General features: G+C 45.4%; 1 protein-coding gene across 2 annotated transcripts; it reads left to right on the top strand.

The window, feature by feature from the left end:
- The first annotated feature begins 128,935 nt into the window (after positions 1-128,935).
- Positions 128,936-255,222, top strand: CDKL2 (cyclin dependent kinase like 2). 2 transcript variants are annotated; one of them, XM_069743504.1, is made up of 13 exons: positions 128,936-129,186; positions 147,910-148,106; positions 190,598-190,792; positions 199,410-199,588; positions 199,681-199,793; positions 200,197-200,336; positions 204,357-204,445; positions 227,088-227,211; positions 228,889-229,184; positions 237,736-237,826; positions 245,939-246,074; positions 249,813-249,919; positions 254,510-255,222. In XM_069743504.1, the coding sequence occupies exons 2-13, from the start codon at positions 147,939-147,941 to the stop codon at positions 254,576-254,578; spliced, it is 1,707 nt and encodes a 568-aa protein (XP_069599605.1). In that variant the 5' UTR covers positions 128,936-129,186; positions 147,910-147,938; the 3' UTR covers positions 254,579-255,222. The 2 variants fall into 2 exon arrangements, with proteins under 2 accessions (XP_069599605.1, XP_069599604.1); XM_069743503.1 differs by having other exon boundaries at positions 129,101-129,644.
- The last annotated feature ends 33,136 nt before the right edge of the window (positions 255,223-288,358 follow it).

Below are 288,358 nucleotides of genomic sequence, written 5' to 3'. Positions count from 1 at the left end.
TATCAGGTGTTTCTATTTTTTGCAATTTGGGCTGGGCTATTTAGTCCTGCTTTATCCTTTAGTCTGTGCCAGTTGTCCATTGTTTTTGGAGGATTCACATCCATACCTGGTCTCTTGTGTTCTGCTGTTCATTTCAACAAAGATAAGTTCTGGCTTTGTTTTCGCTGTCTCTCTGGATCCGACAACAAGGAATTGAACCATCCCATCTTCACCCATGACCTGGACCTTGTCATCAGCCGGTATCCTTAGTGTCTTCACACCAGATTTATCCACCATCTCCTGCATCACTCTCCCAAGTCTCCCAATGACTTTCACCACCGGAACTTTGGGTACTTGGACTGTGTGTTCCACCAAGCCCAGATGACTTTGAGCTTTCCTTTCACGCTCCAAACGTCGAGTGGCTTCATTATTTTTCAATATGATCCTCTGTTTTGTAAGGAGGCAGTGTAGGCGCATGTCACTCAGGGCCGCCACCCGCTTCACTGTGACTTCCCTAGTCGACAGTATGACCAATTGCGGAGTCTCAGCCGCCCAGTGCACACTACATGCCTCTATTGCCTTTCTAAAGGCCTCATGCACACCCTTACTGGCACACGCTTCTCGCATGTCTCCGGGTACCTCTATTATGCTCATGAAAAGTGGGGTCTCGCTCTCTTCATGGACAGACGGCTCCTGCCTTGCCATGGCCCTTTTCATCAAGACCTCTGCCACCACCGGGTGACTGTCTTGTTCTGCTCTTAGCGCACCCTCTTATTCAGCTTTACCCTCTTCCAGACCCCTGGTCAAGATGGGCATTAGCCGCTTCACCTCATTACCACTCTGGTACCATCACGGTAAGTCTGCGACCACCACCTCTTTCTCTTGTAGAGGGCCTTTTAGTGCTTCTCTAAGCACTTCCATGTTTTCCTTAAGGGCCTTGGTCACAGTTTGCCACTTTGACAGGTGACCTCTGAGCTCCGCCACTTCTTTCTCCAAGGCACCCACTCGGCACTCAGCAGCCTGTCTCCGAAGCTCCTCTTGCTTCAACCGGGTTACTACTGCCTCCTGGATCCTCCTTAACTCGCTTCTCCCATCCTCTGGTTGGGTTGAGTTTTCATCACGCGAGAAGGAACCTGTGTCAGACCCCACGCCTTTGGTGGCTTCCTCCACCTCTGCACCCTTGGAATCAGCACTGTCCCCTTCAGCTCTCTCTTGGGTCTCAGCGGTGACATCCTTAGCTTCGTCCTGTTTCTCTGGGACTTTAGAGTACTCCAGACACTACTGGTCCTCAGCAACAGGTTTTCTGGAGCCTTCACCATCTTATCGTCACCTCACCTTTATTTAACTCTTCGCAAGGTGTAACTGGTTCAGCCCCTTCTCCTTTTTTATGTCTCTGGCGATGGGAGGAAGACTTGCCACTTGTACCTGAGTCAGTCTTACTGCACTCTTTTTCAATGGCGTCATCGTCTGACCACCCAATCACCACCACCCAATCGGTCATCCTGGAACCAGCAGTGCCCACTTAAACAGGTCATATTTTCTGGTATGGCTGCTCCCGCCATTCTCACGTCACCTTGTGGAGCGCTGTTGTTCCTATGTGTCAGTGTTTCTGTCAGCACAACATTGTACTCAGCCCTAGCGGTTGCTACTGGCAATGACATGTCACAGTCACCCTCGAAGTCTGTGTCACACCCCCCAACATGGTGAACCTTCCAGTTGCTTTCTAACCGGGTGTCAGCTCCACATGTTTTATCTACCACATCACTAACAGTCATATTGTGGAACACATCAGGTGACATCATGTCCGTAAGTTGGGGCTGTCGGGGTCGTCACTACAATACCCTTCATCCACCAGTCATTCCAAATCAGATTAGGAGCATGTTGGTACCGGATAAGAATGAGTCAGACACAATGCTGGTTTAAACTCATTGCACGCTCGTGTGTAACGTCACAGCAACAACTGAACTTTATTTCATATACACAACATTATATGGTCTATTGGGGGAAGGTGTGCAGAGGGCGGGGATAGGCAGGGGTTAAGCAATGTATCTAGTATTCAGTCCTTCTGGTTGGTCTGACGTCATCTGATGAATCTTTCTTTGTCCACATCTTGTTAAGTTTCGAATTCCAGAGAAATGATACTTGTCCTTCTGGAATGTGCAACTTGTTCCTTCAGCCTGAAAGTGGGGCAAAGGTGAATACTGGCAGCCATCTTAAATACAGTTAAATTTGCATTAGCAAGCGAAGGGGAAAAACTTATTGTTTCACAGCATAAGAATATATAAAAGTACAAAAGTGTATAAAGACGTATATTTTTACCTTGACAATCCCCCCTAAACACTAAGTTTTTCCCTAAAAAGAAAGATCCTTCGAGACTGTCCATGTGATGGGGAAAGGGGAGGTGGATTTCTTCATCCAGACACCTCAGAAGCGCTCCCCTTGTGAGAGGCCTCCAGGCAGCTGAACCCTTCACTAGCTTCACATGGAGTTCTCCTACTGTCCCTAAACTAAATCTTTTTACATCATCTGAAAATAGTGGGTTTTGTCTAATTTCTTGAGGGGGACGTACTTAGGGATTTCCCCTGGATCAGTACCATCGTACTCTGGTGAGTCTACTTCTTGGTTGAGGAAGGTGCCAGTCGGAGTTGCCTCAGTGATAACTTTTTTATACAGGGGAATAACACAACAGAGGATTATCGATCTAACTACAAGAAGGGCAATCAGTACTAGACAAGCTTGTTGAAGGAATCCTTTGAGCCCACCCAACCAACCGGAAAAGAAAGATGTCTACTCCAGCATTTTAATTCTGCTGCTAACCCATTTATCTTTTTAAGGGCTATCATGGTCTTTCCATTTACCCCAGAGTTCTGAGGGATATAGGTACAACATTCCTCTCCCACCATCCCACAGACTCCTCCTTTCTCTGCTAAAATCATATCGAGGGCTAGTCGGTTTTGGAGGGTCATTCTAGTGTTAGGGCCCAACTCCTCAACTATACCCTGGAAGGCATCACAGGTAAAATTGACAAACCTTTGTTCACTGTAATATATATAATTGATCCAATCAACATTTTTATTAATCTGCACCTGCGGGATTATGGAAGCAAAGCCAGCATAGATCTAGTTCTGGGCTTTAAATTGGTCAGGCACCCCCCTTGGCACTCCAATGCCATCGACATTTACCAATAGATCTTCTTCATAACTCATGTGGAGCTGATCGAGACTTCTCCTCTTTCTGGTATATTCATCAGGTGTCTCTGGATCCCAAGGTAAAATCTTGAACTGCACAGCTAGTTTAACAAGGGTACATTGACCTGTCCAGGCATTAGGCAACCTAGGATGGAGCTTACCATCTCCACATAACCAATAAATATCGTACATATACTGTGTATGATTAACTAGCAAGTCAGTATCTAGGGAACTGTTCTCTTTGCAGAAACCTGTCTCGAAGACCCCTACTGGTGTAGCTGTAGTGTCGTGGGAATTATAGCAGGTATAATTATCAGCTAACACAGTTATCCCCCCTGGAACCTTTAGTTTAGGTGCTTCACGTATTAGTGGAACATAATCTGAGCAATCAGTGGGCTTTAGACCCTTCAACAGATTCATAACACAGGCAGTGGTATTGTCATCAGGAAAAAACAATGCATATGTGTATAGATGTGTATTCGCTGCAGCACAAGCAATACATCCTACAGAGATATTCTGGACTCTTACATTGTATCTTACCCATTCTAACCATAAATTTGTCCTTGGGGCTGTTTGTGTTTCTATGAAGAAGACTTCTTGCCAACTAAGACCTGGAATGGGGATTACTTCGTTAACTATATTTTGCAAACGTTCACCTGGGCCTGTTTTAGCTGTACTGGTAACGGGGGCCTTGGTTGGTCTGAAGCTAATATCCTGGAGCTGTATATGGCCTAAATTCCCATAGTATCCACTATTAAACACATTATGAAAATATCTTCCCAGCACAATTGTTATCTCTGGTAACACATATATAATACTGGATAATTCCCTCTACCACCCGCTGAGTCTCGGGGCACTTGACTACATCGCAGAAATCAAATCTCCAGATATTTACCGGGGCCATTAGATTTACCCAGAGAATAGTGGCACCGGAATTCTTATTTACAATAGGGGCCGAGGAGGTAGGGGCGAGGATGGCCCCCAGCCTCAGGACCAAAAACAACAGCAACATTTTCCTTCGATCACCACTGTGACTAAGCGCTGGTTCGGTCTCTTTTGCAGTGTGAAGCATAGATCCAGGTACTCTTTCCTTCAAGTTTTACTGACATAGCTTTTCACGACCATAAGACCACCAGGCTTCAAATTGTGACCAATATCGTTTTCTGCTGAATCTGGAAGGGAAAAAGAAACTAAAACATGGGTGTTAGCAACATTTTTTACTAAACTGAATAACATATTGAACAGCACAGTCAATTTCTTCTGACAACTACTGAGACTGAAAATTTACAACTGAGAACCTAGCACCAAACAATATCTCATATGGGGACAGGCCATGTTTTGCAATAGGGGTAGTACAAATATATATAAGAGCCCTGGCCATGGAGCCGTAGTCTCCTGCATCATTTTGGTCAATTGTCCCTTCAGTGTGCCGTTCAGCCTCTTAACTTTCCCACTGGATTGTGGAGAGTATGGAGGGCTACAGTGGATCCAAGCATTGTCAGAACCTCCTGATACACATGAGAAGAAAAGGCCGGGTCTTGGTCACTTTGAGCAACTTCTGTAACACCATATCTGCATATAACTTCCATCACCAGTTTCTTTGCTGTGGTCTTTGCAGTCACGTTGGTAACGGGGAATGCTTCTGGCCAACTGGAGAACATGTCGACAACCACCAGACAATATTCATACCTTCCAGACTTAGGCAACGTGATGTGGTCCACCTGAAGCCTTTGGAAAGGATAGTCGGGCTTAGCAAGATGCTTCGGGGGTACACGTTGAAGTTGACTGGGATTGCAGATCTGACAGATACCTCGATATGTGGGCCCATGCGCCCACGTGACAATAGCAGGGTACATCCGCTTAGGGAGACACACAAGTTGGTCCTTTTTCCAGCGACCATTGTCCATACGTGCTCCATCAGCTTTCCACTGCTTCACTTCTTCCTTTGGAGACATTCTCTGCATCGTCATTAAGCGGTCTTGCGGGGTCCGGCAGAAAACCTCAGTCTGGCATAGATCATCAGGTTCCTGTAGAGTCAGTGTTTCTTGTAACTGTTTACACTGAGAGCGTGTGGTCACCATAGCTAGTATGGTCTGTTCAACGGGCAGAAGAGCAGCGGCTTTTGCTTGCATATCCGCACAGGCGTTACCAACAGTCTGTTTACTGTTCCATAGCACCGTGCTCCTTATCTTTGATAATGGCCACCTGGGAAGGTAATTTGATTGAGTCCATAAGGGTTTAACAGTTTCAGCATTCTTCACTGGGTCCCGGCGGTAGTAACAAATCCTCGATTGGTCCATAGAGCTCCGAAATCATGAGCAATACCAAATGCATACTGTGAGTCCGTGTATATTAGCCCGCCTGTCTTTGGCCAGAGTACATGTAGTAGACAGAGCCTGACGTTCTGCTTCTTGTGCTGACAGGGTGGGAGGGAGTGCAGCTCCGTGCACTACAGTGTCTTGCGTAGTAACAGCATTTCCGGTGTGAAATCTGCCAAAATCATCACCATATCTTGAACAGTCTTTCAGGGCCTTGTAGAGAAATTGCATTATGCGGGGTGCGTCCGGTATCCACTGACAACAATAAATACATAGTCCAAGGAAACGCTGGAGCTCAGTCTCATCTTTTGTAGCTGACGGCTATTTTTCTTTCTTCTGTGAGGTGTCTGGCACCCTGAAGGAGACAGTGACCCAAAAATATCACTTGACCAAGGCAGAACCGAAGTTTCGAGGCCGAAGCCCGACAGTTCAGATCTGCCAGATACTTGCGAAAACTAACAGTGGCAACAATGGCTTCCTGCTCGCACACAACAAAAAACAAAAAATTGCCCACATACTGAAGCAGCATAACATAGGGATATTCTAACTGACAGGGTTAAAGACACTATCCCCCCTATTTTTTTTTTTTTTCTACAGGCATTATTGGGGGTGGATCTGGGCCTATCAGGGCCATCATAACCGTGGAAAGGGCATGTAAGATATACATCTCATTATACTCATCTACATAGGGGTTATATAACATAAGGACCATCTGACCATCATCTTGGCTCACCAACTCTCTAGGTCTGCTTAGGTGCACTTATACGTCCATCATATTATCTTTGTCTGTATAATGGGAAAGGTTTGTTCTCAGGGTCAGCCAATTATTTTAGCGTAGCTAGCTAGTCAGAGGGCTTCCAGGGATAATACTCCTGTATCTGTCTTACACTACCTGATGTGGTTGGTTCTCTGGTGGTGGGGGTGACTAGATGACCGGTTGGGGGTGACATGACATGCTGGTCTACAGCTCCTTCCCAAAAGGATTACTGTCAGCCTACTCCCAAAATTAATGTCCCCACTACCCACAATCCTGTGTCAGCTTTTTATATCACTACATGTGATCTTATCTGGACAGGAATCAGTGTAATTCACTTAGATTGGGTTGCAGCACAGTTTATACAAGTATTTATCCAGTCTGGGTTTGTCTGACCGCAATATTTACAAATCCATCTGTCTTGGCTTGGTCTGAAAATTAACATGGCGAGAGAGATTTCCAGACACAGGGTTAAAATAAATATCGGAATATGAGACTAGATTTGTGTAAGGGAGGGGGAGCTGGAGCTGAAGTCTTCTGCTTCTTGGGCCACTGATAAGGAACCGAGCTGCGTGCCGTGTCCTTGAAGCTGCGGCGGGGGAGGGGGACTAGAGAGCAAGTAAGGATCGCTGCAGCTGCTGATACAGACTGGGTTAAGTTCTTCTGAAAACTTTGGCCCCCCTTTCTCTGGCCCGCAGCACAAAGAGGAGAAGTCAAAAAACAATTCGCGCAGGGGTTCACCCCTCCCATCGGCTTTAAACACAGAAATAAGAATTTACAGCATTCCTCAACACAAAAGGAAACAATAACGCAGCTATTTGACTACCCCCTCCCATGGGGTGTTTTGGAAAACCACAGTGACGGAATACAGCAATTCTCAGACTCAATTAATTTCTACAAAACCTTCACACAATTCATATACCAAAACACCTTAGAAAAACCAATGATTGAGATATTTTATAGCCAAACACGGGCTCAGCATCCTATGATCCTCCCTCTCCATCAACCTCTTTCCATTCCTCGTTCATTAAGCCTCACGCAACTCGCAGATGAGCTTGCACTTGTTTTAACAATCCTTTCTCTTTCAATATGCCCTTTTTGTTCTCTATGAAATTGTGCCATATAGACGACTGCAATCTCCCTTTCGAGGGCAATCCTACATGCTTGTACAACCTCTCAACATTCTTGACTGCCTTCTTGCCCTCCCGTGACTCTACTATTGTCTTGACTTCCACAGCATCCTCATCTAACTCGTTCTGCCATAAGAGACGCAACATGACTCACAGAATACTATGCCCTGCTGCAGCCCAGGATCACTGACAGCGGTAACAACACTGGTTTCCCATCGAAAAAAACACGGAGCCTCGCGTTCGACGTGTTGTCCCTAACCCCATGAACACCAGTGATTAACAGTCTATCCTGTCACGATATTCTAACCAGTCGGGAGGCGGTCTCCTAGTGAGAGCCCTCCACAGAAAAACAGGTGGTCCCCTCTCGGGACGTCTTAATTACCTATTTGGTACAATATCACAGAGGCTGCGTCTCCTGTCCCTTTCTCAAAGCCGCCCCCAATCCACAAACTTCCTCAATCTTTCACTCTATCACTACTAGGCAACAGTCACGGGTAGGGTGGTTGAATGGAGTACAATGACCGGTGGAGGAGGTGTGGTGTATACGAGGACGCGCAGAGTGTGACGTCTCTCAGTTGCTGGTTCGAAGCGTGGCACGGGATCGCGCTCGGTCTCACCACTCGACCGGTCACTCCCCAGACCCAAGGAGACCACAGACTGACCAATAACGGCTGAAACACTAGCAAGTGTGACACATACATAGTATGTGATCTCCACTTACCGTGTTTGGAGGGTGATCAGTCCTCGAGGTCAGCCACTACGGGTGTCGTCCACGGACGTCCAGGCATGGGTCCAGGGGGTCTCGGATCGCGGGCCACGCCCCACGTTGGGCGCCAAATTGTTGGGGTCGTCACGACAATACCCTTCATCCACCAGTCATTCCAAATCAGATTAGGAGCATGTTGGTACCGGATAAGAATGAGTCAGACACAATGCTGGTTCAAACTCATTGCACGCTCGTGTGTAACGTCACAGCAACAACTGAACTTTATTTCATATACACAACTGTTGTGAATTCTGTGGCTGAGTTCACTTCTGTGGTCACAAGTGGTATTGCAGTCTCTGGGCTTCCTCCCTCAGGTGTTTTGGTGAGCTCGTTGGCTGCCTTGCTATTTAGCTCCACCTGAGTCTGTCTTCCTTGCTCCTTGTCAATGTTCCAGTGTTGGATCTGAGCTACTGCATCTTTCCTTGGGCCTGCTGCTCTGCTAGATAAGTGCTTCTAGTTTGTTTTCTGTTTTTTCTGTCCAGCTTGCTATTAACTTTTGCTGGAAGCTCTGAGAAGCAAAGGGGTGCACCGCCGTGCTGTTAGTTCGGCACGGTGGGTCTTTTGCCCCTTTGCGTGGTTTTCGTTTTAGGGTTTTTTGTAGACTGCATAGTTCTCTTTGCTATCCTCGCTCTGTCTAGAATATCGGGCCTCACTTTGCTGAATCTATTTCATTCCTACGTTTGTCTTTTCATCTTGCTAACAGTCATTATATGTGGGGGGCTGCCTATTCCTTTGGGGTATTTCTCTGAGGTAAGTCAGGCTTGTATTTCTATCTTCAGGCTAGTCAGCTCCTCAGGCAGTGCCGAGTTGCATAGGTAGTGATAGGCGCAATCCACTGCTGCTTATAGTTGTGTGAGGATAGATCAGGTACTGCAGTCTACAGAGATTCCACGTCTCAGAGCTCGTCCTATTGTTTTTGGTTATTGCCAGATCTCTGTATGTGCGCTGATTACTGCACGCTGTGTTGCCTGATTGCCGGCCATAACAGTACAAGGAGCCACACCAATGATTCCCAATAGAGGGAAAAAAGAAATCCTGACATCATTTTTTTTTCTTAGCTCTGTCTTCAGTCTTTTTTTTCCCCTAGACATTAGAGTGCTTCAGGACACAGCTGTGGACATGGATATTCAGGCTCTGTGCTCCTCAATGGATAATCTCGTTGTAAATGTACAAAAGATTCAAGATACTATTGATCAGAAATCGATGCTAGAACCAAGAATTCCGATTCCTGATTTGTTTTTTGGTGACAGAACTAAGTTCCTGAGCTTCAGAAATAATTGTAAGCTATTTTTGGCCTTGAAACCTCATTCTTCTGGTAATCCTATTCAACAGGTTTTGATTATTATTTCTTTTTTGCGCGGCGACCCACAGGACTGGGCGTTTTCTCTTACACCAGGAGATTCTGCATTGAGTAATGTTGATGCATTTTTCCAGGCGCTGGGATTGCTTTACGATGAGCCTAATTCAGTGGATCAGGCTGAGAAAAATCTGCTGGCTTTATGCCAGGGTCAGGATGATGTAGAAGTATATTGTCAGAAATTTAGGAAGTGGTCAGTACTCACTCTGTGGAATGAATCTGCACTAGCGGCTTTGTTCAGAAAGGGTCTCTCTGAAGCTCTTAAGGATGTAATGGTGGGATTTCCTATGCCTGCTGGTTTGAATGAGTCTATGTCCTTGGCCATTCAGATCGGTCGTCGCTTGCGCGAGCGTAAATCTGTGCACCATCTGGCGGTATTGTCTGAGAGTAAACCTGAGCCTATGCAGTGCGACAGGACTATGACTAAAGTAGAACGGCAAGAACACAGACGTCTGAACAGACTGTGTTTCTATTGTGGTGATTCTACTCATGCTATTTCTAATTGTCCTAAACGCACTAGGCGGTTCGATAGCTCTGCCGTTATTGGTACTGTACAGTCCAAATTCCTTTTGTCCATTACCTTAATGTGCTCTTTGTCATCGTATTCTGTCATGGCGTTTGTGGATTCAGGCGCTGCCCTGAATCTGATGGATTTGGATTATGCTAAACGTTGTGGATTTTTCTTGGAGCCTTTGCGGTGTCCTATTCCGTTGAGAGGAATTGATGCTACACCTTTGGCCAAGAATAAGCCTCAGTACTGGGCCCAGCTGACCATGTGCATGGCTCCTGCACATCAGGAAGTTATTCGCTTTCTGGTACTGCATAATTTGCATGATGTGGTCGTGTTGGGGTTGCCATGGCTACAAACCCATAATCCAGTATTGGATTGGAACTCTATGTCGGTAACCAGCTGGGGTTGTCAGGGAGTACATGGTGATGTTCCATTTTTGTCTATTTCGTCATCCATTCCTTCTGACATCCCAGAGTTCTTGTCGGACTTTCAGGATGTATTTGAAGAGTCCAAGTCTGATGCCCTACCTCCGCATAGGAATTGTGATTGTGCTATCGATTTGATTCCTGGTAGTAAATTCCCTAAGGGTCGTTTATTTAATTTGTCCGTACCTGAACACACCGCTATGCGCAGTTATGTGAAGGAGTCCCTGGAGAAGGGACATATTCGCCCATCGTCGTCACCATTGGGAGCAGGGTTCTTTTTTGTAGCCAAGAAGGATGGTTCGCTAAGACCGTGTATTGATTACCGCCTTCTTAATAAGATCACTGTTAAGTTTCAGTATCCCTTGCCATTGATTTCTGACTTGTTTGCTCGGATTAAGGGGGCTAGTTGGTTTACTAAGATTGATCTTCGTGGTGCGTATAATCTGGTGAGAATCAGGCAGGGAGATGAATGGAAAACGGCATTTAATACGCCCGAGGGTCATTTTGAGTATCTGGTGATGCCGTTCGGACTTGCCAATGCTCCATCTGTTTTTCAGTCTTTTATGCATGACATTTTCCGTGAGTATCTGGATAAATTCTTGATTGTTTACTTGGATGACATTTTGATCTTCTCAGATGATTGGGAGTCTCATGTGAAGCAAGTCAGAATGGTTTTCCAGGTACTGCGTGCTAATTCCTTGTTCGTGAAGGGATCAAAGTGTCTCTTCGGTGTGCAGAAAGTTTCATTTTTGGGGTTCATCTTTTCCCCTTCTACTATCGAGATGGATCCGGTTAAGGTTCAGGCCATCCAGGATTGGACTCAGCCGACATCTCTAAAAAGTCTGCAGAAATTCCTGGGCTTTGCTAATTTTTATCGTCGCTTCATCTGTAATTTTTCTAGCATTGCCAGACCATTGACCGATTTGACCAAGAAGGGTGCTGATTTGGTTAATTGGTCTTCTGCTGCCGTGGAAGCTTTTCAGGAGTTGAAGCGTCGTTTTTGCTGTGCCCCTGTGTTGTGTCAACCTGATGTTTCTCTTCCGTTCCAGGTCGAGGTTGATGCTTCTGAGATTGGTGCAGGGGCGGTTTTGTCACAGAGAGGTTCTGGTTGCTCAGTGTTCAAACCATGTGCTTTCTTTTCCAGGAAATTTTCTGCTGCTGAGCGTAATTATGATGTGGGCAACCGAGAGTTGCTGGCCATGAAGTGGGCATTCGAGGAGTGGCGTCATTGGCTTGAGGGTGCTAAGCATCGCGTGGTGGTATTGACTGATCATAAGAACCTTACTTATCTTGAGTCTGCCAAGCGCTTGAATCCTAGACAGGCCCGTTGGTCGTTATTTTTTGCTCGTTTTGATTTTGTGATTTCATACCTTCCGGGCTCTAAAAATGTGAAGGCGGATGCTCTGTCTAGGAGTTTTGTGCCCGACTCTCCGGGGTTATCTGAGCCGGCGAGTATCCTCAAGGAAGGAGTCATTGTGTCTGCCATCTCCCCTGATTTGCGGAGAGTGTTGCAGAAATTTCAGGCTAATAAACCTGATCGTTGTCCGGCCGAGAAACTGTTCGTCCCTGATAGGTGGACTAGTAAAGTTATCTCTGAACTTCATTGTTCGGTGCTGGCCGGTCATCCAGGAATCTTTGGTACCAGGGAGTTGGTTGCTAGATCCTTCTGGTGGCCATCTCTGTCACGGGATGTGCGTGCTTTTGTGCAGTCCTGTGGAATTTGTGCTAGGGCTAAGCCCTGCTGTTCACGTGCCAGTGGGTTGCTTTTGCCCTTGCCGGTCCCGAAGAGGCCTTGGACACATATTTCGATGGATTTCATTTCTGACCTTCCCGTTTCTCAAAAAATGTCGGTCATTTGGGTGGTCTGTGATCGCTTTTCTAAAATGGTCCATCTGGTGCCCTTGGTTAAATTTCCTTCCTCCTCTGATTTGGTGCCTTTGTTCTTCCAGCATGTGGTTCGTTTACATGGCATTCCTGAGAATATTGTTTCTGACAGAGGTTCCCAGTTTGTCTCGAGGTTCTGGCGAGCCTTTTGTGGTAGGATGGGCATTGACCTATCTTTCTCCTCGGCCTTCCATCCTCAGACTAATGGCCAGACCGAACGAACCAATCAGACCTTGGAAACATATCTGAGATGTTTTGTTTCCGCTGACCAGGATGATTGGGTGTCATTTTTGCCGTTGGCTGAGTTCGCCCTTAATAATCGGGCCAGCTCGGCTACCTTGGTCTCTCCATTTTTCTGCAATTCTGGGTTCCATCCTCGTTTCTCTTCAGGACAGGTTGAGTCTTCGGACTGTCCTGGTGTGGATTCTGTGGTGGACAGGTTGCAGCAGATCTGGACTCAGGTAGTGGACAATTTGACCTTGTCCCAGGAGAAGGCTCAGCTTTTCGCTAATCGCAGACGCCGTGTGGGACCCCGACTTCGTGTTGGGGATCTGGTTTGGTTATCTTCTCGTCATATTCCTATGAAGGTTTCCTCTCCTAAATTTAAACCTCGTTTTATTGGTCCGTATAGGATTTCTGAGATTCTCAATCCGGTGTCTTTTCGTCTGACCCTCCCAGACTCCTTTTCCATACATAATGTATTCCATAGGTCGTTGTTGAGGAGATACGTGGCACCTATGGTTCCATCTGTGGAGCCTCCTGCCCCTGTTTTGGTGGAGGGGGAATTGGAGTATATTGTGGAGAAGATTTTGGATTCTCGTGTCTCTAGACGGAAACTCCAGTATCTGGTCAAATGGAAGGGTTATGCTCAGGAAGATAATTCCTGGGTTTTTGCCTCTGATGTCCATGCCCCAGATCTTGTTCGTGCCTTTCATGTGGCTCATCCTGGTCGGCCTGGGGGTTCTGGTGAGGGTTCGGTGACCCCTCCTCAAGGGGGGGGGGTACTGTTGTGAATTCTGTGGCTGAGTTCACTTCTGTGGTCACAAGTGGTATTGCAGTCTCTGGGCTTCCTCCCTCAGGTGTTTTGGTGAGCTCGTTGGCTGCCTTGCTATTTAGCTCCACCTGAGTCTGTCTTCCTTGCTCCTTGTCAATGTTCCAGTGTTGGATCTGAGCTACTGCATCTTTCCTTGGGCCTGCTGCTCTGCTAGATAAGTGCTTCTAGTTTGTTTTCTGTTTTTTCTGTCCAGCTTGCTATTAACTTTTGCTGGAAGCTCTGAGAAGCAAAGGGGTGCACCGCCGTGCTGTTAGTTCGGCACGGTGGGTCTTTTGCCCCTTTGCGTGGTTTTCGTTTTAGGGTTTTTTGTAGACTGCATAGTTCTCTTTGCTATCCTCGCTCTGTCTAGAATATCGGGCCTCACTTTGCTGAATCTATTTCATTCCTACGTTTGTCTTTTCATCTTGCTAACAGTCATTATATGTGGGGGGCTGCCTATTCCTTTGGGGTATTTCTCTGAGGTAAGTCAGGCTTGTATTTCTATCTTCAGGCTAGTCAGCTCCTCAGGCAGTGCCGAGTTGCATAGGTAGTGATAGGCGCAATCCACTGCTGCTTATAGTTGTGTGAGGATAGATCAGGTACTGCAGTCTACAGAGATTCCACGTCTCAGAGCTCGTCCTATTGTTTTTGGTTATTGCCAGATCTCTGTATGTGCGCTGATTACTGCACGCTGTGTTGCCTGATTGCCGGCCATAACACACAACATTATATGGTCTATTGGGGGAAGGTGTGCAGAGGGCGGGGATAGGCAGGGGTTAAGCAATGTATCTAGTATTCAGTCCTTCTGGTTGGTCTGACGTCATCTGATGAATCTTTCTTTGTCCACATCTTGTTAAGTTTCGAATTCCAGAGAAATGATACTTGTCCTTCTGGAATGTGCAACTTGTTCCTTCAGCCTGAAAGTGGGGCAAAGGTGAATACTGGCAGCCATCTTAAATACAGTTAAATTTGCATTAGCAAGCGAAGGGGAAAAACTTATTGTTTCACAGCATAAGAATATATAAAAGTACAAAAGTGTATAAAGACGTATATTTTTACATTGACAGGGCCATCCACCATTTTCCTTAGTCACGCCTAACTTGGGACTGACAACTATAGGGGGCGCAATCTCCAGATTACTACCTCCCATACACATTATTTCTACTGAGACTTTCCCTTTTATCCACCAATCCCACAGGGCTTCCCAGTCCCGCCCTATTACCATCCTGTATAGTAAGTCCGGGACTACCATCACTTCCTGGTACGTGGACCCCTCAGTCACGTTAATGTAGAGGTAGGTTGTCAAACGTCCTTTAATGTCCCCACTGGAGTCATTCACTCTCGTCCCCATTCCAGGCGACACTGAACGTTCAGGAGGGATCCTCAGCAAAAACACTCTACTCCCATGGTCTATCAGCCCCATCACAATTTCCCTATCTAACCAGAAGGGACAGTGATGAGTCAGTTCACAGACCAAGCTATCCTCTTTATACCATGGTCCTACATAGCAGGAACTTCGCTGCTCCTGGCTACAGTCCAATGGCGCATTCACAGCTGCCTCTTTTTTGGACTCTGCCCCTTTTGGGCAACTGCTCCGTTTTTGGACACCACCTCTGTTTGGGTTACTGCCCCTTTGGGATTCCACCCCTTTTTGGGACACCATCCCTGTTGTGGTTACCACCCCTTTTTGCAACTCCACCCAGTTTTGGGCAACCATCCCTGTTTGGGTCACCGCCCACTTTTAGGGACACCACCCTTTTAGGGACACCACTCCTTCCCTGGGGTACACCACTGCAGTGGACTTCCCCACTGCACTCCCAGGCCCCAGTTCGCACAGTACACCACTATGTCTCTGGGCTTGCACTGGGAGTTTAAGAGTCTGCACGACCTGGAGCACAATTTTTTTTTATGTCACTTTAGCTCCTGCTGGTACTTCCACAGCTCCTGCTGCATTTACAAACCACCGACATCTCTGGCTGCCGATCACAAGCTGCTGCCACTGCAGCTGCCACTCTTGCTGCAACTGCAGCTACACTCCACAAGGCTCTGCACTACTCCACCGCAGACTCCGTGGACCTGCCGATCCACAGCAAGACGCTTGTCAGCTTCGGTGACCCGCCGAGCCACAGCAATTAACTCCGCACGTGCTTTCCCGGACCGCTGTCCGCATTCTCCACCATATGTGAGATAGCGCTCACTAACGTGTTGGGGAATAATCACTTGGCACGAGATTCAAGCACACAGGCACGATTTTTAAACACAAAAACAGTCTATATAGTTTGTTTAAGACTCATATACCGCACCGTCAGCCAGGTTACACATCATTGGCTTACACATAGTCCATTACTTCATCATAAGCTTGCATCATTAGTCTGCGGCAACTAAACATGCTGGTCCTCTCCTGACCAGTTGCTGTGGGTTACCACACAGTTCATATAGTAGATACACTTCTCTGCCATAACTACAGTACATTACAATCCCCTTGTCTGGGGTTACCTTCCAGGAGCTCCGCTCTTCACGCTGACTCCATGTCAGTCCTGTCTTCTGGGAAAGCTGCCTCATGGGAATCACCAATTTGCCTGGCAGGCATACATCAGTCAGTCCAGACCCACCGAAGGACAATAGCTTCCCCAACACAGATCGTCCAGCTCCACAGTCTCTCAGGTGCTCCATGAAGACTCCACTCACAGGAGCTTCCAACACAGACCGTCCAGGACCACGATCACACTGTGCTCTTCAGGACTTCCATCCCACCTGGGACCGTTGTTGTGAATTCTGTTGTCAAGCTCCCTCCTGTGGTCGTGAATGGTACTTCGGCTGGTTCTGTCCATGAGCTTCCTCTGGTGGTTGTGAGTGGGGCTGCGGCTTCTGAGTTTCCTTCCACAGGTGACGAGGTTAATTCGTTAGCTGGCTGCTCTATTTAACTCCACTTAGATCTTTGCTCCATGCCACCTGTCAATGTTCCAGTATTGGTCTTGTTCACTCCTGGATCGTTCTTGTGACCTGTCTTCCCAGCAGAAGCTAAGTTACTGCTTGTTTTTCTGTTTGCTGTTTTTCTGTCCAGCTTGCTATTTTGATTTTTGTCTTGCTTGCTGGAAGCTCTGGGACGCAGAGGGAGCGCCTCCGCACCGTGAGTCGGTGCGGAGGGTCTTTTTGCGCCCTCTGCGTGGTCTTTTTGTAGTTTTTTGTGCTGACCGCAAAGTTGCCTTTCCTATCCTCAGTCTGTTCAGTAAGTCGGGCCTCACTTTGCTAAATCTATTTCATCTCTGTGTTTGTAATTTTCATCTTTACTCACAGTCATTATATGTGGGGGGCTGCCTTTTCCTTTGGGGAATTTTTCTGAGGCAAGGTAGGCTTATTTTTCTATCTTCAGGGCTAGCTAGTTTCTTAGGCTGTGACGAGTTGCATAGGGAGCGTTAGGAGCAATCCATGGCTATTTCTAGTGTGTGTGATAGGATTAGGGATTGCGGTCAGCAGAGTTTCCACGTCTCAGAGCTCGTCCTATATGATTAATAACTATCAGGTCATTCCGTGTGCTCTTAACCACCAGGTCCATTATTGTCCTAACCACCAGGTCATAACAGTACAGGTGGTCCAAAGTACTAATGCATCTCAATAGAGGGATAAGAGAAGTTCTGAGACCATTTTTTTTCTTTGCAGTGTGTTTTGTCTCTCTTTTCCCCTTTACCTCTGGGTGGTTCAGGACACAGGTGTAGCTATGGACATTCAAGGTCTGTCCTCTTGTATGGATAATCTCTCTGCAAGGGTACAAAACATTCAAGATTTTGTGGTTCAGAATCCGATGTTAGAGCCTAGGATTCCTATTCCTGATTTGTTTTTTGGGGATAGATCTAAGTTTCTGAATTTCAAAAATAATTGTAAATTGTTTCTTGCTTTGAAACCTCGCTCCTCAGGTGACCCTGTTCAACAAGTGAAAATCATTATTTCTTTGTTACGTGGCGACCCTCAAGACTGGGCATTTTCCCTTGCGCCAGGAGATCCGGCATTGCGTGATGTTGATGCGTTTTTTCTGGCGCTCGGATTGCTTTATGATGAACCTAATTTAGTGGATCAGGCAGAGAAAATCTTGCTGGCTCTGGGTCAGGGTCAGGATGAGGTAGAGATATATTGTCAGAAGTTTAGGAAGTGGTCTGTACTCACTCAGTGGAATGAATGTGCCCTGGCAGCAATTTTCAGAAAAGGTCTCTCTGAGGTCTCTATGAGACATCCTTAAGGATGTCATGGTGGGATTTCCCATGCCTGCTGGTCTGAATGAGTCTATGTCTTTGGCCATTCAGATCGATCGACGCTTGCGCGAGCGTAAAGCTGTGCACCACTTGGCGGTATTATCTGAGCATAGACCTGAGCCTATGCAATGTGATAGGACTTTGACCAGAGCTGAACGGCAAGAACACAGACGTCGGAATGGGCTGTGTTTTTACTGTGGTGATTCCACTCATGCTATCTCCGATTGTCCTAAGCGCATCAAGCGTTTCGCTAGGTCTGCCACCATTGGTACGGTACAGTCGAAATTTTTTTTGTCCATTACTCTGATTTGCTCTTTGTCATCCTATTCTGTTATGGCATTTGTGGATTCAGGCGCTGCCCTGAATTTGATGGACTTGGAGTTTGCTAGGCGCTGTGGTTTTTTCTTAGAGCCCTTGCAGCATCCTATTCCATTGAGAGGAATTGATGCTACGCTTTTGGCCAAGAATAAGCCTCAGTACTGGACCCAATTGACCATGTGCATGGCTCCTGCACATCAGGAGGATATTCGTTTTTTGGTGTTGCATAATCTGCATGATGTGGTCGTTTTGGGGTTGCCATGGCTACAGGTCCATAATCCAGTATTGGATTGGAAATCTATGTCTGTGTCCAGCTGGGGTTGTCAGGGGGTACATGGTGATGTTCCATTTTTGTCTATTTCGTCATCCACCCTTTCTGAAGTCCCGGAGTTTTTGTCGGATTACCGGGATGTATTTGATGAGCCCAAATCCAGTGCCCTACCTCCTCATAGGGATTGCGATTGTGCTATCAATTTGATTCCTGGTAGTAAGTTTCCTAAGGGCCGACTGTTCAATTTAGCTGTGCCAGAGCACGCCGCTATGCGGAGTTATGTAAAGGAATCCTTGGAGAAGGGTCATATTCGCCCGTCGTCGTCACCATTGGGAGCAGGGTTCTTTTTTGTGGCCAAGAAGGATGGTTCTTTGAGACCTTGTATTGTTTACCGCCTTCTTAATAAGATCACAGTCAAATTTCAGTACCCTTTGCCGCTGCTGTCTGATCTATTTGCTCGGATTAAGGGGGCTAGTTGGTTCACCAAGATAGATCTTCGTGGTGCGTATAATCTTGTGTATATTAAACAGGGCGATGAATGGAAAACAGCATTTAATACGCCCGAGGGCCATTTTGAGTACCTGGTTATGCCATTCGGGCTTTCCAATGCTCCATCAGTATTTCAGTCCTTTATGAATGACATCTTCCGAGAGTACCTGGATAAATTCCTGATTGTATATTTGGATGATATTTTGGTCTTCTCGGATGATTGGGAGTCTCACGTGAAGCAGGTCAGAATGGTGTTCCAGGTCCTTCGTACGAATTCTTTGTTTGTGAAGGGGTCAAAGTGTTTCTTTGGAGTTCAGAAGGTTTCATTTTTGGGTTTCATTTTTTTCCCTTCTACTATCGAGATGGACCCTGTTAAAGTCCAGGCCATTTATGATTGGACTCAGCCGCCATCTGTGAAGAGTCTGCAAAAGTTCCTGGGCTTTGCTAATTTTTATCATCGCTTCATCAGTAATATTTCTAGTGTTGCTAAACCGTTGACTGATTTGACCAAGAAGGGTGCTGATGTGGTCAATTGGTATTCTGCGGCTGTGGAAGCTTTTCAGGAATTGAAGCGTCGTTTTTCTTCTGCCCCTGTGTTGTGCCAGCCAGATGTTTCGCTCCCGTTTCAGGTAGAGGTTGATGCTTCTGAGATTGGAGCAGGGGCTGTTTTGTCGCAAAGAAGTTCTGATGGCTCGGTGATGAAACCATGTGCCTTCTTTTCTAGAAAGTTTTCGCCTGCTGAGCACAATTATGATGTTGGCAATTGAGAGTTGTTGGCCATGAAGTGGGCATTCGAGGAGTGGCGTCATTGGCTTGAAGGAGCCAAGCATCGCGTGGTGGTCTTGACGGATCACAAGATTTTGACTTATCTCAAGTCTGCCAAACGGTTGAATCCGAGACAGGCTCGTTGGTCGTTATTTTTCTCCCGTTTTGATTTTGTGGTTTCGTACCTTCCAGGCTCTAAGAATGTGAAGGCTGATACCCTGTCAAGGAGTTTTGTGCCCGACTCTCCGGGTGTTTCTGAGCCGGCGGGTATTCTCAAAGAGGGGGTAATTTTGTCTGCCATCTCCCCTGATTTGCGGCGGGTGCTGCAAAAATTTCAGGCTGATAGACCTGACCGTTGCCCAGCGGAAAAACTGTTTGTCCCTGATAAATGGACTAGTAGAGTTATCTCTGAGGTTCATTGTTCGGTGTTGGCTGGTCATCCTGGAATCTTTGGTACCAGAGATTTGGTGGCTAGATCCTTTTGGTGGCCTTCTTTGTCATGGGATGTGCGTTCTTTTGTGCAGTCCTGTGGGACTTGTGCTCGGGTTAAGCCCTGCTGTTCTCGTGCCAGTGGGTTGCTTTTGCCCTTGCCGATCCCGAAGAGGCCCTCGACGCATATCTCTATGGATTTTATTTCGGATCTCCCTGTCTCTCAAAAGATGTCGGTCATTTGGGTGGTTTGTGATCGCTTCTCTAAGATGGTCCATTTGGTACCCTTGTCTAAATTGCCTTCCTCCTCTGATTTGGTGCCATTGTTTTTCCAGCATGTGGTTCGTTTACATGGCATTCCGGAGAACATCGTTTCGGACAGAGGTTCCCAGTTTGTTTCGAGGTTTTGGCGAGCCTTTTGTGCTAGGATGGGCATTGATTTGTCTTTTTCCTCGGCTTTCCATCCTCAGACAAATGGCCAAACCGAACAAACTAATCAGACTTTGGAAACATATCGGAGATGCTTTGTTTCTGCTGATCAGGATGATTGGGTGTCCTTTTTGCCTTTGGCTGAGTTCGCCCTTAATAATCGGGCCAGCTCGGCTACTTTGGTTTCGCCGTTTTTCTGCAATTCTGGTTTCCATCCTCGTTTCTCTTCAGGGCAGGTTGAGTCTTCGGACTGTCCTGGTGTAGATACTGTGGTGGATAGGTTGCAGCAGATTTGGACTCATGTGGTGGACAATTTGAAATTGTCCCAGGAGAAGGCTCAACGTTTCGCTAACCACCGGCGCAGTGTGGGTCCCCGACTTCGTGTTAGGGATTTGGTTTGGTTGTCGTCTCGTTATGTTCCTATGAAGGTTTCCTCTCCTAAGTTTAAGCCTCGTTTCATTGGTCCATATAAGATTTCTGAGGTTCTCAATCCTGTGTCGTTTCGTTTGACCCTTCCAGCCTCTTTTGCCATCCATAATGTGTTCCATAGGTCGTTGTTTCGGAGATGCGTGGCGCCTGTGGTTCCATCCGTTGATCCTCCTGCCCCGGTGTTGGTTGAGGGGGAGTTGGAGTATGTGGTGGAGAAGATTTTGGATTCTCGTATTTCGAGACGGAAACTCCAGTATCTGGTCAAGTGGAAGGGATATGGTCAGGAAGATAATTCCTGGGTCTTTGCCTCCAATGTTCATGCTGCCGATCTGGTTCGTGCCTTTCATTTGGCTCGTCCTGGTCGGCCTGGGGGCTCTGGTGAGGGTTCGGTGACCCCTCCTCAAGGGGGGGGTACTGTTGTGAATTCTGTTGTCAAGCTCCCTCCTGTGGTCGTGAATAGTACTTCGGCTGGTTCTGTCCATGGGCTTCCTCTGGTGGTTCTGAGTGGGGCTGCGGCTTCTGAGTTTCCTTCCACAGGTGACGAGGTTAATTCGTTAGCTGGCTGCTCTATTTAACTCCACTTAGATCTTTGCTCCATGCCACCTGTCAATGTTCCAGTATTGGTCTTGTTCAATCCTGGATCGTTCTTGTGACCTGTCTTCCCAGCAGAAGCTAAGTTACTGCTTGTTTTTCTGTTTGCTGTTTTTCTGTCCAGCTTGCTATTTTGATTTTTGTCTTGCTTGCTGGAAGCTCTGGGACGCAGAGGGAGCGCCTCCGCACCGTGAGTCGGTGCGGAGGGTCTTTTTGCGCCCTCTGCGTGGTCTTTTTGTAGTTTTTTGTGCTGACTGCAAAGTTGCCTTTCCTATCCTCAGTCTGTTCAGTAAGTCGGGCCTCACTTTGCTAAATCTATTTAATCTCTGTGTTTGTAATTTTCATCTTTACTCACAGTCATTATATGTGGGGGGCTGCCTTTTCCTTTGGGGAATTTCTCTGAGGCAAGGTAGGCTTATTTTTCTATCTTCAGGGCTAGCTAGTTTCTTAGGCTGTGACGAGTTGCATAGGGAGCGTTAGGAGCAATCCACGGCTATTTCTAGTGTGTGTGATAGGATTAGGGATTGCGGTCAGCAGAGTTTCCACGTCTCAGAGCTCGTCCTATATGATTAATAACTATCAGGTCATTCCGTGTGCTCTTAACCACCAGGTCCATTATTGTCCTAACCACCAGGTCATAACAGACCATCCAAAACAGAGACATGTGGCCTGTCCAGGTGCTATTCAGGAGATTCGTTCAACACCCCAGGCCACCAGGTCCAAAGCCCCACTATGTGCTTTTCAGGGAGACAGCACTCCCAAGACATAGCTTCCAGGACCTTACTCAGAGACCATACAGGTCCACACCCGGAGACCATATAGGAACCTGTGACCCACACCCTGGTCACATTATCAAGCTGTAGCTACTCCCCTGGATGGGAGTGTGTGCGTGTGGCTAGTATGACCCGCCCATCTCTCATAACTATCCCTGCCAGCATCTCTTCATAATTATACAAACACAACACAGTTACTTGTGGGACTACAGGTCCCAGAGCATCCTTACCTCAGGCTGACAGTGCAGAGTATCTTCCTCTGTGCGACACACATACCGGCCATTCACAATAATGCCGGACTTTGACTTATAACCACAGTTATGCCTGTGATTGCTATGCATTCCTATGGCCTCGATTCGCCTCCATGCATATTCCGGGAAGACCATGCAGCGCCCCTACCTGTAACAGGGGTCACTGCATCACAGTACCCTTCCCCTCTTGTAACCTGCTGTTTCACAACCTTAGGACCACACCTGTCAGTCTCCTGTCACTAAACAAACAATCACTATTTAAGTTCTTAGATAGTCTGCCTGGACAACACTGTTATGCCTAACGAATTTTAAGAGGAAATGTGACCTTCAGATTTCTCACCACTGAAACACAATTTTATCACAAACTATTTGGATTAGCAAATTGGGCCTCCTGGCTGCACCCAAATATTAGGCCTAACGATTTTTAAGTTAAAAACTGGCCTCCTGATTTCTCACTGAAACAGTTTTAACACAAATAATTTGGATTAACAGATGAGGCCTCCTGAAACTGAAACACAGTTTTAGTACAATCTAGTTAGATGTTGGAAGATCAATTTTACACAGGAAATGATCTTATCTATCTAACTGCCAAGTTCAATTGCAGCAGTAGCAGGAGCGACCTCTCTGCACTGTGACACTGAGAAAATGGAGCGAGCAAAACAAGATGTACGCTTTTTATATGATAAGGAACATGTGACTTCAACAGCCAATCACAGAAAACCTTGTGTCATGACTTGTGGATGGTTTTTGTGCCCTGATTGGCTGCCGGAATGTACACACATTAAGTTAAAAAAGAAAAAAGAATTACACTCCGCAGCTCCTCTGACCTAGACACCCCCTCTCCTCATCAAACACGTTCCCCGTTCACCCTGCTCAACTTACAGCACCACTATCCTAGCCAAAGTTATAACAAAAGCATTAGTGGAAATGAGATGATTTACCAAGCTGTGACAAAATGTTGCCGACTTTACGTAAAAATGCTCGTGAAACCAAACACGAATCCGAATGTGCTATGTTTGTGCCGAATTTGATATTGGTGAACGTTTTCCGAACAAGTTTGTTCATTTCTAATCATAACTTTATTTTTAGACAACTAAGCTGCATTTGAACAGTGAAGAATTATATTTTTTCATGTTAACAAACTAAATTTAAGACAGCTCTTGTTTCTTGCAAAAACCAACGTAGTCAATCCAAAACCTAAAGGAAAAGTATAAAATTGACTCACTATCTATAAACTTTTGGAAATTAGTTTAACCAGTAGAGCAGCCTAAACATAAAGTGCGGAAAAATAAATATTTCAGAGATGGAGACTGACACTTCAGGTCAGTGTTTAAACCTCAGATATAGTAAGACTCCTGGGTTAGACAATAGCTCCAGAAGGTCCAGACAGCTATGTGAGTTATATCAAACCAAGCTGTAAAGATGGATGATTGCTTGGCTAAATACTTTATGTACTAGCATTTCCCAGTTAAATGATGGCATTAGCAAAACTTAACATTCCATTAAACATCAAGTGCGCAGGACATAGCTGCCAAAAAGCTGCAGGTCACAGGGATCTGCTTTCGCTACCGCATATATTAAACAACCGAAAGAAACGGAAAACAGCAGTCCACTTTCATGAAACTAAAATTAGATGAAGTTCAGAGATAATGCACATAAAATCAGACATATTTGATAGTGGAATTAAATATAATAATGCTGTTTTATGCAAATAAGTTCAAAATAAGTCCCACTTATGTAATGGGGTCAAATCATTTTCATCTTCCAGTGAAAAAAAAATTATGAGCCATAATGACTGCATTCCTCTAATATTGTCTCTTCATATTGTCACACAGCAAACAGCTCATATGGGGTTCATAAAAATAAGAAAACCAAACTTCACTATTAAAGCATATCAGTAGTTTCAGGTGATTTTTAAGAGTAAGATGTTATGCGTGCACATGAAGTTTGTATATTTCTGACAATTATATGATTTCTGTCCTGCATATTTTAGCAGCATGTACTCTTTGGGCTGTAGTCACTAAAAGCTGCAGCTGCGTTCTCTGATCCTTTCTCCTTCTGCCTCCTTGCTGCTCCATTTACTTTCATAGGCAGCAATTGTATTCTGATCCCTATCTGAATATGGATCTCAAGAAAGACATGCACCGTTTTTAACCCCTTCTGACTTTTGCAGTAATATGTTCACGCACCCTGGGCCTTATTGACGCCAGATGTATTATTACTGCATCATAGTGCACTCCCACAGGCTGTGCACGCACGATCGCCGCCAGGTGTGAGCTGATTCTGACAGCTGACACCCGGCACTAAGTGCCAGGAGCAGTCTGCACCATTCCCAGAACTTTAACCCCCTAAATGCTGTGATCTAGCTCAATCACAGCATTTTGGGAGATGGCAGAGGGATGACAGCACCTCTGCCCTCAGATCGGAGACCCCGCAGCATGACCCGCGGTCATAGTTGTCATGGTGACCCGATGTCATCATGACGATATCCAGGTCACCAGTGTTAGGAGTCGAGTTTCCTCTGCTGCACAGGGGGAATCTCGATCCGTTTCCGCTGCGGTCTCCCATTCTCCTCCAGCCGCAGTGGAGCCTGCTCAGCAGGGATGTCGATCCCAGCGTCTCGCTCAGTCTGACTCTGTGAGAAGAGTTACTGCTGCTTCTCCAGCTTCTGCCTGTAAAGCCTATACTGGTCAGCAGCGAGTGGACTTCTCTGGGACTAAGTCCTTGTCTGCGCACACTGAGCATGCCCAGGGCAAGATCTCCCGTTGGAGATCGAGGGTCATGTGCTCAGACTCTGCAGCGCATTCTATTGGTCCTCTTGGCAGGTCTTGGAAGGGCAAAGTTTCTGTGGCCGCTTCCTGTCCTGCAACTATATAAACTGCGCATGACCGCACGGCCATGCGCTAGTGTACAATTTAATACGTGTGTTTGTTGTGAGTGCAAGTCGTTCTTTAAATACCCCTACCCTATTGTATGATTGTTCGCGTATGGAGTATGGCTGCTATCTAGCGCCCGACTTATCACTCAACGTGTCACACACGTGTCAGCGTCTACTGCTGTGACCGCCAGTGCGGTGCCACACGCCAGTGTGCGCTTCCTGACCCACGTCTGGGTGCTTAGTGGTGCCTGCCAGCACGGCACAGTTCGCACTTCGGTGCCTTAATTATATAATTCCTTTCACACCCAGTAGCGGTGTAGTGCCAGCAAGGGTCTAATCGGACTACAATCCCTGTTGGGGTTTAGTTCGCTGACCACTTGCTCGCGCTCTATGTGCGGTACCGCGGTCCTGTGATGCAACAGGATCGCTTTCTTCACGCTGGGTGAGGTTTAACCCACGCGTGTATACTTTTGAATACCGCCATATTGTCTGTCATTTCCTAGCAGCAGGTTTCACCTGCACGGTGGACCCCGGACTGCGAATGCATCTATATCATCTCTCTTGGTGCGTTCCGCCAGTCCTAACATTACACTAGCGCCAGGGTCTGGCTAGTGATGACAGACAAACAGCAATCTCTGCGGCATATCCAGCAGCTGGAGGGTAGGTTGGCGGCTCTCGAGAGCGCGACCTCAGCTGTGGATGTTACTGCAGTAGCTGTACAGGCTGCCAGCGTGGCTGCAGCTACTATGTCCATTGCCACCCCTGTTCCGACATTATCTCGCCTCCCGCTGCCAGAAAAATTTTCTGGTGATAGCAAGTTTTGTAGGCGATTTGTGAGTCAGTGCTCTATTCACCTCGAGCTCCTGGCTACACGTTTTCCCACAGAGCGGGCTAAGGTGGGATTTATTCTGTCTCTATTGTCGGACAGGGCGTTGGAATGGGCTACGCCGCTGTGGGAGCGTGGCGATCATGTGGTGCAGAGTGCTCCGCTGTTTCTGAGCGCTCTGAAACAGGTCTTTTTAGGACCTCAAGTCACCCATGATACTGCGCTCCAATTGCTGGCATTAACTCAGGGTGAGTCCTTGGTCAGTCATTTTGCCGTCCAATTCCGCACCTTAGCATCTGAGCTGGATTGGTCGGATAAAGCTCTTATCCCCATATTTTGGAGGGGCTTGGCTGACCACGTAAAGGACGCTCTGGCCACTAGGGAGATTCCTGCCAAACTGGAGGAGTTAATAACTGTCTCCACTCGAATTGACCTCCGTTTTAACGAGCGGAGGTTAGAGCGAGCCCAGTGTAGGCAGAGGTTTCGGCTGGCTCCTACCTTCGCCAAACCTCTGGAATTTCCGGTCCTGGTTCCTGAGTCACATGAGGCCAGGGAAGTGTCACAAGCAGGATCTAAGTCCCGGACCGCTTGTGCACTCAGGGTCTGTCATGTTTGCCAGCAGTCAGGACATCTAGCCACCAGATGTCCTCAGCGGTCGAGGAAACGTCAGCGTCTAGTGGTAGTAGGTGGAGGTACACTAGACACGGCGACGTTTGCCTCTAAGTTGTCCTTTAAGGGGACAATTACTATTGGCTCATTCTCCCACTCGGTAGAGCTCTGCGTGGATTCTGGGGCGGAGGGAAATTTTATGTCTTCTACCTTTGCCCAACGTCACGCAATACCCCTGGTTATGCTTGCTCAACCAGTAACGGTGCGAGTGGTGAATGGGTCGACATTGCCCTCACAGATAACACACCAGACCATCCCTTTTACTCTGTCCATGTCGCCATCTCATCAGGAGATAATTTCTCTGCTCGTCATTCCGGAAGGAATTGATGAGGTCCTGTTGGGAATACCTTGGCTACGGTACCACTCTCCTCATATCGAGTGGTCCTCAGGCAGAATTCTGGGTTGGGGTGAATCTTGTGGGGGTAGGTGTCAGAGGGAGTGCGTTCATGTTGTTACTACTGAGGTACCCGCAGATCTATCCTCTCTCCCCAAGCAGTATTGGTCTTATGCAGACGTGTTCTCCAAAAAGGCGGCGGAGGTCCTTCCGCCTCATCGCCCCTATGACTGTCCTATTGATCTCTTGCCTGGTGCTGAACCTCCCCGGGGTCGAGTTTATCAGCTATCTCTCCCGGAGACGGAGGCAATGTCACAGTACATCCAGGAAAATCTGGCAAGAGGATTCATTAGGAAGTCAGTGTCACCTGCTGGGGCAGGGTTCTTCTTCGTGCAGAAGAAGAATGGGGAATTGCGCCCATGCATAGACTACAGGGGTCTTAACGCCATCACCGTTAAGAATAAGTATCCTTTGCCCTTGATATCTGAGTTATTCGATAGACTTCGGGGAGCAAGGGTATTTACTAAATTAGATTTGCGGGGTGCTTACAACCTGATTTGCATCCGTGAGGGGGACGAATGGAAGACGGCCTTTAACACCAGGGATGGGCACTATGAATATCTGGTGATGCCCTTCGGGCTCTGTAATGCCCCAGCCGTTTTCCAAGACTTTGTGAACGATATCTTCCGGGATATGCTTTCCACCTCGGTCGTAGTCTATCTGGATGATATTCTTATCTACTCTCCAGATATTGACTCCCACCGGAGAGATGTTTGCAAAGTCTTCGACCTCCTACAGGCAAACTTCCTCTATGCCAAATTGGAGAAGTGTATGTTTGAGCAGGAGTCTTTACCTTTCCTGGGCTACATCATCTCGGCCCAGGGATTGGCTATGGATCCTGCCAAACTACAGGCAGTGATGGACTGGCAGGAACCCCATTCTCTGAAAGCGGTGCAGCGCTTTATGGGGTTCATAAATTACTATCGTCAGTTCATCCCCCACTTCTCAACCCTGGTAGCTCCCTTGGTATCCCTCACCAAGAAGGGAGCGAATCCTAAATCGTGGTCCGAAGAGGTCTCCAAGGCCTTCACTTCTATTAAGTCCCACTTTGCTAGCGCTCCCATCTTACATCGTCCCGATGTGGATAAGCCATTCCTAATGGAGGTGGATGCCTCTTCCGTTGGTGCAGGAGCAGTCCTCTATCAAAAGGATGCTCAAGGTCGGAAGCATCCATGCTTCTTCTTCTCAAAAACCTTCTCACCAGCGGAGAGAAATTACTCCATCGGGGATAGGGAGTTGCTGGCAATGAAGTTGGCCTTTTCGGAATGGAGACATCTCTTGGAGGGTGCTCGGTTCCCATTCCAAGTCTTCACGGACCACAAGAATTTGGTCTATTTACAGACAGCCCAGCGGCTGAATTCTCGTCAGGCCAGATGGTCCTTGTTTTTCTCCCGGTTCCACTTCACTCTACATTATCTCGCCGGGGAGAAGAACATTCGTGCTGACGCTCTCTCTCGCTCCCTGGTGTCAACTGTGGAGGAGGAGGACGAGCCTCGGCTCATTGTCCCTTCAGAGAGTCTGAGAACCGTAGCTCCGGTTTCGCTTGAGTCTGTGCCTCCGGGCAAGACTTTTGTCCCCATCAATTTGCGTCCGGAGGTTCTCTCGTGGGCTCATTCGTCCAGAGTGGGTGGACACTTTGGGGCAAAGAGGACATCTGAGTTGTTGGCGAGAATGTATTGGTGGCCACATATGGTTCGTGACGTTGGAGACTACGTTCGGGCATGTGTCTCTTGTGCCAAAAATAAGTCTCTCCGTCAACGGCCAGCTGGGTTGTTATACCCTCTGCCGGTGGCAGACAGGCCCTGGGAGATGGTCGGGATGGACTTTGTGGTGGGTTTGCCCAAGTCACGTGGCTGTACTGTCATTTGGGTTATCACCGACCATTTTTCTAAAATGGTGCATTTGGTGCCGCTTCCCCGGCTACCTTCTGCACGGGCCTTGGCAGCATTGTTTGTTAAACACATCTTCCATCTTCACGGTATGCCAGACAAAATTGTCAGTGACCGGGGTCCCCAGTTTGCGTCTCGGTTCTGGAGAGAGCTTTGTCGCCTTCTCAGTATTGAGTTGAATCTCTCTTCGGCATATCATCCCGAGACGAATGGGTTGGTGGAGAGAGCCAACCAGACCTTGGTCACATATCTGCGACATTTTGTCTCTGCTAAACAAGATGACTGGGCATCTTTGCTACCGTGGGCGGAGTTTGTTCTTAACAATGCTGTAGCTGACTCCACTGGACAGACCCCATTCCTCCTTAACTATGGTCAGCATCCGCGGGTACCTGTGCCCATGCCCGTGTCTTCCGCCGATTCCAGGGTGGCAGACTGGGCTGTGGAGGCACGGGACATTTGGGATCGCACTCAGGATGCCATTCGGGCTTCCAAGGAGAGAATGAGGTCCTCCGCCGATGTTCATCGGCGCCCCGCTCCGACCTTTGCTCCTGGTGACTTGGTGTGGCTCTCCGCCCGTAACATCAGGCTGCGAGTTGAGTCCACTAAGTTTGCGCCTCGCTACTTGGGTCCCTTCAAGGTTCTCGAACAGGTTAATCCTGTGGTCTACCGCCTGGCTCTTCCTCCACGCTTGGGTATCACCGACACCTTTCATGTGTCCCTCTTGAAACCCGTATACATGTCCCGGTTTTCCGAGTCATCTGCCGGGACATCGGGTTCGTCTACGGACGATTACGAGGTGAACGCTATTTTGGGGTGTAAGGTGGTACGCGGCAAAAAGTTCTATCTGGTGGATTGGAAGGGTTATGGTCCAGAGAACAGGTCATGGGAGCCTGCTGAAAACATTCGGGCCCCACAGCTCATTGCTGCCTTCGAACGTAGCGAGGCCCAAGGAGGGGGGGGTAATGTTAGGAGTCGAGTTTCCTCTGCTGCACAGGGGGAATCTCGATCCGTCTCCGCTGCGGTCTCCCATTCTCCTCCAGCCACAGTGGAGCCTGCTCAGCAGGGATGTCGATCCCAGCGTCTCGCTCAGTCTGACTCTGTGAGAAGAGTTACTGCTGCTTCTCCAGCTTCTGCCTGTAAAGCCTATACTGGTCAGCAGCGAGTGGACTTCTCTGGGACTAAGTCCTTGTCTGCGCACACTGAGCATGCCCAGGGCAAGATCTCCCGTTGGAGATCGAGGGTCATGTGCTCAGACTCTGCAGCGCATTCTATTGGTCCTCTTGGCAGGTCTTGGAAGGGCAAAGTTTCTGTGGCCGCTTCCTGTCCTGCAACTATATAAACTGCGCATGACCGCACGGCCATGCGCTAGTGTACAATTTAATACGTGTGTTTGTTGTGAGTGCAAGTCGTTCTTTAAATACCCCTACCCTATTGTATGATTGTTCGCGTATGGAGTATGGCTGCTATCTAGCGCCCGACTTATCACTCAACGTGTCACACACGTGTCAGCGTCTACTGCTGTGACCGCCAGTGCGGTGCCACGCGCCAGTGTGCGCTTCCTGACCCACGTCTGGGTGCTTAGTGGTGCCTGCCAGCACGGCACAGTTCGCACTTCGGTGCCTTAATTATATAATTCCTTTCACACCCAGTAGCGGTGTAGTGCCAGCAAGGGTCTAATCGGACTACAATCCCTGTTGGGGTTTAGTTCGCTGACCACTTGCTCGCGCTCTATGTGCGGTACCGCGGTCCTGTGACGCAACAGGATCGCTTTCTTCACGCTGGGTGAGGTTTAACCCACGCGTGTATACTTTTGAATACCGCCATATTGTCTGTCATTTCCTAGCAGCAGGTTTCACCTGCACGGTGGACCCCGGACTGCGAACGCATCTATATCATCTCTCTTGGTGCGTTCCGCCAGACCTAACAACCAGAGCTAGTAAAGTTGTTTGATTATGCGCAGTGCATGATCAGCAACTTTCTCCGTCTTTGGAGAGCTGACAGTTTGCATAGTATAGGGATGCTGCTGCATCCCCATGCTGTACAAGTCAGCCTGCAAAAAAGATTGTCCCACTAAGTTAAAAAGTGAAAAAAAGTAAAATAGATGTAAAAATATTTTTAAAAGAATCAAAAACTACTAATAAAAAATTAAAAAGATATTGTATCTATAAATAAATATTTGTATGAAAAAAATAAACCAAAAAAGTACACATATAGTTGAAACCAGAAGTTTATATACAATACATAAAAAGACACATATGCATGTTTTTCTCAATATTTGACATGAAATTAAAATAAATCTTCCCCATTTTAGGTTAATTAGGATTACAATAATTATTATTATTTTCCAAATGCCAGAATAATGAGAGAGAAAATGTTTTAAGGCATTTTTATTACTTACTGCAAAATCAAAGTTTACATACATTTCATTAGTATTTGGTACCATTGCCCTTAAGCTGAATGACTTGGGTCAAACATTTGGGATATCCTTCCACAAGCTTCTCCCAATAGTTGGTCAGAATTTGGGCCCATTTCTCCTGACAAAACTGGTGTAACCGATCCAGGTTTGTTTGTCGCCTTGCTCGCACCTGCCTTTTCAGCTTTACCCATACATTTTCTATTGGACTGAGATTAGGGCTTTGTGATGGCCACTCCAAAAACATTGACTTTTTAATCCTTAAGCCACTTTGTTACCATTTTGGTATGCTTCTGGTCATTGTCCATCTGGACCAAACTCCTTGGAGAAATTGGGTGCTACCAGCGCTGGCTGTTTACACAAGGCTAGCTTCAGTTCCTGGAAAGCCGTCTCAGCTTCAGGAGACCACTTAGCCATATCCGACTTTGTCCCTTTAAGGAGATCTGTCAGAGAGGCAGCTACCATGGCAAAGTTTGGAATAAACCAGCGGTAATAGCCCACAATTCCCAGGAATTCCCTGACCTGCTTCTTTGAGAGGGGTTGTGGCCAGCTTTGGATTGCCTCAACTTTATTTATCTGGAGCTTTTTTTAATAATAATAATAATAATCTTTCTTTTATTTTATTATTTTATATAGCGCTAACATATTCCGCCACGCTTTACAGGTTGCACAAATTATCATCACTGTCCCCGTTGGGGCTCGCAATCTAAATTCCCTATCAGTATGTCTTTGGAATGTGGGAGGAAACCGGAGTACCCGGAGGAAACCCACGCAAACACGGAGAGAACATACAAACTCTTTGCAGATGTTGTCCTTGGTGGGGTTTGAACCCAGGACTCCAGCGCTGCAAGGCTGCTGTGCTATCCACTGCGCCACCCCTGCCTACAACATAGCCCAGCTACTTAGCTTCCTCCCTTCCAATTCTTTGAGTTTATGGAAACCCTGCCCTCCATAAAGCATCAAATATCGCCTGGACCTTGCTCAGATGGCTTCCCCAATCCTGGCTGAAAATCACAATCCAGGTAGGCTGCTGCATACCTCTTGTGGAAGCTAGGATCCGGTCCATGGCTCTCTGGAATGTGGCTGGAGCTGCTTGTGACCCAAACGGCATCCTAGTGTACTGGAAGCAACTATCCGGCATTGAAAAGGCAGTCTTCTCCATGACGTCTTGGGACTTAGGAATTTGCCAATACCCTTTTGTGAGGTCAAGGGTGGTAATATACCAAGCCGGTTCTAGCCTCTCAATTAACTCATTGACATGGGCATTGGGTATGCATCGCACTTAGAAACCTCGTTCAGCTTCCTATAGTCATTGCAAAACTGCCATTCTCCATCTGGTTTTGGCACTAAGACTATTGGACTGGACCAGCCACTCTTGGATTCCTCGATGACTTTCAGGCTCAGTATCCACTTCACCTATTTTGAGATCACTTCTAAGCGGGCTTCTGGAATCCGATATGGCTTCAAGTTAACACGGACATGAGGCTTCATCAGGACCTCATGCTCTATGACCTAAGTACAACCTGAAAGTTCGGACAACAGGTCTCTATTCCTCTGTAGCAACTCTTGGCACTGCTGATTCTGCGAGCAGGACAAGGACTTGGCCACCAGACAAGGAGTTTCTACGGGTTCTCTGTCCTGCCACGGTTTAATCAGGCTCACATGGTACACCTGGTAGGGTTTCTGCTTCCTGTTGGTGGACTTTGTAGTTGACATCACCAACTTTCTCTACCACCTCATATGGACCCTGCCACTTGGCCAGGAATTTGTCTCCACCGTGGGCACCAACACAAATACTCGATCCCCTGAGTTGAACTGCCTCACCCTTGCTGACTTATTTTACACTCTGGACTGGGCTTCTCGTGCCTTGAGGAGGTGCTCCTTCACAATGGGCATCACGTTGGCAATCCTCTACTGCATGCTCTACCACGACTGGGGGTGGTTTCAGCTTCCAAAGATTCCTTCACCACAACCAGGAGAGCAGACAGTCCCAGTCTCGGCCGTCCTTCTCCACTGCTTTCTTTAGCATAGCCTTCAAGGTTTTGTTAAACCTCTCCATCAGTCTGGGGATGATATACTGAGGTTCTGAGCTGGGAAATATGCAGGGTCTTGCACAACTCCCTCATAAACTTTGACATGTAGGGGGTCCCATGGTCTGTCAGTATCTCCTTCGGCAGCCTGGTTCGGGAGAAGATATGGATCAGCTCCACTTGGCCCAGGCATTTCTTAAGGGTACCGTCTCAGGGTACCTGGTAGCATAATCCAGGACCACTAATATATATTGATGTCCTTTTGTAGACTTTACCAGGGGTCCACCAGATCCATCGCTCTTCGCTCGAACAGCACCTCAATGATGGCTAACGGTACCAGAGGTCTGCAGAAGTGGGTTACTGGGGAGGTCAACTGGCACGTGGGGCAGGAACGACAATAGTTCAAAATTTCTCTGTAGCACCCCGGCCTGTACAATCTCTGCAGAATGTGCTCCTGAGTCTTATCTGCCCCCAGGTGACCACTTAACACATGGGGATAAGCCATGTCTAACACCCTCCGTCTATAGGGCCCTATAGGTACCAATAACTACTCTATAACCTCATCTCTTGGTTTGGTTACTCTTGGTTACAGATCCCCAATCACCCTCCGTCTATAGGGCCCTATAGGTACCAATAACTACTCTATAACCTCATCTCTTGGCTTGGTTACTCTTGGTTACAGATCCCCAATCACAGCAAAATGAGGGAACGGATTGTTGGCCCCCCGGTTCCTGAGGTACACCATTTAACACATTTTCAAATGTCCCTTTAAGAGTTAGGTCCCGGAGTTGGGCAGTTCCAAAGTTTTCCTCAGACACCTCCAGTTCAGGGCCATTGTCCTCAGTGGACGCTGCCTCATCCTCATTGCAAACAAGTACAAAACAGAACCCTGTCAGCTGCGGCCTGCGACAAGGTTTCTTTAGGAGCAACCTGGCTGTTGTCCGGACAACCCGACATCCTCCCTTTCCCCAACAAGTCCCAAAATAACGGAAAGTCCCACCCTATCATAATAGGGTCTAATAGGTCCTTGAGTACGCCGACCTCATGGAACTCAGTGCCACAGTTTATGTTTATGACCACAGGGTAGTTCTTAGCATTGAAATGGACAAAGCAGATGCCCACCCTCTTTTCAGGAATCAGTCAATGAGGAATTGTAGCCCTCACTAGGGTTACCAATCTCCTCCGAGTCCAACAAAACAGTCATTTGTACCCCGTTTACTGTCACGGGGCATACCTGCAGTCCCTCGCCTGGTTGAAGGACAGTACTGCAGGTGGGATATGCAAAATACGAGCAGCGCCATCATGTGCTGCAGTCCATTGGCTTGGTGGTCATGGGACAATGGGCAGCTATGTGGCCTGGGGTATAACACCTCCAACAAATTACACAATTGGATGGCGCCTTTGATGCCCCAAGGTGTGTCGCTAGCTCCCCTCATTTAGGTGTCAGCCCCACTTTTGAAACTCCATTATGGAGATTCTACAACCCCTTGCTTCCCCAAGGAACTTTCGACCGCCTGGTATCTCTCTACCAGGCTCACTAGGTTATCAGCATTACAGGCATCTCCCTGGGCAATCCACTGACCTTGGTAGGGAGTGTATCAATCTGTCCATGGTGACCCACTCCACCATTTGTCCTGGGGAGGAAGATTCAGGTTGCAACCATTTTTGGAACAGGTGTAGGAGGGCAAACATTTGGGACCGGGGAGGCTTTTTCACTGCAATGAGCCCAGTGGTACACCCGTTGCCGCCTGTCAGAGTCACTCCAAAGCACGCCAAGATCTCAGTTTTTAACTTGGAGTACTCTTTTATGTCCTGCATGGCTCGGTCATAATAGGCCTTTTGTGGTTCCCTTGTTAAATATGGTGCCAGAACCTCTGCCCACTACTCCAGAGGCAATTTCTGCTGTTCTGCCACCCTCTAGAACACCCTCTCGGTTCGGAGTTCCATCTGCTGCCTGTGCTGCTGCTGTTGCCACTGCTGCTGCTGTTGATGCTGCTGCTGCCATATCTGTTGCCACTGGAGATTAGCCTGCGCAAGTTGCTTTATCAACTCCTCCATGTTGTCAGATTTTGCTCCTGCAGCTGCTTGCACCAAGAACATGCGGTATCTGTTCGGCAGACACACTGCCCCTTGGGATTCATGCCCATGCTTCCAGCACCATTTGCTAGCACAGGCTTTTGAGGTAGGCACAGGAAGCGGTTTCATAAGAAAATGTAATTTATTCTATCTTCACCTCTCAATGGTAAAAAATTTAGTGAGGCACAAGTGGTGTCAATGTGACCACTGGCCCCCTAGATGAATTCATTGGGGAGTGTAGTTTGTAAAATGAGTTCACATATAGGGGCTTTCTAACGTTCTTGCACCTCAAGAGCTCTGCCAATGTGACATGGCACCCTCAAACTATTTCAGAAAAATTCTGAACTCCAATATGGCACCTCATCCATTCTGAGCTTTGCACTGTGCATCAAAATCAGTATTCCCCCACATATGGGGTATCTGCGTACTCTGAAGAAATTGCACCATAAATGATGAAAATTCAAAATTTGGTGCCAAAATAGCATTTTTGTGGGGAAAATGTATTTTTTTTTATTTTTATGGCTTAACTTACAAACTTCTGTGAAGCTCCTGTGGGTTCAAGGAGCTAACCACACATCTAGATACATTCTTTGGGGGGTCTAGGTTCCAAAAAGGGGTCACTTGTGGGGGGTTTCCATTGTTTAAGCACATCAGGGGCTCTCCAAATGAGACATGATGTCCGCTAATGATTCCAGGAAATGTAATATTCAAAAAGTCAAATGACGCTCCTTCCCTTCCGAGCCCTGCCGTGCACCTAAACAGTAGTTTTCTCCCTCATATGGGGTATCTTGGTACTCAAGAGAAATTGCACTACAAATTTCATGGTGCAATTTCTCCTGTTACACTTTTGAAAATGCAACATTTGGGGCTAAAACATATTTGTAGGGGAAATGTGATTTTTTTTTCCACAGGTAAACATTCTAAACTTCTGTGAAGCACCTTAGAGTTCAATGTGTTCACCAAACATTCCTGAGGGGTCTAGTTTCCAAAACGGTGTCACTTGTGGGAGATTTTCACTGTTTAGGCACATCAGAGGCGCTCCAAACAAGTCATAGCATCCGCCAATTGTTCCAGAAAACTTTGCATTCAAAAAGTCAAATGGCACTCCTTCCCTTCCAAGCTCTACCGTGTGCCCAAACTGTGGTTTTCTCCCTCATATGGTGTATCGGCATGCTCAGATGAATTTACACAAATTTTCGGGTCCACTTTTTCCTATTTCCCTTGTCATAGTAAAAAAAAATGGATCTGAAGTAATTTTTTTGAGATGCAAAGTTAACCCCTTTCTGCCACTGGACATACTATTCCGTCCATGTGGGGTGGGTCCTACTTCCCAAGGATGGAATAGTACGTCCAGCACGAGCGGCCGCGCTCACGGGGGGAGCGCGGCCGATCGCGGCCGGGTGTCAGCTGCCTATCGCAGCTGACATCCGGCGCTATGTGCCAGGAGCGGTCACGGACCGCCCCCGGCACATTAACCCCCAGCACACCGCGATCAAACATGATCGCGGTGTGCTGGCGGTACAGGGAAGCATCGCGCAGGGAGGGGCTCCCTGCGGGCTTCCCTGAGACCCCCGAAGCAACGTGATGTGATGGCGTTGCTGCTAGGGTCTCCCTCCCTGCTCCAGGCCCGGATCCAAGATGGCCACGGCATCCGGGTCCTGCAGGGAGGGAGGTGGCTTACCAAGTGCCTTCTCAGAGCAGGCGCTTGGCAAGCCTGCAGCACTGCAAGTCAGATCGGTGATCTGACAGAGTGCTGTGCAAACTGTCAGATCACCGATCTGTGATGTCTTCCCCGGGACGAAGTAAAAAAGTAAAAAAAAAAATTTCCACACGTGTAAAAAATAAATAAATAAATTCCTAAATAATGAAAAAAATATATATATTATTCCCATAAATACATTTCTTTATCTAAATAAAAAAAACAAACAATAAAAGTACACATATTTAGTATCGCCGCGTCCGTAGCGACCCAACCTATAAAACTGTCCCACTAGTTAACCCCTTCAGTAAACACCGTAAGAAAAAAAAAAAGAGTCAAAAAACAATGCTTTATTATCATACCGTTGAACAAAAAGTGGAATAACACGCGATCAAAAAGACAGATATAAATAACCATGGTACCTCTGAAAACGTCATCTTGTCCCGCAAAAAACGAGCTGCCATACAGCATCATCAGCAAAAAAATAAAAAAGTTATAGTCCTCAGAATAAAGCGATGCAAAAATAATTATTTTTTCTATAAAATAGTTTTTATCGTATAAAAGCGCTAAAACATTAAAAAAATGATATAAATTAGGTATCACTGTAATCGTACTGACCTGAAGAATAAAACTGCTTTATCAATTTTACCAAACGCGGAACGGTATAAACGCCTCCCCCAAAAGAAATTCATGAATAGCTGGTTTTTGGTCATTCTGCCTCACAAAAATCGGAATAAAAGCGATCAAAAAATGTCACGTGCCCGAAAATGTTACCAATAAAAACGTCAACTCGTCCCGCAAAAAACAAGACCTCACATGACTCTGTGGACCAAAATATGGAAAAATTTTAGCTCTCAAAATGTGGTAACGCAAAAAATATTTTTTGCAATAAAAAGCGTCTTTTAGTGTGTGACGGCTGCCAATCATAAAAATCCGCTAAAAACCCGCTATGAAAGTAAATCAAACCCCCCTTCATCACCCCCTTAGTTAGGGAAAAATTAAAAAATTAAAAAAATGTATTTATTTCCATTTTCCCATTAGGGTTAGGGCTAGGGTTAGGGTTGGGGCTAGGGTTAGGGCGTTATAAACTGTAGTGAAACACTTGGGGGTTCAAAGTTCTCACAACACATCTAGATAAGTTCCTTGGGGGGTCTAGTTTCCAATATGGGGTCACTCGTGGGGGGTTTCTACTGTTTAGGTACATATGGGGCTCTGCAAATGCAATGTGACGCCTGCAGACCAATCCATCTAAGTCTGCATTCCAAATTATGCTCCTTCCCTTCCGAGCTCTGCCATGCGCTCAAACGGTGGTTCCCCCCCACATATCGGGTATCAGCGTACTCAGGACAAATTGGAGAACAATATTTAGGGTCCAATTTCTCCTGTTACCCTTTGGAAAATACAAAACTGGGGGCTAAAAAATAATTTTTGTGGAAAAAAAATATTTTTTATTTGCGAGGCTCTGTGTTATAAACTGTAGTGAAACACTTGGGGGTTCAAAGCTCTCACATCACATCTAGATAAGTTCCTTGGGGGGTCTAGTTTCCAATATGGGGTCACTTGTGGGGGGTTTCTACTGTTTATGTACATATGGGGCTCTGCAAACGCAATGTGACACCTGCAGAACATTCCATCTAAGTCTGCATTCCAAATGGCACTCCTTCCCTTCCGAGCCCTCCCATGCGCCCAAACGGTGGTTCTCCCCCACATATGGGGTATCAGCGCACTCAGGACAAATTGGGCAACAACTTTTGGGGTCCAATTTCTCCTGTTACCCTCGGGAAAATACAAAACTGGGGGCTAAAAAAATCATTTTTGTGGGAAAAATGTTTGTTTTATTTTACGGCTCTGCATTATAAACTTCTGTGAAGCCATTGGTGGGTCAAAGTTCTCACCACACATCTAGATAAGTTCCTTAGGGGATCTACTTTCCAAAATGGTGTCCCTTATGGGGGGTTTTAATGTTTAGGCACATCAGTGGCTCTCCAAACGCAACATGGCGTCCCATCTCAATTCCTGTCAATTTTGCATTGAAAAGTCAAACGGCGCTCCTTCCCTTCCGAGCTCTCCCATGCGCCCAAACAGTGGTTTACTCCCACATTTGGGGTATCAGCGTACTCAGGACAAATTGTACAACAACTTTTGGGGTCCAATTTCTTCTCTTACCTTTGGGAAAATAAAAAATTGGGGGCGAAAAAATAATTTTTGTGAAAAAAACGATTTTTTTATTTTTACGGTTCTGCATTATAAACTTCTGTGAAGCACTTGGTGGGTCAAAGTGCTCCCCACACCTCTAGATAAGTTCCTTAGGGGGTCTACTTTCCAAAATGGTGTCACTTGTGGGGGGTTTCAATGTTTAGGCACATCAGTGGCTCTCCAAACCCAACATGGCGTCCCATCTCAATTCCAGTCAATTTTGCATTGAAAAGTCAAATGGCGCTCTTTCACTTCCGAGCTCTGTCATGCGCCCAAACAGTGGTTTACCCCCACATGTGGGGTATCGGCGTACTCAGGACAAATTGTACAACAATGTTTGGGGTCCATTTTCTCCTGTTACCCTTGGTAAAATAAAACAAATTGGAGCTGAAGTAAATTTTTTGTGAAAAAAGTTAAATGTTCATTTTTATTTAAACATTCCAAAAATTCCTGTGAAACACCTGAAGGGTTAATAAACTTCTTGAATGTGGTTTTGAGCACCTTGAGGGGTGCAGTTTTTAGAATGGTGTCACACTTGGGTATTTTCTATCATATAGACCCCTCAAAATGACTTCAAATGAGATGTGGTCCCTAAAAAAAAATGGTGTTGTAAAAATGAGAAATTGCTGGTCAACTTTTAACCCTTATAACTGCCTAACCAAAAAAAATTTTGGTTCCAAAATTGTGTTGATGTAAAGTAGACATGTGGGAAATGTTACTTATTAAGTATTTTGTGTGACATATCTCTGTGATTTAATTGCATAAAAATTCAAAGTTGGAAAATTGCGAAATTTTCAAAATTTTTTGCCAAATTTCCGTTTTTTTTCACAAATAAACGCAGGTAATATCAAAGAAGTTTTACCACTATCATGAAGTACAATATGTCACGAGAAAACAATATCAGAATCACCGGGATCAATTGAAGCGTTCCAGAGTTATAACCTCATAAAGGGACAGTGGTCAGAATTGTAAAAATTGGCCCGGTCCATAACATGCAAACCACCTTTGGGGGTAAAGGGGTTAAATATAAATTTTTTCTTCCACATTACAGAAATTCCTATGAAGCACCTGAAGGGTTAATAAACTTCTTGAACGTGGTTTTGAGCACCGTGAGGGGTGCAGCTATTAGAATGTCATTGCCTATTTTCCTGAGTGAGTTGCTACACTATCATAACATTATCAAAAGCCCCCTCCATTTTTTGTGCACTTAGAAGCCATCATGGATGCTGTGGATGCACTGACTGTGCAATTTCAGTCCCCGAGTTAGTAGGTGCCAGACATCAAGCGGCAACAGGATGTGTTATCCGCCCAAAACAGCTTCTACTCCACCCAAAACAGTCTTCGGAGCCTAAGGTAAATTTACCTGATTGTTTCAACGGGGACTGAGGTAAGTTTTCCATCTTTCTTTCTTCATGTAAATTGAATTTTCATCTTCGTCCTGCCTTATCCAAAGGAGAAAGTCAACACGTGGGCATTGTTCTGTTGTTGCTCCACTGGAGATCTTCTGCCTTGGGATTTTATCTGCCTGAGGATTCTCCAATGTTCTCCTCAGTTGACACTATTTTCTTTGCTCTGGGGCTCATTTATGGTAAACCCGATAAAGTTGCTCTTGCTGAATCAATGTTCCGCATGTAGGTTCAGGGAAATTGTAAACTGAAGGACTACTGCTCTCCATTCAGAGGCTGGTCAGTGGAAACCTAGTAGAATGACCCAGCTTTCCACAGTCAATTCTGCCAGGGTTTTTAAGCCAGAATTGAGATATGTCCCTGGCAGTGCATTTGGACAGACATCTTAGGGCTAAGAACACATTTGAAGGTGTTTCAGTGACTTCTCCCTAACATCCTATTGAGGCAGGAGAACCAATGAAAATTTGGGCCTGCAGATAGTCCAAGTGTAGGATGCTAGCAGGTGTGAAGGATGCAGTGACATGTAGGAGACAGAGCAAGGGTTAACAGGTTCTTTATATAAAACAGTGAAGGAACATTGGGTAAAGGATATGAATTTGCGGATGGAGGAAAGACAAATACAGCAGGTAACAAAAGGTTAATTTATCAGTCTCTGTGCACTTGAGGAAGGTGGCTGGAAGATCCCTCAGTGGCGCCATAGGCGGTGCGAGATGTCTCCGATCCGGTTCCGCAGAAAGGCGATGCACTGTTTGCCTTTCGGCACGTGGTCTCCTGGTCCGGGCACGTGGAGGAGTAGGGATGGAGGTGCGCTGCACAGCATATAAAGCAGAAAGTTCAGTAGGCAAGACCGCAGTAGAAGCGAACACAGTCACAGGCACGATCAGGTTCTCAACGGGCACCGCAGGGATATGACTAAGCTGTGCCTCCGCGGTGGTGAGTGGAGCAAAGGTATGCACTCTGTACTGGTCACTACATGGTGCAGATAGGCTGTGGGTAGCACGTCTTAGCAGTTTTGCTAGCCAGGCATGAAGGCACAGCTAGCTGGCGTGGGTCCGTCGAGAGGGAGTCTTTCTGCTCACAAGCTTGTTCCCCGCCAAGTGTCCCATCTTCCCACGCACATTTAAGGCGGACCCGCCCCCATCAGTCAGGTGTCCTGAACTGCTCCGGTCAGAAATCTCTTCCCCTCGGAATAATGGTGACAGCCCAGATAGTTGCAGCCTAGACACGCAAGAGTGACCATTAGCCTGGCTCTCCTTCCTACACAAGGAGGGAATTGAACTTGGAGCACTCAATCATTTCTTTCTATACTGTGGTCAAAGGGGTCATTTAATAATTCAGTGTTTCAGATACAATAATGAATTTCTAAAAGGTAAAGAGAGAAAAAAAATTATTAAATGTAATGGCACTGGTTCAAAAGATTTAAAGTTATCTTTCATGCATACTACTGGTTGTTTTCTACAAGTGTCTTCGCCTACCATATCTGGAGTTTTAGTTACCTCTGCATTTGTTGAATCAGATTCCGCCTTAGATCTGATTGACAGTGATTTTACTATCGCGTGAGGGCACACAGTTTCAACTCTCGGTCATCTTATTCAAGTATTCGCAATTGATAATTCTCCTCTTACCAAAAGTCATGTTACTTCTAAAGTTGAGAATGTGTGCATAAGAGAGGGAGTGTTACACATAGAATCTATTAAGGCCCCGTCACACATAGCGACGCTGCAGCGATACCGACAACGATCCGGATCGCTGCAGCGTCGCTGTTTGGTCGCTGGAGAGCTGTCACACAGACAGCTCTCCAGCGACCAACGATCCCGAGGTCCCCGGTAACCAGGGTAAACATCGGGTAACTAAGCGCAGGGCCGCGCTTAGTAACCCGATGTTTACCCTGGTTACCATCGTTAAAGTAAAAAAAAAAAAAACGCTACATACTTACCTATCGCTGCCTGTCCTCGGTGCTCTGCTTCTCTGGTCTGGCTGTGAGCACAGCGGCCGGAAAGCAGAGCGGTGACGTCACCGCTCTGCTTTCCGGCTGACCGGCGCTCACAGCCAGACCAGAGAAGCAGAGCGCCGAGGACAGACAGCGATAGGTAAGTATGTAGCGTTTGTTTTTTTACTTTTAGGATGGTAACCAGGGTAAACATCGGGTTACTAAGCGCGGCCCTGCGCTTAGTTACCCGATGTTTACCCTGGTTACCAGCGAAGACATCGCTGAATCGGCATCACACACGCCGATTCAGCGATGTCAGCGGGACCTCAATGATCAAAAAATGGCCCAGGCCATTCCGACACGACCAGCGATCTCACAGCAGGGGCCTGATCGCTGGTACGTGTCACACATAGCGAGATCGCTACTGAGATCGCTGTTGCGTCACAAAACTTGTGACTCAGCAGCGATCTCGCTAGCGATCTCGCTATGTGTGACGGGGCCTTTAGATTCATGGTGTTTACTTCCTTACCAGCTAAACTTGTGTTGGGTATGCCCTGGTTGCTGAAGCACAATCCTACTATCAATTGGTAAGCTGGTAAGGTTATGTCTTGGGGGAAATTTTGTTTCTCCAGTTGTTTATCTAACTTCCTGGCATCTATGAGATCTCTTCTTCCAGATTTTATTCAGGATTTTGATGGTGTTTTTTCTGAGACTGAATGTGAAGCTCTTCCTCTGCATAGGTCATATGATTGTGCTATCGAATGCATTCCAGGGGCTAAATTGCCTAAATCTTATCTGTTTACCCTCTTTTTTTGTGAAAGAGATGCTTTGAATGAGAAAATTGAAGACTGGGGTTACATAAGGCATTCCACCTCACCAGTCGCTGTGGGATTTTTGTTTGTTTAAAAAAAGATAGAGGTTTGCGCCCTTCTTTGGATTTTAGAAACATTAATAAGATTACTGTACATAATCCATACCATTTACTTCTTATTCCTGATCTGTTTAACCCCTTAATCCCTGGAGCTTTTTTGGGGTTTTGCGTTTTTGTTTTTCGCTCCCCTTCTTCACAGAGATATCGTTTGTTTTTTGTTTGGATTTTTTGCTAGATTCATTAAATGCTAAAACTGACCTGACACTATGATTCTCAAGGTCATTACGAGTTCACAAACACTAAACATGTCTAGGTTCTTTATTATCTAAGTAGTGAAAAAAAATTACAAACTTTGCTAAAATAAATAAATAAATTGTGCCATTTTCCGATACCCGTAGCATCTCCGTTTTTCATGATCTCGGGTTGGATGATAGCTTATTTTTTGTGTGCCGAGATGACTTTTTTAATGATACCATGTTGGTGCAGATACGTTCTTTTGATCGCCCATTATTGCATTTTAATGCAATGTCACGGCGACCAAAAAAGCGTATTTTGACTTTTTTCTCGCTACGCCATTTAGCAATCAGGATAATCCTTTTTTTTCCTTGATAGATCTGGTGATTCAGAAAGCAGCAATACCAAATATGTATGTTTTATTTATTTTTTTTATTATTTTGAATGGGGCGGAAGGGGGGTGATTCGAACTTTTATTTTTTAAATTTTTTTATATTTTTAAAAACATTGTTCTTTAACTTTTGGCACGATTGCTGGAAGCGCCATTTAGATGCCGCTGTCAGAGTTTGACAGTGGCATTTACCTAGTTAATAGCCGCGGGTGGATTGCGGTTCCACCCACGGCTATTGCGAGCACATGTCAGCTGTTCAAAACAGCTGACATGTCCCAGAAATGATGTGGACTCACCGCCAGAGCCCAGAGCAAACGGGGGGATGCCGACATCGGCGTAAATGTACGCCCGATGTCGGTAAGGCTACTTTCACACATCAGGTTTTTGCTGCCAGGCTAAATCCGGCTAAATTTAAAAAAAACGGATCCGGCGAATGTTGCCGCCGGATCCGTTTTTTCCCCATAGACTTGTAATAGTGCAGGATTGCGCCGGATGACATTGCGTTTTGTCCGGTTTTCGCCAGAGACGGGAAATCTGCCATATTTCCGGTTTCTGGAAAAACCGTCTATAGCAACTTTTTTTTCTCCGGCGAAAAAGCTAGAAGTGCCGGATCCGGCGCTTCCAGCTATTTGCTAGAATGGAAACCTATGGGAGCCAGAAGGTGCCTGATCCGGAAAATGACAGATTCCGGTGCCGGACTCCATTTTTTTTTAAACTAAGCATGCTCCAAATTTTTTTTATCCAATAATCTAGATATGCTAACTATTTGAGAGACGCTTTGCACAGAATTTGATCAAATAGTGTGTGCCCATCAACCATCGTCAAGGTGGTCTCATTAAAACTGATGGGTCCCTGTTGGCTTACTGACTGAGCACTCCTCCCATCACCATGTGGTTTTTAATTACATCTATTCACACTTGGTTCCGGCCAACCCATATGTAGGCTTTGCTGACAGAGGTGTCCACATTCACCCAGGCATAAAGACATTGGCCTTCGGTAAGTGTTCACATTTGGACAGGGAGGTCAGGGATCCATCAGTTTTAATGAGACCACCTTGACGATGGTTGATGGGCTCACACTATTTGATCAAATTCTGTGCAAAGCGTCTCTCAAATATTTTCCTAATGTTCAAAAGCCATTTTGCTATTCATACTTCATGTATTCCATATTAGACATGCTTTGGCACGATAGAGTGCAACCTTTTTTTGTATATTGTGTATGGAGGTAGCTGCTCCTGGTATGCACCTATTCACACTAGTTTGGATGTGCCAGTCGTTTTTCTGTCATTTCTATGTTAGCTTACTGACTGAGCACTCCTCCCATCACCATGTGGTTTTTAATTACATCTATTCACACTTGGTTCCGGCCAACCCATATGTAGGCTTTGCTGACAGAGGTGTCCACATTCACCCAGGCATACAGACATTGGCCTTCGGTAAGTGTTCACATTTGGACAGGGAGGTCAGGGACCCATCAGTTTTAATGAGACCACCTTGACGATGGTTGCTAGGCTCACACTATTTGATCAAATTCTGTGCAAAGCGTCTCTCAAATATTTTCCTAATGTTCAAAAGCCATTTTGCTATTCATATTTCATGTATTCCATATTAGACATGCTTTGGCACGATAGAGTGCAACCTTTTTTTGTATATTGTGTATGGAGGTATAGCTGCTCCTGGTATGCACCTATTCACACTAGTTGATTTAGGCTAGATCTATAAGGAGACTTTGGCTGCAACTATAAAATTATGTAAAATAATATGTATATTATTTTACATATTTTATAGTCTGTAACTATATCGAATACAGATTATGTAACCTTTGATATATTACACACCTTTTCCTCTCTTTGTTGTTGTTTGCTTTTAAATGTAAGCCATTGTGTTTTGCCATGATTTGTACATTATCAAGTATAATGTTCTTACGAACCCTGATTGTAGGTTTCCATGTTATCAGTAGGTGTTTTTCCATGTGAGTCCTTAGCCAGGGTCAATCACACTTCTTTCGTTATCACATGCCAGCACATTAAGCAGTAATAAGAAAAGGTAAAAGTACATAGTGATGCAATATAACTACTGAAAGTTGTGAGAGCTCAGGGATCATTACACTCTTTAAAGATAACCCGTCAATCAGTATTTTATACTTTAAACTAATGACATGTAAGGCTAATTTATTGCTAAATAAATCCTTACCTTTGTTGTAGAAAACAGTTTTGCTGCTTTAGAAAAATCCATAGTTGAAACTGTATGCTAATGATTTGCAAGTGGAGTGGGTGGTCCCTGCACTTACATTTCTCCTGCCTCCCCCTATAACATAGCAGCTGCCTGTCTCAAGTCTCTGACAGGTGGCTGAAACATGAGTGATCTGTCAGTCAAAGCCAGGAGGCAGGTAGCCGACAGGTATTAGAGAGAATGGCAGGAGAGTTGTAAGTGCAGGGCCCACCCACTGCACTTGTCACTCATTAACATACAATTTCAACTATGGATTTCTCTAAAATAGAATAATGGATTTAATCAGCATTAAAGTGCTATTACATACATGTCATTGGTTTGGGGTATAACATCCTGATGGCAGATTCTCTTTAACCCATTTACCCCCAAGGGTGGTTTGCATGCTAATGACCGGGCCAATTTTTACAATTCTGACCACTGTCCCTTTATGAGGTTATAACTCTGGAACGCTGATTCTGAGACTGTTTTCTCGTGACATATTGTATTTCATAATACTGGTAAAATTTCTTTGCTATGATTTGCGTTTATTTGTGAAAAAAACAGAAATTTTGAAACTTTGAATTATCACACAGATATATCACAGAATATACTTAATAAGTGACATTTCCCACATGTCTATTTTACATCAGCACATTTTTGGAACCAATTTTTTGTTAGGGCGTTATAAGGGTTAAAAGTTGACCAGCGATTTCTCATTTTTACAACACCATTTTTTTTTAGTGACCATTTCACATTTTAAGTCACTTTGAGGGGTCTATATGATAGAAAATGCCCAATTGTGACACCATTCTAAAAACTGCATCCCTCAAGGTGCACAAAACCACATTTAAGAAGTTTATTAACCCTTCTGGTGCTTCACAGGAATTTTTGGAATGTTTAAAAAAAAAATGAACATTTAACTTTTTTTCACAGAAAAATTATTTCAGATCCAAATTTTTTTATTTTTCCAAGGGTAACAGGAGAAATTGGACCCTAAAAGTTATTGCGCAATTTGTCCTGAGTACGCTGAGTGACCCCATTACTGAATGCTGTAGATAAGCCCCTGATGACGGTGAGCTTACCTCACCATCGATTTTGGGGGTGACAGGTTCCCTTTAAGATCAGCAGCAAAGAAGGCAGAACATATTTCAAATACATCTATATGTTATGCTACACCGCTCAAAATTAAAATTGCAACACCAAAAAGAAAAAGTCATGGACTTCTGGAAATCACAGGACAGAAATTTTCAAAACATCTTGATTTGATCAAGTATGAGCACCATGCAGAGAAATACCCGCACTTACATTCTTTGGCTGCTGTCAATGAGTTTATTAAAGGTGGGCTGAAAAATATTATGCCATGCTAAATGCACTTGGGCACGAAGATCATCAAGATCCACTGCTGGCAGTTACCTTTTCAAATACTGAACAATAGTGTCCCAGATGTGTTTGATAGCAGACAAGTCTGGAGAAGCTGAAGGGAATGGTAACATATTTAGGCCAAACAGGCTGCTCAAGTTAGGGAAATCAATGTACAGACAACGTTGCCATATTGAAAAAATGCTCCTGGACATGTTGGAGAAATGCCCACACCACTGGTTCCACCATTGATCCATTCTGTACAACAAGTGAAATTGGATGTCATATAACATGCCTAAAACATCAAACAGTGTCTACACAAAGTATCAGAAGGCATTTTCATTACATTTAACTACGAGCCAGATGTCCAGCGACAGGTGTTCAATTGACCACATGCCATTGTTCTTAAAGACTATTATAGTGCAGAGCAAAACAGCAATGGAAATCTATTCTCTTCCGTGATGAGTCCTGCTTCTGTCTTAGACATAATGCTAGCTAGAGACTTGTCTAGAAACATTGAGCACAGCCATGAAGAGGCCTTTAAGAGAGAAAGTCACACCATGATTACGGTGGGGGTGGCATAATGAATAGTAGCCAGACCCCTCTAGTCTTCATTGCAGTTACTCTAACAGCTAAGCATTAAATTGATTGGATTGTGTAACCAATGGTATGGCCATTTCTTTAATGTGGCCCTGAAGTCATTTTTCAAACACAAGTGTATTCCATGCACCTGAAAATCTTAGTGTAATTTATGAGTAATGATGCAGAGTCTGCATTTATCATTTACACCAACAATATTAGCTGACACCAAGAGTGCTTTAGCACAGATATTATGAAAGTCCATGTAATGTAGAAACAGGTATGCTATAAAAGAACAGAAAGCTGATTTATGAGAGAGCCGCTGCCAGGCTCCTCTGACAGCTGCTTATCTCCTGGTGAACAAAAGGATTGGCTGTCCAAAATCCCCCAACAATCATCTGCTGGCGGAAATCAATAATCCAGAGTTTGGGCCGAAGTTAGTCTAATGTGTATGAGGGCCTTAAGTTCCTGAGAAATTGTCTTGTCATGCATAACAAAATTTGTCCCAGGTTTGACCAAATAGCAGAGATGTAACTTGAGACTTATGAAATCCTATGGAAAATGTGGAAGTGGGCTCCCTACATTCCCTATCATGTGACATGTCCTTATGCAATAAAAGGACTTTGGGCTGTATCCTGAGTGTAAGTGAACCTGCTACCTCTACACCCCTGTGGCTACTTTGTCTGATTTTTAAAGATCCCTATTAATTACTTGAACAGGGTGGCTCGCTGTTATGCACTTAACAACATCATACATTACACAGATGAGTCGCCCCGCCTGGGCCATGAGGTACTCGGTACCAGGTCCTGAGTTTCACAGGGGGATGTCACGGTGGCGACCCGGTCCGTGGCCCTGGGCGCCCATGTAAAAGGGAAAGGCCTTTAAAGGGAATAAAGTTTATGTTCGTGACGCCACCTATGGTATTCGGTCAGTGGGGACCGACGCTGCTTTAAGGGGTCCTCTGGGGTGATGTTATGGCAGCTAGATGATATAACTTCCCACAGGTGAAGTGCAACCCCAGGGCTCCCGGTGTATAGATGGAAGATGGTGAATGGCGCACTAAGGAACGAGGACACAGGTTTGCAGTCTCTTTACCTGGTTTACTGAAGACTTCAGGCAGCCACAGTCCAGGGCACCAGATCACAGGGCAGGCAGGGTCCGGCCGGCTTGGAGGCAAGTTAGGAGTCCCCTTTTCTAGGTGGAAATCATAGCCTTCCTCTAGCGCCATAGTGTTGTAGTCCCTTACTGCCTATGGCTTCAGCTAAGGTCCTCACAGATGTTCTCTCTCTCTCTCTGTCCCTCATATAGGATAGGACATAACCTGTATGACTGGTGACTTGAGTCTGTTTATAGGGACTCTAGCACGCCCCGGGCTCTAAAGGTATCACCATGTCTCCTGGGTATTAAGGCAGACAGGTAACTTGAAGTTCAGCTGTCCTGCCGGTCTCTGGTGTAAGTTGTAGAGGCCCTTACAACCTTGGTGTTCCGGCTACCGGTCTCTGCACCTCAGAAGTAGGCAGTTGGCTCGTGGCTGGTCTCCCACTGGAATCCTCTCCTGTGCTTTGCTCTCCTACACGCTCACTGCAATATATTCGGCTTTCTGTAAGTCTCTCTCCAGGAACTGCAGCACTGTGGCTACACAGCTCCGTAAACCCTCCTCTGCCTCAGACTGCTCCAGTCTGTTTCCTGGCAAGAACTGTTCTACGCTTTCCCTCCAATACTACCATATATATGGGGAGTCACCCAGTAAATAGGATCAAAAGCTCCCCATGGTGGCCTGGAGTGTGAATGTGTTGCATGCTTGTGTTTACCTGGTGACAGTTATCCCTTCTTGCCTCCAAACATAACATCACCTCCCCCGTGAGGGAAGCAATGCTACTGTGACGACCAGGACTCTGGGTTGCCACACAGACAGCCTATGAAATGCAAAGGAAACAATCTTATGGTCTTCACTAGAGCCTCTGATGGTGAGGATAGGCTTGGGCCATAGTCACCAGGATCCACTCCAGGGCAGTGCGGGACCTCCAGCAGATGTCCTGCAGGTCAAGGCAGAAAAACAAGGCAGAGAGGACAATGGTCAGACAGTCTGAGGACTGGGGAAGGAAGCACATGATCAAAATACAAAGCAGGGGTCAGGAGCAGAGAGATCAGACAAAATGGGTAAACGAGCTGGATTTGTAATATGAGAGACAAAGCAGAAATACCCCTTAACACATTGTTAGAGATGGACTGAAACTGGGAACCTAAGTTCAGGCCAGGTGTGGAGGGAGGAGCTGGCTAACATATCCCTGCTGGCAATGGATAAGCCAGGAAAGCAAAATTCTGCAGGACACAGCAGGTAAAAATTCCTGCAGAGTCTGGCCATGTCTCCCTATAGCCAGGTCCAGACTGTACAGCAACAGGGGAATGCAGCAGTCCTGGGAGTGCTGAAAGAGGAGATACAGCGTGATGGCCTGACACAGGGAGGAGCAGTGCGGTGAACGCAGTGAGTAGGTCAGCGATGAGAAGGCATTTGAGTTACCGGTATCACAGTGGTGCTATACAGAAAAATGAATATTTCCAAATGGGTTTGCCCATGTAAAAATGTAGCAAAATTAATGGTGTGCAAGCTACACAAATAAAATATCAGCACTCATTAGCATTAAGTGAACAGTTATGATTGCTACTTTTGTACTATAGCTCTAGTACAAATCAGGAATTCTTCAAAGAATTAGAGAGCCATACAATAAAGTTTATTGTAAATTGAAGGTTTTGAGGCTTATATTGGCTATAGTATAATAATAATGGAGTGTTAAAATTACCGTGTGCTGTGTTATGACATGCTTATAATGCCATCTACTGGTGAAATACTAAAAATATTGTGAAAACTTTTAATCCAAAGGTGATTTAAAATGTTAGTTAATACCAGATTTAGAAGACAAAACACTGTATTTCTTATATTCTGCACTTTTAGAGATTTTACCACAAATATTATCAATTGCAAACTGATTTTATTATTCTATAAATGTCTTTTTGATGAGGGTCCACCCTTTGCCATTTTAGCTCACTAGTGGGCCCGATGCCAAACTAGAGGTTGGTGGTTTCTACCAACGTGTTCTGGGCCATTTGTGTTGTGTGCTGACTGTAAAGTGATTGCAGACAGCGTTATGCCTGTCTGTGCTTACAAACAAAATAGTTAAGTACTGTGTGTAGCTTTTAACTGTTTCTGATTCCTGAGGCCGTAGATGAAATTGAACTAGAGCTTTTTTCAAAGCCAAATGTAAACAAGACAAGAAAACATGCACAAAAATAGAAACAATACCCTTTTTATATCCAAAATACTACTTCATTAAATATAGTCACCCAAAGAATAGTAGGAAAAATGCATAAAAGGACAATAAAAACATGTAGAAACACACCATTTTGTGTATTATCATTTGGTGTAAAGCAAAGTGGCTGCAGATATGTGGCTACAATGAAGGTCTATTCCTCCAGGTCAATAGTGTCGTCACAAGCTAAATCAGAGAGGGCCTGCATTCCAAAAGACATCACAACATCAGAAAATGATTGAAGTACAGCATGTAAATTGTACAAAGCATACAGAGATATGGCATCAATCCTAAAAGGGGAGAGAGGAAAGTAAACACAAGTTGATCAAACGTACAACCCTGGGGAATGAAGAATGATGAATCTTTGTATAGCTTCATCAGGGGTAAAACCAATTCAACATTGCCTTTCCTATAGAGTGCTTATCACAAGATGAAGTGGATCACCCCCAAAGGGCATTGGGGTACTCGGTACCAGGTCCTGCAGTTCACATGGGATGTCACGGTGGCTGACCCGGTCCATGGCCCTGGGACGTCCGTGTAAAAGGGGAAAGGTCTTTAAAGGGAATACCGTTTATGTTCGTGACGCCACCTGTGGTATTCGGTCAGGGTGCTGCTTTAAGGGGTCCGCTGGGGTGATGTTATGGCAGCTAGATGGTATACCTTCCCACATGTGAAGTATATCCCCAGGGCTTCCCGGTGTGTAGATGGTGGATGGTGAGAGGCGCAGAGAAGAACGAGGACACAAGGTTGCAGTCTCTCTACCTTTACTGAAGACTTCAGCATCCACAGTCCAGGGCACCAGATCACAGGGCAGGCAGAGTCCGGCCGGTTTGGAGCCAAGTCCAGCGTCCCCTTGTCCAGGTGGTAATCAGTAGCCTTCCCTTGTGCTGCGGTGGTGTAGTCTGGACAATAGGATAGAAAGAGCGCACTACCAATACTGAATGGTGCAAAAAAACAAACGGGGTGCAAACAAGCGGCTAATATCATAAATCTGCACAAAAAAGAAAAGAAGCCACTCAAGCGAATGCACACCACAAAACAAATAAATGACAATATTCAAAATATAACAGGAATTTTATTAACAAACAGCAACTTCAAAACCATAAAACATACTTAAAAACAATAATACATGGAAAACTTGGTCCACATACGCATATATAATGTGAAATACAAATATATATAATATAAACCTGCACACCCTTGTGTATAGCGGGAAACCCCACCATCTGGCTCATGGGCCCATATGCACAAATAAGGGCCAAGTGTAACCACTATAATGTATATGACCCCAGAAAATCAGGAACAAGCACCAAAACAAAGGGAGCACCCCCTAACAGAGCAATCACAGGGTCAGACCACCCAGATATAATGAATAGGGAAGCACTCTAAACCAAAAGCCAGAGAAAACGCATAGCGGGGTATAAAACCCAACTACAGCACAAGCCCATAATAGAGCAGTAAGGATTATACCATTACCCACATAGTCGGAGTGAGAGGAGGAGGAGGCTCCACCGTCCCCTAGGTGCAGGTCAGTGTGGACCAAGAGACACACAGCCCAACGCGTATCGCCCTATCAAAGAGGGCTTCGTCAGGGGAAGGTGCCGTTTGCCTAAAGCGACCCGTATAAATAGGAACCATATGGCTCACCTGAAAGTACTCCGGTGAGCTCAATCCTGACGAGAACAGGAAGTGCGACGCTGGCAGGGAAACGCCCCCAAGAGAGAGGAATATGGGGCCGACACATCCCCAGCAGGGGGAAGAGGTGCGCAGGTGCAACCGGCCCACAGTGACAGACAGGGCTCTAGCGCAATTCGAAGTGCGGCAGCCGAATGGATCTGCCCACGATAGTAATGAAGCCGGGACCAAGGCGCGCCCCCAACCAGAATGGGAGTAGGGAGGCATATCCCCCAATAGGGGGAGATGTAGTGCGCAGGAGCCATAAGCGCATACCAATAGGGGGCTCCAGCGCAAGCCAAAGTGTAGCATCCAGATAAATATATCCGCAGCAGAAAATAAATAAATAAAACCAGGAAAAATACGTTCCCCAGGCATGAAAATAATTATCAGCTGAGGATGCGCTGGCGCAGTACACCCCATGGGGAACGCCAACCGGCTATAAATATGTAGTGTAGCTGCGCATGCGCAAATCCAAGGCATGAAAATCATATAAATGGGACCCAAAAACCATATTTTAGAAACAAATCCATTAAGGCTTATCAGAATCAGTGATTTAGTAGGTGAGAACTCAACCAATACCAAATATAGATGACCTTGTGGCTAAAAACAAGCCATAGAGAAGATATCATTACATATTGGCCACACGAAAAAGGGCCTAGAAAGAAAGTAAAAAAGGAGGGGATCCCGGTCCCAAACAAACATGCAGCCTGATATACCACATTCGACCCCCGGGGGCAGATATTCACACACCGCACTCAGTATCGGAGATGTCAAAAGGCACATATATCATGCAGTAAATGACAGATGAACAATCAAAATGCAGAATCAAAAAGTTTTTTATTATTAAATATCATAATATCACATATAACAAACATGAGCATAAAATATATACCCCATCCACGATTGCACATACAGTGGGGCAAAAAAGTATTTAGTCAGTCAGCAATAGTGCAAGTTCCACCACTTAAAAAGATGAGAGGCGTCTGTAATTTACATCATAGGTAGACCTCAACTATGGGAGACAAACTGAGAAAACAAAATCCAGAAAATCACATTGTCTGTTTTTTTATCATTTTATTTGCATATTATGGTGGAAAATAAGTATTTGGTCAGAAACAAAATTTCATCTCAATACTTTGTAATATATCCTTTGTTGGCAATGACAGAGGTCAAACGTTTTCTGTAAGTCTTCACAAGGTTGCCACACACTGTTGTTGGTATGTTGGCCCATTCCTCCATGCAGATCTCCTCTAGAGCAGTGATGTTTTTGGCTTTTCGCTTGGCAACACGGACTTTCAACTCCCTCCAAAGGTTTTCTATAGGGTTGAGATCTGGAGACTGGCTAGGCCACTCCAGGACCTTGAAATGCTTCTTACGAAGCCACTCCTTCGTTGCCCTGGCTGTGTGCTTTGGATCAATGTCATGTTGAAAGACCCAGCCACGTTTCATCTTCAATGCCCTTGCTGATGGAAGGAGGTTTGCACTCAAAATCTCACGATACAAGGCCCCATTCATTCTTTCATGTACCCGGATCAGTCGTCCTGGCCCCTTTGCAGAGAAACAGCCCCAAAGCATGATGTTTCCACCACCATGCTTTACAGTAGGTATGGTGTTTGATGGATGCAACTCAGTATTCCTTTTCCTCCAAACACGACAAGTTGTGTTTCTACCAAACAGTTCCAGTTTGGTTTCATCAGACCATAAGACATTCTCCCAAAACTCCTCTGGATCATCCAAATGCTCTCTAGCAAACTTCAGACGGGCCCGGACATGTACTGGCTTAAGCAGTGGGACACGTCTGGCACTGCAGGATCTGAGTCCATGGTGGCGTAGTGTGTTACTTATGGTAGGCCTTGTTACATTGGTCCCAGCTCTCTGCAGTTCATTCACTAGGTCCCCCCGCGTGGTTCTGGGATTTTTGCTCACCGTTCTTGTGATCATTCTGACCCCACGGGGTGGGATTTTGCGTGGAGCCCCAGATCGAGGGAGATTATCAGTGGTCTTGTATGTCTTCCATTTTCTAATTATTGCTCCCACTGTTGATTTCTTCACTCCAAGCTGGTTGGCTATTACAGATTCAGTCTTCCCAGCCTGGTGCAGGGCTACAATTTTGTTTCTGGTGTCCTTTGACAGCTCTTTGGTCTTCACCATAGTGGAGTTTGGAGTCAGACTGTTTGAGGGTGTGCACAGGTGTCTTTTTATACTGATAACAAGTTTAAACAGGTGCCATTACTACAGGTAATGAGTGGAGGAAAGAGGAGACTCTTAACGAAGAAGTTACAGGTCTGTGAGAGCCAGAAATCTTGATTGTTTGTTTCTGACCAAATACTTATTTTCCACCATAATATGCAAATAAAATGTTAAAAAAACAGACAATGTGATTTTCTGGATTTTTTTTTCTCAGTTTGTCTCCTATAGTTGAGGTCTACCTATGATGTAAATTACAGACGCCTCTCATCTTTTTAAGTGGTGCAACTTGCACTATTGCTGACTGACTAAATACTTTTTTGCCCCACTGTAACCCGAAATAAGGCCTAAATATGACCATAAGAAATCTCCAAACCACTGAGCCAAGCGTGCTGAAAAGATGGCGATCCCGTGGTGGTCCAAAGGGAGTAGTAAAGCGGAAAACATGATAATGGTCCGAGAACCCATAGAAATGTATACCTAAAGAGCCGCATGAGCCAGACAAGGGTGGTACAATAAGCCCAAAAGGGCAATAGAGCCCGATCCAACCAAAAACACATACATGATAAATGTGTAGAGGATAACTTATAGATGGTATATTTCAACCTGTACAAAATATGAGACCAGATGATTTCCCTCAAACGAGGGCAAATGCCCTTCAAATGTATAGCCCAAAAGACCAGCAAGAAAGTATACGAATGGTCCCAAACGTTCTTCAACTGCGGATCTGGAAATTTCCATCCATATACGTGTTAAATCCGGATGCGAGTCCATGAGCCATATAGGACATTACCTAAAAGGAGGCAGAGAAAGGAAAAACAAAAAGAAAGGGGTAAGTTAACCCAAAAAAAGGTGAATAGTAACTCCTCATTGAGCCCCGCCGGGGCCACCGAACCTAATTGGAAAATCCATCGGGCCTCAGACCTGAGAAGCTGAGGTTTGATGGGACCACCCCTATTAGAACAACGAATTCTATCCAGACCTATCACCTGCATGTTAGAAATCCGCCCAGCGTGGTGGGTCAAAAAGTGGGCGGCCACTGGGGTAAGAGTCCTACCTTTAGCCAAATCATTAGAAGCCACGTGAATAGTAGAAAAATGTTTTTGCATCCTGCGCCGTAATTCCTGTGTGGTTTGACCCACATATACAAGGCGGCAGGGGCAAATGAGGGCATAGATCACACATGAGGTCCTACAATTAATGTAGGAACGTAGTCTATGCCGTTTACCATCGAGGGGGTGTTTCCCTGCCAGCGTCGCACTTCCTGTTCTCGTCAGGATTGAGCTCACCGGAGTCCTTTCAGGTGAGCCATATGGTTCCTATTTATACGGGTCGCTTTAGGCAAACGGCACCTTCCCCTGACGAAGCCCTCTTTGATAGGGCGATACGCGTTGGGCTGTGTGTCTCTTGGTCCACACTGACCTGCACCTAGGGGACGGTGGAGCCTCCTCCTCCTCTCACTCCGACTATGTGGGTCTCCTCTCACTCCGACTATGTGGGTAATGGTATAATCTTTGCTGCTCTATTATGGGCTTGTGCTGTAGTTGGGTTTTATACCCCGCTATGTGTTTTCTCTGGCTTTTGGTTTAGAGTGCTTCCCTATTCATTATATCTGGGTGGTCTGACCCTGTGATTGCTCTATTAGGGGGTGCTCCCTTTGTTTTGGTGCTTGTTCCTGATTTTCTGGGGTCATACATTATAGTGGTTACACTTGGCCCTTATTTGTGCATATGGGCCCATGAGCCAGATGGTGGGGTTTCCCGCTATACACAAGGGTGTGCAGTTTTATATTATATATATATTTGTATTTCACATTATATATGCATATGTGGACCAAGTTTTCCATGCAATATTGTTTTTAAGTATGTTTTATGGTTTTGAAGTTGCTGTTTGTTAATAAAATTCCTGTTGTTATATTTTGAATATTGTCATTTATTTGTCTTGTGGTGTGCATTCGCTTGAGTGGCTTCTTTTCTTTTTTGTGCGGTGGTGTAGTCTCTTACTGCCTATGGCTTCACATATGGGTCTCACAGTTGCGATGTTTCGCTCTCTCTGTCCCCCGTATAGGATAGGACAATACCCGTATGACTGGTGGCTCGAGGCTGTTTATAGGGACTCTAGCACGCCCCGGCCTCTGATGGGTGCCACTGTGCCTCCTAGGTGTAGGGGCGGACAGGTAACCTGCAATTAGCTGTCCTGCCAGTCTCTGGAGTAAAGCATAAAGGTCCTTACTCCCTCGGTGTTACGGCTACCGGGATTCTGCACCTCAGAAGGAGGCAGCCTTTGTAGGGCTGGTCCCCTTCTGGTATCCTCTCCTTTGCTTCGCTTTTCTTGCACGCTCACTGCAATACAGTTCTGCCTTCTGAATGTCTCTTTCTGGGAGCTGCAGCTCTGAGGGCATGCACAGCTCCTTTGACCCTCTGTCCTCCTCAGACTCTGGTCTGGAACTTTCTAACAGAACTCCTGTCTGGAGCTCTGCCAGGAACTAACTTTCCCTACAGACTACCAGTTATATATATATGTATGGGGAGTGACCTAATACATAGGAGCAGAAGCTCCCCCTGGTGGCCTGGAGTGTGAAATGTGTTGCATGTTTGTGATACCTGGATGCAGTTATCTTTCATTGTCTCCAATCGTAGCATCACTCTCCCAGAGAGGAAAGCAATACCACTGCGACGACCACCTGGGGTACCGCAGAAGAATTTAGTAACTACATGAGGCACATAAACTGTGAGCTATATCTATTAAAGGGAAACTCTCAGGTCCCCCAAGCTCTCCAACCCAGAAGTATTCACTTATTTATGAGTAAATTCCCTGCCTAACCATCCCTGTATACTGTTTTTCTGTTCTGTAAAAATTAAGTTTTAAAAAATAGAATTCATATTACCCCATTTCCTATTCTAATTAGAGCTTTGACTAGTCGATAGGGCGTTAGTTGCCCCACACCAGTCAGCAATCTTTCCATGTTATCATGTCCCTGTGGGTGTAATAACATAATTTGCCAGAGCTGTCTTCATCACCAGCTCCTGCAAATCTCGCACACACGCGCCACACATTTTGGCAGCGTCACTGCACCTCTGCAGCCGAGTGTACTGCACGTGGATGGAGACCATCTTCTGAACATCATGTCATGTGCAGTATGACTCAGAGGCTGGATCTACAGTTGGTGTAACCAATGGTGTGGCCATTTCTCCAATGTGGCCCTGAAGCCGTTTTTCAAACACAGGTATATTCCATGCAAATTGCCTCTTCTGAGAAAAAGAGGACTTAAACTCTATAGCGCCACCTGTTGGAAGTAGCGATCCTACAAGTCACAATCAACTCTTTAACGAGTTGTGCAATATGACTTAGGATAAAAGCCAAATCAGTATCTCAATTCGCAGACACGGTGTTTCGGGCTGTTGGCCCTCGTCAGTGCGAAGCATGAGAACTAATTTGGCTAGGTGAGAGGCTCTGGACTGGGGTCTAAGGGGTAAGTATAAGTATATTCCATGTACCTGAATATCTTAGTGTAATTTATGTGTAATGATGCAGAGTCTGCATTTGTCATTTACACCAACCCCATTAGATGACACCAAGAGTGCTTTATCACAGATATTATGAAAGTCCATATAATGTGCAGACAGGTATACTGTAAAGCCCTCTATTGAAAGAGCAAAAAGCTGCTCTATGAGAGAGCTGCTGCCAGACTCCTGTGACGGCTGCTTATCTCCTGGTGAACAAAAGGATTGGCTGTCCAAAATCCCTCAACAATCATCTGTTGGCTGCCGTAAATAATCCAGAGTTTGGGCCGAAGTTAGTTTAATGTGTATGAGGGCCTTATAAATTGTCTGATCATGCACAGCAAAGTTTGTCCCAGGTTTGACCAAACATATTTTTCAGGAAATTAAGCAGCAGAGATGTAACTTGAGACTTATGGACCCATATGGAAAGTTTTGAAGTGGGCTCCCTACTTTCCCTATTATGTGAGATGTTCTTATGCAATAAAAGAATTTTTGGCTATATCCTGACTTTAAGTAAACCTGTTACCTCTACACCCCTGTGGCTACTTATTTATTAAACTGATTGTGTGATTTTGAAAGTTCCCTATTAATTACCTGAACAGCGTGGCTTCGCTGTTCAGGAGCGACACCTGGAATAGGTTCAAGCGGCTTGCCATGCGGGTAATGTTTGATTCTAACTGTCAGACAGTGAGAGGGACTTGGACATAGCTTAAAGCAGCAAGGACCTAAGAGAACAGCGCAGAAGGAAGGCCTCTGAACCTACCTGGCTAGGAGGACCCTAAGGGCCCTAGGTGGACCCTAGGTGGACCCCATCATCACCTGTTACCCATGCCCCGGACTGCTCCTGCAACTAAGAAGTAAACGTAAAGGAAACTGTAGTCCTTGTGTCCTCCAGTCATTTCCCGCACCCTCCGTCCTGCACCCCAACATCTACGATCCCTTACAAAACTGCACCGGTAGCCCTGAGGCCCTGCTCCCCCTGTGGGGAGCAGAACCATCCCAGCTGCATCACCATCGGCCCAAGTGGTCTCCTTAAGCAGCGTCGGCTACTCATTACCAAACACCACAGGTGGCGTCACGTTAAATCCCCTACCAACTTTCCCTCATTATTTTTACTGGATGCCCAGGGTCAGACAGTCTGAGTACCTGGGAAGGCAGCACAGGTTCAAAATAGATAGCAGGGGGTCAGGAGCAAAATAGATAGCAGGGGGTCAGGAGCGGTGAAATCAGACAAAATGGGTAAACAAGCTGGATTTGTAACATGAGAGACAAAACAGAGAAACACCTTAACAAATTGTTGGAGACGGATTGAAACTAGGAACCCAAGTTAAGGCTAGGTGTGGAGGGAGGAGCTGGCTAATATATCCCTGCTGGCAATGGATAAGCCAGGAAAGCAAAATTCTTCAGGACACAGCAGGTAAAATTCCTGCAGAGTCTGGTCACGTCTCCCTATAGCCAGGTCTAGACTGTCCAAAAACAAGGGAATGCAGCAGTACTGGGAGTGCTGAAAGAGGAGGTCCAGCTCGATAGCCTGACACAGGGAGGAGCAGAGCCATGAACGCAGTGGGTAGGTCAGCGCTGAGAAGGCATTTGAGTTACCAGCGTCACAGTGGTGCTATACAGAAAAATAAATACTTGCGATTGGGTTCCCCTATGTAAAAATGTATCAAAATTAATGGTGTGCAAACTACACAAATAAAATAAGCACAATATCACCACTCATTAGCACTAAGTGAACAGTTGTGATTGCTACTTTTTTGTACTTTAGCTTTAGAATCAATAGGGGGGGATCAAAACTAAATCGTGCAATCAACACATATAAACCTGTCCGAGTCACACAGTCACTCTGCGTAGGGAGTGGTATAAGGTGACCAGAAAAAGCACAATAGTAACAAAAAATATAGAAAATAATTGACAAGCTGTATTATAACATTAGTGACATACAAAAATTGTATTTGAATTAAAAAGATGCCTCAAATGCGAGGGACGCTTTTGGCTAGGGACCCTGTTAAACATCAATAGCCAAGGCAATGATGACATATCATCTTTTTGGACTATAAGATGCACTGGACCATAAGACGCACCCCAAATTTTGGGGTGGAAAATAGCAGAGAAAAGATTTTTATAAGATGGAGGTCAGTCTTCTTGTCTGAATTTAAGGTATCTTACCTGAGGGCTGGCAGAGAAAAAGTAGGAACACCAGAGGCATGGTCCCTTCCTCAGGAAGCTGGCGGCGACAAAATTGGGGCAATGCTCAGGTCCCGAGGTATCCCAGCGGTGCGATGCTGCAGGTGTTGTGTCGATGGTGAGGTAGAGCATGGAGCAGGGTCCCTTCCTCAGGATGCCGGCGGCAGAAATGTGGCTATGCTATGGACCGGTGTCCATGGCGAGCAGAGCTAAGTGCATCAACGGTTTCTCAGTGGCCATCTTCCTGAGGCTGCACGTGCGCAGATTGAGATCTCGGTGGCCCTCGGCTTCAGGAAAATGGCCGCCAAGATCTCAATCTGCGCACGTGCGGCCTCTGGCGGCCATTTTCCAGAAGGCGAGGACCGTCAAGATCTCTCAATCTGTGCAAGCGCCGCCTCCAGTGGCCCACAGCTTCAGGAATATGGACGCAGGGAAACCAAACATGCACTTCGCACCACCCACCGCCAACACTGAGCCTCAGCATCGCCACACCGCTGCCACGGCCGGTTACCTGAGAAAGAGACGCCACTATACCACTGCCACAACCCCCCGGTAAGCCTACGTTCGGACTATAGTCTTGGGCGAACTGAAGACCGCGCTCACGAGGTAGATTTTAGGTTTTTTATTGAAGCCTACGCGTTTCAAGAGCTTTCTTACTCTCTTCTTCAGGGCATATGCCCTGAAGAAGAGAGTAAGAAAGCTCTTGAAACGCGTAGGCTTCAATAAAAAACCTAAAATCTACCTCGTGAGCGCGGTCTTCAGTTCGCCCAAGACTACTACCCTCAATATCCTTTTGGATTTTTGTGGAGACCTGCTGCTACGGTTATGCCTTCATGGGAGTTGTGACCTTTGGTTCACAACTGAAATAGGTGAGCACATTTCCCGCAAAGGATTGTATTCTTTCAAATATAGTGAGACACATTGGGGGCGCCTTGTGTTTTTTTTTTTTTTTTTCTTTACGTTCGGACTATAAAACACTCACCCCGTTTTCCTCCCAAATTTTTTTGGGGAAAAGTGCATCTTATAGTCCGAAAAATACGGTAAATAGAACTGCTACAGTTCATCCTGAGTTTAGTGGGATGCTCTTATTTAGAAAACACCAAATTATCAGTTATAAAGTGCATATTCAAAAAAGAAGGTATGTTAACTGAATTTAGGCATTATGGTGCTAGAACATAAGGGGCCCAGTGCACAATCCCCCTTATAAAATACAAAGCTTAAATTAGCATGTAGGATATGTAAAGCCTTACGCTTAAATATAGTATAAGATGAACTTAGTGGCCACAGTGAAATAATTAGATCCAACGTCATAAAATAGGGGACAACTGACTTTCAAATTGTTTGTAGCATCTAGTCTGTTGTAGAGGACTGATCCACATGCCCTCCAAAAATTATTCTGTTACTAACATCATACAGTAGGGGACATCTGACTTTCAAATTGTTTGAACTATCTAGTCTGTTGTAAATACCTAATCCTCAGGCCTCCAAAAAAATTCTTCTGTTAATTATCATCAACATTGGCTGTTGGAGCAAAATAAGTATGGGCAGGAAGACCTAAGAGAGTAACTTACAAGGTGAGATGCAGGATCAGTGCCGCATCCCTCTACCCCGACATGCGTTTCATCCACACCTCTTCAGGGGGCGTCCTACGCGGAGTGACTGGGTGTCTCGGACTATAGCTGTAGTAGAAATCAGGAATTCTTCAAAGAACACAACCCTTAGAGAGCCATACAATATAGTTTATTGTAAATTGAAGGTTTTGAGGCTTATATTAGCTACAGTTTAATAATAATGGAGTGTGAAAAGAACTATGTGCTGTGTTATGACATGCTTATAATGCCATCTACTGGTGAAATACTAAAAATATTGTGAAAACTTTTAATCCAGCTTTCACTTATTTATGAGTAAATTCCCTGCCTATCCATCCCTGTATAATGTTTTTCTATAAAAATTAGGTTTAAAAAAAGAAATACCCCTGTTTCATATTCTAATTAGACCTTTGACTAGTCGATAGGGTGTTAATTTCCCCAGACTAGTCAGCACTCTTTCCATGTTATCACTAGTAATGAGCAAATTTATTTGGAAAACAATCACCAAACATAAATTCGGCATGAATATGGTTCATTGGGATTTGTGATTGGAAAAACGAGCAACATTTTATAAAATCTGTAAAAATCGGTAACATTTGGTTAAAAATGTCGGGAAAAAATTTGTGTTGCCACAAAAGTATTTTCAGCACTTTTGCGATGATAATGGTGGTGTATCATGAGAGTTTGGCACGTGTTTGATTAGGGGAGGGGGTTTGCAGAGCTCAGAGGCGCGGCGTGTTTGTAAACTGTAATTTTTTTGCTCCTGATGCTGGCCATGTTAGCAGCTAGATTTTAGGTAGTTAGCTAGGTGGTTGTTCATTAGTCAGATAGTTTAGCTAGGTAGTGTCATGTGTGGCTGTGAATTTTTTTTGCCATTACTGAGGTCAACAGACAAAGCCAGCAGGGCACATGTCATACAAGCGTGTTGTGCACTGCTTCTATTTTGCTCCATGCACGAGTATAGCGTTCTAAATCTTATTTTTTCACTAGCTAAATGTGAAACAGCATGCCATATCCCACTTAGTCATTTAGTGCTGTGGTGACATAGTTCTGTGATTTGAGCTATTGCGCTGTAAGAAATACTTTTTGAGTGCAGATGTGTTCACAATGCCATATCTCTCCTTGTTATTTAGTGGTGGTGAAATTCCACAGTGTGCATAGCTCATGCACATTTAAAAAAATATAATTTTTTTGTGATAATTAATGTGATACAGCTCGCCGTATTCTACGTTGTCATTTTGTGATGGTGATATGAAACTGTCTGCAGACTTAACACACATTAAAAAAATATATAATTTTTCTGTTGCAAAACGTGATACAGCACCATATCCCATGCTGTCCTTTTGTTAGGTTGAAATTAAGCTGTTGCCATATCCCACATTGTAAATTTGTGGTGGTTAAATTTCTGTGTGTGCAGAGCTATTGCACATAGTAAAAACAACATTTTGGGGACTTTACAAACGTGATACAGCTGGCTAAATCTGAATTTGAAATTGTTTGGAGCATATCTTCTAGTTTATACAGGCAACGCGCACACTAAAAAAATTGTAGTCTGTTATAGAGGCCTAATCCACAGGCCTCAAAAAAAATCTTTTGTTACTAACGTAATACAGTAGAGGACATCCCACTTTCAAATTGTTTGTAGCATCTAGTCTATTATAGAGGCCTAATCCACAGACCTTAAAAAAATTATTCTGTTACTAACGTCGTACAGTAGCGGACATCTCACATTGAAATTGCAGCATCTAGTGTGTTATAGAGGCCTAATCCACAGACACCAAAATTTTTTTAATTTTACTAACATAATACAGTAGGGGATATCTGACTTTCAAATTGTTTATAGCATCTAGTCTGTTATAGAGGCCTGATCCACATGCCCCCAAAATTTCTTCTGTTACTAAAGTCATAAAATAGGGGACAACTGACTTTCAATTTGTTTGTAGCATCTAGTCTGTTATAGAGGACTGATCCACATGCCCCCCAAAAATTCTTCTGTTACTAACATCATACAGTAGGGGACATCTGACTTTCAAATTGTTTGAACTATCTAGTCTGTTGTAGATACCTAATCCATAGGCCTCCAAAAAATTCTTCTGTTACTAACATCATATGTGGCACCCCTGGAGTCTGGTTGCCACAGTGGAATTGCCTTCATCACTGGGGGTGATGTCATGCCTGGAAGCAAGGAGGGGTCACCTTACCAGGTAAGACCAGCATCCAACACCTTTTCCTTACTCCAGACCAGAAGGGGGAGCTCTAATACCCGGTTTCAGGGGAGCTTCCCTATAAGTTCTGGCCTGCAGGTGGAGTTAGTTAGTCTGAGTCTGAGAGAGGAGAGAAGTCGAGGAGAACCTGGGGAGTGGAGCTGTAACCAAGCTCCCCCCAGATCTGAGCGCTAGAAACCGGACACCGGAGTCCGTGGTTGCTCGGGTACTGAAGTACTGGCAGCTAAATCTGGAGGGCAGGAGACTGCGGGTCTCCTGGCCCATCTATCACCCAGCGGCCCAGCAGCATGCCAGAGTCTGGAGCCACTTGAAGTAGCAACACCTGTAATAGGCTCAAGCGGCCTGCCATGCTGGTACAGTTTTATTTTAACTGCCAGACATAAGAGGAACTTGAGCAGAGCTTAAAGCAGCAAGAACCTAACAGGACAATGCAGTAGGAAGACTTATGAACCCACCTGGCTACGTGGATCCTAAATTGCTTTCAGGCTGCCCTGATCTCCATTACTATCTGTTACCTGTGCCCCAGACTGCACCTTTAGCCATCGAGTAAAGGTAAAGAAAACTGCAGCCCTTGTGTCCTCCAGTCATTTCTTGCACCCTCAGTCCTGTACCCCAACATCCACGAGCCCTAAACACAGTACCGGTAGCCCTGGGGCCCCACTCCACCTGTGGGGACCAGAACCATCCCAGCTGTGTCACCATCGGCCCCAGCGGTCCCCTTAAGCAGCGTCGGCCATCCTTTACCGAACACCACAGGTGCTGTCACGTTAATTTCCCTATAAACTTTCCCTCCTTGTTTTATGGTGCGGCCAGGGCCATGGACTGGGTCACTGCTGCATGACAACCCCCTGAAGAATTGCCCAACTCCAGACCGAGTATCCCACGGCCCTAGCAGGTGTTGCATTCTGGCGTCACGAACAGGATTTCGTAACCCGGCGCCACCAAGTCCTGTGTGACATAGACTTTATTAAACTGTATGGTAGCCACGTGGTGTGCGAGAGGCAGAAGGGGAGTGTTGTCATGGGTGGAGCCCAAGAAAGAGCAAAGAGAAGCCTTGCCCTGCACTCTGACGTCAGCCGGCAGGGAGCAGGAGGCCCTGACTTTGACACCTTCAGGAGCTCAATCAATCCCACCTGTGGAACAGCCGCTTACTACAGTAATGATACTCAGAGTCTGGCTGAAGTTCACTAGGGGGGAGGAAAATGTCCATCCCGGGTGTAGATCCAGCAGTAGCAGCAGCCCCCTATCAATGCCGTACACACCAGGAGCGGCCTGGTTACCACAGTACTCAGGGAAGTCGCACACCCTGAGCGATTTAAAGGACACTATGTAGTTTGTTTGAAGTGTACCCCCTGTCTGAGAGTCAAAAAGTCAGCATCCTTACGGGCCAGTTAACTGGTGCGGCCCAGAGGGAGGTAAAGTCCTGGCTGGACACTAATAAATGAACTGTCAAGCAAATCTTGGCCAGGCTCAAGGACACCTTTGACACCAGCTCTGCAGCAAAGATAAAAATTAGATTCTTTGGGTGTAAACAAAGGGTGCAGGACAGTATACGGGACTCTGACGCTTATCTTCAGGAGGTGCTGCAGGCCATAACGCAGGTTTACCCGACAGTGTGCGAGATGAGGATAGATTGCTAAGGGAGCAGATTATTGTCCTGTCCAACACCCAAAGGACGCAGCAGCGCATCATGGCCCTACAAAACCCTGACCTGGACTTTGCTCACTTTAAAGATAGGGCCATCTGAGTGCTGCGTGAATCAAATTCCAGTGGCATCGCGCCACCTAGGTGCCCAGCAATTACATACCAGCAGGAGGTGGCATCCTTTCCCCAGACCCATATTGAGGCCGATGTGCAGACCCTAGATAATAACTCCTCTGCAGGCCTACGTCTCCAGGTCCAGCAGCTGACCAAAAGTGTAGCTGCAGTAAACAAAACCATGCAGTCCATGCAATTGTCCCCAAAGGAGAAGATCCAGCTGGCCTCAAGCCCAGATAACGTCCTGTGGTGACAGCGGAAGAGAATCCCACCAACCAGAGGGAGAGACAGCGATCGCTACGATGAGGGCGGACAGCCCATCTGTAGCTGCTGCAACAAGGTAAGGCACATTGCAAGATTCTGCAATTAAAATGAGCAACCCCTGGGGCAGAGGGCCAACCCCCGGGAGTAGGAGACCAGGCCCACAAAGCTGGTGAGACAAGTACATTGGAGGGTGGCCGGTCCTGCCCGTCGTGATTGATGGCATCCCGATGAACGCTTTATTGGACACTGGCTCCCAGGTGATGACTATGCCATATATTCTTTACAAACGGTACTGGGCTGACTCAGATATTACCTGTGGCCCAGATAATGATCTGACAATAGTCGCCAGTAATGTTCAGCCTTTGCCACAAGTGGGGTACAAAAAGGTGACCATTAAGGTGGGCCGAGTAGAGTTGAAAGCCCAAGGTCTGATAATTGTAGATATTGACCGGCAAAAATGTAACCCAATGATGACCCAAGGTACCAATGTGATAGAAAATTGTCTTGGCGAGGTTATTGCTTTATTGCAACCAGTAGCCGAGACCACCAGATCCAGTCAGCAGCGTGTCCTGCAAAAAGAGATCAAAGCCCTGATGCAGAGGCAAGAGATAGAGCTGTCTGGTGGAGAGGTCAGCAGTGTCAGAGTGATCCAATCCCCATTGCAATAACCCCTAGGAGTGAAATGTTAGGGTACCGTCACACATAACGATATCGTTAACGATATCGTTGCTTTTTGTGACGTAGCAACGATATCGTTAACGAAATCGTTATGTGTGACAGTGACCAACGATCAGGCCCCTGCTGGGAGATTGTTGGTCGCTGGGGAATGATCAGGACTTTATTTCATCGCTGGATCACCCGCTGACATCGCTGAATCGGCGTGTGTGACGCCGATTCAGCGATGTCTTCACTGGTAACCAGGGTAAACATCGGGTTACTAAGCGCAGGGCCGCGCTTAGTAACCCTATGTTTACCCTGGTTACCAATGTAAAAGTAAAAAAAAAACACTACATACTTACATTCCTGTTGCGTCCCTCAGCGTCAGCTTCTCTGCGTCCCCCCAGTGTCAGCGCCGGCCGGCCGTAAAGCAGAGCACAGCGGTGACGTCACCGCTCTGCTTTCCGGCCAGCGCTTACACAGTGCAGGGAAGCTGACGCCGGGGGACGCGACAGGAATGTAAGTATGTAGTGGTTTTTTTTTTACTTTTACAATGGTAACCAGGGTAAACATCGGGTTACTAAGCGCGGCCCTGCGCTTAGTAACCCGATGTTTACCCTGGTTACCCGGGGACTTCGGCATCGTTGGTCGCTGGAGAGCTGTCTGTGTGACAGCTCTCCAGCGACCACACAACGACTTACCAATGATCACGGCCAGGTCGTACCGCTGGTCATGATCGTTAGTAAATCTTTAAGTGTAACGGTACCTTTAATCTATTGCCGAGCAGCAATAGGCCTCAGGGGTCAAGACTACCAGGCCCTGGTAGAACCCGTGTATTCTGATAGTAGGCCCACCATCCTGACAGCCAGAGGGGTAGTCGATGTCCGTAAGGGGAGGGTACCAATACGCATCCTGAATTGTGGGGAAAAAGAGGTATATTTACCTTGATACGCCACCCTTGCTGAGCTGTTCACTGTCAGTAACAACGCAATACAGGCAATAGAACCCTTGGTCCTGTCTGACCAGGTGGATGACAGTGGCTCTTTAGAACAGCTGGAGGATTGGTGTCAGAAGCTGCACATAGGCATTGATTCCACCCCTTTGTACCAAAAGCATGGGGCTTACCGGGTGGTCCAAGAATATGAGCGGGTCTTTATCAAACACCCTCTAGACTTTGGATAGGTAAAAGTGGTCCAACACCATATCCCCACCCGAGATCATCCGCCCATTAAAGAGAGGTACCGGTCTGTACCTCCAGCTCACTATCAATGTGCCAAGGGTATGCTATGGGAGATGAAGGAGGCTGGAGTGATCAAAGACAGTTGTAGCCCCTAGGCAGCTCCGTTAGTCCTCATTAGAAAGAAAGATGGTACAATGACGATGTGTGTTGACTACAGGCAGATTAACTGCATTACACATAAGGATGCCTACCCGTTACCCAGAATTGAGGAATCATTAGCTGCACTGAAATCCGCTATTTCTCCACCTTAGATCTCACCAGTGGGTATTGGCAGGTTCCCGTGGCAGAGGCGGATAGAGAAAAGACAGCGTTTACAACACCAATAAGCCTCTGTGAGTTCAACTGCATGCCATTCGGGCTCTGCAATGCACTGGTAATGTTCCAGAAGTTAATGGAATGCTGCCTAGGACATAAAAACTTCAAAACCATTCTGTTGTACCTGGATGATGTCATTGCCTTCTCCAAAACCTATGAAGACCGCTTGAAGCACCTGGCCAAGATGTTCAAAGCCCTGTCCAACATTGGCCTGAAAGTAAAGCCATCCAAATGCCACCTGTTGAAGCCCAAGGTGCAGTACCTAGGTCACGTGGTAAGCACCGTCAGGACTCTCGCTCTGTGCCGGCTTCATGCTGACTGGACGCAGCCCCCGCCCCTCCTTCCTCTCCTGCTTCCTGGTGTGCGGCCAGCAGGTTCCCTGGCAGGGTTCTTAGGTCGCACGCGCGCCAGCTCCCGGTCTCTTAAAGAGACAGTGTGCATTTTCCAAATGTTGCCTCTAACCAATGGAGTGTGTTTATCTATTATTTCTAGCCCTTCCACCATAGGGAGGGCGCCGGAGCAACAAGTGTCTACTGTTGCTAACTTCCGGTTCCTGTTATTCTGCGCTTCTGTTTCTGAAGTATCTGCAAGGAACTCCGCTTATTCTGTCTGTTTCCACAGATCTTCTGCTACCAGTTACCCGGCTAATCTGGACTGCATCCGCAGTATCTACTCTGGACCCATCTAGTCCTGCCAGTCCGCCAGCCTCACTTCCGGACCACGCCAGTACCACCGGCACCAGCTTCTACACCCGGTATCCTCCAGTCAACTCTGCAATACCCGTTAACCTTGCTGGTCCATCTGTTCCGCTGGGACAGCCGCCACGGGTACGGGGTCTAACTGAAGGTAGCACCCGTGTCCTCCAGGCATTCCATTCTGTCCCTGTTCGAGGGGACTTACTACGGGTGTCTGGGGCTCACTCAGTAACGCCCCCTTCGGAGCCCCCGGACTGTGGTCTAGTGGTTCCACATCAAATCTTAATAAATACGAATGTGAACTTCTACATCTGTGCCTCCGTTTCCATTCGTTACAACCTGGCCAAAACCCAACACCATTCATGAAGTGCGGCAGTTCCTCGGGTTGGTAGGTTACTACCAGAGATTCATCAAGGGCTTCACCAAGATAGCCACACCCCTGCAAGACCTTCTAGTGGGCCAACCCAAGAAGGAAAAGAACAAGAGTCCTCCGTTCGAGTGGAAAAACAGGATAGAAGAATCCTTCACCCGGTTGAAGTTGGCTCTCATGGGAGATGAAGTCCTGGCCTATCGGGACTATGACCAACCATTCATACTTTAGACTGACGACAGTAACGTGGGATTGGGAGCAGTGCTGTCACAAGTTCAGGAAGGCAGAGAGAGAGAGTGTGATTGCCTATGCCAGCAGGAAGCTTCGTCCCATTGAAAGGAACCCCGACAACTATAGTTCCTTCAAGTTGGAGTTTCTCACCATAGTCTGGGCTGTGACCGAGCGATTCAAATACTAACTGGCTTCGGCGAAGTTTACCACCTTCACGGACAATAATCCACTGACTCCTTTGGAAACCGCAAGACTAGGTGCATTGGAAAACCGATGGATGGCCCGGCTGTCCAACTACGAGTTTACCATCAAGTACCAAGTAGGGCTGATGCTGATTCACTGTCCAGGATGCCCAATTTACCAGATGGGGAGAAGACCCGGAAGAGCTAGAAGAAATCGAGTTACCAGCCTTCCACCACCACGAGGTGGCCCAGTGCTCCCATTGCGTGAGGAGCAAGCGCTATGTCATACAAGAGGCCATGTTTAACCCGTTGCCCCACCATGGATGGGCAGAGATGCAGGATAGCGATCTGGCAGTCCGCCTAGTAAAGGAGTTTCTGACACAAGCTCACACCCTGGCCCAGATGCTCCACAAGAAACGCTACAGTTGTGGAAGGAGAAGGGCAAGCTGTTTATCTATGAGGATAAGCTGAGTCAGAAAAACATCAACTCGCACACACATGAACTGGTCTGGCAAGTGGTAGTCCCGAAGCGGGATGGGCCAATGGTCTTAGAGGCATACCACGATGGAACAGGACACTTTGGATGGAAGAAGCTAGAGATCCTACTTCATGAGAGATTCTACTGGGCGTTAGGAAAGCCATTGAGAGGTGGTGCCGAGAATGTGGCCCATGCAACCTGCACAGGAAAGACCATAACATCCAGTGAGGCCCATTACAGCCGATCATTACAAAGCAGCCGCTTGAACTGGTAGCTTTGGATCACGTGAAGTTGACTCCGAGTAGGACTGGCTACACCTACACTCTGACCATAAGGTTTCTGGTAGTCATGCCTGTCAAAGACCAAACAGCGAAGACAGCAACCAAAGCGTTTCAAGTACATTTTCAAGTACATTTTTTTCGACCGCATGGTTACACTGAACAAGTGCTCACCGACCAAGGCCCAGCCTTTGTGGCAGAAGTGTTGCAGGAGTTCTGTAACCGTACGGCTGCAAGAAATTCTGCCGTACCATCCGCAGACAAATGACATGTGCGAGAAAATGAACCAGCTGGTAATTGACCTATTGAAGACCTTTCTCCTGGAAGAGCCAGAGAAGTTGCCAGACCTTGTAGATCTATACAACCATATCCTGGTAAGCTCCACCAACTGCACTTCGGCCTACCTGATGAGAGCGAGACCTGGCAAGTTACCCATTGACTTTGACATAGGAGTTTTAACACCTGAGATGACATCACCAGATGCAGACTGAGATACAGAGCGGCAGCAGCAATACTGCAAAGAGCAAGAGTGCGTGGAACCAAGTTTGTCCCGAGCCAGGCAGAGATGGGAAAAGAGCTACAATTAACAAGCTCTGGCTACTCCTTCAGTACCGAGAGAACAGGTCCTCAAAAGAAAGAGGAGGATGCACAAACAGGACAATCAGTGGGAGGCTGAGCCATATACCATCATGCCTTCAAACTTTGATAACACCAAGGTGAGCCTCATCAGTAAAGATGGAGGAGAAGCCTCAGCAGCAGTGTCGAGGGATCATCTGAAAATATGCCCTGACCAATTGAGAAACAAAGAGGAAGATCAAGATGCCCCTCAACACATGAGAGTGGTGGAAGAGAAGATCCATACCATTCTTGGAGACTTTCCTCTATCTTGGACGCAGGTGAATCAAGCCATCGTAGTACCTGTCCTGACCTGAAGCAGCAGAGACTCTAGACCCGTTGGCTCCAGTAACAGATGCCACATCTGCAGTAGAATGTGAAAATCTACCCCCTGCTAGCGGTGAATCTGTCAGACCCATAGTGAGTCTAAGAGCTCGCAGATGTTTACCCATTTTACCCGTAAAATGCAGGCCTACCAGTAGCACAGATGCTAGTGGGTTCACAACATCAGCGACAAACACACTAGACCAAGATAGGTCATTAAAGGTACCAGCACTGCGTAGATCTACCCATAGTACCAGAGGTCAGGTCCAGGCCTGGTATAGGGACTAAAATATAAATGTGTTGATAATGTAAATAAGTTAATAATGTGTGTAATTGCAACCATTAAGCATGAGAGCCTACAGAGACTTGCTGTATGAACTTTTAAATATGCATAATAACCTATTGAAGGACAATTGGGCCACTGGACTATGTGTGACAAGGACCTTACTTGTATACAGTTACCAACTTGGATTAGGAATGACCAATGGCTTTGGTTTTTGTAATTGTTATTTTTGAAATCTTGTAAATAGTTATGATTGTTCACCTGTTCATATGTTTATGTTTCCTCAGTCTGGGAGTACTGAATTTCACTAGGGGGGAATGTGGTACCCTAGGAGTCCGGTGTCCACAGTGGCATTGCCTCCCTCACAGGGAGTGATGTCATGCCTGGAAGCAAGGAGGGGTCCCCTTTCCAGGTAACATCAGCATCCAACACCCTTTCCTACTCCAAACCAGAAGGGGGAGCTCTAACACCGGGTTTTAGGGGAGCTTCCCTATGAGTTCTGGCCTGGAGGTGGAGTTAGTTAGTCAATAGTCTGTGTCAGAGAGGATAGGAGAGAAGTCGAGGAGAACCTGGGGAGTGGAGCTGTAACCAAGCTCACCCCAGAATGGAGCGCTGACAAAAAGGATGCCAGAGTCCTTGGCTGTATGGGTGCTGAACGCCCTGACAATCGAATCTGGAGGGCAGAGAACTGCAAGCTCCCTGGCCACACTGAACACCTGGAGGCACCACAGCAGACCAAGAGCCCGGGGCTGCCAGTGAAAAGTCAGTGCTCGTGATAGGCTCACGCTGTCTGCCATACAGTTTAGAAGCAACACGCAGGAGAGGAACTTGAGCAGAGCTTAAAGCAGCAAGCACCTAAGAGAACAGCACAGTAGGTAGGTGGAGCGCCCACTAGGACCATGGGGTACTCGGTACCGGGCCAGTAAAGGGGATGTGTCACGGCAGCAGTGACCTGGTCTTTGGCCCAGGGCATCTAATAAAAGGGGTTGAAGTAAATGGGAATAAAGTTTATAAAGTTTGTTCGTGATGCCACCTATGGTACTCGGCAATAAAGGTGTTAGCCGAAGCTGCTTAAAGGAGTCCGCTGGGGCTTATGGTGATGCAGCAGAGTTGGTACAGCTCTCCACAGGTAGAGCTAAACCCCAGGGCAGCTGTAGTGCTAAAGGTGAAGATGGTACTTGTGGTAGTTGTAGTAGCTGTAGTGCAGGGTGGATGGTGCAGTAAATAAATGTGAGGACACAGCGTGGTGCAGTTTCCAATGCTTTACTCACAGTTCTTAGTTGCCACAGCCGTGGTACTCTGTTCTCCAGATTTGTGATCCAGCCAGTTCTCAAGCAAATTGGGTGCACTTTCCAGAACCCTCTTTCTTATATTCCTTTCTCTGGCCATCTTTCTGCGCTGGCTCTCGCCCTCCTGTCCTGCGCCTGCCACACAGTGTCCCAAGCCAGCAGCCATGGATCCTGCTGGGCGGTGTGTGCTAAGTCTTCCCCAAATCTTATATGACTGCCTTTTCAGCGAATGTGTGCAAATGAGACTGTGCCTCTTGCAAAAGCCACAGCCTCTGGTTAGCTAGCTGAGTTCTTAGTTTCTCCACTAGTTTGAGGGTCGGTCCCTCTAAGTGACCTGGTCCCTCCACCTAACGATGGTCAGTGTAGATACGAGCCCCACGGGTGGACTTCTCACTACCCATACCTCTAGGACCCTTTCCTTTGGTTTTTCTGTAGTTTCACTTCCCTTCAGCTCCCTCTCTCTGGGAGCACCTTTCTGTCTGTTTCAGTCTTTCTGCCTGCCAGGAGCTGCAGACCCCCACGTCTGCTCAGCTCCACTTCTCTCACAATCTCCACCTAAGCTGATGGTTTTCACAAGCTCCTCTCACAATCTCTCTCTAGCCCCTCTGACAGGGAGCTCCTTCTTAGCATATCTTCCGGCTTCTCTGTCCTCTCACAATCTGACTTTCACTCCTAATTAGCTCCTCCTCTACTCTACCTACCCCACCGACTCCTCCAACACCCTTTCCTATCGAGCCTGGCCCTGACTGAATTGTCTAGTGTTGGATGCAGGTGTAGGGTTCTGTTCCGTGACCCCTCTTTACCTGAGAGCGGAATCCCACACCTATGAGTGGGGTGCAGGACTCTGTGGCGACTGGACCCTCAGGGGCACCACATAGGCCTCTAAACCCACCTGGCTAGGTGGATCCTAAGTTGCTTCCAGGCTGCCCGGACCCCATCATCATCTGTTACCCGTGTCCCAGACTGCACCTGCAACTAACAAGTAAAGATAAAGGAAACTGCAGTCCTTGTGGCCTCTAGTCATTTCACGCACCCTTAGTCCTGCACCCCAACGTCTACGATCCATTACCAACTATGCCGGTAACCCTGGGGCCCCGCTCCACCTATGGGGAGCCGAACCATCTCAGCTCATCTCAGTCACTTTAAATTCCCTATAAACTTTATTCCCCTATCATCTTAATTTTATTGGACGCCCAAGGCCACGGACCGGGTCACTGCTGCCATGACAACCCCCCTGAAGACCTGTGCGACCCGGCCTGAGTACCCCACGGCTCTAGCAGGTGCTCCAATACCCCATTCTCTAGAATTCTGTGCCCCAACATGTCCGATTAGCCACCACATGCGGATCCTTGAGACGGAACATGAAAACCTATTTCTTCAAGAAAGCTTACAATCTGCAATGACCAGGCTGCCACCTCAACATCTCTGGAGCTACTGCAACCCCCAACATACTGTCTCCTTCCCCATTATCCTGTAAAATTTAAGGCCACAAGGGCATGGTCCTCTTCCCTATGTACCAGTCTATCATTGTTATTTTGTTTTCTGTTCCTGTTAACTACCATTTCTTAATTACCGTATATACTCGAGTATAAACTGAGATTTTCAGCCCATTTTTTTAGGCTAAACGTGCCCCTCTTGCCTTATACTCGAGTCATTGTCCCAGGGGGATGGTGGGGAGGGGGAGCAGCAGAAGTGGCAGTTGTCACATCATACTCACCTGCTCCCGACGCGGTCTCTGCACATCCCTGCTTCTCCGATGGTCTCCGGTGCCTGCAGCTCTTCCTGTGTTCAACTGTCACGTTGTACCGCTCATTAAAGTAATGAATATGGACGAGACTCCACTCCCATAGGCGGAGCGCATATTCATTACTTTAATGAGTGCTACCATGTGACCGCTGAACACAGGAACAAGCTGCAGGCACGCGCCGGAGACCATCGGAGAAGCAGGGACATACAGAGAGACCACGCCGGGATGGGATGAGTGTAATGGGGGAGGGTGAGCCATGCGATATCACCTGTCCCTGTTCCACAACCGTGCTGTGTTGCAGTGGCTGTCACCATACTTTTGCTGTATAATAACTTAATACCCCAGAGTGTGTATTACTAAAACTCTGTGTCTCCTCCTGAGACAACACCAAATTGTCCACCACATGAGCCCAAATCTGCTGCAACCTGTCAACCACAGAATCCACACCAGGACAGTCAGAAGGCTCAACCTGCCCAGAAGAAAAACGAGGATGAAAACCAAAATTACAAAAGAAAGGCGAAACCAAAGTAGCCGAACTAGCCCGATTATTAAGGGCAAACTCGGCCAATGGCAAAAAAGCCACCCAATCATCCTGATCAGCAGACACAAAGCATCTCAAATAAGTCTCTAAAGTCTGATTAGTTCGCTCGGTCTGGCCGATTGTCTGAGGATGAAATGCAGAAGAAAAAGACAAATCAATGCCCAGCTTGGCACAAAAGGCCCGCCAAAACCTAGAAACAAACTGGGAACCTCTGTCGGACACAATATTCTCCGGAATACCATGCAAACGGACCACATGCTGAAAAAACAACGGAACGAAATCAGAAGAAGGAGGCAATTTCGGCAAAGGCACCAAATGAACCATCTTAGAGAATCGGTCACAAACAACCCAGATAACCGACACCCTCTGGGAAACAGGAAGATCGGAAATAAAATCCATAGAAATATGCGTCCAGGGCCTCTCAGGGACCGGCAATGGCAAAAGCAACCCACTAGCACGGGAGCAACAAGCTTGGCCCGCGCACAAGTCCCACAGGACTGCACAAAAGAACGCACATCACGCGACAATGAAGGCCACCAAAAGGACCTACCAACCAAATCTCTGGTACCAAAAATGCCAGGATGACCAGCCAACACGGAACAGTGAACCTCAGAAATTACTCTACTAGTCCATCTGTCAGGAACAAACAGTCTCCCCACAGGACAGCGGTCAGGTTTGTCAGCCTGAAATTCCTGAAGAACCCGTCGTAAATCAGGGGAAATGGCAGAAAGGACCACCCCCTCTTTCAGAATACCGACCGGCTCTAAGACCTCAGGAGAATCAGGCAAAAAACTCCTAGAGGGGGCATTAGCCTTAATATTCTTAGAACCCGCAAGGTACGAGACCATGAAATCAAAACGAGAAAAAAACAAGGACCATCGAGCCTGTCTAGGATTCAACCGTTTGGCAGACTCGAGGTAAATCAGATTCTTATGATCGGTCAAGACCACAATACGGTGCTTAGCTCCCTCAAGCCAATGTCGCCACTCCTCAAACGCCCACTTCATAGCCAACAACTCCCGATTGCCGACATCATAATTGCGTTCAGCAGGCAAAAACTTACGGGAAAAGAAGGCACACGGTTTCATTAAGGAACCAACAGGATCACTCTGAGACAAAACAGCCCCTGCATCAATCTCAGAAGCATCAACCTCAACCTGAAACGGAAGAGAAACATCCGGTTGACGCAACACTGGAGCAGAAGTAAAACGACGTTTAAGTTCTTGAAAGGCAGCGACAGCCGCAGGGGACCAATTCGCCACATCAGCGCCCTTCTTCGTTAAATCAGTCAAGGGTTTAACCACGCTGGAAAAATTAGCAATGAAACGGCGATAAAAATTAGCAAAACCCAAAAATTTCTGAAGGCTCTTCACGGATGTAGGCTGAATCCAATCATGAATGGCCTGAACCTTAACCAGATCCATCTCTATAGACGAGGGAGAAAAAATAAAGCCCAAAAAGGAAACCTTCTGCACCCCAAAAAGACAATTAGACCCTTTCACAAACAAGGCATTGTCACGAAGGATCTGAAATACCATCCTGACCTGCTGCACATGAGACTCCCAATCATCGGAAAAAATCAAAATATCGTCCAAATATACAATCAAGAATTTATCAAGATAATCCCGGAAGATATCATGCATGAAGGACTGAAAAACAGATGGAGCATTAGAGAGTCCGAATGGCATCACAAGGTAGTCAAAATGGCCTTCGGGCGTGTTAAACGCAGTTTTCCATTCATCACCCTGCTTAATACGAAAAAGATTATAAGCCCCCCGAAGGTCAATCTTAGTAAACCAACTAGCTCCCTTAATCCTAGCAAACAAATCGGAAAGCAAAGGTAAAGGATATTGAAACTTGACCGTGATCTTATTCAAGAGGCGATAATCAATACAGGGTCTTAAGGAACCATCTTTTTTAGCAACAAAAAAGAACCCCGTTCCCAACGGTGAAGAAGATGGCCGAATATGCCCTTTCTCCAAAGACTCCTTAATATAGCTCCGCATGGCGGCATGTTCAGGTACAGACAGGTTGAAAAGTCGGCCCTTAGGAAACTTACAGCCTGGAATCAAGTCAATAGCACAATCGCAGTCCCTGTGCGGTGGAAGGGAACTGGACTTGGGCTCATCGAATACATCCTGAAAATCAGACAAAAACTCCGGAATTTCAGAAGAGGAAGAAGGGGCGATAGACATCAGAGGAACATCATTATGAACCCCCTGACAACCCCAACTAGTCACAGACATGGACTTCCAATCCAAAACAGGATTATGTACCTGTAATCAGGGAAAACCCAGCACGATAGCATCATGCAAAATATGCAACACCAGAAATCGACAATCTTCCTGATGGGCTGGCGCCATGCGCATGGTCATCTGTATCCAAAACTGGGGCTTATTTTTAGCCAAGATTGTAGCATCAATGCCCCTTAAAGGAATAGGGTTCTGCAAAGGCTGCAAGGGAAAACCACAACGCCTAGCAAAGTCAAAGTCCATTAAGTTCAAGGCAGCGCCTGAATCCACAAACGCCATGACAGAAAATGATGACAATGAACAGATCAAGGACACAGATAACAGAAATTTAGGTTGTACAGTACTGATGGTAAATGAACTGGCGACCCTCTTTGTCCGCTTAAGGCAGACAGAAATGACATGGGAAGCGTCGCCACAATAATAACACAACCTATTGAGACGTCTGAAACCTTGTCGTTCCGTTCTAGACAGAATTCTATCACATTGCATAGGCTCAGAAATTTGCTCTGAGGATAATGCCACAGCGCGCACAGTTCTGCGCTCCCGCAGGCATCGGTCAATCTGAATGGCCAGAGACATAGAATCACTCAGACCAGAAGGCGTGGGAAACGACACCATAACATCTTTAATGGATTCAGAAAGCCCCCTTCTGAAAATTGCCGCCAAAGCATCATTATTACATTTAGTCAACACAGACCATTTTCTGAATTTCTGACAATACAATTCTGCCGCCTCTTTACCCTGAGACAGGGCCAACAAGGTCTTCATAGCTTGATCCACCGAATTAGGTTCATCATACAGTAATCCTAACACCTGAAAGAAGGAGTCTACATTAAGCAAAGCAGGATCCCCAGATTCCAGGGAAAATGCCCAATGCTGTGGATCACCACGCAGCAGGGAGATGATGATTTTAACTTGTTGAATGGAATCACCGGAGGATCGAGGTTTCAATGCAAAAAACAGTTTACAGTTGTTTTTAAAACTCAAAAATTTGGACCTGTCACCAAAAAACAAATCAGGAGTAGGAATCTTTGGTTCTAAAGCAGGAGTCTGAGCAATGTAATCAGAAATACCCTGTACTCTAGCAGCAAGCTGGTCTACATGAGAAGCTAATTCCTGAACATTCATGCTAGCACAAGGCTCTTCAGCCACCCAGAGATAAAGAGGGAGGAGAAAGCAAAACAGACTGAAGAAAAAAAATGGCTCAAGACCTTTCCTCCCTTCTTCTGAGATGCATTTAACTCATTGTTGGCCAGTTGTACTGTTATGATCCGGTGACCTTGGAGCTGCATGAGAACTTTCACTGGAGAAAGTGGCCACTATACCGACTGTAAACCTGAACTTAACACCGCAACTAGAAGTAGCCGTGGAGTGTACCTAACACACCTAGACACCTCGTCACAGCCGGAGGACTAAATACCCCTAAAGATGGAAATCGGAATACTATCTTGCCTCAGAGAACAAATATTGGCGGTGAGTCGGAGAGGAATAAACATACACAGGCAGAAAAAACAGGTTTTAGCACAGGAGGCCACTCTAGCTAGATAGGACAGGATAGGACAGAGTTCTGTGCGGTCAGTATTAAAACCCTTCAAAAAATCCACAGCAGAATATACAAAAAAACTTCCTACATCTAACTAAAGATGTAGGAGCGTATATCTGCAACTCCAGTGAATCCTACAAACAGAGCTGAATAAACTGAAACAAGCACACAGCAGTGTGCCACAGATATAAAAACAAAACACTTATCTTTGCTGAATTTGGCGGCTAAGCAGGTGAGGCCAGGCAGAGATCCAATACTTCCAAAGAAACATTGACAACTGGAAAGGGCTAATGAATCCTGCACACTTAAATATCCCAGTCAGAACAGCAATTAGCAGATACACCTGGCCAGGACTGTGACTCAGAGACAACTGCATTCCCACCTACCACCACTGGAGGGAACCCAAGAGCAGAATTCACAACAGATAAGCCCCCGATGTATCCTGAAAGATGAGAAAAAGAGGTTAGATTATACTCCCCCAGGGGCGGTCCCGGTACAATGGGCATCGTGGTCCGGTCCGGGGCCTCCCATCTTCTTACGATGACGTCTTCATCTTGTATTCACGCTGCAGCTCCAGCGCAGGCGTATTTTGTCTACCCTGTTGAGGGCAGAGCAAAATACTGCAGTGTGCAGGTGCTTGGCCACTCTGACCTTTCCCAGCTCCTGCGTACTGCAGTACTTTGCGCTGCCCTGGGTGAGTATAATCTAACCTCTTTTTCTCATCTTTCAGGATACATCGGGGGCTTATCTACATCATTTCAGAATGCTGTAGATAAGCCCCTGATACTGGTGGGCTTAGCTCATCTTTGATTTTGGGGGTGACAGGTTCCCTTTAATAGTACCACTAGGAGCGCCAGGTGTCGGGCCGACTGTGTGACAGGAAGAAAAGGATCCGACCTATTCCCGATGCACTGGAGGGTTGCACCCTGCGCTCTGGTGTGTTGCAATAAGAGGTGTTTAATGTATATTCCATGTTTATAAGCATAATTTATCTAACCATCAATGCAGTTCATTATTGATGTTGGAGAACAACAGGGGAGTTTCTGTCGCTCTCTGTTTCTGCTGTATAATTTGTTTACCACATTTGTACTGAATATTTGGTATTATAGACATACTGTATATCAGACACTCACTACGGTGATTTATCTTTGCAGATTTCTATAGCTGTCTATATTTTCTTCTGACCACACCACTTATTACCACCACATTGAGAATAACAAGAAAAAAAGTGAAAATAAGCCTCATCATGTTCTATGTAAGACGTTACTCCTGGTTAGTACAGCATGGATCCGAAACCGTTGACCAGTGGGCAGACTTTATACTATAATGAACTCCCCATAGGCAGACTCTATATAGTATAATTAACTCCCCATAGGCAGACTCTATAGTATAATGAACCCCCATAGGCAGACTCTATATAGTATAATTCACTCCCCATAGGCAGACTCTATAGTTTAATGCGCTCCCCATAGGCAGACTCTATAGTATAATGCACTCCCAAAGGCAGACTCTACATACTATAATGCACCCCCATAGGCAGACTTTATAGTATAATGTAACCCCATAGGCAGACTCTATGTTGTATAATGCACCCCCATAGGCAGACTTTATACAGTATAATGCACCCCCATAAACTCTATATAGTATAATGCATTCCCCATAGGCAGAATCTATAGTATAATACACTCCTCATAGCCAGACTCTGTATAGTATAATGCACCCCCATAGGCAGACTCTATATAGTGTAATGCACCTTCCATAGGCAGACTTTATATTCTATAATGCACCCCCCATAGGTAGACTCTATATTATATAATGCGGCCCCCATAGGCAGACTCTACAGTATAATGTGCTCCCCATAGGCAAACTCTACAGTATAATGCACCCCCCATAGGCAGACTCTATACTATAATGAACTCCCCATAGGCAGACTCTATATAGTATAATTCACTCCCAATAGGCAGACTCTATAGTATAATGCGCTCCCCATAGGCTGATGCTATAGTATCATCCGACCCCCATAGGCAGACTCTATAGTATAATGCACTCCCTATAGGCATATTATATAGTATAATGCACTCCCCATAGGCATATATTATAGCATAATGCACTCCCCATAGGCATATTATATAGTATAATGCACTCCCCATAGGCGTATATTATAGCATAATGCACTCTCCATAGGCATACTCAATTGTATAATGCACCCATATAAAAACAATATATACAATACTCACCTCTTCTCCTCATTCCCCCACTGCTCTGAGCACCCGCACATTTACGGGCAGTGGGCACCAGGTAACGTGTCATTGTGCCAGCTCTCAGCATCTGTGTCAGTGACGTCAGATGCTAAGAGGATGAATGATGGGAGAGGGAGTGTAATGCTCCCTCTCCCATCAATGTGGTAAATTGTATCAGCATCTAGCCAATACAGTTGAACTTGCGATGTTGGTTGGAGGGACCCGCTGCTGGCTCTGGGCCCCCCTCCTGATCAGGGGCCCCATAGCAGCAGGATTGCAGAGCAGGGAGATCAAGTCTTGCTGCTCTGCCACAGAGTGTAACTGTATGGTTGCCCAGTTCATGCCGATACAGTGATAGTATCATAGCTCCAGGTGGGCCCCCTCAGAGCACGGGCCCTGGGGCAACCGCCCCCCGGTAGTTACGCTTCTGCCGAGTACCATGTGCATCGCGTCTGCTGCCCCTGCTACACATCAAAAAGGAGTCATACAGTCCCCCCATAATGCCACCCTCCCAGCAGGCAAGTGCCATCCCTGACCCTGTGACACGGTGAGCAGAAGCACAAAAGGGAGGGCTTGTACTTTGTGAGACACACTGACAGCATATCTCAACCAGTCCGTACCTCCTCTCTTGATAACTGTCATGATAACTCTTTTAATCATGTGAAATAAAATATTTGTACATTTTTATCTAAATGGCCATATGGATCCTTTTCTCTTTTTCTTGTGAATTACCACCACCTAGTGACTGAATGATACCACATACAGGGGACAAATACTGCTAGGCCATGACCAGACCACATAGTGACCAAATAATACCACGTAAAAGGAACAAATACTGACTAGACCACATATTATTACCACATTGTGACCGAATAATACCACATACTGTATAAGGGACAAATACCGCCACTCCATGACCAGACCCCATATTACTATCACATAGTGACACCACATACAAAAATACTGTCACACCATTGGAAGATCACATATTAAAAACATAGTGACCATATAAAACAATATACATGGGCCAAAATAGCCACACCATGACCATACCACGTATTACCACCACATGGTGACTGAATAATACCACATACAAGGAACAAATACTGCCACACCATGACCAGACTACATATTACCACCATATAGTAACCAAATAATACAACATACAAGGAACAAATACTGCCACACCATGACCAAACCACATATTACCACCATATAGTGATCAAATAATAGTAGAAAATTGAAAGGATTTGCCATATAGTATATATTAGATTAATGTTCCACTGCTCAACAGAAAAAAATAGAGCCCATGGCGGTGGCTTCTAGACAAGGAAAGGTGACAGCGCATGTGTGACTCTCTCCATTCATTTCTGTAGGAACTCCAAAACATTTCTGAATGACCCTAGTAGGACCTTTATGTATGGAACACAGATGATTCTGTATATCCCATCAATATGACAAATATCCCTGATGGGACAAACTTTCTAATATTATGGTCAAGGACAAATATACACTTGTACTTTAGTCACAGCTAACTATACACTAATACAACCAATTATACCCCTGTAAAGTGGCTATATGGAGCTCAGATAACAGGTCTGTGCAGGCTATACAATAGTCTACAGCACTGATCAGATTGGTCTTAGGAGATGTTACAGGGACCTTTCGGCTGTCTTCACTTTGCTTTGTTAGTGGATACTTTGTAAACAATTATGGAGCTTTTTTCTTTCTTTTTTTTTTTGCATTGTGTCATTCCTCTTTTATTCCTACTAGAAATATATGAATAAACTGACAAATGGCTGTTACCATTCATCTTTGTGTCCCTACCCAGTGTAAACTTGCCTAATCATTGCTAACAGTAAATAATAATAACCTTTATTTTTATATAGCGCTAACATATTTCGCAGCACTTTACACACATTATCATCCCTGACCCCGATGGGGCTCACAATCTAAATCAGTATGTCTTTGGAATGTGGGAGGAAATCGGAGAACCCGTAGGAAACCCACGCAAACACGGGGAGAACATACAGACTCCTTGCAGATGTTGTCATTGGTGGGATTTGAACCCGGGACTCCAGCGCTGCAGTTCTAACCACTGAGCCACCATGCTAGACTATGTAGGGATGCAAGTTATTTAGAAAAGGAATGGTAGCCCCTAGTTGTCAGATAGGCTAGGGATACAGATTTTGCAATGTGACTGATTGATTTTAATCAATGAAAGACAGCTGCAGGTCTAAGAATTGCACGGCACTCAGTAAATGGCTTGTACAGCAGCTGTAACACTATAGGTAAGATCAGGTAGTTGTGTCTCTGCTTACACCAGGTGCTATACACACACATTTCCAGGAGTAACAATAGAGGAACTGCACAACAAAGGGTCCACAGGCATTATGTGTTAGGTAGCAGAACCTCATAATCCTGTACATGATATGCAGTGTATGCATAGAATACAATCAAAGAAGAAATACTTAGAACTTTTTGGCTATGTGCACACGTTGCAGAAAGTCCTGTGGATTTTTCCAGACTGATTTTGGTAAATCCGCAGGTAAACCGCACTGCGGATAACCTGCGGAATTACCGCTTTTTTGTGGTTTTTGTGCGGATTTCACCTGCGGTTTTACACCTGCGGACTCCTATTATGGAGCAGGTGTAAACGACTGCGGAATCTGCACAAAGAATTGACATGCTGTGGAATAAACAACGCAGCGTTTCCATGCTTTTTTTTCCGCAGCATGGGCACTGCGGATTTTGTTTTCCATAGGTTTACAGGTACTGTAAATGCATGGAAAACTGCTGCGAATCTGCAGCGGCCAATCTGCTGCAGATCTGCAGCAAAATCCGCAGCGTGTGCACATACCCTTTTAGCAATACATATCATACTCCACAAAAAAACACAATGATATCGACCTACGTGTCACACATGTAATAGTTTGTGAAAATAAAAAAAAGTGAGCTCAGTGACAACACAGAACCAACATGACTAACAGAGCGGACCCTGAACAAACTCCTCTCTAAATCTACATATAGTGAGAGAACAGCTGTCACAACTGCGTGGACTATTCTGTCCATTATATAATGACCATAATGATAAATATGAGAACACAGAACTACTGGATCATACCTGTGCTGTTACGTTGTTCACACAGTGCTTTTTTGGATGCAAGTTTTTTGCTAAAAAAAAATGCACAGTATTGGCAGGAAAAATGCTGTGCACATGATGTGCATTTTTTATGCATTCATTTAAAAAGGTAAAACAAAAATGCAGCAAAAACACTGGAAGAAATGCTATGCTGCGGTTTTAAAAAGAAAGCACAATGGCTCAAAAATGCAAGAGAAAAACACTGTGTAAATGAGATTTTAGAAGCCTCATTTAGTTTGCTGCTACTATAAAAAGCTCCCTCATATATACATATACAGGTATTTGATGTCTGCTCGTGCATTATAGATGAGATATGTTATTAAAGATAAGTCTTAGGCCGGTGTCACACTTGCGAGTCTCTCACCTCAATACCCGCCACTGCCGTCGGCACTGGGACCGAAGTGTGTGGCTGCATGTATTTCTATGCAGCTGAACGGTCCCCAGTGCCAGTGCCGGGTATTGATGCGAGAGACTCAAGTGAGTTTCTTGCATTGCACTCGCAAGTGTGACACCGGCCTAACATACCTTCACCTGCTTCCATCCCAATTTTCCCAAATGAACAAACTACAGACCAGGATCAATTTAAATGGCCACATCAGCCTTTATTATAACAAAACAAGTTTCACAGATGAAAACTGAGAGAATGGTCCTCTAAGCCCCTGACCTGTGTCAGGCAGTATGCATCTAACCAACTGTTCAGGCTGAATTTCTTACCTCTAGACGTTTTACCACCAGCTGAGAGGCAGATGTCAATCAACCTTTCTTCGCATAGTCCACTACACACGAGCCCTTCCGTCACCCTCTACACACAAGCCCTTCCGGAACCCTCTACACGGGGGTTCCAATACCTGCCGCCACTGAATGGATTCCACTTGGGGATCCCAGAACCTTGTATGTCCCTGCAGCTATACACCACTAACCACAACCACCAACTTCGAGGAACCTCCCTACCTTTTCCCCTCAAACATTTATGTCCCTACACAATCTCAATCCAAGCTCAATGGCCTCTAGGATGAATAGACATCACTTATTTAGCCCCACTGCATTCAGATTCACTCCATCCCACCTCCAGAAGGAGGATTCTTGTTCTCCTGTGGGTCAGTCCAAGCCTGCCGGCAGGTCTAATTCCCTTTCTTTTGTTTACACATAAAGTTATTACATGAGTTTACATATAAACGCACAAAAGAGAAAAGAGCAAAAATTATCCCATATAATATATATCAAATTTTATTCAAAAGATATTACAATGCAAAAACTAGATAACACAAATCACATAAAAGACAAAGTGGATAGTTGATTTACACAGGTGTCAAGCACATGGTACACAGTTAGTACAGTGGATGGTGAAGACCAAAAAATAGCAGCAAGTCTCATAAAGTGCCAGTGCCCATGTCGTTATTGTTCCCCATGCGGAAAAAAATACTAATTCTTAGAACATATGTATAAAATATATAAGTAAGAATAGTTTGTGTCACTACTTATATAATGATGTGTATATCGCTTTAAGAGAGCAAAAACTGCAGAAATCATGCTAAATATTGTTCTTAAGCATTGTATCCACCGGGGACAAAAAACTGTCTCCACATCTACTATACTGACTGTGGACCATGTGCTTTACACCTGTGTAAATCAACTATCCACTTTGTCTTTTATGTGATTTATTTTATCTAGTTTTTGCATTATAATATGTTTTGAATACAATTTGATATATTTTATATGGGATAATTTTTGCTTTTTTCTCTTTTGTGCATTTTCATTAATTATGGGAGTATCCCGTGCTAAAATAGCCCCCGTTCACCACTTGGTATAGGGTTTGACTTATTATCATTATTATGTGTTCTGTTTTAAGGATTCTGTTTATATGAGTTTACATATAGTTTATACTGTGTTCAGTAAAAGAGCATAAAAAAGACAAATTGTGTTATATAGGTTTATTTATTGGTCATATACAGTGCAATTGTTAGTGTCATGACTCTGTTGTTGGGTGTCCCGGAACCAGGGGCTCCTTCCCTGTCCCTAACGCTAGGGGCACATTAGCTCACCCTGTTCCCCAGATAACTTCTGATGGTGAAGATGCCGGGGCCACGTACCTTGGCTTATCTCCTGAATCTGCAATCAACCTATACCCTCCCCCACTCAAGAAAGAGAGGAGTAGTAGTGTACTGTAATACACCAACCAGACAAACCAGGCAAACAATATAATACAAACAGGAATAAAGGAAAATTCAAATATACTCACACAAACAACAGAGGTAAACACTAGGGAGTGTAGCATGGGGTAAAACCAAAGTAGTAGAAGGAGGGGGATTAGCACACAACCAAAACCTAGCAACAGTCTCAGATAATTCCACCAGACTCCTTCACAAACAACAACCACAAACCACCATCTAACCATGCAGCATAAGGCATCTGACAATGAGTGTTCTATCCTCACTAAATAAGGCAGGCTCACGTAGCTATACAGTCAGCTAAACCGCTATACCGGAGTCCAATAAGGAGACTGTGGTTGAGTCTATGCTTTATTAAATGTAGTGGTATATTGATGCAGTGAAACTGTAAACAATGATATAGATAAAATCAGTGCATGGTATAGTAAAAATACATTCTACACATGATGTACATTATGCATAACATTTAGAAAGCTAGTAACTGAACTAGGAGTACAACTGGTTAGGCTAGGCTAATATAGGCAAACGTAAAAGGAAGAAACAAGGCCAGCTCACCGTTTCTGTAGAGAGCACGGAATTGGATCCTGACGAGACTTTGGAGTAGAAAAAAGTGCGATGTTCCAGCTCAATAGGATAAAATGAATAAATTGTTTATTAGAAAAATTATTTCATTAAAATACAAAGTACAAAAATGCAAAAGAGTGCTCCTGAGTAGTGTTGAGCGATACCTTCCGATATCGGAAAGTATCGGTATCGGATAGGATCGGCCGATATTCAAAAAATATCGGATATCGCCGATACCGATACCCGATCCCAATGCAAGTCAATGGGAGCAAAATATCGGAATTAAAATAAACCCTTTCTTTCCTTGTAGGTTCATTCTACATGAAGGAAAACAACATAGAATAATGCAGGATGTATTTGGGGAGGTGGCGGAGACATTAAAGTCATAGAGGTTTAGCGCAATCAAATAGAATAGCCTTTTTTTTTTTTTTTTTAAAGACGTTCGTAGTGACAAAGATATTGACTATGTAATTTTTTTTTATTTTGTCAGATATTGATGTTTCACTATTCCACGCCCTTCCCCTTTTTTTTTTTTTTACTTTTCCCACACTTTCATCTTCATCATCATCAGCATCTTTGACATCAACTTTCTTCACCTTATTCATCTTCTTCTTCATCTTCTACCTATTTTTTTTTTTATTACATTCTTCATATTCATTTTATTCAACTATTATTATTCTTCCTATTCTACATATTCATTTTATTCAACTATTATTATTCTTTCTATTCTACTTCTTCATCATATTCTCATTTGTGACAGGCATTCCCGTAGTTGTTATCTATAAAAGTTGGAAGATTACACCTTCCGTTCTGCCAGTCACAAAAGTTACATTTGTCCGCGTTCAGTTTGGCCTGCAGCATCAGGCTTTATCCAGGGGCACCACGAGGAGGAACGGACTCACCCCCATACACTGCTTAGTCTTCTTCTGCATATAATTTAGATAATATCTTTTGCTCTGATATTAAGTGTTATGCTTAAAGTTCTTCTGCTCTTTGTTCTGCAGCCTCTTGTTCTTCTGCTTCTCGGTCTTCCATGTCGTCGTCTCCAGGGTCGTCGTCTCCAGGGTCGTCGTCTACGCCGTCGTCGTCTCCGCTGTCGTCGTCGTCATCGGGGTGGTCTTCCGGGTCGTCGACTTTAGGGTCTTCAACTTGGAAATGTAGCAGAAGGTACAAGAAGGCTGAGAAAATGCCAAGAACCAGCTGATGGAACTGGAACTCGGATGGCTACCCGAAGGTTCAAGAGCCTATCGAACTACCGAGGACCAGCTGACGTTACTGGAACCCAGTTACTAAGCAGGAGGTACCCGTGCTAAAAAGCACTACCAAGGACCGCCTGACATTGGCGGAACTCGGATACCCAGAAGGAGGCATCTAAGCCAAAGGCTCTGCCCGGAACCAGCTGACGTTACTGGAACCAGGATGGGGAGCAGAAGGTACAAGAGCAAAAGACACTGCCGAGAACCAGCTGACGGTACTGGAACCCGGATGGGTAGCCGAAGGTCCAAGAGCCAATGGAACTACCGAGGACCAGCTGACGTTACTGGAACCCGGTTACTAAGCAGGAGGTACCCGTGCTAAAAAGCACTACCAAGGACCACCTGACGTTGGTGGAACTTGGAAACCCAGAAGGAGGCACCTAAGCCAAAGGCTCTGCCCGGAACCAGCTGACGGTACTGGAACCAGGATGGGGAGCAGAAGGTACAAGAGCAAAAGACACTGCCGAGAACCAGCTGACTGTGCTGGAACCAGGATGTGGACCAGAAGGTCCACAGGAGAGGAGAGAACAGCTAGGCCGCGAGGCAGCCGCAGTTACCGAACCCCAACAGTCCTACAGGGGGAGCTTGGCCTACTGGCACTACAGCTACAGAACCAGCCTTGACTACCAATTCATGCAGCCCACATAGGAAGCTCCTAAACTGGAGGCACCCTGGAGTTGGCTAACTCGACCGTAACACGACGGGGCAACGCATAGGTGTCTCAGTGAGTTTGACAGTACCCGGAAACAGCTGACGGTGCTGGAACCAGGCTGGGCACGAGGGAGTACCCGTGACAAAAACACTGCCGAGAACCAGCTGGCGGTGCTGGAACCCGGATGTGTGGCCCCAGTGTGCAAGAGCCAATGGCACGACCGAGGACCAGCTGACGGTGCTGGAACCCGGTTACTAAGCTGTAGGTGCCTGCGCTTAAAAGCACTACCAAGGACCGCCTGACGTTGGCGGAACTCGGATACCCAGGAGGAGGCACCTAAGCCAAAGGCTCGGCCCGGAACCAGCTGACGGTGGTGGAACCAGGTGGTGGAGCCGAAGGTCCACAGGAGAGGAGAGAACCGCTAGGCCGCGAGGCAGCCGCAGTTACCGAACCCCAACAGTCCTACAGGGGGAGCTTGGCCTACTGGCACTACAGAACCAGCCTTGACTACCAATTCATGCAGCCCACATAGGAAGCTCCTAAACTGGAGGCACCCTGGAGTTGGCTAACTCGACCGCAACACGACGGGGCAACGCATAGGTGTCTCAGTGAGTTTGACAGTACCCGGAAACAGCTGACGGTGCTGGTACCAGGCTGGGCACGAGGGAGTACCCATGACAAAAACACTGCCGAGAACCAGCTGGCGGTGCTGGAACCCGGATGTGTGGCCCCAGTGTGCAAGAGCCAATGGCACGACCGAGGACCAGCTGACGGTGCTGGAACCCGGTTACTAAGCTGTAGGTGCCTGCGCTTAAAAGCACTACCAAGGACCGCCTGACGTTGGCGGAACTCGGATACCCAGGAGGAGGCACCTAAGCCAAAGGCTCGGCCCGGAACCAGCTGACGGTGGTGGAACCAGGTGGTGGAGCCGAAGGTCCACAGGAGAGGAGAGAACCGCTAGGCCGCGAGGCAGCCGCAGTTACCGAACCCCAACAGTCCTACAGGGGGAGCTTGGCCTACTGGCACTACAGAACCAGCCTTGACTACCAATTCATGCAGCCCACATAGGAAGCTCCTAAACTGGAGGCACCCTGGAGTTGGCTAACTCGACCGCAACACGACGGGGCAACGCATAGGTGTCTCAGTGAGTTGGACAGTACCCGGAAACAGCTGACGGTGCTGGAACCAGGCTGGGCACGAGGGAGTACCCGTGACAAAAACACTGCCGAGAACCAGCTGGCGGTGCTGGAACCCGGATGCGTGGCCCCAGTGTGCAAGAGCCAATGGCACGACCGAGGACCAGCTGACGGTGCTGGAACCCGGTTACTAAGCTGTAGGTGCCTGCGCTTAAAAGCACTACCAAGGACCGCCTGACGTTGGCGGAACTCGGATACCCAGGAGGAGGCACCTAAGCCAAAGGCTCGGCCCGGAACCAGCTGATGGTGCTGGAACCAGGTGGTGGACCCGAAGGTCCACAGGAGAGGAGAGAACAGCTAGGCCGCGAGGCAGCCGCAGTTACCGAACCCCAACAGTCCTACAGGGGGAGCTTGGCCTACTGGCACTACAAAACCAGCCTTGACTACCAATTCATGCAGCCCACATAGGAAGCTCCTAAACTGGAGGCACCCTGGAGTTGGCTAACTCGACCGCAACACGACGGGGCAACGCATAGGTGTCTCAGTGAGTTTGACAGTACCCGGAAACACCTGACGGTGCTGGAACCAGGCTGGGCACGAGGGAGTACCCGTGACAAAAACACTGCCGAGAACCAGCTGGCGGTGCTGGAACCTGGATGCGTTGCCTATTAAAGATTGTCTTCCTAGAGCCCCAACTAGCGGTGTTGGAGCAAAGGGTAAGCAGGGGGAGCAGAGTGTAGGCCGAAGCCTGCACTGGAGGCAGCTTTGTGTCTGCGTTGCGTTTGCAGGACACTTTGCCGGCTACACAGTGGGGGAACAGCTGGTGTTGCTGAACCCCACTGACACAATGGCGGGTGTTTTTCTCTGTGCAGCTAGCACTTCCGGGCAAAAACTAGGGGTGTTAGAGCCCGGGGGCAGCAGGAGGAGGAGAGGAGCAGAGTGTAGGCCGAAGCCTAGTTGAACCAATTTCAAAGGAAACCTTTAACCCCCCCTCAGGTGTTACAAAGTACAAGAGACACACCTTGTGCAGTATTAATGCTGCACAAGTCAAAGGTTGCTCTATTAATTTGTCTACTTGCACACGCTGAATGAAAGACGTACACAATTTAGCCCATTGTACAGTCAAACTGTAGTGGAGGCGTGACTTGGCTTTTTAAGGAGATGCAGCACAGGTGTCCCAAATAAAGCCTTGGTGCTTGGCGCAGCTTCCTGAGCGTTGTCATTTGCTGTACAGGAGACTGCGCTCTTGTGTTATCCCTTGGCAATGCCCTGTTAGCGCTGCCCGTCTTATGACCTCATTTCATGTTGGCCGGTGCGGTTAACGATGGCCATAAATCCCAGACCCACAGTGCCTTTTCATAAAGTCACACTGCGGTGCTGGGATTCGTGGCCTTGAGCAGTAAATATTTTCGCCGCTCACACACGTCCTTACACCTGCTTCAGACTGGGCGGCCTCTGCTGATCCCTTCTCGCATGCCTTGGCCATGAGGCTGCACAGTCTGAAGAAGGCGGAAGGAGATGAGTGACGACAGGCGAACATATGCACTGCTCGTGCCCATAAACCACACCCTCGCTGACAAAATAAATAAGAAACCGAGGGGCGTTGTTTCGAGCAGGGCGGACGCACAGGCGCAGCCAGCTAACCAATGATGTCAAAAGACGGGAAGCGCTACCAAGGGTGGTGCTGCGTATCATTAGAAAGGAAAGTCACACCTCAGGGACAGTGGAATGGTCTCAATGAGACACATTTTGAACGTGTTGAGTTCCACGTGGGCAAGTAGAAAAAGTCAGCCACCTTGTACAAATGCAGCAGTACTGCTGTACAAGGTGGCTGTTATACATAGAAACACATGGGGGTGGGGGGCAGGCTTCCTTCAATTTCAGTTCATGTGCCTGCGTGGCGTTTGCAGGTCACGTTGCCGGCTACACAGCAGGGGAACAGCTGGCGGTGCTGAACCCCACTAACACATTGGCTGGTGTTCTTCTCTGTGCAGCTAGCATGTTCGGGCAAAAACTGGCGGTGTTTGAGCCCAGGGTCAGCAGGAGGAGGAGAGGAGCAGAGTGTAGGCCGAAGCCTGCACTGGTGGCAGCTTTTGGTCAGTTGTGCCAGCGTGGCTTGTGCTGGACACGATGCCGGCTGCACAGCAGGGGAACAGCTGGCGGTGCTGAACCCCACTAACACATTGGCTGGTATTTTTCTCTGTGCAGCTAGCACTTCCGGGCAAAAACTAGCGGTGTTTGAGCCCAGGGGCAGCAGGAGGAGAGGAGCAGAGTGTAGGCCGAGGCCTGCACTGGTGGCAGCTTTTGGTCTGTTGTGCCAGCGTGGCTTGTGCTGGACACGATGCCGGCTACACAGCAGGGGAACAGCTGGCGGTGCTGAACCCCACTAACACATTGGCTGGTGTTCTTCTCTGTGCAGCTAGCATGTCCGGGCAAAAACTGGCGGTGTTTGAGCCCAGGGTCAGCAGGAGGAGGAGAGGAGCAGAGTGTAGGCTGAAGCCTGCACTGGTGGCAGCTTTTGGTCAGTTGTGCCAGCGTGGCTTGTGCTGGACACGATGCCGGCTGCACAGCAGGGGAACAGCTGGCGGTGCTGAACCCCACTAACACATTGGCTGGTGTTTTTCTCTGTGCAGCTAGCACTTCAGGGCAAAAACTAGCGGTGTTAGAGCCCAGGGTCAGCAGGAGGAGGAGAGGAGCAGAGTGTAGGCCGAAGCCTAGTTGAACCAATTTCAAAGGTAACCTTTAACCCCCCCTCAGGTGTTGCAAGGTACAAGAGCCACACCTTGAACAGCATTAATGCTGCACAAGTCAAAGGTTGCTCTCTTAATTTTGCTCCTTGCACACGCTGAATAAAACACGTACACTATTTAGCCCATTATACTGTCAAACAGTAGTGGAGGCGTGACTTGTCTTTTTAAGAAGACGCAGCACAGGTGTCAAAATTTACACCTAGGTGCTGGGCGCAGATTCCTGAGCGTTGTTATTTGCAGTACAGGAGACTGCGCTCTTGTGTTATCCCTTGGCAATACCGTTAGTGCAGGCCGTCTTATGACCTCATTTCATGTTGGCCGGTGCGGTTAACGATGGCCATAAATCCCAGAACCACAGTGCCTTTTCATAAAGTCACACTGCGGTGCTGGGATTCGTGGCCTTGTACAGTAAATATGTTCGCCGCTCACACATGTCCTTACACCTGCTTCAGACTGGGCGGCCTCAGCTGATCCCTTATCGCCTGCCACGGCCATGAGGCCGCACAGTGTGAAGAAGGCGGAAGGAGGGGAATGAAGACAGGTGAAGATATGCACTGCTCGTCCCCATCAATCACACCCTCGCAGTCATAATATATGAGACAACTAGGGGCGTTGTGTCGGGCAGGGCGGACGCACAGGCACAGCCAGCCAACCAATGATGTCAGAAGACGGGCAGCGCTAACAATGGGGGTGATGCGTGTCATTAAAAAGGAAAGTCACACCTCAGGGACAGTGGAATGGTCAAAATGAGACACATTTAGTACGTGTTTAATTAAACGTGGGCAAGGAGAAAAAGTCAGCCACCTTGTACAAATGCAGCAGTACTGCTGTACAAGGTGGCTATTATACATAGAAACACCTGGGGGTGGGGGGCAGGCTCCCTTCAATTTCAGTTCATGTGCCTGCGTGGTGTTTGCAGGACACGTTGCCGGCTACACAGCAGGGGAACAGCTGGCGGTGCTGAACCCCACTAACACATTGGCTGGTGTTTTTCTCTGTGCAGCTAGCACTTCCGGGCAAAAACTAGCGGTGTTTGAGCCCAGGGGCAGCAGGAGGAGGAGAGGAGCAGAGTGTAGGCCGAGGCCTGCACTGGTGGCAGCTTTTGGTCTGTTGTGCCAGCGTGGCTTGTGCTGGACACGATGCCGGCTACACAGCAGGGGAACAGCTGGCGGTGCTGAACCCCACTAACACATTGGCTGGTGTTTTTCTCTGTGCAGCTAGCACTTCCGGGCAAAAACTAGCGGTGTTTGAGCCCAGGGTCAGCAGGAGGAGGAGAGGAGCAGAGTGTAGGCCGAGGCCTGCACTGGTGGCAGCTTTTGGTCTGTTGTGCCAGCGTGGCTTGTGCTGGACACGATGCCGGCTACACAGCAGGGGAGCAGCTGGCGGTGCTGAACCCCACTAACACATTGGCTGGTGTTCTTCTCTGTGCAGCTAGCATGTCCGGGCAAAAACTAGCGGTGTTAGAGCCCAGGGTCAGCAGGAGGAGGAGAGGAGCAGAGTGTAGGCCGAAGCCTAGTTGAACCAATTTCAAAGGTAACCTTTAACCCCCCCCCCTCAGGTGTTGCAAGGTACAAGAGCCACACCTTGTGCAGCATTAATGCTGCACAAGTAAAAGGTTGCTCTATTAATTTTGCTCGTTGCACACGCTGAATAAAACACGTACACTATTTAGCTCATTAATCTGTCAAACAGTAGTGGAGGCGTGACTTGTCTTTTTAAGAAGACGCAGCACAGGTGTCAAAATTTACACCTAGGTGCTGGGCGCAGATTCCTGAGCGTTGTTATTTGCAGTACAGGAGACTGCGCTCTTGTGTTATCCCTTGGCAATACCGTTAGTGCAGGCCGTCTTATGACCTCATTTCATGTTGGCCGGTGCGGTTAACGATGGCCATAAATCCCAGAACCACAGTGCCTTTTCATAAAGTCACACTGCGGTGCTGGGATTCGTGGCCTTGTACAGTAAATATGTTCGCCGCTCACACATGTCCTTACACCTGCTTCAGACTGGGCGGCCTCAGCTGATCCCTTATCGCCTGCCACGGCCATGAGGCCGCACAGTGTGAAGAAGGCGGAAGGAGGGGAATGAAGACAGGTGAAGATATGCACTGCTCGTCCCCATCAATCACACCCTCGCAGTCATAATATATGAGACAACTAGGGGCGTTGTGTCGGGCAGGGCGGACGCACAGGCACAGCCAGCCAACCAATGATGTCAGAAGACGGGCAGCGCTAACAATGGGGGTGATGCGTGTCATTAAAAAGGAAAGTCACACCTCAGGGACAGTGGAATGGTCAAAATGAGACACATTTAGTACGTGTTTAATTAAACGTGGGCAAGGAGAAAAAGTCAGCCACCTTGTACAAATGCAGCAGTACTGCTGTACAAGGTGGCTATTATACATAGAAACACCTGGGGGTGGGGGGCAGGCTCCCTTCAATTTCAGTTCATGTGCCTGCGTGGTGTTTGCAGGACACGTTGCCGGCTACACAGCAGGGGAACAGCTGGCGGTGCTGAACCCCACTAACACATTGGCTGGTGTTCTTCTCTGTGCAGCTAGCATGTCCGGGCAAAAACTAGCGGTGTTAGAGCCCAGGGTCAGCAGGAGGAGGAGAGGAGCAGAGTGTAGGCCGAAGCCTAGTTGAACCAATTTCAAAGGTAACCTTTAACCCCCCCCCCCTCAGGTGTTGCAAGGTACAAGAGCCACACCTTGTGCAGCATTAATGCTGCACAAGTAAAAGGTTGCTCTATTAATTTTGCTCGTTGCACACGCTGAATAAAACACGTACACTATTTAGCTCATTAATCTGTCAAACAGTAGTGGAGGCGTGACTTGTCTTTTTAAGGAGACGCAGCACAGGTGTCCAAAATAACACCTTGGTGCATGGGCGCAGCTTCCTGAGCGTTGTTATTTGCTGTACAGGAGACTGCGCTATTGTTATCCCTTGGCCATGCGCTGTGAGCGCTTCCTGTCTTCTGAACTCATTTCATGTCGGCCGTTGCGGTTAGCGATGGACATGAATCCCAGACCCACAGTGTGTTTTCATAAAATCACACTGCGTGGTTTGGATTCGTGGCCTTGTGCAGTAAATATGTTTTCCGCTCACACATGTCCTTACACCTGCTTCAGACTGGGCGGCCTCATCTGATCCCTTATCGCATGCCGCGGCCATGAGGCCACCCAGTCTGAAGAAGGCGGAAGGAGATGAGTGAACACAGGCAAACATATGCACTGCACATGCCCATCAATCACACCCTCGCTGTCCAAAAAAATAAGACACCGAGGGGCGTTGTTTCGAGCAGGGCAGACGCACAGGCGCAGCCAGCTAACCAATGATGTCAAAAGACGGGAAGCGCTACCAAGGGTGGTGCTGCGTATCATTAGAAAGGAAAGTCACACCTCAGGGACAGTGGAATGGTCTTAATGAGACACATTTAGTACGTGTTTAATTAAACGTGGGCAAGGAGAAAAAGTCAGCCACCTTGTACAAATGCAGCAGTACTGCTGTACAAGGTGGCTGTTATACATAGAAACACCTGGGGGGGTGGGGGCTGGTTCCCTTTAATTTCAGTTCAGGTGCCTGCATGGCGTTTGCAGGACACGTTGCCAGCTACACAGCAGGGGAACAGCTGGCGGTGCTGAACCCCACTAACACATTGGCTGGTGTTTTTCTCTGTGCAGCTCGCATTTCCGGGCAAAAACTAGCGGTGTTAGAGCCCAGGGTCAGCAGGAGGAGGAGAGGAGAGGAGCAGAGTGTAGGCCGAAGCCTAGTTGAACCAATTTCAAAAGTTACCTTTAACCCCCCCTCAGGTGTTGCAAGGTACAAGAGCCACACCTTGTGCAGCATTAATGCCGCACAAGTCAAAGGTTGCTCTATTAATTTTGCTCGTTGCACATGCTGAATAAAACACGTACACTATTTAGCCCATTATACTGTCAAACAGTAGTGGAGGCGTGACTTGTCTTTTTAAGGAGACGCATCACAGGTGTCAAAATTTACACCTAGGTGCTGGGCGCAGATTCCTGAGCGTTGTTATTTGCTGTACAGGAGTCTGCGCTATTGTGATCCCTTGGCCATGCGCTGTGAGCGCTGCCTGTCTTCTCACCTCATTTCATGTTGGCCGGTGCGGTTAGCAATGGCCATGAATCCCATGCCCGCAGTGTGTTTTCAAAAAATCACACTGTGTGGCTGGGATTCGTGGCCTTGTGCAGTAAATATGTTTGCCGCTCACACATGTCCTTACACCTGCTTCAGACTGGGCGGCCTCAGCTGATCCCTTATCGCCTACCACGGCCATGAGGCCGCACAGTCTGAAGAAGACGGAAGGAGATGAGTGACGACAGGCGAACATATGCACTGCACATGCCCATCAATCACACCCTTGCAGCCAAAATATATGAGACAACGAGGGGGGTTGTGTCGGGCATGGCGGACACACAGGCACAGGCAGCCAACCAATGATGCCAGAAGACGGGCAGCGCTACCAAGGGGGGTGGTGCGTGTCATTAAAAAGGAAAGTCACACCTCAGGGACATTGTAATGGTCTGTAATGAGACACATATTTTACGTGTTTAATTCAACGTGGGCAATGAGAAAAAATCAGCCACCTTGTACAAATGCAGCAGTACTGCTGTACTAGGTGGCTGTTATACATAGAAAGACCTGGGGGGGTGGGGCCAGGTTCCCTTTAATTTCAGTTCAGGTGCCTGCATGGCGTTTGCAGGACACGTTGCCAGCTACACAGCAGGGGAACAGCTGGCGTTGCTGAACCCCACTAACACATTGGCTGGTGTTTTTCTCTGTGCAGCTAGCACTTCCGGGCAAAAACTAGCGGTGTTTGAGCCCAGGGGCAGCAGGAGGAGGAGAGGAGCAGAGTGTAGGCCGAAGCCTGCACTGGTGGCAGCTTTTGGTCTGTTGTGCCAGCGTGGCTTGTGCTGGACACGATGCCGGCTACACAGCAGGGGAACAGCTGGCGCTGCTGAACCCCACTGACACAATGGTGGGTGTTTTTCTCTGTGCAGCCAGCACTTCCGGGCCCCAACTGGCGTAGTTAGAGCCCAGGGTCTGCAGGAGGAGCAGAGTGTAGGCGGAAGCCTACTTGAACCAATTTCAAAGGTAACCTTTAACCCACCCTCAGGTGTTACAATGTTGAAGAGCCACACCTTGTGCAGCAGTAAAGCTCCACAAGTTAAAGGTTGCCCTTTAAGTTTTGCTCATTGCACACGCAGAATGAAAGACGTACACAATTTAGCCCATTGAACAGTAGTTCAGTTCTGTATTGGAGGCGTGACTTGTCTTTTTAAGGAGACGCAGCACTAGTGCACATAAATAACGCCTTGGTGCTGGGCGCAGCCTCCTGAGCGTTGTTATTTGCTGTACAGGAGTCTGCGCTATTGTGATCCCTTGGCCATGCGCTGTGAGCGCTGCCTGTCTTCTCACCTCATTTCATGTTGGCCGGTGCGGTTAGCAATGGCCATGAATCCCAGACCCGCAGTGTGTTTTCCAAAAATCACACTGCGTGGCTGGGATTCGTGGCCTTGTGCAGTAAATATGTTTGCCGCTCACACATGTCCTTACATCTGCTTCAGACTGGGCGGCCTCAGCTGATCCCTTATCGCCTACCACGGCCATGAGGCCGCACAGTCTGAAGAAGGCGGAAGGAGATGAGTTAAGACAGGCGAACATATGCACTGCACATGCCCATCAATCACACCCTCGCAGCCAAAATATATGAGACAACGAGGGGGGTTGTGTCGGGCAGGGCGGACGCACAGGCACAGGCAGCCAACCAATGATGTCAGAAGATGGGCAGCGCTACCAAGGGGGGTGGTGCGTGTCATTAAAAAGGAAAGTCACACCTCAGGGACATTGTAATGGTCTGTAATGAGACACATATTTTACGTGTTTAATTCAACGTGGGCAATGAGAAAAAATCAGCCACCTTGTACAAATGCAGCAGTACTGCTGTACTAGGTGGCTGTTATACATAGAAAGACCTGGGGGGGGTGGGGCCAGGTTCCCTTTAATTTCAGTTCAGGTGCCTGCATGGCGTTTGCAGGACACGTTGCCAGCTACACAGCAGGGGAACAGCTGGCGTTGCTGAACCCCACTAACACATTGACTGGTGTTTTTCTCTGTGCAGCTAGCACTTCCGGGCAAAAACTAGCGGTGTTTGAGCCCAGGGGCAGCAGGAGGAGGAGAGGAGCAGAGTGTAGGCCGAAGCCTGCACTGGTGGCAGCTTTTGGTCTGTTGTGCCAGCGTGGCTTGTGCTGGACACGATGCCAGCTACACAGCAGGGGAACAGCTGGCGCTGCTGAACCCAACTAACACATTGGCGGGTGTTTTTCTCTGTGCAGCTAGCACTTCCAGGCTACAACTGGCGGTGTTATAGCCCAGGGTCAGCAGAAGGAGGAGAGGAGCAGAGTGTAGGCCGAAGCCTGCACTGGTGGCAGCTTTTGGTCTGTTGTGCCAGCGTGGCTTGTGCTGGACACGATGCCGGCTACACAGCAGGGGAACAGCTGGCGCTGCTGAACCCAACTAACACATTGGCGGGTGTTTTTCTCTGTGCAGCTAGCACTTCCAGGCTACAACTGGCGGTGTTATAGCCCAGGGTCAGCAGGAGGAGGAGAGGAGCAGAGTGTAGGCTGAAGCCTGCACTGGTGGCAGCTTTTGGTCTGTTGTGCCAGCGTGGCTTGTGCTGGACACGATGCCGGCTACACAGCAGGGGAACAGCTGGCGGTGCTGAACCCCACTGACACAATGGTGGGTGTTTTTCTCTGTGCAGCCAGCACTTCCGGGCCCCAACTGGCGTAGTTAGAGCCCAGGGTCTGCAGGAGGAGCAGAGTGTAGGCGGAAGCCTACCTGAACCAATTTCAAAGGTAACCTTTAACCCACCCTCAGGTGTTACAATGTTGAAGAGCCACACCTTGTGCAGCAGTAAAGCTCCACAAGTTAAAGGTTGCCCTTTAAGTTTTGCTCATTGCACACGCAGAATGAAAACGTACACAATTTAGCCCATTGAACAGTAGTTCAGTTCTGTATTGGAGGCGTGACTTGTCTTTTTAAGGAGACGCAGCACTGGTGCACATAAATAACGCCTTGGTGCTGGGTGCAGCCTCCTGAGCGTTGTTATTTGCTGTACAGGAGTCTGCGCTATTGTGATCCCTTGGCCATGCGCTGTGAGCGCTGCCTGTCTTCTCACCTCATTTCATGTTGGCCGGTGCGGTTAGCAATGGCCATGAATCCCAGACCCGCAGTGTGTTTTCCAAAAATCACACTGCGTGGCTGGGATTCGTGGCCTTGTGCAGTAAATATGTTTGCCGCTCACACATGTCCTTACACCTGCTTCAGACTGGGCGGCCTCAGCTGATCCCTTATCGCCTACCACGGCCATGAGGCCGCACAGTCTGAAGAAGGCGGAAGGAGATGAGTTAAGACAGGCGAACATATGCACTGCACATGCCCATCAATCACACCCTCGCAGCCAAAATATATGAGACAACGAGGGGGGTTGTGTCGGGCAGGGCGGACGCACAGGCACAGGCAGCCAACCAATGATGTCAGAAGACGGGCAGCACTACCAAGGGGGGTGGTGCGTGTCATTAGAAAGGAAAGTCACACCTCAGGGACAGTGGAATGGTCTCAATGAGACACATTTTGTACGTGTTGAGTTCCACGTTGGCAAGGATAAAAAGTCAGCCACCTTGTACAAATGCAGCATTACTGCTGTACAAGGTAGCTGTTATACATAGAAACACCTTGGGGTGGGTAGCAGGGTCCCTTTAATTTCAGTTCATGTGCCTGCGTGGCGTTTGCAGGTCACGTTGCCGGCTACACAGCAGGGGAACAGCTGGCGGTGCTGAACCCCACTAACACATTGGCTGGTGTTTTTCTCTGTGCAGCTAGCACTTCCGGGCAAAAACTAGCGGTGTTTGAGCCCAGGGGCAGCAGGAGGAGGAGAGGAGCAGAGTGTAGGCCGAAGCCTGCACTGGTGGCAGCTTTTGTTCTGCTGTGCCAGCGTGGCTTGTGCTGGACACGTTGCCGACTACACAGCAGGGGAACAGCTGGCGGTGCTGAACCCCACTGACACATCACCTAGTGTTTTTTCTGTGTAGACAACACTTCCAGGTGGCAACTGACAGTGTTGAAACCCAGGGAATCAAAGAGGAGCAGAGTGTAGGCCGAAGCCTGCAGTGTAGCAAGTTGAAAGGGAACCTTTAACCCACCCCCCCCAGGCATTTGTTGCTGAAAGAGCCATCTTGTACAGCAGTAATACTGCACATGGAAAATGGTGGCTCCGAAAATTATGCTCCTTGCAAACGCTGAAGTACACACTCATATAATGTGTCCCCTCACACCGTCAAACCGTCCCGGAAGTGGGACTTTCCTTTGTAATGTGACGCAGCACAGCCGTCATTCCAACCCCCTTGGTGCCGTGCGCCACCTCCTCAACGTTGTTTGGTTCTGTCATGGAGCCCGCGCTGTAATATTATCCCTTGGCCATGCACAGTTAGCAGTGCCCGTCTTCTGACATCATTTAGGTGTCAGGTTGGCAGTGCCTGTGCGTCCAAGCTGCCCAAGATCCAACCTCGCAGTGTCATCTAATGTAATCCCACTGCGGGCCAGAGATCCATGGGCATGCACAGTGCATATCATCGCCTCTCACTCACCTCCTTCCTGCTTCTTCAGACTGTGCGGCGTCACGGCCGTGGCATGCTATTAGGGATCAGCTGACGTCGCCTAGTCTGAAGAAGCGTGAAGAAGGGGAGTGAGATTCTAGTATATGCACTGCGCATGGCCATGGATAATACCAGGCCCACTGTGGGATCACATTAGACGACACTGCGAGGTGGGATTTCGGGCAGCGTGGACGCACAGGCGCAGCCAGGACGACAACAAATGATATCAGAGGACGGGCAGCGCAAACTGGGCATGGCCAAGGGATAACATAACAGCGCAGGGTCCATGACGGAATCAAACAACAAGGGGGTAGCAATGACGGCTGTGCTGCGTCACATTACAAAGGAAAGTCCCACCTCCGGGACGGTTGAACAGACAGCACTTCCAGGCACCAACTGGCGGTGTTAGAGCCCAGGGACAGCAGGAGGAGCAGATTGGAGGTATTGCCGCACACACAGCTGGGGATCAGCTGACGTTACTGAACCCCAATAACAGAGGAGCGACTGTTGACTGTGCAGACAGCACTTCCAGGCACCAACTGGCGGTGTTAGAGCCCAGGGACAGCAGGAGGAGCAGAGGAACAGAATGTAGGCCGAAGCCTGATTGGAGCAAGTTGAAAGGGAACCTTTAACCCCCCCCCCCAAGACGTTTGTAGCTGAAAGAGCCATCTTGTGCAGCACTAAGGATGCAAAAGGAAAAGGTTGCTCTTTTAATTATGCTCCTTGCAAACACAGAAGTAAACACTAAAAATGTGTCCCCTTATACCGTAAAACCGTCCCGGAGGTGCAAATTTCCTTCGTAATGGGACACAGCACAGCTGTCATTCCTATCCCCTTGGTGCCGTGCGCTGCCTCCTCAGCGTTGTTTTAAGCTGTCATGGAGCCTGCGCTGTTCTGTTATCCCTTGGCCATGCCCAATTAGCGCTGCCTGTCTTCTGACATAATTTGGTGTCAGGCTGTCAGTGCCTGTGCGTCCACGCTGCTCCAGATCCCACCTCGCAGTGTCGTCTAACGTAATCCCACTGCGGGCCTTGGATCCATGGGCATGCACAGTGCATATCCTCGACTCTCACTCCCCTCCTTCCCTCTTCTTCAGACTGTGCGGTGTCACGGCCGTGGCATGCTATTAGGGATCAGCTGACGGCGCACAGTCTAAAGAAGGCGGAGGGAGATGAGCGAGAGCCCGATGGGAAGATATGCACTGCGCATGCCCATGGATCCCAGGCCCGCAGTGTGATTCAATCAGAAGACACTGAGAGGCGGGATCTCGGGCAGCACGGCCGCACAGGCGCAGCCAGCCTGACACCAAATTATGTCAGAAGACAGGCAGCGCAAATAGGGCATCGCCAAGGGATAACAGAACAGCGCAGGCTCCGTGACAGCTTAAAACAACGCTGAGGAGGCAGCGCATGGCACCAAGGGGGTAGGAATGACGGCTGTGCTGCGTCACATTACGAAGGAAAGTCCCAGCTCCGGGACGGTATAACGGTATCAGTGAACACATTTTATAAGTGTTAAGATCTGCGTGTGCAAGGAGCTAAACTAAAAGAGCTGCCTTTTCCTTGTGCAGCATTACTGCTGCACAAGATGGCTCTTTCAGTAACAAACGACGGGGGGGGGGGGACAGGTTCCCTTACATTTAGGTTGTTGTGCCAGCGTGGCGGTCGCAGGACACATTGCCGGCTACACAGCTGGGGATCAGCTGACGTTACTGAAACCCAATAACACTGGGTCGTATGTTTTTACTGTGCAGCCTGCACTTCTGAGCCGCAACTGGCGGTGTTGGAGCCCAGGAATAGCAGTTCAGGTGGTAGAAAGATGAACACAGCAGGAGACCTGGATGACACCCAATTACTTAATCAGGCAGAGGAGTGGCAAATTCCTGCGAGATCCAGGCCTGGTTCATTTTCAGGAAAGTCAGCCGGTCAACGTTATCGGAGGATAGTCGCATGTGACGGTCTGTTAGTACACCACCTGCGGCACTAAAGACACGTTCCGATAAGACACTAGCCGCAGGGCAAGCCAGCACCTCCAATGCATACTGGCTTAGCTCTGGCCATGTATCCAGCTTAGAGTCCCAAAACTTGAACGGGGAAGAGCCGTCTAGGAGTACAGTAAGAGGGCAAGCCATGTAGTCTGTCACCATCTGACGGAACCGTTGCCTCCTGCTGACTGGAGCCGCCGGTGATGGTGTAGACATTTGGGGCGGGCACACAAAAGTGTGCCAGAGTTGTGCCATACTGGGCTTGCCTTGGGCAGAGGCACTGCTTCTGCTCCCTCTTTGGGCAGAGCCTCCCCCACTGCCTCGACGCACTGAGCTGCTTTGTAAAGCACTAGCAGCACTCCTCTCAGTTGGACTGGAGAAGATGATGGAATTCACCAGTGTGTCGTGGTACTCCCGCAATTTACGCTCCCGGGTCAACGCTGGGATGAGGGTTTGGACGTTGTCCCGGTAGCGAGGATCGAGGAGGGTGAACACCCAATAATCAGGCATGTTGAGAATGTGGTCGATGCGGCGGTCGTTTCTCAGGCACTGCAGCATGAAATCCACCATGTGCTGCAGACTGCCAACTGGCCCAGAAACGCTGTCCCCTGCTTGAGACATGATCTCTGCCCGCTCGTCATCACCCCACCCTCGCTGTACACACTGACCACTGGACAATTGTGTCGCTCCCTCCTCTGGACGGAGCTCTTCCTCCTCCATTGACTCCTCCTCATCCTCCTCACAAAGTGGCCCCTGCGTACCACTTTGTGAGGAACCACGTGGCGCTGACTCTCCAGAAGCTGATGGAAAAGGTGACTCCTCATCCTCCACCTCTTCCACAACATCATCCCTTAACCCTTGCAAAGTTTGCTGAAGCAGGCAGATAAGGGGGACAGTCATGCTGACTAGTGCATCATCTGCACTTGCCATCCGCGTGGAATAATCAAAAGGACGCAAAACCTGGCAGACGTCCTTCATAGTGGCCCACTCTGTGGTTGTGAAGTCTGATCGGCGCTGACTGCGACTTCTTTGCACCTGATGCAGCTGGTACTCCATAACTGCTTGCTGCTGCTCACACAACCGCTCCAACATATGTAACGTGGAATTCCACCGTGTAGGTAGGTCACATATGATGCGGTGTTCCGGAAGGCGGAATCGGCGCTGCAGAGCAGCAATGCGGGATCTTGCCAAGCTGGAACGCCGCAAGTGAGCACACTCTAGGCGGACCTTGTGCAGCCAGTGCATCAAGATCCGGATCGTCCCTCAGAAAACTCTGCACAACCAAATTGAGCACATGTGCCAGACATGGGATGTGAGTGAGGTTGCCAAGGGCCAAAGCTGCCACCAGATTTCGGCCATTGTCACACACTACCATGCCTGGCTGGAGATTCGCTGGCAGTAACCACACATCGCTCTCCTGCTTGATGGCATTCCAGAGCTCCTGCGCTGTGTGGCTTCGATTCCCCAATGAAACTAGTTTCAAGACGGCCTGCTGACGTTTGGCCACGGCTGTGCTCATGTCGGTCATAGGTAAACGTTCAAGGGTCCATGTGGAGGTGGACTGTGACGGCTCCTGCAGAGATGATTCTGAGGAACTTGTGTAAGAGGAGGAGACAATGCGTACAGACTGGATTCCTGCAATCCTTGGAGTGGGCAGGACACGTCCTGCGCCACTCGCACGATCTGTACCTGGCTTAACAACATTAACCCAATGGGCAGTGAGGGAAACGTATCGCCCCTGTCCATGCTGACTGGTCCACGCATCGGTGATGAGGTGGACCTTGCTACTGACGGCGTTCAGTAGCGCATGTTTTATGTTTCCCTCAACATGCCTGTGCAGGGCAGGGACAGCTTGCCTGCTGAAGTAAAAGCGGCTGGGCACCTTGTACTGTGGGACTGCCAATGCCATCAAGTCACGGAAGCTGTCAGTCTCCACCAGCCTGAATGAGAGCATTTCCAGGGACAACAGTTTGGCAATGCCTGCATTCAGAGCCTGTGCTCGGGGGTGGTTGGCCGAGAATGCCCGCCTTTTCTCCCATGCCTGTACTACCGATGGCTGTAGAGTAGACCGGGAGTGTGAGGATGACTGGGAAGGTGGTGCTGTGGGTGGAATTACACAAGGTCTCTGGACAACAGTGCCAGAGGTTCTTCCATGGCGATCCTGGGAGGAAGCCAAACCAGCTGTGCGTGAGCTGGAGGAAGACGCAACACGAGCTGAAGAGGTGGTAGCTGCCGCTGTTGGTTGGCCTACATCTTCAGTGTGTTTCTGTAACTCCACCGCGTGCCTGGTCCGCACGTTTCCACATATTTGTGGTATTGAGGTTGCTGACACTTTTCCCTCTTTTGACTTTCTGATGACACAGCTTGCATTTGACAAAACAAATGTCATCTGCAACTGTGTCAAAAAAGGACCAGGCACTGCAAGTCTTGGGAGCGCCCTTTTTGGCTTTGGAAAGAGACAGGCTCCTAACGGGTGCCAAAGTGGAGGCTACAGGCTCCGCAGTCTTCCCCCTCCCTCTCCCTCTTTGGCCCGTAAGGGGAATCTCTTCCTCAGAGCTGCTCCCACCACCTTCCTGTTCCTCACGCCACGATGGGTCAACGACCTCATCATCTCCACTACCCTCTGCCACCAACTGCTCCTCCCGGGTAGTCTCGGCAGCACAGTACGCACCAGAAAGCGGCACCTGAGTTTCATCATCAGATGCGTACTGCGCTGTGGTCACCGCAGGCACTGGCCCACCCGCCTCTTCAGAGTCAGAGAGACAAAGCTGTTGAGCATCACTGCACACTGCCTCTTCTTCCATTTCTCCAATGCTGCTTGGCTGGCCCCCTGTTTCCAAGCCAAGAGATTCAGAGAACAGAAGTAGAGACGGCTCCTGTCCTGGGCTCTCTGACTGCCTGGCCAATTTGGCAGGTGGTGAAGAGACAGATGGCTGCTCTCCAGTGCTCTGTGCCTGAGAGGATGTGGCACTAACTGAAGTCGATGCCGAGGCGTTAGCTGCCATCCACCCGACAACGGCTTCAATTTGATCTTCACGCAGCAGCGGTGCACGGTGCTCTCCGACAAAGCTGCGCATGAAGGACTGTTCCCTGCTGAAACTGAGTGACGACGAGTCACCGGTGCCCGCAGCAGGCACAGAATCACCACGTCCTCTCCCTGCTCCTCTCCCTGCTCCGCGCCCACGCCCACGTGCCTTACTCCCTGCCCTCTTCATCTTGGTTGACAGATAAAGATAAGCAGAAAAGTACTAAGGCCTTAGTGTGCTTATTCCTGAAATGCTCCTCCTAACAGGTGTAAGAAACACTAATGTTGTAAAGTATGGACTAAACTTTATTATTTTTCAAATGTGGCCTACACAAGTGTCAAGTGGTGTTTTTTGGTGAACTTTACTTTTTTTTTTTCTGCAGATCGGACTACAGAGCAAGTTTAACTCACACGGGGACCGTGCAGACAGCCGTAAACGGCGCTGCAAGGCCCAAAAACCCTCCTCTAGGTTATCCTATGTAGTGTTTTTCCACTATTTAGCTGGAGATGGGTGGAAAGACACTAATAGGAATTTTTTTTTTAAATTTTAAACAGGCTGCACTATTTGAAAAAAAGGAAAAATTTTTTCAAGGTATGAGGCAGTAACGCACCCTGAGCTGAATCCAACCGGCTATGGCTGCACACAGAGTACAGGGCGAGCTGCGCTCACACGGAGACCATGCAGACAGCCGTAAACGGCGCTGCAAGGCCCAAAAAAACCCCTCTAGGTTATCCTATGTAGTGTTTTTCCACAATTTAGCTGGAGACGGGTGGAAAAACACTAATAGGAAATTTTTTTTTAAAATTTTAAACAGGCTGCACTATTTGAAAAAAAGGAAAAATTTTTTCAAGGTATGAGGCAGTAACGAACCCTGAGCTGAATCCAACCGGCTATGGCTGCACACAGACTACAGGGCGAGCTGCGCTCACACGGAGACCGTGCAGACAGCCGTAAACGGCGCTGCAAGGCCCCAAAAAAAACCTCTAGGTTATCCTATGTAGTGTTTTTCCACAATTTAGCTGGAGACGGGTGGAAAAACACTAATAGGAATTTTTTTTTTAAATTTTAAACAGGCTGCACTATTTGAAAAAAAGGAAAAATTTTTTCAAGGTATGAGGCAGTAATGAACCCTGAGCTGAATCCAACCGGCTATGGCTGCACACAGACTACAGGGCGAGCTGCGCTCACACGGAGACCGTGCAGACAGCCGTAAACGGCGCTGCAAGGCCCAAAAAAACCCCTCTAGGTTATCCTATGTAGTGTTTTTCTACAATTTAGCTGGAGACGGGTGGAAAAACACTAATAGGAAATTTGAGAAAAAATGTGCAGCAGGCTGCACTATGAGCAAAAAAGGACAACTGTGTGAGGCAGTGTGAACCCCCCCTGAGCTGAATACAACCGGGTATATGGCTGCACACAGACTACAGAGTGAGCTGCACACACACACACACACACACACAGAGACCTTGCAGAACGCTGTTAAAACAGCGCTGCAAGGCAAGAGCAAGGTGAACAGTGAAGAACAGACAGCGTTTTGCTAAATTAGCCTTGGGAAAGGAAAATAAAGCAATTAGCGTCCTGTCCCTAACTGAAATCACAGCAGAGTGAGCGCAAAATGGCGGCAGCGTTTTTTATAGTGCAGAGTGACATCATTTCAGCAGCCAATCACAGCCTTGCCAGTACTTACATGCCCACCATGATAAACAGGATGTACCCACACTTCCAATCATTCCTCATTGGCTGCTGCATTCAGTTTGAATTCTGGGAACTTCCGATTCCGGTATCCGATACGCGGGAAGTATCGGAATTCGGTATCGGAATTCCGATACCGCAAGTATCGGCCGATACCCGATACTTGCGGTATCGGAATGCTCAACACTACTCCTGAGACAACGCCATAACCCCAGTGGGTAAAGCTTTACCCACTGGGGTTATGGCGTTGTCTCAGGAGCACTCTTTTGCATTTTTGTACTTAGTATTTTAATGAAATAATTTTTCTAATAAACAATTTATTCATTTTATCCTATTGAGCTGGAACATCGCACTTTTTTCTAGGCTAATATAGAGCAGGAATTATCTAGAGAAAACATAAAGACATACCGGCAATGCAATCGGGGGATGAAATACAATCGTCTTTCCTTGAAAGCAGACTGAAGGAAGTGAAGAGAAAATGGAGGGAGATGGAGGCTGAGCTACCATAATGCATTGCAAAGGGGGAGGAGAATCAGACATGAAAAAATAGAAAAAAGAGAAATAGAAGTGTGAACATGACTCTGACCGCTAGAGGGAGCCAAAACACTACAAGCAAATCTATAATATAAGGCTGGGAGCGTCACTCTGTCCGAAGCCTTTATAGACTGTGCAAGCACCGGCGCAGTCTGGACCCCACAGAGTGACGCAGCCCAGGAGATCGCGGTATGCGTAAGCCGCTAGCACAGGCCCCCGACACTTGCTATAGTCACCTGGCCCTCATCCAGCGCTGCGTGTCGCTCCGTGTTCCGGGTCCTCTGCCTGTGACGTTCACAGTTCAGAGGGCGCGATGACATGCTTAATGCACGCCGCCCTCTGACTGAACAGTCACAGCCAGAGGACCCGGAACACGGAGCGGCACGCAGCGCTGGATCAGGGCCAGGTGACTATAGTAAGTGTCGGGGGCCTGAGCTAGCGGCGACTCCGGCACCTGACCCCCACAGCGCGCCGGTGTCCCCACCTGCTCAGGCCCCCCAGCACTCGGCACCCAGCGACAATAGGTGAGTATGTTATTTTTTTTATATATATCGCAGCAGCATACGGGGCATATAATACTATGGAGCATCTTATGGGGGCCATAAACCTTTATGGAGCAGTGTATGGGGCATATACTATGGAGCATCTTATGGGGGCCATCAACCATAAAGGAGCAGCATACGGGGCATATACTATGGAGCATCTTTTGGGGGCCATCAACCATAATGGAGCAGCATATGAGGCATATACTATGGAGCATCTTATGGGGGGCCATCAACCATAATGCAGCAGCATATGAGGCATATACTGTGGAGCATCTTATGGGGGCCATCAACCATAATGCAGCAGCATATGAGGCATATACTATGGAGCATCTTATGGGCGTTATCAACCATAATGGAGCAGCATATGAGGCATATACTATGGAGCATCTTATGGGGCCATCAACCTTTAGGAGCAGTGTATGGGGCATATGGATGGGAGCAGCAAATTACAGAACGGTGGCGCAGGATGGGAGCAGCACATGACAGAATAGGGCAGCACATGACAGAACGGTGGTGCAGGATGGCAGCAGCACATGACAGAACGGGGGTGCAGGATGGAAGCAGCACATGACAGAACGGGGGCGCAGGATGGGAGCAGCACATGACAGGATGGGGGCGCAGGATGGGAGCAGCAAATGACAGAATGGAGGTGCAGGATGGGTGCAGCACATGTCAGAATGGAGGCGCAGGATGGGTGCAGCACATGTCAGAATGGGGGCGCAGGATGGGAGTAGCACATGACAGAATGGGGGTGCAGGATGGGAGCAGCACATGACAGGATGGGGGCGCAGGATGGAGCAGCACATGACAGGATGGGGGCGCAGGATGGAGCAGCTCATGACAGGATGGGGACGCAGGATGGAGCAGCACATGACAGGATGGGGACGCAGGATGGAGCAGCACATACCAGGATGGAGACCATATACCAATATAAATGCTCGCCACCCGGGCGTAGAACGGGTTCAATAGCTAGTAAAAGTATGAACAAATTAGATGGTGGAGACAGAACAATGAGTGCTAGCCAGGGTCCAGATTATTTAGGAGATGGGAGTGGCTAACAGTGCACAGCTGAGAGCTTTAATGCAGGAAAGCTCCCAAGAGTTCTCAACGGAGAAGATTAACCCCTGCACTGCTAAAAGAAACCTGCACCATTTAATATGAAGGTGAAGTGCTTCTAAACAGTGCAGCAGTAGGAGAAATCAGACGCTGCAGTCTTCTGGCTCCTCTCTGTTGTGGTAAACCTGTAACAGTTAATTTTTGTAACGTGTTATTATTATGGCAATACAGGATATATTCAGACGCTAAACATACATGTTGTATTTCATATAGTATTCACTGTACAACCACCAGGTGGCACTCCCTCACCTCCTTATAGTGTAATACTGGAACTAGTATTTGTGTAGAAGTATGCAGTACAGAAGAGGACGAAACCAGTGTCATATAGAAGTCAGTATGTATCCTGTGCTATTTGGGCACCAAAAGCTGTCATCTGCCACTTGTAACCTCATGATTAGAGTTGAGCGACCTTGACCTTTTTAGAGTCGAGCCGGGTTTTGCGAAACCCGACTATGTCCAAAGTCGGGTCGAGTGAAATCGGCCGATTATGACGTAAAGTCGGGATCGACCGAAACACGAAACCCAATGCAAGTCAATGGGGCAGCATAGTCGGCAGTGAGTGGGGGCCAGGAAAACACCTAGAGTGCCCATTTTAATGTAAAAACCATCCATTCTTCTTAATGAAGCTTGTCAAGCGTAATTTACCTTAAAATAATTGGAAGGCATTTGAAATTGGGGGTCATTTGGCTAAAGTTGTGGGGGGTAGGGCTGGTTCAAGTAATTAGTGGGCCCAGTAAATCTGGACCACGTCACGGCAGTGGAGCAGGGAGAGGTAAGTATTTCAACTTTGCAAGTGCTGTGATCCTGAGCAAGCAGGGGGGGCCCACTCGTTGGCATTGGCACTGGCACAGGGCCCCTCAAAGTACAGCGGTGTGTTTGCACGGCGGGGGCGCCTCCCACCGGCAGCAACACTTTTGCGTACTATGAGAGGCCCTGTGCCAGTGACGTCGCCAACTAGTATTCCTCCCCCCACCTGATGAAGGAACCTGCACTTTCATCTGCACCTTCCTCTTTGTCCCCGTGTAAGGTGGTATGGTATGCGGGAAGAGCAACCTGACTTTCAGCAGGGTCACAATGTTGTTGTGTAGCGTGCACGGGGAATGTTGCGTTATGGGTCAATGTACCAGCAGACTCATCTATCACTGGCTGGGCAATGGGCACGATGAAGTGGAAACACAGATATAGGCCCAAAGAAGAAAGTGGGCTAAATGCAGTTCAAAATTGGTAACACAGGAATAACCAGGGGGCATTGCAGTGGAGGACAACTGGAATGAGAGGCTGACACAGAGAGTAGGGCCAAATCAGTAAGTAGTCGAAATGCAGTTCAAAATTGGCAACCGTAGTAAACAGGCGGCACAGCTTTGTTCAGTGGAGGAGAACAGCAAGGAGTGGCAGACACCGATAGTAGGCCCCAACCCAACTAGTAGGCCAAATGCAGTCTAACATTAACAACTACTTAACGAGAGGCTGAAAATGGAATTTCAGGACAGGAAACCAGGAGAACAGCAAGGAGTGGCAGACACCGATAGTAGGCCCCAAACCAACTAGTACGCCAAATGCAGTTGTTCCATTTAACCACAATTTAATGAGAGCCTGAAGATAGAAGCTCAGGAAAGGCAACCTGGGGAACACCTTGGAGTGTAACACACCATCTCTCTCCACCCCATACCCATTTTGTAGGCCTAATGCTGTGTACTTTTCTACAACTACTAAACGAGAGTCGGAAGACCGAAGCAATGGCAAGGAAACCTGGGGAACACCTTGGAGTGTAACACACCATCTCTCTCCACCCGATACCCATTTTGTAGGCCTAATGCAGTGTAGTTTTCTACAACTACTAAACGAGAGTCGGAAGATCGAAGCAATGGCGAGGAAACCTGGAGAACACCTTGGAGTGTAACACACCATCTCTCTCCACCCCATTCCCCATTTTTTAGGCCTAATGCAGCCTACTTTCCGACACCTACTAAACGAGAGCATGAAGATCGAAGCTCAGGAAAGGCAACCTGGGGAACACCTTGGAGTGTAACAACAACCTCTCTCTACACCACGGAAGGGCTGATTCTTAGGAAGGAAGGCTGTTGTAAATAAGCATTGCGCGCCCGAGGGTGATTATATTCTTATTCGGTATCTACTCACCCTCGGACGCGCCATGCTTCTTGATTTGTAATTAATGTTTATTTGCAATGTGCTTTTGACTTACTCAATTATTTTTTTAATTATTGATTTTATTAAATTAATAGTTTAACATCTTATTGGAAATAATTTAAAGGAGACGCGACAGGACAACACTCGGTGGATGCCATATCTGTGTTAACAACTCCAAAAAAACCTTTCAGTTAACTTCTTGCAGGAGAAAGTAATTGTAGCTGGTGGACCTTTTAGTACAGTTCCAGATTTTTGTTGTGTGTTTGTTTTTAATGTTAAAATGTCTGCATTTGAGATCTCAACACGATCTTATTTTTTATAATCAAAATAATTATTTTTTTATTTTAAGATGTTGGTTCAAGGGGTACACGGGCAGCAGTAGACAGGTCAGTGGAGGCCTAGTGGAAGGAGGGACCGCAGATGCGCCACTGTTTCACCCATACACAATTTGTAGGCCTAATGCAGCGTAGTTTCCAACAGCTAGTAAACGAGAGCCGGAAGATCGAAGCTCAGGAAAGGCAACCTGGGGAACACCTTGGAGTGTAACAACAACCTCTCTCTACACCACGGAAGGGCTGATTCTTAGGAAGGAAGGCTGTTGTAAATAAGCATTGCGCGCCCGAGGGTGATTATATTCTTATTCGGTATCTACTCACCCTCGGACGCGCCATGCTTCTTGATTTGTAATTAATGTTTATTTGCAATGTGCTTTTGACTTACTCAATTATTTTTTTAATTATTGATTTTATTAAATTAATAGTTTAACATCTTATTGGAAATAATTTAAAGGAGACGCGACAGGACAACACTCGGTGGATGCCATATCTGTGTTAACAACTCCAAAAAAACCTTTCAGTTAACTTCTTGCAGGAGAAAGTAATTGTAGCTGGTGGACCTTTTTAGTACAGTTCCAGATTTTTGTTGTGTGTTTGTTTTTAATGTTAAAATGTCTGCATTTGAGATCTCAACACGATCTTATTTTTTATAATCAAATTAATTTTTTAAATATTTTATTAGGTTGGTTCAAGGGGTACACGGGCCGCAGTAGACAGGTCAGTGGAGGCCTAGTGGAAGGAGTGACCGCAGACAGGCATCGAAGGCCTAAAATAATAACACATGGCTGTAGGCAATTTTAAATTGGTTCCAGGGTTACACGGGCAGCAGTGGTGTGGTCAGTGGAGGCCTAGTGGAAGGAGTGACCGCAGACAGGCATCGAAGGCCTAAAATATTAACACATGGCTGTAGGCAATTTTAAATTGGTTCCAGGGGTACTTGGGCAGCAGTGCCCTGGTCAGTGTAGTAGTAGTTGAAAGAATGTACCGCAGACAGGCATCGAAGGCCTAAAATAAAAAAATTGGGCTGGCTGTAGGCAATTTTAAATTGGTTCCAGGGTTACACGGGCAGCAGTGGTGTGGTCAGTGGAGGCCTAGTGGAAGGAGTGACCGCAGACAGGCATCGAAGGCCTAAAATAATAACACATGGCTGTAGGCAATTTTAAATTGGTTCCAGGGTTACACGGGCAGCAGTGGTGTGGTCAGTGGAGGCCTAGTGGAAGGAGTGACCGCAGACAGGCATCGAAGGCCTAAAATAATAACACATGGCTGTAGGCAATTTTAAATTGGTTCCAGGGTTACACGGGCAGCAGTGGTGTGGTCAGTGGAGGCCTAGTGGAAGGAGTGACCGCAGACAGGCATCGAAGGCCTAAAATAATAACACATGGCTGTAGGCAATTTTAAATTGGTTCCAGGGGTACTTGGCAGCAGTGCCCTGGTCAGTGTAGTAGTAGTTGAAAGAATGTACCGCAGACAGGCATCGAAGGCCTAAAATAAAAAAATTGGGCTGGCTGTAGGCAATTTTAAATTGGTTCCAGGGTTACACGGGCAGCAGTGGTGTGGTCAGTGGAGGCCTAGTGGAAGGAGTGACCGCAGACAGGCATCGAAGGCCTAAAATAATAACACATGGCTGTAGGCAATTTTAAATTGGTTCCAGGGTTACACGGGCAGCAGTGGTGTGGTCAGTGGAGGCCTAGTGGAAGGAGTGACCGCAGACAGGCATCGAAGGCCTAAAATAATAACACATGGCTGTAGGCAATTTTAAATTGGTTCCAGGGTTACACGGGCAGCAGTGGTGTGGTCAGTGGAGGCCTAGTGGAAGGAGTGACCGCAGACAGGCATCGAAGGCCTAAAATATTAACACATGGCTGTAGGCAATTTTAAATTGGTTCCAGGGGTACTTGGGCAGCAGTGCCCTGGTCAGTGTAGTAGTAGTTGAAAGAATGTACCGCAGACAGGCATCGAAGGCCTAAAATAAAAAAATTGGGCTGGCTGTAGGCAATTTTAAATTGGTTCCAGGGTTACACGGGCAGCAGTGGTGTGGTCAGTGGAGGCCTAGTGGAAGGAGTGACCGCAGACAGGCATCGAAGGCCTAAAATAATAACACATGGCTGTAGGCAATTTTAAATTGGTTCCAGGGTTACACGGGCAGCAGTGGTGTGGTCAGTGGAGGCCTAGTGGAAGGAGTGACCGCAGACAGGCATCGAAGGCCTAAAATATTAACACATGGCTGTAGGCAATTTTAAATTGGTTCCAGGGGTACTTGGGCAGCAGTGCCCTGGTCAGTGTAGTAGTAGTTGAAAGAATGTACCGCAGACAGGCATCGAAGGCCTAAAATAAAAAAATTGGGCTGGCTGTAGGCAATTTTAAATTGGTTCCAGGGTTACACGGGCAGCAGTGGTGTGGTCAGTGGAGGCCTAGTGGAAGGAGTGACCGCAGACAGGCATCGAAGGCCTAAAATAATAACACATGGCTGTAGGCAATTTTAAATTGGTTCCAGGGTTACACGGGCAGCAGTGGTGTGGTCAGTGGAGGCCTAGTGGAAGGAGTGACCGCAGACAGGCATCGAAGGCCTAAAATATTAACACATGGCTGTAGGCAATTTTAAATTGGTTCCAGGGGTACTTGGGCAGCAGTGCCCTGGTCAGTGTAGTAGTGGTTGAAAGAATGTACCGCAGACAGGCATCGAAGGCCTAAAATAAAAAAATTGGGCTGGCTGTAGGCAATTTTAAATTGGTTCCAGGGTTACACGGGCAGCAGTGGTGTGGTCAGTGGAGGCCTAGTGGAAGGAGTGACCGCAGACAGGCATCGAAGGCCTAAAATAATAACACATGGCTGTAGGCAATTTTAAATTGGTTCCAGGGTTACACGGGCAGCAGTGGTGTGGTCAGTGGAGGCCTAGTGGAAGGAGTGACCGCAGACAGGCATCGAAGGCCTAAAATAATAACACATGGCTGTAGGCAATTTTAAATTGGTTCCAGGGTTACACGGGCAGCAGTGGTGTGGTCAGTGGAGGCCTAGTGGAAGGAGTGACCGCAGACAGGCATCGAAGGCCTAAAATATTAACACATGGCTGTAGGCAATTTTAAATTGGTTCCAGGGGTACTTGGCAGCAGTGCCCTGGTCAGTGTAGTAGTAGTTGAAAGAATGTACCGCAGACAGGCATCGAAGGCCTAAAATAAAAAAATTGGGCTGGCTGTAGGCAATTTTAAATTGGTTCCAGGGTTACACGGGCAGCAGTGGTGTGGTCAGTGGAGGCCTAGTGGAAGGAGTGACCGCAGACAGGCATCGAAGGCCTAAAATAATAACACATGGCTGTAGGCAATTTTAAATTGGTTCCAGGGTTACACGGGCAGCAGTGGTGTGGTCAGTGGAGGCCTAGTGGAAGGAGTGACCGCAGACAGGCATCGAAGGCCTAAAATAATAACACATGGCTGTAGGCAATTTTAAATTGGTTCCAGGGTTACACGGGCAGCAGTGGTGTGGTCAGTGGAGGCCTAGTGGAAGGAGTGACCGCAGACAGGCATCGACGGCCTAAAATAATCACACATGGCTGTAGGCAATTTTAAATTGGTTCCAGGGGTACACGGGCAGCAGTGGTCTGGTCAGTGGAAGTCTAGTGGAAGGAGTGACCGCAGACAGGCTTCGAAGGCCTAACATAACAAAAATGTCAAAACAATGGTATTGTCAGTGCCAGTCATTGAAGGATGTCAGCGCCTAGACTACACATTGGTGAAGCTGTGAGAGATAATTTTGCTAGTGGTAGAGCACTGTTTGAGCTGGGGGGGGGGGGAACTGGCTTGTGGCCGGCGGTACAGGCACAGGGCCCCTCATATTACAACGGTGAGTCTGACGTTGGGTGCGCACCACCACCGCCAGAGACACTTTATTGTACTATGAGGGACCCAGTGGCAGTGCCGTCGACCAAAAGCGGGCTCACCCACCTCTTCAGACAAACAGCACTCTCAAGGGTCCAAGCGCAAAGTGGCGATAGCACGACCCCGTGTGGGGAGTTTGGCCATTTCGTGAGGTGGAAACATGTCGTATGCTGGACAATCAGGTGAAGAAAATTACGAGATTGGAAAAGTCATTCAGAATAGTCCACAGGCAAGACCTTTTCATAGGAAAGCTAGGTGTCAGCCGGGCAGGGTGGGGCAAAAGATTTTGAAATCCAGTTGTGGTTCATTTTAATGAAGGTTAGATCATCTACATTTTGGGTAGACAGACGAGTCCTTTTTTCTGTTAGTATTGAACCTGCAGCACTGAATACTCTTTCTGATAGGACACTAGCTGCCGGGCAAGCAAGCTCCTGCAATGCATATTCTGCCAATTCTGGCCAGGTGTCTAATTTGGATGCCCAGTAATCAAATGGGAATGACGGTTGAGGGAGAACGTCGATAAGGGATGAAAAATAGTTTGTAACCATACTGGACAAATGTTGTCTCCTGTCACTTTGAATTGATGCTGCAGTACCTGTCCTGTCTGCGGTCCTAGAAAAATCACTCCACAACCTGGTCAGAAAACCCCTCTGGCCAACGCCACTTCTGATTTCTGCCCCTCTAACACCTCTGGTCTGCTGGCCCCTGGAGCTCGTGTGAGAACGATCACGGGCGCTGTGTGCAGGGAATGCCAGAAGCAAACGGTCAACAAGAGTTGATTGTTTTGTTGCTAATATTAGTTCCAAGTTCTCATGTGGCATAATATTTTGCAATTTGCCTTTATAGCGAGGATCAAGGAGGCAGGCCAACCAGTAATCGTCATCGTTCATCATTTTTGTAATGCGTGTGTCCCTTTTGAGGATACGCAAGGCATAATCCGCCATGTGGGCCAAAGTTCCCGTTGTCAAATCTGCGGTTGTGCTTGGTTGAGGGGCAGTTGCAGGCAAATCTACGTCACTTGTGTCCCTCAAAAAACCAGAACCCGGCCTTGCCACGCCACCAATTTCCCGTGCCCCCGGGAAAGCTTCCTCATTAAAAATATACTCATCCCCATCATCCTCCTCATCCTCCACCTCCTCTTCGCCCGGTACCTCGTCATGTACACTGCCCTGACCAGACAATCGCTGACTGTCATCAAGGCTTTCCTCTTCCTCTGGTGCAGACGCCTGATCCTTTATGTGCGTCAAACTTTGCATCAGCAGACGCATTAGGGGGATGCTCATGCTTATTATGGCGTTGTCTGCACTAACCAGCCGTGTGCATTCCTCAAAACACTGAAGGACTTGACACATGTCTTGAATCTTCGACCACTGCACACCTGACAACTCCATGTCTGCCATCCTACTGCCTGCCCGTGTATGTGTATCCTCCCACAAAAACATAACAGCCCGCCTCTGTTCGCACAGTCTCTGAAGCATGTGCAGTGTTGAGTTCCACCTTGTTGCAACGTCTATGATTAGGCGATGCTGGGGAAGGTTCAAAGAACGCTGATAGGTCTGCATACGGCTGGAGTGTACAGGCGAACGGCGGATATGTGCGCAAAGTCCACGCACTTTGAGGAGCAGGTCGGATAACCCCGGATAACTTTTCAGGAAGCACTGCACCACCAGGTTTAAGGTGTGAGCCAGGCAAGGAATGTGTTTCAGTTGGGAAAGGGAGATGGCAGCCATGAAATTCCTTCCGTTATCACTCACTACCTTGCCTGCCTCAAGATCTACAGTGCCCAGCCACGACTGCGTTTCTTGCTGCAAGAACTCGGACAGAACTTCCGCGGTGTGTCTATTGTCGCCCAAACACTTCATAGCCAATACAGCCTGCTGACGTATGCCAGTAGCTGCCCCATAATGGGAGACCTGGTGTGCAACAGTGGCAGGTGCGGATGGAGTGTTTGTGCGACTGCGGTCTGTGGACGAGCTCTTGCTTCTGCAGGAGGACGAGGAGGAGGAGGAGGAGGAGGGGGTGCGAACGGCTACAGACAACTGTTTACTAGACCGTGGGCTAGGCAGAACTGTCCCAAACTTGCTGTCCCCTGTGGACCCTGAATCCACCACATTTACCCAGTGTGCCGTGATGGACACGTAACGTCCCTGGCCATGCCTACTGGTCCATGCATCTGTTGTCAGGTGCACCTTTGTGCTCACAGATTGCCTGAGTGCATGGACGATGCGCTCTTTAACATGCTGGTGGAGGGCTGGGATGGCTTTTCTGGAAAAAAAGTGTCGACTGGGTAGCTCGTAGCGTGGTACAGCGTAGTCCATCAGGTCTTTGAAAGCTTCGCTTTCAACTAACCGGTAGGGCATCATCTCTAACGAGATTAGTCTAGCTATGTGGGCGTTCAAACCCTGTGTACGCGGATGCGAGGCTAAGTACTTCCTTTTTCTAACCATAGTCTCATGTAGGGTGAGCTGGACTGGAGAGATGGAGATCGTGGAACTAGCGGGGGTGCCGGTGGACATGGCAGACTGAGAGACGGTGGGAGATGGTATTGTTGCCGCCGGTGCCCTAGATGCAGTGTTTCCTACTACGAAACTGGTGATTCCCTGACCCTGACTGCTTTGGCCTGGCAAAGATACCTGCACAGATACAGCAGGTGGTGCGCTAAATGGTGGTCCTACACTGCCGGAAGGGATGTTGCGTTGATGACTAGCTTCATTGGCCGAGGGTGCAACAACCTTAAGGGACGTTTGGTAGTTAGTCCAAGCTTTCAAATGCATGGTGGTTAAATGTCTATGCATGCAACTAGTATTGAGACTTTTCAGATTCTGACCTCTGCTTAAGGAAGTAGAACATTTTTGACAGATGACTTTGCGCTGATCAATTGGATGTTGTTTAAAAAAATGCCAGACTGCACTCTTTCTAGCATCGGATACCTTTTCAGGCATTGCAGACTGAGCTTTAACCGGATGGCCACGCTGTCCTCCACCAGGTTTTGGCTTTGCCACGCGTTTTGGGCAAGATACGGGCCCGGCAGATGGAACCTGTGGCGATGTTGATGCCTGCTGCGGCCCCTCCTCCTCCTCTGCTTCAGAACTGCTGCCGCCTGCACCCTGTTCCCCCAATGGCTGCCAATCGGGGTCAAGAACTGGGTCATCTAATAACTCTTCTTGTACCTCCTGCGCAACTTCGTCTGTGTCACCGTGTCGTTCGGTGGTATAGCGTTCGTGATGGGGCAACATAGTCTCATCAGGGTCTGATTCTTGATCAGCACCCTGCGAGGGCAATGTTGTGGTCTGAGTCAAAGGACCAGCATAGTAGTCTGGCTGTGGCTGTGCGTCACTGCACTCCATGTCAGATTCAATTTGTAATGGGCATGGACTGTTAACTGCTTCACTTTCTAAGCCAGGGACGGTATGTGTAAAGAGCTCCATGGAGTAACCCGTTGTGTCGCCTGCTGCATTCTTCTCTGTTGTTGTTTTTGCTGAAGAGGACAAGGAAGTGACTTGTCCCTGACCGTGAACATCCACTAACGACGCGCTGCTTTTACTTTTACCAGTTTCACGAGAGGAGGCAAAAGAGCTAGAGGCTGAGTCAGCAAGATAAGCCAAAACTTGCTCTTGCTGCTCCGGCTTTAAAAGCGGTTTTCCTAATCCCAGAAAAGGGAGCGTTCGAGGCCTTGTGTAGCCGGACGACGAACCTGGCTCCACAGCTCCAGACTTAGGTGCAATATTTTTTTCCCCACGACCACCTGATGCTCCACCACTACCACTACCCTCATTACCAGCTGACAATGAACGCCCCCGGCCACGACCTCTTCCACTAGACTTCCTCATTGTTTTAAAAACGTAACCAAACTAACGTTATTTGTTGCAGTCACACAACTTACACGGTGAGCTATAACTTCAGTATGATTTAGCTACCCCTTTACAGGTTGGTGAGACCACCGCGAAAATCAGGCACAATGTTACACACTCTTTTTTTGGTGGCTGCAAATTAGAGAGATGCCCCACACGCAGGACTGTCACTGAAGCACAAATGTTAATATTAATGTCACACTATTATTTGTTTTTTATTTTTATTTTTTTCAGGAACACTTTAGAAACCCCCCCAAAAAAAAAAAAATTTGATTTTTGCAGGGAGAATTTAGAAAACAAATGTAACAAACTATATGCTTTCTATGGGCCACTGAGTGAGAGATGACGCACACAGGAATCAGGAGTGGCACACAAGCCCAGAGGCCAATATTTTTCTACCAATGATTGATGGAGTTATTTTCTCTGGTAGATTTTGGAACCCAAATCAAGGAAAAAAAATATAGGCTTTCTATGGACCACAATTGGAGAGAGAGAGAGAGAGAGAGAGAGAGAGAGAGAGAGAGAGAGAGATGGCACACCCAGGAGTCAAGACTGGCACACAAGCAGAAAGGCCAATATTAATCTCCCACTGTTTTTTTTTTTTTGTTTTTTTTTTTCAGGGAGACTTTAGAAAAAAAAATAATAAAAAAAATATGATTTTATCAGGAAGAATTTAGAAACCAAATAAAATAAAATGATTTTTTCAGGGAGAATTTATAAAACAAATAAAAACAAAAATAGGCGTTCTATGGCCCACTGACTGAGAGATGACGCACACAGGAATCAGGAGTGGCACACAAGCCCAGAGGCCAATATTTTTCTACCAATGATTGATGTAGTTATTTTCTCTGGTAGATTTTGGAACCCAAATCAAGGAAAAAAAATATAGGCTTTCTATGGACCACAATTGGAGAGAGAGAGAGAGAGAGAGAGAGAGAGAGAGAGAGAGAGATGGCACACCCAGGAGTCAAGACTGGCACACAAGCAGAAAGGCCAATATTAATCTCCCACTGTTTTTTTTGGTTGTTTTTTTTTTTTTTTTCAGGGAGACTTTAGAAAAAAAAATAATAAAAAAAATATGATTTTATCAGGAAGAATTTAGAAACCAAATAAAATAAAATGATTTTTTCAGGGAGAATTTAGAAAACAAATAAAACCAAAAATAGGCGTTCTATGGCCCACTGACTGAGAGATGACGCACCCAGGAGTCAAGACTGGCACACAAGCAGAAAGGCCAATATTAATCTCCCACTGTTTTTTTTTTTTTTTTTTCAGGGAGACTTTAGAAAAAAAAATAATAAAAAAAATATGATTTTATCAGGAAGAATTTAGAAACCAAATAAAATAAAATGATTTTTTCAGGGAGAATTTATAAAACAAATAAAAACAAAAATAGGCGTTCTATGGCCCACTGACTGAGAGATGACGCACACAGGAATCAGAAGTGGCACACAAGCCCAGAGGCCAATATTTTTCTACCAATGATTGATGTAGTTATTTTCTCTGGTAGATTTTGGAACCCAAATCAAGGAAAAAAAATATAGGCTTTCTATGGACCACAATTGGAGAGAGAGAGAGAGAGAGAGAGAGAGAGAGAGAGAGATGGCACACCCAGGAGTCAAGACTGGCACACAAGCAGAAAGGCCAATATTAATCTCCCACTGTTTTTTTTGGTTGTTTTTTTTTTTTTTTTTCAGGGAGACTTTAGAAAAAAAAATAATAAAAAAAATATGATTTTATCAGGAAGAATTTAGAAACCAAATAAAATAAAATGATTTTTTCAGGGAGAATTTAGAAAACAAATAAAACCAAAAATAGGCGTTCTATGGCCCACTGACTGAGAGATGACGCACCCAGGAGTCAAGACTGGCACACAAGCAGAAAGGCCAATATTAATCTCCCACTGTTTTTTTTTTTTTTTTTTTTTTTTTCAGGGAGACTTTAGAAAAAAAAATAATAAAAAAAATATGATTTTATCAGGAAGAATTTAGAAACCAAATAAAATAAAATGATTTTTTCAGGGAGAATTTAGAAAACAAATAAAACCAAAAATAGGCGTTCTATGGCCCACTGACTAAGAGAGAGAGAGAGAGATGGAACGCTTAGTACTGGCACACAAGCCCAAAGGGCAATATTAATCTCCCTTTTTTTTTCCAGGGAGAATTTCTAAAACCCCCCCCAAAAAAAAAATAGGCTTTCTATGGCCCACTATTTGTGAGAGAGATGGGACGCTCAGGACTGGCACAGATGGCACGCTCAGGACTGGCACAGAAGCCCAGAGGCCAATATTAATCTCCCTTTTTTTCTGGGAGAATTTATAAAACCAAAAAAATATTTAAATAGGCTTTCTATGGCCCACTATTTGTGAGAGAGATGGCACGCTCAGGACTGGCACAGATGGCACGCTCACAACTGGCACACAAGCCCAGAGGCCAATATTAATCTCCCTTTTTTCAGGGAAAATTTATAAAACCAAAAAAAAAATTAAATAGGCTTTCTATGGCCCACTATTTGTGAGAGAGATGGGACGCTCAGGACTGGCACAGATGGCACGCTCAGGACTGGCACAGAAGCCCAGAGGCCAATATTAATCTCCCTTTTTTTCTGGGAGAATTTATAAAACCAAAAAAATATTTAAATAGGCTTTCTATGGCCCACTATTTGTGAGAGAGATGGCACGCTCAGGACTGGCACAGATGGCACGCTCACAACTGGCACACAAGCCCAGAGGCCAATATTAATCTCCCTTTTTTTCTGGGAGAATTTATAAAACCAAAAAAAAAATTAAATAGGCTTTCTATGGCCCACTATTTGTGAGAGAGATGGGACGCTCAGGACTGGCACAGATGGCACGCTCAGGACTGGCACAGAAGCCCAGAGGCCAATATTAATCTCCCTTTTTTTCTGGGAGAATTTATAAAACCAAAAAAAAAATTAAATAGGCTTTCTATGGCCCACTATTTGTGAGAGAGATGGGACGCTCAGGACTGGCACAGATGGCACGCTCAGGACTGGCACAGAAGCCCAGAGGCCAATATTAATCTCCCTTTTTTTCTGGGAGAATTTATAAAACCAAAAAAATATTTAAATAGGCTTTCTATGGCCCACTATTTGTGAGAGAGATGGCACGCTCAGGACTGGCACAGATGGCACGCTCACAACTGGCACACAAGCCCAGAGGCCAATATTAATCTCCCTTTTTTTCTGGGAGAATTTATAAAACCAAAAAAAAAATTAAATAGGCTTTCTATGGCCCACTATTTGTGAGAGAGATGGGACGCTCAGGACTGGCACAGATGGCACGCTCAGGACTGGCACAGAAGCCCAGAGGCCAATATTAATCTCCCTTTTTTTCTGGGAGAATTTATAAAACCAAAAAAATATTTAAATAGGCTTTCTATGGCCCACTATTTGTGAGAGAGATGGCACGCTCAGGACTGGCACAGATGGCACGCTCACAACTGGCACACAAGCCCAGAGGCCAATATTAATCTCCCTTTTTTCAGGGAAAATTTATAAAACCAAAAAAAAAATTAAATAGGCTTTCTATGGCCCACTATTTGTGAGAGAGATGGCACACTCAGGACTGGCACACAAGCCCAAAGGCCAATATTAATCTCCCACTGTATTTTTATCAGGGAGAATTTATACACCCCACAAAAAAAAATACAGAAAAATGAAAAGGCTTTCTATGGCCCACTATGTGAGAGAGATGGCACACACAGGGATGGCACTCTAGCAGAAATGCCAAATTGCCAATCTTAATCTCCCACCAAAAAAAAAAAAAAAAAAAAACAGGGAATGTCCTACAATTACTATCTCCCTGCCTGCAGTAATCTCAGCCAGGTATGGCAGGCAGCTACTATCTCCCTGCCTGCAGTAATCTCAGCCAGGTATGGCAGGCAGCAATAAGGAGTGGACTGATGCACAAATGAAATAAAAAGTGTGGACAAACAAAAAAGATAGCTGTGCAGAAAGGAAGGAACAAGAGGATTTGTGCTTTGAAAAAAGCAGTTGGTTTGCACAGCGGCGTACACACAGCAATGCAGCTATCAGGGAGCCTTCTAGGGCAGCCCAATGAGCTACAGCGCTGAGGGGAAAAAAAAAAACTTCCACTGTCCCTGCACACCGAGGGTGGTGTTGGACAGTGCAAATCGCTGCAGCACAAGCGGTTTTGTGGTTAATGGACCCTGCCTAACGCTATCCCTGCTTCTGACAAAGCGGCAGCAACCTCTCCCTAAGCTCAGATCAGCAGCAGTAAGATGGCGGTCGGCGGGAACGCCTCTTTATAGCCCCTGTGACGTCGCAGACAGCAAGCCAATCACTGCAATGCCCTTCTCTAAGATGGTGGGGACCAGGACCTATGTCATCACGCTGCCCACACTCTGCGTTTACCTTCATTGGCTGAGAAATGGCGCTTTTCGCGTCATTGAAACGCGACTTTGGCGCGAAAGTCGCGTACCGCATGGCCGACCACGCACAGGGGTCGGATCGGGTTTCATGAAACCCCGACTTAGCCAAAAGTCGGCGACTTTTGAAAATGTTCGACCCGTTTCGCTCAACCCTACTCATGATTTTTCTGTTCCTATCTGTGAAATATTAATGCTTGGCCTGTGAGAGATGTCAAGTCTCTTCCATTTAGTTGGGGCCCTCTGACTGGTAGTGCAATGAAATAATATGGACTTCAAATAAGAAAAGCTTGTACATTTATAATCTAGATGCAAGGTTGAATTACACGTCAAAAATGATGATCAGTGACGTCATTAAGGTTAGCGCAGCTCACAGCTGGCCGGCTCACACAGAGGTTACACTAAGAACTGCCGGCTGTGACCTGCGGTAACATTAAAGGGGTATTCCCACCTCCAAGACCCTATCCCAATATGTAGTAGATAAAATAATAATATTAACAAATACCTCCAATTAGAAATGTAGTAGAGTTTTTCTGATTCGCTTTGTCTCTCCTTATGTGCAGGCATTGCAGGACCTTAGGTATCCATAGGTAAGTCTATTGAAATAGTGATAGCTAAATAGCTAATTAGCTAGTTGTTAGTGGACGTAACTATGGATACCTAAGGTCCTGCAATGCCTGCATATGAGTAAAACGACTAAGAGAATCAGAAGAACTATAATACATTTCTTATTGGAGGTATTTGCTAATATTATTACTACATCTATTACATATTGGGATATTAGCTTGGAGATGGGAATACCCCTTTATTAATGTCATCGCTCATCACTGCCTCTGGTTCTCATGCTACTCTCAGTGTGTTCTGGCAGCCGTGGTGAGCGGTCACATTACTAATGTTACTGCTCATAACAGCTTCCGGATGTAGCAGCGTCGGGGATCGTCGTGGGACATCGATGTGGATTACGACGGAGCTGTGGGGGGGTGTTTTCGGGAAATAAATAGGTGAAATAGGGTGTCTGAGTTTTTATTTCAAAATAAAGGACTTTTCTGTGTGTGTTTTTAATTATTTGTACTTACAGGGTTACGAATTGGGGTGTCTGACTGACACCTCTCCATTACTAACCCCAAGGCTTAATGGCAGCTGTGATATTTGACAAATCACAGCTGTCATCAAACCCATGTATTACCCCGATTGTCATCACACCAGGGCAATGTGGATGAGCTAGGTAAAGTGCCAGAATTGGCGCATCTAGTATGATGCGGCAGTTCTCGGGCGGCTGCAGGCTTCTATTTTTGGGCTGGGGACAGGCCATTAACATGGACCGACACAGCCTGATAATAGAAGACTGCAGCTGTCTGCTTTATCTGAGCTGGTTTTAAAATATAGGGGGACCTTAGACTGTTCTGTAATTATTTAGTTAATGTGCGACAAGGGAAAAAGAAAAACTTCCTGCTGTTCCCAGGCGCTGACTGCATCTGTCATCAGCATTGCCTAGTCTTGCTGATCGCAGGGAGACCAGGTGAAGATGATGACAGTTGTAGTCAGCACCCGGCGCCTGGGAACAGCACTAACTGTACTGCTTTTGCGTCCCAGTCACTGGAGAATTTCATTCAGGTACATGTCACACAGGTGACACACAGATGTCACAATGGGCGGTATTTGGCTACTTGGGTACAGCTGATAGATAGTAACGTCAGACCCCAGGCCTTTGTAGAAGGGGCATTAAACCGAAGACAGAACACCTCCCCTGGAAAATACTAGGAACATTTTAGGCGTTATCATGTGTTTGACATGCCCGTAGCTGAGCTACTAGTGCCACTGCGCTGCTCAAGGAACCTTTAACTATCTTTATTAGATATTATATATACAAGTTCCCCTGATGAGGCCTATAATACAAGGCTGAAACGCGTAGGGAATGTTTGGAGTTCACTACAGCAGGGCCATACTTGGGTACTGCCCTTGTTAGGGCGGGAGTCCTGCATTTGGGCACGGCTGGGGATAATAGGGACTGAATTATATTACTAATCCCCATCTCTTATGCCACTTCTTCTGAGGGTGATCTCCAGAGAAACAGATGAGAAACACCCAATTTTTTAACTACTGCACTGTTTCGTCGTGAGCACTTTTTGAATGTCTATGTCATATATTTGGTATATTGATGCTTGAAGTTTTACTCCTTAGGCTGCTGTCACACTAGCAGTATTTGGTCAGTATTTTACCTCAGTATTTGTAAGCCAAAACCAGGAGTGGAACAAATAGAGGAAAAGTATAATAGAAACATATGCAACACTTCTGAATTTATCACCCACTCCTGGTTTTAGCTTACAAATACTGATGTAAAATACTGACCAAATACTGCTAGTGTGACGGCAGCCTTACACATAAGTTACGCTTTATGGTTTCCTACGCTATATACCTTTGTGCCACCAGTACAGATACTGCAATTTATTTGACGCCTCTGATATTCAAAGACTGGTTTGTATCTATAGAATAAGGGCTTGTTCACGTGCTACATTTATACAGCGTTTTACAGTACCAGCAAAGTGAATGCGTGCTGTGAAATCTCATGCACACGCTGCTTTTTTTCCTTGCAGATTTGAACCATCCAAGCATTTTTTTCAAAGCTGCAGCATTGCAATTCTTTCAGCGTTTTTGCAGTGCTTTTTAACCCATTCAAACAAATGTGAAAAGCAAAGCATCATATTTTCTGCCACCACTTTTTTGTTGCAGATGCTACAAATGCTTAGAAGAAAAAGAAAGAATTTAGAAATCTTAGCTGAAGTGTAGCCCGCAGGTGGCAGGGTGCAACATCCCATTTTTTGTCTCCTGGGAGGGGATGTGCCTGTTTAGGTATTTGTGCAGTGCAGAGTGGGCGCAGCTTCAGCCTGGCATCTCGTCTCACCCCGGCGTAGCACATGTCTGACGCTGCCAGACAAGCATGAGGTGATAGAGGTGTGCAGGTGAGTGCTGCCTGTATATACGTGTGCGCTATTACTGCGACGGTGTCTGCCCGTGGCTATTCTTGAATGCACTAGTGTTTCCTGTGTATATTCCCTGCAGGGGGCAGTTGCCAGGGTGACCGGCATTCCCCCAGCTACCGGCTGCTTACTATGGCTTCTATTGTATGCTGACTAGAGGTGACAAGCGGAGAAGGCATCCAATACACTCGGCATTCTAACCACACATTACACACCCTGCACCGCTTTGAACAATTGCTTCGCTTGTCTATGATTGCCATTAGGAGCCATCCCACATTGGGCACATACATGTGGCACCGACTGGCATATTGCTCCTGACCCTACACTGGATTACTTGTAGAGAATGCTGCAGTTCTGCAGTCGTATCCTCCGCCAGCCATGGATTCTTCCTTTGTCTTGTCACTGAATGAAGAAGACTGATGCCTATTAAGAAACACTAGGTAGGTGGCATGAATGCCTAGAACATAAAAGCCTTTTCACATGCCGCGTAACGCCTTACCATCTTCTATCCGTCTGCTGCATATGTCATCCTTTCACTTCTACAATTTCGTCTCTGGGTAGGGCGCGTGGTATGGAATGCTTTCGCTACCTAATGTTTATTCTGCTTCTTTTGTCCTGAAGAAAAGGGAAGAATTATCTTATTGTAAAGGAAGTTTAGATTTCAGAGTTTACAAATATCGGATTATTAGCGACGTCATCGTTACATTGAAGCTGCTGACAAAATAATCCCAAAATTGCACATTCATTTATCGTTACAGTCAGGCTGCCGTCACACTAGCAGTATTTGGTCAGTATTTTACCTCAGTATTTGTAAGCCAAAACCAGGAGTGGAACAATTAGAGGAAAAGTAGAATAGAAACATATGCACCACTTCTGCATTTATCACCCACTCCTGGTTTTGGCTTTACAAATACTGAGGTAAAATACTGACCAAATACTGCTAGTGTGACGGCAGCCTCACGATACTGAAACCCGTAAAGAGTAAATTTATCATATTCATTACAACTGAAGCAAAATTTGTCGATCAAATAACCAATATTTTCTATTTAACAATTTAGTCGTGTGTACGGTAAGTTCTAAAATAACAGGGTTGTAATAAGAATAGTTGGTTTATCGGCAGTGATGTTTTTGAACATTAGGGAAGATTTATTACAATTTCTGCCACCTATTGCACCAAACGGAAAAACGTGACACACAGCAGGTTTATCATATGTTTTAGACATCTTCTGTATCATGAGAGATTTGGAAAATATCTAGAAAATTATATTGTGCCCTTTTCTGCTGCTGGTAAAAAGATGCCTTTCGCTATTTTGGGAGAGGTTTACATGAGGTAAATGCACCAGAATTCTAGTACCATTTGAATCACACGCTTTTTGCACCTCGTTTGAGGAGGGGGCTGGCTTAGCACAAAGAGAGCATAAATTAGCAAATTAAACAGAGTTTGACAAGGCAACTTTGGGGAAAAGCATTCATTAAAATCATCCAATTTTTAGACAGCGTAAACTTAGACTAGAAAGTCTCCAAATGTGCCAAATTTATCACAGTGGTATTTACGGACTGATAAATTTGCTGCATCCTTAGTCTGTCTGGTCTAACCTTACACCATCGATTAGTTTGCTCACTTTCATGCCTGTGTTTGTGCAAAAATTTGGGCGTATTAATTGGGGCTCAAGTTTTATATCTGGACACAAGCCTTTCTTTCAAAACCTCGTTCCTTTGCTGAGCAAGTCGTAGACAGTATCTAAAACATAAAAATGTGGTGCAAACATGTCAGACAATTTTGAGCTAATGGCACCACAATTCTTCCACATTTAGGCTATGTGCACACGTTCCGGATTTTTCGCGTTTTTTTCGCTATAAAAACGCGATAAAACCGCAAAAAAACTCACATTAAGCATCCTATTAAAAGAATGCAATCCGCAATTTGTATGCACATGCTGCGGTTTTTTCCTGAGCGAAATCGCATTCTGGAAAAAAACGCAGCATGTTCATTAATTTGCGGAATCGCGGGGATTCCGCAAACATAGGAATGCATTGATCAGCTTACTTCCCGCATGGGGCTATGCCAACCTTGCGGGAAGTAAGCAGATCATGTGCGGATGGTACCCAGGGTGGAGGAGAGGAGACTCTCCTCCAGGGCCTGTGAACCATATAATTGTTAAAAAAAAATAATTAAAATAAAAAATAGGGATATACTCACCTTCTTATGGCCCCCGGAGTCCTCCCGCCTCTCAACGGTGCACACGGCCGCTTCCGTTCCCAGTGATGCTGTGTGCGAAGGACCTAGGATGACGTCGCGGTCGTCACATGACGTCGGAAGGTGAGAATAACCATTTTTTTTATTTTTTTTAATTATTTTTAACATCAGATCTTTTTACTATTGATGTTGCATAGGCAGCATCAATAGTAAAAAGTTGGTCACACTTGTCAAACACTATGTTTGACAAGTGTGACCAACCTGTCAATCAGTTTTCCAAGTGATGCTACAGATCGCTTGGAAAGCGCTAGCATTCTGCAAGCTAATTATACTTGCAAAGCGCTAGTGTTTAGCGGGAATACGCATGCCAATTCCGCATGCGATATACCCGCGGCAGGAGTTGCAGAATTGCCGTGGAAATTTCCGCAAAAATTCTGCAACATGTGCACTTAGCCTTAATGTAGCACATTTCACCCACTGTGCACTAAAATGACACCAAAATTTTGGTGTAGATTTAGGCTAGGGTCAAACAACCGTAGATTCTGCTATCTGAGATCAGAGCTTGATCAGTGTCAGATTAGTGTGATCCAATGCTCTTGGATGAGAGAATCGTGGTACACTGTGAGGAGAAAATGGAGAAAAATGTCCACAGAAATCAGACTGCACTCATATGTCATCCAAATGCAGTTCGATTCAACAGACTTATTGACCTGTATGGTCGAGTATGATTCGACTATTTGATCAGGATCATATGCTGCGATTATAAATCAGGAAAAATCAGTCGGCAGCATCCCTGACAGCCACATGGGTGGGCGCTGAAGGAGCATGTGACATCACAGCTGCTGGCTACGGTGTGCTGTGGAGGCCAGAAACCTAGCGCTTCCTTTTTGTCAGGGTATTTGACAGGTAAGTTTCTACAGTAGAAAGGACACCATAGCCAGCAGCTGTGATGTCACACTCTCATTCAGCATCTGCCCGTGTGGTTACCAGGGACGCTACCAGCTGATTCAGCAAATACCACTGGAGTCTTCAGCTTCATGATCTGACACAACATTTCAAGACTGGACTGGACAGTAGTGAGGTGTACACACTGCAATGTGCGCCATGAGATTGGCACCCTCGCTTCCCATTGCAAATCCCGCAACAAAGTCAGAGATTAGTTTTAGTCAATCCCTGCATGTGTTACGGCTGTGGGGGCTCAAACTTATTTTTTCAGCACTCCTAAGACACTCGGTTAACACACAAGCTAATGCTGTCATTGTGCCCCCATACAATGAGAGGTGTATCTAGGTTTCCTGTCACCCGGGCAAGAATTCAATTTGGCCCCCCCACACCCCGGAGCACATATGCAATTTGAACACTTAGGGTATATTCCCACAATCAGTAACCGCTGCGGGTTGGACAATGCGTACATCCGCAGCGGCCAACCCGCAGCGGACAGATGTAACAGCATAGTGGATGGTATTTCAAGAAATTCCATGTCCACTATGCGTGTAAAGCACCCGCTAGGACCGTGGGGTACTCGGTACCGGGACGGTTCTGTTCTTAAAGGGGTGGTCACGGTGGCAGTGACCCGGTCCGTGGCCCTGGGTGTGCAGTAAAAAGGAGATTAAATGGGAAATTTAAAATGGGAAATAAAGTCTATGAAGTAATTTCATGACGCCACCTGTGGTATTCGGCCAGTGTTGGCGACGCTGCTTAAAGGGGTCCTCTGGGGCTGATGGTTTGGCAGTTTAGATGGTATAGCTCCCCACAGGTAGAGCTTGGTCCCCAGGGCTCCCGGTGTAAATGGTAAAAGGGATGGTTGACTGTGGAGTATAGGAAAGAACTAGAGGACACAAGGTTGCAGTCTCTTTACCTTTTACTGATGCAGTTCAGGTACAGGTTACAGGTGGTCTTTGGAATCCAGGCAGCCTGGAAGCGATTCGGAGTCCCCCTAGCCAGGTGGGGTTGGAAACCTTCCTTACACTTGCACTGTGTACACTTGCACCTTCCTTGCACTGTGTTCTCAGTCCCTTGCTGCCTGTGGCTCTGTACAAGGTCCTCTCTCTCTCTCTCTGTCCTTTTCGGTGGACACTACCCGCATGGCAGGCAACTCAAGCCTTTTTACAAGTGTCCCTTCTCGTTGTGACTCCAGGCTCTATCTGCTGCTGTGCCTTCAGGTGTAATGGTGGCCAGGAGACTTGGAATCTCCTGCCTGCCTGTTTCTACTGTGGGGCATACAGTTACCCCCACAGCTTCGGAATTCCGGCTTCCGGTTTCTGTGCTTGATCCTGGAGTGAGCCCAATTGCAGCTCCACTCTAGTTTCTCTTTCTCCTCCTTTTGCTCCTTCTCCCCTCACTGTCTCCTACAATCTGCCTGATTCTCCTGTCAAGAGCTGCAGTGCCGCATGTCTGCTCAGCTCCAGCTCTCCTCTCAGACTCCCTAAGGGTATGTGCACACCTTGCGGATTCCATTGCGGATTTTTCCATGCGGATTCTGCAATATCCACAGGTAAAATTACCTGCATTTTACCTGCGGATTCCCTGCGGGTTTTCTGCAGATTTTGTGCAGATTTCGCCTGCGTGCGTTTTTACACCTGCAGATTCCTAGAAAGGAATAGGTGTAAAACGCTGCAGAATCCAAAGAAAGAATTGACATGCTACGGAAAATAACCCGCTGAGTTTCTGCGCGGAATTTTCCGCAGCATGGGCACAGCGGATTTGGTTTTCCATAGGTTTACAGGGTACTGTACACCGCATGGAAAACTGCTGCGGATCCGCAGGGCCAAATCCGCAACATGTGCACATACCCTAACTCCTCCTCCAGCCAGAATATATAGGGAAGCTACCCTCAAACCAAGTCAAGCGCTCCCCCTTCTGGCCTGGAGTCAGAACAGTGTTGTGTGTACATGTTAATTTTTAAAGGGATCCTTGTGGCTTCTAGGCATGGCATCACCCTCTCCATGTGGAAGGCAATACCACTGTAACAACCGAATTCCTGGGATATTACATGTGCACCGGCACCCGCGGCTTCCCTGCAGAGATGGACATGCGGTGCGTCTTTCCAGACTGCAGCATATCTATTTATCTTGCGGATGCGCTCAGTCTCTGCAAGATAAATGTCACCTGTCCAATATATTGAACACATGCGGAATCACCTGTGTTCGATAGCCAGCAGTGCTTTGGATGCAACGGGCATGTGCTGCGTCCAAATCGCTGCCGATTACTGACTGAGGGGATGTAGCCTAAGTCACATGCTGACGAGCTGCTCTCCCTAAGGCCGGCTTCACACTCAGCGTATGAAAATACGGTCCGTATATTACGGCCGTAATACGCTGAAAAGTCCCGAAAATAGTGGTCCGTAGCTCCTCCGTAGGCAGGGTGTTTCAGCGTTTTTTGCGCATGGCATCCTCCATTTGTAATCCGTATGTCATCCGTACTGCGTGTTTTTATCGCAGGCTTGCAAAACCGACATACGGCTATACAAGGGATCCATGTGTTAAAAAAAATATATATATATATGTATACTGTGTATATATATATATATATATATATATGTCAGTAGACACATATATGTATATATATTAATATTTCATCCAGCACGAGATAGCAGAAAGCCGGTAATTCAATTACCGGCTTTTGCTTTCTCCTTCCTAAACCCGACATGATATGAGACCTGGTTTACATACAGTAAACCATCTCATATCACCATTTTTTTTGCATATTCCACACTACTAATGTCAGTAGTGTGTCTATGCTAAATTTGGCTGTTCTAGCTAGTAAATTAAGGGGTTAAATGGCGGAAAAAATTGGCGTGGGCTCCCACACAATTTTCTCCGCCAGAGTAGTAAAGCCAGAGACTGAGGGCAGATATTAATAGCCTGGAGAGGGTTCCATGGTTATTGGCCCCCCCTGGCTAAAAACATCTGCCCCCAGCCACCCCAGAAAAGGCACATCTGGAAGATGCGCCTATTCTGGCACTTGGCCACTCTCTTCCCATTCCCGTGTAGCGGTGGGATATGGGGTAATGAAGGGTTAATGCCACCTTGCTATTGTAAGGTGACATTAAGCCAAATTAATAATGGAGAGGCGTCAATTATGACACCTATCCATTAATAATCCAATACTAGTAAAGGGTTAAAAAAATACACAAACAATATTAAACATTATTTTAATGAAATAAAAACAAAGGTTGTTTTAATATTTTATTGAACGCCAAATCCAATGACTGAAGACCCTCGTTCTGTAACAAAAAAAACATAATAAACCAACAATATTCTTACCTTCAGCAGATCTGTAAAGTCCAACAATGTAAATCCATCTGAAGGGGTTAAAATATTTTGCAGCCACGAGCTTTGCTAATGCAAGGTTGCTCATGTCTGCAAAACCCCGGAGAATGTAGGTAAAGTAGGTCATTGACCTATATTTACCTGCATTTGTGGTGAGGCGCCCTCTGCTGGTTGTTCCTAGATCGTGGGAATTTTCCTAGAAAGCTCCCTGGCTCGAGTTCATATGAGGACAACCAGCAGAGGGCGCTGCAGAATAAGTATGTGATTTGTATACTTCTGGCCACATACTGACTAGACTTGTCCAGCTTCTCTCAATTCATTTTCAGTGAATGAGGCCACACATGTCTATTCAGCACGTGACCGCATGCATGCATATCGACGGCAGGAGAGAATCCTGACAACGTGCAGTGCGCACTGTGAGAATTCAGAAGTCTGCAGTCACATAGAATGATTGCAAAGTCATCACAAACCTGGGCAACCCCTTTAATTCTCCTTACATAAATAACAATATGAGAATTAGTCGGTATCACAAAAAACATTTACATCCAGGTGCCTGATAGACGACATAGTCTCTGGAGTCGTTGTTGTCTCTACAGACTTCCAACTTCAGAGGTCTTCTGCAGCACATCCCAACATGATGCCCTTTAAGATAGCAGTGTTATTATAATGCTCCTGAATAATAATATCTGCCCTGCGCTGAGCCCCTAAATAAATAATTGCCTCTCGCTATGTTCCCTGCACAAAATATGACCCCACGCTGTCCCTCTTGTGGTACATGCTCTCCACACTGCTCTCTCTCCTTTCCATACCGAGCCCTGTCTTCACACTGTCCTCTCACACTATGTCCCCTCTATAGGGCCCAGTCCCTATACTGTGCCCCTCCATTACATTCCTCCTCCTTGGCATACTGTTCCCTCCTGGCTGTGCTTTTACTCTGTTCCCCACACTACTCAGTATCTATTCTGTGCCCACTCACACTTTCCTCCCCTCTCCTCATGTATGCCCCCTTTCTAACCATACTGTCTCCTCACATATTTACCCCCTCGCTTTCCATATTTCCTCCTCACACATCCCCCCGACTCCCCATACTGTGTCCGCACACATTACATCACCCTCGCTCCCCATACTGTGTCAGCACACATGTTTTCCTCTCACTACTCACTGTGTCGACACCCATTTTCCCATCCACCCCCTCCAGATAGAATAAATTCATCCCATTCCACACACACACACACACTGAATAAATATCCCACACACACTGAATAAATTACACACACTCTGAATAAATCCACACACACTGAATAAATCTCCCCCACACACACTCTGAACAAATCCCCGACCCCACAGACACACAAACACAATAAATTCCCCACACACACACTGAATAAATCCTTGACCACCACACACACACACACAATAAATCCCAAACACAAACACACACACACACACTAAATCCCCCCACTCCAAATCTTCGGTGTCTTCAGCTCCTCAGCCAGAGGAACACTTACAACTTACCCTCTTCTCTCTTCTGCATGCCAGCGAGTGACATCAGCAGCGTGATCACATGAACTGATCACGCTGCTGGCGTCGCTCTGACCTGGCAGTCAGAGCCTCAATTGTACTCATGTCCATAAGACGTGAGTACAATTAATCTCTAGGAGCCGGCGTGCTGCAACTTCTCTGTGCCAGCTGTCAGCTTGACAGCCGGGCTCAGAAAACTGCCGACTCCCAGTCTGGGGGGTGGCAGAATGCAGCTGCCAGGGGAGACACTTCGGAGCGCCGCACTAGAAGGCCTGACTGCGCCGCCCTGCCAGCTGGCCCCCCCTAGATACGCCTCTGCTTACAATAATAATAATGCTCATATTGGGACCTATACAATAATGCCTTTGTAATTAGTCCATATGATGAGTATGCCCCCTCTGTGTCTCCATACAGTAATGATGTGTCACTTTGTGACATCCCATGCCCTGATTTTCAATTGAAAAATGAAATTGTGACAATTTCACTGCATTCAACTCCCGCAACAAGCAACAGGGTACTCAGGCTTCTCCCTGAAGTCTACAACTGGGCACAGGCAGCACAGTCAAGTGATCATTGCACCATCTGATGTCTTCTGTGCACTTTTGATCTCTGGTATCCAACAGGCCTAAAGTAGTCTGTGACTTACCAGAAAAAGTGATAGAGCCAAAGAGTCTCTGTTCCACCAGTGTAAAACTGTACCCACATATTGCAAACACCAATACAGTTAAAAGCAATGTATGCCTTCATTTCCATGCAGTCCCACTCCCTCTTTAGCACCAGTTGAGCCTTCTACGACTGAGATGGTTATACCACTGGTAACTGGGATGTTGAGTCACCCCGCCAGGGCCGTGGGGTGCTCGGTACTGGGTCCGGTGGTTCACAGGGGAATGTCACTGTGGCGACCCGGTCCGTGACCCTGGGGGTTGCTCATGTAAACGGGGGGAAAGGTCTTTAAAGGGATAAAGTCTATTCTTTGTGACGCCACTTGTGGTATTCGGTCATGGTGACCGACGCTGCTTTAAGGGGTTTCCTAGGGTGATGTTATCGCAGCTAGGTGGTATACCTTCCCACAGGTGAAGTATATCCCCAGGGCTTCCCAGTGTATAGATGGTAGAATGGTGAGAGATGCAGTAAGGAACGAGGACACAGGTTTGCAGTCTTTTCACCTCATTTAATGAAGACTTCAGCAGCCACAGTCCAGGGCACTGGATTACAGGGCAGGTAGGGTTCGGCCGGTTTGGAGTCAAGTCCAGAGTCCCCTTATCCAGGTGGAAAATAGAAGCCTTCCTTTGCGCTGTAGTGGTGTAGTCCCTTACTGCTAGAAGCGTCACATAAGGTCCTCACAGATGTTATCTCTCTCTCTCTCTCTCTCTGTCCCTCGGGTAGGATAGGACGTAACCCGTATGACTGGTGACTTGAGCCTGTTTATAGGATCTCTTAGATGACCCGGCTCTGAAGGGTGTCACCGTGCTTCCTAGATATTGGGTCGGACAGGGGACTTGAAGTTCAGCTGTCCTGTCGGTCTCTGATGTAAGGCATGGAGGTTCTTACAACCTCGGTGCTCCGGCTACCCGATTTCTGTGCCTCAGAAGGAGGCAGCCTGCTCGAGGCTGGTCTCCCTCTGTTATCCTCTCCTGTGCTTCCTCTACTGCATGCTCACTGCAATCAATTCTGCTTTCCAAATGTCTCTTTCCAGGAGCTGCAGCACTGTGGCCTACGCAGCTCCGTAAACCCTCTGTCCTCCTCAGATTGCTGTCTGGAACTCACTAACTTTCCCTACAGACTACCAGTTATATATACAGTACAGATCAAAAGTTGGACACACCTCATTTAAAGATTTTTCTGTATTTTCATGACTATTAAAATTGTACATTCACACTTTATTGCCTTATAAATGGGGTTGGGACCATCAGTTGTGTTGTCCAGAGCTGATAGTCCTACTGAATAAACTGTTAGAATTTGTATTATGGCAAGAAAAAGGCAGCTAAGTAAAGAAAAACGAGTGGCCATCATTACTTTAAGAAAAGAATGTCAGTCAGTCCGAAAAATTTGGAAAACTTTGAAAGTGTCCCCAAGTGCAGTGGCAAAAACCATCAAGCGCTACAAAGAAACGGACTCACATGAGGACCGCCCCAGGAAAGAAAGACCAAGAGTCACCTCTGCTTTTGAGGATAAGGTTATCCGAGTCACCAGCCTCAGAAATCGCAGGTTAACAGCAGCTCAGATTAGAGACCAGGTCAATGCCACACAGATTTCTAGCAGCAGACACATCTCTACAACAACTGTTAAGAGGAGACTTTGTGCAGCAGGCCTTCATGGTAAAATAGCTGCTAGGAAACCACTGCTAAGGACAGGCAACAAGCAGAAGAGACTTGTTTGGGCTAAAGAACACAAGGTATGAACATTAGACCAGTGGAAATCTGTGCTTTGGTCTGATGAGTCCAAATTTGAGATCTTTGGTTCCAACCACTGTGTCTTTGTGCGACGCAGAAAAGTTGAACGGATGGACTCTACATGCCTGGTTCCCACCATGAAGCATGGAGAAGGAGGTGTGATGGTGTGGGGGTGCTTTGCTGGTGACACTGTTGGGGATTTATTCAAAAGTTAAGGCATACTGAACCAGAATGGCTACTACAGCATCTTGCAGCGGCATGCTATTCCATCCAGTTTGCGTTTCCTTGGACCATAATTTATTTTTCAACAGGACAATGACCCCAAACACATCTCCAGGCTGTGTAAGGGCTATTTTACCAAGAAGGAGAGTGATGGGGTGCTACTCCAGATGACCTGACATTCACAGTCACCAGACCTGAACCCAATCGAGATGGTTTGGGGTGAGCTGGACCGCAGAGTGAAGGCAAAAGGGCCAACAAATGCTAAGCATCCTTCAAGATTGTTGGAAGACCATTCCCGGTGACTACCTCTTGAAGCTCATCAAAAGAATGCCAAGAGTGTGCAAAGCAGTCATCAAAGCAAAAGTTGCCAACTTTGAAGAACCTAGAATATAAGACATATTTTCAGTTGTTTCACACTTTTTTGTTAAGTATATAATTCCACATGTGTTAATTCATAGTTTTGATGCCTTCAGTGTGAATGTACAATTTTCAGTCATGAAAATACAGAAAAATCTTTAAATGGGAAGGTGTGTCCAAACTTTTGGTCTGTACTGTATATGGGGAGTCACCTAGTAAATAGGATCAAAAGCTCTCCCTGGTGGCCTGGAGTGTGAATGTGTTGCATGTTTGTGGTACCTGGTTACAGTTATCCTTTCTTGCCTCCAAACGTAGCATCACTCTGCCCGTGAGGAAAGCGACATTACTATGACGACCAGGACCCTGGGCCGCCACACTCCAGGCCTTCCCCCCCCCATTAAATCCAGTATTTCCGGACTGGGAAAAGAAGAACAACAATACATGTTAATGCAAGAAGACATACAATTTTTAAAATGCTATAAAATAAGTAAAACAAGTTAATGCAAACTGGTGCTTTCCTTTATCGGAGGTAAGGACACTTGAACGTTGCAGAACATATTTACATTGTGGGCCCATTTTGATAAGAATAGAAAACAATATAACAATTATTAAATACAAGTACCCTCTAAGGGTATACTATCTTTTAAGTGCTACATAAACATTTTCTTTATCTTCTTCTAAGTGCAAAACTTTTGACTAACCCCCACGGGTTTACTGCATCTCCTTCATTTTATTCAACAGTGGATCATCATGAGACCTTTCCATTTTTTGTAGGTGGGAAAACTTTCAAAATCGAAAGTGTATCAAAAACTTATTTTCACCACTGTGTGTACATACAGTAACTTAAAACCATAATCATTTATTATGTTTTTTTGTGAGAGTAGGATTTACATTTATCTATCCTGACTGTATTGTGGATATTCTGCATATATTCTGACCTGCTTTCCAAGATGAAGTTTGAGCCAGTATGTGTATGTGAGATAACAGAGGTCCCTTAAGGTACCGTCACATTAAGCGATGCTGCAGCGATATAGACAACGAGCCGATCGCTGCAGCGTCGCTGTTTAGGTCGCTAGGAGACGTCAAACAGCGGCAACAGCTGAACGATGCAGGAGCGATCCAGTGACGTACTTATCGTTCTCGCTGGTTGTTCGCTCCATGAAAAACCATTGCAGGCATCGTTGCTTTTGCTGTCAAACATGATGATACACGCTGACCTGACGACCAAATAAAGTTCCGGACTTCTAGCTACGACCAGCGATGTCACAGCAGGATCCTGATCGCTGCTGCGTGTCAAACTCAACGAGTTCGCTATCCAGGACGCTGCAACGTCACGGATCGTTGTCGTTCTCGTTGGAAAGTTGCTCAGTGTGAAGGTACCTTTAGTCTTTGTCTAACGGACTTAGAGAAAATATAGGAAAGTTGGAGAAATGAAACTAATTGAGAAACACACCTAAACTTTTCATTTGGGTGTAGACAGAATAAACTTTAGCCAATGAGATGTATGTATGCTAAATATGCCAGCACGTATTTAGAGATAAGCTGAGCAAATGATATTGTTACAGTGTATGAATACTAATAACCTATGTAAAGACTGACCGAATTATGTAATAAAGAGAGATCTGTTTTGATGCTCAATGTATCAACGTAGCTCTTTCGTGCAGGTATTTGAATTTTACAATTTAATTTGGTACAGGCACAATAGCTCAGAATGTCCCACATTATGTGGCAACGACAGTTTTCCAAAGTGTCCATAAAAAATGTCTGTGTTCATAAGAAATGTTGATGGCTCCATGAGAGTATTGAGAAAAGGTCACATAGCACCTCCCTATAGCGACCCTTACCTTACTATACATTTCACATATACTGTATATAGTCACCCAACTTGGTGCCATCTATTTGCCTCCTGATGCCATATCTGCTCAGTTCCGCATTCTGCTCCCCCTGTGGAGATCACAGTGGCATGAGGAGTGCAGTGGTCATTTTAAACTATGCCTTCCCTCAGCTGTGGGTTAGGAAAGGCAGGGGAGGTGTGACAATCACTGCACTCTCTATGACAATGTGGTAGCTATCTTGGAAGTAAGAGTTAAAGGGTTTCTCCAAACAGCAAGCTGTCCAAATTGCAGTATGAATAAACAGCTCAAGACGTGCATCTCAACTGACAGAAGAGCAGCATCTTATACATACATACCTCAGTCATATAAAAACAACATTCTTCTTCCTGATTGAGCAGATTTTCTTTTCTCCAGCTTCACCCTACTTATTTGTATACCCACTGTGTTGCATTCTAGTGACAGCTTTTTAGCTGGGCACAAAGAGACTGTGCACTGAGATATGAGTCAAGAGAAAAAAAAATCCTTAGTACTCAGTCAGCGAGGAGATTTATTTCACCTTATGTCACAGCCCTGCTGCAGTGGCTGAGTTGTGTTTACGATTTACTGCTCTTCTGTTAGTTGAGGCACATGTCTCAACCTCTGTTTCTTCAGACTGCAATTTGACCTGACCCATGACTAGGATGGGCTGCTCTCTGAAGTATGTGATATTTGTAACGGGGAGGGGGGACCTTTTTGTCACATTCCTTGTGGACCCCTCTAAAGTCTGCCGTCACTCTATGTCAAGGTCTCGCTCAATTCAAGTGTATTGAATTGTCTAGTTGGAATGTGGCCGGAAGTAACAGATCTCATACTTGAAATCACATGACTGACAGCTCCCAGGGCCGGAAGCTGAGAATCCTCGCAGTGCACAGTGCATACAACGCTAGGATTCACAAGTCTGCATTCACATAGAGTAAACACAGACTTGAAGCTTAAGGCGGGACAATCCCTTTAACCCCTTCACGACCTATGACATATAGATAAATCATAGGTCATGTATCCCTCTTTGATGCGGGCTCCGGCGCTGAGCCCACATCTTTTGCAACATATGACAGTCACGGGTGGAATAGTGATCCATTCGCAGCTGTTAACATGTTAAATGCTGCTGTCAATCTCTGACAGCGGCATTTAACATGATTGTGCCAGAAGCACGTTACAAACCATGCCCATCATTGCCCCGTGATCATGTGACTTTGGTTGGCATGACAACCGGTTGACTGCAGAATACATAAGACCCACGTGCTTGTCATTGTTGATCAGCTACAGGAACTGGAGACTTTTTGCCATGAAGAGTGGGCAGCTTTACCATCTGAGAAAATAAACAACCTCATCCACAACTACCACAAAAGACTTCAAGCTGTCATTGATGTTAGAAGGGGCAATACACGGTATTAAGAAATGGGATATGTGAACTTTTGATCAGGTTTTGGAGCTGCCATTATGATTTAAAAAGAGAAAACACAGTAGTTTGACAATAAATGGCTTCACCCAACCACTTACCGTGAGTGGAGAAAAAGGTTTGGTGTTATCATTCATATTCTCTGAAAAAGACCAAGAAAGCAAAAATTCTGCCAGGGTATGTAAACTTTTGAGCACAACTGTATGAATGCCTGCCCGTGGCTGGCGTTCATAGCGGATGATGAATTTTGATACACATACTGTAGCTGAAGCCCTGCTATGTGTAGCACAAACAATCAGAAGATCGCATCTTCAAGCCTCCTAAGGAGACTATTGAAGCAAGTAAAAAGTTGAAAAAAAAGTTTTTAAAACTATAAAAAAAATAAAAGGTCAAATCACCCCCCTTTTGCCTTATAAAACAATAATAAATGAAAAATAATCATATTGGCATCACTGAGTTCAGAAACGCTTGATCTATTAAAATATTAAAATAATTAAATCTGTAAACAGCGTAATGAGAAAAAAATAAATACAACAGAATTATGTTGTTTGTCACCGCAACATTGCAATAACCTTTGATCAAAACATCATATCTAGCACAAAATGGCATCAATAAAAATATCAGCTCGGCACGCAAAAAATAAGTATTCACCCAGCCTGTCACCCCCAAAAATCGAAGGTGAGCTAAGCCCACCAGCATCAGGGGCTTATCTACAGCATTCTGTAATACTGTAGATACGCCCCCCGATGTATCCTGAAAGATGAGAAAAAGAGGTTAGATTATACTCACCCAGGGGCGGTCCCTGTCCGGTTCTGGTCTGATGGGCGTCGCTGTCCGGTCGGATAAACCTGACCTTTACCGGCGCCTCCGCACTGCAGTACTTTGTCTGCCCTCAACAGGGCAGACAAAGTACACCTGCATCGGAGCCGTAGCGTGAAGACAAGAAGAGGACGTCATCGTAAGAAGATGGGAGGCCCCGGATCGCACTGCAATGCCCATCGGACCAGAACCGGACTGGGACCGCCCCTGGGTGAGTATAATCTAACCTCTTTTTCTCATCTTTCAAGTTACATCGGGGGGCTAATCTATAACATTCCAGAATGCTGTAGATAAGCCCCTGATGCTGGTGGGCTTAGCTCACCTTTGATTTTGGGGGTGACAGGTTCCCTTTAATGAGGCAGTGTTGATCAAAGTTTTCTTTTCTGATAGTGATTAGGCATGACAAAAAAATTGCATCCCATTCTAGTCTATAAGTGCATGTAAATTGTCGGATGGCACTCGGAAGACTTCAGAGTGCAGCTTGATATTCGCAGATTTACACAAGGGAGTAGTCGGAGAAATTTTGTTCTCTACCTTTGGATCGCCCCCACGTAAGGGCAATGGAGTAATCGGTACCGGGTCCTTCAGTTCCCTCAGCGAGGATGTCACGGTGGCCCGACCTGGATCGTGGCCCTATGAGGGGCGCCCAATAAAAGGCAGAGTTCGTAGACAACGGTAGTGTTCGTGACGCCACCTGTGGTATTCGGTCAGAGTGACCGACGCTGCTTAGGGATCCGCTGGGGTGATGTTATGGCAGCTAGATGGTGTACCTTCCCACAGGTGAAGTATTTCCCCAGGGCTTCCCAGAAGTGTAGATGGTGATGGTGGAAGATGTAAGGCGCAGCGAATAACGAGGACACAATGGGTGCAGTCTCTTTACCTTTACTGAAGGCTTCAGCATCCACAGTCCAGGGTGCCGGATGACAGGGTAGCAGGGTCCGTCCGGTCTCATGGCAATTCCAGAGTCCCCGTATCCAGGTGGAAATCAGTAGCCTTCCTTCTAGCTCTCGTGCGTTGTAGTATCCCCCTGCTGAGCAACTCGGTAAGGTCCTCACGACTTTTGTGGATGTTATGTCGTTCTCTCTCTCTGTCCCCCAGGTGGATAGGACAAACCCGTATGACGGTGATGGCCTGAGGCTATTTTATAGGGACCCTAGAGACGCCCCTCCTCCACAATTGCCACCGTGTCTGCTTAGGTGTTTAGGTCGGACAGCCAACTTGGAATTGACTGCCCTGCCGGTCTCTGAAGTAAAGCGTAGAGTCTATTACTCCCTCGGTGTTCCGGCCACCGGCCCGCGCTCCGGAAGGAGACAACCTCTCTTAGGACAGGACTCCTTCTGGTTTTTGTACTCCTTTTGCTGTGACTTCGTGGCTCACTCCCTACAACACAATTCCTTTTGTGTCCTTTCTTAGGATGCTGCCGCATGGGTTGCAGGCGCAGCTCCATGTACTTTCTGTCCTCCTCAGACCGCAGTCTGGATCTGACTGGAGATCACTCCAGCCAGCTCGACCTGGAGACCTTTCCTCGTCGGTCTCCAGCCAGGAACTCTCCTCTCCTCATTCTGACTAACTTCCTAACCAACCCACTAGTTTTACCCTAATGTGAGGAGTGGCCTAGTAGATAGAACCCTTAGCTCCCCCTGGTGGACTGGAGTGTGAAGTGTGTTGTGTGGCTGTGATACCTGGTAAGGTGAACTCCTTTGGTGCCATCAGACGTAACATCACTCCCCCTGGTGGAAGAACGACATTACTGCAACGACCAGGACTCTGGGGCGGTGCACCTTCTCCTCACAGTGTGCTGACAGAGATCGAACTCTAATCAAAGTTTGGATTGGAGTGTCATTAGCAAAAACAACCCAATTCTCTCGTATGACAGAATCTACGGTCGTATGACCGCAGCCTTATTCTATATTTGCAGTTCACTGCTGACCGCTCTGTAGCAAACCTCCGACAACAACCAGCCGCAAGTTTTCATCAGCATATGACTTTCAATCCCATGGTTTAGGTCTTTTTTTTTAGAAAACCTATATTACTGTAGGAGTCAAATGCAATTCTTCATCCGTTCCTTCAAAGATCCATCTTCCCTCATATTTTACCATTAGTTACTTGGCTTGGATCTGTTGAGATTTTCTTTTTAACCCCTTCCTGACTTGGCGGTTTTCAACTTTTGTCACAACTTTTTATTTTTCTGTTGACAAAGCCACGGCTTGTCTTGTCAAAGTGACGGCTTGTTTTTTTGTGAGATGAGTTGTACATTTGAATGATTCCAACCATTTTATCATGTGATGTAATAGAAAGTATGGAAATATAAATCAAAGTGCAGCGAAATAGTGGAAAAAAGCGCAATTCTACAATTGTTTTTTTATTTACAGTGTTAATTATACAGTAAACATTACTTAAAATATGATTCAACCGGTCATTGTGATTATGACGATACATACATAGGTTTTTTTTAATGTAAAGTGAGCCTGACAGCTGATACATGCTGCCCGATCTGTAGGCAGCCTGTATCAGACCCCGCCTGTGTGATCTCAGCCAGGTATGTGACTTTGAAATGCTGCAGAGTTTCAAAGAAAGACATACGCTTACAGGGACTGAGACTGCGCTGTAAACTAGTTATGCAGATAGGTCCCTGGCCGCTTTCCCGCCCTTAGACCTGGAGTGACAAGTCTCTGCATACATGCATGTATAGGATCACTTTGACTGCTGAAAAAAAATTCAGACATTTGTAAAAAAGAAAATAAAAATTTTGCGTGTGTTGCCATTTCCTAACATCAGATTTTTGGGGGTAATGTTGCCGTATGAGAGCTTCTTTTTTGTGCCCTGACCTGACCTTTTTTTATTGCTACTATTTTGTGGTAGATTTGATGTTTTGATTGCATCTTATTGCGCTGTTGCAGAGCCAAAATACCCCGCAATTCTGGTGTTCTGATTTTTAGGTAGTGTGATCTGTTTTGGGTCACGGTTGTATAAGCAATAATCCTATTTGCTCTTATTTTAGTGTATTGGTAAATTACTTGGGCAAATCCTTGGAATCTTCTTGTAAAGGACGATACTTATTATTATATTGTATGTAAGATGCAGAAAAACAACAAATATTATGTGCAATATAAATTTTGCTGTTTTTTTATTTCTTAATCTACCATTTCGATGGTAGTCTCTTGTATCCCACATTTTTATTCTTGTAACTCTATTAAACATGCAACCTGCTCATAATAGTGGGAAATTAGTTGAGCAGCCTATAAATATTACACATTATAATAGTGGCCTTGCAGAAATACATTCATCAGAAGATTAATACTGGAGTCCTGCTACTTCTCATTATATTTTACTAATGTCATTGGTTAAACATGAGGGTTTTATACAGAAATATGCTAAAAAATCAATAAAAGGTTTATGAGATTGCTCAATGAAAGGAACAGAAAACATTCACAGATAATGCAGGCTCTCATATTACATTAGAAGCTACAATGGTGTAGTAATAGACATGTCACATAAATTATAAGAGACTTCATAACAACGGAGACCACCGGCAGCAGTAAGATTTACTTACTGTACATGCTTCGAGACTTCACATGTCTTGAGCAGTTCACACAATAGATCTTATTAGTAGACACCCATTACAATCACTTTGTCATATGATATTTTGCAGCTACATCTATAAACGTTCCCACTGTCACAATGGAGAAGTATGAAAATCTTGGCCTTGTGGGAGAAGGAAGCTATGGAATGGTGATGAAGTGTCGGCACAAGGAAAGTGGTAGAATAGTGGCTATCAAAAAATTTCTGGAAAGTGAAGATGACAAAATGGTTAAGAAAATAGCAATGAGAGAAATCAAATTACTTAAGGTAAGGTCCCTTTTCTATTTTCTTGACTCCCTTCATGAAATGGTATTTAGAATCAGTGGTGTACCTTGAAATACATGTCCACATCAAAGAGAAGGAAAAACCCCGAAACAGCTGTCTGTGGATGGATACCATGTTTGGCATAGGTGGCTTTCCTTCATAGGATGCTAGCCCTTCCCGTGGTTGTTCCTTCCCGGGGAAAAGCCTGGCTATTCACTGCTTGCGTCGAGAAACACGTGATGGTGTCTCCGCAGCTTCTTTACATGCATCTGCATATTTCCCATAAGGGATGGGGACAGTGTTCTGGAATCACTGCGTTGAGAAACACGTGATGGTGTCTCCGCGGTGTTGGATGTTTTGGTTTCCCCAAGGCCAATCATCTGTGCCTTTATAGCCTTTTTACTAGGCACTGCTCCTAATAGCCAGATTCCTACTCCACACTGATGAGGGGCAAAAACCCCGAAACAGCTGTCTGTGGATGGATACCATGCTTGGCATAGGTGGCTTTCCTTCATAGGATGCTGCCCTTCCCGTGGTTGTTCCTTCCCGGGGAAAGGCCTGGCTATTCACTGCTTGCGTCGAGAAACACGTGATGGTGTCTCCGCAGCTTCTTTACATGCATCTGCATATTTCCCATAAGGGATGGGGGCAGTGTTCTGGAATCACTGCGTTGAGAAACACGTGATGGTGTCTCCGCAGTGTTGGATGTTTTGGTCTCCCCGAGGCCAATCATCTGTGCCTTTATAGCCTTTTTACTAGGCACTGCTCCTAATAGCCAGATTCCTACTCCACACTGATGAGGAGCAAAAACCCCGAAACAGCTGTCTGTGGATGGATACCATGCTTGGCATAGGTGGCTTTCCTTCATAGGATGCTGCCCTTCCCGTGGTTGTTCCTTCCCGGGGAAAGGCCTGGCTATTCACTGCTTGCGTCGAGAAACACGTGATGGTGTCTCCGCAGCTTCTTTACATGCATCTGCATATTTCCCATAAGGGATGGGGGCAGTGTTCTGGAATCACTGCGTTGAGAAACACGTGATGGTGTCTCCGCGGTGTTGGATGTTTTGGTCTCCCCGAGGCCAATCATCTGTGCCTTTATAGACAGACAGAAGGACAGACAGAAAGATGGAAGTGACCCTTAGACAATTATATAGTAGATTGAATATTGGTGGTGCATATGCCAAATTGTGAAGTACATGAAGTGCAGAGAGGATAAGAAAAGCAGAACAAAGGATTAGGTGAGTGCTGCTTTTCTTATCCTCCCTGAACTTCATGTAATTTGTCTATTTTTGCTTTGCCTTGGGTCCGTGGCCAAAGGACATCAAGCCTCAGTAATATGCAGTATTACTTAAAGCAGATCTGCAGTGGCCTAGCTAGAATACTACAGGCCCTGGAGCAAAATTTGGACTTGGTCCCCAACCACCAGGTTAGTCAGATATATGGGCTCCTGTAATAATGTCCCTCAACCTGGCACCATTCCTGTAATAATGTCTCCTTATTCTTTAATAATGTTCCCTGTCCTGGCCACATCTTGTAATAATGTCCCTTCTCCTGGACCCCTTCCTGTAATAATGTCCTCCATCCTAGGCAACTTTCTGTATTAATGTCCCCTCTCCTTGGTCCCTTTCTGTAATAATGTTCTATGTCCCATCCAGTAATAATATCTCCTTTCCTTGGTTCCCATCCTTTAATAATGTTCCCTGTCCTAGCCCCATCTTGTAATAATATCCCATGTCCTGTCCCCTTCCTGTAATAATGTCCATAGTCCTGGGCTCCTTCCTGTTATAATGTCCTCCAACATCCTGGGCTTCTTCCTGTAATAATGTCCCCTGTCCATTGTCCCTTCCAGTAAAAATGTCCTCTGTCCTTTGTCCCTTCCTGCAGTAATGTCCCCTGTCTTTGTTTCCCACCCTGAAATAATGTTCTCCATTCGGGCCCCTATTCTGTAATAATATTCCGTGTACTAGTCGCCTATTATGTAATAATATCCCCTGTCCTTGGTCGTCATCCTTTAATAATGTTCCCGGTCATGGCCCGAATTTTGTAATAATATTCTCTGTCATAGGCCCCCTTTTTTTAATAATGTCCAATGTCCTGGGCCCCCATTCTGTATTAATGTCCACCATCCTGGTGCTTTTTTCCCAACACATTTAAAAAAAATTAAATGATTCTTCTTACCTGCCCCTGCTCCCACGGAGAGCAGCATCTTCTTCCTCCTCCATAGTCGGGGCACTTGAGGGTAGGTGGGACATGACAGTAATGTCATGTGATGAGAACGCCGATGTCAGCTAGCGTGTATATCTACTGCAGTGCAGGGAGATAGCGACAATACATTGCAACTAAATGTGCATCTGAGGATGCATATTTAGCTGAAGACAGAGATGAGGTTGGCCCCCTGACTCCGCGACTCAGTCTCCAACTTATGCAAGAACCATTTAGGGGAGAAGCAGACAGCTGGTATTCTATCTGTAATGGAGTGGCCAGCGCAGTCACTAGATCTCAACCCCATTGAGCTGTTGTGGGTGCAGCTTGACCATATGGTACACAAAAAGTGCCCATCAAGCCAAACCAACTTGTGGGAGGGGCTTCTGGAGGCATGGGGGGAAATTTCTCCAGATTAACTCATCAGATTAAGGCCGGCGTCACACACAGCGTATGAAAATACGGTCCGTATATTACGGCCGTAATACGCTGAAAAGTCCCGAAAATAGTGGTCCGTAGCTCCTCCGTAGGCAGGGTGTGTCACCGTTTTTTGCGTATGGCATCCTCCGTATGTAATCCGTATGGCAGCCGTAATGCGTGTTTTTATCGCAGGCTTGCAAAACCGACATACGGCTATACAAGGGATCCATGTGTAAAAAAAACCAAAAAAAACCATATATACTGTCTATATATATATCAGTAGACACATATATGTATATATATTAATATTTCATCCAGCGCGATATAGCAGAAAGCCGGTAATTCAATTACCGGCTTTTGCTTTCTCCTTCCTAAAACCCGACATGATATGAGACCTGGTTTACATACAGTAAACCATCTCATATCCCCATTTTTTTTGCATATTCCACACTACTAATGTTAGTAGTGTGTATATGCAAAATTTGGCCGTTCTAGCTAGTAAATTAAGGGGTTAAATGGCGGAAAAAATTGGCGTGGGCTCCCGCACAATTTTCTCCACCAGAGTAGTAAAGCCAGTGACTGAGGGCAGATATTAATAGCCTGGAGAGGGTTCCATGGTTATTGGCCCCCCCTGGCTAAAAACATCTGCCCCCAGCCACCCCAGAAAAGGCACATCTGGAAGATGCGCCTATTCTGGCACTTGGCCACTCTCTTCCCATTCCCGTGTAGCGGTGGGATATGGGGTAATGAAGGGTTAATGCCACCTTGCTATTGTAAGGTGACATTAAGCCAAATTAATAATGGAGAGGCGTCAATTATGACACCTATCCATTATTAATCCAATACTAGTAAAGGGTTAAAAAAAAAAACACACACATTATTAAAAATTAATTTATTGAAAAAAACACAAAGGTTGTTGTATTAATTTATTCTACTCTCAATCCACTCACTGAAGACCCTCGATCTGTAAATCAAAAAAAAATAATAAACCAAGAATATACATACCTTCTGAGGATCTGTAAGGTCCAACGATGTAAATCCATCTGAAGGGGTTAAAATATTTTGCAGGCAGGAGTTCTGTTAATGCAGCGCTACTCCTGCCTGCAAAACCCCAGCGAATGAAGGTAAAGTAGGTCAATGACCTATATTTAGCTTCATTTGCGGTGAGGCGCCCTCTGCTGGCTGTTCCTAGATCATGGGAACTTTCCTAGAAAGCTCCCTGGCTCGAGATCATAAGAGGGCGCCCTCTGCTGGTTGTCCTCAATAAAAATATACATATGTGGTTTTATTGCATACATAAAAGTTTAATCTATCAAAATCTAAAAATAATTAATCTGATTGGTAAACATCATAAACAGAAAAAAAATTAGAACCGACAAAATTCAGTTTTTTTGGACACCGGAAAACTTGAAAAAATGCTGTAAGAAGCAATCAAAATGTCATATCTGTCCCAAAATGGTAGTAATAAAAATGTATTCTTGCCACACAAAAAACAAGTACTCGCACAGCTACATCGACTGAGTTTTTTTTTTACCACTAAAATATTAAAAACTGGATACCTTTTGCTATCACCATTTTCCCACAAAATGTATACTGTTAAAATAATTCCCAAAAAACAATGTCAGAATTGATTTTTTTAATTTTTTTATTTTTACCGCATGTGCAGTGTGTGACAAAATGAACGTTATTCCTCTCTGCAGGCTCGGTCTTTCAGTCATAGGGATGGCACCAGCATGGTTTCAGTCACTGTGCATAGAGTGGCAGCTGTAACCGTGCCCCTGGCACTGACTGACAGACGGACCTAGTGATAATGTGCTCTCTTCTGCCTAGCGGTGGACACCGCATAGCTCTGCCCTGCGCTGCTCAAGCAGTATTACCTATTCCAGCTGACTGATGAACGTCAAGTTGTAGATCGAAACATCTCTTTATTATCTGGAAAATACTATGATAAAATTTTATCTTTATTGATCACAAATCAAGTGCTTTTCATATATCTGCTGTATATACATAACTTAAGAAGCATTGGGCCTGCTATACATGCACAACATAGGACACACTGAGCCTGTTGTATATGCATAACATAGGATGCACTGATCCTTCTATACAGGCATAGCATATGATGCACTGAGCCTGCTATATATGCATAACATAGGATGCACTGAGTATGCTGTAGATACATAACATAGGATGCACTGAGCCTGCTGTAGATACATAACATAGGATGCACTGAGCCTGCTGTATGTACATAACATAGGATGCACTGAGCCTGCCGTATGTACATAACATTGGATACACTGAGACTGATGTATCTACATAACATAGGATACACTTAGACTGCTGTATATACATAACATAGGATGCACTGAGACTGCTGTATATGCCTAACATTGGATGCGCTGAGCCTTCTAAATATACGTACATAGCAAAGGATGTACTGAGCCTTCTATATATGCATAACATAGGATACACTGAGCCTGCTGATGATACATAACATAGGATGCACTGAACATGCTGTATACACATAACATAGGATACACTGAGACTGCTTTATCTACATAACATAAGATACACTGAGACTGCTGCATATTCATCACATAGGATGCAGAGCCTGCTGTATATACATAACATAGGATGCACTGAGCCTGCTGTATATACATAACATAGGATACACTGAGACTGCTGTATCTACATAGCATAGGATATACTGAGACTGCTGCATATTCATCACATAGGATGCACTGAGCCTGCTGTATATACATAATATAGGAGGCACTGAATCTGCTGTATATACATAACATAGGATACACTGAGACTGCTGTATATTCATCACATAGGATACACTGAGACTGCTGTATATTCATCACATATGATACACCAAGACTGTTTTATGCATCAGATATGGATATATTGGGACTTTGCTGTATGCTAAATCTCATAGGGTACTAATACAGTGGGGCAAAAAAGTATTTAGTCAGTCAGCAATAGTGCAAGTTCCACCACTTAAAAAGATGAGAGGCGTCTGTAATTTACATCATAGGTAGACCTCAACTATGGGAGACAAACTGAGAAAAAAAAATCCAGAAAATCACATTGTCTGTTTTTTACATTTTATTTGCATATTATGGTGGAAAATAAGTATTTGGTCAGAAACAAAATTCCATCTCAATACTTTGTAATATATCCTTTGTTGGCAATGATAGAGGTCAAACGTTTTCTGTAAGTCTTTACAAGGTTGCCACACACTGTTGTTGGTATGTTGGCCCATTCCTCCATGCAGATCTCCTCTAGAGCAGTGATGTTTTTGACTTTTCGCTTGGCAACACGGACTTTCAACTCCCTCCAAAGGTTTTCTATAGGGTTGAGATCTGGAGACTGGCTAGGCCACTTCAGGACCTTGAAATGCTTCTTATGAAGCCACTCCTTCGTTGCCCTGGCGGTGTGCTTTGGATCATTGTCATGTTGAAAGACCCAGCCACGTTTCATCTTCAATGCTCTTGCTGATGGAAGGAGGTTTGCACTCAAAATCTCACGATACATGGCCCCATTCATTCTTTCATGTACCCGGATCAGTCGTCCTGGCCCCTTTGCAGAGAAACAGCCCCAAAGCATGATGTTTCCACCACCATGCTTTACAGTAGGTATGGTGTTTGATGGATGCAACTCAGTATTCTTTTTCCTCCAAACGCGACAAGTTGTGTTTCTACCAAACAGTTCCAGTTTGGTTTCATCAGACCATAGGACATTCTCCCAAAACTCCTCTGGATCATCCACATGCTCTCTAGCAAACTTCAGACGGGCCCGGACATGTACTGGCTTAAGCAGTGGGACACGTCTGGCACTGCAGGATCTGAGTCCATGGTGGTGTAGTGTGTTACTTATGGTAGGCCTTGTTACATTGGTCCCAGCTCTCTGCAGTTCATTCACTAGGTCCCCCCGCGTGGTTCTGGGATTTTTGCTCACCGTTCTTGTGATCATTCTGACCCCACGGGGTGGGATTTTGCGTGGAGCCCCAGATCGAGGGATATTATCAGTGGTCTTGTATGTCTTCCATTTTCTAATTATTGCTCCCACTGTTGATTTCTTCACTCCAAGCTGGTTGGCTATTGCAGATTCAGTCTTCCCAGCCTGGTGCAGGGCTACAATTTTGTTTCTGGTGTCCTTTGACAGCTCTTTGGTCTTCAACATAGTGGAGTTTGGAGTCAGACTGTTTGAGAGTGTGCACAGGTGTCTTTTTATACTGATAACAAGTTTAAACAGGTGCCATTACTACAGGTAATGAGTGGAGGAAAGAGGAGACTCTTAAAGAAGAAGTTACAGGTCTGTGAGAGCCAGAAATCTTGATTGTTTGTTTCTGACCAAATACTTATTTTCCACCATAATATGCAAAAAAAATGATAAAAAAACAGACAATGTGATTTTCTGGATTTTTTTTTCTCAGTTTGTCTCCCATAGTTGAGGTCTACCTATGATGTAAATTACAGACGCCTCTCATCTTTAAGTGGTGGAACTTGCACTATTGCTGACTGACTAAATACTTTTTTGCCCCACTGTATATTTAACACAAAATCTTACCGGTAATTTAAAAATAGATCATTTTCTGATAACACATTCCCATTAACTAGAAACGTGGATGGAATTTGCTAAGTTGCTGAAGGGCTTCATTTGCATTGTGTTCAGGTTTTTTTTGCAAATGGGAAACAGGTTTTTCCAGCACAGTTGAACAATTGTAACTACATTATAGTAGTGTAGAATGCATTATACAAACAAAAGGATGACATCTCTGCCATCTAACATATAAAGCTGAATGTGTGTGTGTGTGTATGTATGTATGTCTGGGATTGGCATCTGCACCGTCGCAGCTACAGCCACAAAATTTTGCACAGTCACACGTCTGGACCCCGAGAGCGTCATAGGCTATGTTGTGAGGTGAAATTTTAACCCCGTGCTTTCCAATTCACCAAACAATTTTGTCCCTATCTACATAATGGGGAAAAAGTGAAAGGTAAAGTGTTGGAGGCGTCGCAGCTACAGCCACAAACTTTTGCACAGTCACACGTCTGGACCCCGAGAGCGTCATAAGCTATGTTGTGAGGTGAAATTTTAACCCCGCGCTTTCCAATTCACCAAACAATTTTGCCCTTATCTACATAATGGGGAAAAAGTGAAAGGAAAAGTGTTGGAGGCAAATTGACAGCTGCCAGATGTGAACAAGAGGGACTTAAAGAGTGAGAGCGATGGCGCCAAAGAGTATATACCGTACAGTTGCTAAGGTGGGGCCCCGACATGGGATACTTACCACACACGGGGATATGAACACACACAAAATGTGCCACACACTACCACGTGCTTGAACACATATACCACCCTCAGCACACATTTCACCACAAATACACCAACCTCGCCACATAAAAGTCGAAACACAAAAGTCGCCGCTCAAAACTCGCCAAGCGCAAAACTCGCCACATGCAAAAACTAGGCTCACGCAAAACTCGCCACAAGTGCAAAACTCACCTCATGGAAAACTCACCACACGCAAAACTTGCACACGCGGAAAAATTGCCACATGCACAAAAGTTGCAACACATGCAAAAGTTGCCTCACACAAAACTTGCATATACTCAAAAGGCACCACACATAAAACTCGCCACACGCAAAACTTGGCATGCACAAAACTTGCTGCACACAACTTGCTACACTAACCTGTCACATGCAACTCGACACACAAAAAGTTGCTACACGCATGTCCCCACACAAAACTCATCTCACAAAAGTCGCTACATGCATGTCTCCACATGCAACTCAACACACACAACTTGACAAACGAAACTCGCCCTAAAACACACACAAGTCTGGTATTATCCTTCAAAAATAAAAATCTGATTAATAAGCAGACAAACTACAAGAGCAACAAATGTACCATATAGGAAATACGGCAGCTGTCAGTCACATATTATGTGTATGTGTGAGTTAATATATACAGCCAGGGGGAGGGCTTCCTGTTGGCTGGGGATTTATCAGGCTGCCAATTTTGCTTACAAATACTGAGGTAAAAATACTGAGCAAATAACGTGTGAACGAGGTCTAATACAGGAGGAGATGACACACAGATATATACTATATACAGGAGATGACACAGATATATACTATATACAGGAGAGATGATACAGGTATATACTATATACAGGAGGAGATGACATACAGGTATATGTTATATATAGAAGATGACATACAGGTATATACTATATACAGGAGGAGATTACACACAGGTATATACTATATACAGGGGAGATGACACACAGGTATATACTATATACAGGAGGAGAAGACATACAGGTATATACCTGTTAGGGCTGGCGGAATGCACCGAGTAAATATAGAGATGTTATTTGGTGCGTTCGCAGCCCGGGGTCCACCGTGCAGGAAAAGAACCTGCTGCTGGCAAACAGCGGCACAATATGGCGGTAGAAGCGAACTCTGTTGCATCACAGAGTCGCTATAAGGAAAGGACTGTGTCCTGTTAAACTCCACAGGAATACACAGTAACTGCTGAGCAGATAGCAGCTTGTGGTCACGCAGTCCAGGAGGCAAACATACAATCTCCTCACCGGAGGAGCCGGTATTCTAGTGGCTTATTTCAGCCGGGGCCCTGTAACCAAACACACAATCTCCTCACCAGAGGTGCCGGTATTCTAGTGGCTTATTTCAGCCGGGTCCCTGAATACACACAAGCGTGACCACACTGGCGCAAAACTCATGTCATGCATTGATACTAGCGCATGGCCGTGCGGCCATGCGAGCCTTATATAGCTGCAGCAAGTAAAAGACCTTCCTAGAAGGACCAATGAGAGACTGCCATACCTGAGCATGTGACCCTAGATCTCCACTTTGAGATCTTACCCTGGGCATGCTCAGTGTGTGAAAAGCAGGAGTTAGTCCTAGCAGCTATAGGACCTTCCTACCATGTGACCCTCGATCTCCACTGAGAGATCTTACTCAGGGCATGCTCAGAATGAGAAAAGCAGGACTTAGTCGCAGAAGCGTTTGCTCGCCGCTGCCCAGCACTGACTTCAATGGCAGAAGCAGGAAAGGCAGCAGTAACTCTTTGTACAGAGTGGGACTGAGCAAGACGCTTGGACTGACGTCTCCGCTGAGCAGGCTCAACTGCGGCAGGAGAGGAATGGGAGACCGCAGCGGAGATGGCCCGAGATTCCCCCTGTGCAGAGGCGGGAACTCGACCCCTAACATTACCCCCCCTCCTAGGTCCCCCCCCCTCCGTGGACCTCGCTACGCTCAAAGGCAGAAATGAGCTGCGGAGCCTGAATGTGCTCAGCAGGCTCTCAGGACCATAACCCTTCCAGTCCACCAAATAAAATTTTTTACCACGTACCACCTTGCACCCCAAAATAGCATTCACCTCGTAATCGTCCGTAGACGAACCCGATGTCCCAGCAGATGACTCGGAAAACCGGGACATGTATACGGGTTTCAAGAGGGACACATGAAAGGTGTCGGTGATACCCAGGCGTGGCGGAAGGGCTAAATGATAGACCACAGGATTAACCTGTTCGAGGACCTTAAAAGGACCCAAGTAGCGAGGTGCAAACTTAGTGGACTCCACTCGCAGCCTGATGTTACGGGCGGAGAGCCACACCAAGTCGCCAGGAGCAAAGGTCGGAGCGGGGCGCCGATGTGCATCGGCGGAGGACCTCATTCTCTCCTTGGAGGCCCGAACGGCATCCTGAGTGTGGTCCCAAATATCCCGTGCCTCCACAGCCCAGTCTGCCACCCTGGAGTCGGCGGAAGACACGGGCATAGGCACAGGTACCCGCGGATGCTGACCATAGTTAAGGAGAAATGGGGTTTGTCCAGTGGAGTCGGCCATGGCGTTGTTCAGCGCAAACTCTGCCCAAGATAGCAAGGATGCCCAGTCATCCTGCCTGGCTGAGACAAAATGTCGCAGATATGTGACCAAGGTCTGGTTGGCCCTCTCTACCAACCCATTCGTCTCGGGATGATATGCGGAAGAGAGATTTAACTCAATGCTGAGAAGACGACAAAGCTCTCTCCAGAACTGAGACGCAAACTGGGGACCCCGGTCACTGACAATTTTGTCCGGCATACCGTGTAGGCGGAAGATGTGTTTTATGAACAACGCTGCCGAGGCCCGTGCAGAAGGTAACCGTGGAAGCGGGACCAAATGCACCATTTTAGAAAAATGATCGGTGACAACCCAAATGATGGTACAGCCACGAGACTTGGGCAAACCGACCACAAAGTCCATCCCGACCATCTCCCAGGGCCTGTCTGCCACCGGCAAGGGATAAAGTAACCCTGCTGGCCGTTGTCGAGGAGATTTATTTTTGGCACAGGAGACACACGCCTGAATGTAATCTCTGGCATCACGAACCATATGTGGCCACCAATACGACCTTGCCAGTAGCTCAGATGTCCTTTTTGTCCCAAAGTGTCCACCCACCCTGGACGAATGAGCCCAAGAGAACCTCCGGTCGCAAATTAATGGGTACAAAAGTCTTGCCCGGAGGCACAGACTCTAGCGAAACCGGAGCTACGGTTCTCAGGCTCTCAGAAGGGACAATAAGCCGAGGCTCCTCTTCCTCCTCCTCAGATGACACAACAGAGCGAGAGAGGGCGTCAGCACGAATGTTCTTCTCCCCAGCGAGATAATGGAGGGTGAAGTGGAACCGGGAGAAGAACAAGGACCATCTGGCTTGGCGAGAATTTAGCCGCTGGGCTGTTTGCAAATATAACAAATTTTTGTGGTCCGTGAAGACTTGAAAGGGAAAGCGAGCCCCCTCCAAGAGATGTCTCCACTCCGAGAAAGCCAACTTCATCGCTAGCAACTCCCTGTCCCCGATGGAATAATTCCTCTCCGCTGGTGTGAAGGTCTTGGAGTAGAAGAAGCAAGGATGCTTCCGACCTTGAGCATCCTTTTGGAAGAGGACTGCTCCTGCACCAACGGATGAGGCATCCACCTCCATTATGAATGGCTTATCAACATCGGGACGATGTAGGATGGGAGCGCTAGCAAAACGGGACTTAATAGAAGAAAAGGCCCTGGAGACCTCTTCTGACCACAATTTTGGATTTGCTCCCTTCTTGGGCTACCAAGGGAGCTACCAAAGTTGAGAAGTGGGGAATGAACTGGCGGTAATAATTAATGAACCCCATAAAGCGCTGCACCGCTTTAAGAGAATGGGGTTCTTGCCAGTCCATCACAGCCTGTAGTTTGGCAGGATCCATAGCCAATCCCTGGGCGGAGATGATATAGCCCAGGAAAGGTAAAGACTCCTGCTCAAACATACACTTCTCCAACTTTGCATAGAGAGAATTTGCCCATAAGAGGTCGAAGACTCTGCCAACATCTCTCCGGTGGGAGTCAATATCTGGAGAAAAGATGAGAATATCATCCAGATAGACTACGACCGAGGTGGAAAGCATATCCCGGAAGATGTCATTGACAAAGTCTTGGAAAACGGCTGGGGCATTACAGAGCCCGAAGGGCATCACCAGATACTCATAGTGCCCATCTCTGGTGTTAAATGCCGTCTTCCATTCGTCCCCCTCACGGATGCGAATCAGGTTATAAGCACCCCGCAGATCTAATTTGGTAAATACCTTAGCTCCCCTTAACCTATCAAAAAGCTCAGAAATCAGGGGCAGCGGGTACTTATTCTTAACGGTGATGGCGTTAAGACCCCTGTAATCTATGCAAGGACGTAATTCTCCATTCTTCTTCTGCACGAAGAAGAACCCTGCCCCTGCTGGTGACACTGACTTCCTAATGAACCCTCTTGCCAAATTCTCCTGGATGTATTGGGACATGGCCTCCGTTTCCGGAAGAGAGAGGGGATAGACACGTCCCCGAGGAGGTTCTGCTCCAGGCAAGAGATCTATAAGACAGTCATAGGGGCGGTGAGGCGGAAGGGTCTCTGCAGCCTTTTTGGAGAAGACGTCTGCATAGGACCAATAGTATTTGGGAAGAGAAGAGAGATTTGCGGGTATCTCAGTGGTGGAAACCTGAACGCACTCTTTCACACATCTGCCCTTACAGGATTCACTCCAACCCAATATCCTCCCAGAGGACCACTCAATATGTGGGGAGTGGAAACGGAGCCAGGGTATTCCCAGCAGAATCTCATCCATTCCCTCGGGAAGGACAAGAAGGGAAATTATCTCCTGGTGGGATGGGGACATAGCTAACGTGAAAGGGACAGTCTGGTGTGTGATCTGAGATGGAAGTGTCGACCCATTCACTACCCTAACAGTCACCGGTTTGGCGAGCATCACCAGAGGTATTGCATGGCGCAGAGCAAAAGCTGAGGAGATGAAATTCCCCTCAGCTCCAGAATCCACACAAAGCTCGACTGTTAGAGAGTAAGAGCCTAACATGATTGTCCCTTTGAAGGACAGCTTGGAGGAAAATGCCGCTGTGTCTAGTGAACCTCCTCCAAGGGTTACTAGACGCGATCGTTTACTCGACCGCCGTGGACATTTATTGGCATAATGTCCTTCTTGTTGGCAATTTCTGCAAACCACGGGTACTCGAGCGGTCCGAGACTTAGGTCCCGCTCGAGAAACCTCCATGGCCTCATGGGAGTCGGACGCCTGAACGGAAGATTCCAGAGGTCTGGAGAAGGTGGGAGCCAGCCGAAACCTCTGCCTACACTGGGCCCGCTCCAACCTCCGCTCGTTAAAACGGAGGTTGATGCGGGTAGATATAGAAATAAGCTCCTCCAGTGTGGCGGGAATCTCCCTGGTGGCCAAGACGTCCTTCACATGGTCTGCCAGTCCTCTCCAGAACACCGGAATAAGGACTTTATCCGGCCATTCCAGCTCAGAAACCAGAGTCCAGAATTGCACGGCGAACTGGCTGACCATGGACGAACCCTGTGTTGTTGCCAACAATTGGAGCGCGGTATCGTGGGTGACACGAGGTCCCAAAAAGACCTGTTTCAGAGCGTCCAGGAAGAGAGGAGCACTCTGCGCCACACGATCATTGCGCTCCCATAGCGGCGTTGCCCACTCCAACGCCCTGCCCGACAAAAGGGATAAAATAAATCCCACTTTCGCCCGTTCCGTAGGAAAACGTGCAGCCAGAAGCTCAAGATGTATGGAGCACTGACTCACGAATCCCCGACATAGCTTACTGTCACCAGCAAACTTGTCTGGAAGCGGGAGACGGGATAAAGTTGGAGCAGGGGGGGCAGAGGACAAACTGGCTGCAGCTACACTTGCAGCCTGAACAGCGACTGCGGTAACATCCACAGCTGAGGTTGTGCGCTCGAGAGCCGTCAACCTACCCTCCAGCTGCTGGATGTACCGCTGTAAACGCTGATCGTCCGCCATTTACCAGCCAGACCCTGGCGCTAGTATACTGTTAGGGCTGGCGGAATGCACCGAGTAAATATAGAGATGTTATTTGGTGCGTTCGCAGCCCGGGGTCCACCGTGCAGGAAAAGAACCTGCTGCTGGCAAACAGCGGCACAATATGGCGGTAGAAGCGAACTCTGTTGCATCACAGAGTCGCTATAAGGAAAGGACTGTGTCCTGTTAAACTCCACAGGAATACACAGTAACTACTGAGCAGATATCAGCTTGTGGTCACGCAGTCCAGGAGGCAAACATACAATCTCCTCACCGGAGGAGCCGGTATTCTAGTGGCTTATTTCAGCCGGGGCCCTGTAACCAAACACACAATCTCCTCACCGGAGGTGCCGGTATTCTAGTGGCTTATTTCAGCCGGGTCCCTGAATACACACAAGCGTGACCACACTGGCGCAAAACTCATGTCATGCATTGATACTAGCGCATGGCCGTGTGGCCATGCGAGCCTTATATAGCTGCAGCAAGTAAAAGACCTTCCTAGAAGGACCAATGAGAGACTGCCATATCTGAGCATGTGACTCTAGATCTCCACTGAGAGATCTTACCCTGGGCATGCTCAGTGTGTGAAAAGCAGGAGTTAGTCCTAGCAGCTATAGGACCTTCCTACCATGTGACCCTCGATCTCCACTGAGAGATCTTACTCAGGGCATGCTCAGAATGAGAAAAGCAGGACTTAGTCGCAGAAGCGTTTGCTCGCCGCTGCCCAGCACTGACTTCAATGGCAGAAGCAGGAAAGGCAGCAGTAACTCTTTGTACAGAGTGGGACTGAGCAAGACGCTTGGACTGACGTCTCCGCTGAGCAGGCTCAACTGCGGCAGGAGAGAAATGGGAGACCGCAGCGGAGATGGCCCGAGATTCCCCCTGTGCAGAGGCGGGAACTCGACCCCTAACATATACCATATATAGAAGGAGATGACATACAGGTATATACTATATATAGGAGATGATGACATACAGGTATATACTATATACAGGAGGAGATGACATACAGGTATATACTATATATAGGAGGAGATGACATACACGTATATACTATATACAGGGGAGATGACACACAGCAGGTATATAATATATACAGGTGAGATGACATACAGGTATATACTATATACAGGAGATGACATACAGGTGTATACTATATATAAGGGAGATGACAAACATGTATATACTGAGGTGAAAATGAGAGGTGTGAGGTGAAAATGAAAAGGTGTGATTGCAAAATGAGAGGAGTGAGGGAAAATAGTGGAGTGATCGGAAAATGACAGATGTGAGGTCGAAATGACAAGTGTTAGGGGGGAATGAGAGGAGTGAGGGAGAAAATGAGAGGTTTGAGGGAGAAAATGAGAGATGTGAGGGGGAAAATGAAAGATGTGATTGGGAAAATGAGAGGCGTGATGGGAAAATAAGAGAAGTGAGGTGCTATAACTAACCACAGATATTTACTCTGCCCAGGCAAGGCCGGGCTCTTCAGCTAGTTGATTATAAAGTACATAATTTGCTACTTTTTGTTATGATATAAATGTAGTAATAATTGTATTCAAAAACTAACATTAACCCCTGTGATGCATATGGACATACCTGAATGTCTGTGGTGGGATCCGCATGTGTGGAGTAAGCTCTGTGTTCTACAGCTGATATCTTCCTAGAATATCAGAGCCAAAAATGCAAAATAAGGGCCCCTCGAAGAAGCATTAAGCGAAACGCGCGTTGGGTTTCTCCTCCTTCCACATCCTTTGCAGGTTTGTCTATCTGTGTATATCACTGAGTTTTTTTACTTGCATTTTTTGCCCTTATTTGACACGTTCCGGATTATTTGCGGATTTTTCGCATTTTTTGAGCGGCATTCCACGGCAAAAACGCTTACAAAACACATACATTAAGCATCCCATCATTTTTATTGGTTTCCGCAACTTTTGTGCACATGTTGCATTTTTTTCCGGAAAAAAAACGCATGCTAAAAAATATGCAGCATGTTTATTAATTTAACAGTTTTAAGCACATTTCCCACTATATTATTGCATTGGGACCCTCCGGAAAAAAAACGTGAAAAATCCGCACAAAAAACGCGCAAAATACGCGATTAAAACGCTGCAGAATTCCTGTGGAAAACCTCAGGATTTTCTCAGGAAATTTCTGCATACTTTCCGGACGTGTGTACATAGCCTTAGTGTTTGGCTTTTGGTGATGTTTTCTTCCCCCTTCACTTCCCTTATGCCTACATTATTATCTATTAATTGCTTGTGGGCAGGTTAATCCTTACCCCTTATTGCATTATGGCACTATGCATTTTATAGATATGTTATTGGAATATTGATTCCCTGTGAAATGTGATTTCCTCACTTAGAGCCTCTCGTCATTTTCCCTATATTCTATACCAGTGGGGTGTTGTTGTATTTATATTAATAATCGTGTCACAAAGACTATACTGAATATTTACATTTACTTTGATACCACACTGAATATTTATATTTATATTGAATTTATACACTTCCTTTATCTATCATTACAGTTGTTATCAGCCTTGTCATTTTCTATCTTTAAAGTATACAGTATATATATATATATATATATATATATATAGATATATATATATATATATATATCTATATATATATATATATATATATATAGATATAGATATATAGTACAGACCGAAAGTTTGGACACACCTTCTCATTTAAAGATTTTTCTGTATTTTCATGACTATGAAAATTGTACATTCGCACTAAAGGCATCAAAACTATGAAATAGTACATGTGGAATTATATACTTAACAAAAAAGTGTGAAACAACTGAAAATATGTCTTATATTCTAGGTTATTCAAAGTAGCAACCTTTTGCTTTGATGACTGCTTTGCACACTCTTGGCATTCTCTTGATGAGCTTCAAGAGGTAGGCTATGTGCACACGTTGCGGATTAGGCTTAGGAATTTCTGGTGCGGAGTCTGCCTCTCCTGGCAGAAAACGCACCTGCGGATTTGTCGCTTTTTTGTGTGGTTCCGCAGCGTTTTTTGTGTGTTTTTCCTGGAGTTTTCTTGCGGATTTGCTGCGTTTTTTACCCCTGCGGTTTTCTATAATGGAATGGGTACAAAAACGCTGCAGATTCACAAAAAAGTGACATGCTACTTCTTTTAAACCACAGCGTTTCCGCGGCGGATTTTCCGCAAAGTGTGCACAGCATTTTTTTTCTCATTGATTTACATTGTACTGTATATCAATTGCGGATCTGCAGCATTTCTGCACTGCAAAAAATGCTGCGGGTCCGGGAATGCACATACCCGTAGTCACCAGGAATGGTTTTCACTTGACAGGTGTGCCCTGTCAGGTTTAATAAGTGGGATTTCTTTACTTATAAATGGTGTTGGGACCATCAGTTGTGTTGTGCAGAAGTCTGGTGGATACACAGCTAATAGTCCTACTGAATAGACTGTTAGAATTTGTATTATGGCAAGAAAAAAGCAGCTAAGTAAAGAAAAACGAGTGGCCATCATTACTTTAAGAAATGAAGGTCAGTCAGTCCGAAAAATTATGAAAACTTTGAAAGTGTCCCCAAGTGCAGTGGCAAAACCCATCAAGCGCTACAAAGAAACTGGCTCACATGAGGACCGCCCCAGGAAAGGAAGACCAAGAGTCACCTCTGCTTCTGAGGATAAGTTTATCCGAGTCACCAGCCTCAGAGATCGCAGCTTAACAGCAGCACAGATTAGAGACCAGGTCAATGCCACACGGAGTTCTAGCAGCAGACACATCTCTACAACAACTGTTAAGAGGAGACTTTGTGCAGCAGGCCTTCATGGTAAAATAGCTGCTAGGAAACCACTGCTAAGGACAAGCAACAAGCAGAAGAGACATGTTTGGGCTAAAAAACATAAGGAATGGACATTAGACCAGTGGAAATCTGTGCTTTGGTCTGATGAGTCCAAATTTGAGATCTTTGGTTCCAACCACTGTGTCTTTGTGCGACGCAGAAAAGTTGAACGGATGGACTCTACATGCCTGGTTCCCACCGTGAAGCATGGAGGAGGAGGTGTGATGGTGTGGGGGTGACACTGTTGGTGATTTATTCAAAATTGAAGGCATACTGAACCAGCATGGCTACCACAGCATCTTGCAGCGGCATGCTATTCCATCCGGTTTGCATTTAGTTGGACCATCATTTATTTTTCAACAGGACAATGACCACAAACACACCTGCAGGCTGTGTAAGGGCTATTTGACCAAGAAGGAGAGTGATGGGGTGCTACGCCAGATTACCTGGCCTCCACAGTCACCAGACCTGATCCCAATCGATATGGTTTGGGGTGAACTGGACCGGAGAGTGAAGGCAAAAGGGCCAACAAGTGCTAAGCATCTCTGGGAACTCCTTCAAGATTGTTGGAAGACCTTTCCCGATGACTACTTCTTGAAGCTCATCAAGAGAATGCCAAGAGTGTGCAAAGCAGTCATCAATAGGGTTGAGCGAAACGGGTCGAACATTTTCAAAAGTCGCCGACTTTTGGCTAAGTCGGGGTTTCATGAAACCCGATCCGACCCCTGTGCGGGGTCGGCCATGCGGTACGCGACTTTCGCGCCAAAGTCGCGTTTCAATGACGCGAAAAGCGCCATTTCTCAGCCAATGAAGGTAAACGCAGAGTGTGGGCAGCGTGATGACATAGGTCCTGGTCCCCACCATCTTAGAGAAGGGCATTGCAGTGATTGGCTTGCTGTCTGCGACGTCACAGGGGCTATAAAGAGGCGTTCCCGCCGACCGCCATCTTACTGCTGCTGATCTGAGCTTAGGGAGAGGTTGCTGCCGCTTTGTCAGAAGCAGGGATAGCGTTAGGCAGGGTCCATTAACCACAAAACCGCTTGTGCTGCAGCGATTTGCACTGTCCAACACCACCCTCGGTGTGCAGGGACAGTGGAATTTTTTTTTTTTTTTTTTTTCCCCTCAGCGCTGTAGCTCATTGGGCTGCCCTAGAAGGCTCCCTGATAGCTGCATTGCTGTGTGTACGCCGCTGTGCAAACCAACTGCTTTTTTCAAAGCACAAATCCTCTTGTTCCTTCCTTTCTGCACAGCTATCTTTTTTGTTTGTCCACACTTTTTATTTCATTTGTGCATCAGTCCACTCCTTATTGCTGCCTGCCATACCTGGCTGAGATTACTGCAGGCAGGGAGATAGTAGCTGCCTGCCATACCTGGCTGAGATTACTGCAGGCAGGGAGATAGTAATTGTAGGACATTCCCTGTTTTTTTTTTTTTTTTTTTTTTTGGTGGGAGATTAAGATTGGCAATTTGGCATTTCTGCTAGAGTGCCATCCCTGTGTGTGCCATCTCTCTCACATAGTGGGCCATAGAAAGCCTTTTCATTTTTCTGTATTTTTTTTTGTGGGGTGTATAAATTCTCCCTGATAAAAATACAGTGGGAGATTAATATTGGCCTTTGGGCTTGTGTGCCAGTCCTGAGTGTGCCATCTCTCTCACAAATAGTGGGCCATAGAAAGCCTATTTTATTTTTTTTTGGGTTTTATAAATTCTCCCTGAAAAAAAGGGAGATTAATATTGGCCTCTGGGCTTCTGTGCCAGTCCTGAGCGTGCCATCTGTGCCAGTCCTGAGCGTCCCATCTCTCTCACAAATAGTGGGCCATAGAAAGCCTATTTAATTTTTTTTTTGGTTTTATAAATTTTCCCTGAAAAAAGGGAGATTAATATTGGCCTCTGGGCTTGTGTGCCAGTTGTGAGCGTGCCATCTGTGCCAGTCCTGAGCGTGCCATCTCTCTCACAAATAGTGGGCCATAGAAAGCCTATTTAATTTTTTTTTTGGTTTTATAAATTTTCCCTGAAAAAAGGGAGATTAATATTGGCCTCTGGGCTTGTGTGCCAGTTGTGAGCGTGCCATCTGTGCCAGTCCTGAGCGTGCCATCTCTCTCACAAATAGTGGGCCATAGAAAGCCTATTTAAATATTTTTTTGGTTTTATAAATTCTCCCAGAAAAAAAGGGAGATTAATATTGGCCTCTGGGCTTCTGTGCCAGTTGTGAGCGTGCCATCTGTGCCAGTCCTGAGCGTGCCATCTCTCTCACAAATAGTGGGCCATAGAAAGCCTATTTAAATATTTTTTTGGTTTTATAAATTCTCCCAGAAAAAAAGGGAGATTAATATTGGCCTCTGGGCTTCTGTGCCAGTCCTGAGCGTGCCATCTGTGCCAGTCCTGAGCGTCCCATCTCTCTCACAAATAGTGGGCCATAGAAAGCCTATTTTATTTTTTTTTTGGGTTTCAGAAATTCTCCCTGGAAAAAAAAAGGGAGATTAATATTGCCCTTTGGGCTTGTGTGCCAGTACTAAGCGTTCCATCTCTCTCTCTCTCTCAGTCAGTGGGCCATAGAACGCATATTTTTGGTTTTATTTGTTTTCTAAATTCTCCCTGAAAAAATCATTTTATTTTATTTGGTTTCTAAATTCTTCCTGATAAAATCATATTTTTTTTATTATTTTTATTTCTAAAGTCTCCCTGAAAAAAAAAAAAAAAAAAAACAACCAAAAAAACAGTGGGAGATTAATATTGGCCTTTCTGCTTGTGTGCCAGTCTTGACTCCTGGGTGTGCCATCTCTCTCTCTCTCTCTCTCTCTCTCTCTCTCTCTCTCTCTCTCTCCAATTGTGGTCCATAGAAAGCCTATATTTTTTTTCCTTGATTTGGGTTCTAAAATCTACCAGAGAAAATAACTACATCAATCATTGGTAGAAAAATATTGGCCTCTGGGTTTGTGTGCCACTCCTGACTCCTGTGTGCGTCATCTCTCAGTCAGTGGGCCATAGAACGCCTATTTTTGGTTTTATTTGTTTTCTAAATTCTCCCTGAAAAAATTATTTTATTTTATTTGGTTTCTAAATTCTTCCTGATAAAATCATATTTTTTTTATTATTTTTTTTTCTAAAGTCTCCCTGAAAAAAAAAAAAAAAAACAGTGGGAGATTAATATTGGCCTTTCTGCTTGTGTGCCAGTCTTGACTCCTGGGTGCGTCATCTCTCAGTCAGTGGGCCATAGAACGCCTATTTTTGGTTTTATTTGTTTTCTAAATTCTCCCTGAAAAAATCATTTTATTTTATTTGGTTTCTAAATTCTTCCTGATAAAATCATATTTTTTTTATTATTTTTTTTTCTAAAGTCTCCCTGAAAAAAAAAAAAAAAAAAACAACCAAAAAAAACAGTGGGAGATTAATATTGGCCTTTCTGCTTGTGTGCCAGTCTTGACTCCTGGGTGTGCCATCTCTCTCTCTCTCTCTCTCCAATTGTGGTCCATAGAAAGCCTACATTTTTTTTCCTTGATTTGGGTTCCAAAATCTACCAGAGAAAATAACTCCATCAATCATTGGTAGAAAAATATTGGCCTCTGGGCTTGTGTGCCACTCCTGATTCCTGTGTGCGTCATCTCTCACTCAGTGGCCCATAGAAAGCATATAGTTTGTTACATTTGTTTTCTAAATTCTCCCTGCAAAAATCTATTTTTTTTTTTTTGGGGGGTTTCTAAAGTGTTCCTGAAAAAAATAAAAATAAAAAAAAAATAATAGTGTGACATTAATATTAACATTTGTGCTTCAGTGACAGTCCTGCGTGTGGGGCATCTCTCTAATTTGCAGCCACCAAAAAAAGAGTGTGTAACATTGGGCCTGATTTTCGCTGTGGTCTCACCAACCTGTAAAGGGGTAGCTAAATCATACAGAAGTTATAGCTCACCGTGTAAGTTGTGTGACTGCAACAAATAACGTTAGTTTGGTTACGTTTTTAAAACAATGAGGAAGTCTAGTGGAAGAGGTCGTGGCCGGGGGCGTTCATTGTCAGCTGGTAATGAGGGTAGTGGTAGTGGTGGAGCATCAGGTGGTCGTGGGGGAAAAAATATTGCACCTAAGTCTGGAGCTGTGGAGCCAGGTTCGTCGTCCGGCTACACAAGGCCTCGAACGCTCCCTTTTCTGGGATTAGGAAAACCGCTTTTAAAGCCGGAGCAGCAAGAGCAAGTTTTGGCTTATCTTGCTGACTCAGCCTCTAGCTCTTTTGCCTCATCTCGTGAAACTGGTAAAAGTAAAAGCAGCGCGTCGTTAGTGGATGTTCACGGTCAGGGACAAGTCACTTCCTTGTCCTCTTCAGCAAAAACAACAACAGAGAAGAATGCAGCAGGCGACACAACGGGTTACTCCATGGAGCTCTTTACACATACCGTCCCTGGCTTAGAAAGTGAAGCAGTTAACAGTCCATGCCCATTACAAATTGAATCTGACATGGAGTGCACTGACGCACAGCCACAGCCAGACTACTATGCTGGTCCTTTGACTCAGACCACAACATTGCCCTCGCAGGGTGCTGATCAAGAATCAGACCCTGATGAGACTATGTTGCCCCATCACGAACGCTATACCACCGAACGACACGGTGACACAGACGAAGTTGCGCAGGAGGTACAAGAAGAGTTATTAGATGACCCAGTTCTTGACCCCGATTGGCAGCCATTGGGGGAACAGGGTGCAGGCGGCAGCAGTTCTGAAGCAGAGGAGGAGGAGGGGCCGCAGCAGGCATCAACATCGCCACAGGTTCCATCTGCCGGGCCCGTATCTTGCCCAAAACGCGTGGCAAAGCCAAAACCTGGTGGAGGACAGCGTGGCCATCCGGTTAAAGCTCAGTCTGCAATGCCTGAAAAGGTATCCGATGCTAGAAAGAGTGCAGTCTGGCATTTTTTTAAACAACATCCAATTGATCAGCGCAAAGTCATCTGTCAAAAATGTTCTACTTCCTTAAGCAGAGGTCAGAATCTGAAAAGTCTCAATACTAGTTGCATGCATAGACATTTAACCACCATGCATTTGAAAGCTTGGACTAACTACCAAACGTCCCTTAAGGTTGTTGCACCCTCGGCCAATGAAGCTAGTCATCAACGCAACATCCCTTCCGGCAGTGTAGGACCACCATTTAGCGCACCACCTGCTGTATCTGTGCAGGTATCTTTGCCAGGCCAAAGCAGTCAGGGTCAGGGAATCACCAGTTTCGTAGTAGGAAACACTGCATCTAGGGCACCGGCGGCAACAATACCATCTCCCACCGTCTCTCAGTCTGCCATGTCCACCGGCACCCCCGCTAGTTCCACGATCTCCAGCTCTCCAGTCCAGCTCACCCTACATGAGACTATGGTTAGAAAAAGGAAATACTTAGCCTCGCATCCGCGTACACAGGGTTTGAACGCCCACATAGCTAGACTAATCTCGTTAGAGATGATGCCCTACCGGTTAGTTGAAAGCGAAGCTTTCAAAGACCTGATGGACTACGCTGTACCACGCTACGAGCTACCCAGTCGACACTTTTTTTCCAGAAAAGCCATCCCAGCCCTCCACCAGCATGTTAAAGAGCGCATCGTCCATGCACTCAGGCAATCTGTGAGCACAAAGGTGCACCTGACAACAGATGCATGGACCAGTAGGCATGGCCAGGGACGTTACGTGTCCATCACGGCACACTGGGTAAATGTGGTGGATTCAGGGTCCACAGGGGACAGCAAGTTTGGGACAGTTCTGCCTAGCCCACGGTCTAGTAAACAGTTGTCTGTAGCCGTTCGCACCCCCTCCTCCTCCTCCTCCTCGTCCTCCTGCAGAAGCAAGAGCTCGTCCACAGACCGCAGTCGCACAAACACTCCATCCGCACCTGCCACTGTTGCACACCAGGTCTCCCATTATGGGGCAGCTACTGGCATACGTCAGCAGGCTGTATTGGCTATGAAGTGTTTGGGCGACAATAGACACACCGCGGAAGTTCTGTCCGAGTTCTTGCAGCAAGAAACGCAGTCGTGGCTGGGCACTGTAGATCTTGAGGCAGGCAAGGTAGTGAGTGATAACGGAAGGAATTTCATGGCTGCCATCTCCCTTTCCCAACTGAAACACATTCCTTGCCTGGCTCACACCTTAAACCTGGTGGTGCAGTGCTTCCTGAAAAGTTATCCGGGGTTATCCGACCTGCTCCTCAAAGTGCGTGGACTTTGCGCACATATCCGCCGTTCGCCTGTACACTCCAGCCGTATGCAGACCTATCAGCGTTCTTTGAACCTTCCCCAGCATCGCCTAATCATAGACGTTGCAACAAGGTGGAACTCAACACTGCACATGCTTCAGAGACTGTGCGAACAGAGGCGGGCTGTTATGTTTTTGTGGGAGGATACACATACACGGGCAGGCAGTAGGATGGCAGACATGGAGTTGTCAGGTGTGCAGTGGTCGAAGATTCAAGACATGTGTCAAGTCCTTCAGTGTTTTGAGGAATGCACACGGCTGGTTAGTGCAGACAACGCCATAATAAGCATGAGCATCCCCCTAATGCGTCTGCTGATGCAAAGTTTGACGCACATAAAGGATCAGGCGTCTGCACCAGAGGAAGAGGAAAGCCTTGATGACAGTCAGCGATTGTCTGGTCAGGGCAGTGTACATGACGAGGTACCGGGCGAAGAGGAGGTGGAGGATGAGGAGGATGATGGGGATGAGTATATTTTTAATGAGGAAGCTTTCCCGGGGGCACGGGAAATTGGTGGCGTGGCAAGGCCGGGTTCTGGTTTTTTGAGGGACACAAGTGACGTAGATTTGCCTGCAACTGCCCCTCAACCAAGCACAACCGCAGATTTGACAACGGGAACTTTGGCCCACATGGCGGATTATGCCTTGCGTATCCTCAAAAGGGACACACGCATTACAAAAATGATGAACGATGACGATTACTGGTTGGCCTGCCTCCTTGATCCTCGCTATAAAGGCAAATTGCAAAATATTATGCCACATGAGAACTTGGAACTAATATTAGCAACAAAACAATCAACTCTTGTTGACCGTTTGCTTCTGGCATTCCCTGCACACAGCGCCCGTGATCGTTCTCACACGAGCTCCAGGGGCCAGCAGACCAGAGGTGTTAGAGGGGCAGAAATCAGAAGTGGCGTTGGACAGAGGGGTTTTCTGACCAGGTTGTGGAGTGATTTTTCTATGACCGCAGACAGGACAGGTACTGCAGCATCAATTCAAAGTGACAGGAGACAACATTTGTCCAGTATGGTTACAAACTATTTTTCATCCCTTATCGACGTTCTCCCTCAACCGTCATTCCCATTTGATTACTGGGCATCCAAATTAGACACCTGGCCAGAATTGGCAGAATATGCATTGCAGGAGCTTGCTTGCCCGGCAGCTAGTGTCCTATCAGAAAGAGTATTCAGTGCTGCAGGTTCAATACTAACAGAAAAAAGGACTCGTCTGGCTACCCAAAATGTAGATGATCTAACCTTCATTAAAATGAACCACAACTGGATTTCAAAATCTTTTGCCCCACCCTGCCCGGCTGACACCTAGCTTTCCTATGAAAAGGTCTTGCCTGTGGACTATTCTGAATGACTTTTCCAATCTCGTAATTTTCTTCACCTGATTGTCCAGCATACGACATGTTTCCACCTCACGAAATGGCCAAACTCCCCACACGGGGCCGTGCTATCGCCACTTTGCGCTTGGACCCTTGAGAGTGCTGTTTGTCTGAAGAGGTGGGTGTGGCCGCTTTTGGTCGACGGCACTGCCACTGGGTCCCTCATAGTACAATAAAGTGTCTCTGGCGGTGGTGGTGCGCACCCAACGTCAGACACACCGTTGTAATATGAGGGGCCCTGTGCCTGTACCGCCGGCCACAAGACAGTTCCCCCCCCCAGCTCAAACAGTGCTCTACCACTAGCAAAATTATCTCTCACAGCTTCACCAATGTGTAGTCTAGCCGCTGACATCCTTCAATGCCTGGCACTGACAATACCATTGTTTTGACATTTTTGTTATGTTAGGCCTTCGAAGCCTGTCTGCGGTCCCTTCTTTCTACAACTACTACACTGACCAGGCCACTGCTGGCCGTGTTACCCTGGAACCAATTTAAAAGTGCCTACAGTCAGCCCAATTTTGTTATGTTAGGCCTTCGAAGACTGTCTGCCGTCACTCCTTCCACTAGACTTCCACTGACCATACACTGCTGCCCATGTACCCCTGGAACCAATTTAAAGTGCCTACAGCCAGCCCAATTTTGTTATGTTAGGCCTTCGAAGCCTGTCTGCGGTCACTCCTTCCACTAGACTTCCACTGACCAGACCACTGCTGCCCGTGTACCCCTGGAACCAATTTAAAAGTGCCTACAGCCATGTGTTATTATTTTAGGCCTTCGATGCCTGTCTGCGGTCACTCCTTCCACTAGGCCTCCACTGACCACACCACTGCTGCCCGTGTACCCCTGGAACCAATTTAAAATTGCCTACAGCCAGCCCAATTTTTTTATTTTAGGCCTTCGATGCCTGTCTGCGGTCCATTCTTTCAACTACTACTACACTGACCAGGTCACTGCTGCCCGTGTACCCCTGGAACCAATTTAAAATTGCCTACAGCCAGCCCAATTTTTTTATTTTAGGCCTTCGATGCCTGTCTGCGGTCCATTCTTTCAACTACTACTACACTGACCAGGTCACTGCTGCCCGTGTACCCCTGGAACCAATTTAAAATTGCCTACAGCCAGCCCAATTTTTTTATTTTAGGCCTTCGATGCCTGTCTGCGGTCCATTCTTTCAACTACTACTACACTGACCAGGTCACTGCTGCCCGTGTACCCCTGGAACCAATTTAAAATTGCCTACAGCCAGCCCAATTTTTTTATTTTAGGCCTTCGATGCCTGTCTGCGGTCCATTCTTTCAACTACTACTACACTGACCAGGTCACTGCTGCCCGTGTACCCCTGGAACCAATTTAAAATTGCCTACAGCCAGCCCAATTTTTTTATTTTAGGCCTTCGATGCCTGTCTGCGGTCCATTCTTTCAACTACTACTACACTGACCAGGTCACTGCTGCCCGTGTACCCCTGGAACCAATTTAAAATTGCCTACAGCCAGCCCAATTTTTTTATTTTAGGCCTTCGATGCCTGTCTGCGGTCCATTCTTTCAACTACTACTACACTGACCAGGTCACTGCTGCCCGTGTACCCCTGGAACCAATTTAAAATTGCCTACAGCCAGCCCAATTTTTTTATTTTAGGCCTTCGATGCCTGTCTGCGGTCCATTCTTTCAACTACTACTACACTGACCAGGTCACTGCTGCCCGTGTACCCCTGGAACCAATTTAAAATTGCCTACAGCCAGCCCAATTTTTTTATTTTAGGCCTTCGATGCCTGTCTGCGGTCCATTCTTTCAACTACTACTACACTGACCAGGTCACTGCTGCCCGTGTACCCCTGGAACCAATTTAAAATTGCCTACAGCCATGTGTTATTATTTTAGGCCTTCGATGCCTGTCTGCGGTCACTCCTTCCACTAGGCCTCCACTGACCACACCACTGCTGTCCGTGTACCCCTGGAACCAATTTAAAATTGCCTACAGCCATGTGTTATTATTTTAGGCCTTCGATGCCTGTCTGCGGTCACTCCTTCCACTAGACTTCCACTGACCAGACCACTGCTGCCCGTGTACCCCTGGAACCAATTTAAAAGTGCCTACAGCCAGCCCAAGTTTGTTATGTTAGGCCTTCGATGCCTGTCTGCGGTCCATTCTTTCAACTACTACTACACTGACCAGGTCACTGCTGCCCGTGTACCCCTGGAACCAATTTAAAATTGCCTACAGCCAGCCCAATTTTTTTATTTTAGGCCTTCGATGCCTGTCTGCGGTCCATTCTTTCAACTACTACTACACTGACCAGGTCACTGCTGCCCGTGTACCCCTGGAACCAATTTAAAATTGCCTACAGCCAGCCCAATTTTTTTATTTTAGGCCTTCGATGCCTGTCTGCGGTCCATTCTTTCAACTACTACTACACTGACCAGGTCACTGCTGCCCGTGTACCCCTGGAACCAATTTAAAATTGCCTACAGCCATGTGTTATTATTTTAGGCCTTCGATGCCTGTCTGCGGTCACTCCTTCCACTAGGCCTCCACTGACCACACCACTGCTGTCCGTGTACCCCTGGAACCAATTTAAAATTGCCTACAGCCATGTGTTATTATTTTAGGCCTTCGATGCCTGTCTGCGGTCACTCCTTCCACTAGGCCTCCACTGACCACACCACTGCTGTCCGTGTACCCCTGGAACCAATTTAAAATTGCCTACAGCCATGTGTTATTATTTTAGGCCTTCGATGCCTGTCTGCGGTCACTCCTTCCACTAGACTTCCACTGACCAGACCACTGCTGCCCGTGTACCCCTGGAACCAATTTAAAAGTGCCTACAGCCAGCCCAAGTTTGTTATGTTAGGCCTTCGATGCCTGTCTGCGGTCACTCCTTCCACTAGGCCTCCACTGACCACACCACTGCTGCCCGTGTACCCCTGGAACCAATTTAAAATTGCCTACAGCCAGCCCAATTTTTTTATTTTAGGCCTTCGATGCCTGTCTGCGGTCCATTCTTTCAACTACTACTACACTGACCAGGTCACTGCTGCCCGTGTACCCCTGGAACCAATTTAAAATTGCCTACAGCCAGCCCAATTTTTTTATTTTAGGCCTTCGATGCCTGTCTGCGGTCCATTCTTTCAACTACTACTACACTGACCAGGTCACTGCTGCCCGTGTACCCCTGGAACCAATTTAAAATTGCCTACAGCCATGTGTTATTATTTTAGGCCTTCGATGCCTGTCTGCGGTCACTCCTTCCACTAGGCCTCCACTGACCACACCACTGCTGTCCGTGTACCCCTGGAACCAATTTAAAATTGCCTACAGCCATGTGTTATTATTTTAGGCCTTCGATGCCTGTCTGCGGTCACTCCTTCCACTAGGCCTCCACTGACCACACCACTGCTGTCCGTGTACCCCTGGAACCAATTTAAAATTGCCTACAGCCATGTGTTATTATTTTAGGCCTTCGATGCCTGTCTGCGGTCCATTCTTTCAACTACTACTACACTGACCAGGGCACTGCTGGCCGTGTACCCCTGGAACCAACATCAGAAAATATAAAAATAAGTATTTTGCTTATAAAAAAGAAAATACTGGTGAGATATCAAATGCAGACATTTTAACATTAAAAACAAACACACAACTCTAATCTGGTACAGTACTAAAAATGGCCACCAGCTACAATTACTTTCTCCTGCAAGTAGTTAACTGAAAGTTTTTTTAAATTGAAAACACACATATGGCATCCACCGAGTGTTGTCCTGTCGCGTCTTCTTTATATTATTGCCGAGAAGATGCAAAATAATGAAAATAATAAAATCATTAATTACCAAAATAATAGAGAAAGTCAACACCACATTGCAAATAAACATTCATTCCAAATAAAGAAGCAGGGCGCGTCCGAGGGTGAGTATATACCTAATAAGAATATAATCACCCTCGGACGCGCAATGCTTATTTCCAACAGCCTTCCTTCCTAAGAATCAGCCCTTCCGTCGTGTAGAGAGACGTTGTGTTACACTCCAAGGTGTTCCCCAGGTTGCCTTTCCTGAGCTTCGATCTTCCGGCTCTCGTTTAGTAGTTCTTGGAAACTACTCTGCATTAGGCCTTCAAATTGGGTATGGGGTGTAGAGAGATGGTGTGTTCCACTCCAAGGTGTTCCCCAGGTTGCCTTTCCTGAGCTTCGATCTTCCGGCTCTCGTTTAGTAGTTGTTGGAAACTACGCTGCATTAGGCCTTCAAATTGGGTATGGGGTGTAGCGAGAGGGTGTGTTACACTCCAAGGTGTTCCCCAGGTTGCCTTTCCTGAGCTTCGATCTTCCGGCTCTCGTTTAGTAGTTCTTGGAAACTACACTGCATTAGGCCTTCAAATTGGGTATGGGGTGTAGAGAGAGGGTGTGTTACACTCTAAGGTGTTCCCCAGGTTTCCTTGCCATTGCTTCGGTCTTCCGACTCTCGTTTAGTAGTTGTAGAAAAGTACACTGCATTAGGCCATACAAAATGGGTATGGGGTGGAGAGAGATGGTGTGTTACACTCCAAGGTGTTCCCCAGGTTGCCTTTCCTGAGCTTCTATCTTCAGGCTCTCATTAAATTGTGGTTAAATGGAACAACTGCATTTGGCGTACTAGTTGGTTTGGGGCCTACTATCGGTGTCTGCCACTCCTTGCTGTTCTCCTCCACTGAACAAAGCTGTGCCGCCTGTTTACTACGGTTGCCAATTTTGAACTGCATTTCGACTACTTACTGATTTGGCCCTACTCTCTGTGTCAGCCTCTCATTCCAGTTGTCCTCCACTGCAATGCCCCCTGGTTATTCCTGTGTTACCAATTTTGAACTGCATTTAGCCCACTTTCTTCTTTGGGCCTATATCTGTGTTTCCACTTCATCGTGCCCATTGCCCAGCCAGTGATAGATGAGTCTGCTGGTACATTGACCCATAACGCAACATTCCCCGTGCACGCTACACAACAACATTGTGACCCTGCTGAAAGTCAGGTTGCTCTTCCCGCATACCATACCACCTTACACGGGGACAAAGAGGAAGGTGCAGATGAAAGTGCAGGTTCCTTCATCAGGTGGGGGGAGGAATACTAGTTGGCGACGTCACTGGCACAGGGCCTCTCATAGTACGCAAAAGTGTTGCTGCCGGTGGGAGGCGCCCCCGCCGTGCAAACACACCGCTGTACTTTGAGGGGCCCTGTGCCAGTGCCAATGCCAACGAGTGGGCCCCCCCTGCTTGCTCAGGTTCACAGCACTTGCAAAGTTGAAATACTTACCTCTCCCTGCTCCACTGCCGTGACGTGGTCCAGATTTCCTGGGCCCACTAATTACTTGAACCAGCCCTACCCCCCACAACTTTAGCCAAATGACCCCCAATTTCAAATGCCTTCCAATTATTATAAGGTAAATTACGCTTGACAAGCTTCATTAAGAAGAATGGATGGTTTTGACATTAAAATGGCCACTCTAGGTGTTTTCCTGGCCCCCACTCACTGCCGACTATGCTGCCCCATTGACTTGCATTGGGTTTCGTGTTTCGGTCGATCCCGACTTTACGTCATAATCGGCCGATTTCACTCGACCCGACTTTGGACATAGTCGGGTTTCGCAAAACCCGGCTCGACTCTAAAAAGGTCAAGGTCGCTCAACTCTAGTCATCAAAGCAAAAGGTGGCTACTTTGAAGAACCTAGAATATAAGACATAATTTCAGTTGTTTCACACTTTTTTGTTAAGTATATAATTCCACATTTGTTAATTGTTAAATGAGAAGATGTGTCCAAACTTTTGGTCTGTACTGTGTATATATATATATATATATATATATATATATATATATATATATACACATAGTTATTTCATGGTAAGAGCTCCTTTATTGTATGCCCCCTCTTTGGTTTATTGTTTAGACCACGAAGTCTACTTAGAGTACCACAAGCAACATGTAGCCTGGCTTGATGGCTACTGAGACACTTTGGAGAAATGGCCTACCACTGGTTCCACCACCAAATCAATGTAATGCCAAGCTATTAATGGAATGGAATACTAGATGGGTCCAGCTACTGAATATTATGCAGCACACTCCATTATCCCAGGAGTAGGACCAATATGATGGACTGTTCATGGTTTTACCCACATGATCTCACATGCACTGAAATGAAGCAATGGAGGCTGGTATGGAGGTCTGTCATCTTCAGTAATGAGTCACACTTTTGTCTTGGATGCAATGATAGCCAGAGATTGGTGTCTGTGGGCAATGCCATGAAGAGACCTTCACATGAGAATCTCACACTATCAAACTTCCTGGATCATTGTGTGGGGTGGCAAAACATACAGTAGCCAGAACTCTCTGGTCTTTATTCCAGGTACACTTAAAGCTCAGCATTAAATTGATTTAGTTATGGAAGCAGTAATATGGTTATTTCTCAAAAATATCCCAAGAGCCATTTTTCAACACAATAATGCCACATTGCATATTGCTTGTGCTATAGTGAACAGCCTATGTCCCCTGATGTTTCCCATTGAGCGCATCAGGGACATCATTGGTCAGCGATTGCAAAGGGAGCTCTTTTGATTAGCCGGGCTGGCACATCATCATGATTGCAGTGTGACACGCACATGACATCATGCTAGCTGGGTTAATGCAATTTCAATACTAAGATGTGTATTTTGATTTTGTAATGAATAAAATATTTTGTGTTTTTTTTTTACCTTCTGTGTCATCACATCACCACGCACCTACAGCCTTGTGTTTATAGGTTGTCATGGTAGTGGTAATTAAGGTCCCCAGGCATGCCATCTCAGTACTTCTATTAAGCATTCCCATACTGCGTTAGGCCTTTCACACAACCTGATATTTCCAGTACCAGAAAAACTGGTACCAGAGATATCCATGTCTGTGTGACCATGTGTGTACTACGTGCGGCACACATGTGGCAACCATGTGCCACCTGTGTGCCGTATCAGTACCACAGAGACTGCCACCAGGGAAGAAGCGCTAGAGTAAGCGCTGTTCCTCGGCGGCTGGTTCTGAAGCCGGCTGGTTCTGAAGCCGGCTATCATTATTCTCCTCTGCTCTGCCAGCGATCGGCGTGAGCAGAGGAGAATGATGTCCAAACGATAAGAGCAGGTGGAGGCTTTTGGGACTCTTACCCCCTTCAGCACCATTCACCAGTGGTGACATCATCACTTGCATTTTCCCACAGTCCTGAGGTCACCGCAGTTCAGCCCGGCCTCGATGATGTCACTGCTGGTCAATGATGCTGTGCTTTCAGCAGCTCATTCACCAGTGATTTTCAGCTGGGACGGTCGCATCTTGGCACCGTCCAGGTTGAAAACTATTTAGCCCCCAGACATGGATTACAGCGTGGGACACAACAACGGACAGGTATGGTATATTGTTGGCTTTTTATTTTACTTTTGTTACAGGAGGTCGAGGGCTTCGCTGGAATTAGTCATTGCAGTAAGTATGGTTTAATTTAAAATATTAAAGGTGTCTGTGTTATTTTTTCAAATAAAGGATTTTATTCTGGCTGTGTCTTTATTTAACATATAACTATAGGATTACTACTGGAGAGGTGTCTTATAGACACCTCTCCATTACTAAGCTGTCCGCTTGATGTCACTTGACATTACAGAAGTGACATCAACCTCACAAACATAAACCCCACTTGCCACTGCTACAGGGCAAGTGGGAAGAGCTGGGCAAAGCGCCAGAATTGACGCATCTAATAGATGCCCCTTTTCTGGGTAGCTGCGGGCTGCTGTTTTAGGCTGGGGAGGCCAATATCCATGGCCCCTTACCAGCCTGAGAATACCAGCCCCTAGCTGTGAGCTTTAGCAAGGCTGGTTGTCAAAAATGGGGGGGACCCAACGCCTTTTTTTATTTTTTATTTATTTATTTAAATAATTAAAAAAACAGCATGGGAACCCCTCTATTCTTGATAACCAACCTTGCTGAAGCTGACAACAGGTGGCGGCTGAGGGATACCCCGATCATACTGCTGTCACTGTTATTAGCGGCAGCAGGTGTCGGAGATGGGAGTAAGACTCCGAAAAGACCCCACCTGTTGTCATCACTCAGACTTTATTATAACTCTCATCATTCTCCTCTGTTTGTGCCGATCAACGCAGAGCAGGAAAGAATGATGAGAGCCAGCTTCAGCACCAGCCACCGGGGAACAGCGGTTACTGTAGCGCTTCTTCCCCGGCGGCCGTCTGTGTGATATTGATGCATCACACGGACAGCATCCATGTGCGGCACGTGTTTACATGGACCTATTGACATGAATGGGTCCATGTCCATGTGATCCGAGCAGCTGCACAAAAACGGACATGTCTACGTGTGGGTCACTTGGACCCTCGGTCTGTGAAAAAACATAGATATCTGCACAGACCCATTCATTTGAATGGGTGTACGTGTGTCAGTGTCTCTGGTACATGTGAAAACTGTCACCACACGTACTAGAGACACTGACGTGTGAAAGAGGCCTTATGGTTAGGCATTATATTTAGAGGAAACATATCAAATAAATCAAGCACAGGCTTCCTCAAATCATTTATGCTTAAACATGGTTTACAAAGAAGCTGGGAACCAGGTAGAAGGTCATTTTGTTAGTTCACTGACAAGTTTTGCTTGATAAGCAGGTCTCTCCCTATTTCTGTATAGAGAGAAAGCAGAGCTTGGCCGCTCAGATGACGGTTCTTGCTGTTCCTAAGGTCTTTTTTAACTATGTTTTCTCTGAATTGCTGCAGCATTTAACCAAAATGTCTGACAGTTTCCATTTAAGGCCACATTCTCACTTTCAGTACGTGGTCAGTATTTTACCTCAGTATTTGTAAGCCAAAACCAGGAATGGGAAAAAAATACAGAAGTGGTGACTTGTTTCTATTATACTTTTCCTCTGATTGCTCCACTCCTGGTTTTGGCTTTCAAATACTGATGTAATATACTGACCAAATACTGAAAGTGTGAACGCTGCCTAATAGGAAAATGCTGACAGGACAATACACTAGAATTCGAGGCAAAGTCCCCTAATGAGCAAAAAAAAGTATTCCCCTTTTCCCATTAAACAAATCTAAACAAAGATATTTAGTATTGTAGCATCTGTAACCATCCGAATTATTACAATAAGACATTAATTGTTGCCTCAGAAACATTTACTTACAGTGACTAATATTAGCAGCTTTTTTTTAATAAACTTCTATAACATGTTAAATGTGTCATTTCAGCCTATCACTTTACATCGGATGGTTGCATTGGATATAGTTTTCTGTTTATAGCTTGATCTGGATCAACTAGGAGACGAGGTCAAAGATGTATGGAGGAGAAAGGTTGTGGATGGCTTTGTATGTCATGGTTAGGGTTTTGAACTGGAGTCTCTGGGTAATGGGGAGTGAGTGAAGCGATTGACAGAGGGGAGAGGCCGGGGAATAGACAGGGAAACAGTTGGGCAGCAGAGTTTAGAATAGATTGGAGGGGTGCGAGAGTGTTAGATGGGACGCACAGATCTGGAGATTGCAGTAGTCAAGGCGGGAGATGATGAGTTTATGGACTAGAGTTTTTGCAGATTCTTGGCTGAGGAATGTTCTGATCCAGGAAATATTTTTGAGTTGAGGTCGGCAGGAAGTGGAATGGCTTGGATATGTGGTTTGAAGGAGATGTCAGAGTCAAGGATTGTGCCAAGGCAGAGAGCTTGTGGGACTGGGGAGAGTGAGCAGAAAGTTCGTGATGTCACATCCACATGATGTGACATCACTAACCTCAGGGGTTATGTGACATACAATGGGTACAGAAAGTATTTAGACCCCTTTACATTTTTTACTCTTTGTTTCATTACAGCCATTTGGTAAATTCAATAAAGTTCATTTTTTTCTCATTAATGTACACTCTGCACTCCATCTTGACTGAAAAAAAACAGAAATGTAGACATTTTTGCATTTATTAAAAAAGAAAAACTGGAATATCACATGGTCATAAGTATTCAGACCCTTTCCTCAGTATTGAATAGAAGCAACCTTTTAACTAGTACAGCCATGAGTCTTCTTGGGAATGATCCAACAAGTATTTCACACCTGGATTTGGGGATCCTCTGCTATTCTTCCTTGCAGATCCTCTCCAGTTCCGTCAGGTTGACTGGTGAATGTTGGTGGACAGCCATTTTCAGGTCTCTCCAGAGATGCTCAATTGGGTTTAGGTCAGGGCTCTGGCTGGGCCAGTTAAGAATGGTCACAGAGTTGTTCTGAAGCCACTCCTTTGTTATTTTAGCCGTGTGCTTAGGGTCATTGTCTTGTTGAAAGGTGAACCTTCGGCCAAGTCTGAGATCCAGAGCACTCTGGAAGAGGTTTTAATCCAGGATATCTCTCATTCATGTTTCCTTCATTCATGTTTCCTTCAGTAGCAACCAGTCATCCTGTCCCTGCAGCTGAAAAACACCCCTATAGCATGATGCTGCCACCATCATATTTCACTGTTGGGATTGTATTGGGCAGGTGATGAGCAGTGCCTGGTTTTCTCCACACATACCGCTTAACATTATCACCAAAAAGGTCTATCTTCGTCTCATCAGACCAGAGAATCTTATTTCTCATAGTCTGGGAGTCCTTCATGTGTTTTTTTAGCAAACTCTATGCGGGCTTTCATATGTCTTGCACTTAGGAGAGGTTTCTGTCAGGCCACACTGCCATAAAGGCCCGAATGGAGGAGGGCTGCAGTGATAGTTGACTTTGTGGAACTTTCTCCCATCTCCCTACTGCATCTCTGGAGCTCAGCCACAGTGATCTTTAGGTTCTTCTTTACCTCTCTCCCCAAGGCTCTTCTCCCACGAATGCTCAGTATGGCTGGACGGCCAGGTCTAGGAAGACGTCTGTGGTCCCAAACTTCTTCCATTTAAGGATTATGGAGGCCACTGTGCTCTTCGTAATCTGGAATAGTGCAGAAATTATTTTGTAACCTTGGCCAGATCTGTGCATTGCCACAATTCTGTCTCTGAGGTCCTTGGCCAGTTCCTTTGACCTCACTATTCTCATTTGGTCTGACATGCCCTGTGAGGTCTTATATAGACAGGTGTGTGCCTTTCCAAATCAAGTCCTATCAGTATAATTAAACACAGCTTGACTCCAATGAAGGAGTAGAACCATCTCAAGGGGGTTCAAAAGGAACCAGACAGCATGTGACTTAAATATGAGTGTCTGAGCAAAGGGTCTGAATACTTATGACCATGTGATATTTCAGTTTTTCTTTTTTAATAAATATGCAAAAATTTCTACATTTCTGTTTTCAGTGAAGATGGGGTGCTGCAGAGTGTGCATTAATGAGAAAAGATATGAACGTTATTGAATTTACCAATTGGCTGCAATGAAACAAAGAGTGAACATTTAAAGGGGTCTGAATATTTTCCATACCCACTGTACATACTAGCATTACTGCTGTAGCCCTTGATTGGCTGCAACTTTTTCTATGGCACATCGCATCGCCAAGTGCAGGAAAAGTAAAGACCTTAGGGATCATCGAATAGCCTATGCTTTTTACATTTTAGAACATTTACTGCAGTTAGCTACATTTTTTAAATAATGAGCTAGATCTCCCAAAGCAGAATACAACCTTTTATACTCAGGTCTTTCGCTTGTCCTGTGTTTCCTCATCTTTTAATGCTAGATTAATTTCTTCTGTTGCACATCACTATAATAAAAACTAGGCAACAAGCTTGAAATACTGCAGATCAAGCGTGACAGCAATGGTTGTGCTTCGATGCACTTGGCACGACTGCTGTCTCAAATATGTTGTTTACTTCACTTGCTTCTATGACTGAAAAGAGCATTTAATAAGGTGATTTTGAGATTAAATGTAGTAAGCTGAAGACAATTGGAACTTGCTGAAAGCCGTGAGACAAAGGTGAGAGAGCTACCTAATCACGTTGGACACATGCCTGTTCACATTATGTGTGCAGTTCACAAACCTTCCTGAATCCCAAATTCATTTAATAATTACCAACAAATCAACCATCCACAGAGAGAAAGGAAAGATTAACCACACATTGACATACATCATCAGTATCATCAGAAATGATCAGAACTTATTAATGAAACATTCCATTTAGTACATGGACAAAACAGAATTCATCATCTTTCCCCCCATCTCACTCTACCCCTCCACCAGACCTATCCATCAATGTCAATGGCTGCTCACTTTCCCCAGTCCCACACGCCCGGTGCCTCGGGGTGATCCTCGACTCTGCCCTCTCTTTCAAGCCACATATCCAAGCCCTTGCCTCCTCCTGCCATCTCAAACTCAAAAATATTTCCCGGATCCGTGCTTTCCTTGACCGCGACACCGCAAAAACGCTAGTGCATGCCCTTATCATCTCCCGCCTCGACTACTGCAACCTCCTACTTTCTGGACTCCCCTCTAGCACTCAGGCACCACTCCAATCCATAATACCCTCTGCTGCCCGACTAATCTACCTGTCTCCCCGCTATTCCCCAGCCTCTCCCTTATGTCAAGCCCTTCACTGGCTTCCTATCACCCAGAGACTCCAGTTCAAAACCCTCACAATGACATACAAAGCCATCCACAACCTGTCTCCTCCATACATCTGTGACATGGTCTCCCGGTACCTACCTACACGCAACCTCCGATCCACTCAAGACCTCCTTCTCTGCTCCCCTCTCATCTCTTCTTCCCACAACCACATCCAAGACTTCTCCCATGCTTCCCCCATACTCTGGAACTCTCTACCCCAACACATCAGACTCTCGCCTACCATAGAAACCTTCAAAAAGAACCTGAAGACTCACCTCTTCCGACAAGCCTACAGCCTGCAGTGATCCTGAACTTACTGAACCGCCGCACAACCTGCCCTACCCTCTCCTAGTGTTGCATCACCCATCCCCTGCAGACTGTGAGCCCTCGCGGGCAGGGTCCTCCCTCCTTATGTAGCCATGTGCCTTGTTATTTGCTCATGTTTAATGTATTGGTCTATATTTGCCCCGTATTCACATGTAAAGCATCGTGGAATAAATGGCGCTATAAAAATGTATAATAATAATTTAGTAGAAAATTGTTCAAAGTGTACATGTCATTTCAAGTAATTTTTCCAAATAAGCTGTCAAGTCAATGTACATGAGGAGCAACATTATTTCTGGACATTTTATGACTTGTATCCTGCATTTTTCACCAGTTTTCCTCTCTGCAGACTCAATCTCACATTTTCAGTCCACTCTAGTTTAGAGTGAAACTAGCTGCTATGATTCCCCCTGTACACAACATTGAAAAACAGGGATTCTGCTCTTTTATGTCTGTGTAGCATATGTTCAGAAGCAGCAACATCATGAAAGACATATACTGTTCAGCTTCATGGAGGACATTATTCATGAGTACTGAGCTGTGTGGCTGTGAATCCAAAGCCATCTATATGGGCATATAGATCAAATAAAATTGATTAAAGTAATACCTTGATAACTGCAATCCGATGTCTTATTCCAGAAAAATCCATTTTTTTCTTATATGTGAATGAGCTGTTCAGGATCATGGGTTGAACACCGAACTCTCTGAGATTCTGCCTCCGGAGTATACTGTAAATGACAGGGTGAATTACTAGACATGCGAGACATGTAATGACTGACAGCTTGCACTTCTGATCTACATATAGATGGCTTGATCCTACTGATAGATTCCCTTTAATCCCTAAGAATAAAGAAATTAATATAATTATATTAACACCTTTTTAATTACTGACAGCTAAACAACATAGACTTGTGGAAAAGTATAGATCTTCTATTATAGACTCACTTCCTATAAATTCCAAATTCCCAGCTGACCTGGTTTTATAACACAGAATTGAAATAGGGGGCGGAGAGAGATATATTTAGTTGATCTAGATTCCCATTCATGTTGGTTACATCAAACTTGAAGGTGGAGTTTCTAACATTCCTAAAGTGTTTATGCCTCTGTTAACTGGCTGTCCCTTCAAAATCTATACCTGGACAACTCAGACATCTCCACATAGTCAACCCCAGACATGGACATATCATAAGCGCAACCTGTGCAGACACACAGGGGCACATGAGGTAAGGGGTCACGTCCAAACCATGTGGAATGTGCATTATGCCTGCAAAAGACTCCTATACTGTTCATGCACGGGGGCCCTCTTCTGTCTGGGTCCATCCCTGAGTCAACCAGCATCAAGCTTGAACATGGACATAATAATAGAAGTATTTATGCATACTTGGCAAGGATAACTTTAAATCCTACGGTTTACTGTTCTGCCACACGTACGGTACTCTTCAAGACAGGGCTTGATGACTGAAGTAAGAGAATTGCCAGTTATCTGATACGAGGTAATGTGACAAAATTACCTATGTGCCAACACCTTGCTTAATGAAATGGTGACCTATCCCTGAACCACTTGTATGTTTCGCTTGTTCACATCTGTTGCCATGAAACAACTTGCACCAACTTTGCAAAAATAATGATGTCCTTGTAATGTTCCAATATATTTGGAGGAGGAATGTGGAAAAAATTCTGGTGCATGCTTCAAGCAAATACCTGGCGTAGACTTCAGATTGTGGCACATAAATCAGTCGAAACGTGTCAAATTTATTAAAAATCTAGATCCAGGAAACGTCGTTGAAGATATGCCCTACAGTGTTTAAGTGTGCATAATTTATAATTAGGATTCACTCAGGATGATACATTTGGCTCATCTTAGGCGCTTCTGTCTAACTTTACACCTCCTTCTGATGGACTTAGTACACAACAATACTTTGGAGCACATTGTCGCCTTTAAGCCATGGTCCTCTTCCTAACCACTTGTCAATTAAAGCTCGAAAAGTCTAACACATATAATTTGATGTAAGGCACATATCGTATGTGTAGTTGTGGTACAGCTTTGTGTTGCACTAAAACAGTGTCTAATGGTGGGTTTACACATGGCCAATCTATTGCTTAAATCTGTCCTGTAAATCTGAATGAGGTTTGTAATAAATTACATGCTACAGAGACATCCCCATTCACATGCATGGAACTCCTTTTTAGGTTACAGAAATATCACTGTCATTTTGAAAAACTTTTAATAATCACAAGTACAAAAATGTAAATGTATGTAAAAAACAACTTTATAATTATCTTATCACAAAAAAAAATTTTCTTTACTTGTAAACTACGGTACTTTTTGGCCTCAGCCCACCTTCTGAACTCATTTACTCTGAAATATAGCTAAAATTATTTAGTTTAAAGCATGATATACTTCCATATTGCAGAGATATCTGATTGCAGCTGCTTATAGAAATAGGGGTATGGGGGACTAGAGTGAAAAAAAATAGCCCAGGAAAACACACAGGCATGCGCTGCTACTAGTGTTTTAACTCATTCCCAAGGTGAATTCACAGCAACACAGCTCAGTATTCCTGTATGATGTTCTGCTTTTGCTGATTCTGAACAAATGCTACATAAAGACAGGAGAGCAGGAATGCCTCAATTTGATTTTCTGTGAACCGTTAATGGATTCTGTCACCAGATTTTTGTTACCCCCTTAGTGATGAGGCAGGGCTATACAGAGCTCATGAATATGGAGGGCTACCTTGCATCCTGCTGATAAAACAGTGATTTTATAAAAACTACACTAAGCATTCAAGTAAGTGACACATCACATCAGGGTTTCCATGTCTACGTTATGCGGCTCTCAGATTAAGTGGCAAAAACCTGGCGACAGATTCCCTTTAGGACCCCTTCACACAGCAGTGTCCCCAGTACGTGTGGTACACAGAGCCATTATCTATAGGTCTGCACACAGTGTATGTCTGATGCTGTGAGCGGTGACGTCAATAGGGTTAAAGCAGTTCATAGGCTGGCTCACACAAAGCTTACCATGAGACCCGCTGCCTGTGACCTGTGACATTAATTAAGCCATCGATCGTCACTGCAGCCGTGTTCTCATGCTAAGCTCAGTGTTTTCCGGTTGGCGTGGTGAGCGGTCACATTGCTGATGTCACCACTCACCACACCATCCAGATGGAGCAGAGTTGGAGATCGTTATTAGACCTCATCATTACAGATTAATGGCGGACAGGTGAGGATTACATTGATTTTTTTTATTTTTAGGTTAATAAATGGGTAAAAGAGGGTAATTGTCAGGGAGTGAGTAAAAGGACTTTTCTCTGTGTGTGTCTTTATTAATTTTGACTATGGAGTTAGTAATGGGGGTGTCTGATAGACACCACTCCAGTACTAACCCTTAGGCTTGATGTCAGCGGACATAAAACAGCTGACATCAACCCCAAAACTATTACCGCACTTGCCAACGCACCAGAGGAATTGGCAGATGTAATGGATGCGCCATTTCTTGGGTGGCTGAGAACTGGTGTTCTTAGTCTGGGAGGGGGCCAATATCCATTGCCCCTTCCGAGCCTATGAATATCAGCAAGCAGCTGTCTGTTTATTTTTTGTTGGTTAGTAAAAATAGGGGCACCCCACGTCATTTTCTATTGGGGCCCCCTTTTTACTAACCAGTAAAGGCTAAGCAGACAGCTGTGAGCGGTTATTAAAAACCTGGGAACCTTTATGGCTATTGGAACCTTCCCAGAATAATAACAACAGCCCCCAGCTGCAAGCTGTTTGTTTTCCCTCAGCTGGTTAGGAAAAATAAGGGGGAACAGGCGTCGATGATGAGAATTGGATTCAGCACCCAGCGCCTGGGAACAATACTAACTTTACTGCGTTTTCCCCAACGTCATTACATGTCACACTGATAGTGCTCACGGATGGCACATGAATGCCAGGCAGAAGTTACAAACAGACACACAAACACAGATACCACCAGAACTATTTTTCCCATACAGGCTATATCAGGACTTGTGAAGGGGGGCCTTAATTGTAGACATCATAACGGCTAGTCTTCACTCACTACTGCATAGACAACTAAACATTAGACATACAGCCTGCAGAGGGGTCAAAACTAGAGAAAATGGTAGTCAAGTCATATAATGGCCAAATATAGTAATCAGAACACTTGTTTTAAATAATTTAACAATTTGCTAAATGTTTTCTTTTCTCTTTGTTGCCACAGCAATTATGCCATGAAAACTTGGTCAATTTATTAGAGGTCTGCAAGAAAAAGAAGCGCTGGTATCTAGTCTTTGAATTTGTTGACCGCACAGTACTTGACGATCTTGAACAGTTCCCAAATGGGTTAGATTTCACCAGAGTCCGAAAGTATTTATTTCAGATTATAAGAGGGATTGGATTCTGCCACAATCACAATGTAAGTAGCATAATACATCCTCTTTATGTTTGACTGCATTATTATGAGCATTCCCATCTAGTTCTAGGTTAGGCTTTACTGTAGTTTTTAGTGTTAAATTAACTAACACTATAAGTATATAATTTGTAACCAGGACAGTCCCAAAGCTAAAATTTAGTTATAAGGATTTCTGAAGATTTGGCCAGCACACAGGAAATTTAGTGTACTGGGTGACATTGGTAGGTTCCAATTCCTCTTTTATTAGAGTAGCATGTTTCTGATTTTGCAATGTGTGAGAAGATACACAGTCCAGTCCATAGAATAACAGGTTAAAGGAACTTGAAAACACTTAAAACTTAAGTGCCTCATGAGTGTAAAGTTCCAAACAAAACGCACCTTATATTTCAACTTCCTGGACTGGAGTGAGAAGTGTTATTTTCAGATTAACCACCTAGGTTTGAAGGGATATTTAAAGGGAAACACCAATAAAAGCCCTAGTGTCCCTCTGTGAATTCGTACCTAAAATCCAGATGTCTTAAGCCATTGTTTTTGCTCTGGTGTTCTACATAATGCGATATCTGCTAAAATTTGCCTGGATTGCTGCATTGCATTAACTCCTATGTTTTATCTGAATATCCCAATATTTGTTTCGGTCAAGCATTTTTCAAAATGACAGCTACATAAGCAATTAGGGGTATAACGCCATATATAGATACAATAAACTTTATTAAATAAAAAATAGATAAAAAGGGAGAAGCCAGACGTGAAACTCGTGTTAGGTGTGTTCTTCCAGGTATTTTATCTCACCATGGGTAAATATATTATTTGAGAACTGATTGGGATATTTAACCAGTGTATGTGTGGGTCACATTAAACTTACACACTAGATACCTTTAAGTGTATACCACCAGTAGAGGCAGTAGTATTGTGGGATCTAATCATACAGTTAGGGCCAGAAATATTTGGACAGTGACACAAGTTTTGTTATTTTAGCTGTTTACAAAAACATGTTCAGAAATACAATTATATATATAATATGGGCTGAAAGTGCACACTCCCAGCTGCAATATGATAGTTTCCACATCCAAATCGGAGAAAGGGTTTAGGAATCATAGCTCTGTAATGCATAGCGTCCTCTTTTTCAAGGGACCAAAAGTAATTGGACAATGGACTCTAAGGGCTGCAATTAACTCTGAAGGCGTCTCCCTAGTTAACCTGTAATCAATGAAGTAGTTAAAAGGTCAGGGGTGGATTCCAGGTGTGTGGTTTTGCATTTGGAAGCTGTTGCTGTGAGCAGACAACATGCGGTCAAAGGAACTCTCAATTGAGGTGAAGCACAACATCCTGAGGCTGAAAAAAAAGAAAAAATCCATCAGAGAGATAGCAGACATGCTTGGAGTAGCAAAATCAACAGTTGGGTACATTCTGAGAAAAAAGGAATTGACTGGTGAGCTTGGGAACTCAAAAAGGCCTGGGCATCCACGGATGACAACAGTGGTGGATGATCGCCGCATACTTAATTTGGTGAAGAAGAACCCGTTCACAACATCAACTGAAGTCCAGAACACTCTCAGTGAAGTAGGTGTATCTGTCTCTAAGTCAACAGTAAAGAGAAGACTCCATGACAGTAAATACAAAGGGTTCACATCTAGATGCAAACCATTCATCAATACCAAAAATAGACAGGCCAGAGTTAAATTTGCAGAAAAACACCTCAAGAAGCCAGCTCAGTTCTGGAAAAGTATTCTATGGACAGATGAGACAAAGATCAACCTGTACCAGAATGATGGGAAGAAAAAAGTTTGGAAAAGAAAGGGAACGGCACATGATCCAAGGCACACCACATCCTCTGTAAAACATGGTGGAGGCAACGTGATGGCATGGGCATGCATGGTTTTCAATGGCACTGGGTCACTTGTGTTTATTGATGACATAAGAGCAGACAAGAGTAGCCGGATGAATTCTGAAGTGTACCGGGATATACTTTCAGCCCAGATTCAGCCAAATGCTGCAAAGTTGATTGGACGGCGCTTCATAATACAGATGGACAATGACCCCAAGCATACAGCCAAAGCTACCCAGGAATTCATGAGTGCCAAAAAGTGGAACATTCTGCAATGGCCAAGTCAATCTCCAGATCTAAACCCAATTGAGCATGCATTTCACTTGCTCAAATCCAGACTTAAGACGGAAAGACCCACAAACAAGCAAGACCTGAAGGCTGCGGCTGTAAAGGCCTGGCAAAGCATTAAGAAGGAGGAAACCCAGCGTTTGGTGATGTCCATGGGTTCCAGACTTAAGGCAGTGATTGCCTCCAAAGGATTTGCAACAAAATATTGAAAATAAAAATATTTTGTTTGGGTTATGTTTATTTGTCCAATTACTTTTGACCTCCTAAAATGTGGAGTGTTTGTAAAGAAATGTGTACAATTCCTACATTTTCTATCAGATATTTTTGTTCAACCCTTCAAATTAAACGTTACAATCTGCACTTGAATTCTGTTGTAGAGGTTTCATTTCAAATCCAATGTGGTGGCATGCAGAGCCCAACTCGCGAAAATTGTGTCACTGTCCAAATATTTCTGGCCCTAACTGTATATACAGCAAAAAATCCTGTTATTTGCAAGAACTTATAAGACTATAAGTATTATTCTATTTATAGATTTTTTTTTGTTCAGAAGTATATTCTTGTTGCCTAAATGCTATCTACTCTATAGATTCCTCCCATCATATACACACAAATTATATTAATCATATGTCTCTTGTGCATAGAAATTTTTTTTGTGAATGCATTATTTAATTGAACTAATACATGATATGGATACCCTCTGTAAAACAAAGAACCCAGGTGAGACACATTTCTGTTTTACCATCTTGCCACGACCCAACAGGGGTTGTTCCAGAGGATGGCACAACACACACACAATGGAATGGTAAAGGGGAAAGGAAGGCCCTTACAATAGGGAACAAGGGATGGAACACCTCCTGAGATCCAACCTGTGCCTGTCTCTGCACTCCCCTAACACCCTAAGCGGGTCCTTCCCCCCGGTTGCCGTCACGTACCTCGTCCATAACTGTCACCTCACACTGCCCTGGCTACGTCACTGGCCAGAAAGGGTGCTAGCCTCACCACTGCAGATAGTATAAACACAGGGGATAGTGACAAGCATGAGTCAGACAAGGTAATACACAAAAACTTAGCTGCAGATTCCTCTGTCAAGCTCCACACCACGGAGGATATGGAAAAGGGCCCCCAAAATCCACAGAAGACACAGATTCAGTGCTGACACCAGAAAGCTGCAACGGCACGGCTGGTCTACATAGAAAACTCTATTACCAACAGTCAGCTGATGTGTCAGGTGACTGTTTAAAGGATGGTGGGAGTGGTCACCACCTACATCAACTGACCAGCAAACACAGCATCTGCCAGCAAGGAAAAATACATTAACCCTTACTGATCTGAAAGGAATAAAGCTACATTTAAATCATAGAGGAAACCAGAGCTGAATCATGACACATCTCCTTTTCATTTGTTTTGTTTACTGTGGTATTTATTTAATAATATGTACTGTATCCACATATGGCTAATTGCTGATATACAATGGGTACAGAAAGTATTCAGACCACTTTAAATTTTTCACTCATTGTTTCATTGCGGCCATTTGGCAAATTAAAATTCAACGCAATTTTTTTGCATTAATGTACACTCTGCACCCCATCTTGAATGAAAAAAAAACAGAAATGTAGAAATTTTTGCAAATGTTTTAAAAAAGAAAAACTTAAATATCACATGGTCATAAGTATTCAGACCCTTTGCTCAGTATTGAGTAGAAGCACCCTTTTGAGCTAGTACAGCCATGAGTCTTCTTGGGAATGATGCAACAAGTTTTTCACACCTGGATTTGGGGATCCTCGCCAGTTCCGTCAGGTTGGATGGTGAACGTTGGTGGACAACCATTTTCAGGTCTCTCCAGAGATGCTCCATTGGAGTTAGGTCAGGGCTCTGGCTGGGCCAGTCAAGAATGGTCACAGAGTTGCTCTGAAGCCACTCCTTTGTTATTTTAGCTGTGTGCTTAGGGTCATTGTCTTGTTTGAAGGTGAACCTTCAGCCAAGTCTGAGGTCCAGAGCACTCTGGAAGAGGTTTTCATCCAGGATATCTCTGTACTTGGCCACATTCATGTTTCCTTCAATGACAACCAGTCGTCCTGTCCCTGCAGCTGAAAAACACCCCCATAGCATGATGCTGCCATCACGTTTCACTGTTGGGATTGTATTAGGCATGTGATGAGCAGTGCCTAGTTTTCTTCACACAAACTGCTTAGAATTATCACCAAAAAGGTCTATCTTCATCTCATCAGATCAGAGAATCTTATTTCTCATATTCTGGAAGTCCTTAATGTGTTCTTTCAGCAAACTCTATGCAGGCTTTCATATATCTTGCACTGAGGATAGGGCTTCCATCGGGCCAGTCTGCCATAAAGGTCTGACTGGTGGAGGGCTGCAGTCATAGTTGACTTTGCGGAGCTTTCTCCCATCTTCCTACTGCATCTCTGGAGCTCAGCCACAGTGATCTTTAGCTTCTTCTTTACCTCTCTCACCAAGGCTCTTCTCCCATGATTGCTCAGTTTGGCTGGAAGGCCAGGTTTAGGAAGACTTCTGGTGGTCCCAAACTTCTTCCATTTAAGGATTATTGAGGTCACTGTGCTGTTAGGAACCTTGAATACTGCAGAAATTCGGTTGTAACCTTGGCCAGATCTGTGCCTTGCCACAATTCTATCTCTGAGCTCCTTGGCCAGTTCCTTTGACCTCATGATTCGTATTTGGTCTGACATGCACTGTGAGCTGTGAGGTCTTATATAGACAGGTGTGTGCCTTTCAAAATCAAGTGCTATCAGTTTAATTAAACACAGCTGGACTCTAATGAAGGAGTAGAACCATCTCAAGGAGTTTCACAAGGAAATGGATATTATGTGACTTAAATATGAATGTCTGAGCAAAGGTTCTGAATACTTATGATCATGTGATATTTCAGTGTTTCTTTTTTATTACATTTGCAAAAATGTCTACATTTCCGTTTTTTTCAGTCACGATGGGGTGCAGAGTGTACATTAACCCTTTTCTGACTTCGGACAGGATAGTATGTCCGAGGTCAGATCCCCTGCTTTGATGTGGGCTCCGGCGGTAAGCTTGCATCAAAGCCGCGACATATCAGCTGTTTTGAACAGCTGACATGTGTGCGCAATAGCGGCAAGTGGAATCTCAATCCACCCGCCGCTATTAACTAGTTAAATGCCGCTGTGAAACGCTCACAGCGGCATTTAACTACCGCTTCTGGCCGCGCAGCCGAAAATGCGCTCATCGCCGACCCCGTCACATGATCGGCGGTCAGCGATGCGTCAGGATAGTAACCATAGAGGTCCTTGAAACCTCAATGGTTACTGATGCCAGCTTGCCGTGAGTGCCACCCTGTGGTCGTCACTCATAGCAAGCCTGTAATTCAGCTACGTAGCAGCGATCTGATGATCGCTGCTATGTAGCAGAGCCGATCAGGCTATGCCAGCTTCTAGCATCCCATGGAGGCTACTGAAGCATGACAAAAGTAAAAAAAATGTTTAAAAAAAATATTAAATAAATAAGAAAAACATAAAAGTTTAAATCACCCCCTTTTCACCCCATTCAAAATAAAACAATAAAAATAAAATCAAATATACACATATTTGGTATCGCCGCGTTCAGAATTGCCCGTTCTAGCAATAAAAAACGGATTAACCTGATCACTAAACGGCGTAGCAAGAAAAAATTCAAAACGCCAAAATTAAGTTTTTTTTGGTCGCTGCGACATTGCATTAAAATGCAATAACGGGCAATCAAAAGAACGTATCTGCACAAAAATGGTATCATTGAAAACATCAGCTCAGCACACAAAAAAATAAGCCCTCACCTGACCCCAGATCAGACGCTACAGGTATCGGAATTTGGCGCAATTTTTTTTTTTTTAAGCAAAGTTTGGAATTTTGTTTCACCACTTAGCTAAAAAATAACCTAGACATGTTTGGTGTCTATGAACTCGTAATTACCTGGAGAATCACAATATCAGGTCAGTTTTAGCATTTAGTGAATCTAGCAAAAAAGCCAAACAAAAAACACGCATGGGATTGCACTTTTTTTGTAATTTCACCGCACTTGGAATTTTTTTTCCCATTTTCCAGTACACGACATGGTAAAAACAATGACGTCGTTCAAAAGTACAACTCGTCCCGCAAAAAATAAGCCCTCACATGGCCATATTGACTGAAAAATAAAAAGTTATGGCTCTGGGAAGGAGGGGAGTGAAAAACGAACACGGAAAAGTGGTCATGAAGGGGTTAATGAGAAAAAAATGAACTTTTTTGAAATTACCAAATGGCTGCAATGAAACAGAGTGAAAAATTTAAAGGGGTGTGAATACTTTCCGTACCCACTGTAGGTGTTGTTTATCAAATTTATAGGAGAGACTTTCGTTAATTTTTGGTCTATTTGATAGAAATTATTTTTCATAATGGACTAATAAAGATTTCCGTTTTTTGGGCATACAGAGTCCAAGTGCTGAATAATTTTCTTTTGTAGTATAAGGCAGCAAATTCAGAAATAATGCATCTGGTGACTAGGTCTCCACAATTTTAGGTGTCAGCTGCCTCTCTCATATAAAGACATTCCAGGCCTTTTTCTGGAGCCATCTTTATCCTTACTCATGCAGGGGCACCAACCTCCAGAGATGAATCCAGTAACCAAGAACTAAAGCTTATTCCTTTTTATTTTAAGCACAAGATTATAATACTTTATATATTTATTTAACTTTTGTCTGAATCTCCTATCATAAAGATCTGGATTTTTCACCCTGTACATTTAGGTTCAGAAATATTTGGACAATGAAAAAAAGTTTTGGCAATTTAGCTGTTTACCAAAACGTATTCAAGATACCGTTGCATAATCAATATGGGCTTAAAGTGCAGATTCTCAGCTTTAACTTCACAGAGGGGGAGATACCAAAAAAAATCCGGGGGAGAAATTGGTCTAGGTGAGAGGTATACAAATTGCTCACCATTTGGGTTTGGAGGTGTTTAACCCACAACTGAGGATCATGGTATGACAGCTGCTGCAGTACGCTCACTTCGGGAGATTCTGCCATGTAGAACAATTGGTAGGAGAGTAGAAGTAGCGATCTGTGCTACTATGCTAGATTCAAGAAATCCGGAGGACGTCATGAGGGATTACTCCATGTGGTTTATTCTAATAATAATAATAATAATTTTATTTATATAGCGCCAACATATTCCACAGCACTTTACATTATAGAGGGGACTTGTACAGACAATAGACATTACAGCATAACAATAAACACAGATCAAACCAAGAGGAATGAAGGCCCTGCTCGCAAGCTTACAAACTATGAGAAAAACAATATTGTGGTTTTCCTGATGCATTAAGAATAAACCATATGGTCTAATCGCTCATCACATCCTCCAGATTTCTTGAATCTAGCACAGCAGTGCAGACTACTCCTCCTATCCTACTATCCTATTATCTTACTATCAATTATAGCTTTCATTTGAGGGTATTCACATCCTATTTGGAGTAAGAGAATTACCGCTCTTTAAAATTTAGCTGACTCTTTTCCAAGGGACCAAAAGTAATTGGACAATTATCTCAAAACCTCTTTAACTGGCTGCATAGGCTATTCCCTCATTAATCCATCATCAGTTAAGCAGGCAGACAGGTCTGGAGCTGATTACAGGTGTAGCATTTACATTTAGAAGAGGTATCTGTGAACTCACAGCTCACAACCAGACATGTCAGGAGTGTCCAAATCAACAGTTTGGTACACGCTGAAAAAATAAACAGCGCACTGGTGAGCTTCGGAACTTAAAAAGGTCTGAAGATCAACAGCAGACAACATCCACCCAAAGTGTTGATTGATGATGTGACTGATGACAGAAGCAGCCGGATGAATTCTGAAGTATACAGTGCTATACTTTCTGCTCAGATTTAACCAAATGCAGCAAGACTGATTGGACAGTACAGATGGACAATGATGACACAAAACATACAGCAAAACCCACCTAGGAGATTTTTAAGGGAAAGAAGTGGAATATTCTGCAATGGCCAAGTCAATCACTAGATCTCAACCCCATCAAGCATGCATTTTACATGCTTACTACAAAACGTAAGGCAGAAAGACCAAGAAACAAGCAGCAACTGAAGTCAGATGCAGTAAAGATTTGGCAAAGCAACACAAAGGAGGAAACCAAACATTTAGTCACGTCAATGGCTTCCATACTCCAGCAAGCCATTGCCTGCAAAGGATTTATTAAAAGTGAACATTTTATTTATGATAAAGTTAATTTGTCCAATTACTTTTGAGCCCCTGAAATTAGGAAACTTTGTAGAAAAATAGTTGCAATTTCTAAATATGTCACAGGGTATTTTTCTTCAACCACTTTAATTAACCATGAAAGTCTACATCTCAATTGCTTCTCAGTTGTTTCATTTCAAATAAAAAATAGTGGCATGCAGAGCACAAATCACAAAGATTCAATCAATGTCCAAATACTTGTGGACCTAACTGTATAATTTCCTTTTATTTAATGCAACTTCTAGATTATTCATAGAGACATAAAACCGGAGAATATATTGGTGTCCCACTCAGGAGTGGTAAAACTATGTGATTTTGGATTTGCACGGACCCTGGCCGCTCCAGGAGAAGTATATACAGATTATGTGGCCACCAGATGGTACAGAGCACCTGAGCTTTTGGTTGGAGATATCAAGTATGGCAAGTAAGACCTTCTAACTATGAACTACAATTAAATATTTAGCAGTATGTCTTGTCTTCAAGGGAGGATAAATGCTGTGATCTTTTTTTCTTCAGGGCTGTTGATGTGTGGGCTATTGGCTGTTTGGTAACCGAAATGCTTACTGGAGAACCACTTTTTCCTGGAGACTCTGATATTGACCAGTTATACCACATAGTGAAATGCCAAGGTAACATTATTTTAACAGATTTCTGTAAAAAAAAACGTAAAAAATCTAATAATATTGTCAATGATTAATATTATTGAACAAATTAAAAAGTAACATCATGCATGACAGTCAGGCAAATGTCACAATATAGTCTTCTGGCATATATTGAGCTAACAGATATCTTGGACTAGCATTAGAGCCAAAGCTAAAGATCCAAGATTGGTGTGAACAGAGCCATTATATATTATATTGCACTCTGGTGATTCATTAAACCTCTTGCTCTTTTGGCTTTGTACAATACAATGTGCAACCGAAGTCCTTTAACGTCCCAAATACTGGCATTTGGCAGCTAATTAATAAAGGTGTTAATAAATAAGTAACAAAATAATGAACTATCTTCATAAGTAATAATTATCTGTTATAGGAAATCTGACTCCACGCCTGCAGGAGCTATTCTACAAGAATCCACTATTTGCTGGTGTGACTTTACCAGAGATAAAGGAAGTTGAACCTCTTGAAAAGAGATATCCGAAACTCTCTCCTGTTATATTAGATTTAGCCAAGGTATTCTATGACATCAATAAGTTCAGCATAACATCATATTTGGGTTTTATAAGGGCTGGCTGAAAGATATTAGGGTTTAACACTGCTACTTCACTATATTTACCAAGTATATAAATCAGTGGTGGACAATCAAATTTTAATGAATAAATCTTGGAATAATAATAAGTTACACAATTGAATGTGTTAAAAAAAATGTTTCTGTGCTGAGATAATCTTGTGAACATGGCACTGCTCCTGGTCAGGGGAGATAACATAAGTCACTTGTGATTTAGAAACACACGGCACTCAAAGATCCTAGTTGGTGGTGCACAAGTCAGGTTTTCGGCCCGTCAAATTGTAATCACAAAAAACTTGGCACTTGTTGTATTGAAGACAAAGTTGAACATTCCTTTTATTGTGCATCCAGTTCAAAGATTAGTTATTGAACGTTTTTGGGGCTGATTATAAGACCTTCATCAGAATAATCTTTAACAAAACTGGAGTAGTGAGCACGATATGAGGGCCTAAAAGAGGCCTGCGTATTGGTACGACTGTAACCCTGCGCTTAGTAACCCGATGTTTACCCTGGTTACCCGGGGACTTTGGCATCGTTGGTCGCTGGAGAGCTGTCGGTGTGACAGCTCCCCAGCGACCACACAACGACTAAACAGCAACGCTGCAGCGATCGGCATCGTTGTCTATATCGCTGCAGCATCACTTAATGTGACGGTACCTTAACAGTGCAGCGCTGAGCTTAGAGACTTAATCGCAGTTCACTATGAGAAATTTCTCACAGAGAACTGTGGTGAACTCTCTGAGCTAAGCGATACAGAGTGAGACTTTAAATAAATAAATAATTTTTAAAAATTACATTGATTCCCCTGTTTTTTTTTTTTTTTATAACCAGCCAGGCTCCCATCACTTCCGTTAGCCTACACCTGCTAATGCTAATAACAGTGACAGCAGGAGCGACTGATGGGAGTATTCATCACCCACTGCCTGTCCTATAAGCAAAAAATCCAGCATGGGTTCCCCTGTATTTTAACCAGCCAGACAAAATTCTCAGCTGTCATCTTCAGCAAGACTGGATAGAAAACAATAGAGGGGTCCCACGCATTTTTTTAAATTATTTAAATAAATACATTTAAAAAATGTCACGGGGTTCACCCTACGTTTGACAACTAGCCATGCTAAAGCTGACAGCTGCAGACTAGTATTCTCAGGCTCCTCAGGGGCCATGGATATTGCCCCCCAGCCTAAAAATAGCAGCCGGCAGCCACTCAGAAAAGGTGCATCTATTAGATGTGCCAATTCTGGCGCTTTACCAGGCTGTTCACACTTGCCGTGTAGCAGTGGCAAGTGGGGTTCATATCTGTGGGGTTGATGTCACCTTTGTATTGTCCGGTGACATCAAGCCCATGGCTTAGTAATGGAGAGGTGTTAACAAGACGCCAGGCTACTTTCACACTAGCATTTTTTTCAATACGTCGCAATGCGTCGTTTAGGGGAAAAAACGCATCCTGCAAAGTTGTCTGCAGGATGCGTTTTTGCCCCATAGACTAACATTAGTGATGCATTGCGATGCATTGACACACGTCGCAACCGTCGTGCGACGGTTGCGCCGTGTTGTGGCGGGCCGCCGGGAGCAAAAAACGTTACATGTAACGTTTTTGCTGCCGACGGTCCGCTTTTTCCGACCGCCCCCACCTCCTCGCACCTCACAATGGGGCAGCAGATGCGCTGGAAAAATGCATCCACTGCCCCCATTGTGCGGCGCTTTCGCTGCTTGCGTCGGTGCGCCGCAACATCGCATAGCGACGTGCGGTGCACGATGCAAGTGTGAAAGTAGCCTTACCATTACTAATCCTATTATTATATTGTAAATAAGCACACAAGCAGAATAAAGCCTTTTAATTGAAATAATGACACAGACTCCTTTAATGATTCTAAATTAAAAAATACTCACTGATGTCAATGGAGAGTGATTGCAAGCTGAACACAACAGTTAAAAGGATAATACTGACACTTTGAGCTCTAATCTCTGAACAGCGTGACTGGGGTACTGGCATTACAGCAAAGCTGACAGTACTAGAAGAGAAAAATAATTGATAGAAGGGTTTTTAATGTGAGACAGCTAAACTCAGCTGTGCTTCCCCTTCCCCCATACTGACCCATGCAGAAGGTTACACTAGGAGATCAAACTGTCATACATTTCACACACTGAGAAAGCGGCTTTAAACTATGGTGGGGGTGTGATCTACGTTTCTTTGAGTGTTTCTACCTCCTTATGATTGGCCATACAGTGAGAAGAGCTACCTGCAGTCAGTGTGTAACAGGGTGGCACGGGGTGATAGTCGTGGGCGAGTTCACTAAGCAACAGTCAATGAGCTCCCCTGCGCCATGCCGGCTCCGCATTCATGAGTTCCACAAATCACTTCAAAGATGAGGTCTTTTTCCAACATCTTAACTCTACTAGACAGCAGCGTATTCATCTCACAGACAGCACAGTTCAAACACAGAGACTTTTTATCTTCATTCTTCACATCAGCAGCACAGTTCACACAGGGCAATGTTTCCTGTACTTTCTCTTCCTCTGGCATATGGGCAGACTCTAGTATCTCTGTCATTTCTTTCTCTTTACTCTCGACATTCATGGCCATACCTCTAGCCAGACTCTGTCCTGTCTGTGCTTTCCTTTCCTCTGCCATCCGGGCAGCATCTTTGGACAGTTTGTGTCCCATCTGTACCTTCAGCATCACCAGCTCCCTGTCCGGTTCCAATAGGTAAAGGTGCCGGGAATGCCATCTCAGCTTCACCCGCCCCGGTCGTAGAGCCCGGATCCTTCTTGGGGATGGTCCTGTTCAGCTGGTGCTTGACTGCACTATTCTTCAGCCGGGGGGGGGGGGGGGGGGGGCCCTTACTGCCATCTGCAGACTTATCTCACACAGCCTGTAACTGACTCACTGAATGCGTTCTGCCCCTTGGGCAGACTGCCTGGGTGTCTGACAGAACCAGGAAGTGTCTATCCTATATCTCCCTGCTCTGTGCTGCTCTGCTCTGCCCCTCCCATCTACTTAACTCCTTGCTGCCTGTGCCTAAACTAATACTCATATTTATCCTATTCTCTATCGTGCCCCCTCTATTCAAATCCTCCTATGGTCCTATACTGTCCCTAAGCTTGCAAGCTTACACTTAGCATATAACAAAAGCATCACATTACAATACATGACCCTCATTAACATTAGCGAATTGCATATTACATTAGCATTAGTGAACAATACATGAATAACACGTGACACATGTGCTCAGTGTTCAGGAGGGAGGAAGCACACGAGGGTCACTGCCACCTCCTTATAAGTGAAAACTGTTTAACATCTATTTGGACCTAACAAATTAATTGCTAATATCTCCACAACAAAGAGGCACAATTTAAAACAATATAAACAATAAACGTTTTAATACGCTCTGCAGCTATTACATTGTGATTTCAGTTTAACAGGAAAAATTTGGTTAATGGTCATTTTAATTGAGCTATAGGCATGTGTTAATTATTGTCTCTCACTCATTATGGATTTCTGATTTGTCTAAAAAAAGCTCGACAATAAAAAAAAAAAAAAAAGAAAAATTGAGGTTGGCAATCCAGATCTATATCATTTAAATTTGCACTGCTCAAGCACAGTAGAGAGCAATCTATGTCAGTTTGCCATTGGCCTTGATGGTTGCCCACTCAAGGTATGCCCTGCAAGTGTAAAGAAGGACATAGATTTGCATGGCTCCTAATATGGTGTACATTTAAGTAGTAAATCTCAGTACAAACAGGGCCCCACAAATGTGTCCTCTTTCATGCTGTTCTACATATACCGTATGTGTAATTCTTGCAAAACGTCTCAAAATAGTCCGCATTTCACAATGTGCTATTTAAACTTTCTACAAATTACCATCTTATTACATGTGTGAAATAATGGTTAATTATTCTCCTTAGACAATTAGCAGTGAGCTTTTCTGTTTATTTTAAACATTATCATTGTACATCTTTTCCAGCACTGTTTACAAATTGATCCAGACAAGAGGCCGTCATGTATGACTTTGCTGCAACATGACCTATTCAAGAAGGATGGCTTCTCTGAGAGGTGGGTGATATGCTAATTATTGGTGATTTCTGCCTCTTTGAAAATTAAAAATGTCTGACTAATGTTCTGGGGTCCATATGGATTGATATGGAGATTGAGAGAACACAAACAGGTTGGAAGATGTATTTAAATACTTGGCCCCGCCATAAAGCACCGAGCAGTGGGACTTCATTTGAGTCTTTCTCTGCTGACAGGGTCCCTTTAATGGGACAGAGTTCTAAAGAGAACTCCCAAATATAAAAATTGATGCCCACTTGGATAAATAACTAATATGTCAAAAAAACAGTACCAAATTCATTTTTGTGTTTTATTTCAGAAAATCTCCAAATTAAACAGATGTCTATAGTGGAATGGGGTAGGATTCCCCAATATGTTTGCCATAGTTACAGAAGTTATCCTCTTTCCAAATGCAAATGTATTGCATTTTTTGGTACTCAGGACCACCGTTTATTAGTGTGTGGAGGTTTGGCATGTCTGTGACTTAAAGCATAATCACTGTTTCAATTTTCATTTCATGAATCGATTGTACACATGAAAACAAGCAACTTTGTAATATATCTTATCAGAAAAATGTTCTTCTTTCTGTGCCATAATTGATCAGTCATTATCAAAATTCTCAATTCTGAGGTAACATATGTTTTCAGTGAAGACAGATTATTACATTACTGAGATAGCTGAATAATATTATAAGTAGATGTGAGGAAGGAGGAGCTAGACAATGCTCCTCCCCTCCTCCTATCCAGATAGGAGATGAGAGCAGCTACTGATAAGATTCTATCTCAGTTATTGAAAGGTCTGTCTTAATAATGACTGATCAATTATGGCCGAGAAAGAAGAACATTGTTCTGATAAGATATATTTCAAACTTGCTTTTTTTAATGTGTAGTATTGATTTATGAAATAAAAATTAAAATGACGGTTACGCTTTAACCTCTTCCCAACATTGGACGTATCCATACGTTATGGTTGGCTGGTACTTAGGCTACGTTCACACTAGCGTTGTGCGCCGCTGCGTTGGCGACGCAACGCACAACGCACACAAAAACGCGGCAAAACGCACGCAAAAACGCTGCGTTTTGCGACGCATGCGTCGTTTTTTGCCGAAAATCGGACGCAAGAAAAATGCAACTTGTTGTGTTTTCTTGGTCCAACGCTTGCTGCAAAAAAGACGCATGCGTCGCACAACGCAACTAACAAAAACGCATGCGTCCCCCATGTTAAGTATAGGGGCGCATGACGCGTGCGTCGCCGCTGCGTCGCCCGACGCTAACCCGACGCACACTAGCATAACGCTAGAGTGAACGTTACCTTACTGACCAATCATGTATGGACACGTCATGGTGATTTTGTGCGAACAGATGCTGTGCCGAAATTCGGCTCTGGGTGTCAGGTGATTCTGACATTTGACACCCAACACTCCTGCACCGCTCCTAGCACTTTAATACTGACTGCGCTCAATATCGATAGCAGTATTTAGCAGGCACGCTGAGGGAGGGAGCCTCCACTGCTCTCTGATCGGCGCCCCCATGACGTCATCACAAGGGGCCGATTGTTGTCATGACGACATCCGGGCCACCAGAGCTAGCAAACTTGCTAGACTATGCTCAGAGCATGATGTAGCAAGCTTGTCTGTCAGTGCAGCGCTGACAGTTTACAAAGCATAGCAAAGCTCCTGATTTGCTATGATTTATAAACGATCAGATTGCAAAAAGTAAAAGTCCCATAGTGGGTCAAAGTAAAAATAAAAGTGAAAAAAAGTTCAAATAAAAAAATATATATATATAAAAAAAAAAAAAAAAAATCACAAAATAAAATGTATGAAAAATAAATAAACAAAAACAGTACACAAGTTGGTATTGCCGCATCCGGAACAACCCGACCTATAAAACGGTCTGACTAGTAAACCCCTTTAGTGAACACCGCCAAAAAATAAAAAATGAGGCAAAAAACGATGCTTTATCATCATACTGTCGAACTGAAAGTGAACTAAAACGTGATTAAAAACGTCTTCTGGTCCTGCAAAAATAAGCATGCCACTATACAGCTCCATCAGTGGCAAAATAGAAAACTTATAGCTCAGAATAAAGCAATGCAAAATAATTATTTTTTCTATAAAATAGTTTTTATTGTGTGAAAGCGCCAAAATATAACAAAAACTATATAAATGTGGTATCACTGTAATCATACTGACCAGAAGAATAAAGCTGCCTTATCAATTTTACCACACGCAGGACGACATAAAAAAGACCCCCACAAAAATTCTTGAATTGCTGGGTTTTGTTCATTCTGCCTCCCAATGATTGGAATAGAAAGCAATCAAAAAATGTTGTGTCCAAAAATGGTGCCATTAAAATGTCAACTTGTCCCGCAATAAAACAAGCCATCACATGACTGTGTAGGCCAAAATATGGAAAAATTATAGCTTTCAAAATATGGCAACCAGAAAAGCGTCTTTTAATATGTGACAGCATAAAAACCCAATATAAATCTGGTATCTTGGTAATTACACCGACCTGAAGAATAAAGTCATCTAATCACTTATATCACACAAGAAATGGCATAAAAAATAAATAAAACCAATTCTTCACCTGCTGTTGATTTGTTCATTCTGCCTCCCAAAGAGCGCAGTAAGGCTCGACGCACATTTATCTTGCGCCCTCACTGAGCGCTTACATCAGGGTTTCTGTGTAAATCTCTCAAACACATGATTCAGATGGAACCTCTGGTGGAAGATTCCCTATAGTAAGGCAAATTAAGTCACTGCGGATATTGTCTGGCCTGTGATCCGGCGGTATCTGTTTTGTTTAGGCATGCATAAAAACACGGTCCACCACAGTTTTGTGCACTTCTGAAAAAAGTAAACTACCGTTCAAAAGTTTAGGGTCACACAAACAATGTTGTGTTTTCCATGAAAAATCATACTTTTATTAATCAAATGAGTTGCCAAATGAATTTTAAATTTAGTTCAGACATTGACAAAGTTCGAAAAAAGATTTTTATTTGAAATAATAATTTTCTCCTTCAAACTTTGCTTTCGCCAAAGAATTCTCCCTTTACAGCAATTCAAGTATTGCAGACCTTTGGCATTCTAGCAGTTAATTTGCTGAGGTAATCTGGAGAAATTTCATCCCATGCTTCCAGAAGCCCCTCCCACAAGTTGGTTTGGCTTGAGGGGCACTTTTTGCATACCATATGGTCAAGCTGCTCCAACAACAGCTCAATGGGGTTGAGATCTGGTGACTGTGCTGGCCACTCCATTACAGATAGAATACCAGCTGTCTACTTCTTCCTTAAATAGTTCTTGCATAATTTGGAGGTGTGCTTTGGGTCATTGTCCTGTTGATGGATGAAATTGGCTCTAATCAAGCGCTGTCCTCAGGGTATGGCACGGTGTTGCAAAATGGAGCGATAGCAACCCCACACCATCACATTACCTCCACCATGCTTGACAGATGGCGTCAGGCACTTTTCCAGATTCTTTTTAGTTGTTCTGCGTCTCACAAATGTTCTTCTGTGTGATCCAAACACCTCAAACTTGCTGTCTAATGTCTGTGTTCTTTTGCCCAGATTAATCTTTTCCTTTTATTAACCAGTCTCAGATATGGCTTTTTCTTTGCCACTCTGCCTTGAAGGCCAGCATCCCGGAGTCGCCTCTTCACTGTAGACGCTAACACTGGCGTTTTGCATGTACTGTTTAATGAAGCTGCCAGTTGAGGACTTGTAAGGCGTTGATTTCTCAAACTACAGACTCTAATGTACTTGTCTTGTTGCTCAGTTGTACATCAGGGCCTCACACTTCTCTTTCTACTCTGGTTAGAGCATGTTTGTGCTCTCCTCTGAAGGGAATAGTACACACCATTGTAGGAAATCTTCATTTTCTTGGCAATTTCACGCATGGAACAGCCTTCATTTCTAAGAACAAGAATGGACTGTCGAGTTTCACATGAAAGTTCTTTTTTTCTGGCCATTTTGAGAGATTAATGGAACCACCAATTGTTATGCTCCAGATTCTCAACTAGCTCAAAGGAAGGTCAGGTTTATAGATTCTCTAATCAGCCAAACTGTTTTCAGCTGTGCTAACATACTTGCACAAGGGTTTTCAAGGGTATTCTAACCATCCATTAGCCGTCTTACACAGTTAGCAAACACAAAGTACCATAAGAACACTGGAGTGATGGTTGTTGGAAATGGGCCTCTATACACCTATGAAGATATTGCATTACAAACCATATTTTTGCAGCTAGAATAGTCATTTACCACATTAACAATGTATAAAATGTATTTCTGAATCATTTAATGTTAGCTTCATTGGAAAAAACTGCTTTTCTTTCAAAAATAAGGAAATTTCTAAGTGAACCTAAACTTTTGGTTTGAACGGTAGTGTACATCGCTGAACAGAGGTAACACTGTTGCCTCATTATAGTGAATGGATCCTGCGGTGGCTACATCTGAATCATGCCACATGGAGATTTAGATGGAAACACTAAACTAAGCGCTCATCGTAGAGCACAGGTTAAATGCGATTCCAAACGTTATGTAAAATGTTCCCAATAAAAGCTTCAACTCAATCCACAAAAAAAGTCCCCACTGAGGTCCGTCATCTGTCAATGGAAATATAGTGGGCTTCCATGTTAATGGTAGCACCCCCCACCCCCAAAAGAATTTGAGCAAATCCAAATGCCCTTCACCTTTTTGAGCCCCACAGTGTGCCTAAACCACATTTAGCATCTACATGTTTGGCATTTCTGTAGCGATAAGAGCCTGCCTAATTTACGGGTGCGTGTCTCTAGAAGCATGAGCTGAGCACAATGTACGTACGGGTTGCTACAACATACTGGTCACCACAATGGCAATTTGCAATTTTCACTCAACAACATCCACTGCTGCTTGTTTATGGAGTCAAAATCGTCATTACACCTGTGGATAAATTCCCAAAGGGGTATAAATGGGGTCATTGAGGGTGGATTCTGCTCTTTTAACACTTAGAGACTCCGTATATGGAGTCTGCAAACTATTCTAGGAAAATTTATGCTCCAGGAGGCAAATAGTGCTCCATCCCTCCCATGTGGCTGAGCAGTACTGTACAGCTATATTGTCATGCTGGGTCACAGATAAGTAAGTGCACAATAACAAGAGGGGAGTGGAGACCCCTAGGCAGATCTAAGATCACCCTGTCTGCCTTAAACATTCATATATAGGTTCTGTACCTATTTATGAGCAGGAATCTAATCCCTGCCTGACTCTAGTGATAGGCCCTACATGGGGAGGGGACGGGGTGTGCACTAGTCATTCCCCCACTAAAACTAAAGACAGAGAGGGAAGACGGATGGGGAGAAAACACTGAGCTTGAGAAGACAACAGAGATGTCACGTCAGCAATACTCCAAGAGTCCTCAGGGAAAGACACTAACCATCTTCTTGAACACGCAACAAGACTGAAGCAAGAATGAGCTAACACCAGCTCCATGCTGCAGCAATTGAATGTATTTAAGCCTTCAGCACCGGTGTGTGATTAGCAGCAGAAGGTGGATGTAACTATAGGGTCCTAGAGGGAGAAGGATATCACTCCATAACAGAGATGCAAAAATCAAGAAGGTGCATGAGCTAAACGCAAAGACCTTCTACAGCTGGATCCAGGATGACTGTGTCACCCCTGACACACTCGTGACACATATATAGGGTATTTCTACATTCAGTAGAAATTGTGGTATACATTTTTGTGTCATTTTTACCCATTTCCCAGTGTGAAAAATGTAAAATCTGAGGCTAAAACAACATTTTCGTGGTTAAGATATAATTCATTTTTTCTTCAATGTCTAATGGTATACAATTATGTGTCTCACTTGTGGTGTCAATATGATTACTGCACCCGTAGATAAATTCATTGAGAGGTGTAGTTTGTAAATTGTTGTCTCTTATGGAAGGTTCTGCTGATCTAGCACCTCAGGAATTCTGGCAATGTGACATGGCACCCTCAAACCAGTCCAGCAAAACCTTAATCCAATATGGCGTTTCTTCCCTTCTTAGCTTTGCACGGTGCCTCAAAAGTAGTTTTCAGCCACCTATGGGGTATCGGCGTACTCAAGAGAAATTGCACAACAAATTTTGGGGTCTATTTTCTCCTGTTACATTGTGAAAACAAAAAATTGGGGCTAAAATAACATTTTTGTGGGAAAATTTTTATTTTTTATTTTTATTACGTTAACTTCTGTGAAGCACCTGCGGAATTCAAAGTGCTCAACACACATCTAGGTAAGTTTCCTGAGGGGTCTAATTTCCTAAATGGTGTCACTTTTAGGGGGTTTCCACTGTTTAGGCTCATCAGGGGCTCTCCAAATGCGACATGGCGTATGTTAATTATTACACCAAATTTTGCTTTCAAAAAGTCAAATGGCGCTCCTCTTCCAGTAGTACTGACATTTCTCCTGTTACCCTTATAAAATTGCTACATTTAGGGCTAAAAAAACATTTTTGTGGGAGAAATGTGATTTTTTTGTTTGTTTTCATGACTCAATGTTTTAAACTGCTGAGAAGCACCAGGGAGTTAAAAGTGCTCGCCACAAATCTAGGTACCTTCCTTGAGGGGTCCAGTTTAAAACATTGGGTCACTTGTGGGGGGTTTCCACAATTTAGGCTTATCAGGGACTCTCCAAACTTGAACGGCGCGCCTTCCTTTCTGGGCCCTGCCATATGCCCAAACAGTAGTTTTCCCCCACATAAGGTATCTATGTGCTTTGGAGAAATTGTACAACATATTTTTAGGTCCATTTTTTTCCTGTTGCCCTTGTGAAAATAAAAAAATGAAGGTCTAAATTAAAATTTTTGTTTAAAAAAGCACAATATTCATTTTTTCCGTCCACATTGCATTAATTCCTGTGAAGCACCTGAAGCACATTTTTAATGTGTTTTTGTGTACTTTGTGGGATGCGGTTTTTAGAATGGTGTCACTTTTGGGCATTTTCTGTCATCAGGGCTGACGTTAGGGGCAGGCAGACCAGGCAGCTGCCTAGGGCCCCCACTCCTCCAGGGGCCCCCAGCCAGTGGCATGCCACTAATGGCAGCACACCACGCGGCCACTATGGGGCCCGTAAGTAAGATGGGCCCGGCACCACCCCTCCCCTGCATTCAACTTATCGGCATCATACATGTCGATATAGCTGAAAGCAGTGATGAAGAAGAGAGGGTCAAATGACGCTCCCTCTCCCATCACTCTGCCTCTGACTCAGCATGTGCCAGCAATGGAGCTGAGATGCTCTGCAGAATGCAGAAGCCAGAGCAGAGGAAAATGTGGAGAGGTAAGCATTGTGTGTGTGTATATGCATTATAGTGTGTGTGTGTCTGCTGCACAATACTGTGTATGTGAGGGGCTGCATTATACTAAGTATGTGGTGGGATGCATTTTACTTTGTATGTGGGGGCTGCATTATACTGTGTGTGGGGGGCTGCACTATACTGTGTGTGTGGGGACTGCATTATACTGTGAGTGGAGGGGGCTGCATTATACTGTGTGTGGGGGCCACACTGTACTGTGTGTTTGTGAGTGGGTGAATTATACTGTGTGATGGGGGCTGCACTATACTCTGTGTGATGGGGGCTGCACTATACTATGTGTGAGGGCTGCATTATACTTTGTGTGAGGGTCTCCATTATACTTTGAGAGGGGGGACTGCAATATACTATGTATGTGGGGGTTGCATTATGCTATGAGTGGAGGGGGCTGCATTATACTGTGTGTGTGAGGCTGCATTATACTGTGTGTGGGGGCTGCACTATACTGTTTGTGTTTGTGGGGGCTGAATTATACTGTGTGGGGGGCTGCATTATACTGTGTGTGGGGGCTGCACTATACTGTTTGTGTTTGTGGGGAGCTGTTATGATTAGGCAATTCAGTACCACAGTGAACATAGAGGTCAGCGCACATACAGTGACCTGGCAATAACCCAAAAAACAAGAACGAGCTCTGAGACGTGGGAACTCTGTTGACCGCAATCCCTAATCCTATCCAACAACACTAGAGGCAGCCGTGGATTGCGCCTAACGCTACCTATGCAACTCGGCACAGCCTGAGAAACTAGCTAGCCTGAAGATAGAAAATAAGCCTACCTTGCCTCAGAGAAATACCCCAAAGGAAAAGGCAGCCCCCCACATATAATGACTGTGAGTAAGATGAAAAGACAAACGTAGAGATGAAATAGATTTAGCAAAGTGAGGCCCGACTTTCTGAACAGAGCGAGGATAGGAAAGGTAACTTTGCGGTCAACACAAAACCCTAAAAACCACGCATAGGGGGCAAAAAGACCCTCCGTACTGAACGAACGGCACGGAGGTACACCCTCTGCGTCCCAGAGCTTCCAGCAAACAAATAGATAAGCTGGACAGAAGAAAAGCAAACAAAATAGCAAAGGAAAACTTAGCTATGCAGAGCAGCAGGCCACAGGAACGATCCAGGAGGAAAACAAGTCCAATACTGGAACATTGACAGGAAGCCAGGATCAAAGCACTAGGTGGAGTTAAGTAGACCTCACCACATCACCTGAGGGAGGAAACTCAGAAGCCGCAGTACCACTTCCCTCCACCAACGGAAGCTTACAGAGAGAATCAGCCGAAGTAACACTTGTGACCACAGGAGGGAGCTCTGCCACAGAATTCACAACAGTACCCCCCCCCCCTTGAGGAGGGGTCACCGAACCCTCACCAGAGCGCCCAGGCTGACCAGGATGAGCCACATGAAAGGCACAAACAAGATCGGGAGCATGGACATCAGAGGCAAAGACCCAGGAATTATCTTCCTGAGCATAACCCTTCCACTTAACCAGATACTGGAGTTTCCGTCTTGAAACACGAGAATCCAAAATCTTCTCCACAATATACTCCAACTCCCCCTCCACCAAAACCGGGGCAGGAGGGTCAACAGAAGGAACCATAGGTACCACGTATCTCCGCAACAATGACCTATGGAATACGTTATGTATGGAAAAAGAATCTGGAAGGGTCAGACGAAAAGACACAGGATTAAGAACCTCAGAAATCCTATACGGACCAATGAAATGAGGTTTAAACTTAGGAGAGGAAACCTTCATAGGAATATGACGAGAAGATAACCAAACCAGATCCCCAACACGAAGTCGGGGACCCACACAGCGTCTGCGATTAGCAAAACGTTGAGCCTTCTCCTGGGACAAGGTCAAATTGTCCACTACCTGAGTCCAAATCTGCTGCAACCTGTCCACCACAGTATCCACACCAGGACAGTCCGAAGACTCAACCTGTCCTGACGAGAAACGAGGATGGAACCCAGAGTTGCAGAAAAATGGCGAAACCAAGGTAGCCGAGCTAGCCCGATTATTAAGGGCGAACTCAGCCAAAGGCAAAAAGGACACCCAGTCATCCTGATCAGCAGAAACAAAACATCTCAGATATGTTTCCAAGGTCTGATTGGTTCGTTCGGTCTGGCCATTAGTCTGAGGATGGAAAGCCGAGGAAAAAGACAAATCAATGCCCATCCTACCACAAAAGGCTCGCCAAAACCTCGAAACAAACTGGGAACCTCTGTCAGAAACGATATTCTCTGGAATGCCATGTAAACGAACCACATGCTGGAAGAACAATGGCACCAAATCAGAGGAGGAAGGCAATTTAGACAAGGGTACCAAATGGACCATCTTAGAAAAGCGATCACAGACCACCCAAATGACTGACATCTTTTGAGAAACGGAAAGATCTGAAATAAAATCCATAGAGATATGTGTCCAAGGCCTCTTCGGGACTGGCAAGGGCAAAAGCAACCCACTGGCACGAGAACAGCAGGGCTTAGCCCGAGCACAAATCCCACAGGACTGCACAAAAGTACGCACATCCCGCGACAGAGATGGCCACCAAAAGGATCTAGCCACTAACTCTCTGGTACCAAAGATTCCAGGATGACCAGCCAAGACCGAACAATGAACCTCAGAGATAACTTTATTCGTCCACCTATCAGGGACAAACAGTTTCTCCGCTGGACAACGATCAGGTTTATTAGCCTGAAATTTTTGCAGCACTCGCCGCAAATCAGGGGAGATGGCAGACACAATTACTCCCTCTTTGAGGATACCCGCCGGCTCAGATACACCTGGAGAGTCGGGCACAAAACTCCTAGACAGAGCATCCGCCTTCACATTTTTAGAGCCCGGAAGGTATGAAATCACAAAGTCAAAACGGGCAAAAAACAACGACCAACGAGCTTGTCTAGGATTCAACCGCTTGGCGGACTCAAGATAAGTCAAGTTCTTATGATCAGTCAAGACCACCATGCGATGCTTAGCTCCTTCAAGCCAATGACGCCACTCCTCGAATGCCCACTTCATGGCCAGCAACTCTCGGTTGCCCACATCATAATTTCGCTCAGCAGGCGAAAACTTCCTGGAAAAGAAGGCGCACGGTTTCATCACTGAGCAATCAGAACCTCTCTGCGACAAAACAGCCCCTGCTCCAATCTCAGAAGCATCAACCTCGACCTGGAACGGAAGCAAAACATCTGGTTGACAACACAGGGGCAGAAGAAAAACGACGCTTCAACTCTTGAAAAGCTTCCACAGCAGCAGAAGACCAATTGACCACATCAGCACCCTTCTTGGTCAAATCGGTCAATGGTTTAGCAATACTAGAAAAATTGCAGATGAAGCGACGATAAAAATTAGCAAAGCCCAGGAACTTTTGCAGACTTTTCAGAGATGTCGGCTGAGTCCAATCATGGATGGCTTGGACCTTAACAGGATCCATCTCGATAGTAGAAGGGGAAAAGATGAACCCCAAAAATGAAACCTTCTGCACACCAAAGAGACACTTTGATCCCTTCACAAACAAAGAATTAGCACGCAGGACCTGAAAAACCGTTCTGACCTGCTTCACATGAGACTCCCAATCATCCGAGAAAATCAAAATGTCATCCAAGTGCACAATCAGGAATTTATCCAGGTACTCTCGGAAGATGTCATGCATAAAGGACTGAAACACTGATGGAGCATTGGCAAGTCCGAATGGCATTACTAGATACTCAAAATGACCCTCGGGCGTATTAAATGCAGTTTTCCATTCATCGCCTCGCTTAATTCGCACAAGATTATACGCACCACGAAGATCTATCTTGGTGAACCAACTAGCCCCCTTAATCCGAGCAAACAAATCAGATAACAACGGCAAGGGGTACTGAAATTTAACCGTGATCTTATTTAGAAGGCGGTAATCTATACAAGGTCTTAGCGAACCATCCTTCTTGGCTACAAAAAAGAACCCTGCTCCTAATGGCGACGATGACGGGCGAATATGCCCCTTCTCCAGGGACTCCTTCACATAACTGCGCATAGCGGCGTGCTCAGGCACAGATAAATTAAACAGTCGACCTTTTGGGAACTTACTACCAGGAATCAAATTGATAGCACAATCACAATCCCTATGCGGAGGTAGGGCATCGGACTTGGGCTCATCAAATACATCCCGGTAATCAGACAAGAACTCTGGAACCTCAGAAGGGGTGGATGACGAAATTGACAGAAATGGAACATCACCATGTACCCCCTGACAAGCCCAGCTGGACACCGACATGGATTTTCAATCTAATACTGGATTATGGACTTGTAGCCATGGCAACCCCAACACGACCACATCATGCAGATTATGCAACACCAGAAAGCGAATAACCTCCTGATGTGCAGGAGCCATGCACATGGACAGCTGGGTCCAGTACTGAGGCTTATTCTTGGCCAAAGGCGTAGCATCAATTCCTCTCAATGGAATAGGACACTGCAAGGGCTCCAAGAAAAACCCACAATGCTTAGCATACTCCAAGTCCATCAAATTCAGGGCAGCGCCTGAATCCACAAATGCCATGACAGAATACGATGACAAAGAGCAGATCAAGGTAACGGACAGAAGAAATTTTGACTGTACTGTACCAATGGTGGCAGACCTAGCGAACCGCTTAGTGCGCTTAGGACAATCAGAGATAGCATGAGTGGAATCACCACAGTAGAAACACAGCCCATTCAGACGTCTGTGTTCTTGCCGTTCAACTCTGGTCAAAGTCCTATCGCACTGCATAGGCTCAGGTTTAAGCTCAGGTAATACCGCCAAATGGTGCACAGATTTACGCTCACGAAAGCGTCGACCAATCTGAATGGCCAAAGACAGACTCATTCAAACCAGCAGGCATAGGAAATCCCACCATGACATCCTTAAGGGCTTCAGAGAGACCCTTTCTGAACATAGCTGCCAGCGCAGATTCATTCCATTGAGTGAGCACGGACCACTTTCTAAATTTCTGACAATATAACTCTATCTCATCCTGACCCTGACAAAGAGCCAGCAAATTTTTTTCTGCCTGATCCACAGAATTAGGCTCATCGTACAGCAATCCGAGCGCCAGGAAAAACGCATCGATATTACTTAATGCAGGATCTCCTGGCGCAAGAGAAAATGCCCAGTCCTGAGGGTCGCCACGCAAAAAAGAAATAATGATCAAAACCTGTTGAACTGGATCACCAGAGGAGCGAGGTTTCAAGGCCAGAAATAGTCTACAATTATTTTTGAAACTCAGAAACTTAGTTCTATCACCAAAAAACAAATCAGGAATAGGAATTCTTGGTTCTAACATAGATTTCTGATCAATAGTGTCTTGAATCTTTTGTACTGTTGCCGAGAGCTGATCCACACATGAAGACAGACTTCTAATGTCCATTGCTACACCTGTGTCCTGAACCACCCAAATGTCTAGGGGAAAAAAAAAGGCAAAACAGTGCAGAGAAAACAAAATGGTCTCAGAACTTCTTTTTTCCCTCTATTGAGAATCATTAGCACTTTGGCTTCCTGTACTGTTATGATTAGGCAATTCAGTACCACAGTGAACATAGAGGTCAGCGCACATACAGTGACCTGGCAATAACCCAAAAAACAAGAACGGGCTCTGAGACGTGGGAACTCTGTTGACCGCAATCCCTAATCGTATCCAACAACACTAGAGGCAGCCGTGGATTGCGCCTAACGCTACCTATGCAACTCGGCACAGCCTGAGAAACTAGCTAGCCTGAAGATAGAAAATAAGCCTACCTTGCCTCAGAGAAATACCCCAAAGGAAAAGGCAGCCCCCCACATATAATGACTGTGAGTAAGATGAAAAGACAAACGTAGAGATGAAATAGATTTAGCAAAGTGAGGCCCGACTTTCTGAACAGAGCGAGGATAGGAAAGGTAACTTTGCGGTCAACACAAAACCCTAAAAACCACGCATAGGGGGCAAAAAGACCCTCCGTACTGAACGAACGGCACGGAGGTACACCCTCTGCGTCCCAGAGCTTCCAGCAAACAAATAGATAAGCTGGACAGAAGAAAAGCAAACAAAATAGCAAAGGAAAACTTAGCTATGCAGAGCAGCAGGCCACAGGAACGATCCAGGAGGAAAACAAGTCCAATACTGGAACATTGACAGGAAGCCAGGATCAAAGCACTAGGTGGAGTTAAGTAGAGCAGCACCTAACGACCTCACCACATCACCTGAGGGAGGAAACTCAGAAGCCGCAGTACCACTTCCCTCCACCAACGGAAGCTTACAGAGAGAATCAGCCGAAGTACCACTTGTGACCACAGGAGGGAGCTCTGCCACAGAATTCACAACAGGGAGCTGAATAATACTGTGTGGGGGGCTGCATTATACTGTGTGTATACTTTGTATATACTTTGTATATGGGGCTGCACTATACTATGTGGGGGGACTGCACTATACCGTGTGTGGGGGTTGCATTTTGCTATGAGTGGAGGGGGCTGCATTATACTGTGTGTGAGGCTGCATTATACTGTGTGTGGGGGGGCTGTACTATACTGTTTGTGTTTGTGGGGGGCTGAATTATACTGTGTGGGGGGGCTGCATTATACTGTGTGTGGGGGGCTGCACTATACTGTTTGTGTTTGTGGGGGGCTGAATTATACTGTGTGGGGGGCTGGATTATACTGTGTGTGGGGGCTGCACTATACTGTTTGTGTTTGTGGAGGGCTGAATTATACTGTGGGGGGGCTGCATTATACTGTGTGTGGGGGGGCTGCATTATGCTGTGTGTGGGGTGGCTGCACTATACTGTGTTTGTGGGGGGCTGAATTATACTGTGTGTGTTTATGGGGGGCTGAATTGTACTGTGTGTGTGGGAGTGCATTTGCTGTGTGTGTTTGTGGGGGGACCTTGAGGGGACTACATTATACTCTGAGGGGCTGCATTATACTCTTTGAGGGGGCTGCAGTATACTCTGAGGGGGCTGCATTATACTGTGTGTGGGTGGGCTGCACTATAATGTGTGTGGGGGACTGCACTATACTGTGAGTGGAGAGTTCTACATTATACTGTGTGGGGGGGCTACATTATACTGTGTGAGGGGCTGCACTATACTGTGTGTGGGAGCTGCATTATACGGTGTGGGGGGCTTCATTATACTGTGTGTGGGGTGCATTATACTCTGAGGGGCCTGCATTAATTATACTCTTGGGGGCTGCATTATACTGTGTGTGGGGGGGCTGCATTATACTCTAATGGGGCTGCATTATACTCAGGGGGGCTGCATTATACTGTGTGTGGGGGCTGCATTATACTTTATGAGGAGACTACATTATACTCTGAGGGGTTTACATTATAGTCTGAGGGGGCTGCATTATGCTCTGACGGGACTAAATTATACTCTGAGGGGGCTGCAGTATACTCTGAGGGGGGCTGCATTATGCTCTGAGGGGACTACATTATACTCTGAGGGGCTGCATTATACTCTGTGAGGGGGGCTGCAATATACTCTAAGGGGGCTGCATTATACTCTGTGAGGGGTGCTCCATTATGCTTTGAGGGGACTACATTATACTCTGATGGGCTGCATTATACTCTGTGAGGGGGCTGTAGTATATTCTGAGGGGGCTGCATTATACTCAGTGAGGGGGGCTAAATTATACTCTGAGGGGGCTGCATTATACTATATGTACTATATGGGACCTGCATTATACTGTATCGAGGACTTCTGAACACATCATTCTTGCTAAGCCGATGTAAAGAGGCCAGGAAACAAGCGAACGACTTCAATATTGTCGATTGTGCTCGTTTAGCGGCCTGAACTCAGCACATGTAAATACAACCAAAATTTTTCTGTGTGAAGGTGCAATATGTGAGCATTTGGGCCCCACTGTAAACTTTTGCCCAGGGCCCCACTTTGTCTAAAACCAGCCCTGTCTTTCATATAGGCCCCTTAAAGTCACTTTAAATCTGACATGGTCCCTAAAAAAAGTGGTTTTGTAAATTTTGTTGAAAAAATGAATTATTTGAGAACAAAATAAAGTTAAAAGTTTTTCTCATGTTTAAAAAATTGTGCTAATGCAGACATGTGGGAGATGTTATTTATTAACTATTTCATGTGACATCTCTCTGATTTAAGGGCATAAAAATTAAAAGTTTAAAAACTGCAAAATTTTCACCTTATTTCCATTTTTTCACAAATAAATGCAAATCATATAGAACAAGTTTTACCACTATCATGAAGTACAATGTGACAAGAAAAGAAGTCTCAAAATCAATGGGATTTGTTGAAGTGTTCCAGAGTTATTACTACATAAAGTGACACTGGTCAGAACTGTAAAATTTGGCTTGGTCATGAAGGTGAAAACAGGCTTGGTGGTTGAAGGGGTTAAGCTTGTGACAGCTGATTGATTTTAATAGGTGTTGTGTAATGATTAATTGAAATTATTATTTAGAAGCCACTTTGGTTGGTAACAATGAATTACCAGGGATACAACTGCTGAGCAAAGTCTTAAAGGGGTTGTACCACTAAATTCATTTTAATCAATAAATCTTGGAATAATAATAATTTCCACAATTGGAATTTTTTTTCATGTGCTGAGATAATCTTATAAATGTGCCCCTGCTGTGTACTGTGTAATGGCTATGTCTCACCATGCTGGAACATGGTCTGATCATACCAAAGCTCCTGGGCAGGGGGGGGGCAAAAGATTGGATACAGACATTACAGCCAAGGGTCACAAATGATCAAATCCGACCAAGGACAACATCTGCAAAGAGTTTGTATGTTCTCTCCGTGTTTGCATGGGTTTCCTCCGGGCACTCCGATTTCCTCCCACGTTCCAAAGACATACTGATGGATGAATTTAGATTGTGAGCCCCATTGGGGACAGCAATGAGAATGTCTGTAAAGCGCTGCAGAATATGTTAGCGCTATATAAAAAATAAAGATTATTTATTATTTATTTATAATGATTCTTTCTTTCAGGTTAAAGGGAATCTGTCACCCCAAAAATGGCCTATAAACTAAGGCCACTGGCATCAGGGGCTTATCTACAGCATTCTGTAATGTTGTAGATAAGCCCCCGATGTATCCTGAAAGATAAGAAAAACAGGTTAGATTATACTCACCCAGGGGCGGTCCCGCTGCGGTTTGGTCCGATGGGCGTTGCTGTCCTGCTCCGGTGCCTCCCATCTTAATACGATCACGTCCTCTTCTTGTCTTCTTGCCGCAGGAGCCGGGCCTCTCTTATCTAGATGTGTGGAACTTATCTAGATGTGTGGTGAGCACTTTAAACCCCCAAGTGCTTCACAGAAATTTGTAAAGTAGAGCCGTGAAAATAAACAATCCTTTTTGTTTGCCTCAAAAATCATTTTTAGCCTGCAATTTTTTATTTTCTCAAGGGTAACAGGAGACATTGGATCCCAAAATCTGTTGATCAGTTTGTCCTGAGTACACTGATACCCCATATGTGGGGGGGGGGCACTGTTTGGGCACCCATCGGGGCTCGGAAGGGAAGGAGCGCCGCTTGGAATGCAGACTTTGATGGGATGGTCTGCGGGCATCATGTTGCATTTGCAGAGCTCCTGATGTACCTAAACAGTAGAAACCTCCAACAAGTGACCCCATTTTGGAAACTAGACCCCCCAAAGAGCTTATCTAGATTTGTGGTGAGCACTATGAACCCCCAACTGCTTCACATAAGTTTATAATGTAGAGCCATGAAAATAAAAAAATCATATTTTTTCCACAAAAATTATCTTTTCACCCCGAAATTTATACTTTCACAAGGGTAACAGGAGAAATTGGACCCCAAAATTTATTTTGCAATTTATGCTGAGTAGGCTGATACCCCATATGTGGGGGAGACTACTGTTTGGGCGCATGGCAGAGCTTGGAAGGGAAGGAGCGCCGTTTTGCAATGCAGACTTTGATAGAATGGTCTGCGGGCGTTATGTTGCATTTGCAGAGCCCCTGATGTACCTAAACAGTAGAAACCCCCCACAAGTGACTCCATTTTGGAAACTAGACCCCCCCAAGGAACTTATCTAGATGTGTGGTGAGAACTTTGAATGCCCAAGTGTTTCACAGAAGTTTATAATGCAGAGTCGTGAAAATAAAAAATATTTTTTTTTCCCACAAAAAAGATTTTTTAGCCTCCAAGTTTTTATTTTCACAAAGGTATCAGGAGAAATTGAAGCCCAAAAGTTGTTGTCCAATTTATCCTGAGTACGCTCATGCCCAATATGTGGGGGTAAACCACTGTTTGGGCGCACGGCAGAGCTCAGAAGGGAGGGAGCACCATTTGACTTTTTGAGCGCAAAATTGGCTGTCGTGTTTGGAGACCCCCTGATGTACCTAAACAGTGTAAACCCCCAATTCTAACTCCAAACCCAACCCCAACACACCCCTAACCCTAATCCCAACCCGATCCATAATCCTAATCACAACCCTAATGATAATCACAACCCTAACCCCAAAACAACCCTAATCTCAACACTAACCATAACCCTAATCAAAACCCTAAATCCAACACACCCCTAATCCTAATCCCAAACCTAACCCTAATCCCAAACGTAACCCTAATGCCAACCCTATTCCAAACCCTAACTCTAACCCTAACTTTAGCCGCAACCCTAGCCCTAACTTTAGCCCCAACCCTAGCCCTAACTTTAGCCCCAACCCTAACCCTAGCCCTAACCCTAAATTTAGCCCCAACCCTAACCCTAACTTTAGCCCTAGCCCTAAGGCTACTTTCACACTTGCGTCGTGTGGCATCCGTCGCAATCTGTCATTTTGGACAAAAAACGGATCCTGCAAATGTGCCCGCAGGATGCGTTTTTTGCCCATAGATTTGCATTTCCGTCCGTCGTGCACTGGATCCGATGTGTTTTGGCGGACCGTCGTAAAAAAAAAAACGTTTAATGTAACATTTTTTTGTTTGTCGCGTCTGCCATTTCCATCCGCGCATGCGCGGCCGTAACTCCGCCCCCCCGGTAACCGAGACCCCAGAGAAAATCCGACTCTGGGGGGCACTATTTACTTTTTCCACAGCACCGTTAATTAACGGCGCTGTGGTTTAAGTACCCTTAACTGCCGCCGTTAAAAGGCGTATCGGCGGTCGTTATGGGGTTAATATACAGAAAATGCAGCCAAACCTGTTTGCTTCTTTTTGGCAGTATTTTTAGCACTTTGTCATTGCTTTCTATGCCTGAAAATACACTGCAAAATGCTGCAAGTATTGACATGTTGCAAATTTAAAGAAGCACTCCCTTGAATATTTTTTTCACTAAATCTGTGCATATGTGTATGTAGTGTTGTGTGAGTATATTAATATACTCCCCCACCACCTCTTTCTCCAGGAACCAGCACCATTCTTATCTGCTTCTTAGTGACATCACATACCGCTCCTACTAGGGATTCGGCTGCCTCAGCTGACGAGACGGGGCTGGACTCCGACATCCCACAATTAGGCAGCTGGGATTCTGTTGTCAATTAAAATGACATTGGATATCCCACCCCGTCAACAGAGCAGAGTGGAAAACAAGCCGCCCCTCTGTAGACCCAACGTCAGCGGAGGCTTCTGGATCTCCAGCAGGAGCGGTCGCAGATCGCTCTGTGCCGGGGAAGAATGGGACCATGCACAACAGGAAGGTACGGTAAGTTATGGTGCTTAATTTCCTGCCTGTTGGTGCTTAGGTACATTCTTTGTTTTTCTTATTAATCCCATATACCCTCTTTAAATTCAGACAGGAAAAAAAACAAGTGTGTGCATGAGATTTCTGAAATTTCACAGTTTTTGCTAGTGGATTGCCCCCAGACACAGGGCCACGCGTTTCGGTACTGGGCCTCTCTGGTTCGGTTCTGAGACTGCCCCTGCTAAGGGGCATCCAATGGAAGCAGTAAAGCAGTCTGTCAGGGGTTCGTGACGCCACCTGTGGTATTCGGTCAGGGTGACCGACACTGCTATGGGGTCCAATAATGAGGACACAAGGTTGCAGTCTCGTTACCTCTTTACTGAAGGCTTCAGGATCCTCTGTCCAGAGTACGTTTAACAGGGCTCTCAGAGACCGGCCGGTCTGATGGGCACATCCAGAGTTTCCTTCCCAGATGGAAATCGTTGCCTACCAATAGCGCCTGTGTGTTGTAGTCCTATCCTGCTGAGCATTCGGAATAGTCCTCACAACTGCTGTTCTCGTTCGTTCGTTCTCTACAGCTCTCTCTCTCGTTCTTTGGTTCCAGATGTTACTAGTTTCTAACGTCCCCCAGGTATGTTATGGCCAGGACGCCACCCGTATGACGGGAAGGCTTGGAGGTCTTCCGGGACCCTAGAGACGCCCCTCTCCCAATGTTGCCCCCTATGTCTTCGTAGGTGTAGTAAGGTAGACAGCCAACCTATAATTAACTGTCCAGCGGAGTTTGAAGTAAGGCCTGAAGTCAGTTACTCCTACGGTGTTCCGGCAACTGACTACGCGCCTCAGTAAGATGTTGCCTCTCTCTCTCTCGGCACGACTCTTACTGGCTCTCCTTTGTACTTGATCTCGTTTACACGATTCCACAATATCCTTCCCTTTGTGTCTCTTTCTTAGGGTACCGCCGCAGGGTGTGCAGGCGCGGTTCCGTTACGTTCTGTTCTGTTTGCTAGGCACCTGCCAGGTTCCCACGCCCGACAGGGGCCCCCCTGTGCCTTCTCCCTGCAACACCCCCTGTCACGGGATGTTGCCTGGTTCCAACCCAGTCAGCTTCTGACTAACTTCCTCCCCAACCCCTAGTTTTACCAGTGTGAGGAGTGGCCCAATAAATAAAGCCTTTTTCTCCCCCTAGTGGCCGGAGTGTGAAGTGTAATGTGTTCTGGTGATACCTGGTCAGGAGAACTCCTTAGTGCCATCAGACGTACCGCTACTCCCCTTAGCGGCAGAGTGCCATACTGCAACGACCAGGTCTCTGGGGCGCTGCACTAGTACTGTAAATCACAACTTTCTGCAGAAAAAAAAACACACACAACGATGCAAAACTGCTGCGTTTGAACATAACCTTACTATATCCATGTTTAGCAGTTTGTAACATCTGAATTCTCCCGCAGGTCTACTAAGGTAAGGTTAGAGTCCAGGTTGTATATGCAGACAATTGAAAGCAGATATATAAAGTTCATCTGAATTTATTGCATAATCTTTACCTAGACAAGGCCTCTTATGTGAAATCGCTTCAGTGCCATGCTAGAATATTACAAGTCATTAAATTAAATGACCCTACAGGGACTCTAAGGATGATCAGGGGCAAGAACTTTATGATGTGCAATGAGACAATATTTATTAAAAATGCTTGGATGCTCTTTTGTTAAAATTGGAAAAGCCTTGGCAGTGGCATGACTAATGAGAGTGTGCTGCACAATTACTGCTATAAATCTTATTTTTTATTTAGTTTCCCTGCATTACCAGCATGTGCTTCATTAGAAGAGATCTGTAGTTTCTGAGACTTTATTTTACAAGGCAGGCAACGTTTTGGTCTACTCTTCAAAAAGGTGCAATACCCCTTGAATATTGGCAAAAGCTACAAAGTTGTGCATTCTAAGATTGTCCCCAAAGCATCATTGTGGTGAAATATGTATGTATATATTATATATATGTATGTGTATATATATATATATATATACACATACATATATATATATATGTGTGTGCAGTGGACTATGTATAGATTTATTGTGTCACTGGCAATAATGGAACATCTGTCCTCAAGGCTGTAGGTTCGCACCCAGGTGTTAATATGTATTTTCCTGGGACAAGTAGAATTCTGTCTCCAATCTCACTAACATTTGACACCTCCTAGCTCTTGGTAGAGATATGTTAATTACAGCCTGATAGGATCTCTGTAAGAACTTTTACACAAAGGACCTCAAGAGAAAATAATATATTCATTGGGGGACGCGGCCGTGGTCCAATCAAAAAACAAGCAATTGTGATATTAACCTGAGGGGCTGGTCTAGAAACCGGACCTCCAGACCAAAGCTATAAAGTAGATCTGATACCTAAAAAACATGTTCACATAATGGGGGTGGCCAAGCTGGTGTGATCCAATCTATATTCCTACCCTCAGGGAGCAGAAAGCAGGCTACCAAGTTAGATGACTTCTGTAAGTTTTCTCCTGTTATTTTATACTGTTTTGCATAAGTTGTATGTCTTTTTATTATCATATTTTTATAACTTTTCTTACTGTAAGCACTGACCCTTTTTGTATTAAAGTATAAAACTTTAACAAGTTGAACCTTGAATGTTCTAAAAGAATCCATAGCCTAAGGTGTGTGAGCCTTATGAGTGGTAGACATTATTAGTACTAATATTTCCGGGACTCATCGCCCGTGTGTTCGATGAATGGTGGCAGCGTGTGTGAGCGGGTGTGTGGCCTGGGTCGGTGTGTGATTTATGCTCCCATTACAGCATAGGACAGAGGTTGACTGCTGGGCTGAGAGTGGGGAGATAGATTAACCCTTGCAGGCACAACCACAAGTCACGTGTTGAGAGCGGGCACGTGACGAATTAGTTACACGACGGAAAAGGGATCCGTGACAATCATAAATACATTTTTGTAAACATTGAGTATGTGCAAAGAATAATGCATCATAGAACAGTGCACATATGACTGAGAGGGTTTTTAGGCATGCAAAGTAGAAAGCTGAGAAAACAAACACATCAAGCAGTTTGTAATGAGCAAGTACAGGATATGTATTAGATGGTAAAGGAGAAGCGCTTTGCTTTAAGTCATGGATACAGGGAGCATCATGCTGTGTGGTAGTCACTGTGGGACCATCATGATGTATTGTGTCCACTGCAGGGGCATCATACTGTGTTGGAGGCACTGTGTGGTATCAAATTTTGCTGGAGCAATGTGGTGGTCATCAGGTCATCACACTTTATACGTAGTGTGTATTGTTGGGGAACTCACTGTGTATCATACTGTGTGTAGGGGACAATTTTGGAGGCATTATACTCTATAGGGGTATCCTAGTAGGTGAGAACACTAGGAGGCTTAAATAGGGTCAAAATAACTGGTGTATCTGCGCTATACATGCTTCTCTCCCAATCTTAAAATTTTGGGAGGTATGCCCCTCTGTGACCCTGGCTACCTCAACAATTTTTTTATTTTTTTTTTTAGCAATTTAATCTTTTGCAATGGGGCCCCAATGATTTCTATGTACATTCCTGCTTGGAAGAGTTGAAAAATAAACAGTATTTGCAAATCTACAAATATTTAACTACATTTGCCATTGTTTAAAAAACACAATGCAGATTGAATTATATGTCTCTTATATATATTATATAACAATTATTTATTCAATATTTTTGAAAGGTTCTCACAGGAAATCAGTGCCAAAGTACAAAAGCTTTCGAAAGACAATCCATCACCACCAAGGAAAATCAAAAACTCCAAAAAAGATGATTACCCAGGAGAAAAGAAAGCACTGGCCATACAGGTAAGCTATATAAATGTATATTTACTTCATCTATACTCCAAATCTATAAGTGTGAACAACATAACAGTCAACAGGTAACAAAAGCCTTGCACACAAATGCATTAAAGATCTGTGTCACACTAATTCTGAATGAAACAAATAGAAGTGTACAGACCTAGACTGTAAACAACAATAAAAGCGAATATATAGTTTTGTGAAAAAGTGTTTGCCCCTTCCTGATTTCCTAATCTTTTGCATGTTTGTCACACTTAAATGTTTCAGATCACCAAACAAATTTAAATATTAGACAAAGATAACACAAGTAAACACAAAATGCAGGGTTTTTTTAAATGAAGGTCTTTATTATTAAGAGAAAAAAAACCTACAGGGCCTTGTGTGAAAAAGTGATTGCCCCTAAACCTAATAACTGGTTGGGCCATCTTTAGAAGCATCAACATCAATCAAGCGTTTGTGATAACATAACTGGCAATGGGTCTTTTACAATGCTCTGTATGAATTTTGGCCCACTAATCTTTGCAGAATTGTTGTAATTCAGCCACGTTGGAGGGTTTCCAATCATGAACCACCACAGGTCATGCCACAGCATCTCAATAGGATTAAGGTCAGGAATTTGACTAGGCCACTCCAAAGTCTTAACATTGTTTTTCTTAAACCATTCAGAGGTGGACTTGCTGTGTGTTTTGGATCATTGTCCTGCCAATACCCAAGTGAGCTTTAGCTTGAGGTCATAAATAGAAGGCCAGAATTCTCCTTCAGGATTTTTTGGTAGACAGCAAAATTCATGGTTCCATTTACCACAGCAAGTCTTCCAGGTCCTAAAACAGCAAAACAGCCCCAGACCATCACACTAACACCACATTTTACTGTTGGTATAATGTTCCATTTCTGAAATGTTGTGTTACTTATATGCCAGATGTAATGGGACATACACCTTCCAAAAAGTTCAACTTTTGTCTCGTCAGTCTACAGAGTATTCTCCCAAAAGTCTTGGGGATCATCAAGATATTTTCTGGCAAAACTGAGACAAGCCTTTATATTCTTATGGCTCATCAGTGGTTTTCATCTTGGAACTCTGCCATGCAGGCCATTTTTGCCCAATCTCTTTCTTATGGTGCATTCATGAACACTGACCTTAACTGAGGCAAGGGAGGCCTGCCATTCTTTGGATGTTGTTGTGAAGTCTTTTGTGACGTCTTGGATGAGTCATTGCTGCGTTCTTGGGGTAATTTTGGTCGTCTGGCCCCTCCTTGGAAGGTTCACCACTGTTCCACATTTTTGTCATTTGAGGATAATGGCTCTGACTACAGTTCCCTGGAGTCCCAAAGCCTTAGAAACTGCTTTATAACCTTTTCCAAACTGATAGATCTCAATTACATTGTTTCTCATTTGTTCCAGAATTTCTTTGGTTCTCAGCATGATGTCTAGCTTCTGACAATCTTTTGTCTACTTCACTTTATCAGGCAGGTCCTATTCAAGTTATTTCTTGATTGAGAACAGGTGTGGCAGTAATCAGCCCTGGATGTGGCCAGGGAATTTGAACCCAGCTTCCCAAAAAGTGATAAACCACAGTTAATTTAAGTTTTAAGGGGGGCAAGGATTGATTATATTTATTCATTTTGACTGAAAATATTCAGATTAACAAGTTTTCATTTTCCATTTTCTTGCCTTTACTTACAGGACTTCAATATAGAATCTAAAGGAAAAGATGCAAAGCCATTAAAAGTCAAGATAATCAAAATGGACACAGATAGAAGTGAGAAGAATGATGTAGCATCTAATGCTAGCAGTTTATTTAATGGATTAAATCAGAACAGAACGCCTTATGTAGCACTAAAAGAATCTTGCACCAGTTTGGATCATCAAAAAAGCCCAAGTAGCATAATTCCTCCCATCAGTTACAACCTTACTGCCATCTCTCCTCATCTGACGTCCTCATCCAATGCATCATCTGTCTCCAGCCATGTTATCTTTAGGTAAGTGTACAGTAAATGTTTGTAACTTATTGTATGGGGTACTGAATTTCTAAAAATTCCGTGAAATCAATTCTGAAAATGGCCACATTCACATGTCAGTATTTTCCACATTCCAGAGTGTAAGAGTTTGATCAGAGTGTGGTCCGAGTGCCATCAGTTTTTCTCGTACGAGGAGAAAAAAAAACATTCTCCGCCTTCTGCTATGTGACAGATCGTGAAAATTGGACCACATTCGGATATCAGATGATCTGATGCTCAGATCAAAATCAGAGAGGTCTCTGCTGTAAGTGCAAGGAGAAAAAAATCAGACATGTGAATAGTCCCATTTGAACCCAATCACTGGCATAAACAGTGGCATGTAAAAATGTGGGCACCCCTGGTCAAAATTACTGTTATTGTGAACAGTTAAGCGAGTTGAAGATGAAATTATCTTCAAAAGGTCTAAAGTTAAAGATGACACATTTCCATTGTATTTTAGGCAAAAAAAAATAAATATTGTAATTTTTCTCAATAATCGCACAAAGGAAAATGAGCCAATGCAAAAGGTTGGGCACTCTTGAAGATTTATGTGCTTAGATTGCTTTGACCAAGGTTTCAGACCTTAATTAGGCTGTTAGGTTTGTGGCTTGTTCACTATCATCATTAGGAAAGGCTAGGTGATGCAAATATCCCAGCTTTATAAAAAAAACAGCTTGTGTCAAAAAAACTGCAGAAAGCTATAAGAAGAAAGCAAAGCGTTTTCAAGTTGCCCCTTCTTCAGTTCGAAGTGTAATTAAGAAATGGCAGTTAATAGGAGCTACATTTCAGTGAGAGCTGCTGTTAGGATTGCTAGAAAGGCAAATCACAACCCCGCATGACTGCAAAAGACTTTCAGAAAGATTCATTGCATGGCGAATAAGCCTCCTTACCTTGACAAGCCAGAGATGGTATGTCACTCTCCATAAGGAGAAACTATACCCCTTAGACCCCAGTCCAGAGCCTCTCACCTAGCCAAATCAGTTCTCATGCTTCGCACTGACGAGGGCCAACAGCCCGAAACACCGTGTCTGCAAATTGAGATATTGATTTGGCTTTTATCCTAAGTCATATTGCACGACTCGTTAAAGAGTTGATTGTGACTTGTAGGATCGCTACTTCCAACAGGTGGCGCTATAGAGTTTAAGTCCTCTTTTTCTCAGAAGAGGCAATTTGCATATTATATTTCCCAGAGGAGCATTGCATGGCGAATAAGCCTCCTTACCTTGACAAGCCAGAGATGGTATGTCACTCTCCATAAGGAGAAACGATACCCCTTACACCCCAGTCCAGAGTCTCTCAACTAGCCAAATCAGTTCTCATGCTTCGCACTGACGAGGGCCAACAGCCCGAAACACCGTGTCTGCGAATTGAGATATTGATTTGGCTTTTATCCTAAGTCATATTGCACGACTCGTTAAAGGGTTGATTGTGACTTGTAGGATCGCTACTTCCAACAGGTGGCGCTATAAAGTTTAAGTCCTCTTTTTCTCAGAAGAGGCAATTTGCATATTATATTTCCCAGAGGAGCATTGCATGGCGAATAAGCCTCCTTACCTTGACAAGCCAGAGATGGTATGACACTCTCCATAAGGAGAAACCATACCCCTTAGACCCCAGAAAGATTTAGCAAACTCTGAAGTTGTGGTACATTGTTCTACTGTTCAGAGACACCTGCACAAATATTGTCTTCATGGAAGAGAAGAAAACTTGTCCTGCATCCATAAAATTCAGCGTCAGAAATATGCAAAGGATCATCTCAACAAGCCTGATGCATTTTGCAAACAAGTCGTGTGGATTTATGAGGTTAACATAGAACTCTTTGACCACAATGATCACAGTATGTGCGAAGAAAATACGGCACATAATTTCAGGAAAAGAACATCTTGCCAACCATTAAGCATATGGGGTGGATCAATCAAGTCATGGGGTTGTGTTACAGCCAATGGCACGGGGAACATTTCACGGGTAGAGGGAAGAGTGGATTCAATTAAATTTCAACCAAATCTTGATGTAAACATAACACCATCTGTAAAAAAGCTGAAGTTGAAAAGAGGATGGCTATTACAAATGGAAAATGATCCTAAACACATGTCAAAATCCACAATAGACTATCTCAAAAGGTGCAGGATAAAGGTTTTACAATGGTCCTCACAGTCCCCTGACCTAATCATTACAAATCTGTGGCTAGACCTCAAAATAGCATTGCAAACAAGACAACCCAGGAATCTCACAGAACTGGAAGAATTTTCCAAGAAAGAATGGATGAAAATCACTCAAACAAGAATTGCAATACTCTTGTCTGGCTACAAAAAGCATTTACAAGCTGTGATACTTCAAAAAAAAAGGTGCTACTAGGCACTAAGCATGCATAGTGCCCACACTTTTGCATCACCCCATTTTCCTTTTTGTAATTTTTAAAATCTAAAAGAAGAAAATATATTTTCCCCTTTTGCATAAAATACAAAGGAAATGTGCATCATCTTTCTTTTAGAAAGCCTTTTAGAGATCATTTCATCTTCAACTTGCTTAACTGTTAACAATAACAGTAATTTTGACCAGGGGTGCCCACACTTTTATATGCCACTGTATTTAGTTTATCACATCTACTATAAACATGCATGGTTAACTGTTGTGAATTCCGCTCTTGGGCTCCCTCCGGTGGTTGTAAGTGGCACTTTTGTGAGTTCTGCTCTTGGGCTCCCTCTTGTGGTTTCAAGTGGTATGGCTGTTCCTTGGAGTTAGCTGTCATCAGCTGCCTCCACTTATCGTCTCTTCTGCTCTGCAATTTAGGCCTGGCTCTTTCCTTCAGCCAGTGCCACTTGTAAATGGTTCCTGGTTGGATTCACATCTCTTTGGATTTCCCTGTTACCCTGACCAGTTCAGCACGGCTAAGTTTTTGCTTGCTCTTTTCTGTCCATAGATTGTGGACTTATCCGTTCTGTGCTTTCTATGTTTGTCCAGCTTATCAGTATGAATTAATTCTGTCTTGCTGGAAGCTCTGGGAAGCAGATTTACCCTCCACACCTTTAGTCAGGTGTGGAGATTTTTGTAACCTCTGCGTGGATTTTTTGTAGTGTTTTATACTGACCGCACTGTTGTGAATTCTGTTGTCGAATTCCCTCCTGTGGACGTGAATGGTACTTTGGCGAGTTCTGTCTATGGGCTCCCTCTGGTGGCTTTGAGTGAAGCTGCTGCTTCTGAGGTTCCTTGCACAGGTGACGTGGGTTATCCTTTGGTTGGCTGCTCTATTTAACTCCTCTCAGATCGTTACTCCATGCCAGCTGTCAATGTTTTTGCATTCGTTCAGTTCGCTCCTGGATCTCTCTGGTGACCTGCCTTCTCCTGCAGAAGCTAAGTTCCTTATAGTCTTATTTTGTTCTCTGTTTTCTTGTCCAGCTGGTTTTCATGATTTTGTCTTGCTAGCTGGAAGCTCTGGGATGCAGAGTGGCCCCTCCGCACCGTGAGTCGGTGCGGAGGTCTTTTTTCCACACTCTGCGTGGTCTTTTGTGGGTTTTTGTGCTGATCGCAAAGTTACCTTTCCTATCCTCTGTCTATTTAGTAAGTCTGGCCTCCCTTTGCTGAAACCTGTTTCATCTCTGCGTTTGTGACTTTCATCTTACTCACAGTCAATATATGTGGGGGGCTGCCTTTACCTTTGGGGAATTTCTCTGAGGCAAGGTAGGCTTTATTTTCTATCTCTAGGGCTAGATAGTTCTTAGGCTGTGACGAGGCGCCTAGGTCTAGTCAGGAGCGCTCCATGGCTATTTCTAGTGTGTGTGATAGGATTAGGGCTTGCGGTCAGCAGAGCTCCCACATCCCAGAGCTCGTCCTGTATGAGGTTTAACTATCAGGTCATTCCGGGTGCTCCTAACCACCAGGTCATAACACCGCACAGTATTCCATCCTGTCCTATCTATTTAGCTAGACTGGCCTCCTGTGCTCATCCTGGTTTCATTCTGTGTATGTCTTTTCCCTCTCCACTCACCGTCATTATTTGTGGGGGGCTAATCTATCCTTTGGGGATTTTCTCTGAGGCAAGATAGCTTTCCTTCTTCTATCTTTAGGGGTAGTTAGCTCTTAGGCTGTGACGAGATGCCTAGGGAGAGTTAGGAGCATTCCACGGCTACTTCTAGTGTTGTGTTTAGCTTAGAGACTGCGGTCAGTACAGTTACCACTTCCTTCAGAGCTCGTTCCATGTTGCTCCTAGACCACCGCATCATAACAGTTAACACTAAGTTTCTAACAGACACTTATGACAGCAGATTATCTCCTTCAGGCATGTTTAAAGCAAACGTGATCTTTCTTTACCCAAAAACCCATCCTGCAAATACATTAAAGAGGTTGTCCACTACTTTTACAGTGATGGCCTATCCTTGGTATAGGTCATCAATATCTGATTGTCCGGGGTTGGGTACTGCACATCCACCTCCAATACAAATCAATAGGAGGCGGATGTGCAGTACAAGCCTGGCCACAAGTGGACAGCCAGCTTTGCAAATGACTACTTCCGGACGTCAGCCACTGCCACCGATAACAGCTGATCAACAAGGATGCCGGGTGCTGGACTCCGGTCGATCAGACTTTGATGACCTATCCTAAGGAAAGGCCATCAGCGCAAAAGTAGTGGACAATCTCTTTAAATAGAAATTGCAGTAGCCCCAAATTACCTTTAGCTTATGATTATGAGCAGCTCGTGAATTGTAGACTACAGTGTGCACCATGTTTTATTGTAAGGAGTGGAGGATTTCGTCGCTCTACCTTAAGGGTGCAAGCCAAGTTCATATCTTTGCCGGCAAATGATGGCTGTAAGGCTAAGGTCACACGACCGTTTTCCTCTCATCTGAGAAAGTCGGTCCGATTATGCTAATCACACTCAAATCAGACTCTGATCAGAGTTTGAACAGAGAATGTTCATAGTGAGATCCAATTTTCTCAGATGTGGAAAAAAAACTTTCTACACCTCCTCCATTCAGCTTGTCCTCCAAGAGTGGTCCGATGTTTTCCACGGACAGCTAGACTTGAATGGATGAGTGCAATATGAGTATCGTAGACAAATCGTGAATGCTGTGTTTTTTTCCTCAGACCACTCGACCTAAAATAAATAAATTGAACGTGTGAATGGCCTCATTGAAAAACATAGGGACAAGTGCTGTCCGTCAAAACGATTGATAACACTTGTCCGATTTTTACGGTCATGTGTACGAGCCCTAATAATTAGCCATCATCTTTCTGTAACCTGTTAAATGCCATTAACAGGCTGTTAATCTGTCAAATGACAGCAGCATTTACAGCATGCTGACTGGGGGGCACGATGTTCTATGTGCCCATAGGCGCACCCATGACGTGATTGAAGGGAGCCGATGGGTTGCCATGGTGGACAGGGCTGAAGACCCCTGTGCCTGTCATGACGGTACTTCTATGAAAGCCTGCCCGTGGCTTTTGTGTATAGGAGACAGTGATTTTTTTCTATACATAGCTATACTATAGTATTTCTGTGTATAGTACAAGCGATTGGATGATCACAGGTTCAAGTCCCTTATGTGGAGTATCAAATACAGTAAGAAATAAAAAAATGTTTTAAAAAATAATAACAAATATAAAAGTTCAAATCACCCCTCTTTTTCCACATTTACAATGAAGGAATAAAGAGAATTTAAAAATTATACATATTTGATATTGTTGCGTTCCTAAAAGTATGTTCTATCAAGATATAAAATAAATTAATTCAATCAATAAACGGCATAATGAGAAAAAATTAAATTGCAAGAATTGCGTTTTTTTTCGGCTGCCACAACGACACAAAACAATGTAATAAGAAGCAGTCACAACATTGTATCTACCCCAAAATGATATCAGTAAAAACATTACCTCAAGGCACAAAAAACAAGCTCTCACACTGTCACACAGCTCCAAATCCGAAACTTGAAAAAGTTACAGCTCTCGGAAAATGGGTTTACAAGCAAACTGTTTTTTCCTTACGAATTTCTGAATAGTTTTTCACCACTTAAATGAAACAAAAATTATGCATATTTGGTATCTCTGAAATTGTACCTGGAGAATTACATTGCCAGGTGATTTTCAGTGTTAACCATTGCATTGAGAAAGCCTGAAACAGTCTATTCAGATTCTGACCGGGAATATGCATATCACATAATTGTAATCACGTGACCACCGTTCCCGACGCTGACACCAGAGATTCCTCACAGCGCGCAGTGTGCACAATGAGAGGATTCACAAGTCTACAGTCACAGAGAGTGAGTGCAGACTTGTCGTTTTAGACCAGACAACCCCTTTAAGGGGTTCTTATTAACCCCTTCATGACCTTGGGATTTTTCGTTTTTCCGTGTTCGTTTTTCACTCCCCTCCTTCCCAGAGCCATAACTTTTTTATTTTTTCGTCAATTTGGCCATGTGAGGGCTTATTTTTTGCGGGACGAGTTGTACTTTTGAACGACATCATTGGTTTTAGCATGTCGTGTACTAGAAAATGGGAAAAAAATTCCAAGTGCGGTGAAATTGCAAAAAAAAGTGCAATCCCACACTTGTTTTTTGTTTGGCTTTTTTGCTAGGTTCACTAAATGCTAAAACTGACCTGCCATTATGATTCTCCAGGTCAGTACGAGTTCATAGACACCTAACATGACTAGGTTTTTTTTTATCTAAGTGATGAAAAAAAATGCCAAACTTTGCTAAAAAAAAAAAAAATTGCGCCATTTTCCGATACTCGTAGCGTCTCCATTTTTCATGCTCTGGGGTCGGTTGAGGGCTTATTTTTTGCGTGCCGAGCTGGCGTTTTTAATGATAGCATTTTGGTGCAGATACGTTCTTTTGATCGCCCGTTATTGCATTTTAATGCAATGTCGCGGCGACCTAAAAAACGTAATTCTGGCGTTTCAAATTTTTTTCTCGCTACACCGTTTAGCGATCAGGTTAATGCTTTTTTTAGTTGATAGATCGGGTGATTCTGAGCGCGGCGATACCAAATATGTGTAGATTTGATTTTTTTTTTATTGATTTATTTTGATTGGGGCGAAAGGGGGGTGATTTAAACTTTTATATTTTTTTATTTTTTTCACTTTTTTTTTTCTACTTTTGCAATGCTTCAATAGCCTCCATGGGAGGCTAGAATCAGGCACAGCACGATCGGCTCTGCTACATAGCAGCGATCTGCTGATCGCTGCTATGTAGCAGAAATGGAGGTGTGCTGTGAGCGCCGACCACAGGGTGGCGCTCACAGCCACCGGTCATCAGTAACCATAGAGGTCTCTAGGACCTCTATGGTTACCATCCTGACGCATCGCCGACCCCCGATCATGTGACGGGGGTCGGCGATGACGTCATTTCCGGCCGCCCGGCCGGAAGCGGTGGTTAAATGCCGCTGTCTGCGTTTGACAGCGGCATTTAACTAGTTAATAGGTGCGGGCAGATCGCGATTCTGCCCGCGCCTATTACGGGCACATGTCAGCTGTTCAAAACAGCTGACATGTCCCGGCTTTGATGCGGGCTCACCGTGGAGCCCTGCATCAAAGCAGGGGATCTGACCTCGGACGTACTATCCCGTCCGAGGTCAGATAGGGGTTAATATTATTATTATTATTCATTTTTATAGCGCCATGGCGCTTTACATGTAAAAAGGGGGCAAATATAGACAAATACAATTAAACATGAGCAAAATAAAAACAAGGCATACAGGTACATAAGGAGGGAGGACCTGCCCGCGAGGGCTCACAGTCTGCAGGGGATGGGTGAGGATACACTAGGAGAGGGGAGAGCTGGTTGTGCGGCGGTTCAGTAGGTTGACAATCACTGCTGACTGTAGGCTTGTCGGAAGAGGTGAGTCTTCAAGTTCTTTTTGAAGGTTCCTATGGTAGGCGAGAATCTAATGTGTTGTGGTAGAGAGTTCCAGAGTATGGGGGAAGCATGGGAGAAGTCTTGGATGCGGTTGTGGGAAGAAGAGACAAGAGGGGAGTAGAGAAGGAGATCTTGAGAGGATCGGTGGCTGCGTGTAGTGAAGTACCAGGAGACCATGTCACAGATGTATGGAAGGGACAGATTGTGAATGGCTTTGTATGTCATTGTGAGGGTTTTGAACTGGAGTCTCTGGGCGATAGGAAGCCAGTGAAGGGCTTGGCATAGGGGAGAGGCTGGGTTAAAGTAATGCAAGTATTGTGGTTGCTTGCAGTGCTTCACTGTATCTGTTATTGCAGCTCAATTGCATTTTAGTCACATTCAATTAAATAGGCATTAGATGAAAAACCAAACACTGCACACAGAGTGGCACTGCTTCTTGTACTAGTAAAAGGGGCATTTGCACATTTCATGCACATAGACCCCTTTGTTCTTGTGATTGGTGGGATCCTAGGGTAATGAAATTACTAAAAACCCAATGTTACGCCTAAAAACAAAATAGAGCTGAAAGGTAGATAATTGGTTTATGATAATGCTGATTTTGATCAAGTCCTTATGTGTAACCTTTCTCTGATGCCACGTTTCTTAGGAGTTACATATTAAATTAACTTTTTATTTACTTGAAGAGGAGATGAAAGAGGGAAGATGTTTGTCAGTTCTTTGAAAAAAAATGGAGGAAAACCTTCCCCGGCTTACAATTCGAACATTTCAACACTGGTAAGTTTATGTACTGTACAAAATGTATGTACAGGTGCTTCTCATAAAATTAAAATATCATCAAAAAGTAAATTTATTTTAGTTCTTCAATACAAAAAGTGAAACTCATATATTATATAGAGTCATTACAAACAGTGATCTATTTCAAGTGTTTATTTCTGTTAATGTTGATGATTACGCTTTACAGCCAATGAAAACCCAAAAGTAATTATCTCAGTAAATTAGAATACTTTATAACACCAGCTTGAAAAATGATTTTAAAATCCAAAATGTTGGCCTATTGAAATGTATGTCAGTAAATGCACTCAATATTTGGTCGGGGCTCCTTTTGCATCAATTACTGCATCAATGCAGCGTGGCATGGAGGCGATCAGCCTGTGGCACTGCTGAGGTGTTATGGAAGCCCAGGTTGCTTTGATAGCAGCCTTCAGCTCATCTGCATTGTTGGGTCTGGTTTCTCTCATCTTCCTCTTGACAATACCCTATAGATTCTCTATGGGATTAAAGAGAACCTGTCACTTCCTTCAGTATTGTCCCCGGCGCCTGCGCTGTAAGTTCGATGGGCAGCGCAACTGCACATGCCCGAAAAAAAAATTACAGAGCAGGCGCTGGGGACGCTTCTGAAGCAAGTGGAGGCAGCGCCCGGCGTGCAGAGGTCATGAGTGACGGATGTGAGCGTCTAGATTAGGGGGAAAGACCTGCCCCCGGACGATTTCACAGGTATGAGGGACAAATTTCAAAAGCGATTATTGCAGCAGTGCCAGGGACCCGAACTAAAAGAGCCACCTTGTCAGAATGCAGTATTAGTGCTGTACAAGGTGGCTCTTTTAGTTACAAATGCTAGGGGGGTGACAGGTTCCCTTTAAGGTCACGCGAGTTTGCTGGCCAATCAAGCACAAGGATACTGTTGTTTTTAAACCAGGTATTGGTACTTTTGGCAGTGTGGACAGGTGCCAAGTCTTGCTGGAGAATGAAATTTCCATCTCCAAAAAGCTTGTCGGTAGAGGGAAGCATGAAGTGCTCTAAAATTTCCTGGTAGATGGCTGCGCTGACTTTGGTCTTGAAAAAACACAGTGGACCTACACCAGCAGATGGCATGGCTCCCCAAACCATCACACATTGTGGAAACTTCACTTTTTCTTTCCACTCAACTTTCCATTAATATGCTTGGATACAGCACTCTGTGAACTGCCAGCTTCTTTAGCAATGACCTTTTATGACTTACCCTCCTTGTGGAGTGTGTCAATAACTGCCCTCTGTAAACATAAGGATGAATGACCTCCGGGAGATCAAAACATCCAACACAGCAGAGACACCATCACGTGTTTCTCAACGCAGTGATCCAGAACACTGCCCCCATCCCTTATGGGAAATATGCAAATGCATGTAGAAAAGCCGCGGAGACACCATCACGTGTTTCTCAACGCAAGCAATAAATAGCCAGGCCTTTCCCCGGGAAGGAACAACCACGGGAAGGGCAGCATCCAAAAAGGAAAACCACCTATGCCATAACATGGTATCCATCCACAGACAGATGTTTCAGGGTATTTGCCCCTCATCAGTGTGGAGTAGGAAACTGGCTATTAGGAGCAGTGCCTAGTAAAAGGACTATAAACATAAGGATGAATGACCTCGGAGAGATCAAAACATCCAACACCGCGGAGACACCATCACGTGTTTCTCAACGCAGTGATCCAGAACACTGCCCCCATCCCTTATGTAGTTATTTTCCACATGCAATAAATGCCCTCTGGACATCTGTCAAGTCAGCAGTCTTCCCCATGATTGTGGAGGCTACTGAAACAGACCTTTTTAAACGCTTAGGAAGCCTTTGCAGGTGTTTTTTGTTAACTATTCTAATTTACTGAGATGACTTTTGGGCTTTTCATTGGCTTTAGCCATAATCATACAGAAATAAACACTTGAAATAGATCACTCTGTTTGTAATGACTCTATGTAATATATAAGTTTCACTTTTTGTATTGAAGAACTGGAAGAAATTAACTTTTTGATGATATTCTAATTGTGTGAGAAGCACTTGTATATGTATATGAACAAAATAAAAGCATATGTTGGAGTTCACACATTGAATCCTTTTTACCAGGAAATTATAAAAAAAATTGAAAGCTACTTACCAATAGAGGGTAAAATCTCTTTAAAGGGAACCTGTCACCCCGTTTTTTCAGATTGAGATAAAAATACTGTTAAATAGGGCCTGTGCTGTGCGTTACAATAGTGTATGTAGTGTACCCTGATTCCCCCCCTATGCTGCGAAATACATTACCAAAGTCGCCGTTTTCGCCTGTCAATCAGGCTGGTCAGGTCAGGTGGGCGTGGTGACATCGCTGTCTCTTCCCCAGCTTTCCGTTGGTGGCATAGTGGTGTGCACATGTCCAAGTGCCGAATCCACTGCGTGCAGGTGAAGAAAAAGCGCGCGATCTGCGCTAATACCATTGTCATCGGTGGGGGCGGCCATCTTCCTGAGGCTGCGCGTGCGCAGATGGAGTGCTCTGCTGCACGGGGCTTCAGGAAAATGGCCGCGGGATGCCGCGCGTGCGCAGATGGAGATCGCGGTGGCCATTTTCCCAAAGCCGAGTTTGCATCTCGCGCCGCGCGCTTTTTCTTCACCTGCGCGCAGTGGATTCGGCACTTGGACATGCGCACACCACTACGCCACCAACGGAAAGCTGGGGAAGAAACAGCGATGTCACCACGCCCACCTGACCTGACCAGCCTGATTGACAGGCGAAAACGGCGACTTTGGTAATGTATTTCGCAGCATAGGTGGGGAATCAGGGTACACTATTGTAACGCACAGCGCAGGCCCTATTTAACAGTATTTTTATCTCAATCTGAAAAAACGGGGTGACAGGTTCCCTTTAAAATACTTAATTTCTGCGAAAAATGTTTTTTTAAGGGAATAGTACATGCAAAGAAGATGCAAACATATCCATGAGATAGGTGTAAGAAGATGGAAGTTTTGCCTAAGTATCCGCTTTGAAGACACGTGTATTGTTGTGATGTATTTTGATGTGCAATGTTTTAGTAATGTGTGTTATTATTATTATTATTATTTATTATTATAGAGCCATTTATTCCATGGCGCTTTACATATTAGAGATAGGTTGTGTGGACGGTAACAGTTGGGACAAGCTCAACAGATAATTAGTTGGGACTAGCCCAGAGTGAGAAGGGGATAAAGTGAAGGGACAGAGACAGGGTCCTGTCAGAAGGTCAGAAAGGACCCAGCCTGCAGAAAAGCAGACCTACGGTCTAATAAGTCAGCAGAGCCTCATGACGTGGGTCAATGGAGACCTAGAGAATGAATAGCGAGATTCAGGAAAAAGGCAAGAGAAAGCCACAGAAGGTGTGAGTGATTCTCCAAAAATTTAATCTGTGGGCAGGAATCCTATCAACGTAATACCGAGCTTGTAAGTCCAGAAGGTAACAGGACAGATCAGTGCAGGAAACATGGGACAAGAGAGTGCCCCGGGCGGTAGTTCCAAGACATTGAAAAGCAGAGAGGTTGAGTAACGACCATAGTGACAAAATAGCTCCCCTAAGAGGAAAAAAGATGCGGAACTGTGGGCTGAAGCAAAGGATTATCACTTACTGACTGTAGTATCGTTATTGGAGAAAGGGAAGTTTCAGAAGTATTGTGCTGGGTTGCGGTGAACACAGAGGACTAAGCAGGACATAACCGAGTCATTTTGGGAAGGATGGAATGAATGTGTATAAAGATGTTTCAAGTGCTAAAAGAAACATTCATGAATGTATTTACCCACTATCTGCTGCATATAATTCCCACCAAATTAATATTGAGTAAATTACAGTTTACCCTTAAGTGTTGGTCTTCCTCTTTGAACTTTGCAAGACCAGGTCCTGGCCAGCCAAAGTCATCGGCAGCATGCAGCCTGCAAGGGTGTAACGCCTCCATAGCTAAAGTCTACACACCCAGTCAGAACCCCTATTTTCATGTACGGTGCCAGCGTGTGCAGCATGAGTTCCTTGTCCATGGCTACCTTCCCATGCCACATTGCATAGGGCATGCACAAGCTCAATATTGCTGTCTACACTCTAAATCTGGATAGTGAAAGGATGTTGTAGCTCACAGTTCAGCCATAGAGATAGGGAGAGAAAGGGATAAAACACTGAAGGAACTGTACAGATAGTGTGTGACATCACAACAGTGCAGAATATTTACCATTAGTGATAAGCTAACGTGCTCTGATAAGGTGTCACTCGAGCATGCTCGTGTGCTAACTGAGTGTCTTTAGCGTGCTTGAAACATATGTTCAAGTTCCCGCGCCTGCATGTCTGGCGGCTGTTCGACAGCTGCAACACATTGAGGGATTGTGTAACAAACAGACCATCCAAGCATGTGTTTTGGCTGTCGAGCTGCTGTCAGACATGCAGGTGTGGGGACTCTAACATATTATTCGAGTACACCGAAGACACTCAGTTAGCACCCAAGCATTCTCGAATAACACCTTATCAGAGCACATTCGCGCATCACTATTTACCATCTGTTTACGTATTGAATTTGCTATCCATTAACAGTGCTGCAAGTACCCCGACCCTCCACTAAGCTTAGCCTAGTATTTTGCACGCAGCCTGACTAGGTCGTATACCCTTTTACACTTTTGTTGATTCAGATTTATTCAGACTGATTCCCTATGTCTATTTGTGGTTGCTGTTATTACTAACATGCTGGAGACGTTTGCTCCATTTACCTGGTATTTGCAATATATCTCAAAGCAACTTCTATGTTTATGTTGAAATCTATCTTTATTTGTGCCTGCTACAACTAAGACTATATTGAGGCGTTTGCCCTGTTATTAATATATGTGTAATATGACTTGTTAAAATAAATGAAATGTGGATTAAATCCGCGCTGCTGCGACAAATAATGGATCCAGATATAATTGTAAGGTGTTCGGGTGGTTTATTCAATGTGTTTCGAAGCTCATGGATTCTTCTTCAGGAAGTTTCCACACAAAGAAACTTCCTGAAGAAGAAGCCATGAGCTTCGAAACGCGTTGAATAAACCACCCGAACACCTTACAATTATATCTGGATCCATTATTTGTTGCAGCAGCGTGGATTTAATCCACATTTCATCTATTTTAACGGTTCTAAGTGGTCGCAGCGCCGACCTGAGGATCTGCAGCAGCTGACAAACTACACGCCTGTACTGTGTACCACCAGGTGAGCAGTTTTCTCATAATTGATTAGTAGCAATCCTGGGAATAAGACCCTATTTGCGCTTTTTTTGTCTCCTATTTTTCTATACTAATATGACTTGTAGCAGACCCTAAAATAAGCACTGTGCACCTTACTTTATGGAATCAGTTTGCACTTTCTATAACAAATAGTTACTTATATGCATTATAGGAATCATATATAGCCTTGTTTTCTGGTAGTTAAATACTTAGTATCCTTCTTGGAACATGCTTTTAGGAGGGTTGTAGGCCAAGATAAGCCACCTTGAAGTGCCTGCTACAATTAAGACTATATTGAGGTGTTTGCCCTGTTATAAATATATGTACAATGTGATTTGTAGCGGACCCTAAATCAGCACTGTGCACTTTACCTTATGAAATCAATTTGCATTTTCTATAACAAACAGTTACCTATATGCACTATAGGAATCACACATAGCCTTGTTTTTTGATAGTTTAGTATCCTTTTGGGAACATGCCTATAGGAGGGTTATAGGCCAAGATAGGCCACCTTGAACATAGGGAGCTACACATTAGGGCATTATATGCATTTACACGAGCCCTCGGTTTATATGTGGTGTTTAGCTACATGGATGGCAATTTATGGTGACATTGTTATGAAATATGTAAGGGTGTACTACCCAGTCAGGCGGTTATATTGTGCACTAATATCTTCATTTTTTAAATTTGTTTGTACTTTTTCACTAAATTGTTGTTAATAAAGTAATTGAAAATTTTATATTGGCATTTGCTCCCGTTTTTTTCGGCTTGGATAGTATTTTGCAATGTTGATTCAGAGGAAGGCAGAAGACACTAAGAGGGGAAAGCCGATTAAAAATCACTCCAACAATTGTAAAGCAAAATTGCAATGTATGTCCCTATATACAGTGCCTTGCGAAAGTATTCAGCTCCCTGGAACTTTTCAACCTTTTCCCACATGTCATGCTTCAAACAAAGATACCAAATGTAAATTTTTGGTAAAGAATCAACAACAAGTGGAACACAATTGTGAAGTTGAACTAAATTTATTGGTTATTTTAAATTTTTGTTGAAAATGAAAAACTGAAAAGTGGGGCGTGCAATATTATTCGGCCCCTTTAACTTAATACTTTGTTGCGCCAACTTTTGCTGCGATTACAGCTGCAAGTCGCTTGGGGTATGTCTCCAGGCTCGGACTGGCCCACAGGGTAACAGGGGAATCCCCCAATGGGCCCCTGTGTAGATCTGGGCCCCCGTGTAGATCTGGGCCCCCGACCCCACTATATAGGCAGTACTTGGCATAATTCACTTGATTCACTCTGTACAGAAAAAAAAGCAGCATCTCAACATTTATTAACCACGCTACCCAGTTTATTATTATATAGAGATATAGGTAAATTTGTGAACAAAGGCAGTATAATATTTGAATGCAGCTGAAAAGTGGGCCCCCCAAAGTCAATGTTATTGGTGGGCTCTTGTCACCCCAGCCCGACACTGTATGTCTCTCTCAGTTTTGTACATCGAGAGACTGAAAATCTTGTCCATTCTTCCTTGGCAAACAGCTCGAGCTCAGTGAGGTTTGATGGAGATCGTTTGTGAACAGCAGTTTTCAGCTCTTTCCACAGATTCTCAATTGGATTGAGGTCTGGACTTTGACTTGGCCATTCTATCACCTGGATACGTTTATTTGTGAACCATTCAATTGTTGATTTTGCTTTATGTTTGGGATCATTATCTTGTTGGAAGACAAATCTCCGTCCCAGTCTCAGGTCTTTTGCAGACTCAAACAGGTTTTCTTCAAGAATGGTCCTGTATTTGGCTCCATCCATCTTCCCATCAATTTTAACCATCTTCCCTGTCCCTGCTGATGAAAAGCAGGCCCATGTTTGACAGTGGGGATGGTTTGTTCAGGGTGATGAGCTGTGTTGCTTTTACGCCAAACATATCGTTTGGCATTGTTGCCAAAAAGTTAGATTTTGGTTTCATCTGACCAGAGCACCTTCTTCCACATGTTTGGTGTGTCTCCCAGGTGGCTTGTTGCAAACTTTAAACAACACTTTTTATGGATAGCTTTGAGAAATGGCTTTCTTCTTGCCACTCTTCCATAAAGGCCAGATTTGTGCAGTGTACGACTGATTGTTGTCCTATGGATAGACTGTCCCACCTCAGCTGTAAATCTCTGCAGTTCATCCAGAGTGATCATGGGCCTCTTGGTTGCATCTCTGATCAGTCTTTACCTTGTTTGAGATGAAAGTTTAGAGGGACGGCCGGGTCTTGGTAGATTTGCAGTGGTTTGATACTCCTTCCATTTCAATAAAATCGCTTGCACAGTGCTCCTTGGGATGTTTAAAGTTTTTGAAATCATTTTGTATCCAAATCCGGCTTTAAACTTCTTCACAACAGTATCACGGACCTGCCTGTTGTGTTCCTTGGTCTTCATGATGCTCTCTCTGCTTCAAACAGAACCCTGAGACTATCACAGAGCAGGTGCATTTATACGGAGACTTGATTACACACAGGTGGATTATATTTATCATCATTAGGCATTTAGGACAACATTGGATCATTCAGAGATCCACAATGAACTTCTGGACTGAGTTTGCTGCACTGAAAGTAAAGGGGACGAATAATATTGCACGCCACACTTTTCAGTTTTTGATTTTCCACAAAAATTTTAAATAACCAATAAATTTCGTTCAACTTCACAATTGTGTTCCACTTGTTGTTGATTCTTCACCAAAATTGTACATTTGGTATCTTTATGTTTGAAGCATGATATGTGGGAAAAGGTTGAAAAGTTCCAGGGAGCCGAATACTTTTGCGAGGCACTGTATCTAGCAGTGATATTTGAATAGTATTTGCATCAGGGGATTATTGACCTGCGGTGCCTAATAACAATCTTTTTATGCAGATTGGCAGCGACAAGACCCCACTTCAACTAAACAAGAAAAAATACGAGTTTTCAAGAGCTGAAATGAGACTGCCAGAGATCAGCTATGGCCACTTGCCAGAACTGAAAAGCACAGATGTTGGCTCTCTTTACAGCGGTGATTTTTTTATCACATCGTTTCTTAAAATCTTAAATTCTAAGTGTAAATATAATGAGAGGAATTCACCAAGATATGCTACACTGGAGTAAAATGTGACATATTTAAGGCACAGTCAGGAGGCCCCCATGTACATTACATAAACGTTGGCAGGATTAACCGACCAATGTGTATGTAGGTTTTCTTACTGTACTCCAATGAGTTATGTTTGAGGACATAAAGATCAGGTGGTTGTATGAACAGACAAACAAATCTATACCAGCTATTTGCTAGCAGGTGAAGTGATTGTCAGAAAAATCAAAAGGTGGTAGAAAAATAGCTCACTAGGTGGATTAACTTGCAGCAAAGTCAAGGATGAAATGGAGTGGTGAAAGACTATTAGGATTAGAGATGTTTCAGTAGTCTAGGTGGGATATGCTGAGGGTAAAGAGTAGATTTTAGAAATGGATTTAAGGCAAGAGAAGGTGGAAAGTGTTTGGACATATGTTAAAGGACAGGGGGAGTCAAAGGTTATCATGAATCAGTGAACCTATGAGTATGAAGTGTTTAATCCTTTAAGAGTTCCTTTTATTGACATTGGTGCCAAATGAGTTTCATTTGGCATGGTTCACTGACCACGTCAGTAATCTGTGACAGCAGAATAGGACCCTGAGGACTGCCTCATGCCTGACTCTCTGTGACAAGATGTCCCATGTGCACTACATCACATGGATGTCATCCAGGTAGTTAATAAAAAGAAGGGCAGCTGACTATTGACACAGCTCAATCGAGTTGCACTAATTCTACCCATCAACAGTCAGGGATTACCCTTGTTACTTAATAAAAGAGTGGTCAGCCCTAGGCTTGAGATTTTTCTAAATAGCCGCTTTGTCCAAGTGCGCAGAACTCTTCCTAATGCCCTTTGAAATTTCTCATAAAAGTCATGCCCGAAGTTGCTGGTTGTGGAATCCAGGCATACAGAATGAGATCCCACAACCTTCTGCGATGCCCATTAACACAGCTCTTTTCACTTAGGCTGGTTTCTCATTTGCGTTTTTTGCCGTTGCGTTTTAGCGCAAAAAAAGCATGCGTTTTTTCCCTATACTTAACATTAAAAATGCATGCGTTTTTTTGCATGCGTTTTGCCGCGTTTTGCCGCTGCATGCGTCTTTTGTATGCATGCGTTGTGTTGCAGAAATGCAACATGTAGTAATTTTTAGCGGCGTTTTTTTGCCGCAAAAAAATGTATTGCTGTCTATGTAAACGCATGCGTCTTTAAGCACGTGTTTGGTTGCGTTAAAAACGCATGCGTTTTTATAAAAAAACAAGAAAAAACACTGATAAGCCACCCCACACCATAAAATTGATAAAGGGATCCTAACCCTACCCCTTGGGATCCTAACCCTAACCCAAAGGGTTAGGGTTAGGATCCCTTAGGGGTAGGGTTAGGGTTAGGATCCCTTAGGGGTAGGGTTAGGGTTAGGGTTAAGATCCCTTAGGATTAGGGTTAGGGTAAGGGTTAGGATCCCTAGGGTTACTAGGGATCCAAACCCTAACCCTAACCCTAGCCATTTCTGTTTATAGTGGGTTTTCTTGTTGATTTTGATGATTGGCAAGCTGTCACACACTTCTCATCATGCGTTTAAAAAACGCAAACGCATGAAAAAATGCATGTAATTGCATCAAACCACCGCGTTTGTAATAAAACATGCAAAAACGCATGCGTCTAAAAAAACGCGGCGTTTTACCGCGTTTACATGCGTTTTTTTCACCACATGCGTTTGCATTTAAAACGCTGCGTTTTTAAACGCAAATGTGAAACCAGCCTAACACAGTACTGCTACATTATTTACTAAGGAGGACAAAGGAGAACAAATTGAAGCTCTTGAGGCTAAAAATATATATTCTTTTATTAGTACAAAAAACACAAAAGTTCCCCAGAGGGGTTAAAAAAAAGACATACAAATGGTGACTAGCAATAAAAGGCGGTCATTTATGCATACAGGCATTAGGATTGGGTATGTGAGAAGGAAAATTGAACAACCTATCCATATCTGTCATAGTGGCCATTAAGTTCCCTCCATCAACACTCTCCAACACACTTCAGCACAGTAATCCAAAAAGGAATTCTTAGGGTATGTTTCCACGTTAAGGAAACGCTGTGTGTTTGACGCTGCGTTGAGCCGCAGCATCCAGATGTTACAGCATAGTGGAGGGGATTTCATGAAATCCCGTCTCCACAATGCATTAAAAGACGCATGCGGCAGACCCGCGAAAACGGACATGCGGCGCGCCTTTTAAGAACGCAGCATGTCCTTACATTGCAGAAACAACGCAAGTGACCTCAGGTGCAGATTTGGTCAGGATTTTACCTGCATAAAATCCTGACCAAATCCTGATGCAATCCTGGACGTGTGCACATGGAAAGAAAAATCAGCTGAAGTCCAAGAGCGCCGTTTGTGCTCGAAACGCGTCCAGCGACTACATGGTAGCTTGCATCCAAATGATGTAATTTTTCGTTTGTCAGCAGTTTTCCATATTTTAATTTGTTTAAATAAATTTTTGATACTTTTTATTCCTGGAGCTGGATTTTTCTTTCCATGTGCACAAGTTTCAACGTCAGACAGATGTTTTTTCCTTGCTCGGACATTATGTGGACTACAGACAAATGTTTCTACTGGGTGAGCTGAAAAGTTTTTCTGTTTTTCAATCCTGAACGTGACATACCCTTACCCATTCTGCACAAAATGATCCCCAACACACATGCAAGTGAATCCCAACTCACCCACTCCTGATGCCTGTATGCATAAATGATCACCTTTCTTTGCTAATCACCATTTGTGTGTCTATTTTAACCCCAGTGGGGGATTTTAGTGTTTTTGTTCAAATAAAAGAATATTTTTAGCCTCAAACACTCCAATTGGTTCTTCTTTGGCTTTTAAGGAGTGGCTTTTCTGGTGTAGATGCATTCAGGATCTATAATGGCCTGATATTCATTTAAAATGTTCCTGGAATTTGTTTCATTACATTATTTGCTAAGCGCTTTCACTGTGAGATGGACAAGAGAGGGTTGTGGGATCATGCTCCGCATGCTGGGATAAATAAAAAAAACACCGAAGTTCGAACCTGACTTTTGCTAGAAAGTTGAGCCTTTTCGGGGAGCATTACAGAGTGTTCTGCACACTATGGACAAGTGAGGTCAGTAAGAATGAAACATCGCCTAGCTGACAATGCCATGGCATGTTAGGACAACACATCATTGCTGGAGCGATGTGAACAGTATCCCGTAGCATACTATATTATTCTGGCTGTCACAGACAAACCTACTAGGAGAGAACAAACACGAGTGTGAACAAAGCCTGAACTGTTATTTTCTATATACTGAACACACTGCCAGATGTTCTCTAGTTCACGAAACTGATATAATAAATACGAGATATCTCTGTTGTTTGTGTATTATGGGTCTCTTAAGAATACTATGTGTTATGCGGGGAATAAGTCATACATGTAGCTATGAAGGACAATTCATTAGTGAGTATTCCCTCCGGGTGTTCAGTGTGTAATGTAAGACTTCATTTCAAACGTAGGTACAATGAGGCAATGATTTCCCAGCCAGAATAATTATAATAACTGTTTATTACTTCTAGAAAACAAATAAGCAGTATATCCTGAACATTTCATTTTCTCTACTAAATGTTTCTATAAATGTTATTACCGAAATATTTGTAATGTCAAACAATTTCCTTAATGTTTTTCCAGTTCGTAGTTCAAAACTGGTGAAGAAAGAAAATAAGACAATGCCAGAGTCTCGGATCCCTTCTCTAGCTTTGATTGATCTGCATAACGCCAGCATAGCCTTGCCACAGGTCAGAGAACGAACCTGTCACAAACAAAAATCTGAGAACATTTAGTGCATTTGTAATGGGATAAATTGTATATTTTAGGGATGCCATATGTACTAATACATTTCATTTCTGATTAGGCAACTTTTTCTTTTGGTGCTCCTGTTTGACTTTTGCAACCTCTGTTACCTAGAGCAGGGGTCCCCAACTCCAGTCCTCAAGGCCCACCAACAGGTCATGTTTTCAGGATTTCCTTTGCATTGCACAGGTGATGCAATTATTACCTGGGCAAGACTAAGGAAATCCTGAAAACATGACATGTTGGTGGGCCTTGAGGACTGGAGTTGGGGACCCCTGACCTAGAGCCATAACTTTTTTTTTCATCAACATATGCATTTGAGGACATTTTGGTAGCTTTACTGTTCTATTTTTGTTTTATTTTGACATTGGCGTGGTTCAACACACACGGCTATACCAAATGTGTGTGTGTATATTATATATATATTACTAGCTATTGAACCCGTTCTATGCCCGGGTGGCTAGCATCTATATTGGTATATGGTCTCCATCCTGTCATGAGCTGCTCCATCCTGCGTCCCCATCCTGACATGTGCTGCACCCATCCTGCGCCCCCATTCTGACATGTGCTGCTCCCATCCTGCACCCCCATTCTGACATGTGCTGCTCCATCCTGCGTGCCCATCCTGTCATGTGCTGCACCCATCCTGCGCCCCCATCCTGCCATGTGTTGCACCCATCTTGCGCCCCCATTCTGTCATGTGTTGCACCCATCCTGCGCCCCCATTCTGTCATGTGCTGCTTCCATCCTGCGCCCCCATTGTGACATGTGCTGCTCCCATCCTGCGCCCCCATTCTGACATGTTCTGCACCCATCTTGCGCCCCCATTCTGTCATGTGTTGCACCCATCCTGCGCCCCCATTCTGTCATGTGCTTCTGCCATCCTGCGCCCCCGTTCTGTCATGTGCTGCTACCATCCTGCACCCGTTCTGTCATGTGCTGCTACCATCCTGCACCCGTTCTGTCATGTGCTGCTACCATCCTGCGCCCGTTCTGTCATGTGCTGCTGCCATCCTGCGCCCGTTCTTTCATGTGCTGCTGCCATCCTGCGCCCGTTCTGTCATGTGCTGCTGCCATCCTGCGCCCCCGTTCTGTCATGTGCTGCTCCCATCATGCGCCACTATTGTATTATATGCCCCCCATAAGATGCTTCATTATATATGCCCCGTATGCTGCTGCCATATATATAAAAAAAAAAAAAAAAACATACTCGCCTAACGTCGCTGGGCGCCGAGTGCTGGGGGCCTGAGCAGGCAGGGACACCGGCGTGCTGTGGGGATCAGGTGCCGGAGTCACCGCGAGCTCAGGCCCCCAGCACTTGCTATACTCACCTGTCTGTCCCGTTCCACCGCAGCGCGCATTAAGCGCGTCATCGCGCCCTCTGAACTGGGAACGTCACAGCAGAGGACCCAGGAGACTGAGCCACACGCAGCGCTGGAACGGGGGACAGGTGAATATACTCACCCTCCTGGCGGTCCCTGACTCTCCGGTGGAGATTGCGGTGTGCGTTCAGTGTTTACGCATACCACGATCTCCTGGGAGCTTCACTCTGTGAGGCCCAGACTGCGCCGGCGCTTGCGCTTACGCAGTCTATAAAGGCTTCTGACAGAGTGACGCTCCCAGCTTTATAGTATAGATATATATATATATATATATATATATATATAATTTATTTCTAAATTTAAAAAGGAGGTGAAGAATTAAACTTTCATATTTTAGAAATTGCTTTAATATTTTAAAAGCTTTATTTTACTAAACATTCACTTTTTTAAAACCTGTGATTGTTTGATCGCTTGTACAATTTACTGAAATACTTCAGTATTGCAGTAAAAAGTAAGAATGATAATCTCCTATGAGATTGGCAGTTGCAGGGATTGACAGTGGCATCTGAATGGTTAAATAACTGCGATCGAAGATACAGTGCCTTGAAAAAGTATTCATTGTGAAGTGTAATGGAAATGATACCTGTTTTTTTAATTACTGTATTTTAAAAATATAAATTGTAAAAAAAATTGTCATGTCCCTTTTGTATTTAGAACCCTTGAGTCAATACTTTGTAGGAACACCTTTCACTGCAGTTACTGCTGCAAGTCTTTTGGGGCATGTCTCTACCAGCTTTGCACATCTAGAGGCTGAAATTTTTGCTCATCCTTTTTTCTCTGTGAGATTGGATGGAGAGGGTCTGTGAACAGCATTTTTCAAGTCTTACCACAGGGTAGTTTGTCCTGCTGGAAGGTGAACCTGCACCCCAGTCTCATGTCTTTTGCAGCCACTAACATGTTTTTCTCTAGGATTGCCCTGTACATGTCTCCCTACATTCTTTTTTTAACAACTCTAATGATCTTCCCTGTCCCTGCTGAACAAAAGCATCCCCATACTGAGTTTGCCACCACCATGTTTGACGGTGGGAATGGGGTATTCAAGGTGATGTGCAATGTTAGTTTTCCACCACACATAGCATTTTGCATTTAGCCCAAAAAGTTCTACTTTGGTCTCATCTGACTAGAGTACCTTCCACATGCCAGCTGTGTCCCCTACATTGCTTTTTGCAAACTGCAAATGGGAATTGTTAAGGTTTGCTTTCAAAAATGTCTTTCTTTTTTCCACTCGTCCATAAAGATCAGATTTGCCGAATATCTGACCAATAGTTGTCCTGTGGACAGATTATACCACCTGAGCTCCTCCAGAGTGACCATAGGCATCTTGGCTTCTTCTCTAACTAGTGCGCTTCTTGCTTGGGATGTCAGTTTAGAGTTGACGGCCATGTCTTGGTAGGTTTGCAGTTGTGCCATACTCCTTCCATTTTTGGAAGATAGATTGAACAGTGCTACATGAGATGTTCAGAGCTTGAGATATTTTTTTTTTTTTTTATAACCTAACTTTACTCTTCTCTACAAGTTTATAGTTGACCTGGTGTGTTCCTTAGTTCTCATGATGCTGTTTGATCCCTAATGTTATCAAACAAACCTCTGAGGCCTACACAGTACAGCTGTGGTTATACTGAGAATAAATTACGCACAGCTGAACTCAATGTACGGTACTATTTATTTGATTTCTGCAGGCAATTGGTCACTCTGGGTATTATTTAGGGGTATAAGACTATAGGGGGGCTGAAAACAAATGCGCATCACAATTTTTAGATTTATATTTTTCAAATACGGTAATTAGAAAAACATGTATTATTTCCTTTACATTTCACAAATACTTGTACCTTTGTGTCGGTAAATCACATAAAATCCCAATAAAATACATTTAAGCTTGTTTAGTCTAACGTGAAAAAATGTGGAAAAGTTCACACAGTTTTAATACTTTTTCAAGGCGCTGTAGCTTTTGTTAATAAAGTTCCACCCACTGTGTATGTATGGAACAAACTGAGCTCCTGAGATTACTTCGCACACCTATAACCGGCAAACGACACAAATGTACATCCTACGTCTGGAAAGAGGGATTTGGGTTCTCCCATCTTCATATCTAGGACTTGCCATCATTTTATGATCTATGGGGCCCCAAAGAAAGCTCGCTGGTATGATGTCTAAGGCCTAATGAACAGGGCCATTTACCAGGTCCATACAACCGTAAGTTGTCCACAGCACTAATGCAGCACTCACTGAAATATTTGAGAAACATTCATTTTTATATTTCCTGACAAATCTTCTTTCTGTCAAATTATAGCTGAAGCCAAATGAGACCTATTGAATACATTTATTGAGTGATAATAAATAGGACCACAGGGATTCCACATATCCCTCCATAACTAAAGGATAATACGGTAGGCCGTAACTGTATTTAAGGAAAAACACCAGCAGCATAGTTGTTCAAGGAAAAAAAAAAAACTTCATTTGTAGATTAATGGGCCCTCATGGCCAATGAGTCCCAGGTGCAGCTGATACTTCTGATCTCCATATAATTTTCCCACTGGCCACTTAAACTAACAGTATGGTTTTGGAGTACGTGAGAAGCCCATGTAATCACCAGAAGAAAACTCAAACTACAAGGGGGTTTCCTTCCATCGGTTTGCTATCACTGAAAAGAAGTGGATTACCATCAGCATACTTTGGTTTTATACTGTATTACAACTTTGCAGCTTTGTCATTGTCACATTGTATCAAGTCATAAAGGCTCATACAACAGTTATAAAGTTGTTACATTATAAGTACCTATCCTAGGAAATAAACCAGTTCATAAAATTAAAGAACTTTAAAAACATTTATTAATTTATACACAGGATAGATCATAAGGCCCCAACCACATGTAGCGAAATACCAGGTCCTAAGTCCTCTTTATGAGTAGTGCAGTAATGACCATGTGCATTCACCACTCGGACAGACAGTGAATGCAGCAGAGGTTGCACATGCTCACTACCACTCCTTTAACACATGGTACTTTAGGACCTTCTTTCCTCTAGTTGTGAGGGTCCCAGCAGTAAGTCCCACAGCGCTCATACATTTAACACATATGCTCTGAATAGGTGATATAGATAGGTTTGAATCTCCGATGCAAGCTTATTTTATAATCTGTTTTATTACTATTTGCAGTTTGTGGGAAATTCAGCACAAGACCACACAGATGTTCCAGAAGCAAATTTCCCTCCAGTGGAACATTAAAAGTGCAATTTAAAATAAAAACAAGAGACAAGAACGTGGCAAGTTTTGTGAAAAAGTAACTCAGCGCATGAAGACACTGGACTGGGAGCAGCTTGGAGCCTTACTTTGAACACAATACACAGAATCGGAACAATACAGCAAATTGCGTTAAAAACATAATGTGCTAAGTGCTGCATAAATGATGGGATAACACATACCATGTCCATTATAGCTTTACTTGTCTGCATATCAAAAAAACAGAACTTACCTATCACTACATGTATGAATATGCCAGAAGGGAGCGTCAGGTGGCAAGTGATTCATAGACATTTACACATCACTCTATGGGATTGTTCAGTTTACTTTATCATTTGAGAATGCAGCATGTGTGGGTTGGCAAGTGACAAAACTTTAAGAAGAAAAACGTAACTTTACACATTTTAGGGATGCATTTTACATTGAGGTTAAAGTGAGGAATACTATCAATTGGATTTTTTTTATTACAAACTGTCTCAGATTGCAAAATAAAAATGTACCCTTCATTGACTTATTAAAATATATAGTTATCAAATATAAATGACTAGTCTCTATAGATGGAGACTGGTTTAAAATTGCAGTGTTTGGATTATATAAGAACGCTTAGTAATAAACAGATTCTGACTATAGCGTGTCCATTGTGCAAGTTGTGGAATTACGTACCGCCAATAGAATTATTTAAAATACGACTGATTTTACTACTAGGGTTCCAAACCATTTCATTTTCCATATGACTTTAACTGATTGGAATAGAAGCCACATCAAGACAGAAAAAAGAGCATTAATCTCTTGCATACAGTACCTCTTGATGGAGTTATTTCTGCAGCATGTGCATGGATTTTTGAAAGCTGTATTTATGTGAATGGGATATTTCAGAAATTTCTGCAAAGAAATTGAACAGAAAGGCTTTGCACCCAACAGGGATTGGCTTATCATGAATTTACATAGAACTTGGTACATGTCTGGTTTTATCTGCATTCTAAGCTATAGCTCAGCTATTAAAGGGAACGTGTCATGAGGATTCATGCTACTAAACGATTACAAACACTGGAAGTGGAAGTGTGGCACCCCAGGAGTCTCAGTACCACAGTGGTATTGCATTCCTCTCGGGGAGGGTGATGCCATGCCTGGAAGAGAGGAGTATCCCTTTAACAGGTAACACATACATGCAACATGTTCTGACTCCAGGCCAGAAGGGGGAGCTCTAGACCCGGTTTCAGGGGAGCTTCCTTATATATATTCTGGCTGGGGGAGGAGTTAGGTGAGTCTGTTGAAAGGAGAGCTGGAGCCATGCAGACACGAGGTTCTGCAGCTTCTGACAGGAGTCAGTCAGATTGTAGGAAAGTGTGAGGGGAGAAGAAGCAAAGGAAAGATACTGGGATGGGAGCTGCGAGTGGGCTCCCTCCAGAATCATCGCAGGAACCGGACACCGGGAGTTTGAGGCTATGTGGGACTGTAAGCCCCACAGCAGAAACCGGAGGGCAGGAGATTTCAAGTCACCTGTCCACAACCACACCCGAAGGCATAGAGGCATATAGAGCCCGGAGTCACCGCAACTAGGGACACCTGTAAAAAGCTTGTGTTGCCTGCCATGCGGGTACTGTCCTAGGACAAAGAGAGAGAGGACTTTGTGTGAAGCCTTAGACAGCAAGGGACGCATACTTCAGCACAGTAAGGAAGGCTTCCAACCCCACCTGGCTAAAAGGAACTCCAAATCGCTTCCAGGCTGGCTGGACCTCACCATCGCCTGTTACCGGTACCCTGGACTGTGGCTGCATACTACCAGTAAAAGGTAAAGAGACTACTACCTTGTGTCCTCCAATTCTTTCCAGCACTACACCGTCTCACCGTCTGTCATCTTTACCCATAACACCGGGAGCCCTGGGGACTTAGCTTCACCTGTGGGAAGCCATACCATCCCTGCTGCAGTACCATCATTCCCAGTGGACCCCTTTAAGCAGTATCGGTCATCCCTGACCGAATACCACATAGAACATTCTTTATTCAAAACAACCCCTTTAAAGTCCTTTCCTTTAACTTGGACGCCCAGGGCCACGGACCGGGTCATTGCAACCGTGACCACCCCTTTAACGACCACCGGACCCGGCCCGAGTACCCCATTGTCCTAGCGGGCACTCCAGAAGGATAATAAAATCAATCTGTCCTTTACAGCTTTGCCTCTAAGCATGTCGCAGAAAATGATCTCTGTTATATACTAATGAGCACTGAGTAGTCTGTAGCATTTCACCCACTACGTCTTGGGGGACACTCGCTTGGCAGCAGAATAATCATAGGCATGTTTTTTTCAGATAAACAGTCCATGTGGTTTATTATATTCTCAGCATAAACCACTGTAGGCCATGTTACATATCGCAGACCTCACATAGTCCTTTAGTTCATCATATATGGCTTTACAAATCATTCATTATTCAAGCCTGTATCTCTCCAGTCACCGGGTGACTGCACAGTTCAGCAACTGTCCTATGTTAGCGCACACAGTTCTTTTCCCAATACAAGGGGTTACCTCTTAGGAGCTCCTGCTCCATAGGTTGACCCCACGTCTGTCCAAAGTCCACAACAGGACCGTCCAGGTCGACGGTCTCATAATGCTTCCAGGACGACTCCACTCCCAGGAGCCTCCAACACTGACTGTCCAGGACCTACAGCACACAGGCTACTCAGTGCCAAAGCCCAACGATGTGCTATTCAGGAATTCCCAGGATTTCCAACACAGGCTTCCAGGGCCTTGCACTTGGACCATTCAGATCCAAACACAGGAACATGTGACCCACACCCTGGTCATGTTATATACCTTTTAACCACTCCGCTGGGTGGGAGTGTGGATGTGTGGCTAGTTTGTCCCGCCCATCTCACATAACTAGCCTAGTAAGTCTCCCTTCATAATTATACAAACTCTTGAGGGACTACAGGTCCCAGAACAACAACATTGCATCAGACTTACCACGCAGACTCCCTCTGCGACATATATCGGCCATTCACAACTCTGCCAGTCACTGTTTCTTCACATTTATGCCTCCAATCGCATCTTGAAGGGCACACACAGTGCCCCCTGGCTGTAACACTGGTCACTGCACCACAAGTCCGATGGGTGTGTAGGTACCTTCATCAGAGCCTGTTGTGAACCCACTAAACCAGCACAGCTAATTTTGATTGTAAGATTACAGGGGGACATCATCCATATGATAAAGGTTGGATTTGCATGTTGTGAAACCTCTACATGCCAACTGGCTCTCCTTAGAATATACTGGGAGGGATATTCTAAGAACATTTTGAAGGTATGCCTGCCATGCTACAGTTTTGTAAGTATTTCCTGCACGCTGCAGCTCTTTTAGCTTAGCCGCGCCCCCTACTCCTGAGTGCAAAGGTCGGTCCAGGGCCTTAAGCTTTCCGGGTGCAACCTGGGTGGCAGCCCCAACAGTTCCGGATCCGTCACGGAGTAAGTATGCCTGATCCGTTGTAACAGGCCAGATTAACCCCCCCTGCCCAGAATATGCCTGGGGTTAAAGTGGCCTAGGCCAGTTTATACCTCTCTGGGCCAGAAAATATCCTGGGTCAGAATATAGCCCAGCTGCTGTAGATCAGATCTTTCACGCTTTTGAGAACCATTGAGTGATATACTTAATAAAGAGGCCCCAGGCAGCGCACAGGGGGGCAGAGACAGCACATGGGCCTCCAGACAGTGCAAGGGACAGCAAACATCGCACAGGGGCCCCATACATCGCACAGGATTGAGTGATATACGCAAGAACGGGGCCCTAGGCAGTGCACAGGGGGGCAGAGACAGCGCATGGGGCCCCAAACAGGACAAGGGGTGCCAGACATGTAACAGGGGCCCCAGACATGGCACAGGGGCCCAAGACATTGCACAGGGGCCACAGACATTGCACATTGCACAGGAGCCCCAGACATCGCACAGGGGCCCCAGACATCGCACAGGGGCCCCAGACATTGCACAGGGGCCCCAGACATCACACAGGATTGAGTGATATACTCAAGAACGGGGCCCAAGGCAGCACACAGGGGCAGAGACAGCGCATGGGGCCCCAGACAGCACAAGGGGTTCCAGACATAGCACAGGGCCTCAGACATTGCACAGGGGCCCCAGACATCACACATCGCACAGGGACCCCAGACATCGCACAGGATTGAGTGATATATTCAAGAATGGGGCCCCAGGCAACACACAGGGGAGTAGAGACAGCGCAAGGGGCACCAAACATGCCACAGGGGCCCAGACATTGCACAGGGGCCCTAAAACATTGCACATTGGCCCATGACATCACACAGGGGCCCCAGACATCGCACAGGGGCCCCAAACATCGCACAGGGGCCCCAAATATCGCAAAGGGGCCAAGACATTGCACATCGCACAGGGGCCCCAGACATCACACAGGAGCCCCAGACATCACATGGGGCCCCAGGCATCACACGGGGCCCCAGGCATCACACATTGCACAGGGGCCCCAGACATCACACAGGATTGAGTGATATACTCAAGAACGGGGCCCCAGACATCGCACAAGAGGTCCCAAACAGAACACAGTGGGGCAGAGGCAGCACACAGGGGCCCTGCACGCTGTCTCTCCCCCCTTGCACACTGTCTCTTCCCCCTTGCGCGCTGTCTCTGCTCCCCTGTGCGCTGTCTGGTGACCTGTGCGTTGTCTCTGCCCCCTGTATGCTGCCTGGTGCCCATGTGTGTTGCCTGGGGCCCTGTGAAATGCCTGGGGCCCCTGTGTGCTGCCTGGGGCCCTGTGCGCTGCCTAGGACTCCGTTCACTGTCTCTGCCCCCCGTGTGCTGCCTGGGGCCCCGTGTGCTGCCTGGGGCCCTGTGTGCTGCCTGGGAGCCTGTTAGCTGTCTCTGCCCCCTGTGTGCTGCCTGGGGCCCTGTGCGCTGCCTGGGGCCCCCGTGTGCTGCCTGGGGCCCTGTGTGCTGCCTGGAGCCCCCGTGTGCTGCCTGGGGCCCCATTCGCTGTCTCTGCCCCCCCCTGTGTTCTGCCTGGGGCCCCGTGTGCTGCATGGGACCCGTTATTGAGTATATCACTCAATGGTTCTCAAAAGCCTGAAAAATCTGATCTACAGCAGCAGGGGTATATTCGGGCCCAGAGGGGTATAAACTGTTGCGGCGCCCCAGGGTCCTGGTCGTCGCAGTAGAATTGCTTTCCTCTCGGGGAGAGTGATGTTACATTTGGAGGCAAGAAAAAATAACTGCATCCGGGTATCACAAACATGCAACACATTTCACACTCCAGGCCACCAGGGGGAGCTTCTGCTCCTATTTATTAGGACACTCCCCACATATACAGTACAGACCAAAAATTTAGACACACCTCATTTAAAGATTTTTCTGTATTTTCATGACTATGGAAATTGTAAATTCACACTGAAGGCATCAAAACTATGAATTAACACATGTGGAAATATATACTTAACAAAAAAAAGTGTGATGTCTTATATTCTAGGTTCTTCAAAGTAGCCACCTTTTGCTTTGATGACTGCTTTGCACACTCTTGGCATTCTCTTGATGAGCTTCAAGAGGTAGTCACCGGGAATGGTCTTCCAACAACCATGAAGGAGTTCCCAGAGTTGCTTAGCACTTGTTCGCCCTTTTGCCTTCACTCTGTGGTCCAGCTCACCCCAAACCATCTCGATTGGGTTCAGGTCTCGTGACTGTGGAGGCAAGGTCATCTGGCGTAGCACCCCATCACTCTCCTTCTTGGTCAAATAGCCTTTACACAGCTTAGAGGTGTGTTTGGGGCCATTGTCCTGTTGAAAAATAAATGATTGTCCAACTAAACGCAAACCGGATGGAATAGCATGCCACTGCAAGATGCTGTGGTAGCCATGCTGGTTCAGTATGGCTTCAATTTTGAATAAATCCCCAACAGTATCACCAGCAAAGCACCATCACACCTCCTCCTCCATGCTTCACGGTGGGAACCAGGCATGTAGAGTCCATACATTCACCTTTTCTACGTCGCACAAAGACATGGTGGTTGGAACCAAAGATCTCAAATTTGGACTCATCAGACCAAAGCACAGATTTCCACTGGTCTAATGTCCATTCCTTATGTTCTTTAGCCCAAACAAGTCTCTTCTGCCTTAGCAGTGGTTTCCTAGCAGCTATTTTACCATGAAGGCCTGCTGCGCAAAGTCTCCTCTTAACAGTTGTTGTAGAGATGTGTCTGCTGCTAGAACTCTGTGTGCCATTGACCTGGTCTCTAATCTGAGCTGCTGGTAACTTGCGATTTCTGAGGCTGATGACTCGGATAAACTTATCCTCAGAAGCAGAGGTGACTCTTGGTCTTCTTTTCCTGAGGCAGTCCTCATGTGAGCCAGTTTCTGTGTAGCGCTTGATGGTTTTTGCAACTGCACTTGGGGACACTTTCAAAGTTTTCCCAATTTTTCGGACTGACTGACCTTCATTTCCTAAAGTAATGATGGCCACTCGTTTTTCTTTACTTAGCTGCTTTTTTCTTGTCATAATACAAATTCTAACAGTCTATTCAGTAGGACTATCAGCTGTATATCCACCAGACTTCTGCTCAACACAACTGATGGTCCCAACGCCATTTATAAGGCAAGAAATCCCACTTATTAAACCTGACAGGGCACATCTGTGAAGTGAAAACCATTCCCGGTGACTACCTCTTGAAGCTCATCAAGAGAATGCCAAGAGTGTGCAAAGCAGTCATCAAAGCAAAAAGGTGGTTACTTTGAAGAACCTAGGATGTAAGACATATTTTCAGTTGTTTCACACTTTTTTGTTAAGTATATAATTTCACATGTGTTAATTCATAGATTTGATGCCTTCAGTGTGAATTTACAATTTTCATAGTCCGGAAAATACAGAAAAATCTTTTAATGAGGAGGTGTGTCCAAACTTTTGGTCTGTACTGTATATAACTGGTAGTCAATAGGGAAAGTTAGTCAGTTCCAGACAGGAGTCAGTTCCTAACAGAGCTCCAGACAGGAAGACTTCTGGAGGGAGTTCCAGACATCAGTTTGAGAAGGACAGAAGGTTAAAGGAGCTGTGCATGCCCCCACATTGAAAGGCAGAATTGTATTGCAGCGAGCGTGAAGGAAGTCGAAGCAAAGGAGAGGATACCAGAAGGGGACCAGCCCCGCTCAGGCTGACTCCTTCTGAGGCGCAAAATCCCAGTAGCCGGAACACCGAGGGAGTAAGTACCTCTACGCCTTATTTCAGAGACAGTTAGAGATAACTTTAGCGTGCACTCAGTTCAAAATTAGGCGAGGTGCTGGTGTAACGGACTGGAGGGTCCAGAATCACAAATGGAATATGGAATTCACAACACACTCTAGTGCTTTTTCATGCCAAATATTATAGAGATTTGTTACTTCATAATCTGGGAGCATAACACAATAAATGAGCATTACAAGGAATGCGATATAACAGAAGATGTTTCGGCTCCCTGGAGCCTTTATCACAATCGCTGTGAACAAAAAAAGCATATATAAACACCATGAAAGTAAAATCACACGGAAAAAAAGAGAATACAAATACAAATAAAACAAAATAAAGTAAAATTAAATAAAACCGCCAAAATAAACAGGAAAAGACACTGCATCGAATGTCAGATATAATCTGTGTAAAGAAAAGAAAAACACTCAGGTTCACCGAGTCCAGGCCCAAGACAAGCTGAAGTGATAGTAACAAGGAATGCAGAAAAAGTGCGTGGCCATTCAAATATACACATATACATATCTAAAAGAATTATATAGAATGCCCCAAGGACCGGTTCCAAGTAAAGGATTCCAATGGTATATTACCTTATTTCAGATGAACAAGAAGCGAGCAAGAGGAAGAGAGGAGGATCCCAGTGGTATGATAAAGTAACTGTGGAAGATAGTGGTAGTGGGTTAGAATATAAAAGGTGGGAAGTTGGGTGCCCATATGATTTGTACGGTACCTAATGGAGTATATGCATCTCAGTGCAAATAGCTTGTTGCTGAGGATCTGAAAGAATGAGCAGGGGAGATATATTGCCGAGAGAATACTGCAGGAACGAAAACGACAGAAATTTCAGCAGGACACAGAAGATTACACTAACAACCGGGTATACAGAAGGACCGATTCCTCCGCCACTACCAGTTCCTGGCGCCGGCCACGTTATCCACGCAGGGATGGGTCCTTCAGTTCGGGAAGCGATTCCTCTACAAACTCCAATCGGCAGCGTTTTTTGCCCAAAGGCCGCAGGGCAGTATATCAGCACGTAGACCCACAAGGCGATCCAGGGAAAGGATGACCACACGATCACAGGTGAGACTTCAAACCTGATAGTCGACATTTTAGACCATCTCCTTTCCCCTGCTGAGTTCTCGGTCTTACAGAAGGAACTCTCTGTCATGCTCACGCCCTGACTGGTCCCAACCTGTTCACACAGGAAGAGAAGTACAAGGCTGCAGATAGGAGCGGAAGAGCAGCAAGAGATAGTGTAGCAACAAAGGCTAAACAGAGCAGAACCGCAAGGAATGCAGAGAGGAGCTGCAGCAAGAGATTTCTGCAGAAGCTAAGCAGAGCGGAGCCACAAGGAATGTGGAGAGGAGCTGCAGCAAGAGGTTTCTGCGGCAGCAGAGCAGAGCAGAACTGCAAGGAATGCGGAGAGAAGCTGCAGCAAGAGAATGCTGCAGCAAGAAAATACTGCAGCAGCAGAAGCTAAGCAGAGTAGAACGGAGCAGAACCGCAGGAGTGCGGAGCAGAGGTAAAGCCACAAAGGTACAGAGCAGGCAGAGCCGCAAGAGTGGTGAGAATAAGCAGACTGAGAACACAAGGAAAGACAACAGGGAAGAAAGCCACAGACAAGGAGCCGAGATAAGACAAAGTACAGACAAGGCAATGGAACAAGACACAGGGACAAAGACACAGGGACCAGGATATTCTGCCTCCTGGAGGGCGGACAACAAGATCATGGCAAGAACACAGCGAAAGACCACTAGAGAGGGAGTAACACAGAGCAAGGCCTGGCAAACTCAGAAGCTAGACACAAACTGAGCTAACACATTACACAGGCCAGGTCCACTGGGTGGAGCTGCACTAAATACTGGAGGCCTCTTGGTAATTGGTCAGGAACAGATTAGACAGGTGCACCTGATTCCTATAAGAACTAGAGAGTTCAGGCGCCGCCCATTAATACACACAGCCAGGAAACATGCAGAGGGCTGAGGCACAGAACACGGAGCTGGCAAGAAACAGAAACCGCATCATGACCTGGAGCAGTGGGTAAGATAGTGTGAGAGATGAGAGGCCATGCCGTGATGCCAGCAGAGTTGTTACACTCTCCTTCTGCCCCACACCAAACCTGGGACACTTTCCAGCTAAAGAAGGACCTTGAGCGTTTTTATCGGACTATCAGGCTGAAAACTCATTTCGGCCTTTCCTTGGACTTGTGTTGTGAATTCTGTTGTTAAGCTCCCTCCTGTGGTCATGAATGGTACTTCGGCTGGTTCTGTCCATGGGCTTCCTCTGGTGGTTGTGAGTGGAGCTGCGGCTTCTGAGGTTCCTTCCACAGGTGACGAGGTTAATTCGTTAGCTGGCTGCTCTATTTAACTCCACCTAGATCATTGCTCCATGCCACCTGTCAATGTTCCAGTATTGGTCTAGTTCGCTCCTGGATCGTTCTTGTGACCTGTCTTCCCAGCAGAAGCTAAGTTCCTGCTTGTTTTTCTCTGTTTGCTATTTTTTCTGTCTAGCTTGCTATTTTGATTTTTGTCTTGCTTGCTGGAAGCTCTGGGACGCAGAGGGAGCGCCTCCGCACCGTGAGTCGGTGCGGAGGGTCTTTTTGCGCCCTCTGCGTGGTCTTTTTGTAGTTTTTTGTGCTGACCGCAAAGTTACCTTTCCTATCCTCTGTCTGTTCAGTAAGTCGGGCCTCACTTTGCTAAATCTTTTTCATCTCTGTGTTTGTAATTTTCATCTTAACTCACAGTCATTATATGTGGGGGGCTGCCTGTTCCTTTGGGGAATTTCTCTGAGGCAAGGTAGGCTTTATTTTTCTATCTTTAGGGCTAGCTAGTTCCTTAGGCTGTGACGAGGTGCCTAGGGAGCGTCAGGAGCGCTCCACGGCTATTTCTAGTGTGTGTGATAGGTTTAGGGATTGCGGTCAGCAGAGTTCCCACGTCTCAGAGTTTGTCCTGTATTATTAGTAACTATCAGGTCATTCCGTGTGCTCTTAAGCACCAGGTCCATTATTGTCCTCACCACCAGGTCATAACAGTACAGGTGGCCAAAAGTATTAATGCATCTCAATAGAGGGATAAGAGAAGTTCTGAGACCATTTTTTTTTTCTTTGCAGTGTGTTTTGTCTCTCTTTTCCCCTTTACCTCTGGGTGGTTCAGGATACAGGTGTAGATATGGACATTCAAGGTCTGTCCTCTTGTATGGATAATCTCACTGCAAGGGTACAAAACATTCAAGATTTTGTGGTTCAGAATCCGATGTCAGAGCCTAGGATTCCTATTCCTGATTTGTTTTTTGGGGATAGATCTAAGTTTCTGAATTTCAAAAATAATTGTAAATTGTTTCTTGCTTTGAAACCTCGCTCCTCAGGTGACCCTGTTCAACAAGTGAAAATCATTATTTCTTTGTTACGTGGCGACCCTCAAGACTGGGCATTTTCCCTTGCGCCAGGAGATCCGGCATTGCGTGATGTTGATGCTTTTTTTCTGGCGCTTGGATTGCTTTATGATGAACCAAATTCAGTGGATCAAGCAGAGAAAATCTTGCTGGCTCTGTGTCAGGGTCAGGATGAGGTAGAGATATATTGTCAGAAGTTTAGGAAGTGGTCTGTACTCACTCAGTGGAATGAATGTGCGCTGGCAGCAATTTTCAGAAAGGGTCTCTCTGAAGCCCTTAAGGATGTCATGGTGGGATTTCCCATGCCTGCTGGTCTGAATGAGTCTATGTCTTTGGCCACTCAGATCGATCGACGCTTGCGTGAGCGTAAAGTTGTGCACCATTTGGCGGTATTATCTGAGCATAGACCTGAGCCTATGCAATGTGATAGGACTTTGACCAGAGCTGAACGGCAAGAACACAGACGTCGGAATGGGCTGTGTTTTTACTGTGGTGATTCCACTCATGCTATCTCCGATTGTCCTAAGCGCACTAAGCGGTTCGCTAGGTCTGCCACCATTGGTACGGTACAGTCGAAATTTCTTTTGTCCGTTACTCTGATTTGCTCTTTGTCATCCTATTCTGTTATGGCATTTGTGGATTCAGGCGCTGCCCTGAATTTGATGGACTTGGAATTTGCTAGGCGCTGTGTTTTTTTATTGGAGCCCTTGCAGTATCCTATTCCATTGAGAGGAGTTGATGCTACGCCTTTGGCCAAGAATAAGCCTCAGTACTGGACCCAATTGACCATGTGCATGGCTCCTGCACATCAGGAGGATATTCGCTTTTTGGTGTTGCATAATCTGCATGATGTGGTCGTTTTGGGGTTGCCATGGCTACAGGTCCATAATCCAGTATTGGATTGGAAATCTATGTCTGTGTCCAGCTGGGGTTGTCAGGGGGTACATGGTGATGTTCCATTTTTGTCTATTTCGTCATCCACCCCTTCTGAAGTCCCGGAGTTTTTGTCGGATTACCGGGATGTATTTGATGAGCCCAAATCCAGTGCCCTACCTCCTCATAGGGATTGCGATTATGCTATCAATTTGATTCCTGGTAGTAAGTTTCCTAAGGGCCGACTGTTCAATTTATCTGTGGCAGAACACGCCGCTATGCGGAGTTATATAAAGGAATCCTTGGAGAAGGGTCATATTCGCCCGTCGTCGTCACCATTGGGAGCAGGGTTTTTTTTTGTGGCCAAGAAGGATGGTTCTTTGAGACCTTGTATTGATTACCGCCTTCTTAATAAGATCACGGTCAAATTTCAGTACCCTTTGCCGCTGCTGTCTGATTTATTTGCTCGGATTAAGGGGGCTAGTTGGTTCACCAAGATAGATCTTCGTGGTGCGTATAATCTTGTGCGTATTAAACAGGGCGATGAATGGAAAACAGCATTTAATACGCCCGAGGGCCATTTTGAGTACCTGGTTATGCCATTCGGGCTTTCCAATGCTCCATCAGTATTTCAGTCCTTTATGCATGACATCTTCCGAAAGTACCTGGATAAATTCCTGATTGTATATTTGGATGATATTTTGGTCTTCTTGGATGATTGTGAGTCTCACGTGAAGCAGGTCAGAATGGTGCTCCAGGTCCTTCGTGCTAATTCTTTGTTTGTGAAGGGGTCTAAGTGTCTCTTTGGAGTTCAGAAGGTTTCATTTTTGGGTTTCATTTTTTCCCCTTCTACTATCGAGATGGACCCTGTTAAAGTCCAGGCCATTTATGATTGGACTCAGCCGACATCTGTGAAGAGTCTGCAAAAGTTCCTGGGCTTTGCTAATTTTTATCGTCGCTTCATCAGTAATTTTTCTAGTGTTGCTAAACCGTTGACTGATTTTACCAAGAAGGGTGCTGATGTGGTCAATTGGTCTTCTGCGGCTGTGGAAGCTTTTCAGGAGTTGAAGCGTCGTTTTTCTTCTGCCCCTGTGTTGTGCCAGCCAGATGCTTCGCTCCCGTTTCAGGTCGAGGTTGATGCTTCTGAGATTAGAGCAGGAGCTGTTTTGTCGCAAAGAAGTTCTGATGGCTCGGTGATGAAACCATGTGCCTTCTTTTCTAGAAAGTTTTCGCCTGCTGAGCGCAATTATGATGTTGGCAATCGAGAGTTGTTGGCCATGAAGTGGGCATTCGAGGAGTGGCGTCATTGGCTTGAAGGAGCCAAGCATCGCGTGGTGGTCTTGACGGATCACAAGAATTTGACTTATCTCGAGTCTGCCAAACGGTTGAATTCTAGACAGGCTCGTTGGTCGCTATTTTTCTCCCGTTTTGATTTTGTGGTTTCGTACCTTCCGGGCTCTAAGAATGTGAAGGCTGATGCCCTGTCAAGGAGTTTTGTGCCCGACTCTCCGGGTGTTCCTGAGCCAGCGGGTATTCTCAAAGAGGGGGTAATTTTGTCTGCCATCTCCCCTGATTTGCGGCGGGTGCTGCAAAAATTTCAGGCTGATAGACCTGACCATTGCCCAGCGGAGAAACTGTTTGTCCCTGATAAATGGACTAGTAGAGTTATCTCTGAGGTTCATTGTTCGGTGTTGGCTGGTCATCCTGGAATCTTTGGTACCAGAGATTTGGTGGCTAGATCCTTTTGGTGGCCGTCTTTGTCGCGGGATGTGCGTTCTTTTGTGCAGTCCTGTGGGACTTGTGCTTGGGCTAAGCCCTGCTGTTTTCGTGCCAGTGGGTTGCTTTTGCCCTTGCCGGTCCCGAAGAGGCCCTGGACGCATATTTCTATGGATTTTATTTCGGATCTCCCTGTCTCTCAAAAAATGTCATTCATTTGGGTGGTTTGTGATCGCTTCTCTAAGATGGTCCATTTGGTACCCTTGTCTAAATTGCCTTCCTCCTCTGATTTGGTGCCGTTGTTTTTCCAGCATGTGGTTCGCTTACATGGCATTCCGGAGAACATCGTTTCGGACAGAGGTTCCCAGTTTGTTTCGAGGTTTTGGCGATCCTTTTATGCTAGGATGGGCATTGATTTGTATTTTTCCTCGGCTTTCCATCCTCAGACTAATGGCCAAACCGAACGTACTAATCAGACTTTGGAAACATATCTGAGATGCTTTGTTTCTGCTGATCAGGATGATTGGGTGTCCTTTTTGCCGTTGGCTGAGTTCGCCCTTAATAATCGGGCCAGCTCGGCTACTTTGGTTTCGCCGTTTTTCTGCAATTCTGGTTTCCATCCTCGTTTCTCTTCAGGGCAGGTTGAGTCTTCGGACTGTCCTGGTGTAGATACTGTGGTGGATAGGTTGCAGCAGATTTGGACTCATGTGGTGGACAATTTGACATTGTCCCAGGAGAAGGCTCAACGTTTCGCTAACCGCCGGCGCTGTGTGGGTCCCTGACTTCGTGTTGGGGATTTGGTTTGTTTGTCGTCTCGTTATGTTCCTATGAAGGTTTCCTCTCCTAAGTTTAAGCCTCGTTTCATTGGTCCGTATAAGATTTCTGAGGTTCTCAATCCTGTGTCATTTCGTTTGACCCTTCCAGCTTCTTTTGCCATCCATAATGTATTCCATAGGTCATTGTTGCGGAGATACGTGGCGCCTGTGGTTCCATCCGTTGATCCTCCTGCCCCGGTGTTGGTTGAGGGGGAGTTGGAGTATGTGGTGGAGAAGATTTTGGATTCTCGTATTTCGAGACGGAAACTCCAGTACCTGGTCAAGTGGAAGGGTTATGGTCAGGAAGATAATTCCTGGGTCTTTGCCTCTGATGTTCATGCTGCCGATCTGGTTCGTGCCTTTCATTTGGCTCGTCCTGGTCGGCCTGGGGGCTCTGGTGAGGGTTCGGTGACCCCTCCTCAAGGGGGGGGTACTGTTGTGAATTCTGTTGTTAAGCTCCCTCCTGTGGTCATAAATGGTACTTCGGCTGGTTCTGTCCATGGGCTTTCTCTGGTGGTTGTGAGTGGAGCTGCGGCTTCTGAGGTTTCTTCCACAGGTGACGAGGTTAATTCGTTAGCTGGCTGCTCTATTTAACTCCACCTAGATCATTGCTCCATGCCACCTGTCAATGTTCCAGTATTGGTCTAGTTCGCTCCTGGATCGTTCTTGTGACCTGTCTTCCCAGCAGAAGCTAAGTTCCTGCTTGTTTTTCTCTGTTTGCTATTTTTTCTGTCCAGCTTGCTATTTTAATTTTTGTCTTGCTTGCTGGAAGCTCTGGGACGCAGAGGGAGCGCCTCCGCACCGTGAGTCGGTGCGGAGGGTCTTTTTGCGCCCTCTGCGTGGTCTTTTTGTAGTTTTTTGTGCTGACCGCAAAGTTACCTTTCCTATCCTCTGTCTGTTCAGTAAGTCGGGCCTCACTTTGCTAAATCTTTTTCATCTCTGTGTTTGTAATTTTCATCTTAACTCACAGTCATTATATGTGGGGGGCTGCCTGTTCCTTTGGGGAATTTCTCTGAGGCAAGGTAGGCTTTATTTTTCTATCTTTAGGGCTAGCTAGTTCCTTAGGCTGTGACGAGGCGCCTAGGGAGCGTCAGGAGCGCTCCACGGCTATTTCTAGTGTGTGTGATAGGTTTAGGGATTGCGGTCAGCAGAGTTCCCACGTCTCAGAGCTTGTCCTGTATTATTAGTAACTATCAGGTCATTCCGTGTGCTCTTAACCACCAGGTCCATTATTGTCCTCACCACCAGGTCATAACAGACTTGGTTCGTAACCCAGTAACACCTATGGAGGATATTCATACACCGGAATTGTCGATCTCTTCTTTCGGCCTCTTTAACCATAGTAACTTCTGTCCTCCTCATACACATCACCCCCATCTCCCTAGTGGATTGCGAGGTCAACTCTTTGTCACACCAACTGGGCTTTTTTCCTTCACACTCCAATCTGTCACCCACTGAAAAACAGACTCTCTCATCTCTCCACTCCAATGGAACGATCATTATAAAACCAGCAGATAAGGGAGGGGCTATTGTGATAATGAACAAAACACAATATATGAATGAGATAGCCCGCCAATTATCCGACAACAAAACCTATGGCCCTCTTCCTAGAGATCCGGTGACTACTATTAGCAATAAGATTCGTCAAGTGCTAGATACATATCTCGCGCGGCACATCATTGATCAAAAAACAGCAACCTTCCTCACTAACAGTCACCCTATTACACCGGTCTTCTATGTATTACCGAAAATTCATAAATCTCTTCATGACCCTCCTGGGAGACCTATTGGGCCTCCACGGATTCTGTTTTGTCCCCTCTCTCCACCTTCCTTGAAAAGATACTGATGCCACTGGTCAAATAAACCCGGGCTGTTATGACCTGGTGGTTAGGAGCACCCGGCACGACCTGATAGTTAAACTCACACAGGACAAGCTCTGGGATGTGGGAGCTCTGCTGACCGCAGGCCCTAATCCTATCACAACAACTAGAAATAGCCGTGGAGCGTTCCTGACTCTCCCTAGATGCCTCTTCACAGCCTAAGAGCTAGCTAGCCCTAGAGATAGAAAATAAAGCCTACCTTGCCTCAGAGAAATTCCCCAAAGGAAAAGGCAGCCCCCCACATATATTGACTGTGAGTAAAGATGAAAGTCACAAACGCAGAAATGAAACAGGTTTCAGCAAAGGGAGGCCAGACTTACTAAACAGACAGAGGATAGGAAAGGTATCATTGCGGTCAGCACAAAAAACTACCAAAGACCACGCAGAGTGTGCAAAAAGACCTCCGCACCGACTAACGGTGCGGAGATGCCACTCTGCATCCCAGAGCTTCCAGCTAGCAAGACAAAATCATGATAACCAGCTGGACAAGGAAACAATGAACAAATAATAACTATCAGGAACTTCGCTTCTGCTGGAGAAGACAGGTCACCAGAAAGATCCAAGAGCGAACTGAACCAATGCAGGAACATTGACAGCTGGCATGGAGTAATGATCTGAGTGGAGTTAAATAGAGCAGCCAACCAAAGGATAAACCACGTCACCTGTGTAAGGAACCTCAGAAGCAGCAGCTTCACTCACAGCCACCAGAGGGAGTCCATGGACAGAACTCGCCGAAGTACCATTCACGACTACAGGAGGGAGTTCGACAACAGAATTCACAACACCGGGCCTTTCTCCTTGACACTGGTCACTTTTTAAAAGTGATTAATGAAATAGGTATGGTCCCTTCTGACAGTACCCTGGTTACCCTCGATGTCAACAGCCTGTATACCTCGATCCAACATGAGAAAGGCTTGGAGGCCACAAAATATCTTTTGAGCATGTCCTCTATGTCTAGCGACTCTATTCAATTCTGTCTGGATCTCCTACATCTGGTACTGTACGAAAACTATTTTTTATATGGGGACACTTTCTATAATCAGAAGTGTGGCACAGCGATGGGCTCGAACGTCGCGCCCGCTTACGCAAATGCGTTCATGAATCACTTTGAGGTCTCCCATATTTTTACCAATGATTTATTTGTGAAACACATCCTGGGATATCATCGCTATATAGATGATATCTTTTTCATCTGGATGGACACGTCTGATTCACTTTTTTCCTTTTATTCCCATCTGAATTCCATTTCCCCGGAACTCCAATTCACTATCCACCATGACACTGTTTCGGTACCATTCTTAGATACAAGGGTCTTCAAGGACATCAATGGAATTCTGTCAACGGACATTTACTATAAACCTATGGACTGCAATAGCCTTTTGCATTATACCAGCTGCCATCCCACGGCCAACAACAATAACCTACCATGCTCTCAATTTAACAGAGTCACGCACATTGTATCTGATCCCAATACCTGTGATGATAGACTGGACACGCTGGCCCACAAATTTCAAACAAGATGTTACCCTAGGAGGCTTCTCAATACTGAGAGGGCACGTTCTCTAACAACTTCTTCTACCCCCCCGCGACACATTCTAGAGAAAGAATTGCATTCATACACCAATTCCACCCACTCATGCCTAACGTTTACTCAATCATCAGAAAACACTGGCCCCTCCTCACAAGAGCCTATCCTAATATCTGTTCCTTCAGTGAACCAGCATTAATGTGCACCAAGAAACCTCCTAACATCAAGGACAGACTTGTGAGGGCCGATATAGGTAGTACACGCCCGATTAAAACCCAAAGATTTCTAACTACCCAACGCAATGGTACCTTCCTCTACCTGAGCTGCACGGCTTGTTCTAATGTCATTAGATCAGATAGTATAACTCATCCTAGAACTGGCAAATCTTTTCCAATATGTGGCTTTTACACCTGTAACTCCAACTTCGTGGTTTATTTAATTAAATGTCCCTGTGGGCTACTTTATGTGGGGGAAACCATACAGCACATTAAGGATCGCATTGCAAGCCATAAGTCCACAATCAGATGGGGCAAAACATGGCTTCCGGACCACTTCAACCAGATGAGACACACAGTAGAAAAAAACAGCAAAACAAGGCAGAGCTTCTTACCTGCCTAGGCCTCTAAACAAATGCACTATCAGGATGCAGTGGACCCATGTGGTTAAGATGGAGACAACACAGGTGCAGCATAACCGATGAGGCAGCCACTCTCAACCTACCAAACTAATGGAGGGGGTGGCTGCTTGGCACAATGCTGCACATAAAAGACTTGTATGTGGCGCTGTTCACACAATGGAGATGCACAGCATCCAGGCAAGCCTAGTAGTGACACCCTTCTATTAGATCAGGCGGGCCTGCCCAGCGCTATCCAAATGCACCCCATGTGAACAGACACCACAGTTTACAAGACAAAAATGGGCCCAACTGCACCCCGAAAAAAATGCAAAAAACACAAAAAAATATAAGAAAATTTTTTGTGAGGTATTAGTTTATACTTTGGCCAAAATACGCAAGCTCGTAACCCGCGTCAAGGGTCCCCACGCTTACGAGTCCTAATTCTAAACAGCAAGAGCACAAGAAGAGGATTCAGAGATCCTCCAAAAAATAGAAAAAAACAGCAAAACAAGGCAGAGCTTCTTACCTGCCTAGGCCTCTAAACAAATGCACTATCAGGATGCAGTGGACCCATGTGGTTAAGATGGAGACAACACAGGTGCAGCATAACCGATGAGGCAGCCACTCTCAACCTACCAAACTAATGGAGGGGGTGGCTGCTTGGCACAATGCTGCACATAAAAGACTTGTATGTGGCGCTGTTCACACAATGGAGATGCACAGCATCCAGGCAAGCCTAGTAGTGACACCCTTCTATTAGATCAGGCGGGCCTGCCCAGCGCTATCCAAATGCACCCCATGTGAACAGACACCACAGTTTACAAGACAAAAATGGGCCCAACTGCACCCCGAAAAAAATGCAAAAAACACAAAAAAATATAAGAAAATTTTTTGTGAGGTATTAGTTTATACTTTGGCCAAAATACGCAAGCTCGTAACCCGCGTCAAGGGTCCCCACGCTTACGAGTCCTAATTCTAAACAGCAAGAGCACAAGAAGAGGATTCAGAGATCCGAATCCTCTTCTTGTGCTCTTGCTGTTTAGAATTAGGACTCGTAAGCGTGGGGACCCTTGACGCGGGTTACGAGCTTGCGTATTTTGGCCAAAGTATAAACTAATACCTCACAAAAAAATTTCTTATATTTTTTTGTGTTTTTTGCATTTTTTTCGGGGTGCAGTTGGGCCCATTTTTGTCTTGTAAACTGTGGTGTCTGTTCACATGGGGTGCATTTGGATAGCGCTGGGCAGGCCCGCCTGATCTAATAGAAGGGTGTCGTCACTACTAGGCTTGCCTGGATGCTGTGCATCTCCATTGTGTGAACAGCGCCACATACAAGTCTTTTATGTGCAGCATTGTGCCAAGCAGCCACCCCCTCCATTAGTTTGGTAGGTTGAGAGTGGCTGCCTCATCGGTTATGCTGCACCTGTGTTGTCTCCATCTTAACCACATGGGTCCACTGCATCCTGATAGTGCATTTGTTTAGAGGCCTAGGCAGGTAAGAAGCTCTGCCTTGTTTTGCTGAGACACACAGTAGCTCAACTTAAGTTCCAGGTTATTGAGCACGTTCCCCGCCCCAGGAGGGGGGGCGATCACATTAGACTACTGAAATTACAAGAAACATACTGGATTCACAAAAGTGGACACCTTAGCCCCAAGCGGACTTAACAGGGAGATTGACTTGCATTTGTGAATATCTATTAATATCTTTTTCCCGTTTTCCTACAGACTCGCTAATCCACTATTACTTTAGGTGAGTTATCCCCATCCCTGGCCCTTATTTCTGCCTAACTAGTGGTATAAGTTATTCCCATCTTCTCCACTATTTTGAATATCATTGTGGCCCATACACGCCATCATACCTATACCATAGACTAAACCATTAGCCCTTAGGTGCCATGTATACTTCATACCAATTACGGGTGTCTCATAGCCTTACTTTACCCGCCGCCTTCTCTGGCCACCGTCTTTTCTAAACAACTTGCCACCTACTTGGCCATGACACATCAGCGCTATTGTATAGCTATAACCGCATTTCTAGACTGCGGCGTCCATTACCATAGCTACATACACGCATGCACGGTGTACACACACCAGCGGCATTACGTCACTTCCAGTCCGGGCCGCGGACTTCCGGTCTGCCGGCATTTAATGTGGGGAATCACTATGGGTTAGCGTACGCCTGTCTCAGCAAGGCGCGGGTGCGCCGCTACTCACAGCAGCACACGCAGGTAATCGCTACATACCTCCTGACACCCCTCTCTGTACATGCCTTCACTGGCGACCAGCATTATATCTCCCCTGCTCATTCTTTCAAGCTCTTTGCACTGAGTTGCATATACTCCATTAGGTACCGTACGAATCATATGGGCACCCAACTTCCCACCTTTTATATTCTAACCCACTACCACTATCTTCCACAGTTACTTTATCATACCACTGGGATCCTCCTCTCTTCCTCTTGCTCGCTTCTTGTTCATCTGGAATAAGGTAATATACCATTGGAATCCTTTACTTGGAACCGGTCCTTGGGGCATTCTATATAATTCTTTTAGATATGTATATGTGTATATTTGAATGACCACGCACTTTTTCTGCATTCCTTGTTACTATCACTTCAGCTTGTCTTGGGCCTGGACTCGGTGGACCTGAGTGTTTTTCTCTTCTTTACACGGATTGTATCTGACATTCAATGCAGTGTCTTTTCCTGTTTATTTTGGCGATTTTATTTCATTTTACTTTATTTTGTTTTATTTGTATTTCTATTCTCTTTTTTTCGTGTGATTTTACTTTCGTGGTGTTTATATATGCTTTTTTTTGTTCACAGCGATTGTGATAAAGGCTCCGGGGAGCCGAAACATCTTCTGCTATATTGCATTCCTTGTAATGCTCATTTATTCTGTTATGCTCCCAGATTATGAAGTAATAAATCTATATAAATTTGGACTTGAAAAATCACTAGAGTGTGCGGTGAATTCCATATTCCATTTACTTCAGAGACTGGCAGGACAGCTAATTGCAGGTTACCTGTCCGCACCTACACCCAGGAGGCACGGTGACACCTACAGAGCCGGGTTATCTAAGAGACCCTATAAACAGGCTGATGTCACCAGTCATACGGGTTTTGTCCTATCCTATATGGGTGACAGAGAGTGAAACATCCCATCTGTGAGACCCTTATGTGAAGCCATAGGCAGCAAGGGACTATACCACCGCAGTGCAAGGGAAGGATACTGATTTCCACATGGACAAGGGAACTCTGGACTTGCTTCCAAACCGTCCGGACTCTGCCTGCCCTGTGATCTGGTGCTCTGGACTGTGGATGCTGAAGTCTTCAGTAAAGGTAAAGAGACTGCAACCTTGTGTCCTCGTTCTTTTCTGCGCCTCTCACCATACCACCATCTACATACCGGGAAGCCCTGGGTACATACTTCACCTGTGGGAAGGTATACCATCTAGCTGCCATAACATCATCCCAGCAGACCCCTTAAAGCAGCGTCGGTCACCCTGACCGAATAACACAGGTGGCGTCACGAACCGAGGACCCCACGGCCCTTGGGGGGCGATCCACTGCCATAGGCCAATTTATACCTCAGGGTATAGTTTGGCCTAGGCTGGGATCATGCTACACAGCTATAGGGGAAGAAGTGTTGGAATTCTGAAACAAACCAGTAATGAACGCTTTGTGGTAGATGTAGCGTTAGGCCTCATTCAGATGTCTATGTTGCATGCACATGTTGTATCCACTTTTTACAACACGCAGCCATTATAATCTATGCTGCTGTTTACATATCCATGTTTTTCACAGACAGCGTGTCTGTGCAAAAAACACAGAGACATGTGTTTTTTTTCTGGAAGAATGGATGAAAAGAGCCAATACAAGTCTATGGGTCAATGAAAAACACAGCACAAAGATGGCATCTGTATGCCATTCGTATTGCGACCGGGTTTAACATTGCAAAGTATAGGGGAAGTTTTTATATTCATTTATTTCTTTATCCATCCATTAAAAACACTGATGACACACTGATGGTAAAAATGGACACACGGATGACACACGGATGATATAAATGGACACACTGATGCACAACACTGATGATACTGGTACCATTTTTTCACATACTGTACGTGTTTAAACATTGACTTGTGAATGAGTCCTAAAGGAAAAAGTTCTGTGGCTTCTATATAGCCATTTTTTTGTTATAGGTCAGTGTCTATGTGGAATGCTATAGCTGAGTGCACTTGGTAATGAGTAGTTATAAGAACCATTCTGGCTGTCATCATCACCTATAATTAATACTCTTTGTAGCTTTTAAACAAAGTTATTCATTAATGAAGTAAATGTTTCATGGTGATTAAAAATCTCATGATTTGTATTAATTTTTTTCTGTATGTGAGACCATGATTCTGAGTTCCCTTTTAAAGACATAGACCAGAGATAATGAAACAAAGTTTTATTTTAATTTTTTTCACACTTTTACAACAAGCTTATTGGTTTCAACTCTCTTACGGGTGTATAGAAGAGAGAACCAGAATGCAAGTGCTGCTGAAACACTGAGCCCAGAACTGCCGAGGCCGGGCCTCCTGTTGCAGGGGGGAAGGAAATTGAGGACGGAGGAGACCCATGACTTGCAGAGAGGGGCATGATGAGTTAAGATAGTATAATGAGGTTTGCGCGGGAACAGAGAGGGGTTACCCGTTGGAGGGCTGAGTGAGTGAGGACCTGTCTCGTGCAGCGAACAGTGATAGGCCGCGCGGGAGCGATAAGGGTCGGGGGCAGTAAGGATCCGGGGAGCATTGCCGAGCGTGCAGGTCAGTACACGTCGAGCGGGAGTTTGTTGGGAAAGGCTCCTGGCCGCAAAGCACAGAGAGATGTGCGCCGAGCAGAGCATTGTGGTGCGGACATCCAGGTACCAGCGGGCGTGCTGAGAGTCGGGCGCCAAGTGCAGCATTGTGGTGTGGGCATCCAGATATTGGCGGGTGCACAGGAAAGCACACGCCGAGTAGAGACTTGGGCAAAGCTTCACTCTTCGTCTCTGCAGTTCAATGAACTAGGGGCAAAACTAGTGACTGCCCGCTGCCGCCAGAAGCAGGACCGTGTGTTAGGAGGGGAAGCCTGAAGACACAGCACCGGCATCCACCGGCATTCCATTACCCATCTGACTGCAAGCGAGAAAAAGACAGCAGAGCCACGATAAGTGGAAACTGATAAAAAGACTATTGAGTTAAGGCTACTTTCACACTAGCATCGGTACGGGCCCGTCGCAGTGCGTCGGGCCGACGTACCGACGCATGCTGTGAAGTAAAAACACAACGGGGGCAGCAGATGCAGTTTTACAACGCATCCGCTGCCCCATTGTAAGGTCCGGGGAGGAGGGGGCAGAGTTCCGGCCGCGCATGCACGGTCAGAAAAAGTGGACCCGACGGACAGAAAAACGTTTCAAGCAACGTTTGTTTTGTCCCGACGGACTGCAAAAACACTTCGCATCCGTCGCATGACGGATGCATAGTGTGGCAATCCGTCGCAATGCGTCACTAATAAAAGTCTATGGAGAAAAAACGCATCCTGCAGGCAACTTTGCAGGATGCGTTTTTCTTCAAAACGACGCATTGTGACGTGAGTCGAACGACGCTAGTGTGAAAGTAGCCTAACTCACCGTTACACCATTTTTTCCCCTCAGTTATCTCCCTGTTGTCTCCCTGTGAGGAGTTCATTACTGCTGATTAAGTAAACAATAGTTAACCCTTGCTCTGCGCCTGTGTTACTGCATCCTTTTACCTGCTTTACATTTGGCGTAGTCGTCAGGATGCAGTCCGTGTACTCAGACGCCACAGACCAGTCCACTATGAGTACCCCCAGGTTCAACTTGCCACTGGGGGCGAGGCCCGGTGTTCCATTATGTTTCTCCCTCCACATGAGCAGGTTACGCTGGATAAGGAGGTGCAGATCCTGGAATAGGTGCATGGAGATCCCATTGAGGTTGAGGAGCTGCGGATGCGTTTGTTTGGCCGCATTCAGCGACAAGGGGAGATCGTGACGCCTAATATCAATGCGTTACAGGAGGTGTGTGCGTTCATTGCTAAGAGGGAAGATGTGGGGACTATGGGAGTAGGACCCCCTGATAGGATCTTGAGAGACCAGTTCGAGTTGCGTCTTAGGGACGTGCCGTTTAAGCAAGCTTTGAGAGAATGGTTGTGCACTAGCCCACATATCACCTTCTTAGAAGTGGATGAGGAGGTGCGAGAGCAGGAACAGGTGGGGGGGGCAGCACTAGCATGGATAGTCGGGAGCAATGAAGTGCCTACCCTGCCCGCAGCAGGGATGTCTGTGTTACCCAGGAGCTTGGAAGTGAATTGGGTGGAGCCGGTGTGCGCCAAGGAAATTGAAAATGACGGCAGCCCCAGTGAAGCAGAGGAGGTAGGGCTCACACCTAGTACAGTCAGATGACTTAGTGGAGGAGGACATTGAATGCCATGGAGGAGAGTCAGATGTTGAAATTACTGCATGAGGTACCTGAAGTTCCGAGTACTCCTGATGAGAAAATTCAAGAGGTGCCTCAAAGTACTCAGTGTGTCCACGCTGGTGTCCCGCCCATGCGATATGCGTAGAATGATTTTCCTTGGAAAAATGTAGTGCAAGAGAGGCAGAAATGGGTGCGAAAACTGTGGGCATCTGACCCACCTGAAAAGAACATAAAGGGGCACAAAGCTCTTGTCCGTGGAATGGCGAGCTAAAGGAGAGAAAGTACAAGAGAGAACCAGGCTGCAAGTGCTGCTGAAGCACTGAGTCAGGAACTGCCGAGGCTGCGCCTCCTGTTGCAGGGGGGTAAGGAAATTGAGGACGGAGGAGACTCATGACCTGCAGAGAAAGGGCGTGGTGAGTCAAGATAGTATAAGGAGGTTTACGCAGGAACAGAGAGGGGATTCCCACTGGAGGGCTGAGTGAGTGAGGACCTGTGCCGAGAGCAGCGATAAGGACTCGGGGAGCATTGCCGAGCGTGCAGGTCAGAGCATGCAGAGTGGAAATTTGTTGGAAAGGCTCCCGGCCATAGAGCACAGAGAGACATGTGCCGAGCAGAGCATTGCGGTGCAGACATCCGGGTACCAGCGGGTGTGCTGAGATTCGGGCACCAAGTGCAGCATTGCAGTGCGGGCATCCAGGTATTGGCAGGTGCAAAGGAAAACACAAGCCGAGTAGAGACTTGTATAAATAACAAAGCATAAGTGGAAAAAATAAAAATAAAACGTAACTTTTATTAGAACTAAAGCCACATAAAAAACAAAACCAAACACCCAAGTGGATAAAAAACTGGGGTGTAGTCCCCAACAAATGGTATGGTGACCACGGAGACTAATTATCCCCAGATAGGACAAAATGATATCCTCCGCAACAGATTGGAGGTATCATAGTAAACTAGATTCTGACATATGAAGCTGGAGTAGAATAACCTCCACAGCACTCAGCGTCAAACTAGATACACGAACAAACAATTCAATCCGGACGGATTATATAGGGAGAGTGCAGGGCATGTTTGTACAGGGGTAGCTGTGGACTGCCCTTGTAAGGGCAGGAGCTTTGGGGGATAGTCTATCGATAGCCCCATAGGGACTGACCTAGGGATTGTCGTCTCCGCCATTTTTTCCGGATCATCTTCTGACCAGAGGCTATCCGGCGCTCCTGAGCCCTCATCTTGGAACTGGTGAGATTGTTCCTTTTTGTATTATTTATATAGCCATCAGTGGCACTGTCTATCTGCAATTATTGATGGTTTTTTAATTGTTTGTTCGTGTATCTAGTTTGACGCTGAGTGCTGTGGAGGTTATTCTACTCCAGCTTCATATGTCAGAATCTAGTTTACTATGATACCTCCAATCTGTTGCGGAGGATATCATTTTGTCCTATCTGGGGATAATTAGTCTCCGTGGTCACCATACCATTTGTTGGGGACTACACCCCAGTTTTTTATCCACTTGGGTGTTTGGTTTTGTTTTTTATGTGGCTTTAGTTCTAATAAAAGTTACGTTTTATTTTTATTTTTTCCACTTATGCTTTGTTATATATTATTTATAGTGGTATCGTCTATGTGACCTGTAGTCAGTACATAGACTCTGCTTTGTTTCGAGTAGAGACTTGTGTAGAGCTTCACTCTTCTTTTCTGCACTTTAATAGAGTAGGAACTCAGTGGGCAAAACCTGTGACCACCCACTGCCGCCAGAAGCGGGACTGTGTGTTAGGCGGGGAAGCCTGAAGACACAGCACCGGCATCCGCCAGCATCCCATCATCCTTCGGACTGCAAGTGAGAAAAGGATAGCGGAGCCACGATAAGCGGAAACTGATAAAAAGACTGTTGAATTAAATCATCATTACACTGTTCAACCTGTTTTCCCCTCCCTGTTGTCTCCCTGTGAGGAGTTCATTACTGCTGATTGAGTAAACAATAGTTGACCCTTGCTCTGCGCCTCTGTGTTACTGCTTCCTTTTACCTGCTTTACAGGGGCAGAAGCTTGATCCTTACAATAAACACTAGGGGACACACTTAGGGTAAGTTCACACAGGGCGTTTTTGCTGTGTTTTTTATGCTAATTTTCAGCTGCTTTTTACAATACCATTTAAGATATTTTATTCAAAATGAATTAAAACCGAAAATAATCAATGTTTATAGGGAACTCAAACAAGGCAGAGTGAGCTCCACACAATCCATAACATAATGACAATAAAATAACAAGTTCTAATGGCCAATATGCCAATACATTACACAACAATTAAACAGCAGGCTCTGGATTATAGAAAAAAAATAATTTCTTTTAAATAAATAAGTGAACTACCTATAGAATCAGGACCTATCAGCTAATAAGGTGCAAGTGCATGGCCCCCAAAGTTGTATCAGTATATGAGGTCTGAAGTAAAGTCCTATAAAAAATAAAAAAAATTGGCTTTAAATAAGGTGCAAGTGCATCAATAGCAACTAAATATATATCAATATATGGAGTCTATTGAAAAAAGATCCTATAAAAAATAAAGATGGCTTTTAATAAGGTGCAAGTGCATGATTACAGGGTAAGTATAAGTACAAAAAAGCCATTCATAGATGCCAATGTGAAAAATTATTAGAGAGGCAGTAACACCATGTCATTACCTGCATTAGTATGGATTGCTAGGAGAGAGGAAAACCCTGACGCGCGTTTCGCACGTAGCTTCTTCCTGGGGGTTGTGGTAGTAAAGGGGACAAGGTGCCAGCTTTTTAAATGCAGCGGTGGGTATGGCGCTGGCATCCATCAGACAAAAGACCGGAAGCGGCGGGTCCGGCGCCCCATGTCACCAACTTCCACCCAACTCCGACGCGTCAGAAGAGGGGAGGGAGAAGATGACACGGCAGGGATGCGTTACCACGGCAACCCGGACAGGCCGACAGATGTAAGCGCACTCCACTGCAGGTGAAGTATAACGAGCGGTAAAAGGTGCGTGAGTATACTGTGTGAACCCAGTAAATGAGTGTAAAGCAAGGAAATATTAGACAGAAAAGGAAAATTGACCCAAATACTAAAAAACGGATAAAGAAAAAAAAGGAAAAGAGAAAAAGGAATATATAACGGAGGACATGTAAGACAGTGGCAATGCTGAAAAAAGGGAAACTATACATAGTAGGCAATAATTTACCATAACACATGAAATTAATAAATCATTTTAACGCATCGGGTATTCTAGAATATGTATGTATGTATGTATATATATATATAGCAGCCACATAGCATACAGCAGAGGCCACGTAACACAGACAGCCACGTAGTATATAGCACAGCCATGTAGTATATAGGAGAAACGTAGTATATAACACAGCCCACGTAGTATATAACACTGTGCACGTAGTATATAACTCTACCCATGTACCCATGTAGCATATAACACTGCCCACGTAGTATATAAAACTGCCCACGCAGTATATAACACTGCGCACGTAGCATATAACACTGCGCACGTAGTATATAACACAGCCCACGTAGTATATAACACAGCCCACGTAGTATATAAAACTGCCCACGCAGTATATAACACTGCGCACGTAGCATATAACACTGCGCACGTAGTATATAACACAGCCACATAGTATATAACACAGCCACATAGTATATAACACAGCCACATAGTATATAACACAGCCACATAGTATATAACACAGCCACATAGTATATAACACAGCCACATAGTATATAACACAGCCACATAGTATATAACACAGCCACATAGTATATAACACAGCCCACGTAGTATATAACACAGGCTACGCAGTATATAACACTGCGCACGTAGTATATAACACTGCCCACGTAGTATATAACACTGCCCACGTAGTACAGTATATAACACTGCCCACGTAGTATATAACACAGCCCATGTAGTATATAACACTACCCACATATTATATAACAATGCCCACGTAGTATTTAACACTGCCCACGTAGTATATAACACTGTCCATGTAGTATATAACACTGCTACGTCATCATCTCGCGAGACCGCAATGCATGGCCCGGAGCGTCGCGATAAGCGGGAAAGGCGCCGGAAGGTGAGTATATAATAATTTTTTTTTTCTTATTTTTAACATTAGATCCTTTTACTATTGAGCTGCATAGGCAGCATCAATAGTAAAAAGTTGGTCACACAGGGTTAATAGCAGCATTAAAGGACTGCGTTACACTGCAGCATAACGTGGTGTAATGCAGCCATTAACCCTGTGTGAGCGCTGACTGGAGGGGGCACTGACAGAAAGTAAGAAGGGGCGAATTCACGGCAGGACTGTGCCCGTCGCTGATTGGTCGCGGCCTGCTGGCCGCACCAATCGGCAACGTGGGATTTTCGTGACAGACAGAAAGACAGACAGACAGACGGAAGTGCCCCTTAGACGATTAAATATATAGATTGTGTGGAGCTCACTCTGCCTTGTTTGAGTTCCCTATATACATTATTTTCAGTTTTAATTCATTTTGAATAAAATATCTTAAATTTTATATTCTGGTTTTGTACTTCCCTTCTTTGTATTTATGTAATTTTGGAAGTGTACCATATGAAAAAAGTTTTGGTCTGCAATTTTTGGATTTTTACAATACCAGCAAAGGCTATGAGATTTCAGAAGTCTCATGCACACACATTCTTTTTTTGTTTGATCAGTATTTTGTGCTTTGCTGCGTTTTTTGGACATAGAGCATGTCACTTCTTTCAGCGTTTTTGCTGCGTTTTTTCACCCATTGACTTGAATGGGTGTTGAAAAAAATGCAGCAAAAACGCAGGTATCATTATTTGCTACTGAAAATCCAATGACATTAGCATGGAGAAAGAGCAAAAAACGCACCAAATATGCACCAAAAACGCACCTAAACCTGCGTTTTTGACGCAGCTTCTTTCCTCCCAAGATCAGGTTTTGCTGCAGAACCCCCCCCAGCAAAAGCGCCCTAAAAACGCCCTGTGTGAACTTACCCTAAGGCAGGCAATCTACACACTGGTCAACAGCTACTCCCAAGCTGACATCTCACACAAGACTTACTATTGTCTTCCTAACAGCCTCAGCAAACTCCACCCCATGATAACAATGCAATTAGCCACACCATCTTAGGGTACCGTCACACAGTGCAATTTTCATCGCTACGACGGTACGATCCGTGACGCTCCAGCGTCGTAACAATATCGCTCCAGCGTCGTAGACTGCTGTCACACTTTGCAATCTACGACGCTGGAGCGATAATTTCATGACGTATGTGCGATGTAGAAGCCGTTGGTTACTATGCGCACATCGTATACGATATATGTTACACCATGCAATCATGCCGCCACAGCGGGACACTAGACGACGAAAGAAAGTTTCAAACGATCTGCTACGACGTACGATTCTCAGCGGGGTCCCTGATCGCAGGAACGTGTCAGACATTGCGATCTCGTAACTATATCGCTCGAACGTCACGAATCGTGCCGTCGTAGCGATCAAAATTGCACTGTGTGACGGTACCCTTAGCCACAGCCCTCAAAGAGACCTCCAGGCTGTCTCCTCTTTCTTAAGTCTAGCTTTGTCTTAATGGCAACTTTTGCCTGTAAGTCTCAATAACACACCAATAGACCCAATATGAAGCATCGCCACAGGTTTGCTGTTACTCGTATCCTGCTGCCTCTCCCTGGTGATGACAAGCCACTTCGGCCTCTGGCCGATTGACACCAAAATGAACAATTTTTTTCCAGTCTTCTGCTCAGTCAAGAAACACATGGGCTACTTGCACATTGAACAAGTCTGTAGGAACATGTTCACACACACCACCAAGAAACTGGAAGACACAAAAGAGCACAATGAGGCCAAAATACTATGTTGTAAAAAAATTACAGTAATAAGCAAGTGCTAGTCAAAAGATGGAAAAAACCAGGGTATTTAGTTGATACGTGTTTTTGCAAAAAAAATGTATACTAAGCTGCTCCACCAACCGTCAAGGTATACCCATATAGAGCAGTCCTAACTAATGTATATAATCCCTATCTGATGTATTTAAAAACCTGATCATCTGTATAGTACCTGTATAAGCACGGTTCAGAGAGGGAATATCCATGTGGACATGCGGGATGGAACAGCTTTAGTGCAAATGACCCATAAGGACTGGTGGACTCCCCAGTCTTGTAGAAACAAGAGAACAATTATAGAACCAGAAACACATGGGCTACTTGCACATTGAACAAGTCTGTAGGAACATGTTCACACACCACCAAGAAACCTGAAGACACAAAAGAGCACAATGAGGCCAAAGATACTCTGTTGTAAAAAAAAAATGATTTTTTTTACAACAGAGTATTTTTGGCCTCATTGTGCTCTTTTGTGTCTTCTGCTCAGTCAAGTACATGTTGCTTCAGTGTTGTCACTGACATACCACATACACTTTAAAGTCTACAGTTTGTTCCAAATTATTATGCAAATTGGATTTAAGTGTTATAAAGATTTAATTGTTTTGTTTTTCAAATAAACTTGTGGATGGTATTGTGTCTCAGGGCTCAATAGATAACTGAAATTAATCTTAAACACATATAATAACTAGTTTTCCTGGTGATTCTAATTAAAGGAAAACTACCCGTATATACTCGAGTATAAGCCGACCCGAGTATAAGCCGACCCCCCTAATTTTGCCACAAAAAACTGGGAAAACTTATTGACTCGAGTATAAGCCTAGGGTAGAAAATGCAGCAGCTACCGGTGAATTTCAAAAATAAAAATAGATGCTCCATACCGTTCATTATTGCCCCATAGATGCTCCATATACAACTGTGCTATATAGAATGCTCTGCACCGTTGATTATGGCCCCATAGATGCTCCTTATAATGCTGTGCCATATATAATGCTCTGCACCTTTGATTATGGCCCCATAAATGCTCCTTATAATGTTGTGCCATATATGCTCTGCACCTTTGATTATGGCCCCATAGATGCTCCTTATAATGTTGTGCCATATATGCTCTGCACCTTTGATTATGGCCCCATAAATGCTCCTTAGAATGCTGTGCCATATATGCTCTGCACCTTTGATTATGGCCCCATAGATGCCCCTTATAAAGCTGTGCCATATATACTCTGCACCTTTGATTATGGCCCCATAGGTGCTCCTTATAATGCTGTGCCATATATGCTCTGCACCTTTGATTATGGCCCCATAGGTGCTCCTTATAATGCTGTGCCATATATGCTCTGCACCTTTGATTATGGCCCCATAGATGCTCCTTATAATGCTGTGCCATATATGCTCTGCACCTTTGATTATGGCCCCATAGGTGCTCCTTATAATGCTGTGCCCCATATATGCTCTGCACCTTTGATTATGGCCCCATAGGTGCTCCTTAGAATGCTGTGCCCCATATATGCTCTGCACCTTTATGGCCCCATAGGTGCTCCTTAGAATGCTGTGCCCCATATATGCTCTGCACCTTTCATTATGGCCCCATAGGTGCTCCTTAGAATGCTGCTGGTGCTGCCATAAAAAAAAAAAAAAATCACATACTCACCTCTCTTGCTCAGGGTGCCAGCGCTTTCAATAATTACCTGCTCCTCGTGCGGCTCCGTCTCCAGCACTGACGCTCAGCAGAGGGCGCGCACTGACTACGTCACAGCGCCCTCTAACCTGAGCGTCACTGCTAGAGGATGCTGCAGACGGAGCCGTACCGGAGCGAGGAGCAGGTAATTTTAGCGCTGCGCTCCCCTTACCTGCTGCGGCGCGGTCCCTGCAGTCCCTGGCTTCTCCGGCGCTGCAGCTTCTTCCTGTAATTGAGCGGTCACATGGCACCGATCATTTACAGCAATGAATATGCGGCTCCTCCCCTATGGGGGTGGAGCCGCCTATTCATTTCTGTAATGAGCGGTGCCATGTGACCGCTCAGTACAGGAAGAATCTGCAGCGCCGGAGAAGCCAGGGACTGCAGGGACCGCGCCGCAGCAGGTAAGTATGATTACACGGCCCCCGCTCTCCCTCCCCTGCTGACACCCGGGTATATGACTCGAGTATAAGCCGAGAGGGGGACTTTCAGCCCAAAAAAATGGGCTGAAAATCTCGGCTTATACTCGAGTATATACGGTACTTAAAAATGATGTTCGACATTATTAAGCAGGCCAAAGGTTTCAAGCAATATGATAAATAAAAAGGATCTCTCTGCTGCTGAAAAGCGTTAAATAGTGCAATGCCTTGGACAAGGTATGAAAAAATTAGATACTTCACAAAAACTTTGTGATCACCATACTGTGAAGAGATTTGTGACTGAAACAGAGCACAGACAGCGTTCATGCAGATAAAGGCATAATGAGGAAGGTTTGCCTTGTGCAGGCATGTACTACGGAGGACAGAGAATGAACTTCAATCCAATATTGCAGCCAGCATGTAGCCAGCAGGTAAGGAAAGGGTGAATCAAACACCCGAAAACCCCGCCCCTATGGCTGAAGATTGTTCCCTCCAAATTCAGGAGTCCCTTTAAATAAATCCCACCTAATGTGATGGCTGGAATAACTTCTCTTTGGTGAGGCGTGCGATGTTGTGAGGTATTGATGATGTTGCTACTCGCAACTGGCTTTCTAAGTTTGCATCAGTCTTGAGCGAAGTCGACAATTTGCGATGAAAAGTTTTGAAAAGAACTGCTCACAGCAATAAGTTGTTTCGAACATAGATGCATATTTCAATGCATGTCTCGTCACAGTGGGAAAATCATCATTGTTCATATAGCATTTATAAAACTTAAGCAATGGGAGGTTATTGTAACTAGCTTTCAGCTCTTCATTGTTTTGCATCTGAACTATTTCATGTTCTAGGTCATCAGGCACATCAGCTGGTTCCACATTGAATGGTGCAGCAAACATGTTTAATTCCATTTGTTTACTTTTGAGATCCTTGAGTCTTCATCAACTGCTTAAATTAGTTTTGCACATTCACCAGCATATTCAAGTGTCTTGGAAGGCTTTTGTCTTTCCAGAGTGGGGAAATAAACTGTGTTACTCCTTTCAAGTTGCATTTTCCACAGCCTTAAGGTACCGTCACACTAAGCGACGCTGCAGCGATACCGACAACGATGTCGATCGCTGCAGCGTCGCTGTTTGGTCGCCAGAGAGCTGTCACACAGACAGCTCTCCAGCGACCAACGATTCTGAAGTCCCTGGGTAACCAGGGTAAACATCGGGTTACTAAGTGCAGGGCCGCGCTTAGTAACCCGATGTTTACCCTGGTTAC

The sequence above is a fragment of the Ranitomeya imitator genome, chromosome 1 (genome assembly GCF_032444005.1).
Source record: "Ranitomeya imitator isolate aRanImi1 chromosome 1, aRanImi1.pri, whole genome shotgun sequence".
NCBI lineage: Eukaryota > Metazoa > Chordata > Amphibia > Anura > Dendrobatidae > Ranitomeya > Ranitomeya imitator.
Note: the sequence above shows the minus strand (reverse complement) of the source record. Positions and strands in the feature narration are given on the sequence as shown.

Coding starts and splice junctions, on each gene's coding strand:
- CDKL2 (XM_069743504.1), top strand. CDS start 147,939: ATGGAGAAGTATGAAAATCTTGGCCTTGTGGGAGAAGGAAGCTATGGA. Junction 204,446..227,087: donor AAGGATGGCTTCTCTGAGAG/GTGGGTGATATG, acceptor TATTTTTGAAAG/GTTCTCACAGGAAATCAGTG. Junction 246,075..249,812: donor TGTTGGCTCTCTTTACAGCG/GTGATTTTTTTA, acceptor ATGTTTTTCCAG/TTCGTAGTTCAAAACTGGTG.